At 37.2% G+C, this 288358-nt stretch overlaps 1 protein-coding gene and 1 pseudogene across 3 annotated transcripts; both read right to left on the bottom strand.

The window, feature by feature from the left end:
* Positions 1 to 50268: 50268 nt before the first annotated feature.
* On the bottom strand, positions 50269 to 50602 carry LOC112835771 (NADH dehydrogenase [ubiquinone] 1 alpha subcomplex subunit 1 pseudogene; annotated as a pseudogene).
* A 10231-nt stretch (positions 50603 to 60833) lies between these two features.
* On the bottom strand, positions 60834 to 285679 carry TMEFF2 (transmembrane protein with EGF like and two follistatin like domains 2). 3 transcript variants are annotated; one of them, XM_025887381.2, is made up of 10 exons: positions 285111 to 285679; positions 282630 to 282739; positions 274999 to 275128; positions 269725 to 269751; positions 158748 to 158844; positions 108623 to 108771; positions 107831 to 107890; positions 66628 to 66751; positions 64645 to 64803; positions 60834 to 61275 (listed from the first exon to the last, which is right to left on the bottom strand). In XM_025887381.2, exons 1-10 carry the CDS (start codon positions 285280 to 285282, stop codon positions 61179 to 61181), a joined length of 1125 nt encoding a protein of 374 aa, XP_025743166.1. In that variant the 5' UTR covers positions 285283 to 285679; the 3' UTR covers positions 60834 to 61178. The 3 variants fall into 3 exon arrangements, with proteins under 3 accessions (XP_025743166.1, XP_073760651.1, XP_073760650.1); XM_073904550.1 differs by having other exon boundaries at positions 61216 to 61332; XM_073904549.1 differs by lacking the exon at positions 60834 to 61275 and adding an exon at positions 62067 to 62222.
* Positions 285680 to 288358: the final 2679 nt, after the last annotated feature.

Genomic DNA, 288358 nt, shown 5'->3' with positions numbered 1-288358 from the left:
GAAAGTCAAAGGCTTTGCAAGCTTGTCCAGGCTACCTTAAAGATCAGAGGTTCCAGCTGAGGTAGACAATGATCAAGGCAGCTGAAGGAGAGAAAACAAATAGTTCAAACTTTGGATCCACAGATGGTTATGCCTGCCAACTGTTATGAGCCAATGAATAGCTGGCCTATCATTTGTCATATTTACTGCAGTACATAAATGCTGTAATTTCTCATGGCATGGTTATTTATCTTGCTGTGTTCTCTGAACAGCTAAAATTGCAGCCATGTTGGAGCATACGTACACCTTGTGGGTTTCATCTTTAAAAAGCAGCCATGCAAATAGGTACAGGTCTCCCCGTCCAGGCACTGGAATTTTGAATATTGCAAAAGCACTACTTGGCAGATTATGGAAAATTCTGACAACAGTCGAAACCGTGCCCCGGGTCTTGCTCCTCTGCGTGGAGCCACAGAACCTGAAGTGAGCAGGAGCTCTCCATTGCAGTTTACTTCCCGTCAGGGGTGCCAGGCTGGTTTCCTAAAGTGGCGTCTACCGAAGAGGTGAGCACACTACCTGAGTACTATCTGGAGTGTTCGCAGAGCTCTCCACTATACCGTGAGGAAGTGGGCTCTGGGAAGGCCAAGGATGAGGGCGGGAGGGAGGAGGCGCGAGGTACTCAGTCATTCATTCCTGACAACCGTCTGGGGACACTGTGACGTCAAAAGGAGCAGCGGGAACACCTGTCTATACTGGCAGCTCCACTCCTAGCAGTGGTGAGTCAGTGAATCGAGGCCACAGGATGCCGGGTGACAGAAGGTATGACTCACAGGTGGGCAGAGAGTCTTCAGGTTGCTGTTGCTCACTTGCCACATCTCAGCATCCATGATGAATCAGGGGGTCCAAATGGGGCTTGGAGTTGGGGCCAATTTTAGTGCACGTTGGGGCCCCCATGAATGGCGGAAGTGCATGAAGGTGCCTCCCCCCCCCACATACACGATTAGTTGCACTCACTTCCTGAGATGTGAAAACTCCCCCTTTGTTAAGGTAGCTCTGCTGTTTGTGACGAAGGGGTCGTTAGCCACTCACTTCAGCCATTGGTTTTCCTCGATGCTTCTATCACGTATGTGAACAATGGCTATCCCTAAGAGTCCTGAGACCTCTCTCCTCGTCCTTCCCCTTCGAGGTAGTGAAGCGGCCCCAAGGTGTTCGCAGAGGGAAGGAGAGGCGATGATGTCATTCTAATTATTATGAGGGCTAATGTCAAAAGGCCGAAGGTGAAAGAGGCCCAAATCCTTAACCCGTGCCTTACCGGCTTCAGTCTCCTGTCTCAGTTCCTGGAGTAGGTGATGGTCCCTTCTGCCTCAGGACTCTGCCCTGCCAAGACTCTACTAGGCAAGGTAACTCAGGAGAAAACGGAGAGACCCGAAACATTGTAATTCTGAAAAGTATACTTCTGAAGTAAATATACCTGTCCTTGTGAAGAGACAGAAAGGGTGGTATCGTGGAGGCTCTAAGGCTGGCTGAGGACCAACCACTTGGGTTGTCTCAGGTTTAAAAGTGCTCAAAGAAAGGGAGAATGAATAAATGACCTAGTATAAACATGAAATACACACGGGAACCTTCCTGAAGATAGGTAGAAAGGTTAAGACTCAGGAAGAACGGAGCCTTTTGAAAAATGCCAAAGAGAACAAGAGGCTTTTAAAGTTAACATCAGGGCTTCGTGTTGAGTGGGAGTGGGAGTGCGAGGTCAATGAACAACAGCGAGAAAGCCCCCTGTTGCGGTCCTCTTTGCATCTGTCTCCTGGGTCAGGCAGAATGCTTTTCAGTCGAGGAAGGGGGGAGGAACAACCGGTAGGAGAACTGGAAGGCCGAGATATGGGAAAAGGTCACCAGAGAGCACTGTTCAGATTCTCAGGTCTAGACACCTTTGTCCAGTTCCTATGGAGATGCGAATCACTGACATGCAGCGCTCCAGGGAGCAGAGACCTTGTGGGAAGGGGAGGAAAGGACCAGCTGCCCCAACCTGGATAAAGGGCTCCGTTTTCAAAAAGGGAGGGTATCTTGTGTAGCAAATGATTTATGCACGTTCACATGGGGAGGCAAAGTTGGAAATGAGTGCCACGGTTGCAGAGCTAAGGGAGTCTGGCAGAGCGGGCAGAGAGGCACTGAATTTGGTCGAATGTGTTAATGAGGGCAAACATGGAAGGGAACATGCACAAACCTCAGGCTGGGCAATCTGTGCACAAAGAGCAAAAATCCTTAACACAAAGCAGCGGTTGTTGTTTCAAGCCTTGGTGAAAGATGGGAGGAGATCGCAGCTCTCCTGAAATCCCTCCATGCGGGTCTCTCCGACCCCTGAGATACAGCCAGCTTTTAGAAATGACTTTCTAGGATATGATTCTACTCTTTGTCCTTTTCTCACCACCCAGCTTGAACTGCTACATCTGGTATAAGGGCCATTGATGTGGGAAAGGCAATTGAGAAGAAGCTGTAAGGTCTGGTTGTCAGCCATCTGTTGGAAAGGTGGCTGAGAGGAGATCTGATAAATGTTTGCTTCCCGGCCACCTCGGGCAAGCTAATGGCTCTGATCCTTGGTTTTCATCTCAGAAATGGGAACGATGGCCGGTGGCAACTAGTGCTCTCTCTCCTCTCCAGATTTCCTACCCTCTCCCTTGTTTTCTTGAGGCTTTCATTGGGCTTTGCATTCATTTTATTTTGGGCTGATTACACAGCGTATTTTATCAGATTCACCGGAGTTCTTGAGCACTCTACGTAAATAGCAAACTCTTTTAAAACACTGAAATGTGACAAGCAATGAAAATAAAGCAGAAATTCAATCAGAGCATGTCAGGTCAAACGGTGTGCTGTTGGTGCTGCTATAACTCATTTCAAGGCGCCTCCCGCCTGCTGCGTTCCCTCCCAGCTGCTCACACCCCGCACGGAATCACTGGGAGGCGCTGGCTGACTGGGGATGCAGGTTCTAGCAGGCGCTTTGCCACTAATTAGCAATGTGACTTTGGACAAATCTTTTTACATCCCAGCTCTGTTTCCTCGTCAGCACGGTAAATGGGTTGACCTTTATTATCTCCCAGGTCCTTTCCAACTCCAGAATTTTAAAAGGCCCATGATTTCAAGCCAGAAACTATATTATGGGATGGGAGTGACAGCAAGGGTAAGTGCAAATTGATTAGGGAAATGGCATAGGATTTATCTTTCAAATTGGCTTTCACAATAATAAATTATGGAGTAAAGATACAGAGAAGAGAGATACATTTTATGTGAGTGTTCAAGGAAGCATAGCTTACTTTAAACAATGGTTTCTGAAAATAACCTTTCATTCTTTGCCCTTATATTTTGCCTAATGGATGGCATAGAATGGATACTCAGCCTGAAGAGTGGCTTTCATTCAATTTCAAGTCACCCCGTCCTGTGGTGTACGGCTGCGTTCCGCGTTAGCTGACATTGCAGGATGTAGCGCAATGCAGAGTGAAGAGTTAGAAATGTGACATGGCATGTCGGAAACAATGCTTGCTTTTTGCAGATCAGTTATCATTTAAAGGCTGGTATTTAGAACCATCTTTAGTTAATTCAATAGCTCTGTATCTCTGGTAGGGAGGATGTCAACCTGAGTTAATTTTTTTTGCTTGTCAGATATGATGGGACAAGATGACATTAAAACGATGGAAAGAAACGATCCAGAATGCATATTTAAAAATAAAAATCAAGCAAATCTTTAAGGAGCTTAGGAGTTGCTTAGATTGATTTACTGCAACCATGGGTCTTAAAGAAAAAATGATAATTGCCACAGACCATTGACCAGGATAAACTCAGATATTTCCCATTGTTGTCCTTTAAGCTGATACATCACAGCCTCCTGTAACATCACAGTCTTCGAATTTTGATTGAGGTCAAATCTTGTAAAGGGGAAAGTGCTTTAAAGTGAGTAGGGCTTATTCGTTTGTTTGTTCCCTGAGTTGACTCAGGCTTGTTAATCTCTAGGTACAATGGAGTCACATAATCATTAATATCCTGGATTTTACGGGCTCTCACTAACACCTGCTCAAGCCACATGCTGTGCTCCTCTGAAATGGCAGTTCCAGGGATTTCCACATGTACCTGTGACATGCCTAGCCTTGTGGCCGCTCTGCTCTCCGAGAGTCAGGCACTGCTCCCCCCCACCTCCCCCATGGGTGTACAGGGGACAAGACAGAGCCTCTCAGTGGCCCACCTGCAGGGTGGTCTGAGGCAAAGTGGGGGATGGGACCTCTCTCCCAGTCTAGTTGTGTATGAACATGGCACTGCTGGTATCTATTTACGTGGAGATTTATGACATGGGATGTTGAGGTCTTACCTGGTATCCGCTCTCCTCCAGGGGATAGGGAATGGAAAGAGGTAAGTGCCAGCATGAGGGGCCTCTCTTCAGCAACTGTGTCATTGTTTGGGGGTAATTTTTATTCTCTTAGGATGGCTTTCTCTGGAAAGTTCTTCATCCCCTGGAGCAAATAAATTTCTGTCAGGTCCTCCGTACCAGCTTCCCTGAGATGTCCAGACAGAATTTTCTGAAATGTGGTAGCAGTGTAGGCTTCAGTTGCGATCCCTGACACTGTTCATTCAACAACCACTTTTGGAGCATATTTTATATGAGAAAGATTTTCTTTCTCCTTTATTCTTCTCTTTTCTAAGGAAGATTTTTTTCTTTGGAAGATTAGCTCGAATTGAAGAATTGACATTTAGGACTCCTCTGAACTGAGACCATGAAGCCATTTACAAATGAAACACAATTAGTAGAGAAGGGATGTACTTTTGGAATATGGGTTTGTCCAGCCAGCGTCTTTATATGTAAGAAGGCCATTATTGAACAACTTTGATCTAACTGGCTGATCAGGCATCTTTGCAGAGAAACAGAAATAATTAGAAAAGTGCAGAAGTATTTAAACTCTCCATAATGAGGCACTGATGGATAATATATAATCTAACTTTCTCCTTAGTGTTTGAGTGGTTCTCTGTCTGGACAGGGAAAGCACATTTTGGTTGTTTTAGAACTAGCCAGCATTTTTATTGATGATTACCTTAGAGTCAGAACATTACTTCATGACTTACTTTTCGTGTATAGTCTGGTGCAAAATTATTTCAGTGCATTGCATATAATCACATTTGCATGAATGGAGTGTGAGACTATATTTACTCCTGCATGCATGTTGCTATTCAAGTTACCTGCATTTAAAAAGACCTTCATACTCACAGCCTTTCACAAACTGCATATTAATATTAATGGACTACAATGTTGATTTAGACATGGCAAGGCCCTGACATGTTTTATATAATTGTTCATATAACATTCTCAATATCAATAAAGAATGCCTCTTGGCTAATTGTGCTTCTGCAATATAGGGTAGTCCTTCATACTCTTGCCAAAATATTGCTGCCCTTCGTGTTTGGAAATGATAACACTGACGAAGATATGTAGGAATGTATCTACCAAATCAATACGTGATCAATAGTTCACTGCACATGGAGTGGGAAATACTGTATGGTGGAGTCTCACATTGTAATTTCGTCCTCAAGTTGAGTGATCAATCAATAAATTGTCTAATTGATATATGTGTACATGCAGCACACCTTGGTCTTTTTATCACAACTTCGTTGAAAAGGATGTGTGCTGCCTCTGATTGCTTTGGAGTTATGCGGTCTACCTGAAGAGTGCTTCTTGCTTGTTTCTTCCTCCCATCCTAGTTCTGTTTGGCTCTAAGCTGCTTCGGTTTACCTGTTGTTTTCCAACACATCTAATTTCGTCAAGTCGTATTGGACGGCACCGCCTTCCCACATCCCAGGTCCAGGCTTTTGGCATGTCCCCCGTGGCCCAGGGTTAGCATCTGCTCTGCACATTCCACAGCCAGGCACTGGGCCGTGTTCTGGGGAGACAGAGATGAATGGGCCTCTTGCAGTTCAGTGAGGGAGATAGGAGAAAGCCTCTCTTGCTTTTGCCTGCCCAGCCTGCACCCTCCAATCTCCTTCTTTTTTGGCCTTGTTTTGCTTTGGGGAAATACAACTCCTTACAGATACAGCCATGTTAGGATTGTCAGTCAAGCCCCACGGAGGGGCCTCGGCCCAACCCATACCAACCGAAGACTCTTGAGCAGAGGGACTGAAAGCTTGGAAATAGTTCTAGGCCATTCCCCCCTGGGGGTGGTGCCCTGAGATAGCATCCATTTGTTCCCGCTACCACATTATCTGATGTGGGTCAGGTCTCCGCCCCTTGTCAGCTGCTTGGTCAGCCTCTCCTTATACTGTGAGTTACCCTGCATCCTTCCAATCATTTCCTTCCTAGATTCAGCAGCAGCAAGAACCAACTGCGCCACCAGAGAGCTATCATCGAGGTAGAAATAGGTGAAATGCCGTAATTCGGAACAGTAAATTGTCCAGAAAAGGTAATGCAAAACCTCTCTTTGACTTTTAGGACATGTTTGTAAGTTTTCCGAGGAAACAGCACATGCAGTTGGTTATAGTAGGTTGGGGTTTCCCATCGCAGAACACTTAGTTTTTTTAACTCCTGGCCACAGTGCAACAAAATCTCGCCTGTTGTCTTTCCTGTTTCAGGATTTGTTATATCCATCTGGAGTGAACGATACAGTGTTGTAAGAGTCAACTTGAAATCATAACAGTATTTTATGGCAGCAGAAAACAAACAAACAAAAAAACATAGGTAGTAAATAATTACACTGCAGGAGCAATTAACATTTTAAGGTCTCTCTAGTTCTGAGTTTAATTACAAACATTTTCAAACTTTGTAGATGGAAATGATCTTTTTCAGAAATTCTTCAGAATTTGAGAATGGAAAATAATTTTCATGACTAGCCAACAAAAACAGGCCACCCAGAAAGATACATTTTGATCTCAGTGAATTTTGGAGGCTATCTTCATGAATGTTGTCAAACAATTACATTAAAATAAAAGTTTTTATACTGTGGAAACATTTAAATGCGCAGAAAAATAGAAAGAATATTATAGTAAACTCCTATGTACTTAGTACTTTGCTTTAACAAGTATTAACTCACGACCAAGTTTATTTCTCTTTTCTCCATTGACATAGGGAAGTACACTTCTCCATTTATGTTGGAGCAAATCCCAGATATTTTTATTAATTCACCTGTAAATATTTCAAAATGTATCCACAAAACAAGAATTTTCTTTCCCTCTCTTAAACACACCACAGTATAATGATCAAATCTAAAAAAAGTTAACAATGATCATCCCTCCGCATCATCAATATGCACTCCATATCCTTCCCTCCTTTCTGCCTGGTCTTCCATGGGTAAGGCCTTACTGTCTTTAGGTCACACTGTCTCAGCCGCCTCCGATTTCAGCCTCAGAGTTTCACATGAGCTCAGGCTCCTTCCTGCTGGCACTCTTACTCTAAGTCTGAGGTCTGTGTCCTTCTGCGCCAAAGGAGCCAACACACCATGGAGTACATAATGCATCCCCAGCGTGTGGGTCATAAAAACCCGGAGGTGGCACTGCACTAACAGGGAGGAGGAGTCGGTGGAGTTAGGATTCCACCTCCTGTCCTACAAGAAGACAATTTTCGGCAGCCTGCCATGTGCTTTTCAGAGGCTTCTGGCTGAATCAGCCCCTATGTGTGGGCCACCCCCCTGATGTACCATCCTATCAGTTTTTCCTCCTTCCCAGCAATACTTCCCTGTTCCCACGATTCTGTTTCCTGGAGTGACATCTCAAGCCCTTGGGTAATGCAAACTATGTTAGCCTATCCTTTTATTTATTTATTTTTTTTTAAACAGAGTTTGAATCCGGATCCAAATAACACTGTAATTTGTTATCTCATAGTTCTTTTTTTTTTAAATTGTGGTGAGATACCTATAACATAAAGCTTACCATCTTAACCATTTTTAAAAAAGATTTATTTATTTATTTGAGAGAAAGAGAGAGAGAGCGCACGCGAGCGAGCGCTCACGAGTGGGAGGAGGGGCAGAGAGAGAGAATCTTGAAGCAGACTCCCAGCGGAGCACAGAGCCTGACGCGGGGCTCCATCCCATGACCCATGAGATAGTGACCTGAGCCGAAACCAAGAGTCCGACACTTAACCGACTGAGCCGCCCAGGCGCCCCCATCTTAACCATTTTTACATGTACAGTTTAGTGGTGTTAAGTACATTCACAATGTGCAACCATCACCACCACCCTTCTCCAAAACTCACTTCACCTTTCGCGACTGAGACTCCATACTCATTAAACAGGAATTCCCCATTCCTCCCTCCTCTCGGGCCCTGGCAACCTCATTCTACTTTATGTCTCTATGAATTTGACTACCCAGGGTACCGCATATAGGTAGATCGTAGAGTATTTGCCTTTATTTTTTTGTAATTGGCTTAATTTCATTTAGCATAAGGTCCTCAAGTTTCATTCATGTGGTAGCATGTGTCAAAACCTTCTTGCTTTTTAAAGCTGAATACTATTCCATTGCATGTATATGTCACATTTTGTTTATCCATCCATCCATTGATAGAAACTTGAATTGCCACTTTGATTGGCTCTTGTGGATAATGCTGCTATGAATATGGGTGTAAAAATATCTCTTAAAGACCTTGCCTTCAATTCCTTTAGTTACATGCCAGAAAGGGGAATTGCTGGTTGATACGGTAATTGCATTTTACATTCCCATCAACAATGCACAAGAGTTCCAATTTCTTCACATACACCAATACATGTTATTTTCTGTTTTTTTTAAAGATGATCAATAGAATTTTATTTTTAAAATCTGAAATGAAAAATTGCACAAGATCAGGATATTTGAAATACGGGGTTCCAAGGGCTAGTGGAAGCAGAGAGGTCAGGTCTGCTGGGGAACATCCATCTCTGTACCAAAGTGTGTGTGTGTGTGTGTGTGTGTGTGTGTCTGTGTGTGTGTGTGTGTGTTTTATAATAACCATCCTAATGAGTGTGTGTTTTAATTCTCTTCTAATCAATACATTTCTTCTCCATCTTTCTGTCTCTTTGTCTTCCTCTCATTCTTTTTTAAGGAAATAAGATGGTACTGTTTTTCCATAACCAGGGTTTTTCCCATTGCATGCCTATACTGCTGATTTACAATGGAAGGGTTGTTTCAAAAAGACTCATGTACCAGCTTGAGTAGGTTGTCACTGGCTAAAGATGGACTAATTTGTGCATGAATAAAGATAACAGTTATGATGAATTAAAACACATCAAATATATTTAAAGAAATGATTTCATAATGACACTAAAATAAAAAAGAAAGAAAAATCCATCAGTCACCTTTGAGGATTGTATGGCTCCAATTCATTATTTTGAAAGCTGGTAAGTGAATGAATAGAATCAAGGTTTTATTCTGCTTTTCCTATACTTACTGTACCTGAGGTAATCAAATTATTAATGAGATGATTTCTCTTTACAAAGCAGCCCAGTTAATAAATGAGGACAAAAATAATACTGCAGTAACTTTTTGCAACTCCTACTGACCTGACGGAGCTGGACATTGGGCGTCATTGTCTGTTGCCATCATAAAATGGACATTGACCAGACATTGACCATACACTACGTGCCTCCCAGTGGAAGTTCACAGTGTCTCCTTTGAAATAGTCTTGCCTAAAAAATAAAACCTGAATCTCATTAAGCCTGTAGGTTTACTTACCAATTTACAAGAAATGCAGGTCAAAGGAAACAATTGTGTTTAAAACCTATTTTATATAAAATTAATTTTGGAAATATAACAGACACTGAAACTGTGAATGAATACATATCCATTGTGCAAAGTAAGCCTAGACTTTTTGAGAAATTTCACACAAAAGCACAAAAATGTTTGCCTAGTTCAAATTTTTATCTTAGGAAGGGGTTAATCTTAGTGGCAAAGAAGACTTTTAAAAAAAAAGAGGTTGGCACTTAACATGATGCCTATTATTTCTCTCGACATCCTATCTTCTTATCTTGCTCTTGGTTTTGTGGAATAAGATGAAAGAAAATTGCTAGCACTCTATAACACTGTGTGCTTGGTTTTAGTAATCTCGGCTTTGATTCAGATATTTTAAATGTTTTCCTCCCTGAAAAAGGCATGAGACTCAAATAAGGGGCCAGTGGGGTGAGGGGCAGTTAAATTGGATTCTACGGTGTTCGGTCCCCTGACTACAGGAATAATCCTATTAATAATCTTGTCTTCTGACCTCATGTAGTCTGGAGCCTTTGTTCTCTATCTGTTGAATACACACATTTTTCAGTGAACAGTGAAAATCTGAAAATTTTGAAATGCCAACTTAAAAGTGATTTGCTTTACTTAGAAACCAAGAATGAATTCTAAGAGTTATCCCCTATGTCAAGTCGAGGAATGTTTGGATGTTATTGGCTTTAATGATTAATACAGAATTCTTTTTTGTGTGAGAGCAAGCTGCAAAATGGCAAGATGACTTATAATGAACCCTCATTTGAAGGTGAGTTATTTACTGCTTGTTTCAAATCTATTCATGGTTAATACTTATTGCTGAAGACTGATGGTGTGGTGTCATTTCAGTCCTTCAAACATTTAACAGTTATTCATTAAATATGTCTTGAGTGCCAGCTATGTACCAGGAATTACACTGGGTCATGGGACTTCAGCAATGAACAAGATGTACACCTTCTCTTCTCTCTAGAAGATTATAGTTTGGTGGGTTTTCCAGGAAAGCACATGCCAAGACGGAATTAGAAAGGAAAGAGATTGCAGAAAGTACCTGTCATGGATCACGAAGGGAGTGCGGGTCATCGAGGAGGACAGCCTCAGAACATGAGAAGATCTGACAATGTTGCAGGAGGGGAGGATAAGGTAGGAAGAACCTCAGCCTACAATGAGGCTCTGAGAAAGTCTCAGCTAGGCTGATGGGGAGCCCCGAGCAAAACTTTACTTATGGGAGTCACATTGGTCACAATGGCCAGGAGGGGCCCAGATGTAATACCTCTGTTGTGTTTAGGCATTGGCCCAGAGCAACCCTGGCAAAAATGACCTTGGTGTGAATTCCACTGTGGATCCAGTAGGTATGGAGGCTGGAGGCTGTCAGCTAACTGGACAAGTTCTTTTCTGAAGGGTGATCTAAAGCGTCCATGGTCATGGCTGTTGCCATGGGGAAGGCAAAGACTGAACACATGGATATAAGGATAAGGCATGTTACCATAGGGATACTGTAGGCGTATTTGGTGGGATAGAGGGGAAGTTTATCTGCAGTCACTCCTTTCCCCTGTTCTGTTCTGTGTCCTACGGAGCAATATTACCCAGCTTCCCTTGTCCTGTACCTTTCAGATTGGTTCAGCCAGTGCGGGACACGCAGGAATTCAGAAGGCAGAGGGGAGGAGATTCTAGTGTGTTTCTCCCCTTCTGTATCTGCCTCTTCTGGTCTCTCCAGCCATAGCTGCATCCCCTCTGGGTGTCCAGCTCCCATCAGAAAGTCCCTCACTCTGTGGCCCTAGCTTCCTCTGAATAACGATGGTCTCCGGGACACTGCTTGTTGTCACCGACCTTTTACTCCATGGAGACCATAGTAACTTCCCGCTGCTGTTAATCTCTGTTGCTATCTCTTGCATCACTCTTCCCTATTTGACTTCACAGGTTTTTCACCACCTTTGTAACCAGTTCTTTGTATTAAATCCCCTTTGTTTGAAATATGTAGTGAGCTCCCATTTCCTAGTTATACCCTGACTGGTAGGCCTCATAGAGATTTCCCTAATGGAGTGACATTTAAGCTAAAACCTAAGGGATGAGTAGAAGCTCCCCTAAATGGGCTGACTGTAGTGCGACAATTGGTACGGCACTCGTACATTATCTTTTATTTGAGATGATTTGTTAGTTTTCAAACAGCATAAGGGCTAAATGTACAGATTTTGGAGCTGGAGTGCTTGAGCGCAAATCACAGCGTCTGCTACTTTCTAGATAGGTGACCTCAGGCATTTTACTAAGTTCCCTGTGTTTCAGCGTCCTCTTTTGTAAAATAATAATAACGTCATCCTCATGGAAGCAAGGAGAAGTCAATAGGCCAATATGTGTAGACACTTAATGTTTGATATTTTTTCCCCATGCATAGCAGGACTTAGCAGAGCTGTTCTATGCTGATTGCACTCTGGGTCCCCAAGAGAAGAATTCTGTAGATAGGGTAGGTGTTGCTTCATTTTCTTTTCTTTCTTTCTTTTTTTTTTTTTAGATTTTATTTATTTATATGACAAAGAGAGAGAGCACAAGCAGGGGGAGCAGCAGGCAGAGGAAGAAGCAGACTCCCCACTGAGCAGGGAGCCCAATGTGGGGCTCAATTCCAGGACCCCCAGGATCATGACCTGAGCTGAAGGCAGACGCTTAACCGACTGAGTCACCCAGGTGCCCCTGCTTCATTTTCAACTAGCATCTAATGTTTTAGGGGAGAAGTCTGAGGTCAGCCTGATTTTTTGTTACTCAGTCTAGGTTACCTTCTGTTCCTGCCTGAATTCTTGTGGGTTTCTTTCTCAACCTAGAAATTCAATAAATTGGGGAATATGTCGAAGTGTTGGTAACTTTCATTGTTTTGACTGACATCCAGGTATGTCCTATCCTTTTGCAGGTTTATTTATTTTTTCCTTTTGGAAGGTTTTTTTTTTTTTTCCTATTATATTATTGATACCATTTTCTGTTCTATTCTATTGGTCTGGGAGAAGTCAACGTTTTCCTTTCAATTTATAAATTGACTCAGTCAGTTCATTTGACATTTTACATAAAAAGCAGCAGGCCCTTATAACCAAGTTAATGATTATGGTTTATACCATCAGTAAGGCCAAATCTGGGGATCGTTCTATTGTTTTCGGGATATTTAATGACCTCCCTGATGTCACTAGTCCTATCCAGCTGCTGGAGGTGTGTGGTCGGCTGGCACCCGTGCGGTTGGCTAGGAAGCCACTTTTGCTCTCCTCGTCTGTTGTCTGCCCTCTGCTTCCTCCTATCCTGTCTCTTTTTTGTTATCTTCTTCATCTGGAGCCGTCCCAGATTTCACTGATACCCAATACAAGGCTTTCTTCAGGGATGAATGTAGTTCTGGGCTGTGGCCAATTGCGGCCTATAAATATCTGTACATACTATAAAGATAATCAAAACTTAGGGCAAAGACCCTAGGGGGCTGATTTGCTCACCCCAGGGGCCCAGCTGGTCCTGATTCTTCATTGGCCACACCTGGAGGTACAAGCTCTAGAGCCACCATGAAAGGAACATCTTGGGAACGAACATCACAATCCAGGATAACCTGGACTTGTCACGTAGCAATGGCATGGGGTTGAGAGCATGGACTCCAAAAAACAAAAAACAAAAACCAGATAAAGTAGGCTCAAGTCTCTGTTCTCCCTTTTCCTGACTGGGTGACCTTTGACCAATTAATTTTGCCAAGCTTTAGGGCACTAGTCAGTAAAACCGTGATGAGAATAATACATTCCTCATAGGGTTGTGATGATTCCTAAATTAAATAATGTTTTGCCTGGTCTCCGATACACAGACAATATTTAATATCCCTAAATTGTTATTGTCATTTTGATTATTACTAGTCAATATCTGAATCAGTATCATGTATTTTACTACTGTATCTTTCTTATTTTTATCTAATAAATATACTTACTCTCTTTTAAGATAAAAAAAACTGGGGGTTGCTACTCTCATATTTGTCTCCTAAGGAAAACAACCCACAATAATCTGGGCAAGAGGATCAATGAACTGGACATTTGAGCTAGCATTCAGTTTTTAGCAAGAATAAACTGGAGGAGAATGCTGGAAGCTTAAAGCCCTATTTCTTAAATGGCTTTGGACTGGGGTATTCTAGTTTCTCCTCCAGGAAGATCAGTTATCTAGGTGTCAGATTTCTGCTGCTTGCTCTTCTGTTTTATCCTTTTTTTCTGACGTTTTCATTTCTTTTTCCTTTACCTTTGCTTTCTGAAAGAACATGTCAAATCTTTCTCCATATCCCAAATATTTTTTTCTTTTAGTTTAATTGAGATATAATTGACATACAGCACTGTATAAGTTTATGGTGTATGCCATACTTGGCTTACATATATTACATATATTGTGAAGCCATTACCACAATAAATTTAGTTAATATTCATCTGCTCATATTAAAAATTTCTTTTTTAATTATGAGAACTTTTAGGATCTACTCTCTAAGGAACTTCCAAGTATACTGTAGAGTCGTGTTAACTGTAGTCATTCTGTTGTATAGTCTATCCGCAGGGCTATGTATCTTATAACTTGAAGTTTGTATCTTTTGACCACCTTCCTCAAGCCCCCCCACCCCATAACCACAAATCTGATCTCTTTTTCTATGAGTTGATCTTTTCTTCTTTTTAGATTCCACATATAAGTGAGATCATATAGTATTTGTTTTCTTTTTTCTTCTCTTTCCTTTGCCTGACTGATCTCACTGAGCATAATACCCTCAAGATCCATCTATGTTGTTGCAAGTGGCAGGATTTCCTTCTTTCTATGGCTGAATAGTATTCTTTTAGATATATCTATATCTATATCTATATCATCTATAGATATAGATATCTCTCTCTCTATATATATCCATTCACCTGTCCATGGACATTTAGGTTGTTTCACGTCTTGGCTATTATAAACAATACTGCAGTGAACTTGGGAATGCAGTTATGTCTTTGACCGTGACTTTGTTTCCTTTGGATGTATACGCAGAAGATTTAACATTCGGCAAGGTCATTTTAGTTCTTTAGGGCTGTAAGTGATATTTTTCAATACTGCCATGACCTGATTAGTTACCTTATATTTTTTACATTTTTTCCCCAAATGCAGTTGCCTTCCTTTAAAAAAATATCTTCCTATATCTTATCTTTTATTTTAAATATTATAAAAACAATGTTCTAAAATGTTTGTTTCTTGGAACAGATGTTGTAAAAATACACATTTCCAGCTTTATCATGTTCTTTATTTTCTTGCCAAAATTTTTCTAAGGATTAAACACTTTATTTTTTTATACTTATCTTTGATAAAAGGCAGCTCTTTTTTGATCTGTTATTTGAACAAAAATTAAGAGGCACATTCTCTTTGCGTCTGTTCACTGTTTGGCTTGATATTTTCACTCCTACTTTTCTATCTTTCTATCTTAAGATAAAAAAAGAGATAATACAGATTCGTAGTAATAGTTTGATTATTAGGCAGACAGAAAGACATGGAGAGAAAACCAGGGCATGGGGAGTCCCAGAAGGAGGGCCACAGTTTCTATACTTGTTGAACGCAGTGTCCAGGCTTCCATATCTGATTTTCCCTTTAACCTGGTGATGGCTTTTAGGTACGTAACATCATATCCTGTTATCTTCCTGTCAATCCGGCCAAATGTCCTTTTGTTTTAGGGAAATGCCTCAGGGTCGGGATGAATTGGCCAGTTGGTGAGAAGCTGCCTGTTTGTGCTCCTTTCTGTGTGGCTTCATGTATTTCTTTAGCTCAGTGCTTCTGCCTTGGAGTGTTTTCATGAAGCGCTGAACAGACTCTAAGGCAAGGAGTTCCTATTTTTTCTATAATTCCTTCCTCCCTTCCACCCTCCCTCCCTTCCCTCCTTCTTTCCTTCCTTCCTACTTTCTAGACCTGTCCGTGTTGTTACACATGGCAAGATATCATTTTTTATGGTTGAATAATATTCCATTGTGTATATATATGATACATCTTCTTTATATAATGAATCATCTTGTACATTATTCATTTTACACATGGGAAAGAATGTTGATAGGATAAATACCCAGAAGCAAAAGAGCTGAGTCAATTGGTATTTGAGTTTGTAATATTTATGGATACTGCCAAATTACCATTCTTAAGATTTCACCAGTTTACATTTCTATCACTAGAGTCTGAAAATGTTTCCCCACAGCCTTGCTAGAAAAGTGTATTATCAAGCTTTTAGATTATACTCATGATACATGATAGTTGAGACAGGGTATCAGTGTCAATTTAATTTATGTTTCTCTTACTGTGAGACTGAGTCTGAGTATCTTTTCATTAGGCTATAGGCCATTTGTATTTCACTTTCTGTGAGCTCTGTTTATATTCTTTTCCTCTTGGGTTATCGGTTTTTAATTATTCAATTTTTGGGAGCATTTGATGCATTAATGTAGTTTTTTCCCTGTTATATGAATTGTAAATACTTCTTTTGGTTGTCAGTTTATTTTTTGTTTTTTGGCTTTGTTTTTATTTTATTTTGCCTGGTAGAAATCTTTTTTAATATACAAAAATTATCAGTCTTTTCCTAGATGCCTTCTGGATTTTGAAGAATATTTTAAAAGAAATCCTTGAAACGAGGTTTATGAAGAGATACTCCCATATTTTATCTTATGATTTAATTGTGCACATGTACGTTTTTGGGTTGATTTGGAATTTATTCTGGTATAATGTATAAAGTATAAGTTATGGATATAATTTTTTCTAGTTGACTAGCCACCCTAAACAGGAATAAGATACCTGTTCTCACTCTCACCAATTTTATTCACCCTTGTACTGGAGGTAATATTCTATGCAATTAAACTCAAGAAAGATAATACAGTCACAGAAATTTTGAGGATATCTAAAAAAAATCGTTATTATTTGGTGATATAATTGTATACCTGGAAAACCCAAGAATAAACTAAAAAGGAAATACTAAAAAAATAAGAGATTAAATAAGACAGTATGGTATAAAAACATTTTATACATATAAATCAATAGTTTCCACATACAAATAATAGTTTTAAGAGCTAACATAACTTTTAAAAATCCTATGTATAGTAGCAGCAAAAAAAAAAATACCTAGGAATAACATTTAATAAAGTATATACATGATCTGTATAAAGTTTAGAACACTGTTAAGAGGCACCCAAAACTGCTGAACAAATTGAAAGTAATATCTTATTTTGGATAGTAATAGTCAATAAAAATATCATTCTTACTAAGCTAACTTATAAATTGGCACGCCAATAAAAGGATCAATAGACTATTCTTAAAATATACATGTTGATGCAAAAGGGTATGTGGGAAAATAAATAGAAATAGCTGATGAAATTCTGAGAAAGAACACTGAAAAGGGACCAGTATTACCAGATGTTAAACTTATTATAGAGCCTCAGAATTTAATGCAACACGCTTCAAGTGCGTAAATAGACAGATAGACTGGAGGAAGAACTAGGAAGTTCAGAAATAGACTCCAACAAATCATGGGAATTTTGTACATAGGGTGCAGTCTTAACCTTGTGGGTAGAAGATGATGTTGGAGCAACTCGTTTATTTTAACCTGCCAAGTTGTGAATCGTCCTATAAACAGTAAAAAATTCTAAAATGTACCACAACAGCCCTGCATCTGAGAAAAACTAATGAGATGGAAGATGCACTTTGGATTCTGACTAAACCCACAACTTGAGCAAAGAAATAACTTGTTCCTATGCCAAAATAAAGCATGTTGTCAAATTCCATCTACAGAGAGCAGGGCAGAGTTTATACATACTCTTTTCCCATTGACCAGTGTAGAGGTATATGGAAGGGGAGGGGAATGAGACTTTTTATAAAAGCAAAGCAGAATACTTAACAATATAACCATAAGAATCATTTGTAAAAATTGCTTTTAAACAATCCACTGCTTGTGGGGGAGACAAGACGGTATTCTTGAACAATTTTTAAAATACCTGTTTCACTCAGTGTAGAGGAAGTTTTGTAGGACAACGGGAACGCTGCCCTTAAATGTCTTACAAATAGGTTTTGCTCTATTCCAACGCCATCATGGAGAAGACCTGTAGGTCACCGAGAGTCCACCAGCAGGTGGAATATGGGGAGAGGCAAGCTGTGTGCAGTGTTAATTGCTCTCATTAGTGCTCGGGAATTCTTAGGGAAGTAGCTTGGCTTAGAGATGCAGCTCTAGGTTTTTCATCTCCAGGTGTTCTTATTTTAGACTTCTTGCTTTATTGCCTTGCTTGCCTAATTTCACTTTCACCCATTTTCTAGGTTAAATTTGAATAAAATTTCTTCAGCTCTTTCTGAGATATTGGGCAAGATAGCAGTGTTGTATAGATTAACCAATTCAGGGTCTTAAAGTCATTTGATTCAGGGTGCAGTATAAATGCAAAGCAGGATGCATCATAAAGCAAAATGCTAATTATTGCAGGCAATGCAGATGCTAGTTTTAAAGGTACCAGATGTGAATCGTCTCTCAATATCATGGGCTGGCTCCTGGAAAAGAACATGAGGCATGAGAATGGTATAAACTGAGGAAAACAAATCGCTCAGAAGAATAAAAACCACTGAGTAAGCAGAGCTACAATTATCCTCAGAAAAATTAGAATACCACTTTCTGGAAGACAGCCATGTGGAATGGGCAACAAAATATCTGGTACAATACTGGGTCCAAAAAAAATTTTTTTTAAAGATTTTATTTATTTATTTGACAGAAAGGGACACAGCGAGAGAGGGAACACAAGCAGGGGGAGTGGGAGAAGGAGAAGCAGGCTTCCCGCTGAGCAGGGAGCCTGACGCGGGGCTCGACAAGGGGCTCCATCCCAGGACCCTGGGATCATGACCTGAGCCGAAGGCAGACACTTAACCGACTGAGCCACCCAGGTGCCCCTGACTACAAGTACTGTGTGTGTGTGTGTGTGTGTGTGTATTAATTTACAAGTATCTGAAGTGATTCTTTCATTGAAAAATGTTTTGAAAGTCACTAAAAAGTTGAATTATTTAATTCACATACTCATTTTCATTGTTAGTTTACTTATAATTACTTATTCTTTTTCTTCATTTAGTAAATAACTATTGATATGGTACTATAATGTGCCCAGTACCAGTCAAATGCTTTACAAATGTTAGTTCACATCTCCTTCACAACAACCGTGTGAAATATCATAATTATCCCCATTTTAAAGATTTTATTTATTTGTTAGAGAGAGAGTGTGGGCTAGAGAGAGTGAGCAAGAGTACAAGCAGGGGGAGCAGCAGGCAGAGGGAGAAGCAGGCTTCCCGCTGAGCAGGGAGCCCGATGCAGGACTCGATCCCAGGACCCTGGGATCACGACCCAAGCCGAAGGCAGACGCTTAAGGACTGAGCCACCCAGGCGCCACGCCCCCCCAAATTTTTTTGAACACTTATGAATTATACTTTTGTTGGTTTTCTTTGTATGTTGTCGTATGGTTTAACAAGAGGCTGGAAAGCCACTTAGTAGGTTTGGACACAACTCAATTTAAATGTTTAGAGTTTTTCAAGATGGTTTTTTTTTTTTTCTTCAGTGTGGGCTCAGGATTTTAGAGCAAAACGGAGTATTTAGTTTATAACAGATTTATCATGTGCCACGAAGACCAGGTAAACACCTAATTGTTCATGGAGAAATGGAATTGTTCTCGACTATCCACAAGAATAAGTGGGTCTTTTAATGAGTTTATTTGTATGGCACATCACAAAAGGTTTGTGTCTGGTAAGAACACACCAGTTCGGGCTGACAGACCAGAAGGAACGGAAAGGAGGCACGGCTAACCACAGGGGTAAACACTGTTGCCTCTGATAGACGAAAACGTTTCCCTCTAGCCGTGTCACAGAAGGACACCCAGGAAGTTGCCTAATTTGTGTCATCAGGAAAGAGGGAGGGAGAATATCAGTTCTTCAAAAGAGATAGTTTAGTATTTGATTCTGAATGAAATTTAATACATAGGATCAAATAAAGGGATCTCTAAGCAACATAATGTACTGTATTTTTGATGACAGTTTTATAAGAAAAATGAAGGAATTCAAAATATAAATTTGACTCAGTTCTGAAAATTGTACTATTCTATTATAGAATATGGGAGATAAAAAGAATCAGCAACTTCACAAAAATTTAGTGCTGGGCTCTTTTATGAAAGAATTCTCTATATGGGTAGAGAGGCCCCAATGTCCAATATGAATATAGAAATAGACAAGACCAAAGATGCTGGAAGTTTCTCAAATCCATTCTATATAAGAATTTTTCATCACTTCAACTGAAGAGGAGCTTCCTACTAGGATAATTTCTTGGTTGTTTTTTCCTTGATAGGCTTCATTATTTACTTCTGTAACTCCATCTGTCTAGCATAATTCCATCCACGATATTTAATATTTGAACCAGCTCTTCTAAAATAATCAAGTAAGAAGTACATGAAGGGCTCCTGTGAGGCACGGAACTGAGCTACCCGCACGAATGGTCAGTGAGGGCTACAAAGCAGAGGGGTCATCTTCTCTAACCTCCTCCCTGTCTTTCTCCTGGCCCTCGGCAGATAACCTCACCCCAGTTTCAGAGGAAGTGGAGACTGTTACTCAGAAATGCCCTCTGCCCCTCACTCTGCCCCTACCAAATGCAGGCCATCTTTGTCCCTTCCTTCTGTTAAAAGATAAACCGAGCCATTTTAACATTTCAAGAGTTTACTTGAGCAAAACTCAGGCAGTGCCAAACTGGAAGGAATTAGGAAAACTCCCCCGGTAGGAACTAAGGAAAGACTTTTATCGAGAAAACGTGGACTCAAAGCAAGGAAATTATTTGATTGGCTACAGCTTAAAGCCTAGTTGGCTGTTTGTGATGGGTTGTCCTAAGGTTTCCATTTCTCGACCGCCGGGCGTTGACAGGCTCAGATTATGTGCCCTGTAGGATGCTTTGGTTCTAGAGTCCCCTCAGCCTAGCAGCGTCCTTGTTTAATTAATTTAACACCTCCTTTCATCCGGACCCAGGGATCCCTCTCGACTTGCAGGCTCAATCCTCCCTTCTCCAGGGTCTCTCCTTTGTAAATGCTCTTAACTCTCTGCTCCTTCCCATCAGTCTTTGTGCTCACATCCTTGTGAAAAGCAACGGTCATGAAAGTGATGACAAGGATGATGCCCACTGTTGTCTTCTGCCCAATTTCTTCTTCCCCTTCCCAGCCAAACTTCCAGACGTTTCTAGCCCGTTTCCACTTCTTCACCTTCACTTTGCTACAGTCTGGCCTCTCCCTCCAGTCTGCATGAGAACAGCTCTTGCCCAAGTCACTTAATAACATTTTTGTCCTTCTTGCTGCATCCCATGGAGTCTCTGGAATCTTCTCTCCTGGCCCCTCAGCAGCATTAGACCTCTGCTCCCTCGTGACACCTTTTTCTCTTTGCTCCAGGACACATTGCTCTTCTGACTTCCTACCACCCTGATGGCTTGTTCCATCTCCTCCGTGGGCTTCTCTTCTGCCAATCTCTTAAATGTGGGGGAATTCTCTTCCCATCCTTGTTTTAATTTCATGCTTGCTGCGGCGGTCCCCTCCACTCCCATACTTTTAATTACTCTCTCTTTCTCCTGAACTTCAGATTTTCACATCCGACTGCCTACTGGACATCACCTGCTGGGTAGACAGCAGGCCCCCTAGACACAGCACATCCTGGCCTGTCCCTTGATTGGCTCCTCTGTGTGCCCTCTTCTACCATCCACCCAGAAATGTGGGCGTCTTCCTTGACTCCTCCCTCACCACCAACCCCCACCTCCAGTGAATCCCTCCATTCTGTTAGTTCTGCCTCCTGCATCCCCTCAAATGGGTACCATTGTCTCTGTCTTCCCTACTCCTGTCCTCCATGAAGCAAGTATGGTCTCCCACCTGGGTTGCTGCCGGTTCCTCCTCTCTCCCCACCCAGAAACCTGGTTCTCCCTCATTTGTTCTCTGTAGCCAGAGAGATCATGGTACAAAGCAAATCAGATGGGGTCATTTCCATGCTTAAAAACCTACAAAGTCTTCCCAATCCCCTCATGAAGAAGTTAATCTCTTTGATATGGCTTATAAAACTCTCCATGATCTCATTTTCCTTTTCCTTTTTAGCCTCATTTTTTTTAAGTATAAAATTTATTAAGCCAAAGGGAACTTGCTTCACTTCCCCTAAATATAGGCCAAAATCTATAGTTAGGAGAACAGACTTTGGCACCGGACTGTTTAGGTTCAAATGTCAACTCTGTTACTTACTAACGTTTGACCTCAGGCAAGTTACCTCACTTCTCTGTGTGGTTTTCCCATCAATAAAATGGGATGATAATTGAGTTATTGTGAGGATTAATTGAGTCAGCTGAGTGTAAAATACTCAGAGCTATGCTGGGGCATAATTGGCATTCTATCATGACCACTGAAAAGATTGTGCACATTTGGAATTCAAAATAAAAACTCCAAACCGTAAGGTGCATTTAGACACTAAGTCAGCATTACAAAGGTGTGCTTTTTTTTCTTTTTTTCAATGATTGCTACTTTGAGTCTTTTTGAAAATAGATTGAAAAAAAGAGAGATTTTGTTGCTCTGGCTTTGTTGGCAGTTGACCCCAGACTTGGTCTGGGTTTTTGATCCAGTGCTTGCTTTTCCCTCCTCCCAGAATACTCTTCCCATTCCCACTGCCTCTTCTGGAGCCAAATGCTGTTCCTCCTGTAAGTCTCAAGTGACATGTCAGTTCTTCTCAAAAGCTGGCCCCCCTGCTTATGCCCTCTCATTGCGTGCTGCATCCCCTCACTTGGCACCTACCATTCTGTGTCATAATCTCCCTTTTACTTCCCAGGTCCCCTGCTGGAATGCTGGTCTCATAAAGGCGGAGACTGCATCCCGTCCACATTATTATCCTGTGCCTCGCATAGTATGTGCTCAGTAAGTCAGAGGCTCACTGAATGTCAGGAGCCTCCTTTTTCGTTAGGCATCATCTCACTAGGACAGAAATAATTCTGTGTAAGAGCAAATTCACCTATTTTAAAAATACCATTTGTTTGTTTTCTTTTTCCTTCTGACATTATGGTGCCTTAAACACCACTCGTAACTAGCCTTAAACACCACTCATAACTAGCTCGGGCTTTGCAGCTTTCAAATTCAAATGAGGCAGAAACGAGGCAATGCATCTTCTAAGAGTGTGTGTTTGAAAACCTTTTCAAAATGTGAGGAGGTTTTCTCTGCGCGAGGTGCGAGAACCAGGTGTGAAGGCATCTCTCTTGAATCTCTTATCTTTTTTTAAACTAATTTTTTTACTGCAGTGTAATTGACATGTGACATTATTAAATCGGTTGTCTTGAGTCTATCCCAAGATCCTCAGTGGTGGGAATCTCGATCTTGGGCTGACTGGTAAAGAAGAAATGTCTGTCTAGGAGCCTCTGAAATCAGGGTCTTGGGGCAATTACTTGTTCACTTGCATACAGAGCAGTTCCTGTGTTTCAGAGTTGAAAGCCCCTGGGAAGGCCCTGATTCCCTGTTTGGCAGTTAGGTGCTGAGATTTCATCTCACTATTATAAATTATTCAACAAACATTCATAAGTTCTTCCTAGGAGGTCTGTACTAAGTGCCTGTAGAGGCATGATGTGATACACAAAGACAAAGCCATGGTCCTGCCCTGCAGGAGAACAATCCAGATCTGTCACCAGCTGCTCTTAAGAGCCTCTGCCTGACACCTTAAAGGGAGTACCGGTGTCTGTCCCAGGGGTTCTGCGAATGTCCAGGGACTTTGGTTTCATCTCCTCGCCTTGGGCTCTGATTCTTACTGATGCTGGCTTTTTGCTGTTTGTTTTGTGGCTCTTCCTTTATCTCTGCCCTGGCTGCAACCCAGACCTAGAACACCCCCCCTTTTTTTTTTCCCTCCAGGATTCTTTCCCTCAGGCTCCTGAAATATCGTTCTGGGCAGCATTTTACTGAAGAAATGGGTAATAGGGAGAGAAGTTATATGGCATCCTGCAGTTGGATCATCTAGAATCTGAACGTGGGGCTCTTTAAAAAGGCCCTCCACTGGTTCTCCCAACTTCACCTCTGGATGCCCACTATGCTTTTTTGGGGGGGGTGGGGCTGCTCTCTCTCTTTCCTCTCCATGCTGCCTCTCGGCCACGCCAAAAAAGAAAAATAATCTGTTCTCATACTTGTTTATGCTGAGTAATTCAGCTCTCTCCATTTCCTACCCATTAACGGCTCGGGCTTCCTCTGCATGCCTGCTATTCACCAAGGCACTTTGCTCAACCACGACCCCCCCCACCGCTCCCCGCTCCTCTGGAGGCACAAGTGGTCATAGTCACATCTGGCGTAAGTGCCACCTTCTCCTATTTTCCTCACAGAAGTTTGAGACCTAGGGACAACTTGGAAGAAGAAGAAGAGCTTATTTATTGAATGCATTAGTTCGGCACTTAAAGGACAAGGACCAAGTCTTGCTCAGTACCATATTCCTATCTCCTGCACGCAGAGTAGGCATTCGACACATATTTATTACCGGAAGGAGTTTACAATTTCTGGGAGAGCTGCATCGGAGTGAAATGTGTTCATTATTTTTCCCTAATAGCTCAGCACCACCTACTCTTTCTAGTTACCTAGCGTATACTATATTCTAACATATTCGGGGCACTATTAATTTGAAACCAGATATAGTCGTCTGGCTTGCAGGCTTCTCACAGCATTCTCCCTGACGGCTAAGGCGAAACAGCAAGGATCTGGCAAAACGTTTTGACTTTGCAGACTGTGGTGTTGTTCTCTTCAGGGGCCCTGGCTGCCAATATCCCCGAGATAGAGTGAACTTTTGACTCTGGGCACAGCACAAAGCCTCACGCTGTTCCCTGTAGGAGTGAAGAGCTCGGATGAGGTTAAGGACTTGGGTGGCTTTTACTAATGCTCAAAGGCAGCTTCACCTGCATTTTCATCAGCAAGAAGGTCTGTGCCTGAGAAGCAGGCAACCCAGCCAAAGATTGGAGCTTGTTTTGAATATGCCATCCAGGTTTCCTGGGAATCCAGTTATCGGGACCAATGTCTGACAATTGTGTTTTTCTTTAAATAAACCCCAACAGCTTCGCCACCAGCAGCTGTCTCCTGTGTGTGTTTAAAGCATCGTGTCCTTGAAAGGAGTTTCATCTCTTACGTATCCTGTTCATTTTCTCAGGTGAAATGATCTCACAGAACCATTTTAACTTAATGAAATTACTAGCCTGGGCCAAAAAGCTTTATGTTTGACTAGGATATTTCTTTTACTTCCAGAGTAGCTTTTCAATGAGGAAACCAATGGTGATCTAGCTGTTGACCCTAAAGATGAAATATTTGCCTTTCTGCATTGTGCACTTTCTCAGGAGAAAGTTCTGTTATTTTCCTGGTCCTTCGGTGAAATATTGTGGTCCCTCACGTAGGGAGGACGCTTTGGACCTTACATCAACAATGTCACCGGTTTCCCTACTTTTATCACCCGCTGGCTGCATTTTGTTTGGAAGCTGGAACAGCACAGCCACTGGCTGTCTGAGCAGATTTCTTTGTTGTGTTCTCTTCTCGTTTTCAATTGCTACTCCATAAAAAAATAACAGTTGAGCTACATTTTAGTATTGGTACTGTGGCTCCAGCAGTGAGCACTGCAGCATGCTCTGGAGGAAGCTTCTAGGAGACTCCATAATTTCTTCCTGACCCCAGCTGGTGATCAGTTTATGTCCTGAAGCTTGCCGAAGAACAGCCCTTATAATTCCCGTCCTAGTGTGGGTGCATTCTGGCTTGCCCCTATCTGAAAAGAAAATCTGAAAGGTGACAGTGTTTTAAAATGTTATTCCTCCATAAGCAGGCAAAGAAACACCTTGGATTAATAGTCTCTTATGTGCTAAAAAGGAAAAAGGGTTTTGTGAGTCACATTAGAATGCTGTTCAACTACTCTAATCTACTAGGGTGTTTATGGTCCATTTGTGGCTTTGTTCCCTCCCCTTTCCTTTAACGTATTATTCAATAACCTAATCATTCTATGACTCTTGTACTCTTTATTCACGTATTGTTCAACACACATCTATTATGCGTCTCTCATGTACAAGATGCTATGTAGGATCATTGATCCTGCCCTCCTCAAAAAAAAAAAAAAGCACAAAAAAATAGGTTGCTGACATCCATGGGTTTACAAGCAGATAAGGCAGATGATAATCGAATGTGTACAATATAGGGTGGCTACAACTTCCTTTATGCTGCATGCTTTTTAATTTTTTTTTTTTTTTTTACAATTTCCAAATTACTTCCACCTAGACCATCTGATGTGCACACTCTGGTGAGTACATGTAGAGTTGGGATTAGAATTCACATCTTCTGATTCTCTTTCCTTTCGTAATTTTGACTTTATCATCCTCATGCCAACTGTATTTTACTTGGCTCTAAAACTACACTTAAAGGGTATGTTTCCTTTTCTGAAGATTTTGTCAAGGAATGCATAAGGACATTTTTTTTTCATCATAATAATCTCCCCTGTGTCATCAAGGTGGTTTATTATGGTATTTCTTTACATGCCTGCTTATTTCCCTTCATCCCGAGACCATTTGGAAAAGGGGTCATATTGTAATTAGAATGTTCATCGGGAAGTCGATGGCAGACTGCATGTCTGGTAGGACAGCAGCAGGAGACAAAGAAAACACTGGAATAGGTACCGGTAACTACCACTTAAAATATATGCAAAGAGGAAGGAATTTCCTTCTTTAGAAGACACAGCTAATTTACTCTTAAGAAGGACAGGACAATCTGGAGCAGATTGTACTGGTCATTTAACCCACAAAGGGGAAAAATAAAACTGCAATTCCTAAATCAACTTCCTTCTCAATTATGATCTCTATGTCTCCTCCAGTGAGAAAATTCTATGATTCTAATTATGTTCCGTGTGATTGTGGGCCTCAACTTCTCTGATAAAAAAAGACCACAAAGCTTAGGGTAAAGTGGAGATATGAGAACAACCAGTTAACATGACAGATTCAGAAATTGGAGCCAGACTTAATGATTCTTCCCCCGCCCCCAGCTCACATGACTCAGTTCAACTTTGTGTTGGGTAAGTAATATCTGAAAGAAGAGCCACTTCACCAACTCTATGGGGGCAGAGAAGAACTGATGGATTATCAACAACACATTATCCCATCCTGGGAGGATAGACCTATTTAGGTTACCTAAAATGTGACATTTAGAGTTTGGTTTTTTCTAATAAAGCATTTTCATATTTGTTATGAAATATTCATATTTGTTTTTCAACCTTGTGATATGGGAAATGTGATCATCAGCATGACCTAAACCAGAGGTTCTAAAAAGATTTTTTTCTTTCTCAAAATACCCAAGTGACATGATATACTAAAATCAGTAACAGTGCTCAGGATGGTAGCTGTTCTCAGCAGGGGTGCTTTTCCACCCTCTCTAGGAAGCATATTAGAAATCTAAGGAGGGGTTCACTTTATAGTAAATTTGATTTACACCTCACTACCAACCAAAAAAAAAAATATGGCCCTCCCAGTCTCTTGCAGTTGTAAATTATTATTTCTAGCTGAGTGACTGTCTTTGATTACCTGAGACTCCTGGAAATAGCGGTTGAAGAAAGTCAAGAAATCACCAGGAATTCTTCACAATCAGAGTAGAGGGGTCAGGAGAGAGGCACACGGGGAGAGTGTCGCTTTTCCAACTAATCTCTACCTCAAGGTAGTTGGAGACACCTAAAGACCATGAGGTAGAACCATGTAGGGAATCCCTTTGGAGAACATGGGGGTTTATCAGCTATACAAGTCATGTCTCCCAGTTATTTGAATTTGTTATTAACCTAATCATGAAGATACTTACTTTTCATTTATATCATAGGGAAGAATTATAACTACATGACTATAACATACATGTGGTATGTTTCACAAAATAATCTCAGACATAAACCCTGCTATCTTACTTTTAAAGAAAGAATATTGGCAAAAATGAATGCTAAGTTAATATTTATTTATAGGGTGGTTGAGTTAGTAGTTTATTCGGTGGGGGAAGATACTGGTAATACCTCCTGAAGGATATAAGGTTTGAACAATCTAGAGGTTGGATAGAATGTGACAGAAAAATTTAAAGTTGGGTTATTAGTGCACTCTACTCCAAAGTGGCTTGAGGGCAGAAATTAGGATACCAGCAGGACTATATCCTGAGGTATCAAATATAAGGGAAATGGAGGTAGACACAAGATTTGGAACTGACTGGATATAGATTTAGGGTACTGTACACAGAGTCAAGAATGAGTTGAAGTTGGTTGGTTCATAAGTATATAGAATGTTATTTTCCCAATGAAATAATATTCCAGTGGTTATGTCCCCATTTTTATCCACAAAGTACAGTTTAATTTATAATGTGGCCCCTAAATTAGAGAAGCATGATGGGGATGATGTTCAGAGGTCAGTGCAAGAGATAAGAGAGAGTTAGTCAACGACGTTTGCGTCAAATTGGGTGTGGGAGACAAGAGAAAGGAGAAGATGATTCCCAGGTTTTAAACTGGTGAATAAAGAGATAATGATATTATTCATGGAAATGGGAGCATAGGAGGAAGAGTCTTAGACAAGTGGAATTTGAGTTGGTGCTGAGTGCCAAAGTATATTGCTTGCCAGCTCTGTGTACATCATTAGTACCCACCAAAAGGCCAAGGATGATGTGGGCCTGGGGTTCATACATGGGTTTTAGAGAGAGACTGATAGTCTGATAGTCGATTCTATGTAGAGATGATAGATGAAATTGCAGGAATGAATGGGATACCGTTGCTAATAATAAGTCTAAATATAGATAATAATAAGTCTACACAATAATAAGTCTAAAAAGAATAGAGCAAGGGGAGATCTTTGGAGACCAAGAGAAATGGCTGATAAGAGGAATGGCTGATAAACATACCGGGTAGGTTTGGGTAGATGAAGAAATCACAAATCAAAAGGGCACCACTGAAATATGCAGCTTCTCTGGAATCACAATGTGTGTGTGTGTGTGTGTGTGTGTGAGAGAGAGAGAGAGAGAGAAAGAGAGAGAGAGAGAGAGGTCAAATATTATGTCCTGGTTTCTATTCCTTAAACCAAGCAGGGCAAAGGCGACAAGATTTGTCCATGTTCTCAGTTGTCATATTGGTATTTATTTGCAGCTGGGGTTGTTTTCTCTTGGAAAGATCAGAAAATGCTAAAGCTGTGCATTTGGGCTCACGGAGTCATTCTTCTGGTTTGTAACATGTGTGCTTCCCAGTTGGTTTAGCCAGCCACCTCCGATTTGATTCAGAAGTAGTAGTCACTGCAGAATGAGAAATAATTCATTTCTGGTTCAACTTTAGCCTTGGGCCTTCTCCTACATAAAGAATTGCCTGGTGAGCCTGATTATATGCAGAGGCTTAGAGGCTTGAACTTCCAGAAAGTGCTCTCTTAATCATTTCACTCAGGTCCTCAACCTGACAGAGCCAAGAACCCCGAAGGGGAAATGCCAAAGGCTTATCTGTTTTCCACCAACGTCTTAAGGGATTTTACTACCCTTGGGGCTTCTGTGGCCTGATGTGTCCCTCGCCTTGTCCCCTCCCATTCTCCCCCGAGTGTGTTGAATGTAAAGACTAATTGAGGAAAGCCTTGTAAGTTATCATTGTCGCTAACAGAGATTCTGAAACCCCTCACTTAATCCTGGCTCCCTTGTCGGGCTCTGGCAATCTCTCTATCTTGCTTCTATCTGTCCTCAGCTTTATTTCCTTTTCCGGACCCTTTCCAGGTCCCCCCTCCCTCTTGACAGCCTATCTTGTACCCTGCTCTCCTGAGTGGGGAGAGCGTCGCTCAGCGGAGTGGATTGCCCTAATGGAAACCGGGTCCCACGGCGCCCACTGCCTGTCCCTGAAAGCTTTCTCGTCATGTCCCTTGTTACCCCCAGAGAATAATTACTTCAAAGACCAGTCCTAGTGCCTGGTATTTCAGTGTATCTCATTACGTCTGCTCTTTGCCAAGCCCGCCGGGAAGTGCCAGGAATCAAATCAGGGTTGCTGGCAGTCCTGCCCGCCTCGCCCCGTCGGCCTCCCCGCTGTCCGACACTCTAATGTCCCCTGATTGCCAACCCTGTTATCATCTTCTCTGAATTAGCTGTGCCTCCTGAAACGGCATAATGGCCCTGCAGTGGTGGAGTCCTGTTTTAACGGTCTGTCAAAGCCCAGGCTAATGAATTCTATTAGCACAGTAGCTTGCCAGCTTTGGGAGCCCAGAAGGAGCCGGGCGACCAAAGCCAGTTGGCAGAGCACAGGCACAGGGCCTCCCGAGAGCTCGCCAGCCGTGGCGGGCCCCGGAGACTCCAGTCAGGGCGACGCCCAGACACAGCACCTTACGCAGAATTAGGAAGGTGATTTGTTACAGTGTTCCTCGAGCGGGGAGAAAATGGGATGAGAGATATTTTTTGACTGTGGGCCTACCTCAGGCATTTTTAAGGATAGGATAGCCTTGAGAGTACCCCAAGGCACTCATAACCTAATCTTCTATTCTGTTTGGAAATTAGAATGTATGGAAGCAGGGTGTACTTTCCACATGGCTTAAAAAAAAATGGTTTGAGAGATTCATCTGATATTAATTTCACTTCAACTGTGATGACCGTGATTGGCATCATTGCTTTAATAATTGGGCATCATTCCTAGGACAGCTTGTTGAGAGTGGATGATAGCTTAATGACCAAGACACCCCTTCTCAACTCTTACACTGAAATGCAACTCTCTGGGATAGTAAACTACAGAATCATTAACAGCAGAAAAAGTGCATTTTTCTAGCAAACAGACTTGAAGGGGATGTATATTCATTGCTGATTTTACATTAATGTTTAGGATAAACTTACTGCAAGTGCTCATATCAGGGTTGCTAGGCAACCAGCGGTGATTCTTATGCCCAATGTTCACCTCTTAAAGGTATGCTTAATGGGTGTAATCTTCAATTTAGTTTGAGATTAATTTAAAAAATGTATAGCTTGAAATACTTTATGTTAATAAACTTTTAAATATTGCAACATGGTATTAATGCTGTATGTGTGACAGGCACTGAATTTCAGAAAGGTTCCTTAAAACTGAATTAACCTGTGGTTAGAGCTAAATTATTCTGCCCACCAAAATAACTTTTGAATAAATTAGCAAATTAATTAGCATTATCCTCAAAGACTTGGTGAAAACCTGCATATTTCTGGGTGAAATATTGCAGACATAGCAAATATAAGAGCTGTAGCTGGTAAGTTCAGTCTTTGGTGGTTTTATTTTAGCCTATTGTCTCTTGTATTAAATAAGATCACTTCTCAACCTTTACTGCCAACAAGAGAAATACGGGTAGGAACTTTGACTTACTGCATTTGGATGTAACACTGAAATTTTAATATTTATTCCGGAAAGACAATCCACAGGAGTTGAACATACTTTTCCACGCAGATCGATAAGGGTGCTTAAAATTGTTTGTGATCTTTTTATTTTACTTTTCTTTCATTTGCTTATTTTTTTGTTGTTGAAGTGTTATTTGTTTCTTCTTTCGTAAAAGTAAATACAGCTGTGCCTCTTTTTGTGGAAAATATGGTTGACCTGTTGTTTATTTGAACATTTGGAAGTTGAATGAGCACAACAAAATGAAGTTAAAGAGATCATTGACTATTGTAGACAATATTGGTTGTTTATTTAACAACAAATCCTTCTTGTGTTTCCCCACCCTAATTCCTCACTTCATAACCCTGCTTTCTTTCATTTCCTGGAGGAAACTGGGGCCCCCCCCCCCCCCCCCCCCGCCCCCGCTAGCCTCTCAGCAAGGTGGATCTTGATTAGTCTGCTGCTGAGCCAATCACAATAATTCCAGCCCCTTTGACTGTCTTTGGCTTAGGGCATGTGATGTAATTCTGGCCAAAGAGCTAGGAGGAAAATACAAAAATGATATGCCCTAATTTCTCAATCTGGCATTTGGATGTTATGTGATCATGTGATGTTTGAAGCCACTGCACCAGATTAAAACCACAAAGGAGGCAAACAGGAATAAAAACATGAAGATAGCAGATAAGGAAGATGTCATTATTGAACCACTGAATTAATTAAACCTGGAGCTTTGGGATTTTTCCTATGTGAGACAATACATTTTCCTTATTGTTTAGGCAATAAAATTTCCATTTTTTAAAAGATTTTATTTATTTATTTGAGAGAGAGAAAAAAAAGAGAGAGAGCAATTGGGGGCAGGAGTAGAGGGAGAGGGACAAGCAGACTCTGCGCTGAGCACTGAGCCCGATGCGGGGCTCGATCCCACAACCCTGAGATCATGACCTGAGCAGAAATCAAGGGTCAGACGCTTAGCTGCCTGAGCCACCCAGGTGCCCCAAACTTTCCATTTCTTGTAGCAAAGACATCACGACTGTATTACATGGCATTGTTTTATTTTTATGTAGGATATATGCAAAGACAAATGTTTATGATCTCTCATAGGTCTTATTTTCTTAGATCATTAAAATTGCAGACAATGGACAATATTTTCCTTTGCTTTAGTCGGTTGGCTGTATATGGCATAGGCTTCCACACTTGCCTTCAATGCAGCAATCAGATGAACTTACTGATTGATTGTTCTGTTCATCAATCATTCATAGGCAAGCCCCTCTGCCAGCTACCTGGGAACAGTTATAAATACAACACAATCCCTATAACCAAAAGGTATTCAAAAAGACAAAACTGAATTTTTGGTGCATACTGAGAATGCATCTTTGACTGGAGAGGGGAGGAGGTGGAGGGATAGGGACAAGGGAGGGAAGAAAGAACTTAATTGGTATTTTCGGCAATAAAGCCCTGTTAGTAATTACATTTCCATAAAAAGGCATTTGCTCTCTCAGTGTCAGTTTTCTTTTTAAGTGTTTGCAAGCAAGGTGAGCAGAGGTTACAATGGAGCACAACTTGAAGTTCAGTCATGCAACGTGGCTGTTGATGACCAGGAACCCCTGTTGCACGGGAATACGGAGTGATAATCAGAGCCTCAATTTGGACTGAAACTGTACAACCGTACAACCCAAACAGACTCATCTCAGTCAATAGATGCCAGTTAGGGGAGGGACGGACAGATATACACGTAAAGGACAAGAAAGAGGCTCTTACTATGGCTTGCTTTTCATTCCAACCACGCCAAATTATTCACAGTTCCCCAAATACCAGGCTATTCCACACTCTGTACCTTTGCACACACGATGACCTTTATGCGAATTGCCCTCCGTTCCTTGTTTGTTGGCTACATTTCATTTACTCTTCAAAGACCTCTCCACCACTAATACTCAGATTGTCACCTCCTGTGAGCCCTCTGCCCCCGTCTCTCCCTGAAAATAGCTAGTAACTCTGTTCGGCCGCTTGTATCTGATGGGGTATCAGGCCTTTCACACTTTGATGGCGATGACTGCTTTCCATGTCTTTCTCTCCCCGTCATCCTGGCGCTTCTTTGGGAAAGGACCTATCATGGGTTCCTATTTGTGTTTTCGATGCCTAACACAGTGCCAGGCACGTGGTAGGTGGTCTTTACACATCGCCACCCTGGTGGGAAGTGGGGGAGTTGCCGCAGCAGGGTTGTTAGGAATGAAAGAAAGGAAGCGTTATTGTTCTGTCTGCACAAACGCGCCCCTTTCACCCAGCACTGGGCCGCTGATGCCCTTCTCAGCTTCCTACCCACAGACATGCTGACCCAACTCCCTTGGGTGCATATTAGTGAAGCTGTAATTATCTGTGTCTTTTCGTTTCTCTCCTTTACTAAGTGTTAGCTGGGACTTTTAGGCATTGATAATGCTTTGTAATGGGACAAAGAAGAAAGAGGTGACTCGAAAAGTCAGTTACTCTTAGTAATGGGTGAGGAGAGGGGAGTGAAGTTAAACTTCTGCTACCGTGTGTCTGATCGGCTGTGGGGTTTCCCCTCTTCTCCCTTGGGCCCCGTAACTGAGAGAATAGGCAAGGGGAAGTGACATCCGGGCCTAGGTTGGCGGGTGTGATTGGATGGGACCCAAGAACCTTCGCTTATTTTGTAATTAGGAGCTCACAGAATAGGTAACAACTTGACTGCTGCCTTCCTTCCCGTTATTCCTGGGAGAACCTCAGTGGAGTCTGTCCTTAGCGGTCTCTTTGGGTCTTCGATAAACAGAGCAATTAGGCCTGAAAGAGCTGTGAAATGAATAAGAGAATATTGATGCCCCACTATTTAATTGCCTTCTAAATCCATGGTAAATTTTTCAATGATTTTAAACTCTGAAAGAATAGCAGACTCATTGATTTCTATAATTCATTTATTTAGGGATTTCTATTATCAACTGAATTTGATTGATGGCTTTATGACAAATAGCTGTGTGCTCAGCATATACCAGCACTCTGTAAGCTCACTCAGCCATAAACAATGTGTGATATAATCCTTGGGTTGTTTTGCTGAGTCTGTACTTTGCTACTTGGGGAACAGCTGATTGAGATTCCTTAAGTGAATGAGGCAAAGGGAAATTCCCACTTAGTTCCCTTGGCTAAGAAAAAGAGAGAGAGAGAGAGGTATTTGTATGAAGACCCTGAGAATTCTCAAAGTCCTGTTTTGAGAGTCTGTGCCCCTTTTAGTCCAAAATTTCAAGCCCCTTCTCATGAGCTAGCACAGGGCAGAGCCGCTCGGACAAAGGCAGCCTGGTGCCCTCTGTATGCTGCCGGAGGTGAGCCCATCTTTCAGTGTTTCTCTCAGACATTGGGACGGTAGACTGTGATGATGTGCCTTCATCAAAAATTAAAATGGAGCCCCATAAATCATTTTAGTTTATTTTCTTTATAAAAGACTTTGATTCACAACTTCTACAGGATGGAAATCAAGTGCATTTTCTATTTTAGAGAAAATGAGATGTCATTATATAAGACTCCAGTTCTGAAAACTTGTTTGCCCGTGAGTTGTCGTTGACTCTAAATATTCTTTCCCAGCACATAAATATATAAATGGAAAATTGTGAAACCTATTTCAAAATACTGTCAATGGTTTTCCTGATTATAAATCAATTAAGCTGTATTAAAGGCAATTAGAAAATTTAAAATATATAAAGAAGGAAATTAAAATTACCAATAAAACCACTAACCAAAGATGACCATTATTAATATTTTAGCTGATTAGCTGTTTGTAACTGAATAATTGTCTTCTTAGAACCCTAAGCAGGCAAAGGTTATGAGGTGAGGGTTGATATTGGTCATAATGATGAGGGTGTCATATATTTGCTCTTTACCTAACATCTACCAGATAATGTAGACAATGGGTCCAGAAGTTGGGTCAGGGACACTGTGACAAGGTGGACAAGCATGTGGTTGCCCTGGACACCAGACACCGTTCACCTCATGTGCGGTGACAAACGAAACCATCACCATCATCCTCTGCAAGAGAGGAGCAGGAAATTTCACTCTAACCTCACTTTTGGCTTCATAGCTTATGAATTCACAAGTAAAAGTGTTAGCTATCTAGAACATGATAAGCCTATGAACAGGCAGAACTGAGAGATAAAGAAATGATGCTACCTTTTTAGATAAGTAGCATGAAAATGTTTACTCGTGGAATGTGATGATTAGTTGATTTTTTAGTACAGATTATGACAAGATTGAAAAGCATTGCAATAGTTTTGGGGAACGATCAAATAAGCAAATATCTTGATGGACAGCATTCCTACTGTCTTTTTATCTCTATTTTATATTAGCTTCGCTGACCGGAAAAAACCATTCTTGGGTATTTAATAAAATGAGTTAACCATTCACCTTCAGTGTCTTGGGATTTAAAACACATGACATGAGTAACACATTGAAATAATAATTTATTATAGGAATAGTATCTGCCTTTTAGGATGAGTAAAAAAATTAGCCAACTGGTGTTTATAAAATATCAACTAAAATATAAATATAAAATACAAAATATAGCTTTTAAGGAAAAACGAAAGAAAATAATTTATTAATACTAATTTTCTAATCATTGGTGACTTAAACTGTATAAAAACTGTATAAAGACAAATCATAATACAAAGATTTGGGGCTTTTAGTGGGCCCTTTTTTGTCACATGAGTAGTATACTGTATCTTCATAATTAGTGAAGTTATACTTTATAAAATTGAATTGTATAACTGAAATGTTGTTTGTATCCTTACAATTAATTTTTAGTTATAATAAAAGAAAAAGGGGCACCAATACATCAAAGATGAAGTTAATTCAATAAAACTTGGTTTATTGTCCATGTAGTCTATTACTATTCCAACACTGAGAGGAACACCAAAAGATACTGTAGTACTTTTTTCTTTTACCCTTCTTAGTTTCTTCTTTTTTTGAAAAAATGTAGATTTTTTTTCCCCTATCTATCACTACTGCTCAGTAAATTGGACATAAATTTAAAGTTTCCTTCAATCCCTTTATATTTTTTGTTTCAATCCATTCTTGGGGGTAGTGTATTTTTGAAGTTTGTTCCCAGTGTATAGTACCGTACAAGTTTTATTTAAGAACTAAAGCTTTAACATTTCAAGGAGTAGCCCTTAATTCTGTCCATCATCAGTCTATTTATATGCTTTTTAGTCAATAAACATTGATCATACAATATCACTCAGGGTTTGTGATGCTAAGCCAAGAAGTTTTAACTGTTTAAATCTATTAGGGGACAGTCTACTCAACTCCGTTACTGATTCTTGATGCTGTTTGCTAAACTTCATTCAGTTTGGTCGTATTGTCATTGACATGTGGTGACCAGAAAAGGCAGACATGTCTTTTGGCTGTCTTAGACATGTCTAGGCTTGAAAATGTTTTATTTCTGAAACATTCCCAGGAGTCTTCAGCATTGCGTTTCTCTAAAGTCATAGAAACAAAATAAGCTGATTTTTAGGAACAATAGGAAAACAATTTTCTAGAATTTTAGTAATTGGTAAGATCTCCTATCTTATACACATATATTCTATATTACTATTTTCTAAAGTTAGCATTGCATTTCTCTAGAGTCATAGAAACAAAATAAGCTGATTTTTAGGAAGAATAGGGAAACAATTTTCTAGAATTTTAGTAATTGGTAAGATCTCCTATCTTATACACATATATTCTATATTACTATTTTCTAAAGTTTATCTTTTAATATTGGTACACATTAAAGATCATCTACCATTTTTCTATGTAGGCAGACTTGGAAGGTTTTTGTTTGCTTGTTTGGGGTATTTATTTATTTATTTCTCCCTGTAAGTTTGGATAGCTCACTGCAGAGATCAATTTCATATCACCTACAAACTTGATTTCTTCATTTGGTCCTTTTTTTTTTTTTTTTTTAGGATTCTATATAAAACTGGTTCATCAGGGATATCACTATCATCACTTTATCATCCAGAGAAATCCCCATTAATCCTTCCCCTTTGCCCTTGTCTGTAGGGCGATTCCTTCTCTGTGTGAAAAACTCTCATTACAACTGAAAAAAAAAAAAACCCCACTTTGTGCGTGTGTGTATACATGCGTGTGTATGCGTGCACACACGCGCTCATGTGCGTGTACAACGTTGGTATGGAATTTTGTCAAAGCGGATTCGAAAGTTTAAATGAACAGTATTCATTGGTTTGTCTTTGGACTTGTGCTTATATGTTCCAGTGTTCTCTCCTTGACTAATTTTTAGCTTTCTTATGGAGATTTTCAAATACACAAAAGTATAAAGAAAAGGATAATAAACCACTGTGGGTGCATCTTATCAACAGTCTGCTTTCTTTCTTGTTACATCTGCTCTTTTTCCTAACTTTTTTCTTTGCGGGCATTTTTTTGAAGATTTTATTTATTTATTCGAGAGAAAGAGAGAGCCTGCGCGCGTATGGGAGAGATCATGAGCGGGGGGGAGGGGCAGAGGCAGAGGGAGAAGCAGGCTTCCTGCTGAGCGGGCAGCTGGATGTGCGGCTGGATCCCAGGACCCCAGGATCATGACCTGAGCTGAAGGCAGACGCTTAACCTACTGAGCCACCCAGGTGCTCTCTTTTGGGTTATTTTAAAGCAAATCCCAAATAGTACATAATTTTATTCATAAATACTTAGTCTGATTTCCAACAGATAAGCAGTCTTTAAAAATAAACAACAAAATTTTGAGAATTTCTTAGTTTCTTCTTCAGGTTTCACAACTCACCTGAAACGTTCCTCCTAGATGAGCCAACTCATATAAACTGTAACTCCACTAGTTACTGCTTTTTTCAAGTTTATGTAGACGCTATCACCTTATCAAATACAGAAATCAAACGGAGAGGCATATTTCCCGAATCTCCCTTGGAGTCCCCGCTCTGAGTGTGAGTCATGCTGGCGAGCTGCCATTCTTCTCCTATAGTGGTGGTAGTTAATAACAACAGGTTATACGTTTTGGCCAACAGTTGCTTATTTCACCCTTGAGTTCCTTTCAAAGTCTTGGGTGGATGCCTTCTGGTCCTGGTGATTTATTTACATTTGGTTTTTAACTTAAGTCTAGGAAAATTCTATTTCCCACTGTTTATTCTGATATCTCAGACTTGTCTGCTTCAAAGTGTTAAAAAACAAAATTCAGCCGAGTATATCTGAAGATCTAATTGGTTTATTAAGCGATTCATGAAACCGCATGTGGCATCCCATGGGGCTAGTAGAGAGATACTCCGAGAAGCTGTACAAAAATGGAAGTTTTTATTGGAAAGCAGGTGGGGCAAGAGGTTATTAGCAAAAGAAAAGAAAGAATTGTTTCGTCCAGGATATTATCTTTTTGGGGGGAGGGGACCTGCAGGGATTTTATCATACAGATGATTTCACTAGTGCTGAGCAGGAAATTTCACTGACTGTTAGAAGGTCACATTCCTGGGACAGGTTGAAATTGTAATGAAGTCTTGGATAACTTTCCTGGGGGGTGGGGGCAGGGAAATGACTCCATTTGGGACTTTTTTTTTCTTTTTTTCTTTTTTACCAAAAGCAAGATGGAAGTGACACTCTTTCTAAAGTTTTCTTCATTTTTACAAACTGAGCCAAATGATTCACTGATTGTCCCTCATCACTTTTCATCCCCGAGTGACCTTCACGTCTCCTAGCTGTTGCACCTACAGGGTTTGCATTTCTGCTTTGGAGTTTCTTGTGAGGTGCTCTACTGCTTTCTTCATGGGCCATTTGTTTTTACTTTGCCTCTGACCTGCTCTACATTCCTTTTCTTCAAGAGTAGCGAGTTTTACATTTAAAAATATTTGGCCCTTTTATGTCACCAGCTTGGCCCAAGTGGCTTTTGTTTAAGTGTTGTCTGTTCTGATTGGGGCTCACATTTTTCCTGGTCTTCTTCCAACAAGGTGTTTTAACACAATCTCTAGGGGTGCTTGTTTATTTTTGAAAAATCTTCCTATCCAAATATGTACCTTTTCTCCTTCCCTCTCTCTTGCAAGAATTGCAAAACCACAAGATGGAATTTGGAGCTTTCTCTGTTCCTCTTGAATGTCTGGATCATAAGCATGATTGCTGTTCAAGAGTGGGTCTCCCCCGAGATACTTCTGGCTTCATTTCACAATCCGCTCCTGAGGATCAGGTGATCTGTGTCTGCTTCCAGAACGTGCTTTCCAACTTTCTTCTGCAGCCACTCACCGGCCTGCTAGCATTTTCCTCACAGTGCTGTTAAGACTCGCTTCTCCATTCTTTCATCTAACTGGACAGTGGGGAAAGGTAATTGGAAATTTGGTCCGAATTTAGGTGGAGCCAATTTGACATTTGTCATTTTATCATTTATATTTATTATTTAACAACATGGATAATATCTACAGATAAGTAAGATTTGAACTTATATATTGTTTAGATGATGCAGAGCAACAGTGTCCAGGAGAAATGTAACGTGAATTACATATAAAACTTAAAATTTTCTGGTAACCATATTTAAAAAGGTAAAAAGCAGCAAATGAGATTAATTTTAATAAATGCAGCTTATTTAGGTTAAATAGCCAAAATATAATTATTTCAGCATGTAATCAGTATACACATTGTTGAGATATCTTATATATTTTGGACTACATTTTTGAAATCCAGTGTGTATTTTATACTTATGGTGCATTTCAGTTTGAGCTGGCCATTCCTCAAGTACTCAGTAGCCACATGTGGTAGTGGCTGCCATACTGGATAATGCAGCCTTATATAGGCTTAAAAAACAGTCCTGTGATGCTCTAAAAATCATTCAGAATTTCTATACATACATACATACATACACACACACATATATATATACACACACACACACACATATATGTATATATATATATATATATATATAGGTTGGTTTTTATATATATATATATATTTATTTATTTATTTATTTAGGTTTTTTTTTTTTTTTCTTTCACCTGTGGCAGCACATCAGTACAACAAACTCTGAAGGAGCCTTTTTACCTGACAAGAAGAAAGTTGATGAATGCACTTAACTGTATTACTCTGATATACTTGGTATATCTCCTCTAATTAAAATAAGATTATCTTACAACTTATGAAATGACGATCTGGCATAATAGACTCAGAATGTGATGAAAATGTTTTCATTAAGTGCTAAGATACCCTGCAAGGCATGGCATTTTATCTCAAGTCTCCAATAACGTTAATATACCCTTTTAATCTCTGAAGCATTTAAGACTTAATAGGAACTCCTTAAAGAACGACAGAATTGTAAGCCTTGCAAGGTGACTTTAACTTGAAGGTGCTCGCGGTCCTCCGTGAAGCTGAGGAATTAGAAGATGCTTCACTGGCAGGATGTAAGGTACAGCTTTGTTTACTCCGGGCCAGGACTGAAAAGCCACCCGTGGTGGGGTGGGTGGGAAAGGGAGGAAAGGGGCCATCGGTAGTGTTTTCCAGTCATTGTCTTGGGCTTCAGGGATAGCAGAGTGACTGCTGGTCCCCCTGGGGCCCGTGTGTGCAGGAGTCGGGGGCTGTACAAGTGGTTTGGGAATTTTCTTATCACTTCACAAAGCAATTGGTGGGATGAGTGCAGTTATTCCTTCTTTCTCTCCTTTCCCGTTATGTATCACACGTGTGTATATTTATCCGTTGCTTTCCTCTACTAGGCAAGCTCTGTATGGACGGTAAATACTAGTTTGTTATCCGTCTTGCTGCGGTTCTCATTTTCCTTTCACAGGACAGAAAGCGATGTTGGGAGAAGGGGCACGACTGTTTTATCTCATTTTCCACCGTTGGCATTAAATAGACATACCAATTATGTGCTGAGGGCTAGAAAAACTGGATTCTATCCCTTCCTTTACTAATCGTTAGTACCTGCTTTGGATGACTCTGTTTACTTCCTCTTGTCTTATTCTTACATATATCCTAATGGAACCATTTAAAGCTCATTAGGGCAAAGTTGCTACATTAATCCAAGAAACTAATGTGGTAAGGCCTCGATACTCAGTTAAGAAAATAATATTCTCTGGAAATGTGGGTGAACGTTTTCTTCCTAGGCGCTATGACACCGTGGGCCTGTAATATTTTGTCCTGTAACTTTTGGCCTATGAGAATATTTAGCAAACAATCTATATGCCCTTGAGAACCTCCACTTGGCTAGATTTAATTTTCAAAGGAAACAGATGACAAAGACACTGACATGGAATTGTATTAAATGATCTAGGAAGGTGGGGAGGGTGGAAGGAAGGCCATGGCAAGAGCCACTTAACACAGTGGTCTCCAGCTAGAGTAAGTGAACACAGTGGCAGTTTAGCCCTGCTCTTAGGGCTATTAAGGGTCTTAGGGTCTCATTTAGTACCCCTTAGTAGAGGCAAGCGATTCTGCATGTTTAAGCAGCGCCCTGGAGGAAATCAGTAACACAGAGACCTCACTTGGGGGAATATTGCCAAGTTCAGCAGAAAGACCACCAGGATTCCTTTGTCTTGACTCCTTGGCTCTGGCAGCTGACTAGTGTGAAAGGTTTTATTTTTTGCCTTGCTACCTTTCCAACTATTCTGGTAATTGACCTTGACTTTCTGACTATGATTACTTGTTCATTTTTTGTCTCTAGCGGAACAAGAGTACGCATTTCCTCCAATGGCCTATTTACACGGTGTGGAGCCCTTGGCCTCTGACCCTGCTCCTGACCACATCTCTGTCTTATCTTTCACCTCCCACCTGAATCCCTGATTTCCCTGTCTGCTTGGCCAGAAAGCCTGGTCACTTGAACCCACATCTATCATTCAGTGCAATCAGCTCCATTTTAGCATTCTTTGCCACTTTGTCATCCTCAAAACCTACACGGCCATTGAAAGCCATCACCCTCAGGGTGGGCTTGGGTAAAACAGATAGGTTAGTGGTACTAACCCCAGGCTTTCTAAAAAGCACTTGGTATTTACGGCGACAGAAGAACAAAAAGAGGAAGCAACGCATGGAGATCACAGTGTCTCGTATAAACCCCTCTGCTGAGAACATAACGAAGGTTAAATTGGGCCTGACACACGGCAAAGGCAAGAGGGCTGTGGCTTGTAAGAGAAGGTGTTTGCTAACATCACTCTAAAAGGAACCAAATCTTGGCAGTGGATACCCATAAAAGGAGGCTATTACTAGCCGATTTCCCAAACATTTTAAACAGAAACTGTTTCTTGAAACAAAACAGTCTTTCTTTCTCCTTTTGCTAGCATTTAGAACACTTTTCCTCAGCTACCACTGCGCTGCACAGGCCTTATGATCAAGACGCTCAGAAACCCAGGCGAAAGGGTGCTTGTGCTCATTCTGACCTTTTCTCCTTCCGGGAGTTTTCTTTGCTTGTTTGACCCTAAGGCTGACTCCCGTTATCACTCAGTGTGAGCCTCCAGGTCATAAGGAACACCTTTGGGCTATGGGATGGCCTGGTCGTATGACTGGGTTTCACAAGAATTAGGAGCGTTGTGTGTGTGTGTGTATGTGTGTGTGTGTGTGTGTGTGTGTGTGTGTGTTCATTCAGTGGAGAAATGACTGGTTTAAATTCTGGGTTTACTTTAATTTTTATTTCAAGGTGTGGGCAGGCAGATATCCAGTGTCAGAATTACCTGGGGGTGCTTATTAAATATTTAAATTCCCAGGTCCATCCTGGATCCACCGAATCTGAATTTATAGTTCTGGAGCTCAGGACTTTCATCCAAACAACTTCTTCAGATGATATTCTCATGCACACAAACTATTGAGATCCAGTTCTAGTTTCCAGAACACATTTTTATAATTTAAAGTACCTATGCGATATTTAGGAAATGTAAAGACAATACCATTAAGTGAACGTTCTTTTAGCACAACACCATGAATGTGTTATATGGATTCAAGCAAATGTACAGTGTTCTGTTTGTGCACCTAACGACTGTGTTAACAAAAGCCATTCAGTGTCTGCAGATGTATGTTTAAGTCCTTCTCGTTACTACTGTGCTTGCCCTTATTTGGCAAAGAATACTATTAGGGAGTTATAGCTTCTTTCTTATCCAGCAGTCATTCACTGGGTGAGCAAACATTACTGATAGTGAAAGGGCGAGAATCTAATTAAAAAAAAAATCTAATGAAATCTGTAATGTCAGAAAGCATCCCCAGGTAGCCTTTCCACCTATGGTGCCGTGACCAAGGTGTGGTGTATTACTAAATGAGAGTGAGATGACTGTGTAACACATTTTAAAGCTTAACTCAGATTTGAAGTTCATAAATAATTATAACAAAAGACAAAGTGAGAATTGTCATGGATTGTGTATGAATGTAGCTTGATGGGGTTTTAAAGTGGCTTGTGCACATTAGGTGTGGATTATGGACCATATTGGTGAGTTCGCTGAACTTCAAATGATAGTTTTAGACCACGTTGAGATGAGCCCTCATTGGAAGGTGTGAGCCGCCCCCCCCCCCGGGGGGGGGGGGGTAGGATAAATCAGAGCAGGCAGGGAGAACTTTTGGGAAGTTGTAGTGGTCTGGAGGGCTATTGGCCTTGTTCTTCTCTTTTGGAAACTATGTCTCTCTCTATTTTTTACCGTGTTATACTGCCAACCTCCAGCTTATTGGTCAAGGGGAGGAGAGCTGGCCCTAGCTGGATCAATTAGAATATCTCTCAAGAATATGGAATTTGGGGCTGGAAGACCTGAGAAGAGAAACTGGTGGACCACAGCTGGGTTTAGGGTGGAGCTAGAGAAGAAAGTTCAACAAACTCCTGTTGCTGACTACTCTGGCTCCTGACTTGCTTAGGCGTTCTGTTAAACCTTTTCTTGAATTTGTGAAGTTCAAGGTATTTGACCTTACGCCATTGAAAGATCTGGGTGAGCCGTCTCTATAAGGCTATGAACAAAGCACACACACTGGCCCAAGATTCGGGGAAGCTGAAGGGGAAGATCCGGGGGAAGTAGAGCAGCTGCAGGCTAGCAGCTCCCTCATGCCGATGGGTGACCTAGCGGGTCAGCAGCGGTGGAGTGGTGTGCCACAAAATGGCTCTGCTTCAGGTCCACACTCCAGCTTTCCTGAGTGAGTCATGGAACCCAGAACCAATTCAGAGAATTTTATCCTTAAGATTCTGTTCCTCTGGTACCACTCTCAGAATCAAAATATAAATTATCTGTTGTTGCAGGATACATTATCCCAAAACTTGGTAGCTGAGAATAAACAAATGTTGGTTAAACTGGGTGGCTAAAAACAACAAACATTTATTAATTCATAATTTCTGTGGGTCAAAAATCTCAGAGCTGCTTAGCTGGGAGATTCTGGGTCAGAATCTCTCACAAGGCTGCCATCAAATATTGGCTGGGACTGTAGTCATCCGAAGGGCCAGCTAGGGAAGGATCCATTTCTGAGCTCACTCTTGTGGCTATTGGAAGGCCTTAGTTTCCTGCTACATGGGCCTTTTCACAGGGCACCTGGTTTTCCTCAGAGAGAGTGATCCCAGTAGCCAAGACAGAAGCCATTTTCTTTTTATAACCTGATATTGGATACGACATCCCATCACTTCTGCTACAGTCTATTCATTAGAAGTTAATAAATCTAGTCAACACTCAAGGGAAAGGGATTAGACAAGGGCATAAACACCAGGAGGTGGGGGTCATGGGGGCAATTTGAAGCTTCCCACTACAACCTTAGATTAATTTTTTTTCTTATGAAATTGAATTTTTTCTGTTATACAAATAAGTAAATTTTGTTATGTAAATGAGTCTTCTGTTATATAAATAAGCAAGTAAATTTTCCCTAATGTTATAGGATTGCAGTAAGTCTACGCAAGAGATTGGGGGTTTGCAATGATAAGGACAAGAGATGGCTTAATTCAAATAATACCATTTTATATAATAATAGACTATTATGGGGTTGTTGAGAGGATTCTATGCATATGCATCATTCAGGGTCCCAGTAGGGAAAAGATGGCCCACCCAAGTCAAGTGGTTGAAAAGAGTTTAATAGACGGAAAGAACAGGGCATGGTGTGACAGAATAGTTCTCACCCCTAGGCCTTAAGAGGCAAGGGGAGGAATCTGTAGCTGTAGGGGGTGGCTGCTGGTTAGGGATTTTCTTTTTCTTTCTTTCTTTTTTTTTTTTGGTTAGGGATTTTCATAGCAGGACACAGATGACCTGCTCTGACAGGGAAAAAAGGGAATAATACTCTGACCTCATTTTTCTCCCTTCCACCTACCTATTTGCTGCCAGTTACTTGTATCTGTAGGCAGAACTCAGCCAGAAGCCAAAAGGCAAGGGAGCCTAAAGACGCAGTCCAGAATGTTCAGCCTCCCAGGGTACAGAAAGGGGGACCCAGAGCAGGGGGCGGACATGTACAGAATGGCTCTGAAGGGCTTACATGGGCTTCATGCCAATGATGTCAAAGAGTAAGTGCCCAGTTAATGTGAACTCTTATTATAATTATTACCGCCTGCCAACGGGATATATAAATGGAGATAAACTGGGTAGAATGTGTGTGCGGGAGAGGGTAGAGAGATTTCCAAGAAACGCTAGTTTTTCTCCCCAGGAAGAAGAGGTGTGGCTCCCCCAGCATCAGGAAATTCAGGCACAGTGGAGTTTATTGAATTGCCTAGCATCATTTACCTAGGTCATGTTAGGAGACAAATCTCATTCAGTCTGCTAGTCTACCCACTGGCCCATCGAGAGGAGTTCTCTTCATTTTCTAATCATCTTGATATAACAGAGCTCTTCGTACACGACATCTAGCAATTCCCGAGATAAGCCTGCAGCTCCACCTCTGAGAGTCAGTCTTGCTCAGCAGGACATGTTGCTCCAGCAAAGCTCTTCTATCCTACTTTCCTCCCACCCAGCTGCCTGCTTCTCTTGGTTCAAATAGCTGTGAAAGGTGCCACTCCCACGTAATTCGGCGCAGAGTATTCTGGGGTTTCCTAAGCAGCAGGTTGGCAACCAGCAACAGATGGAGACGCTGCATAACACTGAGGAGAGGCTGCAAGGAGAGGTAGGCAGTGAGGCATGGAGCCAAGTGGGCAGTCTGGGAGACGGGGGGCCAGAAAGCAGGGGGAGCTCTTGTTGCCAAAATGGAGAGATTCCTGTGAAGTTGCAGACTTCACACTCTCTTATTCCCCTTCTGCCCCTCTTCCCCACAGCCCATCTCCAAACTCAGCAACCCTCATTTGCCCAGTTTTCTTGGACAGGAATGTGCCATCTCTGCCCCTGAGCCTGATTTTCCCTCTCAGGCTAGACTTCAACAACTCCATTGTGCCTTTAAGGAAGAAATCAACATGGTGCAGATGGTATTTCAAACATATTTGTTTCTGTGTCATCTGCTCTGAACATAAATATCAATTCAGTAACTTCACTGTTGTAAGTGATAAGTTGAAACATCATCAGTTGTTTTTTACTTAAATGACAGTAACAAAATGAAAATCACCATTAAAAAGGCTATATTTGCATATTTTTTATGCTGTCAAAGAACATGGCACTAATGCAGCATAAGGAGAATTCTTAAACAGAAACATTACAGTTTTCAAAATCTAAGGATGATCAAAAAATAAATTCTGAAATTTCCTGTATAAAAAGAAACAGGGAACAGTTATTCTACTGGCAGAATAATAAAAGCACTTTCTAGTGACATTTTTAATAGCATAGTAATTCAAAATTGTAATTTTGAGAAGGAGTGATTCCATCTACATAAACACTAACTGCATTCTAAATGCTTGGTATTATCATAATGACTGGAAATTAAATTAATAATGCTAGGATAGTCAAAATCTGAGGTAACCTTCTTGAATCTTTTGTATCTACATGAATTATTTCTCATTCCCATTGAACTCTCATCCTGAACTTCATTTGTTGTTTTAATCTTTCAAAGATCTGAACAATTCTTCAGTTTTAAGAGTGTGTCACTTTTGAAAGTTATCTTCAAAAGGCATTTATAGTAATTTTGAGTCAACCAATCATTTTAACAGCGAAGGGGCCCCACTGGTCACACACATGTGGGTGTGGGCACGTGCAAGGGCACAAACACACATGCAATATCATGATGTTGCCAGTAAGGGTCCCCTCCCGCTGCTGTCTTTTACCATGGTTTGAAACAAAGATGGCAGAACTAAATGGTACTATTTTAATCCTAAATGAATAGAGGATGTCTTTCAATCTAAGTTATATCATCTGAGCAACATTTCATAAAATTAAGATCTGTAAGTCAGGGAAAAGTTTTCTCATCCCATCCTGAAGAAGACTTAAAAGCACTACAAAGGTTTTGGTAAAGAGATTCCTGAGGGAGAGTTTCTTGGTTTCTTTTCTTCTCTTTCAAGTATTCATCAGGATGGTCAGCAAGTCTAATCCCACTGCTCGGAGCCCCTTTAATGAGACACAGGGCAGCAGGCAGTCTTGGTTTCAACAGGTATGTACTATTTAGGGCTTCAGAGACTCATAGTCAAACTTAGAAGTTGACTCTGATGTGGGAGTATCTAGGGTGATTCACAGAGTGGACATCTCTCCTAGGAAATGTAAACACTATCCAAGACATTAAGCAACATGCTTCGCCTCACCACTTGGCAAGCTTCAATTACTATTTTCTAAGTCTTCAGAACTCTTTGTTTCCCAGACTTTGGCACACCTGAAACAGTGATTAGGACATGCAACTCATTATGATACAGCACCAAACCAGGCAGATTGTGCTTCACTCAGGATTTTCCTTCACTGCCAAAGCACCCTGCTGCCCAAATGCCAGTGTGGTGTAGTCCGTGGCTACAATAGCTGTGGCCATCACGGTGCCCAGACAAGACTTTTCAAAGGATGTGCAAAACATTCACCTTCCCCAGTCAGGTATTTGGGCTCTCAGACTTGGTCCTCCTTGCCCCTCCCCCCAGGTCTCCCTACTTCTCAAGAATGGTATCAAGAATGGAAAACACAAGGAAATGTTAAACTATAAATGTCCACGATCAATTAGAAATTATTTATTCTAAAAGTTTCATTGTTTTTCAACTGGAAAACTATGATGTTTGTTTAAAAAAAAAAAGGACCCAGTGTGCATTATTCATAGGCAATTTGGCTTCATAGGTCTCCTTGCCATTTGTTTTTAGAGCAAGCCTCTATGCAGAGATTGAAAGCGCATTGCTAACATCTTGCCTTGGTTCCCACGTATTCGATGTGGCGGTCTTTGCAATAAATCCCTTCATAGTTATCTAAGGCTGTCCTTGCACTGAATTTGTAGTTCCTAATCTAGTTCTGTCCCTATAGCCTCCTCTCAGAATAGTTCATTGGACCCAGGACAGATTCAACTGGACCCAATCCAGATAACAAATACAACCCAATTAAATCTCACTGGATATCCAGTTTTTTTTTTTCTTATCCCAAGGAGGGTAAGAGTAATCAAATTTTAATAATAAATGTGCAAACACATAATAGTAATGTATGCAATTAAAAACAGTTTAATCTCCTATAGTATAGTATATATTTTCTCTCTAGCACATTTTGGGTATGACATATTCAGTGCCTTCTTCCTACTCATCGTTTCTACAAACCATTAATGAAGCAGGTTCTTTCTACTTCGATTTTTAAAACAGGCAGGGGTAGCAATGTAAATCCTTAGGATTAGGTCACATACAATAGCATTTCCCCTCCTCTCTCTCCAATTTTCCATATGACAAAGTTTGGTGGGTAAAACCCAAAGGTACCCGCTCGCCTCACCAGGGAGTGCTCTCTGTTTGACTTTGCCGGTGGTAATTTATTCTGAATATATCTCGTTCATTTACTGCTGACCTCATGGAAAGCAGGGTTCATTTTACGGTTTCTACCTCAGTAGCTTTGGAAGTACTGTTCTTCGGTAGCTAACATTTTTCTTTTTTACTTGCATCCCCTCACATGAATGGCTAATGATAGAATCAAGACCCATGTCTTGAACAAATGAAATCAGACTAGGTGCGCCTTGTTCCTCTATTCCTGCCTAGATTTGTGTTTGAGCTTCATCCTACATAGCAGTTCACTTTTGGGCCATTCTGAGCTCTGCCTTGCAGAGCCATTAAATAAGGTTCCCTTCCTTAAAATCAGCTCAGAACTAAGTAATATTAATAAGAAATAAAACAAGAGCATGTTTCCATTCTGCCTATTTTAAAGGGAATGTGTATGCCACCCGTAGATTCCAAGAATGACTTAGCGTTCCCTCATTGTCTTAGTGAGCTTTTCTGTGCACCTTTATTTGGCAGTCGGGGTAGCCACAAGGCATTACGTTGCTTTGTCTCAGGTACTGAAAGGGCAGAATGGGAGATGAGGCAGAAAACAGCTTTACAGATGGATCTTAGAGTTCCAGTGTCTTTTCAGAAACAACAAATCATTTTTAAACCGACAGCTTCTAATTAAATTGATCGTGAGATAAAATGTACCCAATACGTGTCAGGTTCACCTGAGTTAAAAAAACAAAACAAAACAAAAAAACCCTGGTGGGTTGCAAAAGGCATTTAATGCTCCTAAGCCTTTCTGAAAATAGATGCCTTTGAAAGCTCTCACAGCAATGAGTTAAAGGTCTCCTCTGGGGGGCTGCCGGCATGTTGTAATGACTGTAATTTATAGCACACCGGCTCCATACTACCCTTTGACCCACCAGGGTGCTACCTGGAAGCTAGTATGGCCTACAGAGGGGTGGAAGGAAGAGAGGGGAAAAGAAACAGGACTCCAAGAGCCTTTCAGCAGCCTCTACGGGGTCATTTGAGAAGCTGAGACTTTGAGGCCTCTTTCAGAGACCAGTAACTTTCAAACCATGTCCAAACATGTCTTATTCGACTTCTTGCCAATTTATGTCATAGTAACATAGTTATGTTCATGACTTACATAGCCAGTATTCCAGGTAGATTGGCAGAAGCTCAGAGATGACTTTAATTTCATTAACTAATTAATTCATTCATTCAACAAGTATTAATTGAGTAGCTACAATGTTCCAAGAGCTGTTCTAAGCACTGAGGTCACATAAACAAGACAGTCTTCTTGATCTCATTTAGCTTAACATGGTTTGGGGTGGAGAGGCCAGGGATGGAAAAAAGATGGAGAAACAAGTAAACATATACATGAACAAGTTCATGTCTGATATGATATCATGTATAGAAGTCTGAAATTATCTTGTTCAACTTTCTCCCCCTGGCACCTATACGTTAGGTAGAAAGAGCTATGTGGACAGTTGAGTTCATCAAAATTGGGAGAATAAGGAGGAGAGGGTGACAAGAGAGAAAGACAGGAATCTAAAGACAGCATCCTTTTTTTTTTTTTTTTTTTTTACTTTTTGGTTGTTTTTATTATGCACTACATTAATACACTGCATAACCTTCTAGAAGGGGTAGATGAGTATGACTGAGTTATTTTTCATCAATCAGGAAAATGCTTCCTTAATCGATATTCTCCAAACCCTTTGACACATAGTAACGATTAACTCCAGAGACTCGCCTGTCTCTTTGCATCAAACCCCATTGATATGGATAATAGGCAACCCTTTCTTCCTTGCCCCCGTTACTGAACCTGTGGATGTATGCCGTGGCTATGCCGGGGATGACCAAGCACACGGCCATGACGCCGATCCCGGGCAGGATCTCGAACCACATCGCAGCACGGTTGCCAGAGCCAAGCCCCTGCCTGCCCTGCCCGGTAAAGGTGACTCGGCCTCGGCCCCCTTCCCAGTGGGCTCCAAGACAGCATCCTTTTAATAAACATATTAACACGTGTTCTGGTGTGACTCATAAGTTGTCTCAGAAGATAATTTTGGTAGCAAAATTTCAAAATAATTGGGGCAATGGCAGCATTATTGGAACAAGCATCTAGCTGGCCAACAGGTAACCCTGAAAGATGTACAATTTCTGACATGCTAGGGTGAAACAAAAAGTAATGGAAACATCATGATATGGTGCAACAGGATGAATTTTGGGTTAATCTGGATTCACATTTCGACTGTGGTCCATCCTGGCTCTGTGACTTTGGCCAAATGATCTACACCTGTACAAGTTACTTTACAGTTATTTCATCATAAAACTTATAATAATGACATATCTTAGAGGCTCATTGTGAGAAATAAGTGAAATAGTATTCATAAAATACCTAAAACTATACTTCTCCCATAAAAGATGAGTAGGAAATTAATACACGTCGGTCTTGTTTTTGTTTTTTTTTAAGATTTCATTTATCTATTTGAGAGAGAAAGAGCATGAGCAGGGGGAGGGTCAGAGGGAGAGGGAGAAGCAGACTCCCCGCTAAGCAAGGAGCCCGATGTGGGGCTCCATCCCAGGACCCCAGGATGATGATAACCTGAGCTGAAGGCAGATGCCCAACTGACTGAGCCACCCAGGTGCCCCAGGTCTCATTTTTCTCTTAGTCATAAATGATAGTTTTATATCTATCATACATTATCATAAGCAGTAAACCATAGTATCAATTCTTTTAAAATCTTCTGACATAGTTAGAAAAAGCCAGTCCTTCAAGGACGGTTTTATTCCTTACTGTGAGGTCCAACAAGGGGTTATGTCTGAAATGGAAAAAGTTTTGGTTCTGTGTGTTCAGGATTGATCCTGGCGCAGTGTTCTTTTGAGCATGGCCACTATTCAAGTTAGCTTTGGAGGCTTTCTGATACTGTGGAACAACAACTCAATGAAGGATCAAAGGATGGAGAATTCAAGGTTGATTCATGAATTTTAAAGTGAGGATGTCTTAGAGGATGGGGCATAATGTGAAGTGGTGAGTGCCAGGGAGATGGAAACTCAAGAGAACAGAAAGACCTTGATTTCAAAGAAAGAAAGAAAGAAAAATCAACAACTTAATCTCTCTAATGCCTCAGATCCTGACAGAAAAATTTGCAATGATGAAAAGAAGGAAGCAAAATACAGATGACTAGACCAATTCTGCCCACAAGACCAGCTGACGACACACGATGTCAAGACTTTCCAGAGATGTCTTTGGAAAATCTCCCCCATAGGCGCCCTCTTGGATACGAGGACTTGAAGTAGGTCTCTTCCCTTTATGTTTTGCTGCCAAATAAACAGGCAGGGATTATGAAGTAAAATAAGTTTGTAGAGTACACCACATGCTTCCACAGATGACATGCAATTTGGGGTTAAGGACCTTTTTATAAAGCTTTTGGTATGACGCAGGTAGCTGGTTTACCAGGCAAAGTGTTTACAGGTATTGTAAAGAGAAATCAGCTCAGGCACTGAGTTAGGAGTGTGTTTCTCTATTTTTCAATTTTCTGAAAATGAAATCCAATTTGCCTAATTTCAATTTACAGTCCTTTGATTGCAAATGCAATCTGTTTTGAGTATAAGATCTTGTTCTTCCATGAAGTTTTGCAGGAGCTCACGGGTTATCTGGTGTCTCTTTTACCCCCCTCGAAGCCTTTTCTTATGGTGTCCAGGGTCGACAGTGTGGCAAACAAAGTCGCCACCTTTTGTGGTTAGCCAGCGGGGTGAGCATTCGGGCCCCTGAGGTGTTTTTGTGCGGCTTTTCAGAGAAGTATTGTCCCGCCCCCACTGAACTGTAACAATGAAGGCGCAGTCCCCGTTGCCTTCAATCATCTTCTTACTTTTCCAAATCGGTGACTGTTCTCCAACTCCAGTTTTCTGACACCAGGTACGGCAGAGGCTTGGGGAAAAATTTCTTCTGGTGTGGGCTACAGTGAACTTCACTTCCAATTCCCCCTTAACGTGCAATCTGAAATCTTATTCAGAGAAAAATTGTGTTCATGTTTGTGGCCAAAAGGAATGCAGAAAAATGACAGATGTATGATGAGAGAAGAGGCAGCCTTTAATCATTTTGTTGTCTAGGCAGCTTTGGATCGCCCTTTGAAGAAAGCATTTTCTTTGCTGCTTCTGGAAAACTCGAGACTCATCTTCTCGCCCTTTGCAGATTCCTCACCCAGACGGTTAAACTCCACACTGTATGCAAGACTCCTGAACCCGAGATCCTCGCTACAAAGCACTCCAGTTTATACATTCTCATTTCAGAGGAGGCCTTTGGATCCTTTTGCTCTAATTGGATACAGACTCCCATGACTCGGGTGACGCATAGTCCTGAGAGAAGGGAAGAGAACATAGGGTAAAGCCCAGAGATTGCCAAACTTGTTTTCATTCGTGATTGGGCCAGAAAGATTTCCTACGGAGGCTAAGTGTTGAAGCCGATAATGTTTCCAAAGTACAAGCGCTTTCTCCCTTAATCTCTGCATGACTGTAATTAAGCAGGAGAGTTAATTGTATGTAAATCATGCATTACTGTAATTGGGTGCCAGTGAACATTCATGTACATCTTATTTAAAAGGGAAATAGAATGTTATTATGTGGATGCTGGTGCAGGGAAGTCTCAGCCCTCTGGGGGGATGTTGGTAACGTCACCGGCTGTTTCCAAGACTCAGGTGCGTGAGTGTCATCCAAAGTCACACTGCTCCTGCTGTCCTTCCAAGAACTGAGCTATGTGCCCTTGGAGGGGCCGAGGGGTGGAACCCGGGGCCCCCATTCCCATTTCTTTCTTAACCTCCGCTTACGGAGCAGTCGTTTTTCTCGTGCTACTCATCTTTTCAAACCTAAACGATACTTTCCAATGGTTTGCTCTGCTTGGCAATTCTGACCCATATTTCCCCAGGCAGACCACAGATGGATTTGTCTTCTGGAAGCAGGGGCTAGTCCGCTTCCTTTTTTAGCATGGCTCTTAGAATGTTGCTCAGGGCCGCTTGGAGACTCCAGGATTTTGTTTTCCAAGTGTAGCCAGATCAGATGCTATCCAGCGGCCTGCATTTGTGATTGCCAGGGCGCGTCCAGAGCCGGAGAGGGAGGTCTAGCCCCTGGGTGGAGAGGATGAACTGTTCCTTTATTGTCTATCTGGAGAGCAGATCGAGTGCTTTGGGACAATGTTGTTCGGCAGATTTTAAAGACTCTAATCTGCATATCTTGAGGTCAAGAATTGTGAGGAAGAAAATATGCACATGACAAAACTCTTTATTTTAAACACATTCTCTTCCTCACCCAGAGGCCTGAAAAATCATGAGAGCCTTGCCTTGGCCTCATTCTGCCCAGCTTGCAAGCCAGCTCCTCACCTACCAACAACCCCGGACATGCGGCACATCAACCCTCCAAGGCTTCAGGGCTAGAGGCCTTCTGGGTCATCACCTTTCTGCTTCCTGTTTTCTTGCTGCCTTTCCGTACCCGTGCAACCCTGCTTGGTGCTGTACACATGCTTCTTCTTCAAAGACTATTTGAACGAACCATCTTTAAATTCCTCTTCCCGTAACCACCCCTCTCCTCCCAATCCAATTATTTGCTGTCTCTGTTCCGCTCACCTTCTGGGGCCCTTGGCTCCTCTCTTAGCTCTTTCTCGCTCGCTCTCTTCTCCCCCCACCCCTCATATTGTCAGTGTGCATTCTGAGGGTGTCTTGCTTGACATGCCATTGGTCCAGAGCTTATGTATGTGAACAGGTGGGAAATCACGGCTAGCTGAGTTATTTTGTCAGGTAAGTGGTAAGGACCACAGTGACCACAGTGTTTTCAACTCTGTTTTGTAAAGAGACTCCTTGAAGCAATATGTAACAGAACTTGTTAGAAGAATAGACTGTCTTTACTGGGCCAGTTCATCGAGCAAAGTTCTCTGTCCTTTTACAGTAGCTAACTTCAGGTCAGGTGACTACGGGCTGCTATTTGTGCATTATGGAAGTAATACAACAGTCCTACAGTATTTTTAGTTAGTCAGACTGTTATATATTTTGTCCAAATTTGGGAAAGTTGGTTCAAGTATTCTGAAGAGTCACACAATACATTTTTGAGTAAATAAAAGTAAAAATAAGCACATTTCTTAGCTTAGTCATTGCTATTGTCATTTAACATTACACTATTTAAATTAACTCCTGGTTCTGAAGGAAATTGAATGCCTCAATTAATGCCAATGAATGGCTTCTTACTCATAGCGATCAAGGCAGGGAAGGAGAGTCCCAGTTTGGGGAAGGACCCAACTCAGAGGTTTGTACCATCATGAGCCGAGTATGACTGAAGTGTGAATTGTTGGGGAATGACAGCGGGCACACAGGGATGCTGTGGGCACATGATGGTCACCTGGCCAGGGACTCTCAGGCTGCAAAGAGAAACAAGGTGAGCAGAGGGTAGGGCTGTTTAGGCATCCCTGGATCTAGGCACATGCCAATTAGACAGAGGGACAATTAAGGAGACACTGTTGATCTGGCTGCCAACCTTCGTGGGCCCACTCTGGACAGCGGCCGGGTGCCAGGCTGAGAGTCTCTTGCCAGGGCACTAGGAGCGCTGAGAGTAGAAGGGCCCCAGGCAAGTCACAGGGGAGGGGGTGGAAATTAGTGGTCTGGGGAGACAAAGAGAGAGATGCAAAGGAGGGATACTTTTAGATCCTCTGCTGAACTCTGAGGGCCTCACTGATTCATGACGGGGAGGGGTTAAACCTTCCACAAGAACCACACTGTATATGTGTATAGTTTGATAAGTTATGCGTACATGACTGTGAAACTTTGTAGCTTATCCTTTAGTAAGGATTCCGTTTATTAAAAGCTATTTTATTGTCTTATAAAAACCTTAACACATATTCACAGAAATTATCAGAAAGGATGCGCAAACACCCTGATGTTTATCTCTCGGTGGATTATTTTACGTTTCTGGCTTATCTGTGTTTTCTAATTTTAGTTAAATGTGATTTATGTAATACATGTATTCGTAATTTGGCGTACTGTGGTGACAACTTGAGACAGTATTTTGTGCTTTGTTTTCATAGCTGGACTCCTAAAAAGGCCTGTGTTTTCAACCCTTTGCTCCATGGAGGAGAATTAAGCCAGATTGCGGCAGGGAAGGGCGGTAACAGAGGATGCGGTCTTCGTGAAGTGAAGGAAAAAGGTGGTTAGGATACGGAGAAGGGGAGAAAGCCCAGCAAGTGGTGACCCTCACAGAGAGCAGAGGCATAGAGCCCTCTCAAAACGCCCCGCATAATGGCTTCACTGTGTGGGTCTGGAGACCAGCTGCCCCCCGGAGATCACTGTGGCCAAGGCTCTTGTAGATCAGGAAGAGTGGCAGGCTCCGGATGGCGATGGAAGTCCTAGGAACAGAGGACCAGTTCTTGTTCTTGTCCCGTCTCCCACGTTAACACCCGATTTTGGACTTCTCATTAACTCTGAGTTAGCTTCTTGTGCTGAACTGAATTTGGTTTGGAAAATAAAGGAAGGCATCATTTCCTTCACTTCTTATCTGATGCAAGAGAAATCATGAAAAATAATTAAAAAGTTAGAAGTAAATGAAAAACCTGAGTTAAAATAACTCATTTAGTATTACTGGAGATAGATATCAATGAAGGTCACATTCTGAGTAGGTGGAATTATAAAGTAGATTTTTATCCAGAGCGAGGCTGGAAGGAGGCCTGAATATGACCAGCTGGGCTGCACATCACCCATACCTTCAGGATGCTGACTGCAGAGGGCCATATTCATTTGTATATTTATGCGTTAGTTATAAACCAACACCCTTACTTTATATAATCCTTCATCCTTCATATCATGTGAATGCTCATATAAAGATAGCAATTAATTAAATGAAAAGGTTTTTGTTATCAATAGCCAGATGATTAATTATATGAGATGTCTCCTCTAATTGAGGAACAGTAACATTTGGTGCAGGTGCTGCATGACGTTGGAGAAGGGAGGTAGCATCTGAAGATAAACATTAGCAGAGAGTCTAATATGACTCTGAGATAATCTCTGTCATATTTTGATAGTCTGCACTGACTTCTCCTCAAGGATTCATGAAAGTAAAGAATTCAGCCCTGCGAAGTCACTGCAATATTGACTTACTCATCCTGTGCCTGGAAACACACACAAGAGGTTTAACAGTATGTGTTTTATCAGGCTAGACCTCTTTTAAAATGAAAGAATGATCCCTTTTCTTGTTCAGACATGATACCAGTGAACCCATTTGAAAAAAAAATTAGAGGAGCTGTATTGTTTCTTAACTCTATATTGCCTCATTTTTCCAGAACCAGCTTTCTTGTCTCCATAAGAGACAATCCTTTGAGTAAGTTTGATAGCTTGATGCCTTCTAACTCTAGCCACATGATTCCCTTTATGTTTCACTCAACTGGTGAAATACGGTTTCTTCTTCTTAATTCCTTGTACAAGTATTTATTATATCCCTGAAAAAAAATTCCAGATATTGAAAATTTACTCTGTGCATGTCATGTCATTGTTTGAAGTGTGACATGAACCACCTTGTTTACTTCTCACAGTAGCGATATTGAGTATGGGAAGACGTCTTTGTCTCCATTTTGAATATGATGCCTACCGAAATTAGGCAACTTGCCTGAGGTTGAGTAGTTAGTGAAGTGGAACTTAGACTGGGACCCATTTCTGTCTTGCTTCAGAGACCAAGTTTTAAGTACTACATTCTCCTTGGAGGGATCCAATCCCCACTCCCCACCCAGCCACCCCGAATCACCTCGTTCTATCTTTAATTCTTTGAATAGAACTTATAACTTTATAGCTTTGTTGTTGTTTTTCTCTACTGTTCAGTTAATCCTCTCCTCTCTCTCCTTTGCTAGAGTGTAAGCTTGAGAACAGACATCTGTTATCTACTTCAGCGCTCTGTAACAGCACCTAGAATAATGTCTGGCATGGTGTAGGCACCCAATACATGATAGTTGAACAAATGGAAACAATTGGCAAGGTGCTAATTTTCTGCTTTCTTGTTGCTCCCAGGCTGAGGAAAAGACAGACTTGTGTAGACAATTAAGGAACAACATGGAGAGTGCTGTAACAGAGTTGGGAAGACTGCCAAGGGGATCATGGAGGCTGCACCGATACGCTGGTATTTGCTCTAGCTATTGTGGAGAAAAGAAGGGCATAAAGGGAGCAATGAGAAGCAGATGAAATCTCAGAAGCAAGAAGTCAGAATTTGTGTAGAGAATGAGGAAGTCATCCTGGGTATCTCACTGTGAAGAGGCACATCTACCTGGCCTTGAGATTCCTCCTGCAGGGTCGCCAAGCATTCTGAACTGACCATTCACATTGCCTTCGTGACCTTCTTTGTAATGGTTCATTTACCTCTCTGTCTCCCACCAGGGCTGTGAGATTTTTGATGCAAGGAACCAGGACAAGCTGAAAGTGAGCTCCTTTCAGGCAAGGATTTTATCTTAGCTCTCTTTGTATTCTCATAGCTTAGTATGGTGCTGCTAATTGGCGGCCCTCGGTACATGTACAATGTAAAATAAATGTATAATGAATGAATGGGTGAATGACATGGCTTAATAGCAGTTTATTTAAAAAGTTTTAAGTTTAAGTTGAGAACAAGCAGCAAAAATAGTTAATGTGGTCTTGGGTAGCAACAATGAAAGGGTAGTGTCTGGTTTCTGAATATATAGAATCTTGGAACTATGGAGATAGAAATGATAAGGAAAATAAGACTGGTGGACCGGTGATGTGAAATGACTTACTCATGGTTCCACAACAAATTTGTGATCGGAGTAGGAACTTGAATTTAGAGATCGTGGCTTTCAGTTAAATTTGATTTTTTACAAGTGCAACTATATTCTCTCCTGGTGAGACCACAACTGTGCAATTCTGAGCTCTACACTTAAAGAAATGTGTAGACAAAGTAGAATTTGTCCAACGAAGGCTGATCCACATGCTAGGGGAGAGTGGAAACTGTATCACATGAAGATCAGGGTGAGAACATTAAGGGTGTTTCATCCCGAGAAGAAAGTACTTGCAAAAGGGCTGCCAGGTGAGTGGAAAAATCATATGTGTTCTAATATTTTTAAGATTTTTTTTTTATTTGACACAGAGAGCACAAGCAGAGGGAGAGAGGGGGAGAAGCAGGCTCCCTGCTGAGCAAGGAGCCTGATGTGGGACTCAATCCCAGCACCCTGGGATCATGACCTGGGCCGAAGGCAGCCACTTAACCGACTGAGCTACCCAGGCGTCCCGTGTTCTAATATTTTTAAATATATAAGTCATTATTCCTTTGCTCCAGAAAGGAAAAATAAGAGCGGTGGGTAGAAATCACAGAGAAGTAAATTTCAACTCAATCTGAGACAAGGAATAATGTCTCAAGATTAGAAGTAACCAAGAATGAAATTCCAAATTATGAGAAATATGTAAGTAGAGGTTGGATGATTATCTGTCAGGACTAGATTGTGAGTTTCTTTAGAGTAAAGATCCCGTTTTACTTGTATTTCCCCAAGACTTTGAATGGTGCTTGGCACATAGTATATGCTCACTTATGACTCCCTATGTATCTTTTAAAAGGACTTCTTTTATGGGGTAGGTGAGCATGGAGGTAAATAGGAATGCACTGTATTATTAAACCATGGACTTTTCCAACACTTAGGTTTATGATTCTTTGATAAAAAATCCTGCAAAATAGCATGCCAATATTTAGCAAAGCAAGTCATTTCATACTCTTAACAGGCAAAGGTCGGTGGAATTGCGGTTTCTTTTAATTCTACTAAGCTCTATAGTGTTGCATTGTTGCTCTTCCTTTAGGTGGAAGGGTTTGCCGTTGACTACGGTCTGACAAAGGAGATCACTGCTAGTGTATCTCTGCACTTGTTAATCAAACTAAAGCTCCATGCACACGTTCAAATGGAGTGTGTTTTGTACAAGTAGCATAAGACCGATTTATGGAACCACTTGCGTGATGGTTATGCCCATAGATTCACACTTTTCAGAGTGCCGACTAACCTAGAAAACCAAGTGTTTCAGCATCCTAAATCTTATTTTGATTGTCACCATTTTTGAATGTTTTTATAAATATCATCAATATCACTTCAGGAAACCTATTTTCACCGAATATTTTATATCCAGAATGTGTTGATTTGATATTTGTCTTTTTTTTTTTTTTTGAACACAGGAGTGTCATTCCTTTTAGTCCATGTGGAGGTCATTGAAAGGAGGCAAAGAAAGCTCTAGATTCACTTTACTAGCCACTACAAGCTGGGGAGAACTAAGCGAGAATAAGGCAATTATTTGATTTGTTATTTACCTCATATTCTTTGAGAATTTTCATATTTTATTTCTTTCCAAAGTGATCATACCTATTTATATGCTCAAGAATTCCTATCAACTTCCCACTAAATTCTTTTAGGTGCTATGGGATTAATTTGCTTTCTTATCTCAGCATTTAAATATGCTTACAATGTATTTCTCTGTTTTTTTATGAACTATCATCATCACTGTAGTCCCACTTCAAATTATGGGTCAGCATTTGCCATAAAGCTATTCATAAGGAATTTGGTGGCGATTCCAACTTCTTTTTAAAGAACTCTATGCGATAAATGTAGCAAGGTGCTTCTGAGAATCTATGATTCTGGTGTTTCACTTTTAATGATGTTAATAAATTTTTCTGCAAGTTCTTAATTCCACTCACCTAAATGGAACAGATTTTGTGCTCTGCATATTCCTGATATGTAACTTGTTCCTGACCCTTCAGGTAAGTGCACTTAACAGCGAGATTCTCAGATGCTTTCCAAATAAAAACCAATATCTTCTTTCCCTCTCTTTTATGAGTTATAGAACACTTTCCCTCCCCTTCTTCTTTGATTTAATTTATATGCCAGAGATTTTTCAGCTCTGGGGATGAAAATGGAAGACCAGGGAAGAAAGTTGATGAAATAGAGATGATTCAAAGATCTGAAATATTTTATCCTCACTCGATATAAAGTAAATTATTTTTTCTCTTTTCCAATAACCATCATTTCCCTTGATCTTGGAATCACTCAAAACCTAGCCACCGAGTCCTGTATAAACTAATGCTCTGTCTCAAGATGTGGGGAAAGATGAACTATTGGTACCTGTACAGATTGTGCCAGCTCGGTTATATTTACAGTTATGAGATACCGCAAATTTAAGAATGCCAATTTTTTCTCATCACTGAGTATTTATTATATATAACAAATACATGGGAAAGAAAAAACTATATTGTGTGATATAAATAGTTTATTTACATTACAGAAAAAACATCAAGACAATGTATACTATTTCAAATATATCCATACATAATCAAATATAGCTGTAGTACATGTTTTCATTGGTGTAGATTACCACAAATGCAAGGCAACATGTGTAGATCTCTTGTCTTATTCTTTTGTCTATAATACTGTATTGTGTAGTCCCAGCTCTCAGAAGTCCGGCCACTGTGCAACATGCTCCCTTTAGATTAACCTCGTGGATGCTCTTGTTGTGTTGTCTGAACTGTAGTGCCCTGTATTTTGCTTCTGTCTGTGAATTCTGTTGCTTCTGGGGCATTTCCTAGAAGGTTGGAAAGTTTACAAATCTTAGTCCAGTGCTGTTACCTGAAGTTTGGTCCTACAATTACAGAGTGAAGTTGTCGATTAAGCCAATTGTTAAAATATTTCAGACAAAAGAACTTATTAGTAGTAGTAGCTGGGATTATTTTGGAAGACTTTTTTTTTGCTTCTCCTTGCCGTTGTCTTTAAGCATCTGTTGGGGAGCACTGAAGAGCAGAGGCAGAAGGTGAAGAGGAATACATTTACCTGGTCCTCAACCGCTTACTCGGGAAGGCACAAAAATGACTCAGCACAAGGCAGTCAAGCAAGTTGTGAGCTCATCTAATCTCACTTTAAATGTCTTCAACAATTTTATATTTTAAATGTCCTCAAGATGAATGTTATATTGACATTTCACTGCTACAAGTTTAAATCCTATCCAACCATAGAATGAGCCAACTCTTAATATCTGATATGTAATGAAAAGGGATATTGTTTTGGTTCAGCCTGATATTATTTTTATATATTAGTACCATAAGCTGGAGACATAAATTGGTACCAACTATTTTGCTTCTATAAAAGCTAAATTCAGTCAAGTTATCTGAAAAGCTCTGGTCTGGTGTCTTTTCTCTTATAATAAACAAATGCTTTGATGATGCAAATAAGAACAATATAAAGTTCATATAAAATCTTATTACAATAAGATGGCTTTCAGAAATTATACATTCATGTATATGTTCATATATGAATAAATATATATAATATATATATATATTTTTTTACAGAGGTGTGGTAGATCAATCAAAATGAACATGGAGCTGAAAGTCACATTCCCAGCAAGTGGGAGCTGGAGACAAAAAGATTGAAAATCCATCTTCTCAACGGGGCAACTCTTCATTCCAGAGCATGTCTCTAGATGTCTATATTTTTATGACACATGCTGTATTTAGAAGGAGGGTGGATGTTTGACTAAAATAATAAAAACAAGGGGAAGCAATTAGAAAAAAAGAAATTGGGAGGAGGGGAAGAGAGAGAAAAGAAGAGAGACCAGGGGATGGAGAAATTAACAGAAAATTGAAGAGAATGAAAGGACCTCTGCTTGGTGCAATTTGTCCCTCTTTTAACAAGAGGGTATGTTGGAATAGGTCTTGACAGACAATTGTGGTCAAGGTGGCCAGAAAAGGGGAGGGTTAGGGGAGGGGCAGATGACCTAGGTGGAAAATCTGGTTTTTAAGTAGAACATTCTCAAGTGAGTAGAAAGAATCCACACTGGGAAGAGTGTGCCTTTTTGACTAGTGTGACTCCTGGAAAGACTTTGGAAGACTTGGACATCCTAAGACAGCTTTATAAAATGCATTACAAAAATGCTAATTTAGCTCATGTACTCTTCCTCAAAAGTAAATAGAGACTAGGTTTTGTTTTGTTTTAACATGGAAAATGAAAATGGCCATATGCCTTAAAAAATGTCTTCCTTCTAATTTGGAGCTCATTTTAGGTTGTCTTGAGCATCGGAATACACGACATTATGACCAGCCGAGGGGCAGTATGAGCAGGGTTTAAGTGCACAGGCTCTGACACTAGGCAGCCCGGACTCCACAGCTGCTCTTATTGCTCAGCTGCGTACACTTAACAATTTGCTAACTTCTCATACCTCAGGATTCCTGTTTTGAAAACGGGGATCATTGTTCCGTCTTCATATGTTATTAAATGTATATGCGTGTGCACACACATGTATGATATATACACACATATAACATATACATAATGCTTGGTGAAATAAGAACCCTACGTATTCCAGCTATTCTTACAATCTATGGGAACAGAACTGTGATTAATAACAAACTTGAGAACTTCTGCTAAAGTATTGAAAGTTTTGCATTTTTGTCAGTACATGAAGTAGCAAATCCAACTGTAATGAGATTAGATCTATTAAATGGGAATCTGGTTTTTCATGTGCTGACGTGGTGTACATATCGGAAGACTCAAGACCCTTAGAGTAATATGGCACCACTTCTTGTGTTTTAGATTCTTTTCTATCTTTGCTTTATACTCAGTATTTTTGGTTTCTTGAGTTATCTTTATGTTCCCCAGAATCTATTTTAGTATAATCCATTGACTCACTTGGCATCTAAACGTGAGAGTCTAGTTGATGAGCTCAGCTTGGCTTTGAGCAGCACAAAGCTCCAGTCGATGATCTTCCCTTAAGCTTTTAGGCCCGGCAAGGATTTATGAACCATATTTTGTCTTTTTCAAGAGCAAATGCCACACTTGTCCTCAAAGAAGATAGTGCAGCACAGCTATGGAGATGTATTATGGCCTTTATTCTCTAAAGATATGATACTTTCTTTTATTTTCCTGTCTTTGGAAAATAATTTTGGGGGAAACATTCTGATTTACTGTAGAGCTTCACAAATGAACGAAAGTTTAAATGTCTTGTGAATTTGGCAAAAAACTTAAAAAACTTTCTTGGAACTTTTTTTCTCAAGGAGCATGAAATCAGGTCAGAAAGAAGTATCTTCAATAGTATTTCCAGTTAGGGCATAAATAATATGGATTTGGTTGCCATGAATTTACACACTGATGAAGTTAAGCAAGTAATACCTGGCCTTACCCCTTTACTCCAAGCACAGTGTCAGACATCACTAATTAACCATGATTTTCTCTCCTATTGAAACTGGATGAGGTCTCTGGATCCCTTTCAATCTTAGCTCTCCAGATACAATTACCATTTGATTGTTCTGGAGGTTTGGTATAAACGCTTGTTGTCATATTTGCTGCATGTTTCCATATATCAAAGGTTTTCATGCACTGCAGCATACTCTTTTTTATTGTAGCTATTTTCTTTGAATTTTGTGATTAAAAACTATTTTAAATTAACATAAAAATGTACCTGTTGTTTACATCAAATATGTTAAAAATGATTATATCAGCGTTACAATTGGAAATAAGTACCATAAATGAACGCTATCCTTTAACACTATTCTAGGCCTTGTATACAATCTCTTCTCACCTCTTTTGGCATACTGATCTGGGTAAATAAGACAACACTGTCATCTCAATAGTTTGTTAGTAGTTTGAACGAAAACTGACTTTCCATAGCTAAAAGAGAAAACCATATTTAAACAAAGATTGGCATCACATAGTAGAGAAAACCAGATCTTTGCCTCAAAAATAAATAATCCTCATCAAAAGGCAAAAATAAGGAAAATACTTTGTAGCTCTCCAGCATGAAAATCAATGCTATTCACATGCTGTTATGATGAGGAAACTGGACTCCTGAGAATGGATGGCCGCCGAGTACACAAAGGGACTCCTACGTAGAGTAACCTAAGTAAGGCAAGGAGGAACACCAGATTCCCTTAGCTGAGTGGCCATTGAGCACATTACTGACCTTGTGATGCAGAGAACCACCACACAGATGACAGCAATCTGAATGGTCCCAATCACAGCTGCGATTAAGACATACTGAAATCGTACAGGGCCGGGAACAACGTACAGTACACTGTAGTCCTTTTTTTCACAGTGTTGTCCAGTATAACCAGCATCACACCTGGAAGAAAGGACAATGTCCAGTTACCTGTAGCTGCTGGACTCATTTTTATAGTCGGCCCGTACACATTTATCTTCATTGTGAAATTGGGGCTGTTTATTTCTCTCTTTAAAGAGATGCTACTTTGTAGATATGGCTTTCGACTATGTCCTTTCAACGAGATTTCTTTGTGTTTTTGGTTTCAAAGGTATGAGGTTTTCTTCTATACTTATAATAAGATTTTGAGGACAGGAGGGTTGGTACGTAGTTTGTGATGATGATATAGAGAAGCAGTGGATGTCCAGAAATACTATTCTTTCCATATTTTTTTTCAGATGAGTTTCACGTTTTATTTAACTTGTCCTTTAATCAACCTAAGTCGACATGATTGCTTGAGAAAAGGTTTGTTTCTGAGGATATGGGAGTAAATCGGGGCTATTTATTTATTTACTTTTGGATAAAGCATTCCCTTGCTACTGTGAGAATAAATGTTGAAAAATGTTTAGACCAAGGATACAGTAAGTGATTTCTTTAATTTGTTGATCATAAAGTTGCCTACTTATGTTAGAGAGCTAAATCTCAGTAGAAAAAAAAAAACAATTATGGTGTAAGCAACAGAGTTCTGCAAAATAAACCCATGTGCTATTCATCTGAGAATGAACACTGCTTCTCACTCACTCAACCCTCATCAGAAAGCATCAGGAGACCATCTGCGTGTTAAAATTAGCATTTGACAATGAAATGAAGAAACTGTTCACATAACAATACCAACAAGGGTCAACTTGTCATTGGCTTTGTGCGATTATTTTAGTACTTCACTTGGGATTTCTCCATTCTGGGGTCTTTCCTCTTTGCCTTGAAGGGTTTAATAATGGAGACCCTGCTAAGGATGACAAGGCAGCAGGACCAGCCTCTCAGCTATGTTGACTCTACCTGGCTTCACTGGAAGGTGCTAGTGTGTTCAGTTAAGGAAAATATAAAAGGAAGACAGTTCTCAAGGGGAGAGAGAGAGAGAGAGAAGAAAGAGTGAGGAGGAGGAGGAGGAGGAGAAGAGACAGAAACTCCTTTCGCTGTATAACAACACACAACCTATTTCATCATATGCCACTTGTAGATTCCTTTAATAAAAATACATTTGTTTTTCCACCTTGGGTTTACCATATTTTTACCATCTCAATAAATATGTTCTATTCATGAATATTCAGCACATATTTATATTTATTAACTAAGTCCAGACAAGCAATTTCTTTGTGTCTCAACTGAGTTAGAATCTGTGGAGGTATAGCTAATAACCGCACTATACAAGGTTTGTGGGTAGCAGATCCACAGAAATTAGTATGTGTCTAGCAAAACCAAGATTGATAAAATTGATTGGACACCTGAAGGACTTTGGAAAAGATGACCCCCCCAAAGCAACGACGTTATCTTATGTACCCTAAGTCCTCATCCATTCATTTCAGAAATATTTATTGACCTCCTGTTATGTGCCAAGAGCTATTCTATGACCATGGGAAAGAGCAATGAATAAAACAGAGGAATCTGAGTCTTTAAGAAGCTTGTAATGCCCAAAGTACAATTTGAAATTCTACCAGAAGAGTATACATAATGATATGTTACATAGTACTCAGGTATGTAAGGCACACACATTCCATGGTTTTCTAGTGGGTGTCTGTGTGTGTGTGTGTGTGTGTGTGTGTGTGTGTGTGTGTGTAGGAGAGTCAGTGAAAAGTTTTGCTGCTGATCACCCAGTCAGGCAGAATGCCATGCAATTCTTTGCAAACATCCAGAATTTAGTTCTCTGTGTTTACTTTATACATTTTAAAAATTAAAGAGTGAAAACATTACCTGCAAGATGGCTCCTGCATATTGATAGAATGCTCACACTTCCCATGCATGCAGAAACCATTGAAATGTTCTGGGCAAGGTATGTGGTGTTCTCTTGCACTTTCTTCTAACTTGTTCGCATTCTCTGTGAATACAGAAAAAAACAGGCACTCCTTGTAAATACTTTCTCAGCCCAGTAAGATCAACCAGTACATTAAGAAGCAAAGCTATGGTAGGCAAAGGTATTTAAAAGGGCAAGAACTAAAAGGCCATGCTTCAGAAGAAAGAGGAAGAATTGAAAGACAGACATCTTCACAAGTGTGTTTAGAGATGAAACTGCAAAATTACCCAGTGCTTTTCATGCTTTTATGCAATTTCTTCCATCTTTAATAGGCAGTGATGTTTGTATAAGTAGTCAGACAGCTTTAATTTTCCTTGTGTAGAGACTGTACATTGATCATAAAATAATTCAAGAACTATCTTATTTTTTGAATTTCAAAGCCCAGCATAATGTCCCTAAGAGTAAATGGCTGCAATACCTTGATACTTTCTCAGTGGGGTAGCTTAAAAGTTAAAATATAGCTGTGTTCAGTTGTTAAACAGACGTTTTCCAAAACTAAATGCAAATTGCAACAAACATATTCTTTCAGGGTTTTTTCATTTACTGTGAAGGGGAATTCTACTAGCACCCATACATTTTCTTATTGCCAAAATAAAACTATTGAAAGAGCAAATGTTATTTCAGAATCATTTATGGAGATACTAACACAGTACATATTGAATGCTCTAAGTGTATTCCAATGCATAATAGCTGGCCTATGTTAACAATGTGATGTGAAAGCTAAACTTACAATAAAGAAAAAATTTGTGTTCTAAAGTGAACACTTTCCCCTGTCATTAATAAGTTTTGTTTTCTTATGTTTCTACAAAGATACTAAAATATGTTTTCTGACCTTTAGCCCAAATATATTTGCTTCATATTTGTAATACTATCTCTAAATAGTCTTTGATTACATCATCTTATAATATCAAGTTTGCCTTTTTTGAGTCTTTTCCAAAATCTGCGACCTGACTTGACAAACTTTAAAATTCTTGCCTAAACACATGAAAAATATAATTGTCTTGATTTCAATCTGAGATACTCTTCAATCCACAGCAAGAGAAGTAATGGAAGCAGTGGTAATAGAAGATTAAAAATGAATTACTATTTTTATGAAATAAATTATTTCCTATTATTTCACATACAGGTATAGCTTTTATCACAGTGCATCCTTATAGTTTGGTACTGGCAGTCATGGATGATGCATATATTCATCAGGAGAAAAAATACCTTTAATATGGGTGAATTGGACAAATGCATTATTTATGTTTAAGCAGAGCTGTAAAATATCTATGATTTTAAGATCTAATTAGTCATCTGCAGAACTTTTAAGTTTGAAGTATATTGTTAAATATGTTAAGTGTTTTCCTGTGTAGGAATATTTATGCACATTTGTATGATGGGTAATATTTCAAATTACAGCTCAAATTAATCAAGGATTTATCATAAGTATGCTAGAGAGACTGGAGATGGCATTTAAATCATTCATTTGTCCTATATTTGTGTCTCTTTACCTATTTAGGTGATATTTTGTTTGTATTATATTCCTACTTTGATGATTATTGTTAAAATGAATGAACCACTTCCATGGAAAAGACTAAAAATATACAAAATTTTCTCTTTTGGTTTCTCCCATTCTTCCAAGGTACTTTAGAATTTTATGTCATGGTGTTTTTAGTAACAAATTACAGCTGTAATGAGCAAACACACAAAAATTGAAATAAATAATGTTGGGTGAATTTTCCAATATGGGAATATGTGACCAAAACAGAAGCAGGATGACGATGCTATTTTGATGCAGCTTGAGATGGCTTGTGGTCATTCATGAATCTGTGGTGAAGACTAGGCTCATTTGTTGCCGCTGCCAAGAGGCTAGAAGCTAGAGTGGTCAAACCATGCGCCTGCTGTTTAAAGGCGACTTTCACAGTAGGGTTTGCCAGCCTCACTGCTGATGTAACGGACCAGCACTGATGCTCACTCTTATTTCTGGATCTTCTCCCCATAACAAACTATTCAACGCTTCTATTTAGTGTTTGTTAGTAACCCTTTAGTGTTTCCACACACCTGCATGCAGGAGAATTTTCTGTTTAACTTCCCTCTACTTCAGTTATGCATTGTGATTTCAGGCATGGTATTTTTCAAACACATCTTATTAGGACTATTTTTCTTTTTGTCAGTTGCAAAAGAAGATCAAGAATTTTCTTAACTCAAAATCCATTTTTAGGCTATTTTATTTTTAACTCCATCCCTCGCCCCATACTGTTTTTGTTTCTGGATTTGTACCATATTCATAATTATGAACCGAAGTCCAAGGGCAAAGTAAGAGATTGTTTGAGTGAGGCTGCTGCCTTAGTGTAGTAGGAACCAGATATTTCCACAAAGTTCATTATCCAGACAGGATGATCACGTGTGAGGGCAAGAGTTTCCATCATAAAATCTGCTAATTAGTTTATACCATTCCTTATGAGCTTGGAGTGCTCTGTTATGTTGCTCGTAGGATACTGTCAAATAAGAAAGTTAGAGAGATCGAAAATAAGTGAGTAGAAGAAATGATCCCTGAGCAAGAAAATGAAGAATCATCAATATATGTAGTCAATCCAATCAAGTAAACCAGTTGTTGAAAACCTGAATATATAACCACTTCTAGTAATGCAATACACATATTTTAGAAACGAGATTTGAGTATATTAAGAAGAATAGAGACACAGAAAATCTAATATTCCAACCAAGTTTGTGTATGGACAATGGTATTTGTGACCCTGATGTTTATGCCTAGGTATTCAAGCAATCCTGAAGCACTTAAAGATTTAAAATCATCTAAAAATGATACTTTGGAGGTCTGTATGTTTCCTACAGTGGCTGATGATTTAGACATCCATTTCTCTGTCCTCCACTGAAAGAGGTTTAATGTAAGTTTTGTGCTCTTTCTGCTAAAAGAGATAGTGACAATGGTAGAAACTCTCCATGTTTTTGTGTAAAATCTTCAACTAGTTTCCTACTAAATATTCACAAATGATTTATTCTGAAAGGGATCATGACCCTGTTAAGAAACCATTTCTGGTATAATCTGAGTTAATTGCAGCAGAGCTAACACGGTTGCATGCCCATTGCAGGTCAATGCTCTAGTCAAGAGCTATAGAAGTGGGTCGCTCTGAAGCACAGCTACATGTATTGTTTCTATCCTGGCACATTCAGGGAAAGAGATGGGGGAGGGAGGCAAGAGACAGAGGGAATGAGGACTGGCAAGGTTTTAACTTTTCATAACTCAAGTAAGGGAAGTGGGTAGAAAAGGGGCAGAGCCGGGCATGGCGGTTTAGAGACTTAAATCAATATAGCCCAGAGTGTGTGTACGTGTGTGTTCAGCATTATCTCTGCCTTTTTCTTCCCCAAAAGCTGGAAGTAAGATGTTGTTCAGAGAATTAATCTATCAAAGCAACACATTATGGATTGAAGCAGAAATATGACAGTGTAAAACTTGCCTAAAACTATCCACGTATCCAAAGAAAGAATGTTTCCTGGGACAAGGGTTAGAGATTGGCAAAAGAAGCTTCTGAAAGTCATGTTCTCTATTCAAGTGCTCTCCAGGGTGGTGTTGCCCTGAGAAGCCAATCCGAACTTGAGAACCCAGAGTCCCAGGTGCAGAAATGGATGCACAAGACTATTAGTGTCTGATGCTGCTAACTATTCACTCAGTCAACGCATTTCCCTTGTTCTGATGCTCTGTTGTCTGAGCAGTTTTAAAATAATTTGATTTCTACGTAGCCTACAGTACCACCTGGATTTCTTATCCATTTGACAGTTGTATATTTCATATGAGTTGAATTGATTAGTTCTGACTTTCTGTGTATTTTTTTTTTTTTTGGCATAAGTCAGCTTTCTCCAGCCCACTCAGTTCTGGCGTTTTGTTAAGATCAAACTTCTGCACTTACAAGCTAGAGGACTGGCCGGGCCCGGCCCATGGTGCACTATAGTCTGGGAGGCCTTGTGGGGGCTGGTCAGATGATATTTCTCTGGAGATAGCACTACTTTGCTTTAACCAGGCCTTTCTTTGGAATATCTACAGCTCCCTGTGCCACTGATTTGCTTCTGTGTAAGGATTTCAGAGTTAAGTTGGAAAGATCCTAAACTAGAGGTAACATGGAGGATTCAGGAGATGTTTTAAGAGGCAGATTTCTACTGCACATTTTTAAGCAACTAGAGCCGTTCAGTAAGTGAGTGAGTAGTAGAGTGAAGTAGTGAGTTTCTGGTGGTAAAAAGAAGCCTTCTTACTACTGCTCAGATTCTGTAGTGTGTTACTGTGTAGGAGATTTGATTATTTCAGATCTCTAGGTTCTTTGAACTCTAAAAGTAATATTTATTTTTACTGCTAATGTTTACTTAAAATAAATTACCAATAAATATATACTGATATTTATTGTACAATATTATTTTTGATATGCTGGGAAAAAGAATTAAACAAGTAGGAACATTATTTAGGTGTAGTAAATAAAGGAAATAAATCACTTTGGCTTAATTATGGGGACATTTTACTTTATCAAAGGGCATACGATATCTTAAATATTTACAATGTCTATAGTTCGGACATTCTAGCATAAAGTGAACTCTTTTATGCATTATCTTCCTTTGCAGGAACAATATGTTTGTGGATTAAATTCAATTTCTTATTTTATTTTATTTTTTGTTTTGGGAACACATATATTTAGTAAAATTGCAAAGAAAAACAAGGAAATAGTAAACACAAAATTTACAGTAATGCTTAATTTTGAAGGCAAAAGAGAGGCAATGGGAGAGACTCGATTTTTTTGGGGGGGATTGAGTAGTTCTTTTTTTTAAATTTTATTTTATTATGTTATATTAGTCACCATACATTACATCATTAGTTTTTGATGTAGTGTTCCATGATTCATTGTTTGCGTATAACACCCAGTGCTCCATGCAGTACGTGCCCTCCTTAATACCCATCACCAGGCTAACCCATCCCCCCTCCCCCCTCCCCTCTAGAACCCTCAGTTTGTTTCTCAGAGTCCATAGTCTCTCATGGTTCGTCTCCCCCTCCAATTTTCCCCCTTCATTTTTCCCTTCCTTCTCCTAATGTCCTCCATGCTATCCCTTATGTTCCACAAATAAGTGAAACCATATGATAACTGACTTTCTTTGCTTGACTTATTTCACTTAGCATAATCTCCTCCAGTCCCATCCATGTTGATGTAAAAGTTGGGTATTCATCCTTTCTGATGGCTGCGTAATATTCCATTGTATGTATGGACCACATCTTCTTTATCCATTCATCTGTTGAAGGGCATCTCGGCTCTTTCCAGTTTGGCTATTGCGGACATTGCTGCTATGAACATTGGGGTGCATATGGCCCTTCTTTTCACTACATCTGTGTCTTTGGAGTAAATACCGAGGAGTGCAATTGCTGGGTCATAGGGTAGCACTATTTTTAATTTTTTGAGGAACCTCCACACTGTTTTCCAAAGTGGCTGTACCAACTTGCATTCCCACCAAGAGTGTAAGAGGGTTCCCCTTTCTCCAAAACCTTTCCAACATTTGTTGTTTCTTGCCTTGTCAATTCTTGCCATTCTCACTGGTGTAAGGTGGTATCTCAGTGTGGTTTTGATTTGAATTTCCCTGATGGCTAATGATGATGAACATTTTTTCATGTGTCTGTTAGCCATTTGTATGTCTTTGAAGAAGTGTCTGTTCATGTCTTCTGCCCATTTTTTGACTTGATTATTTGTTTGTTGGGTGTTGCATTTGAGAAATTCTTTATAGATCTTGGATACCAGCCCTTTATCTGTAGTGTCATTTGCAAATATCTTCTCCCATTCTGTGCGTTGCCTCTTTGTTTTGTTGACTGTTTCCTTTGCTGTGCAGAAGCTTTTTATCTTGATGAAGTCCCAAAAGTTCACTTTTGCTTTTGTTTCACTAACTTTTGGAGATGTATCTTGAAAGAAGTTGCTGTGGCCGATGTCAAAGAGGTTACTGCCTACGTTCTCCTCTAGGATTTTGATGGATTCCTGTCTTACATTGAGGTCTTTCATCCATTTCGAGTTTATCTTTGTGAATGGTGTTAGAGAACAGTCGAGTTTCATTCTTCTGCATGTGGCTGTCCAACATTCTCAGCACCATTTATTGAAGAGACTGTCTTTTTTCCATTGCATATTTTTTCCTGCTTTGTCGAAGATTATTTGACCATAGAGTTGAGGGTCCAATCTGGCTCTCTATTCTGTTCCATTGGTCTATATGTCTGTTTTTGTGCCAGTACCATGCTGTCTTGGTGATCACTGCTTTGTAATATAGCTTGAAATTGGGCAACGTGATGCCCCAGTTTTGTTTTTCTTTTAAATTCAATTTCTAACATCATGCTTTAACATCACAAATTATCTTTGACAAGCACAGGCACATGAGTATTGCCATCTCATTTGTTATGTTTTTAACAAGCTTTTCCTGTGGGCAAAGTGGGCCACAACTTTTCTGGAAAACTAAAATTTTCCATTTTGAATATATTTGTATAATACTTCCATTTTTTTTTCCATTTAATAATGGCACAAGGAAACCCCTTGTATTCATGCACTTGCACACCTGTTGGGATTACTCGATTTTACCTGTCTCCTACTTACTGCCATAGTGCCAAAGCCATTTGAAAATAAGAAAAAAAATTCTTTCTTTCTATTATATTTATATTGTGCCTGGGACAGAATCAAATTATGAATTTGGAAGTGAAGCCATGATTGTTCCCGTTGTGTTGATTAGAGCTGGTTTCAGAGAAGATATAGAATTCTTAGGATTTCCTCTCCTTATCAGGTATAAACGTATGAGGTGCAGTAAAGCCTCATATCTAGCTTGAGTTGCAATAGTTTTTTAAAGACCAGAAAAGCATTCCTATTGAACAGGTTCTGAATGTAATGCAATAGGAGTTCTTGCAACTTAACAAATTCCATAATAGCTTTACCTGCTGTCATAGTTTCTTCAAGGCACAGATGAGTAGATGAGAAAGGTCTCTCCTTTTTTAAGCCTCTAAGACAGAGACTCAAATGAGAATGCCAGCTACAGGTGACTGGCGAGTGCAAGGGACACGAAAGCATTTCAGGACGCAATCAATTCTCAAGTTTTGTAAAGAGCAGAGACTCAGTCACAATGTTCCTAGTTATTTAATCTCTGTTAAAGATTTGGAAAAATAACTTCAAAACAGAAACCAAGTCCTTTGCTACAAATGCAATATTTCTTCTACCAGTTGAACCTATTTTTTTCAGAAGAGTCATTGAAACTATTTGGATCCAAAATTTTCCCAGTTAGGCAGTGATCTGGGTTGGGAGTAGGATGGCAGAGATTGGGAGAAATTCTTTCTTACCCCACCATCGATTAGGCACTATCCATATTACCACTTGTGTGTATAAATTTCCTATTGGACATACAAATTAAAATAAAGCAGAGGAAAACTAATTTTCATGTTACTACATTCTCAGGCAAGGCCTTAATGACTTTATTCAAAAATTGCTTGAATTTAAATTGGGAAAAGTACTAGCATCTGAAATAGAATAGTAATTTGGAGACTGGAGTGACTGAAATGCAACAATATTGCACGATTATTTGCATGGGATTTTATTATCTCAGTTTCTACTGGTAATATATTTACATAGATAAAAGCTGAGAAATCTGTACAATCTTGGAAAGAAACTTGTATGTAAGCATTTTAACTTATGACATCCAAATACAGTTATTATAACTCCAGGACTTGGCATCACAAGGCTAAATCACAGATTTAGCTATAAATTCTGGACCTCCAAAAATATATATCTTATATGTATATGATATATATATATAATATAAAATAAATATATACTTACCTGTTTATTATTAAAAGAAAAATAAGCAGATTTTTAGCCATTTGCTCTATCCTCTGCCCTGAAATGCCCTGCCTGGCTTCGGATGGCAGAGTCCTCAAAAGCGTGAGGGAGCAGGCTACTGGGAGAAACTGTACTCGGCCTCTAATGGTCCTTTTCAAACTTCACCATTTAGTCAAGAGCCTATTAACTCTCAGCAAGTGGGTAACTCCTATAGGTTTAGAGGATTTAGCTTGAAGACCTTTTAAAAATATAGTATTTTATGGAACTTTAGATGTCTTTGACAACACTTCATAAATATCAGGCCTTGAGAAGAGGTAGGGATCATTAACCTCTCAGGAGTCCAGAGCTGGAGTTGCCTTAAGCTTATCTGGGGCAATTTGCTAGAGCTTTCCCCACTGAGCTTTTGCTGCAGCCACCCTTCTTACTTCCAAGCTGTTCTTTGACGACAAAGTTTACTACAAACTTTAGAGAAAGAAAAAAAAATACAGGAAGCCATTTTATGTCAAGAATATGCCCCTTCCTTTCTTTCTTTAGTCTTAAACTAAATCTATACATTTCTGGCCAAGTTAATTTGCTCAGTGGCTGACTGGGCATCCTTTCTTAGTGAGCCTGTTCAGTGACAATGCTGAAAATGACAGAGCAAGTGACAGACGGTTCAGGTCCTGTTCACTTCTGCCTTCTGGGCTATGTGAGTGAGCCATTTTTCCCTTCATGGGCTGAATTTGCAGAAATGGTTAAATCTTTCGGATAAACCTTTCTAGGTGACACATTTGTTTTCCTCTGTGACTCTGAAGTTATTAACCAGCAGAGAGTGAGGAGGATTTAGGCTGGAGCAGTCACTGAAGTGCAGCAGAAATAAAGGTTTTAATAATGTCAATAGGACAAAAAATGGCTTTTAGTAATTTGTTAAATGAATATTTCTTGAGTACCTACTATGTGTCTGGTGCTGTGCTATGCACTTTATGTAACATATTATATCTATTGGTTGTCTCCCCATGATTTTGTGTGTTGTCTTCTAAACATAGCCAAGAAAACAGATTTGCAAGACAAGATGATGATAAATATTATCTACATTTACTGGAGAATCTACAACATGCCCAACATTGTTAATACTTAACATGATAAAAATGTATTCCTTATTACAGCTCTTTAAGGTAGATTTATAAAAATCCCATTTTGTGTAAATGAAGAAACATAAGCTCAAATAGGTTGAATTGCTTATCTTAGAAATTTACAGGATCAGTAAGCAGAACCGGGGTCAAAGCCAGCTCTTGCCAGTGTAATATGCAGACCATGTAGTTAAGAACTCATTAAAAAGAAGACAGTATCTGGCCTCCATATCTTATTTATTGTTTTCCCTTTATGATTTCTGATTCTTTATCCCACATGGATCCTACTGCTGCTCTGAAAATCAGTTCTTTTTTTTTCTTTTCTCTTCCTCCTCTCCTGGGAGACAGATTTTGTCAGAGGGCAAACCATCATGAATCCCAACTTCTCCATCCTCCTCAAGAGCTCTCTCCATCAGTGATCTCCTTCCTCTCCTGTATCTTCAATTCTCCTTCATTCTTTGCTCCTTGCCACTAACACTTAAACATTTTCGAATGTCTTCCTTCTTAAAATAAGAATTTACAAACTTCTCATAATGCATGTGCCTTTGTAGGCCTCTTGTCTTCCTTCTCTTCTTCTTAAGAAGCTAAACTTCATAAAAGTATTGTCTCCACTCCTGTTTCTTTACTTCCTGCACTAACTTCCATTCACTATTTACCCATGGCTCTCTGGTCAGCCCTTCAGAAAAACTGCTGTGACTGCAGTCAACCCACAGCATCTTTCAAGATAAAACTAGTAGTCTCTTCTCCGATTTCCAATGTCCTGATCTCTCAGTAATTTGATACAGCTGACCACTTCCACCTTTTTGAAGGTTTCTCTTCCTTAGACTTCCACACTAGGTTTTGGTTTTTGTTGGTTATTTTTGGGGGGGTTTTTATTTCCTAGACTATTTTGTAGGCTTTTGTTTTCCAACAGATTCTTCAAGTATTGATGCTTTCCTAAAGTTCTTCTCTTTTTACACTTTAATCATTCTCCCTGCAGGAGCCCATACTAACTCACCTAAATGCCTCTGATTTCCAAATTCTGATTAGTCAGCCTAGATCACCTTTTCTGAGTCTTAAAAGGCTAACCTGTGTTGTGAGATGACAAGAAAGGACACACATTATGGGGTGTTCCTAAATTTATTTGTTTAGCGAACCTCTCTTACAGGAACATTTTGTGGGACTGTTCCACCAGACTCCATTCTGGGAAACGCTGCATTGGACCATGGCATCTTTGGATTTTTCACATAATGACACACATAAAAAATGATAACATTTGGTTTTAGGTAAAAGAAGGAGACCACCATCCTGGGGACTCTAGCCACCCAAGCTTCCTGAAAGCTAAGGTGGATTGATGAATTAACATACCAGTTACTCATTCAGGGCACATAAGAAAGCTTTGCATTAGACTATACGTTCCCTTAGGGCAAAGACTATGTACTGTTTACTGTAACATCTCCAGGGTATAGAACAAGGACTAGCACAAAATAGGTGTTTAATAAGTAATATGAATAAATGAATAAATATTATAGGCATAGGCAATATATATGGAAGCCACAGGTACCTTGGTGTGGCAGCTTTCAAAAGATTAGTGCCTCTTAGTTGTTTGCCTCAAACAGTCAGCTGCATTTCGGTAACGTGTCCTTAAAGTCATAGACAATCCCTACTTTAAATGACAAGGTAAGGGATGCCTGGGTGGCTCAGTTAAGTGTCTGATTCTTGATCTCAGCTCAGGTCTTGATCTCAGGTCGTGAGTTTAAGCCCTGCGTTGGGCTCCATGCTGGGCATAGAGCCTACTAAAAAAAATGGGGGCACTTGGGTGGTTCAGTCGGTTGAGCGTCCGACTCTTAATTTCGGCTCAGGTCATGATCTCAGGGTCTTGGGATCAAGCCCTGCATCTGGCTCCGTGCTCGGCAGAGAGTCTGCTTGAGGTTCTCTTTCCCTCGCCCTTTCCCTTTGCCCCTGCCCCTTCTCAAATAAATAAGTAAATCTTTAAAAAAAAATGACAGGTAAGGTGCAATTTGGTGGAGAGCCCTAGTGTACTCACTAGAATGTATGTATTCAGTATGACAGGAATAGATGCACAAGTAAAAGCCATATTTGCTGTGCATCTTCAATCTTCTTCAGTGAAAGACAAAAGGCTGGAGAGCAAAAATGTGTTGCTAACCATAAAAGACAAGAAAGATACCTGTAAATGACTTTAAAGTGCAAATATAGGCAATTGATGGGTTGATGAGTTTGCACATTTCTCTTGTATGATGTCATGGCCCAAAAAGGGCAATTAGAGAATTTATGGTGTAGATTTGGATTCATTTGCAAAGTTGGAGTACTGCCATATGTTAGTACTTGACCAGATTAATGTAAGTGATTCTCATTGAAAGGGTTAGAAGGTACACCATCTTTTCTAATATTCAGTGATGAGACAAAATAATTTTAAGAAACAAAGGTAGTTGATTGTGCTATGAGTATTTCTGAAAGTTGGTTTAACATTTCAAATTAGCATTCTAAATAAAACAAAATAAAAAAGTCATGGAGTCAATTCTAAGCAGAAGTTTATAGTTTTTCTAAGAAGTAATTTCTGAACATAGCATAGCCTCTGAACAGTTTAATGGAATTGAAAAGTTATTGTTTTGATGGTATTTCTCTATTATATCTTAGTCTACAAATCAAGTATCTTTGTGTTTAAGCAGAATAAGACAGCTAATAAAGGTGGTATTGTTTCCTAAAATAAAACTTTTAATGAGGTGATAATCCATCATAGATTTCTGTGTAGTTTCTCCATTTAACCTCTTACATTAGAGATATGATAATACGAATTAACAAGTCTTTCTCATGCCCGGTATTATACACTTTTTTACCCTGAGTAAAACTTTCTGTCTAATGGTTATTTGGTAATATAATAACCAAATATTTTATTAGTTACTGTACTGGGTAGAATAATGTTCTGCCTCCCGCCTGCCCCAGAACTCATGCCTACCTGGAACTTCAGAATGCAATCTTATTTGGAAATACATAAGCAGTTCAGATGAGTTCATACTGAATTAGACTGAACCCTAAATCCAATGACCGTTCTTATAAAAAGGCTACATGAAGACACACAAGTGGATAGTCAGGTGAAGATGGAAGCAGAGATCAGAGCTATATTGCTACAAGCCAAGGAATGCAGGAGCCACCAGAAGCTGGAAGAGGCAAGGAAGGAGTTCCTCCCTCTTTGAGCCTTTGGAGAGAGTGTGGCACTGCCAACACCACCTTGATTTCAGACTTTTAGTCTCCAGAACTATGAGATTATAAACTTCTGTTTTTTTAAGTCACCCAGTTCATGGTAATTTATTATGACAGCCCTAGCAAATTAATACAGTTACAGTTAAGCAATCAAGCCCTTACACTAATGAAATATATTTTCTAATAACCTATATGGGACCAGTGAAAATGAGCTGAAAGATTGGTTTCAGTCAGTATGTGACTAGGGCAGTCTCAGTTTATGTTTATTTTTCCAGCATAATTTTACTCTCAGAATCTTCTGAGTTTGGGTGATAAATAATATGATTACCTTAGTTTAAATTTATGTTGAAATATCCGTGGTTCATTGCATTTGTAACACAAAAACTATGTAAAGGTGCTGATATGTCAAAGGATGCTAATCACCCCAGTAAAGAAGAATTTTTGAGAGAAGAGGAAAACTTCATGGAAGGGGCTACATTTGTTTTTGACTTATTAATTCATCTTGTAAGAAAGGCAGTTATCTTACATAATCATTTTGTCATACAACAAATGATGCTGCATTTTACCTTTATTAGAAAGAAGCAAATGACCAAGAATCAAACTGACACCAAAGACCTTCCAAACAAAAAATTCCACGTCACAGGTGGGGTATGCTCTCGCACTCTCTCTTGATCTGCGATTTCAAAATGCCTGAATAGATAGTGCTTTATGGAATTCTTACTCATTAAGAAAGTGTTAGTTTATTTAGCATCTTCTGTTTAAGAAGGATGGGAATTTATAGTACTCCATTAAGAAAATTTGAACATTAAATGTTCTTTGAAGTGTTATCCTTCAGTAAAAGGCAAATCTTTTAAATCTAGGACAGTTCATTCCCCAAATATTTTAAATAGCTATGGGTTCATTCTCTCTCTTTCCCTTCTTCCCCGTTTTGAATAACGGATTTGCTTCTGGTACTTCCTTAATTTCCGGTCAGTGATAACTCTGAGTACAAAAAGCTGCTCTAGAAATAGTTAAGGATGATGTGTGGATCTTAGCTTCTTTCCACTTGGACAGCATTTAGGGCTTGAAATTAGTTCTAAATGGTACTTTGTGGTATCCAGTGTTAGTTTACCTTTTAACAAGTCTAACACACTCCCAGTGTATAATTTACACTCTCCAAGTACACGGTTAACCACTCAAGAAATCAATAGGGGTTATAAAACATGTACAAATTTGAATTTGGAGAAAGTCAAACACCTATTTTATTTGTTAGAAATAAAACAGCCGACATTTAGAATTGGAGCTTATGAGGAACCATTTATTTTGAAATAGAAAAAGCCCAAAATGACTCTGTCCAGAGATGGGAGTGGAATATGGCATAGATAATTCAAATAAAGCACCTCACTCGTTCTATAATGAATGCTATCAGTATCAACCCATGACTTTTGGCTCTTGGTGTGTGACTATGTAGAGCTTTGGATCCGTGGTAGATAAGAGACATATTTTCTCTTATGATGTTTGGAATTTACTAGATCTTGGTCATATCTATGCCAAATTAATTCATCAACTTATTTGTTCAATTAAAAATATTGACTGATCTCCTCCTATATGCCAATTACTACAAGCATAGAAAATACAGTGGTGAGTCGAACAGACAAAATTTCTCTCCTGAAGGACATACATATTAGACAGACAGAGATGGGCAGCCTACAGAATGAAAAACAAAAACCCAACATCTCAATTAGAAATGTTACAGGGAAAAATAGCGTGTTCAGATATAGCAGACTAGGGTGGGAGACCTACTTTAGAGAGTAAGGGAAGGCATAGTAGAGAAGGAAGGAGGAAGAAGAACTGTCCAGGAGAAGAGCCTTGGGAAGATTCTTGGCCTAAGTGAACGATACAAATGGAAAAATACGCTAATGTAGGGAAGAGGTGTTCCAGGAACCAGCATTGTGGCTAGCGTGGAGGGTGTCAGGTGGAGTAGAAAGAGGGCCAGGATGAATTAGAGAATCAGTGAGTTCCTTTTTACATAGAACTTTGTAAGCCATGTTAAGGAGTACAAATTTAAAATGCAGTGGGCAACCCTTTGATAGTTTTGAGCAGATCTGACTGATAGGGAAAAGAGATCATCAAGGGGAAAAAGAAAGGACAAAGAGCAAATAGGAGACCATTGTTGTAGTGTGGGTGAAAGACAATTTCTAAGTCTTGGACTTGGGTAGCAGCAATGAAGGGAGAAAACGAAACAACAAAACTTCTATTGCACATAAACCTGAAAGGTAGACTGAAAATGATTTGTTTGTGAATTGTAACATGGGAGGAATGAATCAAAGATGACTAGGTTTTTGGCTTGTATATCTGGGTAGTATCTTTTTTGTGTAATGGAGGAGACTGAAGGAGAATCAATTAAGCACTGATGTATAAACACGATGGATCTCTGATTATGATTTTTGAAAACTATGTTTATGTTTGGGTATGTATACAACATAATTGATGTTAACTGGAATAAATTCATAGTTTAGTAAGAAAATTATTAAGGGGTGAAATGGTGAAATGTCTATTAATAATATTAAGCAAGTTTTTGATTATTAAATGGAAATCTTTAGTAGGTTGAAGGACATCTGAAGTAGGAGGAAGGACATTTATAATGGTCTACAAGGGATTTCAAGATGTAAATTTAAAGACAAGATAAAAAATATCATGAAATGAAAAGAAAAATTAGTGAAAAAACATCACTGACGAATGCTTTTAAGCAAAGCACTTTTCTTTCTTTTTGAAAAAATTATCACAAGAAAATATAAATTATTTAAAGATAAGTTTTTGTCTTCAATTTCCATTTTATAAAATAGGTTCCATTTTGGCCAATAGATTATTGAATTATATTATTATTTCACTCTGTTTAATGATTTGTATTTTTTAAAGTTTTTTTGTAGCTATTATTTTATATGTGACTGCAACACCCCTAAGCATTAGGTAATGAATGTGAATGTATGTGTGTGTGTGTGCATGTATCTTTTTTCCTCGATATATTAGGAGGTAGAGACCAGAAATATTCAATTATTCCCTAATGTCATACAGTAGCTCAAAGGCAGAAAACTAGCTCCAGAGGCCTTGTGTTCTCGTTTTTTTAAATGAACTTTTTTTTAGAATAGTTTACATTTATAGAAAAGTTACAAAGATCGTACAAAGAGTTCTCATATACCCACAACCCAATTTTTCTGTGTTTCCCTTCTTAATCTGGAGTTTTCTTCTCAATTTTTCAGTGGTAAAAGATTGTCTTAGAGTTGTACATGTAGAGTTAGGGGACTAGATGAAAGAGGCAGTCATCTGGATAATTCCAGGCCAGAAAACAATTTTGTCTGAAAGATATAGATAATTGAGACAGAAATGTTTTTTTCTTTTTTTGCCTGGAGAGATCCCTATGATTGCCTTCCTCCTCCACTTGAATTTGTAGGTATAGCTATGACTATAGGTGTTTCACTTACTAATGGGAAACTGTGTATCATTCATTGTGAAGAATGTGAGGTTTGTGAGAGGGCTAAATTGCTTAGTTTCTATATTTTTTTCTTAAAAATAAAGTATATTGGGTATTTTTCATTATAAAAGCAATTCATATTGATTTAAGAATAGTAGAAAATATAGAAAGTAAAAGAAGGATAGAAAGTCCTCATTGTTTACAATCTAAAGAAAACCACTGTCAACATTTAATTTATTTACTTCTAGCCTTTTTACTACATGTATTGTTTGGGTCTGTTTACTTAGATTAGACGATACATGGGACATTATTTTTTTTTAAGCTTTATATCAGGCTGTGTCTAAAATCTGATAGGAAATAGTAGGACAGTTCAGTTGTTCAGCACGGTATCTGATAAGTAGGCCCTTTAGTCTATCTGGACAAGAACTCTATTAAGAGTTCTTCTGGACAAGAACTCAGCTTATGTTAGTTGGGCAGGGGCTGAGAGTGCAGAGGCCAGAATTTAAGATATCATTGGTGGAAAAGAAAATGTACAAACTTTCGAAAAACTAATATGGTATTATACATAAGGAGGCTTGGAAGCAAAAACTCATATTATGAATAAATCAACTGCAACATCCTTTATAAAAATGAAAACTGGGAAACTACCAACATTTTCAGCAATAGTATAATATAGTTAAGTAAGTTGTGCCGTAACTAAATGATAAAATATTGCTCAAGTAGAAAAAATTGTGAAGGCTTTTGGTGACATAGGAAAATGAGTAGGATACTAAAATATATAATATGTGCAAAATACAAAAATCTGGAAAGAAATCACCAAAATTTTGACAGCTATTTTGGCAGTCAGTATCTCTGGGTAGCAGAAATAATTTCCTATAATATAAATATTTTATTTTTACAAAAAATACACTAATTAAAAAAATAAAAGTATCAAGTGATTCTTCCTTTTTGTGTGTGCGGGGAGATTAAAAAGGAATGATTTGGTCTTTGAGTTTAAGAATTTACTCTTACAGGGCACCTGGCTGGCTCAGGTCATGATCTCAGGAGCCTGGGATCGAGCCCCACATAGGGTTCCCCCACTCAACAGGGAGTCTGTTTGTCTCTCTTTCTCTCCTTCTGTTCCTCCCCCAACTCATGCCCCCTCTCTCTCTCAAATAAATAAATAAAATCTATTTATCTATTATCTATCTATCATCTATCTATAAAAAATTTACTCTTATTTGATTAGCTTAGATTTAAGGCTTTTTATTACCTATTAACAACATCTCATAGTAAAAATGTGAAATCATACTTCCCTTAGCTTATTAAAACTTCAATATTCACCATCTTCGTGTCCTCATACTGTTTTTAGAAAACAGATTGTCTAGTTCCCAAACTTGACTGAGTGTATTTCCATGCCCTTGGAGCTCTACAATGTTTTCTATCATAGTTGGCAGTGCCAGGGATGAACTAATTGTTTTTGAGGGTCAAAACTTCTTTCATATCTCTATTTTTTTATTGGTCTCAGGTCACTGGAAGCATACTACAGTGTCCTGACTGTGCTTAGACTTGACAAGACTGTCCTTTCAGAGCCCTGCCAGGCTTAAACACATACAGTGTGGGAATCCTTGTCTGAGAGTCAGAACAATGAATCTTCCACATCAATTAAAGAAGATCAGTTTATATAGAGAAGATGAAGTATGCCCAGCAGAGGAACAGCTTTGCAGAATCCCAAGATCCCATCTGTCTTTGTGCTAAACAAAGTTGGACCCATACAAACCTTTTATCATCTTTTCAAGCTAGGTCATTCCAAAGAAATTAGGAGCAAAATATGAGCATGAAGTGCTTTAGGCACACTCATTTCTCTCTTATTCTCTAAGGATTTATCAGTTTCTCTGAAGGGTAGTGAACATAAGGCACGTTTGCTGTTAGTCTCATAATATACAACTGATATGTTATATGAGTCAAAGAGTTTTGTAATTGACAGTGATTTTTGGTAACACTGAAAATAATGTCATTTCTCCTACAAATGAGGAGTTATGTCAAATTAAGTTCAAGATCTAGTTCCTGCACCTACCAGTTGTGGATTTAAAGCAAGCCACATACCCCTCTGTGGATCAGTTTCCTCACCTGCAAAATGGGGATGATAATAGGGTTTGCATCACAGGGTTACTGTGAGGAATAAATGAGAATATACACATAAAACCCTCCAAAGAATAGCTAGCAAATAATAAGCACTTAATAAACTTTTTAGTTATTATTAGTTATTGTCATCACGTGTCCTCATAGTCATGTTTTAAAACATATTATCTAAAGGAACCAAACAAGAATGAAGCAATAGACCTAGAAACATTCTCTGTATCCTTGCAAGTCATTTTGCTTTCATTTTACTGTCATGCACATCTGTGGAGAGATTCCCTGGCTCACATTTACAAGAGATTGTTCAGCAGAGGGAAAAATGCAGACTTTGGAACAGAGAGAGCCCAAATCTCAGCATGAACATTTAATATTGTTAATGGTCTTCTGGCAAGTGACTTCCCTTCTCAAAGCTTCTGTTTCCTCATCGAGAAAGAGGGAAACAGAAAACCAAAATGGCAAATACAACGTGACATGATGACTGGGTAAAGGGAGAGCATGTGGAAGAATTTATGCCCAGACTCCAGGGTGAAAGTAGGGAGTGAAGGGCCTCTGCTTCACCATTTTTAAAACGGTTGAAATGATGGTCCTACACATGAAAACTTGTGAGGCAATAAGATTGCAGGCTTGGGAGCTTGACTTAATGTGTGGGTTCAATTTTGGCCCCCCCACACCGCACTCCCCAACTCTGTGACCACAACCACGTTATTTAACCTTTATGAATGTCTGTAAAATATCTATAAAACATTTAAAGCAATGTCTGGCCCACAGTAAATACTCAATAAATTATAGTTCTTTTTAACTAATATGCAAAATGAGTAAATGATCTTCTAAATATAAAGAAGCATTTATTAAGCTCAGTGCCTGGCACATAGTAAGTGCTCAGTAAATGAAAGTAGCTGTCTTAATCATCTTCATTCCCAGAGGAAGGTTATCTAAGCTGAAACATGAAGAATACATAAGAATTAGACAAATGAAAGAAGCATGTGAGTATTCCATACATATATACAAAAACCCAGATGGCAGATAGAACATGGTTTGTAGGGAAACTGGCAGTTTCTGGAGCATAGGGTAAAGGAAGTGAGGGTAGGGGGTGTGGATTAAGGAGTGCGGTACATGTCATAAGAGCTATCACATCATCCTGCTCCAAAGTAGGCACCCACCAAAGGGCACATGAAAATACGTGTAGTGTCCCCACTCATGGAGAGGATGCCTCTCCATCAGGAACTGCAGTTCCACTGTCATGCTGATCTTAGCCAACCTTTGAAGATATGCTGTTGCTGGTGTTTTATGGAAGAGATTCAGTTATATTCAGTAGTAGATACTTGCAAGGGCTCTGTGAAGATGAAGGAGCCCTCGATAAAAGCCAGGGGGTAGGATTATAGAGTCAGTAAAGATATACTTCATTTTGACAATCTACAAAGGAGACAAAGCCATGGTGTCTCTATCTCTAATAAAATAATCTCTCTTCCATGAAGTCTTATGAAAGACATGGAATTATCTCTTGGCAAAGCAAAAAAAAAATGTATAACAGATTTAGGTCATTTTTCAAACTAAAAGCAATATTAATAGTGTAATTTGAATCACTTATTAATAACAAATCTTATGACTTGAAACGTATTCTTATGTCTTAAATACAAGAGTTGCTGACTCAGTATGATCTATTCTGATGGGAAACAAGTTTGTTACAAGAAGATAACATCTATATTCCACTTTTAAAAATAACTTTATGTTTTTCTATTTGATGGAATGATGAGATTCTGTAATACATTGGAAAAAACACGCATGATATTCATTCATTGTGGCAGTGTATCATAATTACTCAGCTTCCTTTTATCATTAATAATGGAAGACTGTGAATAAAAACATACTAATATCCACCAGATGTTCAGAAAAACATAAATATCTCCAAATGTCAGCAAATTTTATCAAAAAGTCAACAAAATTTTGTCTACTTCTTTTTCCTTTTTTAGTTTTCTGAACATGTTCTTTGATATGATATTTTCAATCCTCATAAAAGATTTGCTTTTGGTTTCCTTAATATCTGCCCCAAGAGACTGACTACATAGTTCAAATGTAGCCAACATACATCTTGCTACCCTTTTCCCTATTACTCTATATGCCAAGAGGCAGGCTGGTGTAATAGAAAGAGATCAGCCAGCCTTGTGGTCAAAGAAGTATCAGTGTACACATTTTCTCGACTTCTTATGGCTAGGCGACCTTGGGAAAATTGTTTAAACGTTCTGAGCTTAAATTCCTTTATCTTTACAATGGTGATAATAATTCTCTCTTTGAAGGGTCTTTTCAAAGAGAAGCACTAATAAAATGCCAAGCATTCAGCCATATTCAATAAAAGGTAGCAATTATATCACTCATCTGAAGACCATTCTGATTTCTTGGGTTCCTCTGACTATTGCATTTTCCCTTTTCTTCCACACTGATACCTTAAGCCTATTAAAAAGTTTTTTTTCTAGTGTTTCCCTTCAGTAATCATTCTAGAAGCTTACTCTGTTAGCCCCAGCGCCCTCATAAATATGCTGTGCAAGGATGAAGGCAGGCTTCGTTATGCTTTTTAACACCCAACATGCAATTTTGATGCAGGCACTACCTGACAGATTTCTGGTAGCTCCTGCTGTTGGGTAAACACAATTCCCACATGGACTCCATAAAACGGCTAGTAAGAGTTGCATAAGACAATTTATTAATTTTTCTTTTTCCTGTGATGAACTCTATAGTTTTAACTTGGAAAGGAACAAATGACCTTTTAGTAAAAATAACCCTGGGTACCTGGTCCCCATGAACGGGCTGCCTGTTCAGATGAGGCTAATTAACTTTTCCAGAAGCAAGGAGCACCCTAGTGGTGCAGAAAAAATATACTTTGTAGAGTGGTACCCTGGTGTCCTGGAAGGATAATTCATTTAATATAAAGGAGTTATTTATCCCCAACTGGTAGTTTACATGCTGTGGTTTACTAGAGGGATTTTTCCAAAGTAACCATTTTGTACCAAGGCAATGGCACAAATATGAAATAGCAAATAGTTAAGAATTAGAAGTCTTTCTTTTTTTTCTTTTTTTCTTTTTTTTAAAGATTTTATTTGTTTATTTGACAGAGAGAGACACAGCGAGAGAGGGAACACAAGCAGGGGAAGTGGGGGAGGGAGAAGCAGGCTCCCCGTGGAGCAGGGAGTCCAATGCCGGGCTTGATCCCAGGACCTGGGATCATGACCTCAGCCGAAGGCAGAGGCCTAATGACTGAGCCACTCAGGCGCCCCATTAGAAGTCTTTCTAATACAGTCTTTAAAATTTCACATGAAAAACAATCTCTGGCATAGAGGTTAAGTGTAGAAGACATCATGAGGCCCTTGATTTCTATGTCAATATTTAGAAGGAAGCAAATACTTGATAGGAAGTTGTCTCTCTCTCCCCCCACCCCACTTTTTTTTTTTTTAAAGATTTTATTTATTTATTAGAGAGCGAGAATGAGAGATAGAGAGCATGAGAGGGAAGAGGGTCAGAGGGAGAAGCAGACTCCCCGCCGAGCAGGGAGCCCAATGTGGGACTCGATCCCGGGACTCCAGGATCATGACCTGAGCCGAAGGCAGTCGCTTAACCAACTGAGCCACCCAGGCGCCCCACCCCACTTTTTTTTCATCTGTGAGTCCTGTTTCTTCTAGCTGGTTCATTTCTATTACTAGTCAAGTATTGTGGGATTTGATTTCATTTTGGTTTGAATTTGGCCAGGTGGTCTATGACCTGAAGGGCCACAAATGTATTAAGAGGTAGTGAAGATGTGTTCTTCCATGTCTTAACTCATTGCTACTCTATCAGTTTATTTTATTTTGATACAGAAATTGGCTGATACTATACAAAATCTCCCTTTCCTGGAATTCAGAGAGCAGCTTATTTATATGTAGATGTAGCTATATGACATTTTCAAATGCCATACATTTGCATATGAAGGTCTCTTTCTTCCCCTTTTAGTAAACAGTCTTTGCTATTACTTCCAAAGCAATGTTTAGAATTATGTTTTCTATACAAGTCCTTCCTTAAAATGTTCTTTAAATGCCCAGTAGAGATTAAAAATTAAACCCTCAAACTGGAATACATTTTTTAGGGGTGAAAATTTATATCTATATCTCTCTCTATATATCTATATCTTTTAGCACCTTCTGTTTCTGTAATTTTGGACTAAAATTTTGTAAAATATTAATATGGTCAAAATTTCTTAAGAACAAAGCAAAAGTGACATTAATTTGTTATGGAGCTTCCTTTAAAAGTTTACATAGTTTTGTGTCTAGAAAGATGACTGTCAGTCTTATTTATTTATTCAACAAATAATTATTTAGTGTCTACTATATGCCAGGCATTTTTTCCAGGCACTGCATTTGTAGAACAAGAAAAATTCCCTGCCTTCATGAAGTTTATGTTGTACCAAGAGAAGACAGAAAACAAAAAGGTAAAAACACAAATACAATTCTGTTCTCACTCAACACTGTGAAGAAAATCAAACATAATATTGGCAGGGAGAATTCATAGGATGCAAGTGGACATCAAGTACGGCAGTCAAGCAGGCTTTCTCCTGGATGGTGTGAAGTGTCCTGCTAGGGGAAGTTAAGAGGGAAGGGCATCTCTGAGAACATAGAAAAGGCTAGGTTAGACATAACTGTCCAGAAAAACAAGTTGCAATAAGGGTGTTTTTATATACAACTCTCAAAGTGAAATGACCATTTATTTGACTTCAGAGTTTTAAGAAACGTGAAGTAAGAAGGAAGAAAGGAAACAAAGAAGAGAGAATAGTGAGTGTTTCCACAATTTCCACTTGCTTCCAGTCATAGGCCCCACTGCTCTCCAGGGATTTATTCTTGGTAGTCTTTGCTTTTCCCTGTACCTGAGTTCCCTGGCACTCTGAGACTCAACTTCTACTTGAGGATATTGCTTCATTATTTTTAACTTCCCTTTTCTCCAGACCTCCAGCCTCATATGTTACTTTGATGTTGATTCCCATGAGCAAAGCAGGGGGAAAAAAACACTGAAATATTCTCCTCTTTCTCATACTGAGGAAACTTCACATTGATTCTCCTCTTGGCATTCACATCTGCTCAGTTAGCAAATCTGGTGACCTTTTATCTCCCGAATCCTCACAAAGTCTGTTTCTCTGCTGCCATCACCATCTACAACATTCAAGCTTCATTGTCCTCTCTTTGGTTAATACCATATTCTCCTACCTCATCTTGCCTAGGATCCTTCCCCTCTAGCCTTCTTCCTCACTTTGCTGTCAGTGTTATTTATTTATTTATTTAGATTTTATTTATTTATTTATTTTATTTTTCTACAGAGAGAGAGAGAGAATGCAAGCAGGGGGAGAGGAAGAAGCAGGCTTCCCACCGAGCAGGGAGCCCGATGTGGGAGTCAATCCCAGGACCCTGGGATCATGACCTGAGCCTAAGGCAGATGCTTAACGACCTAGCCACCCAGGCACCCAGGGTTTTTTTTTTTAATTTTTAATAAGAAAATGACATCATTTAAGATTCCTCAATGTACCTCTGTTGAGCAGAGGGCAAATTTCTACTTTCCTTGCAAATGAGGAAAGAGCCTTGTTTGAAGGTCCAAACCACTATTCCAATTTTAGTCCATTTATTCCTCCTCCTTATTCCATGCTTCAGCCACTCCAAAGTATTTGCATTCCCTAAAAATGCCTGCTCATCAAAGCCTTTTTGCATTTATCAGTGCTGTTACTTATATTCATAATGATCTTTTCTCTCCTCTGCCAGATGAGTCCAATACAAGTACCACCTTCTCCATGACAGCCCTGACTTCTTGTATTGCCAGGCACAGTTATTCCATCAGCATGACTCTCTGCTCTACTACATAAGTATCTCTGAGTTATATACTTATTTCTAGAAAGGACTCATTATACTTCCTCTCTGGGCAGGTTGTGAGGAGATAAGTCAGTGTATTGTATATATATTAGCTGACACAAAGTGAATAAAAATAAATATGATTTTCTATTATTTTGTTTCTACTTCAATACTCCTAATGCTTTATTTTCTATTTGTTGTAAAAAAGTTATTTGAATAATCATCATTTAGTATGAGTGCTTATTAGAGTAACATGCCTCTCTGAATTTAAAATTAGAGAGAGGCTTGGGTATAGTTTGCCTCTGAATTTCCTTGTTTCCAAAAAATAAAAGCAAGAAAGGAAGAAAGGAAGAAAGGAAGAAAGGAAATAAACAAAGAAACAAAGAAAGAAGGAAATAAGAAAACATTATCAGTATCAGTGAGGTATTGATCACCCCTCATAAGATGTTCATCAGTTAAAATTCTGAATCCAAATAACTAACTAATCACAATCTCTTGATTGTCTTGATCTCTTTGTCTTCCACATGAGCAGATTTTGTGGGTTATATCTGGTTATATCTGCCACTCCGAAGTCCCGGATACCACCATCCCGAGAACCAGTACACTTTACTTCAAGGGTGTCACAGTTAAACTTATGTCACTTGATAGTGTCTGAAAATAACTGGCACTGTTCTAGGCTTAGAATTTATTTTGATGAGCTTGGAGCAACAATGTTGACTATAGCAAGAATGATTCTGAGGAGACACTGTACTAATTTGCTAACCATTTTCAGGATTTCATCATATTTATGCAAATTCTGGGGAAAGTCATTCTTTAGCAAGGACTGAACACTTTAGTCTGTGGCTTTGTATGTCATCACTGTATAGGTTATAGATGAGACTCTTACCTGGGAGACATTGAGATCACCTATATAAGACTTGTGATTTACACTAAGAACACTAAAGCTAGCCATCAACAAACAAAAAAACAAAAAAAAACAAAAACAAAACAAAACAAAAACGAAATCTTACCATTTGCAACAATGTGGATGGAACTAGAGGGTATTATGCTAAGCAAAATAAGTCAGTCAGAGAAAGATAATTATCATATGACTTCACTCATATGTGGAAGATAAGAAACAAGACAGAGGATCATAGGGGAAGGGAGGGAAAAATGAAACAAGATGAAACCAGAGAGGGAGACAAACCATAAGAGACTCTTAACCTCAGGAAACAAACTGAGGGTTGCTGGAGTGGAGGGGGGTGGGAGGGCTGGGGTGGCTGGGTGACGGACACTGGGGAGGGTACGTGCTATGGCGAGTGCTGTGAATTGTGTAAGACTGATGAATCACAGACCTGTGCCCCTGAAACAAATAATACATTATATGTTAATAAAAAAAAAAGAATAAAATCAGACGAAATCAGAGGAGACAAACCATAAGAGACTCTTGACTATAGGAAACAAACTGAAGGTTGCTAGAGGGGAGTCGGGTGGAGGGATGGGGTAATTGGGTGATGGACATTAAGGAGGGCACTTGATATAATGAGCATATACATATAACTGGGTTTATATACAACTGATGAATCACTAAATTCTACCTCTGAAACTAATAATATACTATATGTTAATTAATTAAATTTCATAATAAAAACAAACAAATAAAAAAGAACACTAAGGCTCAGGGAGGTTATGACCAAATGCAGGAGCTAACACAGGTCTCCCTAAGGACTACCATGTAGCAACGATCAGAATCAAGGGCGCAGTAAATCTCAATCCTGCGATTTTCCAACCTGGGTGGAAATGCTTCTCTCTCAAAGAAACCCATTTCACAGGTGTTAGCAGGAGATAATGGACACAGGTAACAGGAGAACAAAAGGTGAGGAGGGTAGATGAAGAGTTATATTAGTTTTAAAATTATATTAGATATAAAAGAAAAAATGTTAAAACTAAGATCAGTAAAAAATTTGACTTGCCCATTTTAGGAATTATGACTTTTATATTAAGAATAATAGATGAGATGTACCATCATATTTTTTAAGTTTCTGATGCTGAATCATATTTTCCTATCAAAATTTTAATTTAATTTAAAATTTTTCATAGAACATATTTCTACGCATTTGAATATTGACAGTTTTATCAGAAGAGCTTTTCTTTAACCTCTTAATTTTAAAAGGTTTCTTTCATTTGTAAGGTGTTTTTAACCCTTTGGACTCATTTCCCAAGACAGGAATATTGTGGAATTTATAACAAAAGTCATTTACCAGAAATTAGTTGGTAACAGAACTTGCAATAGACACGGGAACGCCCAATATATGCATTTTCCATTAAGCATGGGGAGACACTGAGCATAGTAATTTCCTGGTGAGAACTCTGGCCCCCTAGCAAGATTTCACAGCCTCTTATATATTTGACAATTTCAAAAACATCCTATACCCTCATGCTCTAAAAACACAATGCAAAAAGGAAATGACCAGTAATAGACATTGCTAGATCAGGATAATATGACAAATTGGATGAACTGACAGGTAGGTGATGAATAATTTTAACATGACCCTAAAAATAGTGAAGGGATGTTTGCACACTGACACTTCTTTAAAGGCAGATGGATATGCATGACCTGCGCTTTTAGACAGGTGTCAGGAATATTGATGGTTGGTATGGGAATGATCATTTTCTTGGCACTGTTGCAGTAGACAGTTTGCATGATTAATGATGCATCTTAGTCTCTTTTTTTCCTCCTAGGGGCAGAAAGGGATATGAACTTTTGTCACCCTGAGGGATGTAAGAATTCTGCCTGAAGGGAAAGGCAGGAGGGCTCTGTTCACCTAAAAGCACCGATTTCCTTTTGGGGGGGTGAAGAAATAGTAAAATGTACAAGTGATCTTGGCATCTGAGATGATAGTTCCTGGTAAGATGATTATAACATGCTCCTTATTGACAGGGTTCTACCCCAGGGCCTAGAAGCCTTGCACAGCTGGGAAATGTGGAGTGCAGTAAGCCTGGGCTCTGGCAAGAGCGAAAGTGACCTGTGGCTTTGGGATGGATCTGATCACATATGGTGTTTGAGTGAGTATTGAGAACCACTCAAAAGAAACAGCACAAGACCAAGGCAGGAAGTAAGAGGTGAGATCATCTTCCTCATGTTTGTATTCACTTCAGGTTTTCAGGGACAATTTTCTGATTCAAATCAATTCAATATTGTTTCTAAATCCTGAACCTAGTGAGAACGAGCTTTTCTTTTCCAAGAATAATACTGTTTGCTCAGGTTTTTAAAATGTCACATAGAATAGTGAATGAACTATGCTATTTCAAGGCTCAAAATTAAATACAAAGTCTAATAATAGTTTGTAGATGTATTCTGCTAAATCCTGAGTAGTGTATCTACTAAAAATATCATGGTAAGTAATGGTAAATATAAACTATGGAGACAAACTACAAAAGATTTTTTCTTTTCTTTTTAAAGGAAGAAAGGGCAACCATGGAAATCAAGTCCCAATGTGGGGAAAACTTATTAAAAGAAAGCATTTTCTTTTTTTTATATTGAGAGTTATTAGCTAATAGATTTAGGTGATTAAGAAAGCAGGCAAAAAAAAGGCAGGTAATTTGTATCTACAAAGAAATTTAAACACAGAATAGAGGCTCATTTATATGAGGGGAAGGGAAGGTGTAAGAATTTAATCTTTATGAACACAAGAGACTAGATTATTTCTTTATTTTTTGTTTACCAGAGAGAGGACAAGAGTTACAAATTAAAATCCCTCTTCTGCCTTACTAAAAATATTTATGTATTTATTGATGAAATTCTCAGTAGGTAAAACTCATAACCAAAATGTGGGAATGATGGAGTGTGTCTTATCTAGAATAGGCCCTTAACATTTGTAACTCATAATTTTAATTGGTATACTGCTACATTCAAATTCTGTAATAGAGTTCTCTTAACAGGGCTAAGTACCATTACCTTAGAATAATATAACTTTTACTCAAATTCTGAAATATTCTATACATGTTGAGTACAATGAACTCTTCCATTACTTGGGAACATATTAAGGGGGAAAAAAACCTATTGTAAAAATATGAATGGTTGCCCCAAATAGCTCTTGTGCTTTTGGAAAAAGGAGTTTGAACAAGGTGTAAGCCAATCAGCAGGGAACAGAACTACCTGGGGCATAAATTCAAAGCTTCAGACATAGTCAAAAGCAGATTGAGTCAAATAGTTTTGTCATTTATTTTTTTTATATCACTCAATTAATATATCCATATGCAGAAAAAGAAAAAAATGGAAATTTAGAATCTAAAAACCTTCAGTTTGAATTTTGTTAAAATTAGATCAAATTATGTTATCCAAATTAAATAATTATTTCAATCTGAAAAATAATTAAAACTTTGATGACAATATGGAAAACATGTCAGAATAGGTTTTCATATCCTAAATTTGTGCCAATAATAATACCTTGTAACTGCATAGTGAGTCACATCTCACAAAAGGACTTTCATTTCTAAAACATGTCAGAAAGGCAGAAAATATGTAATCTTCATTGTAAAGATTTTCAGAGAGGCTAGGAGACTTTCTAAGATTATGTAACATTTGTAAATTGAGCAGCTAGGTTTAGAATTTAGGTCTTTTGATACTCTGTCCAGTGTGTTTTCCACAAAATCAAAACATTTCAGTAGGGAATTAACAAACTATATACAGAATAACTTTCAATAAATGGATTTCAATAAATGGATACTTCTATGTTATTTTGTTTGTCCATCCCAGAAAGATTTACTGCATTTTTTTTCTTTTAACAATTAACTTTTGGCATAAAGCTAGTGTAGATGAAAAAAAAATTGTCCCACCTTTCCGAGATAGTCTGTTTTCAAAAAGAACATCGTAAAATTTTAAAAGCATTAACACAAAGCTCTCAGTCAATCTCAGAAACTCCTCTTTCTTAGATACTTTTTTGTTCTAGTATAAAGGCCATAGTACACATAATCTATGAATTGGTAGTAGTATAATCTAAGACAGAAAATAGCATTGCTGTGAAAGTTATTCATTTGTTTCAATACTAAAGTAATTACTGTAGCAAAGACTTGCTCATTTATCATTTCCTGTTGTCTCTGCTATTTTTTCAAGTTGTCTTTTTAAACAAATATCCTCATTGTCCTTGTTACAAAACCAATAACTTTATTTTACTAGCTATGACAGCAAACCGATGCGGCAAGGATTATTCTCCATTCCAAGGAGGTCTGTACCTGGAGCTTCTAAACAGTACTGCCCATTAGTGTCCTTCCCTGAGGAGTGTGGCACAGTCTAGTTGACCACGAATTACATTTAAGAGACAGCTTCAGTTTCCCTCTCCGTTTCAAATATGAAGGTTTTCATGAATACCTGAGATCTAATGTCTTTTCTCAAGCATTTTGTTCCATGAACAGCACAATTTCAGTCTTAAGAATTGCTGTTGGATACTTCAATAGAATTTAGCCAGTTGATTTTAAATATATTCCTATGAACAAAGGTTTACAAATATTTATTCTGTGAAAGTGCCTGATAATAAAAAGAAGCTTTGAAATAGTCTGTTTTGGCTTCTCAAAGAATATCATTAAAGATCTTTCAAACAAGTCAGCAATTTTGGTCAAAATTTGTAAGGAACAGCAAATGTGAACTAAAAGGTGACACAGCTTTGAACAGAAGCAAACAGGGACCCAGGTTATTAGGATACTAGTAAAGGAATAGTGAATAAGATAAGAGGTCCAATTATGACTGAGACTTTCCTCAATTACTTATGATAACTAAGAATATAACTTCCTTTTTAGCTAGATGAATTTTTATTATTCTGATAGGTCTTTTCAGAAACCAGTATTCCCTCTTATTTGTGAAACATGAAGCACATTTCTATTAGTGGGACTGCTGTCATTTTAGAAAAAGCATGTGTGTGTTCAAAGCAGTGAAATAAAAAGTTTGGACTAAGCCAATGACCCTTGGTCTGGGATTATATCTCCTTTTGGGGCACAGGAGAATTGAAAAATGCTCAGGAAGCCCAGCTCTGGACTTCATAGTGTCACTTAATTTCTGGAACCCATGTCATATATGCTTGACCATAATTTCTAACACTACAAAGCAGGATTTTCAAACCTTGGCACTACTGGCATTTTGGCTAGATGATTCTTTGTTGTGGAGCCCTGTCTTGTGCATCGAGGGATGTTTAGCAGCATCCCTGTCCTCTACCCACTAGATGCAAGCAGTACCCCCTCTCTCCCAGACAATCAAATATGTCTTTAGACATTGTCATACGTCACCCTATTTGAGGACCTCTGTCATAAGGTAATGGTCAATAAGTTTCCCTCAAGTTCATGATTTCTGAACTAAAGCTACATACTTGGTCATAGAATCCTAAACCCAGAAAAAAAAATATTATTACCAAATTTTACTCATGGGAAAAGTGAGGTTCAGAGAGGCTAAATACCTATTTAAGTTTCAAGTTAGCTTGAAGTTAGCTTGCACTAGAGATGAGACTAAGCCAAAAGTTTCTGCGTTCCTATTCCAGCCTCTTTCTTCTACAAAATGCTATTTGCAAGTCACATGCTCTGAAACTCAAATGGAATTAAGAAATAAATATGACTACTCATGTTATTGGAGAAGAATTTTGTGGAATTTTCAAAACAAGAGATAACAAACATGATTTCGGAATAAACTAAGTAATCTTATTCCAGTGGGATTATTGTCCTGATGATGATGATGATAATCATGATTATAATGAGGATGACAATGGTTTTCTTAGGGTAACATTACAATTAGCTTTGTTTCCTAAGCATATACAAATTCAAGGCCAAAGTGAACAGCTAAGAAACATGCTAAATTGCAGAAAGCACCCAGCTAGAAAGTTCGAATATAGGCCTGATAATCTACTGAGATAACTGAGAGTTAATGGTTGTTTATTGTTGTTGATGAGGTGTTATGATTACTGTTGATTATCATTCTTATAGAAGACAATGTGGATACTTTACTAAAACTACCCCATAGATAAGCTTCCCTGGCCTGCTAGTTCTTTCTCATGCTTCCACAGCTAGATTTCATTAAAAAATCAGAAACCAGAACAAAGGCATATGTGCCAACCGTGGAGAAGGATGAGTAGCTAGGGATGTGGGGGCAGGAGTGGGATTTGCTCAGAGATTATTTCAAACAACTGGAAACCTCCAGCTTCCCTGGGGCTCTTTAAATAACAGAAAAATAAATAGGAAAAAAAACCAGTGGTGCAAGATTTGTAAAATAATTCTGACAGTACATGAACAGTCAGTCGGCAGGAGTGGATTTGGATGTGGATTGCCTGACAAAACACTAATTGCTTGTGGGTTTAAACTCTGTAGACTAATAACATGCTCTTTCTGGAACAGTTAATTTCTGGAGGACAAATGGGGCTCCTTTTTAAGCTTCACTTTAGGAGTGACTTTGAAACATTTTTTTTTTTTTTTAGTTAGACATTTATTTCCATTATTAAGTGAAATTTTTAATGAAATACTCCTGGGAGGAGTTTTCTGATATATGACACACACAGCTTTGAATCTTAGAAAATCTAAAAGAAAGTGGAGAAACAGTGGATTCTTTTTTTTAATGGCAATGAATATATTTTATAGGAATTATTATGTAACACTGTCAAACATTGATAATGCATTCACAGCTCTTTGCAGAACTCTCCATCTCGTTCTGTGTGGGATAATTAATAAATTCATTCTATTTGTTTTATGAAATTAAACATTAACACTGTCACCAGAAAGGACATTTGTTAGCATAAATGCTAAGAATTATCTTAGTAAATACCAAAATATCAAACTCGCCTTCTAAGATTTATTCATTCTTCTTTGTTATTGGTCAGATGTCTGGATTATATGTGAAAGAATGGCCTTCAAAGTTAACTTTGTGTAAAAACTTTTGTAGGTGTCACAGTGAAGAAGGACCTACCTATCCAATATGGCTAATGCTGACATTCTGTACTAATGTTGTCATTTCTAGGGTTACTGAGTGAGATTTCAGAGGAATTCAGAAGTAAGGAGAACAAGATTGCTCTGTACTTTTTGAGAGCACCAGAATGCCTTAAAGTCATGAAATGCTTCTGGGAGAACAGGCCTAACTTTACCCTGATTAAATTTATTATATCTAGGAAAAGAGGTAGATTGGACAAGCATTAGCCAGAAATGGAAATGGAAACTCAGACAAAGGAGAATAACACAGGGCAATAGTGAGAGGTAAGCTCTGAGGATGTCCTGGTCAGAGGTATTTACCCTGATTTGAGGGTAGGGTGTTGTCATTTGCTTCTTAGCTTGATACCTTAAGCAACTGAAAAAAAATATATCTTCTATTCGGGCTCATTCATTATGACTGGACTTCTCAGAGAATTCAACTCTAAGAAGAGAACGCACTGGTCGGGGACCCAAGTCTTCCAGGTAATGCTTTCTCATTGCAAATAAATACACAGATATTGAATTTGGTTAATTTGAGTTCACTGCTGAACAATAGCTTACTCTTGGTGTGTTGAAAATTTAGATTCTCTGTCTACACGTCCAAATGCTTTTATAATGAATTGAGTCGATATCCAGTTCCTGCCCTGTCCTGTCTGCGTTGTCTGTCTCCACTGAATCACTATGTCCGTGATGTGCTGCCATTGTTGGTTCTCTACCCTAGACTAAGCCTATCTTTCTGCCCCCAATTTCCAACCACTTCCCAAAGCTCACCAGGAACTGTGCCCCATGATCAGCAAACTCCCCCTTATCTTCAGAAGTTTTGTGGAAGTTCTCATCTCTCTTCTTACATCCTGAAGTACTAGCTTTCTCCTAGAATACTGCATCCCTTGAGTCTTCTCACAAGGAGGCCATATGCTCTCCCCTCTTCTGTATCTTAGGACTCAGAGATGGGGGTGGGTGCTGACCTTCTTGGTCCTTATTATTATTTTCAGGTTACTGGATCACCTCTTTCCTTTAGCCTTATCACTGATTTCCAAACATTGTTATGCTTGGAGTTTGGCTCACACGTTAGATTTCTTTTGATTACATTTGAGTTCAAACTAAAAGTTGAAGCAAGTTCCAAATGGACAACTAGGGGAAACAAGCTATGGTCCATGAAATAAGTAACAGTGTTTCAAAACACAATTTTTCTGGGAGATTTTTAGTTTCACAGATATTTAAAAATATTTTTAGTTGATTATATTTGTACACAGGCTCCAATCATCAAGATGTGAGAACTGAATTTTTAATGTGCTTGATAATGTGGGTTCATATATTTGAAGCAGATCAGACTCATTAAAAAAAAGCAGCGATCAAAGTGCTCTGGATATTTCATTTTTTCCGAAACTTCTTGAATTCTATTTATTAGTTTTATGGAAAACAGTGTGTCTTGAAATTACGCAGAACATTCAGACATATCCCACTCTCCTTCCAGTTTCTCACATTCGGGCCATACTTATACCACTTTTCCTGGGAATAGAAATAACAGGCTTGAGGTAAGAAGGTAAGTTAAGGTGGAGAAGTATGTCCCTTTCATGAGTGATAGCTAGATGCTTGCATTCATCTAGCTTTCCCTCTTTTCCTCCTGTGCTAAACAAAACAACAAAAACTGATCATCAAGGAAAGACAACTCTTTTCCTTGATGATCAGTTTTTGTTGTAAGCATTTATTCTAACCTTGATGCTCTGACTCTTCAAGGTGTGTGTGCGTGTATGTGTGTGTGTGTGTGTGTGCTTATTGATGATATATAAACATTCACTTTTCTGAGTGGAAATGATGTCTTTCATAACAGACATAAATTCTTATATACCACGTTCCTGTTATTTTTGCTTGATACCTTCCCATCACTATAATCACCCATTACACAGATTTCCTTTAAATAATGAATATGTGGGTCTTTCATACATATATCCTGGGATATAAATGACTAATTTTAAAGATCAAGTAGAAAAGAAACATAAGTGATATCATGATCTTGCCGTTCTGTTAAATCTTATGTCCTCCTACTAAATTTCTATTTGAATCTCATGTTTTAATAATCTGGTGGTCATGTGTTTTTAAAGTGATCAAACTATATTGTACATAAAATTATGTTGACTGGAGGAAAACTGAAAAGTTAGTCATGTGAAAATTTAGACACATCAGTGTGCTGAAGACTTGTAAATGGTAGGTGCTCAATGAATACTTTTTTTATAGATGAATCAAAAAGTCAGCCAGAATATCTTGCAACAAGTTATTATATGTCTTGAGTGGGAAAAAATTAACCTTTTGTAATTGTATGAGTTCACAAATGAAAATATTTGTACAAAAACTCAATATATATCGTATGGACAGACCATAGACCATACGGTGTGTTAAATTTCCCATAAATAAATTTTCAATTGTCTGACCAAAAGGAAAATAATAACAACAGCTAGCTTCCTAGTTTCTTGCTAATATCGTCTATAATGTCTTTTAATTCAGTCTTTAACCCTAAGGAAGTAGGCTTATTATATCCATTGAACAGATGAAGAAACTGAGGCTCAGAAAGGTCAATTAATTGGCTCAAGGTTAAATAATCAAAAGCATGGCCAGTGTTTAAACTCAGCCCTGTCCGATTTTTAGCGGTCCTAACCATTAAACTCTCTGCCACACCTTTATGGAAGAGAAAAGTAGATGAGTAACACCTCAAGGTGAACAATTTGTTTCAGGAAGGAGCATTTCAAATAGGAAAAAGTGCACATAAATGATGCAGGATGCATTTATGAACTGGGGCATAAACAAAGTTTTCCAGAGTCTACCAGGGCCCAAGGCAACTCTTCAGTAGAAAACCTTCATCTGTATTGCAAATACTATTTCTGTGTTTATCTACAACCACAAACATAACATAATATTACAGATGACTGGCTACATGATTTTATGGGGAAAACAATGAAAGCACAGAAGTTCAAGAGAGCAGGAAAAATTGTGAGTTAGAGTTCATAGAAAGCTTTATGAATTTTGCAGCACTCTAATGTAAATCCCAGAGGGGAAAATACTTGAATTGAGACACTTTCCCTCAGAAATCTTGAGAAAATCTTGACATCTTAATTCATTTCTTGAGCTTAAATATTCTAGGCTAGTCTGGTGGCACTGGAATAGCCTGGGCAAACATTTTTATTTATTTCACTGTTGATACCAATATTTGTGCTCAAGCTGCTGCCTGCATTTGCTACTATTTATTTCTTTCCTACGGATCAAATTATTGGCCTAGACGTAAAATGGTTTCTGGGGAAATGTTCCTTGTGTTCATGAGCGAATGGAAAAAGCTCCCATTTTAAATGTAGATTTTTTTTCCACATGACTGAATTAATTCATGTTATAAATATGATTTGTAACCGCTGGATATTCATGTCAATACATATATAGTGGAAGAGCAGTCGAGGCAAATGGTAGATAAATCAAGCAAGTGCTATATTTGCATGGGTGGGTGGTCAACGTGCCAAAATGCTGCGTCCAGTTCTGGGTCAACCACTTAGCTTTTCGGAGCTACCATTTTACTTCCCTTAGTATTTGTAACCCTGTTTTATTGGATTGACCTGAGAGCAAATAAGGTAATGTGAATAGATATTTGTAAACCTAGAAAGTATCGCACACACCTTTTCTATTAATGTAGGATTACTTGGTGGCAAACACTTCTCTTTGGTTTCTCTTGTCTATGTGGAGAAATAGAAAACAGAACAGCAAAACTTAAGAATCAAACAAGATAGTGCTTGTAGGATGCTTTGAGATACAGACAAATCAAAGAAAGGAGTAACTCTTTGGAGCATTTCACAGCAATGTAGATGTCGCGGTGAAACATTTTTCAGTCTGAAACTCTCAAGGGGTTAACCTCTAAGGGTGGGTCCCAAAGTCTCTAAGAATGTTAGATAGTGACACTTCTCCCCTGGTCCCATACCATTCACACTTTGCTGGGTTCTGGAATTAGCGATGATGTTTTGAACCTCAGCTCTATCACATAGTCCCTTTTTAGTTAATCTCCTTGAACCTCCATTTCTCACCTGTCAAATGCATATAATATCTCCCTCACATTTCTGTCGCCAAGACTGAAGGAGACAGGCCTTTGTAAATTGCAAAAGCCTCCACAGAGAACAAGTTATTATGACAATTCACTTAGACTAGATACCCTTTCAAGATGTCAGTTTCCTCTTAGTGTGAACAAATGAATAATAGGATGGAATTCAGTGGAATAATAGGATGTATGGAATTTGGTTTAAGTGTATATTTCTGGTTTCTTTCTTTCTTCTTTTAGACCTGAGCTTAATATCTAAATTATTGCTTAAAGATAAGGGAGAGATTTCTAAAGAGAAAATTTCCTAAAAAAAGTTAGGCCTCCCTCAGTGTTACAAGCAATGGTGAATGGCCACAGTGTAATGCACAATAAGAAGACACATAGACTCCATGCATGCCGGTACCTACACTCAGAGCTGGGGAGACCCTAGTTCCCTCCCAAGGCTGTGGAGATGACTCAGGGCTAACTTTTCTCATTAACTGCTAATAAAAGCAGGGGTAATTTCTTTTCCCCATATAGATACTATAATTTAACATATTCTTTATCTTTATTCAGGCTTTCTGACTGTTCTTCTAATCCAGCTCCTGTTAAACCTGTAGATACATGAGGAAGATAAGCTGAACACACTCCCCCTCATAGCCATTTCCCTTAGGACTCTGTGTTATTTTTTTCCAACTTGGAAATATACATAAATATAACTCATTATTTAATCTGCCACAGAAAGACTATCATTGATTTACACATATTCTAATGCGATGCTCTAGAATCTTATAAAAATTGTTATAAAAAATCCCCAGCCTTGTGAAAAGCCTTGGCATATTTTATAAAAATCACTATTGAAGATATTATCCATTCTATGTCTTCCAGCTATAAGAAGATCTGTGCCAAATATTTCTTTTGAGAACTGAACATTAGAGAAATTATGTGTTTGGTTTCTGAACTAATTATTTATTCTTTTTTTATCAGGCAATGGAAACCTAAGTTCCATCTTGGCAGAGCCCTAGAATGAGGAGTTCACCTTTGTAAAGCCCAGTAGAGTGCATATAGCAGGGACTCTAAATATTTGCCAAATGAATTGATGCAATCATATTTTCTCTTTTTACACTGGTTACAAGGAAGCTTAGGGCTAAATGCAGTAGCTATAATAGTCCATGTTGCTGATATATTTATTTTCCTCTACAGTTCTGCCTTATGCTTTCACTTTCTCTTTAAACGATCTCATTGAATATATTTTAATTATAAGCCACTACAAATCCTTTCAGAAACTGGTGCAAAATGTCCTAAAAGAAAACTCATTGTATTTTCTAGATGATAAAAGACAAAATCGTTTAAATTCATGGTTTGTTTTGTCTTTCATGTGTGTGTTTATGTGTAAGTGTATATTTTTTACATCTAACAATTTATAAAATTAAGTACATTTTCACTGGAAAAATATGCAGCTACTTTTTCTGAAGCATGATCAGACTTTTATTTTTTTATTTTATTTATTTTTTTAAAGACAATTGGTTTTTTTTTTAAAGATTTATTTATTTATTTGACAGAGAGAATGAGATAGAGAGAGAGAGCATGAGAGGGGGGAGGGTCAGAGGTAGAAGCAGACTCCCTGCTGAGCAGGGAGCCTGATGTGGGACTCGATTCCGGGACTCCAGGATCATGACCTGAGCCGAAGGCAGTCGCTTAACCAACTGAGCCACCCAGGTGCCCCATGATCAGACTTTTAGACAGAAAAGCAATATAATCAGAAAATACATATACCAGATGAAGAAAAGCAAAATGGGTGAACTTCATTTTTTCATTCCAAGACATGAGGGGAAATTTTTTAAAAAAGAAAATGTTGCAGATTTCAAGAGGTATAAAACATTTGCTATTTATAAAATATGCTATTTATGAAAACTTCCAGAAGGAAAGTTTAATATTAGCATTTTGAAACAATGGAAATCCCTGAAAGCTTCAGTTCTGTGGTTTTATAAAATGTTCTCTGAGCCTTTCTGCAAGTAAAGAGAGAGACCTAAATGTAAGCCCAAGTTTTAGACTGATGAAGGGAGAATGACATTAAGTAGCCTGTTTAGCTTATCAGACAGAGATCCTGTCATTCTGCCTTGAAACAGAGATCCAAAGCTCTTGACTCAGGACTCACTACTGCCTTGGGTCTCATTAAAGGAGAGAGGGCAGAATAGAGACCCAAGTCAAGCACAACCAGAAAGTAATGCTGGCTGGGATGATCTGGCAAATTCTTTGGCTTCCTAGAGTCCGTTTCAGGTCTATCTTGGAATTCATAGCTCTGCACAAGTTCGGTCACCCTGTAATTGACCTCCTCTTAGCCTTGTTGGGGGCCTGGCTCTCTTTGTATTTGTTTTCTTGTGAATTGGCCCTTGCTCGTCCTTACTGCAGTCTCTGTTTTATAAATGATATTAAATATGAGACACAGCATATTTATTTTTAGATTTTGGTTCTCTTTATATCATTTTTGTAATCAGTAATGTGTGGTTTTTGTACTAACATCAGTAAGGTAGGCTCAAACAGGAAAAATAGGGGTGTTGCTAAAGGTTTTTAACCTCTAGTATTAACAGCATCTAAGAAAAAAATGAATGTGTTAAGATCGGGACTTCCCTCCAGTGGGAGCATCCATCGATGTTTGTCTAACAAGGGAAGTGACTGTGACATTAAGTGAACTTGTGAGCAGATAGCAAACTTCTAGGAATGTGAGTCACACAGTTCCTGTTTTCCCTTCTTGGGGAGTTTTGAAAATGTGAAACAAAAATTAAGAGGACAGTGACATACTAAGTCTCCATTTGGTTCCTTTTATTTTTCCAAAGTTTGTATCCCAAAATTTATGAAAATGCAAATACTATTGAAAGCCTGGAAATGTTGAGGGATGTGGCTATTATTTATATATTGTCTAGTGAGGGGTATACATTGTACTTTAATAAGATTACCGATGAAGATAAAGACATCTAAATTAACTTCCATGGGAGTTTTAAAGTATGTAATCAATGCTTAATTAGAAATTGCAGGCTTCAATTGACATTATCTTTGTTTCTGTCTTAAATTTGGATTTCAACAAACATGTATTTTTAAACTTTACTTTTATCTTAAAAGTTTTTCTATGGAATTTACTAGATAAATCTGATGTCAAACTAGCAGACCTTGGACAACACTGAGGGTCTGAACAGTTTTCATTTGCACGGATTTAAAAACACATTCTCTTTCCTTCTCATGTTCAATAAAGGGGTAAGATAGGAAATAATGCCAACCAAAAGCATTGACTTTGAAGGTCAGAAATTATCTCTTTGAAATCAAATTCAAATATGAATTCTTTGGAACAAAAATTTAACTCCCAAACTCTTTGAAAGTGGGCAATCTGTAAATAGGTAATATGAATGACAATGACAGAGTGGTAAACTCCAATATGATATGTAATGTACAGTTTTATAAACTCACATATATTTGCATATTGATGCTAATCAACTTGAAAAGCTTTTTGTTTCAGGGAGAAGCTTGATTTTCCTATGAGTTCAATGACGAATATTTCAATAGAGAAGTTATTCATATAATATTACATTTTGAAGATTTTTTTCCAAGTGAATTAGTTTGCAAAACAAGTATAAAGGTATTTTAAGCACAGTTAGTTACTCTTTATATGAAAGTGAAATCCTTATGAAATCTTCAAACACTTTAGGCTACAGTAAAATTAAATATGCCAGGTAGCGGCTTATAATACCTTCAAGATATAGCTATTGTTTATAACAAAATATAGAATTTAAATTTGATTTCATTTAACATTTAAAATGTATATTATTAGTTTCAGACCTTGGTTTTTCATTATCTTTTATCACTTTAATACTTTCCTGTGGATCAGCATATTCCAAAGTGCGTTCTTGGGAATACCAGTACTGCAAAAGTGCCGCAAAAGCATGTGTTGTCTATCACATAAGTTTGATAAAAACTATATACTATAAGGAATCATTCAAAATTATTTTAGGTGTGATAATAACGTAATTTTATTTAAAAAGAGTTGATCTTTTAGAGTTGCAGGCTAAAGTATTTATGAATAAAGTGATGCAATTTCTGGGATTTCTTTCCACATAACTTTGAAAATGCTGATCAGGATGCAGTTGGAGACGGGGCGAGGTTAGCCAGGGTTGATGTTACTGCATTTGAGTGATGAATACATGGGGTTCATTATACTACCCAGCCTACATTTGCGTGTATTTTGTATCTATTAGAACAAAAATTAAAAAAATAAATAAAACATGCATATCTCTTAAAGATTTCACAGTGCACACAAGCTATGAGGTGTTCTGGGTAAGAAAGTCCTTTGTTTATCTGGGCTGCTCCCAAACTTATTGATCATGGACTGTTCTTTTCAAGGAATACCTGCTAATAGCTCTCCTGGACATTTGGGAACAGCTATACAATAGTGGAACTAATGTTTTTCCATGTATCATTGTGCATGATACTTCCAGGCTTCTAGCACATGAATAGTTTTATTTACATGTTGAAAACTATTAAGATAAAAATGAAAAATTTAAAAAAATTTTTTGTTATTTCTAAATTCTGAGAGGTGTGAGGTGTCCGTAGTATAACATCTGATTAACTTTTTTCAATTTCATTGCGATTAATTTTGTGTATAAATATGATGTCAGAAATACTGTTAAAATACAATTTCAGAAAAAATGAACGATAATACATATTTTGAAAGATAAGAGCATTTCTTGATTGACTATTGGCCATAAATCTAGTTAGAACTGTTTAATAGGTGAGTGAAAAGCTCTTTAAAACACAAAACTCCAAATATCATTATCAACATCAATAATTTTACTTTATATTTTTAATCCTAAGTTTTTATAAAATTTAATAATTTGTTAAAATCCTATTTGCATACCCATAAATTATTTCTCACCCTAGAAAAATTATATTAGGTAGAAATAATTCCCAAAATAATATTCTCTAATAGCTAAATAAAATTTACATTTTTATATAAATGCTTGATAATTCTGTATGTCAGAAGCTACATTGTACTTTTAAAATAATAATTTTATTAAAATAATAAGTTATTATTTTAAAAGTAATTTACAGATACCTTTTTAACTTTGCATTTAAAGAGAGAGAGCCGGTATTATTTATAGCTATCTTTTCCAGTTATTTTAGAGACTAGCAAAATTTTTTATTGTTGACTTTAATGAAAATTCAAACAAGAATGTTTGCATTCATTACAATATACTACCAAAAACTACATTAATTTCCACTGATGCCCATTAATTTGATAAATGTTTTGTTATTTGTACCATTTGCACTGTCAAAACAAGTTAGTTATATCTTACTGACATTTCTGACAATTGCTTTAACTCTGGCAAAAAAATAAAAGGCATTTTATTTGCTTCAAAAAAATTCACTATTGTCTATTGAAAGTTTGAACCAAGCAAGAGAAGATTAGCACATCTCAGAAGTCTTGCAAGATTCACCTTAGGATCAATGGTAAGAAAAAAATGATCCCCCCAGGACCCTTTTATAGAAGTGCTCATATTCTATTGTAGAAAATATTATAATGTACCTGCATAATCCGTTCTTGCATAATGCCCATCTTCAGATTTAGTAGTTGTAGTTGTGTTATCTGTGTGAAAAAAATTAACAACGAAGATTGATTAATTGCTTCCTAAACATCGAATGTCAAATTTATATTATTCTTCTAATAGTACCTTCACTGTGATTAAGGAAATTTTATAACTATAGTTCTAAGCTACCTTTATGCAAAGACATATTTACATCAATTTGCTTGAGAGCAAATAATAAAATGATATCAGCTTTCTAGAGTTTGGGGCAGAGAAGTTTCACAATCATAACTGAGATAAGGTGGGTAAAGGAATAACAAGTCAAAACCCAAGAAAATGTTTGTTTCTGAATAAGAAACAACATAAAACATTCTCGTACATCCTGCTTTAAAAAATGTACTTGAAATATTTCTATTGATTCAATACATAAAAATGGTGTCATTTGTTTTTAATTTCAAAGTTTTCTAATAAATCCTCAGATTCTTTGCTAAAGATGATTTTGACTTTTTTTTTTTTTCCCTGTGCAAAGAGAATGTCTGCTGAATATTGGCTTCTGTGTTTACGGCATTGTGAAGATACAGTCCTATTATATAGAAAAAGATATAGACTGTTGCTGATAGGCTCTCAAACTCCTATAATCACCATAAATGCTACAGTAGACTTTAGTATCCATTATAAATCAGAACTGTCTTCCGGAAAGGAAATAGCTTGCCTAATAAGGAGTTATCTTCACTTTTCATTTCTACACTAAGACTAAAAACATTCTTTGAAATGAATTTTGGTATGAACATTACCTTGACATCGACCCAACGACATGACCTCAATTTTCTCCTGTTTCTGACATGATGCTTCTTTGATTTGACATGCATTATCATAAGATTTCCCATCAGAAGCACAGAGGGGATTGAAGTTGGTTTGAGAACAGTCGATATTGCACACACACCTAAAGGAAGAGAGAAATAAAAATGGGTGAAGGGGTTTAATTGTATGGTGATGGGTAATAACGGGACTTATGATGGTGATCACTTTGAAGTGCATACAAATATCAATTTATAATGTCATGTGCCTGAAACTTATATAATGTCATATACCAATTTACCTCAATCAAAAAAAATAACATTAATAGTGTTGCTATCACATTATACATCAAACACAAAGTGGAAGAATTGCTAGGTTGGCAACATACAAGTCGACAAAACTGAATTGTATCCTTCCAGGGAAGTTCCTTCGTTTGCTTACCAGAGACGAAAAGAAGCACAGAGCTAATTGAAAATAATTCAAAAGATTGGTAAATGGATAAAAAAATAAAAAGGGCAAACGCAGAAAATAATCATCAGTAAATCTCTGCCATTGGAACTTTTGAAACATGTACATACACTTCCATGCTGATGCTGGCAGAATTTGAATAGGCTGAGGTAGTCATGAAAGTCTGCTTTACAATTTCCTCAAATGAGATCTTACTGTGTTTCTTTATTCTCAGGATATCTGAATGGTGAGAGCGTGAGGAAAATGATTCAGAGGACATTTGCAAGAAAGTAAGCCAGGAGATTATTTGGAGTGCAATCAGGAGTTATATTTCTTCAGCTACATGAAGATGCACAAGACATGTGCTAACCAGGAATCTTTGGTGGTCCTTAACGTTTGTGGGGGGGGGGGCGCGGCACAAAACCCTTTGAGAATCAAATGAAAGGTATGGCTCTCTCTTTAGAAATTCTCATACTCACGCAAAACAACTTTTTTGCATAAAATTTCAGAGTATTTGTGGGCCGCTTGATGCCTGTCCCATAGATCCCTTTCCCAGATATACACTATTTTTTCTAATTCTAGTTTTAAGTAATAAATACAAGCTGATTACCATTCATGATTTTAATACTTTTCTATAATATACAAAGAAATTTGAATCGATGAGAATTAGGTTGCCTGAATTAGAAGAATGAGACATTTTCAAGCAAACTTTATATGAGTTTTCCTATGTTCTTATCATTCTCTGTAGACAAAGTAGACTGTTTTCACTCAGAATATTTTTATACGTGTGTAAATATGTTATTGCCTTAGAATATAAACTCATATTTTAAATTTCTCTTAATTAATTTTCTATTAATATTTACATTATTTTTCTAAATAGATTTTATGCTTCCCAAAGTGGTGAAGCACAAATTTTACTTCTGTAGATCTTACTTAGAGCTGGGCCTATAATGTAATGATTACAATAACAACTAGGTTACTACATGCTGGGTTCTTAACATGCATTGGTTTCTTTAATCTTTACAACAGCCATTTTATAGACCAATGATAGCGCAATTATAAGGTCAGAGAGCTAGTAAATTGTGGAACAAGGGCCATCTACGGGTGTGTGAAAGTAACATACAACCCCTTTCCTTTCACCACAGGCTGTGTATTAGAATTTCCTGGAAAACTTTTAAATATACTGATTCACAAGCAGGTTTCTGGCCCTAATAACTCTGGGGGTAGAGCTTAGGATTCTACCTTCTTAGGCAGTCAGACTGGCACCAGATTCACTTCCTTGGAATCACTGCTTTATCCATTTGTTGATTAAGTGAGAGGGTTTGTCTACACGACAGTGCTTCTCGGAGTGTAGTCCTTAGACCGTCTGTATCAGTATTACCTAGATCTCTGTTAAAAGTGCTGGCAGAAATTGTGCCAATGCACTTTTTTTTTTTTGGTCAGAGAATTGCTTTAGGAACACGGGGTTATTTTTACTTTCACATCCTTAGGAACAAATGGCTAGGACAGATGGTTACCATCTCCGAATGCACAAGTCATTGAGGAGCGGTTTTCCTACCTCGGTCGCGATGTGGCTACTGAGTTCACAACATTGCTACCTAGCCTGATTCTTGGCATCTGAGAGATCTGAGATTGAGAGGCTGCCTACATGCTCAAGACCGTTTGGTCCTTTCCGCCGTGCATTTGGGGAAGTGACTTTGTAGATCAGCCTTGTTTTCCTTAACAATTTGTAGTAAATAAAGAGGTGAGGAGACGGACATTGTGTGTTTTTTAAAAGTTGGTTCTAATTGCCTCAAGCCAGTTTACTATTGTTGTGTTAGACTTTGGGGACTATCTCCTTGAAAGACACCAGCATAATTATGTTACTAACAGCAGAACAGAGAGAAAGTCATTATTTTCCCATCTATCTAAAAGGTAAATTATATAGGGTACAAGGGCTCTGCAGGTATCTTCAAATTATTTTTAGTATCTGAGTTTATTAAACTTAATTAGTTCAAAAACCATGCAGGATTCCAGCACCATAGTCTGACACCCTATTGGTAGTAGCTAAATTATCTTTGTATTCCCCGCACCACCCAATACTTTCCATACACTCATCATTCAATAACTGCATGTAGTAGATAAATAAATGAAATGAATAAATATAGTGACATGATCTTATATTCTTAAAAAAGATGAAATTAATACAAATCATCATTACTATATTGTCATAAAAACAGAGAGTAGCTAACTAATTTTCTTGGCAGATATTAAATGTTCTCAGTGAGATCAAATAATGACAATAATAATAGTAGCTTACTTAATGATAGTGTTATATGCTTTATGTGCCATTACTCTTTTCATCCTTCTATCTCTGTGAGGTAGCTACTATTACTATCTCTATCTTAAAGATGAGAAAATTGAAGCTTAGAGAAGTCACATAGCTTTTATGGGGAAGAACCTAATTTCCAATATAGGCAGTTTGATGCCAGAACCTACACTGTTCTACATACTGTTCAGTACAGTGAAAAACAAGGCAAACCCAAATTCCTATTATTAACTAATTAAAGGAGTACCTTGGATAATTAGACTTGAAAAAATAAGACTATGTCTACTCTTAGAGTATTTATCGTGATGTTATGAATCTAAGTCATAATGCCTCTTAGTCTCTGTCTTCCCAAACAAGTGATCCAGACATTTTAGTATCATAGGGATATATCAGTGAATATTCATTTGAAGGCATTCTGAACTAATACCTGGTAATTAGAATGAATAACAAATTGATATGAATTAAGTTAATCTGACTACTTAAGACATCAATTGTTTAGACTATTTTATCCTTAACAAAATTCTACATAATGTTGTTTCTACTTTTTTATAAAAATACAGGTTTTACACACACACGCACACACACACACACACACACACACACACACACACACTCCAACTGACTCTAAGTTTTAGCACCAAATCCTAGCACCAAGTCACTCCTTCAAAACTTTTAAAGAGCCTGGAATTTTTGAAAGTTCAGATTCATGGGGCAGAGAGATTTTATATGTTGATAGAGTACATGAATTTGTGTATGTGTGTGTGAAGAATGGGCTCTGTGGTGGCATTTACTGCATTCTTAATGTGCCTATTTATTAGTTCATACCTTCACTTTCTGAAACCTTCTTAAAGGCTATATGTCTTTTTTACCTTTGAATTTCTGGAACCTAGTAGAGGGCATCATAGCAAGTCATCAATAAATGGTTACTGAATGAATTACTGAAAGAAAGGCAAGATAGAACTTGGACGAAGTTAGAGATTAGTTATTGTCTGGACATTAACACATAGGAGAAAGAACCAGTGATATGTTCACATAAACTCTCACTTAACTCTGTGCTACTTAGCACTTGAAGAAGGCCACCTGCCTCCTTTAATTTGTGTCCCACAGACAAAGGAGCCAGAGCACTAGCCCTTAGCGACCTCAATGACATCAGAGTACGGTTGTGAAAGGGACATGTTTCACCATGCAGCTCACTACTTATATTTTGTGGTATTTGGGGGCAGTTTTTAAGAACCAGTATAATTTAAACATGGTAGTGACTTGTCAGTTTATTACTGTTTCAAACCATTGAAAAATACAAGGCTCCGATAAAAAGGTGACAGAATTATCATATAGTGTAATGGTGAAATTGCAGGTCACTCTGTGCTTTAGCAGCTTATGTCAATTAATCCAGGGTTTTTCTTTTTACAGAAATGAAAGGCAGATATTTTTAAAAACAGAAACTATCCCTTCTTCACTGCTTTTGGCAAATAATTGCATTATTATTCATTCTGAGAGGAGTAACTAGTTAATTACAGCATGTCACAAGTATTTTATGTGAGCCAAGGATTTGTAAGGCTGAGGACTGCATGGATGCCTTTAAGGGTTTGTGTGTGTGTGTGTTTTTTCTTTCCTTTTCTTCTTTTTTCCAACCTATCTCAGTCTTTTGACATTTTGACACTGCGATTACATAGATCTCTTTTCTTCTAAGCTACAGAGAAAAAGAACCAGTCCTACTTGAAAATAATAATTTTACGGTTTGTATGTGGAAATACTACCCTCTGAAATCCTTCAAAGAAAATTAACATCGACTGAAAACCTTAGTTCTCTGAATTGTAAGAAAGAAGAGAAGCATCCAGTAATTTAAAAAGACCACTTGATGGAGTAAAGAACTGAAATTATAGGAAGTAAAAGGTGGTGTCTATGATGGCCCACATGCATTTATAATTATTTCATGAATATTTTGGGGGCTTGACATTAATTTAGCTCCCTGCCTCTCTTGAAATGGCTCCTCTGAAGGTGTTCAGCAGTGAGTTAAGGAAACCTTTCCCTTACATTTAGGAATGCCTCATTGTCCTCCAGAGTGTGAGGATGCAAAAGCTGCCAGGTAGCAAATACTTATTCATGTGTCTGATTGGTGGCTGCCCTGAAATTTCACTAGATTTTGTCTCATCTATTAAACATGCTTATCACTTGTTCCTCTCCCAAGGTCCTTGACTTGCCCATTACAAATTTTGTCCATACAACATCCCTAATCAGTTTTAAAGTACCCAATTGTACTGCAGTGAGGATGGCTTTCTGGGTTGTTTTGAACCTTGACTGGTTTCTTTCCCTTGAGCCCCGCTGTCTCTGGGGCTATTATGCGGACCCTTTCTAGCCTGGCCAGAAAATGAGGTCAGGGCCACTGTCTGTGCTCTCCATCAGGACTGTAATGGATGAGTTGTATTATATTAATAACAGTGAAAACAGTGTGTGTTTTTCATTCAAGACTCTTGTGATACTTTAAGCCCATTTACTCATTAACTCTCATGTAACTCCTTTTGATGGAACTTGATTATAATTATTTTATCTGTAAAGAAACTACAATTCAGGACTGACTGGGTTGTGAGGGAAAAAATGAAATAAGAGATGTGAAAATCCACTGAAAACCAAAAGCCTATAGAATGTGGAAAAGCATTGACTGGGAGGTAGTACTAGTAAGTCTGCTATATTGTTACTCAGGCGATATATGTGAGCTTGTTTATTTTTTTGTTTTTGTTTTTAAATTTGAGAAGGGCAATCCTTTTAGCTTTGAAATCTAGGATGATGGAATAATGCCCTTTCCAGACATATTACCAAGGACTACAGTGAGGCTTTCCAAGGGGGACGAGGGTTATCTTGTACATGGAAAAAACTTAAGTGCCATTAATATCTATCTCTTTATAAGGAGGTAAAGTATAGAAGTTGGTCTATTAGATGGAAGCTCTTGGGACTATTGAGAAAAAGCCAAGGGCAACAAATAGCCAGTCAATGGATGTCTGAATGAAGAAAAACGAAGCTGAGAGACCCTTCCCCGGGGTGGTGTCAGAACTTTCAGAAACAGAATTGCCTATTGAACAAGTGAAACAATTCCTGGGTAAAAGACTGATGGCCATGTATCAAAATGATGTCTAATACAATAAAGGTAGATGGGAAATGGGACTAGAGCCTGGAATTTGGTATCAGATAGATCTGTGCTTAATGGATGCTTGGTCAGTTACTGTATGGCATTGAACTAGTTACTTAACTTCCCTGAGCCTGCAAAAATGGAGCTACTAACTCGAGATTGTGGGGTTTAAATGGAATGAGGCACATAAATTGCTTAATAAAGTTTCTGAGAAGTTGTAATCACCCAATAATTATTGGTCATCATTAATTTTTGGCTTAGTGGTTTCTAATCTTGGATGCAAAGAAAAATTTTCTGTGGAATAGTTCGACCTTGGGCAGCAACACAGAGATTTCCACTTAGGAGGTCTCATGTGAGGCTGCAGTAACTAACTGGAGTTGTCAAAAATACTGCAGGGGATTCTGATGTGCAGATGTGGTGAGCTGCAATTACAGAAAATGCTCTTTCTCACCCTCTAAGACTAAGAGACTTCCTAATTTAGTGTATGTTACATCCATGTGAGAAATTCTGATGCGGTGGGTCTGAGGTAGGACTCAAGCAGCATTTTCAGCAAGTTCCTTAGCTCTTTTTAAGGCAGATAGGTTGCATAGCCTATTGAGAAACCCCAACTATTTTGGCTCCAAAACACCCTTTTCTCTCTCCCCTTCATTCCAACAGAAGGAATTTAATATTCTCATTTAATGTGCATGATTCAGTGGTCTGTAGTAAAAGGTTTTCCTCCATGTGCTACAGGTGACAGGTATGTGGTGTCAGATGACAGGGACAGGTGCCTAAATGCACTGATACAAAAACATCATTGGTGGAGCAGTTAGCAGAAGTGATTCACCAAGTAAAACCAAGGTAGAGTGGTGGGAAAGGATGTGAAGCTATGGAGGGGCTCCCCTGTGCCAGGCGCTTAGCTCCAACCTCCACAATACTGCCAGGTTTTAATGCGCATGAGATAGGGAGGGAAAGGAGGAAACTGAACTATCTCCGAAGGTGAGTGGGATTTAACAGATCTGGGATGGAGCACATGAAGTGGGGAAATGTGCAGAGGCAGACCCTAACATGGAGCTGGGGAGCTGCAAATAGATCAGTCTGATTGGAATGAACTCTTATCAACCAAAGTGGCAGCATACAGCACTCTAGACAGATTGTAAAGGGGCTCAATTCCACCTACGGAGTGTGGCCTTCATCTTCTGCACAATGAAGAGTCCTGAAAGCTTTTTGAGCACAGGGTGATAGGAAGGTCAACATGATGGAAGGGGTGTTTTAGGGAGATTACACTTGCAGGGGAGTGCAGGGGGAGGGACTAATCACCAGGCTATTGCTGTAAACTTGGGGGCTAGATAGGAAAACTGAGGGCAGCGGTGTTCACTCCAATGAAGAAAAGGATGAATCCATGGCGCTTGGCGGCTCCATACTTAAGGTATATTATAGCGAGGTACTAAGGCACAAATGTCACCACCATGCCCTTCCTGCTCTACCCTTTCCTGCCTTTTTCCTGATTTGTGTTGTGGTCCAAAGAGGAAACTGATGAGAGGGGCAGCCAGGCAGCTGTGTGTGGGACTCAGGAAGGCATGATTTCCTGGTAGGGAGAGCTTTCTTTCTTTGCTGTTGGGACAGGGGCAAACAGAGTTCCATCACGATAGCCATATCATGTAAGCACCCTTGCCTGCAGTTTAAGGAGAATGATTCTTTGTAGTAATGTGTACCCTGCCTGATTCCAGGACTGGTTTAAGATGACTGCAACAAAACTGGCAGCAGGTATCTATTAACGCCTGCTGCCTCGGAAAGCAAACGAGGCTCCCTCCAAGGCAGCAAGTGGCCCCACGCCCCTCTTCCATGTAGACAATACAGTTGAAGCAGGGTTTGACTGGAGCTCCCTTTTCATCATGTATCATGCTTGCATTTTTCTCAGGATTATTTTTTCCTTCTTGAAGCAGCTGCATTTACATCTTAAAATAATCAAAGTAAACAATTCTTCTTACTCATATACATTTTTAAAAGTATCCTGAAGCAAAAATCCCTCATTAGCATTATGTGTACGCTCTTGCTCATTAAGCTGGAAAACATATTCAATAACCAAGGGTGACTCTGTGATTACTAAGAAGTGCGGTCTCTCTGACTGGACAGCTCTTACTACACAGCGTAGTCAGAAAGCATGAAAACCCCAGAATAAAAACTTGGAAGTTAAAACAATACAATGAAATCGACATTTGAATAAGGAGACATACTGAATTCCCACTCGCTCCTTTCTGTCAGGATCCTGTTGCATGTTCTGGCACTTTCCTTCAGGCCCAGCTGCGGGATTCCTGCACTCACTTCCGCCAGTTCCATGTTTATATTTTGCAAACTGGCCTTCTGGTAGGCTTTCGATCGACCAAAGACTTTCAGGAATAAATATGTATGAACATCATTACAGCCTAGATTTTCCACAAAACTATAATTTAATATCATACCCTTGAATTTCATCCATGAGATATAAAAAAAAGTAGATGAATACTAGCTCTGCATTGTGACAAAAGTGCTAGTTTGAAAATATTGTCCAATACATTGTTCAGGTGGTTTTCATGATAATGGTTTTAGGTCCTGGCATGAACTCATTCCATTCATAATTAAAATTTGCATTACATGATCTCCCTTATGCTTATGTCATTCTTTATTTTTCATTTATTAATCTAAGGGTCAATATAATTTAAATTTGTTTTTAAAATAACATTAAAATATACATTATAACATGCTATCAAAAATTTCATTATTTGAATAATAAAAAAATATAATAAAAATATTCACGGGGGTGGTGCATGGGTGGCTCAGTTGGTTAAACATCTGCCTTTGGCTCAGGTCATGTACCCAGGGTCCTGGGATGGAGCCCTGAGCCCAGCACCCTGCTCAGTGGGGAGTCTGCTTCTCCCTCTCCCTTTGCCCCTCCACCCAGCCCATGCTCTCTCTCTAAAATAAATAAATAAATAAAATCTTCTAAGAAAATTCATGGGGATGCTATGCTGTAATCTTACAAAGGGAAGGTGGGAAATATGACTGAGGAAGGAGGATGCCCTAACTTTATCTGTAATGTTATGGTTCTTAAGAAACTACTAAAAGCAAATGTGCTAAAATGTTTGTATTTGTTAAAACTAGGTGGTGAATGTCCAAGTGTTATATTATTTTTGATAATTCCAAAATATAATTAAAAATAAAAATATGAGATTAGACATGTTGCTTAAAATGATTAAATTACCAAGCTTGCTAGATATTTTTTTTTCACTGATGTGATCTGGATAATTTACTTCTAAATTATTTAAACAAAATTATATATATATATGTGTGTGTGTGTGTGTGTGTGTGTGTGTATGTGTGTGTATGGAGAAATCCCAGTGGAATAAAATCACATTTCTTTATAAATAACTATTTAAAATTGATCTTCTGGGGTGCCTGGGTGGTTCAGTTGGTTAAGCAACTGCCTTCGGCTCAGGTCATGATCCTGGAGTCCCTGGCTCGACTCCCGCATCGGGCTCCCTGCTCAGCAGGGAGTCTGCTTCTCCCTCTGACCCTCCCCCCTCTCATGTGCTCTCTCTCTCTCTCTCATTCCCTCTGTCTCAAATAAATAAATAAAATCTTAAAAAAATAAAATAAAATTGATATTCTGTCCATATAAAAATGACTTTCAAGAAGAGTTTATGATACGAAGAGACTCATCTCTGTGTTTCTTCCTCTCTCCTCATCTTACTTGCTCGCCCACTGAAATGTGAAACTCGTGAACACATGGTGGCATTTTCGTTAACGGGCCCAAGCCAGCATTCTTCATTGACTTCCTGCTGCATTGCCGGTGAGTTTTGATTGCTCCGAAGTATGGCAGTGCTGTCGGCTAGGAATAGTCATGAGCTATTCTGAAACCCTTGGGATGAAGGACTCTCAGTTAGAAATGTTTGAACATTTTGCCTTGAAATAAGAATACTGTAGTTTCTCAAAAACATTAAACTTAAAAGGTAAGAAGGGGAAGGAGGTATGCCTGCCTCCCTGTGGCCAGCCCCTGGGGAAGGTCCTGTTGTTGAAGGTATTGGGAGGGCTGCAGCCATCGCTGCCATTCTTTGTTCATTTGTTTTCTTTGCCCTCTTAGGCACATTCATTTTCATTTATCACACATCTCATTTAATTCAGTCTAATCCCCTCAGTGCAGTTGAGCACCCACTTGGTGCGAGGTACGGGGCTAAACATCAGAGACTCCAAGATGGCTCGGGTGATCCCTACTGGCAGCAGAGATCACAACTAAAGAAGAAAAACAAATATTTCTGCAACAGTGTCATCAGAACGAGACTTTGTGGGAGTGAACAGTATGTTTTGAGAGCACTGAGGAGGAATAATGACTTCTACCTAGAGGATCTAGGAAGGTTTCATAGAGAATGTGACTCTTGAACTGGAAGTTTAAGGGGGAGTAGAATTTCCACAGATAGTTTCCATGATGACTCGTAGCCAGAGGACTTTGAAATCCATTACTCCACTGAGGACACCTCCCTAACAATTCATTTCTCATTCTCGTCCCTCAGTGGATGCTTCTCCTATGTGTTCATGTATACAGTAAATGATACATCAAAATTTTTCTCCTTCCCTAAAACTCTTGTGTCATGTTCCATGTCAGAAATGACAGCATATATGTCCTCTTTGGGCCCCAGAGCCACAGAGGCTTCTGGAAGTCAAGCCAGGCCATTGAAAGAACCCCACTCAAGAGTCAGGGCTCTGGGGTCTGGTTTGGATGATATCGTTCTCCACCTGCTGGACCTCTGGCTGCAGGATACTGAAGGACAAGCTGATCCAGTAAGATGATGTCCGGGGTGGTCAGCTCTAAAATTCTGACACTTTGTTTCCTGATACTCATATTATTAATTATTTCTATTTATCTAGCACATGCTTGCCTTCCAATCATCCTACAGTCTTTGCTGCTTCTTCTCTGCTAAAGCCTCTATTAAATGAGTTTGACATTCATCAGAACGCTTCCTTCCTAGGGCGGATGCTTCTGCTACTGGGTTGTTTGCTCTTTCATCATCTATAGCCTTACCCACTTGCCCTCCGACCTGTCCTGTGTTACATGTCTCTGCAGTTGAGTGGTAAGAACATGGACTCATGAATTGTGTAATAAGGGCCTCAGTCCACTCTTTGTAGCTAATAAATGATGAATAAATAATAGACTTGAATTAAAATCTTAATTCTGAAAGTTGACACATCTGTAAAAGGTGGAAAATAACTTCTGGCTCATAATAACACCTACTCCAAAAGGTTTTTCTGAGAGTATAAATCAGAAAGAATGGAAGCAACTTCATGGGATATTTGGTGCATAGCAGGTTCTATTGCTTCCCTTGCTCACGGAGAGCTCATTCTTCTTTTTGTATTAAATTAGTCTAGTCCTTGCCAGGCTGGCCACCAAAGTACAATATTTTCTCACATACCCTTAATTGATCAACTGCAGATAAACTTTGGCCCAATGTGGATGAAAGAACCACTTGCCATGCATATTTATCTAAAATCTATAAATTGAGGTTTTCTCCTGCCATATTTGGAAGTATAAAAAGATTAATGTCTCTCTCTCTCGCTCTCTCTCTCTTTTTTTTTTTTGGTTAAAAAAGAAAGAAGCTATTAATAGCATTTCTAATGTATTCTATTTTATTTTATTATTGTATTTTATTTTATTTTGGGGGGCGGGGGCAGGAGTGGCAGAGAGAGAGAGAGAATCTTAAGCGGGCTCCACGCTTCGGGTGGAGCCTGACATATAGGGCTCTATCTCATGACCCTGAGATCATGACCTAAGCCAAAATCAAGAATCAGACGCTCAACTGAGACACCCAGGCGCCCCTAATGTATTCTATTTTAAAGATGAGATATTTGGCATTGTCTTCTCGATTTTAATATCTTTAAAATTTTATGTAACTTTCAAAAAGTAGAAACCTATTCACCTGAATTATTTTAAACTTACTTATCTGAGTTACCAGAAATATTATAAATTCTTGTAAACGTTTAGAATATCATTATACTGAATAATCTTAAAAATAAGTTAGTTTCACTCGTAGTTTCTTTCTAGCCCTTGTTACCTCCGTCTTCTTCTTCCTTCCCTTTCTCTCTTTACTACTTGCTCTCTCTCTAAAGTGTACAGTCTAAGTTCTTAGGAAAACATTTCCCGCCACTGATGGAGCTTACCATCTAACAGAGAAGCTTACTGTTCAGAACATGGAAAGATTCAAAATTTCTGCTAATAATGTAGAAAAACATTTTTTAAATATGTTTTCTATTAAGACGATGTAAATGCATTGTATCTATTTGCGGAGACAAAATAAATGAAATGAGAGATGAATCTACTTGCTTTTAAACACAGTAGAAACAAACTCAATTTATAGATTTCAGATAAATATACAGAGCAACATACAAAAAGTCACATTGAATTCTTCTCCTCTCATTCATTTTTTCATGCTAGAGTTATTTGCTAATGATGCTATTCTTTTTATTCTAATTAAAATGTCTGCATTTCTGTTCTTAAGCATGGCTGTGCAAAATGGTCCTGCTCTTGGTTTCATCTCGGAGGGCTTTTTAAGCTGCATAATCAAATATGGACTTTCTTTTAGTAATAGCGAATGGCCACTACAGGAACACGATTTATTTTTTTAAAAGAGGATTTTGAATTACTTCTAAGAGGAGAAATTGTTTTAATGAAACCAGTAAGCTATTGACTATAACAAACACGAGAATTATCATAAGTAATTACTTGAAACTTGGAAATTGATTCATCATTTTAACTCAGTTGTGACTATTATATATAGTGTATATTAGGGATTTGATTTATCTTTACCCATGCTATCACACCCATTTCATAAATTGTCAATCTTCTATCTTAAGTAAGTTATATTACAATCTCTTTGAACAATAATTATTATCATATATTATCTTTTATTTTCTTCAAAATAAATAACCTTTAAGTGCCATACTATAAATGAGCATATCATAAAACATAAATAAACCTTATTTAAATAAATCAGCCTATAGTTGATTATAATTTAAAATCATTGAATACATGTATTCTACACCTTTTTCACTTACAAATGATCTGCCGCGGCTTGACAGTCGTCAGGCAGGCAGACTGGGGGCTTGCTGAGCTCATTATCAGGTACATATCAAGGCACCAATGGGACCAATGCCAACAATCCATAAGGGATGCTCTCATTACTCATCCAGATGTTGCATCAGTCAGGGCCCCCTTCAACATGAGCTGGAGTTCAAGCTTATATTTTCCTTGATGAAATGTTAGACCTAAATAAATGAACTGTTCTGAACTCTAGTTTGGGATTTTTCTAATATGAAAACAACAACAACAACAACAACACTTTTCAAATGTGAAGTTCTAATCAAGGTAACATAATATAATTAAAAATACATAAAAATTCTAGAAAGAAATGGGATGACTTTAGCTTTGTATTTATACTCCTAGGTCAGAGAGTAACTTGGATCACAAGAAATTCAAAATATTGTACTGAGAAAAATTATCAGTAAATAAATTGGAATGCCAAGGTATAGAAAATTAGTAAGAGTATATACAAATTAAAAATAATCTTTTCTGGAACATAGATAAAAAATTAGGGGCTAATCCAGAATTAGGACATTATGATGCTCAGAATCAGAACAGCTGAAGATATGTATGCACATACTCTATACTGTAAATCACCAGGGAAATGAAAGGGCCTCTCAATCGCTCTATTTCTCCTCTGCTTCCCTTGAGCCAGTTCACAGCACAGCTCAGGTGATGCTTTTAAAATGTAAATAGGATCAAATCATTTCCTTGCTCAAAACCCAGCAAAGCCTCTCCATCAACCTTACAATAAAATCTATGGTTCTTACTATGGTTGATGAGGCCCTGCATAATCTGGCCCTTGGCTACCTCTCCAATTTCCTTTCTTGTCCATCTTTCCCACCTTTGCCCTGCTCCAACCACACTGGATTTTTACTGCTTCCCGAACACACCATATATGCTTCTGCTACCAAGATATTTCACTTGCTCTTCCCTCTGCCTGGCATGTTCTAAATAATGACCTTTACAGAGAAGTCCTCCTCAACTACCCTATCAAAATCAACACACTTCCATCTCCGAATCCTGACATTATATTGCATATTTAAATTGCCTGTTTTCTCCACTTCAGTGTGTACTATGTGTAAAAAGCGACTTTGTTTTGTCTACTGCTATTTTTTTTCAGGCCTAGAACAATATCTGACACATAATAGGCACTCAATAAATATTTGTTAAATAAATGAATAAATAAATACATATACTTCTGACTTTAAATATGCTTATATTTTAGTCATCTAGTAAAGGTTTGATTTGAATTATATGGTTAATTAGATCGATGTATATTATTTTGCTTCAATTATCAAGAAAAGTATTTCTGATTCTTATATACAATAAATATTTATTAATTTCTGTTAAAGTTGTGCAGTAAATATTTGCTAAATAAATGGAGCACCACCATGTACAAGTTATTAGACAATGGTACTTATAAAAAAAAAGAATAGGCCAACTATGCCTGTTAGTTGGATTGAGTTGTTTTTAACATGTGGATAGATTTCATTTCCCAAGAATCAGTCTTCAGTAAGGGTAAAGGTCCCCACAGTTTGACAGCCTTAGGCTTCATGCAGTGCATACAATTAGACTTTTCATTATCTATGTACATTTTTGGCAATGAAATCCATATTATATAACTTCAATCTTTTTTTTTTTTAATTGCAATGCTTAAAATGGTGTAGACTCCCCATCTGTTAGAATCTTCTTATCCTGAACCAAAACTCAAATCAACCCTCTTTCTTTTAATGATTATTTAATTTGTACCAACCTTTGTTATTACTATCCTTAACATCGCCTCTCCTTTAAAGTGTGAGTTAGTGTTTACTGCAGTGGTAGAGAACGATCGAAGGCTACTTACTGTCTGCCATAAGCTTTTGCCAATCAAGCAGTTTCTTCATCCTTAAGTGATTCAATTTATTTGTCTAATTTAAGTAATTTGGTCATTTGATCATTCTGATCTGAATTCCAATTATACTTATATCAACAGATCTATTTCATTTTAAAGATGCAGCAGTAACCATTGAAAACTGAATAAACCTGGGCCTGTACTGGTTAAAAGGGCTCTCTGTAGGTTCAAGAATTTAGATAGAACAAGGAGACAAATACTTATCCATGTATTGCTTATATTACATGCAACTATTACTAAATCAGGAGGCATGTTAAATACTGCATAAATATCTTGGAGTGAAAGACTGCATTTTCACAGACATTTTTTTATTTTACCTATGGTTTCTGGAGACTACTATTCATAGGGTCTACTCTGCAGTTGATGTGGGTAACCAACAAGCAAATGCAAAGTGGACAATACCTCCCTTTGCTTAGCAAGATTTCTTAGGCAACAGCAATGATCTACTTTTTGGATACATATGTTGTGCCCAGGCAGCCAGCATGTGGCTAGGGTGGTTTTAAGGGACTACTAGGGATTGAACTATATGTTGCTATATAAAGTCATATTTACAAAAATGATTTAAAAAGTTAAATCTAAAAATTGTAACTGTAACTTGTTGGAATATTATTGTTGACAGAGGGACATTAAGATGTTTGAATGGCATTCTGGAGGTTGTCATTAAACTTTTCTTGCCAGGCTAGTCAGGACTAAAAACTGGTTACAGGCTTTTAGATATTAATTCTGAAGGTGATCCATTTGGCTACATATTCTGCAACATGTGTGTCCCTTTGAAAGAACTTATGATTAAAGGCTGAAACTGGGGCAAAATTGCACAGTTTATAGTCTATTTCTTTAAGGGCTAAAGAATGATCATCTTTTTGATAATGTTTTTAAATCTCAGGAAACAAGCCTATGAAATTTACTTTACAGGAATCTTATTTAAGCAACCTACACTAAAGAAAACATCTACTCTATTTTTAAAAGAATAATCTATATGCAGGAAACAATGGTCATTTAATAAGCAGATCAAAACATATGAATAAGTGTGACATTTAGAAGACAGCTCCTTCTGTGGAAGGTGCACACCATTTTACTTGGTATCATTTTCAAGAAAGTGGTACGAGAGCTGTCAGGTAGCTTGAGAGACTAGGGTCCGTCCTCTTTATCTTGAAGCATAATGCCCGTGTCCCGAAGTGTTGGTGGTGTCTCACCATATCATAGCGCAGTGTCATAGTTCAAGCAATCACGTTGTCAGCCTAACCCAACTGCACCGTACACTTGCAGTCATAGATAATGAAAAGTTTCACAGGACAAGATATTTAAAATGAATGTTGGCAGAATATAAGGTCTATACAGAGATGAACCAATATATCTATACCATGTCTTGAGTCACACAGGAGGATACTCACTTTTTAACCTATCAATTCTAAAGACTGCTTTCAATGGAGAATGATGCTGGTACCAAGTGTTGGAGTGGTGGCCATATCATAAAAAAGAACTTGCATATGGACCAAAGATGATAGAATCCCCTGAATTGTGAGGTAGGATTAACTTAACTCTGTTAAATTATTAGAAACATGCAAAGAGGTATTAGACTACAGGGAACTGAATGGGATGATTCGCATTTCAAGTCAACATAATTGAATTAGTGAATATATATCTTCCTTTGTTTATTAACAATTCACAATTAGATTAGATTGGTCAAGGGCCATTTACTCTTTCAATCTTTTTGAACACTACGATTTGACCACAGTAACCCAAAACTCTTTGACAACTATCTGTGTAAAGCATTCAGTCAAATAACTAATATAATTTTAATCCCATGCCTTATCTACTGGGACATGAACTGTGAATCACTGATCCTCCTGGTCTGAGAGCCTGCTCTCAATTGGTGAAATGCACCTAGGACCCTGTGAGTTCACCTCATGGCCTTTCACACTTTCACACATGCTCTTTTACCAGCTGGTTATTAGAAGTTCAGTGAAATTGGACATTTCTCTATTTCAGCCAGCAAGTGAGATTCAGAGTCCAAAAGGTGCTTCCCTCAAACGGAGGAAGAAAAAAGAAACTAGGTTACATTTTCTCTAACATTACCAAATTTTATATCTTCCACTGGATAATAATAAGGCCGCATGGCAGAGAGCTATAAAAGAAAAATTACAAAAGGCAGAATCTTGATACACTCATTTGTTCAGTCATTTACTCAGTAGATTTGTGCTAAACATCTAACTTGTGGCCTCATTGTTTTGTTTTCTTTTGTTTTGTTCTTGTTTTTTGTCTTTTTGGATACAAAGGTAAACATGCCTCTATCTACAGTTAAGGGCAAAGGGCAAAAAATTAATTAGAGAGTTCTGTTCTAGAGGCATGGGTAAGGTTGAGAGATTAACTGAGCATGGATGTGGAGTGTCAAGGCTTCCTTGACGAGGAATGGAAGTTGATAGCATTTAGTTGGGCTCAGGAGTGGGAGACAAATCTACAAACTGGAGGGAAGAGCTTGTGTCCAGGCACAGAGGCATGAAGCCTCTGCTCAAGGAGCTGCAGGTGGCTTGGTAGACCCGGAAGTCCTGTGCGCCAAGAAAGGAGTAGGGTGAGGTTGCCGAGGTAAGTGAAGTCAGATCATGGGTAGATCCATGACTGGCTAGGGACTTTGAACTTTACTGGGAAGGCTCACAGAACTTTGCAGAATGGAAGCAGAAGAGTAACAGGGGTAATGGGAATGGGTTGGAAAGATGGGGCCAGGAAGCAGGGAGACCCGTTCAAAATCCACACACCCATATAGAGGAGAAATGGTGAGCCCTGAAAGATCTGGTTACCCCTGTAACCAGCTGCCCCTTCTTTTCCTCTTTTCACTTTCTGTGTTAGTGTTCTTTCCTGGTTTTCTTGTTCTTCTCTGGTCCACCCTTCTCAGCCTGTTTAACCTCTTTTTCTCTCTCACACTCTACAGGTTGGCATTCTTCAAAGCTCAGTCCTATTTTCCCCTTCCTTCTCTTTTCACTGTGTTTCTCTAGGAAATCTCTTCTATTCACCACCTGACAGGTTCAAATTTATTTTTCCAGCCCAGAATCCACTAGAATCCAACCCCTGAAGTCCAGCTGCCTCCTTGACATTCCCACTTAGGTGTGTCACAGGCACCATAAATTAACATTAAAAATTAAACTCTTGTTCTTTTTCCAGAAATTTACTTCTACTTCAGTTTTCCCACCTACATCAACCACATGAGCAAACCAGAGCTGAAGAAGCAGGGTTGGTGCTTCCTTTCTCTCTTACCGCTCACCAGATCTACTCCTCACTCTCCCCACTGCTACCTAAGTGAGCTTATCTGAGATGACAAACCTCTGCTTGTTGGCAGAGTGAGAGCAAGGGACCGGGGCGGGGGGTGGGGTGGGGTATGCGGGGTTGGGGGGGATTCACTCTTTGATTCTGTGAGGATGAGAAGTTCTGTTCAAGTCTGAAAAAATGCAAGCTCTGTTAGGGGCAATTTTAATTCCTCTGAGCCTCAGATTACTATTCTCGGTCAATAAACAGATATCCTTTCTAATTGGTAAAGTCATTAAAAATAACCAGAAAAAAATTCTATATAACTATTTTAGACTTTTCACTCAGAAAAAAAATTAAAGAGGGTCAACATTTTCCTTTGCTTATAAGCCTTTAGCTTATTCTTGTTAGTTTTTTTTAACCTTATACATTAAGATACTGTAAATAACCACTTCCTGATTCTCCTTTCTTCTCAGTTTTGCAAACAGTTTTTGTTTATTCATTGTCTTACTTTCTCTCATTTTATTTTATTCAATCATTATTTAAAAGGGGATTTGATTGGTTTTGTCCAACTAAATTGGCATCTTGCAGTTGTCAATGTCAGGTGGGGATTGGCTGGGAATGACATTAGGTCTTCTCTTTCCTTTCTCCCTCTCTTGCCCTTCCCCACTCAAGTCCCCTGATGATTTCTCTGTGAAACTTTGATCCAATTACAGTTACAGTTTTTCCATGAAATTAGACAAATTTTATTTTTGGTTTATTTGCAGTATTCTTTCAAGGTAGCAAAATCAACTTTGCTACATTTATGAAGTAGCCAGGATATACTAAGATCTTAATCTTAATTCACTGTACCTATGGAATCAAACCAGTTCCTTCTAACCACCACAACAGCAATATTATTACATAATATTGTTACTCTCTATTACACACCTTCACACAACATCTACTGTAATTCTTGATATTTATTTTAAGGCAAAACATTCTTGGAAATAATTCTTCTGGAAGGAAATATCTGGTGAAATTGTTATGCTAACATTTACTTTGTTTTATTTATAAATTTATTTCTTTTAAAGATTTTATTTATTTATTTGAGAGAGAGAGAGAAAGCATGAGCAGGGGGAGGGTCAGAGGGAGAAGCAGATTCCCTGCTGAGCAAGGAACCCGGTGCCAGGGCTTGATCTCAGGACCCTGGGATCATGACCTGAGCCATAGGCAGACTCTTACTGACTGAGCCACCCAGGCGCCCCATAACATTTATTCTTATAAGTTAAAAAGAGTAAATAAATATGTAAAAGTCTAACATTTTGTTCCTTGTCACTATTTGGATGGTTATGAGCACTATGACAAAATATATTGTGTTGAATGACTATTTTTTATATTAATGATCACTTGCCAACTACTTGATTTCAGTAAAAGAGGAGAGCCATTAAAGCAGATGATGCCATTTTTTTTACATTTATTATTGGAACTCTTAACATAAAAGATGTTAATAGATTACCAAACACTGAATCACTGAGAAGTATTAGGAATATCTTCACCTAGATATGCTATGTAGAATTTGTCTCACAGTGCCCTCAGATGTTTAAATAATGGGCACTCTGATCTAACTTTGGCTAAACAATTTAAACAACAAAAAATAAAAGCACATTGCATACCAGGAAATTAACTCTGACAATTCTGAGCTTAAGGAAGGAAAAGATAACTCTATCATAATGGGTGTACATTTAGAAAAAAATAATGTTAGTGTAAAAATAGCTTTCAAAATTTGTTTTCAGAATTGCTTCCTTCCTCTGAAATGATGATTATAACATGCACAAGATATTGCACTTACAAATATTGTCTTTTTTTTATCTTTAGGGTTCTTGTATTTTGTATTGACTTTTCATGACGGCTTATCTATATTAAAGTTTGCACATTTTTCTTTACTGGGAATAAAAAGCATTTAGAAGTTGCTAGGTGGCAATTCAAGAGGACAGAAAAAGTTACTCAAATAATTAAAATAACATAAAGAAACTATGCTCAAAATGATCAGAACATTATATGGAGAACAGTTTTGGCATTATGAGAATTATTTTAAAGGTCTTCAGGTTTCATAATACGAACAAACTTACTGTAATACTATTTTTGTTTGCTCATGTAGAGAAAGTGCTCTGTTTTGGAAATGTGTCTGAGCCGACACACACTAAAATAGTAGGTTTCATATGCTTCTAGGAAACGATTGTGTTGGGAGCTCAACCAAGATGTTCTGCCACTAAAATAAAATAATAACAGCTTTTTTTCCCAATTCTCTGAGAAAAACAGAATATTTTTTTCTGATTTGTAAGTGTTTCTCCTCCGCTTTTTCTTTTTTTCTTTCCTTTTTTTTTTTTTCTTTTAGTTTCCTTGTTTCTTCAATTTGTAATTGGCATGGGTTGCTATGCGACGATAAAATGAATGAACCAAGAGTACGTAAGAAAGGAAATGAATCTTGGATGTGTTAATTCTCAAATATATGTTATGAATCATTATTCTTTATGTGTAGAAACTTGCATACATATAAAAAGAGTCATGTTTCTGCAGGTGAATTTCCTCCTAGTTCTTTTAATTCAATTTAAATACCATTATTTCATGAAAATCTGCAAAGAATGTCATAATGTTCAGGTGCTCAAGCACTTAAGCACGACTGAGAACACTGAATTAAAATGCTAAATTTGTTAGATTTTTAAAAAGTTTTTTGAGTGGAAATTGCAATCCAGAGATTTTCAGCTATATTTGAGAATATGATTAAGTATGACGACAGTACTCTATATTGTTTGGGCTCAACATTTTCTCTGAAATAGCAAAGAAAATACAAAGAAGTTAGAAAACACATTAACTCATGTCTGTGTTGGGGAAGTTATTTTCAAAAAGCTTTATGTTAAGTGACACTATTATTGGCTGCACATCTAATCTAACTCAAGACCTTGAAGTTGGTCTCTGGTTTGCATTCCATTAAAAGTTTTTAATAAGATTTCAACAAAAAATAATAATAAAAAGCATTCCATTTCACCTTTGCTTCCTTTTAACAATTCAGAGTATCAATTATAACATAACCTTCATTTGACTTGCAACCATCCCTGTGCTCTCAACAGCATATTAAATTCTATGTGAACACTTTAAGGGCAAAATAAATGTCTTGTTTTACTTTTTAACTTTTGTACCATTTTAAAGTGACCTCTCCAATGTGTAACACTCAACTATATCTACTGAATAGTATTTATAAGCATTTGTCTTCTTATTTTACAAGCATTTTGAATAGTTGGAAAAGTATTTTAAAAAGTTTAAGAACACATAGTCCTTATTCACATCTTAAAGAGAGACTGCATCTCTCCATATACAGGTGTTGTCTTCCTTTCTAAATTATCACACTAATACTATTGTGGGATTGGAATAGTTGCTTAGTGAACTTCCTTTTATTTTACCAGTCACTGGCCTAGGAGGACTGATCACAGGATTCTTAGAAGAAATAGGCTAAGTCAAAGAAAGAAAAAGGAATTTTGATTATTAAAAGATCCAGAGTTTGCCATCCCTTTGAAGGAGTGGAGAAATTAAGGAAACAGAGTAAAATTCAAAAAGAAAGGAAAATGAAAATACATAGGAAAAGCTGAAGGATAAAACAGATGAAACACTTTTGGTGCCCAGAGAACTATCATTTTTTTAAAAGCAGACTAAACAGTTCCTACCCTCTGTTGATCAGTAAACAAATATACCATTAATCTGCTTTCACAATAGTGCTTCTCAAAGTCTGGTCTGCAAAGAGGATGAAATGAGGGCCTCTGGGAGTTTGCTGCAAATGGGCTGGAGTCAGCCCCAATGGAAGTAACAGTATAAGGCATGGGGACTTCAGACTGATTCGCTAGGCTCGTTTGCCTGGAGGGTATCACTGTTTCAGGAATATTTTTGTTAATTTAACTTAACCATGTAGAAAATGAGACTGAGTTTTTCATTTATTATCAGTGGACTGTCTAAACCACTTGAATTTGGTGAAGAGTTTCAACATAGCTCTTAAGTGACACCCAAAGAAAGAGATAAGCCCTTGTATTATACAAAGAAAAGTTCATGTTACAGCAAGGATCATACCAAATTGATTTATAACTATTTTACTTTTTTTGTTGTTATTTTTTAAAAAGAGAAGATTTAGTTAATGGTATCTTGCCTATGTATGCCATTGATTTTAACTAACAGGGAATGAAATTGTTAGCTCTTTCCCCCCTAAAATTCAAACTTATATAAAACTTATGTATTAAGCTAACCGATTTACGGAGGATACAAACAAAAACAAAACAAACATATATACCAGAGGACCTACAATTTGTGGGCTGAATTTGGTGACTGGAACTGGGAAGCAAAGTTTAGGAATCACATGAAGAAAAGCATGGCAGGAATTGGGATCAGAGGGCCTGGAATTTTGTTCAAGAGCAAGGACTTGGATGATCCTAAAGATTGTCTTTTTAGATATTGATTTTATGGTAAACCTGGGCCTCTGATGGAAAGAACCACAGCAGGGGCACCAGGGTGGCTCAGTCGGTTAAACATCTGTCTTCAGCTCAGGTCATGGTCCCAGGGTCCTGGGATCGAACCCCACGTCAGGCTGTCTGCTCAGTGAGGAGCCTGCTTCTCCCTCTCCCTCTGCCTGCCGCTTCCCCTTGCTTGTGCTCTCTCCCTCTTTGTCAAATAAATAAATAAAATCTTAAAAAAAAAGAAAAGATACCACATACCCTCCCCATATAGTGAGTGCTGTGAATTGTAAAATTGATGAATCACAGACCTGTACCACTGAAACAAATAATACATTATATGTTGATAGAAAAAATGTAAACAGGCTAGAAAAAAAAAAAAAAGAAAGAACCATAGTATCCCAGAGGCCAATTTAAAGGATGAGTATGGCTGGACATGAAATAAAGTGACATAAAAATAAAGTTTATGAGTCTAAGACTCAGAACTCCGTGTACCATAGCTAAGAATGAAAAAATATAAGCAGACACATGGGAAATTTGGAGAATTGTTCAAAGGATCATCATAACCATGAGCTATGGAGGATTTCAAACAGAGAAAGAGCAGTATTGGATGGGGGTTTGGGAAACCTAACAATATTCTAAAAATCTGAGTGAACCAAAGAGGATAGTTATCTTCAAACATGAAACTAATTCAGGAACCATACCTTTGGCTCATAGCTTAGTTCTCTCATAATTCAGTTGCTATTGTTCCACTGTCTTTTGGAATTAAAATTTTCAGAGAAGTCCGAGGTCACTCTCATTTTGTTACATTGTAGGTACATAAACAGGAACTATATTTCCCAGAAATCCCTTTTCTGCTTTGGTTCTGGGCCACAAGAAAACTGGCTAGAAGTGAGCCCCAGCCATGATACTCTGAAAGTATAGGTGAAGCTGCAGGCCACACTAACTGACACTGATTTGTTGCTACCTCACTTCATTGTGGGGCAGCAGCTGAGCCTGCAGCATCTCAAGCTCTCACTAGACTCCTCCATCAGCTTCTCTGGGTCCTGAGCAAGGGTTGTGCAGCTCCACAATAAAAGGTACAAACTTCTGCAGATCACCTGCTTTGTTGAGGATGGAGGCTTTGAGAGACAGATGTGTGTTCCAGTTGGTCCCTGACAGTTCCAGGCTGTCCCTGCTGTCTGCCTTGTCTCTTACCCAGCTTTTCTTTCTTACTGATGACCCTGCTGACCTATAGCAATATCAGGGCCAACACCAGATGCAGAGGCAGCCATCTTTCTTCTTACTTCTTCCCAGTTCCCACAAATGTGTAAGGTCTTATTCCTATATAAAATCCCTAATTCTATAACATTCACAGTAGTGCTATTTTCTTGACTGAACCCTTTTGAGGGGGTAGGTTGCTTGTTTCTTTCTACCTAGGAGTTCATCAGGTTTTTTTTTTTTTTCTCTATATTAATAAAAGCATTTCCAGAATATGTCTTGGAATCTATTCACTAATTCATTGATTCTGCCTGAGAATGTTTTCTTTTAATCAGCACTCAGGTTTTGGATTGTTTGTTTACAACTCAAGCAAGTAGTTTCTGATTATTTGTTTAGTTCCAATTGTTTACCAATAATTTTTATTTATTTTAAAAGTATATTTTTAAATCTCATTACAATAATCCTATGAGTTATGTATCTCCCAATGAGAATATTAAGTATTATGTTGGATTTCCCAATGTCATGAGTATGAAAAATAGAGGAGATGTTGGGAATTTTTATTTGGTTGGTGTTTTGGCTTGCTTATTCATTTATGAATAAGTAAGTCCTGATTTACCTCAATCTAGTTTGCCAATATACAAGGTGTGTGGATTATGATTTGTATTCCCTGAACTTTTCCCCTTCTACATCTGACTGGTAAATTGATGACCACATCTCCTACTCCAAGGTCCAATGCCTAGGCTTTTATCTAAAATGACCAGTCCTTCCACCTTTCCTGTAAGACACTTTGAATAGATTGAGTACACAAAATTCGACAATCATGAATATGCCCAGCATCTCTCTCTATCACCCCCTACCTGTAGCATTTATGCATGTGTGCAGGAGTGGGGGACTGCACCAACACCTGGTACTTCCTGCTTCTTGTTTAACTATATTCCAGCAACTGTAGCTTCTGCCTGCCCTTCAAAAGAGAGAGGTGACAATGGGAACGAGGAGGGGGACAGCAGAATTTTTGGCTTTCTCCAAAAGTGGCTTTATGTATATAGGAAAGGCTGCCCTGTTTTCTGATTGGTTTGCTTTTATGTTTTTCAAAACATGCTGGAGGTAGGAATGGGCAGTCTTTGTTTCTGCAGGCAAAGAATTAGTGGGTGCTGACTGCATTTTTAAATCCAGTTTTTTTAGCCTTATGGATTGTAAAATACCTGCAGGTTTTGGTAGTTTTTTGTTTGTTTGTTTGTTTTTTGTATATCTATCATCTCTCTATCATCTACCTATCATCTACCTATCTATCATCTATGTATCACTTATATTTCTAGTTGCTTTATTACTAGGAAAAAGTTTCATTAGGTTTGCTAGCCAGATCCAATATTAAACTGGGACCTCTTTCTCCTCACCACACCCAGAACCCCCTTTTTAAGGATGTTTCGGTTATCCTTAGATTACCTGAATTTGGGACAGACTATACTTGCTGTAGGAAGGGTTAGCAACTCACATTGATGAAAGATAATCATGAGTTTCAAAGTGATTAAAAGTCATGTTAAAGGAAGATTAACACTAAATAGAGTCTTTCCTCTGAAATTCTGTTAAAGAACACTGTAGTAGGGAGGGTTTCGGGACCAAAGCTGGACCAGCTCACAGATGTATTTGCAACAAATCTCCCTTATGCCCTTATTTATTATTGTGAAAGCACAATAGTCCCATATTTCTTTATTCATGAAATAATTTTGAATGCATTTCCCATATGTGAGGGTTTTTCATAGTTGATTTATCATACATACTGAAGGGGAATTATATTTTATGGATACTTTCTGTTCTTCATTTTGTTACAAGTTGCATTAAGTCAACACAAGTTGTATTAAGCCAACACATTATTTCAATTTAGATATAGCATAAGATTATAGTCTGTAAAAAATTCATGAGTGCCCTTCAGTATTTTGTTAGTTTTGTTGTGTTTTTTAAATTTGATGGGTTCTTGTCTTTTTACAAGTAAAATAAAAAAGCAGCTATGAAATTTATCAAATTTAGTGGAATACTTCCTTATGTTAGTATCGTACACCATAGAGCTGTGTCAAGCATGTAGAGAACATTGGTAGTTCTTGAATGGAATTCTAAAAGGTATTCTACAATAAAATTTAAAAAATTTGAGTTAGAATTTACCTGTTATAAAGTGTTTATAGCATATTTTCTAATATTGAAGACATGTTTTAAAATACACACTCTGAATATCGGGTGTTTCCTGTGTTTTTTTTTTTTTTTAACCTTAAGGATAAAGAAGATGGACGCCAGAGTTTACTCTGTCAAGCACTTAATTTAGAGTCTATCCTCAGTGTTATTTAACAGTTGTCCAGTGCTTTCTACAAACATCTTAAATTCAGTTCTACTTCTATGTCAGTGACACTGGAAGGCTGTAGCATGAAAAATAAACATATATTGGACTCTGAGAAGAATAATGTTGCCACCTCTTTATGCACAGAGTTTTCTAAATGAAGCTCATTGCATGGATAATATCCTATAACTACAGGGGTCCAGAGCTGGCTGGTCGGCTGGGAGAAAATTAATGAGGAAGAGAAAGGAATGCACAAAGAGTGAAGGGATAAGGTATGCTGTTGCCTAATGTAAAAGGAGATAGACTAATGTTCCCATGAAGGGAGGTGATCAGAAGTTCACTCAGTCAGGACTAAATAATTGATCTGGAGAAATGCACCGGCAGTCAGTGAGAAATCCATACTTTAAGCTATGTCGGGTGTTGTGTTGGTGACTGAGAAAGTGCCTCCTGTTGTTTTGCTTGAATAATGCCCACTTTTCTAGAACTGGTAATGGTAGTTCAGTTTCAATTTAAAGCATTTCTATTGAGCTTTTGAATTATTGAGTAGAGGATAATGATGGGCCTCCGATCAAGTTGTGAACTGACTGGTTGTCAGTGCTAGGAGACGTCTTCTCTGAGAAAGAAATGCAACACACAGGAAAGTCTTCCACTATAATATAGGATTTTTGTTGAAAAAAAAGCATGTTTGGAGCACCTGGTGTCTCCGTTGGTTAAGCCTCCAACTCTTGTCTTTGGCTCAGGTCATGATCTCAGGGTGGTGAGACTGAGTCCTGTGACGGGTTCTGTGCTCAGTGGGGAGTCTGCTGGAAATTCTCTCCCTCTCCCTCTGGCCCTCCCTCCCATCCTCTCTTGCTCTCAAATAAATACATTTTAAAAAAGGGAAAAAAGAGAAAAAAAGCATGCTGATGAGGAAGACATAGAAAACAACACAGTTCAAATCCAAGAAGTTGGTGAATCTCTCAGCCATCAGTTATAAAGGGTAGAAATGTTTTTCTGTGTAATGAAAAGCAAAATTTCTGCTTCAGCATATTATCATGGTATAAAATTCAATACTTGAGTTTTCTATAGGAAAAGATCTGAAGATGTGCCACAGTAATAGAAAATCTGTCTGGAAGCAGTACTTTGATTTCTGGCATATGTCTTTTTAAATTGGGAGATTTAGAAATGCATAAACAGATTTCCCCAGTACTTCCTTCCTGTCTAGGTGTGGTACTGGCCTAAAGTGAAGCAGGATATGGGATGGGTGCTGGCTTGAGGGTGCATGATAAACAGGGGGTAGGTGGAATGTCTGAGTGCAGTGTACCAGTGCAGCTCACCTGCTTTTGTAGCTTTGTGCAAAGAGAAAAATACACACTTGCCTGAACTCTTTAACCAACACATTTATTTCTAAACTGCAGAGTTGAGTTGTTGCTTGGTTATTCGTACATTCATACAGGAAACATGATGAAAACACAATGCATTTATCACTCAAATGCTGGTAAGAAATTGGTAAAGAAATAAACACACGTGGTTTGTGAACTTCTGCCCTCCTCTCCATCCCCCTAAGCTCCTGCCTGGCTCTCACTTTTGCTCGGTTCACATTATCATAAATCAGAAACAATAAATATCAGTCCTTTCTTGACCACACATTAGCCAATAGGCATTCTATCTTAAGGAAGTAGACCACTGTGAGGACACTTTGCTGCCAGAATCTCCCTGGAGCTGTTGGTTAAGGTACAGTGTGCTTTGTTTTGTTGGGGTCTCTGAAGAGGAGGGAAAGCTGAAGTGTGAAGACAAAGGTGAAGAAAGGCATAACCCTACCGTGGCTCAGAACGGGCATTTTGCTGCTATAATGGATGACTATGTGTCAACGGGCATTAATATTTGATGTGCATCATCATATTACCCTGTATGTGTACCTTCACAATACTGTGAAGGAGCAGGTTGCTCTAGACAAGGATTTATATGGCCAAGGGCAGTGGCTTTTACTTGGTGAAATTAGCACACATCCTGTTCTTACAACGTCAAAAGGGATGCTTCTGTTTATCCTGAATAAACAGGCAGAGGCTGGGTCCAGCCTTTTTTTTTTTTTTTAAACACTGTATTATCTTGAGTGCATAAACAAGACTGACAAAATAGTTTTTCTTAAATGGCACACTGATGCATTTTGTATTCTGCTCCGTGGAAACAAAGACTTAGCTTCTGTCGCTATAAAAGACCCTTGAAACAGATCTGGAAGTGAAAGCTTATGCATTATGGGATAGACCAATGAAGAAAACTGAAGAAAATGCTTAGATCTACAAAGGCTTCTGCTCATTTTTATTTTCTTTTTCTGAAAATTGAATACAAGCTCTTGGAAGCATTATTTGCTCACACAATGCCTGACCACATGTGCAAATCATTAAAAGGGCGTAGTTCCCCTACCATTTTGATGTAGTTCAAAATAAAAATGTAAATGCTAATGGAACGGTTTCTCCAGATATGCTCCAGCTGTCCTTTATATCATTAATTCTCTTCTCAAATACAATGATTCATTCATGATAATAACCTAAGCCAGACTTTTTAGAAGTCAGAAAGAACCCATGCATGAAGGGAGGACAGTCCATGATAAGGGGGTAAAAAAAGAAACCAGCATATGTGGTTTGTGGAAAGATAAGAATCTGAAATCACAAAGGCAGTCAGTCATAAGATCTTGCAACATTTGAGGAATACATTGAGGTCAATTTCTCTTATTGATTGTTTTTTCACAAAGACCACTCACCAGAATATAAATCAAGCTTCCCCATCATTTATTCATTCATCCATTCACTCATTCCATAAGCATGTTTTCAGTGCTTGCTCTGGGTTGCATATTACATATGACAAAGGACTGCCAGGATGCATACCAGGGAGGAACCCTGTCCTTGAGGAGATTACCATCTAGTATAGTACTGAAGACAATATGCACATAAGTAACTGTAGAATACAAGGGAGAAAGGAGCAACTCAAAAGAGAAAAATGATGTGAATATGGTAGGCAGCACCTAACATGGCCCTTAATGACCCCAGCCACCTGGTGTTCATTTCCTTGTGTAATCCCCTCCCTTTGAGTGTGGGGCTGGACTCAAGAACTCTTTTTAGCAAAAGTGATGGGCAGGGCTGGTGTCACGGATATATGACCTGTCCACAAAGGGTCCTGTACTTGATTTAATGTTCTGTTGTCATCGACTTGAAATTTTTATCTCTGAATTTTGTAAGTGAAATTCAGTGACACAATGGAACTTGCACATCAGCAGAAGAGTGAGATTCAGTACGTGTGTTGTCTGTCTCCTTTTCTTGGCCATCCTATTCCCATATAAGTGTTGGTGATGCTCCATGAGCACAGGATTCCAGGGGAGTCTTGATTCATGGGAATTCAGTGAGCCTCAAAGCCAAGTACAAAGTCAGCAGTTCACTTCTACGGTTGAGTAAATGGGACACGGACAGCCTGACATGACGTCCTTTCTGTTCAAAGAAGAACTTGCTTAGAGCACGGGAAGACGTCAATAGCATCTTAAGAAGCATGAATGACCAAGGGACTCGATCATATATATTTTTTTGCATGTTACTTCCCTCAATTAGCCGACCACTTGCACTAAAAATTATGACTTAGCAGGAAAAAGAAAGGATGTCCTTTTGGAGGCCCTTGTCCTTTTGATCCTTCCCTAGTTACCAGTAAACCAAAGGTAGAGAAGGTTGGTAGACTGTGTGAGCATCAAGACACAAAATAAAAACAGTTGAGCTAGTTTTGTACAGCAGCTTCCACTGTTCTGGTAAGAATGAAATATATGCGCATGTATGAGCTACAAAATACCATCATATAATTTTAGTGGCTTTATATACAAATGAAAAGCTCTTATATTTGCATTTAAACTTGGCTTTGTACAATATAAAAAATAACAGTAAAATACATACTCATAATTTAAAATTTTAACCTTTTTCTCTTCAGAATGACATAGCAAATAAAAATCACTATGACAACTCAAGAAAGAGAGACTAACAGAAGAAAGGAAGAATGCCTTTAATAGAACTTTTCTCTGCCTTTGGAACCAGGGACATCACATTTCCCTTTTGCATCGGGCCCCGCAAAGGACAAGCATGATGATGGCATGTCACTTCTAAAATGAGGTTATTGAAATATTCTCGCTTTAGTGATAGAAGAAATGGCATTGCAGGTAGAGGAGACTATGTAATCTAGGCTAGGGCAACACTTCTCAAATCTTTTGATCACAAGACCCTTACAGTCTTAACAAATACTGAGGGCCTCAAAGAACTTTTATTTATGCAAATTATAGCTATTGATATTTACCACAATAGAAACTAAAGCTGAGGCATTTACAAATTTGTGTTTATTAATTCATTTAAAAACAATAATATACTTATTGCACATTGACATAAATAACATTTTAATAAAATGATCGATTTTCTAAGAATAACTTTAGTGAGAAGAATGGCAATGTGTACATTTTTGAAAATCCCTTAATGTTTAGCTTAACAGAAGAAAGCTAGATATAATTGAATCTGTTGAATAACGTATTAAGTAGCCTGTAGAAAGCTCTACTATGCATTTATGTGAAAATGAGGATGAAAAAGACAAATAATATCTTAGAGCCTGGACCACACATTGGGAACAACTGGTCTAAGCCATGAAGATAGGAGAGATCAGAGTACATATTCGTTAACGCATGCTATAAAAGGAAAAAAAAAAAACCTCAGGAAGACGGATCTCAGAAGACTTGAGTAATATACTCAATATTTTCTTCAGTAGATGGTTTGGCAGAAATTCTTTGTTGTTAATCCTAAATCTACTCCTACTCTCCTTACTTGTTAAAGAATTCTTGATCCTAGTCAGTTTTGGAAGCTCATGTTTTTTTTGGGGGGGGTGCATGTTGATTGGTCTTCTCCCTTTCCCATGATTGTTAGCAGCCCAAAGATGCGACACAAGTTGTAATGAAAAGAGGTCAGCCATTGCAGGTGGTGACGGCAATGTGTAAGTTTTCTTTCAGACAGAGGCTTGCTCCTTTCTGCCCTTGGATGCTGGGCTGTAAGAATATGATGCATGAGCTTGCTGTAACCATCCTGTTTAACGATGAGAAGGTCAAGGGAATCTGAGAGAGCTGATCCAGAGCCTGGATCTGGTTAATTGTTGAAGATTTTGAAACCATGAACTGACAAGCCCACTGATGTCTATGAAGATTGAACTGATCACCATGGATTGGATTTGAGGCACCAACTACATGGCTATTAAAATAGCCCAAATAATATGGGTCTGAAATATACTGGTATCAACAGAAACAAAAGAGAATAGAACAGACGTGAAAGAATTGCAGCAGTAAAATCTGTAGGACTTGGCAGCTGATCAGATGGACATCGGTGTGTATGGACAGGGGAATGGAAAGGAAGCATCAACAATGACATAGTTAATTGTTCACTTGAGGGATGAGAAAAATGGTGGTGCCAGAGACACTGCAGATGTAATATGTTCGGGGCAGGGGGAGATGATGGATTAAATTTGGACACACGGAGTGAAGGAGATACCTAAAATACACGGCACATGGTTGGTGCTCAATAAATGTTTGTCATACTATAGGACAGAATCGATCTGATATCTATAGGGTTTGTTTCCTCATATCCTTCATCCTTTTATTAAAGTGTTGCCTTCTTACGAAAGCCTTTCTTGAGCACTCTATCTGAAATTATAACATTCACTCCCCACTTCCTTAATATGTGTTCAATATGTCCTAATAAGTTCCATGTTACTTTCATGCTCTTTTTTTAACCTGTGCATTTAACTCTAATAAACTACTTATGTTTACTTATTTATCATGTTTTCCTAATAGAAAGTAAGTTCAATAATGAAACTTTTTATTTGTTTTGTTCACTTCTGTAACTCCAGTACCTTGATCAACACCCGACACATAGTGGATAATAAATATGTGTTAAGTGAATAAATGAATACCCAGACCATGGGAGTCAGAGCTGCAAAATATTTGTCAATCATATACCTAAAGGTAGCAATTGAAGCCTCAGGACTAGATGAATATAATATAATTGGATACTGAACTCACAAAGATAGTATCAGATATTTGCTGAGTGCCAAGCATTGTCCTAGACATCCTATTAAGTCTTAGCACCTAACACTTATAAACATCCTGTGTGTAGACAGTTAGCTCTCCCTCTTTACAGATAGAGACGCTGAAGCTCAGAAAGTTTAGGTAACTCAACTAACATCACAAAACTCGTGAGGGAGCTGGGCCTTTTTGTGAAAGACCAGAATAAGTGCTTGTGGAGAACCTTTAACAGAAATTTCACCTCTAACAGATTTTAAATTGTGTTCAGCCATGTATGTAGTTTTCAAAGAAAATGATCTAGAGTTGTTCCTGCTTTCTGGCTTTGAAAAAGGTAGAAGTGACCCCTTTGTTAACTCTCAGGAAAAATAATTCCTAACTTTGAGATCAGAAGATTATTCAGATAACTATACATACTTGTACACACCTCTTCTAAAGTCTGAATAAAGCAATGGTAAAGATTGATAAAATAAAAAATTAACATTCAGAAATAAAATTAATTCATTTATTGAAGAGGCAGAGCACTGTTAGCCCCATTGGTTTTCTACCTGGAACTGTAGTGAAGTGACCTGGAGGACCTTAAAAAAGGTATGCTACTGGCTGTGTAGAAGAGATTACACTTTTCTTAAAGTCATGTGTGGGCTGTAAGTTAAAGTTATGTGACTTAGAGGTCAGTCCTGACATCCTTTCCTTTAATGCCTCAGAGGCGTTCCTCACAAAGAAAATGACTACATGCTTATTTCATCTAAAACAGACTCAGCATAAGGATGGTTTTCCTCCTTCCATGAAAAAGCAGGCTATTAGTGGAGATAAGGACTCTCGGCTTCGCAACATGTTTTTACATTTTGTTCATGGACAGGAGATGGAAAAACAAGATGAAAATGATTCTTTTATTGAGTATTCAATTAAAAAATGTCATGACTTCACCATTAGTTTGTATAAATCCTGGAAATGAGTTTTAAACGAGAGTGTGTTATTATGTTGAGGAAAAGATGGAAGTGTATAACCTTGGGCAGATCGTTTAACTTCTCTCTGCTTTACATTTACAGGCAGTAATACAAAGAGACAAGATTATATGATCTCCAAGGTCCCATCCAGGTGGATTTAATGCACTATGATTATTTGAGAGACAATTTAGTGTGGTAGTGAGGAGCCTGGGCTCTGGAACCAGATTGCCTACACTTAGATCCTGCTTCCTTCCACTTATTAGCTGTAATATATGATATAGGGTTTATTGTGGCCCTGTAAGCCTCAGTTTCCTCACTGGTGAAGTGAGGATAACAACCCTCATAGGATCCTGTTGCATATTAAACACAATCATCTTTGTAATCTATTTAGCATTGGATTTAATACAAAATCAATAAACAATAGTGTGAACAATTGCTATTTACTTTATATTGTAAATTAAACTCTTTTTCCCTCTAACAACCACAAAAAATAACTTTCCTAAGAATTCGGGATGGTGTGATTTTTCATGGTTTAAACTCTTTAATCTATTTAACATCTTTACTATTTTTTGAAGTATAACAAAAAATTCAAAGCATTCATTTCATTTATTCTACCCCAAATAGTTCGATTGTTTTCACTTCCTCCCCATCCCCCACTTCAGCGGAAAAAGTGCTAGGATTCAAGGCCTATTTAAAAGGCTGCTTTGGAGACTTATGAATTTCTGTGATAAGCTAGGACACCATCATACAAGTCACCAATAATGAGAGAATGAATAATATTTCTCCAAATCGCAGTCTGAACAATAAGGTATTACGATATGGGTGAAGAGAAACATTTCTGAGATATACGTTTATGAATAAAAAATTCAAACAGAACTCAAGTTAATGAATAATATTCTTATTAACCTTCATAACACATTTATATAATAAATGTTCCAATTCACTTTACATGGATGAAAAGACTGAGATGCAGGAAGGTTAAGGAGCTTACCTAAGGCCACCAGAAGTAAGTGGCAACACAAAAATTTAAGCTCAGACAGTCTAGCTTCAGTATCTGAGCTCTCAGACTGATTTTAGCACAAAAATCCTCTTTTAATTCAGCCTTCTGTCTTTGTTTTATACAAAGTCTATGGTTTCTCAAGACACTGATCTGCCTATTTTATCCATCTGTATGATATATATCTCTCCATACAATCACCTGTCCATCTATCCACCCATCTACCCATCCATCAAAGCATGCTTTTGTCTATTAAAATATGACTTGCAGGATTTGAATTCTTGGCTCATGGCCAATGAATATAGTTTTCTCAGATATATTTTAAGTATAATTCCTCAAACTTAAAATTAGGTCACTACAAGTAGTCAAAGATTGAGCTAAAAAAGATATTCGTCTCCCCCCCTTCCTCCCCCCATGGGAAAAAAATCATGGATATGTTGCACATTATAGGAAGAAAAATGAGTTTACCTCTTTTTTTGTTTTTTTTTTTTCCTTTTACTAGTCTCTATATTTGTAGGCCTCATATGGAAAATTAATTTCTGCTTTATTCTTGTAAGCTTGGTTTTATCTCTCTAAATATATCCTTCTTATCAGAAACCAATCGAGCATTTTTCTCTCCCTTGTTTATAAATTGTTGTCCTATTTATGCTTCTTTTTTTTTATTTTAAAGACTTTATTTATTTATTTGACAGAGAGACACAGCGAGAGAGGGAACACAAGCAGAGGGAGTGGGAGAGGGAGAAGCAGGCTTCCCGCTGAGCAGGGAGCCTGATGCAGGGCTCGATCCCAGGACCCTGGGATCATGACCTGAGCCAAAGGCAGACTCTTAATGACTGAGCCACCCAGACACCCCTATTTTATGCTTCTGATTTTGATTATCTCCAGTACTTTTTCTTTTTTTTTTTTTTTTTTTATAGTACTATGGTGCTGGAGATCTGGAAGTACCACTAACTGTCTTCTCAACTTCCTGATCCTCAGCAAGTCAACCTAATTCATGTTAGGCCTGAAGATGAGGCAGGGAGGGTAACACAGCCGGCCAGCTGGAGGACTTCACCAGTCTCCCTAAAGGAGATGGCCTAGCTTATTTCTCACTGGGTGGAGCGTGGATGGGCAGGTAGAAACATCTGCAGTTAAGTTTTCAGGGCCAACCTACTGAAAGGCCTTTGGGGATAAGCTTGTTGGAAGCTTGGCCAATGTTTTGAAACATTTGGGCTGATATAATAAAAATACTATAAATTGGGTGGCTTATAAAAACAGAATTAATTTCTCACAGTTCTTGAGAAGTCTGAGATCATGGCACCAGTGTCTAGTGGTACGCACTTCCTCACAGATAGCTGTCTTTTTTCTATAACATCACAAGGCAGAAGAGGTGCACTAGCCTTCTGAGTTCTTTTTTATGATGACACTAATCTCATTCATTAAGGCTCCATTCTCATGACCTAATCACCTTCCAGAGGCCCCACGTCCTACTACCATCACTTTGGAGGTTAGGTTTCAACATATGATTTCGGAGGGAAACAAATGTTCAGACCATAGCAGTATGTATCATTTGCCAACTTTGAGTCTCTGTCTTCTTTAATGACGCTTAATTTCTCCATTGTTTCCTATCTCAAGAGTCAGTCTCACTCCACATCTATGTTTTCTAACTGATATCATGTTTATCAGTTAGGATAAGATGTTATGTTGCAGTAATAAACATCCTACCTCAATATCTCAGTGGCTTAATGCAGCAGAGATCTATTTCTTGTCCATGTTATGTTTCACCCAAGGGCCCAGGATGATGAAGCAGTCACCTACTTGAACACTGCAAATTACTATGCCAGAAAAACAAAGGAACTTGGCAGAGTTGTGTGTTGGTAATCAAATACTCAGTTCCTGGTCAAGGTATTGAACTAGACACATGAGTTATCCCAACCACAAGGGAGCCAGAAAGTACAACCCTGTAACACAGTCCTATTTTCCCTACTCTGGATCTGGGAAATCAGAAATATTTAGTGAGGAACAGGGTGGTAATTTTATCTTTTAATTAAACAAATGAAGGACAGTGGCTCCTTAGTTTTATTCTTCTTTGGGCTATTTCTAATTTTTTGTCTCTTAATTAACATATAGTGATATATTTCTATTTTTTTTTACTTAGTTTGTCCTTTCTTTCCAATATCACATGATTTTTCACAAATATTTTGTGTCCTTTTACCTAGCAGTCTAACATTTTGCTATTCCAGTGTCTATTTTCATTACTCGCTCCCAAATTCACTTTCTTTATTAGATGTCTCTGAACTCCTGAAGCTCTTTCTGTCTGCACCACACAACTTAACCTTTAATCATCTGCCTACAGGGCATTCCATGGGTTTCTGCCCTTTATCAGCTGAATCAGAATGTAACTTTTTCTCATCACCTTCCTCTCATGCTCCAAATCAACTCTACCTCCTGATCCCAATTCCCATTATTCTTCCCCAGTGCTCAGCCTCAAAAATCTTAATTTCTCTTTGACTCTTTTTCTAATCTCTTGCTTCTCATAATTGTGCCGTTACCAAACTCTTCTGCACGTACCCATTGTGCTCATGTGGATCAAATGACATGGCGAAAGTGAAAAGCACATCGCAGACTCCAAATACAAGGGGATATTGCTCTTTATACCTTTAACTGGTTTTCTTTCCTTCATTTATTTATTCATCATTCATGTATTCATGTACTTACTCAGACCTTACGTGCTTTCTTGGAACTGTGCTTGTTACTGAGGGAGCCACAAATTATATACAAGTCTCTGCTCTCCTGGAGGTTATGTTTCAGTTGAGGAAATCACATATCTACAATAACTAGCTACTGAGAAGATTGAAACAAGGGAAAGTGCTGTGGGATACGGGCGAAGGGGGCAATGACCCTGTTCTGGAGTGGTCTAGTAAAGTTCAGGAGGGAGGGGTAGTGCAGATGACTAAATCATATCACTTCCAGATTATCACATCTGAAGGCTTCTCAGTATACTTAGAATAAAATCAACACTTGTCACTAAGGCCTGCTAGAAGCTTCATGATCAGGCCCCGTTTTCAACTTCATCTAAGACCTTCTTTTTAATTTTCTGGCTCTAGCTGCACTAAGCTTCAATCAGTTCCTTCAGCACACCAAGCTCACCTGCACTTCTGTGCCTTTGGACCAGAATTCTGCTTCTACAGATTTTTGTGAGGCTGCATCTTGCCCCCTATTTGACTCCAATGGCAATCTCAGAGAGGTATACCCAATCTTAAGTAGCAGCTCCTTCTCCCAGGACCCTGATTTTCAGAACATTTATTACCTGAAAGTATCTTGCTTGTTTACTATTTTATTTCTTTATCACTTAACCCCCACCATCTCTCCTCTTCTTAGCATGTCTATGTCATCATCTTGGATGAGAACTTCCTCAAAACATAAGCTCTCTATGGGCTGGAACTTTGTGTCATACATGGTATTGTCAGGGCTCAGACAGAGGATGACCCGTTATACATGCTAAATAAATATCTGCTGCTATTGTACAGCTTTCTTGATTCCAATCTCTCTCTTTTAGGGCCATTAGCAAACTTTATTACTGGTTTCTTTCTCCTTAATGCTACTTTTACAATATAGCAAATGTTCTGGCCAGAGGGATATATGTGGAATTGAGAAATGCCGTTTCCAAGACTGGCCAATAAAAATTCCCATGTATGATCTTTTCTTTTCTTTTGCTTCCTATTAAATGAGTGAATAGAACCTCAGTGATTTATGGAAGGGCAGGCCCATGATATGGAAAGAGACAGAGTTCTCAAAAGACCCTGTGTAGACTCTCAGATTAAAAACACTTTCTTGAACTGTGGTAAGAGGAAGAAATAAGTGTGTGTGTGTATGTGTGTGTGCGTTATACCTCTAAGAATTTGACACTTATCTGTTATAACATTTAGTGTTGCTAGGTAGAAGCTAGACTTGAGCAGCAGCTCTGCTCCAAAGCAGAGCCCCAAGCTCCTTGAAGGGGAATGATAGAGACAGGAGCTGGAGGCAGGGACGGTGATAAATAAGCTACACATTAAAAGCCCACGGACACAACATCCTGACCTTGTGTCTTCCAAGACCTTGTGTCTGACAAATCAAGAGCCACAGGTGCAGAGCATGGGCTCTCCTCTTCCACCTCTGCCCCAGGGTAACCCCTAGATTCATAATAATGCACTTGCATTGAAGGAACAACCTTACCGGATGAAGAAAGGTTGCCATGAGCATTCTGGTACAAACCTTGTAGGGTCAAAAACTCCCCTCCCAACCTGTGGGAGGAGTTTCCAGATGATTGAAAGCAGCTCTCATTAGAGACCTACTCACTGTACATTAATCACTGCTCCTTTCAGCCCAGTCAGACCCAATACTATCCAATACCAAAACTACTTAGGGTCGGTTCCACTTTGTGGAACCTGACCACTCCCCCACCTTGAGAGTGTACTTTTTGCTTTAGTAAATTGCTTTGTGCTTGCTACTTTCCTTCTGACCGTCTTTATTTCAGCGTGGATCACCATGTAAATCTTCCTGTGGAGAATCCAAGGACTGAGACCTCCAGTCATACAATGCAGACTCTCTGACCAGTTACAGTGTTACCCTAACTATAATATACCCTAATATATTTGACAACTAAGTCTTCCATCATTTGGCTATGGGTACTTTTCCAACCTTTCAGTTACTACACACAATCTCAGTCATAAGCTATTCTTCCCTCTGAAAGAACAGTTTTCTTAACTAACTTAATTCTACCTTGACATCTACCCTCTAGCATTATGCAAGAGAAAGGGCAAGCAGCTTGGAATTATGTTAAAAAAACCTGAGGTTGAACTCAACAACTGCCCCTACCTAGCAACATGTATTTGGCATGTTACTGATCTCCCCAAAACTTGGTTTCCTCCTTTCTATAAGTGGAGGAAAATTAAGACCTCACTTACCATACCTTTGTGGAGGATTAAATGAGATGACCCACTTGGCTTCTATAGAGGATGCACTTGACTTCCAGCCTAATTAAACATATGTTTCTTTCTCTGTTTCTCCAAGAAAATGTAAAACTCCTTGGAGTCTTGCAAGTTCTCCACTATGCCCCCAGGTTTCTGGGGCACCATGTTTACAAAATAGATCAGAGTATGGCCTCTGGGTTCAAGTCTTGACTTTGAACCTTAATAGCTAATTTAGATGAGTTACTTAACACCTTTGTGCTTCAATTTCATCATATTTAAAACTGGAATGCTAATAATACCTAAATTTTAGTTTTATGAAGATTACATCAGTTAATAAACACATAGCCCTTAGAGGAGCACAGGGAACAAAGGAAATGCTCACTAATGCTTAGTTATTTTCAAGAAAAGTATAATCAATTAAAATTAAACTGCATATTTCAAGCAAATATATTATTTTATTTCTTTGTTATAATTGACAATTCAATGTTATATTTGAAGGTTTTACAGTACTACACGTATGGGGCACTTGGGTGGCTCAGTCAGTTGAGTGTTTGATTCTTGGTTTCAGTTCAAGTCATGATCTCAGGGTCGGGGGATCAAGCCCCGCATTGGGCTCTGCACTCAGTGGGTAGTCTGCTTGAGGATTCTCTTCCTCTGCCCCTCCCCCCACTGTCTCTCTCTCATAAATAAATAAATCTTAAAAATAAATAAAGTACTAAGTTTATATATCTTTGCTTATTACAGAAATATATCACTAATTTTTGCTAATGTGAAGCTAGCATTTTACTTTATTTATTATTTTTGCATTTCCCTCAGTTTTTGTGTATCTTTTAATAGCTGCTGATTATAGACACTATAGCTAGTGGTGGGCTAGCTAGCATTACTTTTATCATCCTGGATAGTACAATTTTGATTGTAGAATGCTCATTTTATTTTATTTTATTTTATTTTAAGATTTTATTTATTCATTTGACAGAGAGAGCAAGAGAGTACAAGCAGGGGGAGCAGGAGAAGGAGAGGGAGAAGCAGGCTCCCCGCTGGGAAGGGACCCCGATGTGGGACTCAATCCCAGGACCCCGGAATCATGACCTGAGCCGAAGGCAGACAGATGCTTAACCATCTGAGTCACCCAGGCGCCCCAATAGAAAGCTCATTTTAGAATGAGCTCAGAGAACAGAGTAAACTACTATGTCAGACTTTGAAAAGACTGCAATGAATAAAAAAAGAGCTGTGGTAAACAATCTTTAGAAGATCATCCGTCCCAGGTGCATCATCCTGATTTCTTATGTTTCATTCATAGCTTAGTGATGAAGGTATGAATGGATCCACTCCTGATTAATTTTACTAGGCATCGGCTGGGGGTCTAGAAAAATCAGATATCCCTTTCCTTCATTTCTTTTCTTTTCTTTCTTCTTCTTCTTCTTTTTTTTTTTACTATAATAAGTATTTAGATCTTCAGTAATGTTGATTGTTCGATTGGTTGTTGCATGTAATTTTGCAGTTTGTTCAATCATTATTAGATAGTACACATTCCTGTTTGTAGGGGAATGTAGCTGGAACAGACTGATGTTGGCTGCCGAGGATGGCTTGCTGATTTGTTGTTTAGATGAATCAACACATACAATATATTATTATTTGGAAGTAAACCACTGAAGACTAGCAACGGTTTCTACCCAATTTAAAACAACGTTGGGAAGACAGCTTCTCTGTAAATAATGCTTATACCTCAGAAAGCTATTTATTATGAATGCTCTGGATACAGACAATGAAATGTTTTCAGTACGCATACTATCCAGTCTCTTGGCATTAACCAAGAAAAATGTCTGATGTAGCCTTAGAAGGGATTGACGTTTTGGTAAATTTTTAGATCAAAAATGTTAGGACAGTACTCTCAAATCCATTTGTTTTGAGAAGTGCATAATTTTTAAAAGGACAGTTAGAATATGGGCCACAGAAATCATTTTCAAATCTAAATATATTCTCCATCAATTTGATTAACATTCCCAAATAATCTCCAAACTCAGCTTTAACATTAAGTGAAATTTTGAGAGAGAGGCTCTGTTGACGTGTAAAATATGATTCGATTATCATTAAAAACATATACAGACACATGTATGCACACATACATAAACACAGACGTGGGGGGGATATACCTTTTACAGCGGCTATCTTGGAATGGTGGGATGAAGGGATGACATCTTAATAGAGTTTTTGTATTTCTAGGTTTTTTTTTCAAATTCTCTGTGATAAACATGTACCACTTTTATAATTAGAAAAAATCCATTTTAATGTAACCTTCAAGTAGATACATTAGATTGGAGGAAAAAAGAGGCTTGACCTGATATGTGTAAGTGCTAAATAGAAAGAGAGCAGGGCAGTGCCCCTAGGACAGGGATTAAAAGCCACTGGCATGTGGGCCATTTTAGTTGCCCTTTAATTCAGTGATTTTTTCCCTCTTTCTCTACATAACACAGTTTCTGTTGTTACAGTAAGAATATGCATTTGTGACAAACTCTCTTTTGCTATTTGGAAAGGGACATGTAGTCCATCAGCTATTCCCAGAGATAGTAAGGACAGCTTTACTTGGCGGATGGCTTCCTGGACAGGGCGGGCCCTTGCTCCTTGAGGCTCCCCAGTGCTCTCTGCCCTTTGCAATGCTGCTGAGAAGGGCACGCCAGCACTCAAGCAAGGAGTGTTAAATGGCTCGTCTCTAACAGCTGTGTTACGTGCCTCCTGCCTGGAAAAGAAAAGATCTGAAACCTATCAGTAGTTACTGTATAAATAATGTTTACTCTGGTCCATAATCAGGGTTGCCGCTGTCATTTCAACACCAGCTACCTGAAGCTGAAGCAGCTCAAAATAACCAGGTTTTGGTGAAGATATGTCTGTTCTTAGCCACCCTGTGCCTAATAACCTCATCTAATTGGGCACGCATATTGTCCTAAGGATAGTCTCCGCAGATAATTCCATGCTTCCACGAAAAACAAAACAACAACAAAAAAGGAAAACCACACAGTTTCTAAGGAAATAAAGTATATATACCTAGTGAGAAAGAAAATACATTGAGGCCATGATAGACAATGTGGACCTGTTAGTGGTGGATTTCATCACTTAAGTCTTGGTTTTCATGTTCTATGTCAAGAAAAAAAATGTGAAATTCAGTACACATGTGTGTATACACATAACGTATGCTACCTACACACACACACACACACACACACACACACACTATTTATGTCACTAACTAGCTGAGAAGACAGTGAGTGGTGGCCTCTGGAGTCAGTCTGATGGGGTTCAAATCCTAGCACTGTCACTTACTGTTGGGCTTTGGGCAAACCACTTTGTTTAACTACTCTCTGCCTCAGTTTCCTTTCTTATAAAATGGGAATTATTAGTGTATCTAGCTTCACGAGATTATGAAAAGGATTAAATAGCTCCATGAATGTAAACATTACAGTGGTGCCTGCAACATGGGAAACAAGCTTTTGAAAGTTCTGGTATTTTGATAACTATGAGATTCATATCTTTATTTCTGAGACTGGGGCGTTACACTGGGATGCTGGAACGTGGAACAGGTGTTCTCTGATTCTGAGGGACAGGAATCTTTGACTCAGAGTATACTAGAAACTGAGACTCAGGGGCACCTGGGTGGCTCAGTTGGTTGTGTCTGCCTTTGGCTCAATTTATGATCTCCAGGTCCTGGGATCGAGTCCCGCGTCGGGTTTCCTGCTCAGTGGGGAGTCTGCTTCTCTCTCTCTCTCTATCCCCCTCTGCCCCTCCCCCCGCTTGTTCTCTCTCTCTCTCTCTCAAATAAATAAATAAAATCTTTAAAAAAAAAGGAAAGAAAGAAAGTGAGACTCAGAAAAGTCAAGAGGAAATTGAGAGTGAGCATTTGGTGAGCAAGCACCAGAAGTAAGGCAACGCCCCATTAGCAGGGGACAGTGCAAAACAAGATTCAAACAGCAAGTAAAAAGAGAAACAGGTAACAAAAACAGTTAAGTTAATTGTAGAAACACAATCTGTATTTAGGAATTTTGTTTCCTTTGTTCTGCCTTCATGCAGTATTTCATTATTTTTATATAAAATGAAAGTTACATGATTTATATTGCATGAGTTAAATAAAGTATAAAAACATATACAACATATGTGAAAGTTGAGAATAGTTTACTCTGTGTTTCTGGGCAGTTCACCCCAGATTATGTTCGTTGTCTGTCATACCCTGATTAAGTTTCATTCATCGCTGTGTAGATAGCACAGTGGTGGTAAAGCTACTGAGAAAAAATCGGAAGGCTTCAGAACTTAGGTGAAAATCCAGTCTCTTTTCAAGGAGCCAAGCAACACAGAAGACCTGAGGTAAGCCTTTGTTTTAAAGACCATGGTTTGTTTTCAAATTTCAATTTTACTTTTTAAGGTTTACTTTTCACAAAGTAGAAAGCTCCATTTTTGGAAGGTGGGTTAGTTGTCTATTTGTTGCTTGTTTTTTTCAGATTGCCTGTTGTGCATTTGAAGGGTACTGTTATTCATTTATCTTTTGAAGTGACACTTAAAGTGTTCAGATTCCATTTGCGGGTTTGTCTACTTACTGGCAGCCACTCTAGAAAGAAGTCTGGGTCACAGATAAGGTATTTGTTGCTACAGATCTTTGTACAGACCATGTAACAAATACTAGTCTTCTTTAACTCTAATTGCATTCTAAATCTTATTTCATTGTGTGGAATTAAAAAAGAATATAAGATTTTTTCCCCCTTGATTCAGATAAGTAGAGGAATACATAAAAGAAGGAAATAAAATCAAACTTTTACATTTGGTTATGGATTAGCTAAAAATATCAGCATTTTCCCTTGAAATTGTGGGAATGGAAATATGTGTTACCCCAAATCAAGAGCTGCATATTTCAGTCTCTGAAAATATTTTCTGGGCAAATGGAGGCATGGAAGAGAGAAGAGATTTGTCTTATAAATAAATAACATCTTAAAGAAATATAAAAGGGGTGCCTGGGTGGCTCAGTCAGTTAAACATCTACCTTCGGCTCAGGTCATGATCCCAGGGTCCTGGGATTGAGCCCTGCATCAGTCTCCCTGTTTCTCTCCCTCTCCCTCCGCCTGCCACCCTCCCTCCCAGCTTGTGCTCTCTCTCTGTCAAAGAAATAAATAAAATCTTAAAAAAATTATAAAAATTGAAATTAAAAAAAAAGAAAGAGATTTGTCTTTGCTCTTCAGTTCCCCACCCACCTATAGAAACAGAAAGTGCCATGGCAGTTTTCAGAGGGGATGGCATTGTCTTCACGGTGGAGAAGAGGCAGTTTGAGGGAGAACAAGATTCCCTAGGAATCTTGAAATCAAAAAGGTTTTCTCATGAAGCCATGTTTACATTCAACAAAAACCTTGGATTTTCAAGAACAGACCTGTTTTTCGTGTTGTGTGAGTGTTTTTAGTCTCTCCATGAGTAAACTCCTGTTAGAAGTCAGTCCTAATTATGGTAAGCAATTTATAGCTCTGGGGCAAGAGAGCAAAGGAAATCCATAAAAGGCAAGCACCCTGAGGGGAGACTGAACGGACTCTTGGATCACTAAGATTTTGTGACTAACCAGCATCCTCTTCTTTAGATATCCCATGTATGATCCTAACCAATCTTCTTTTTACTTAGTAGAAAACAACCGGAAACTTTCCAAGTACAACAAAACCCTTTTGTTCAATTGTTGACTGGTAGTAGTTTTAAAAGAAATCATTTTCTGTATTCTCCTCAGAGGTGTCTTAATTTTCCCTATCAAGCTCATAATCCAAAAGCACTAAAGTCAGCAGGATCTGATGCCTAATTTGCTTATATGTATGGTGAAATCTAGTGCCGGCAATCATCTATGGCCATTGCCCTGCTTCAAATATTCATGATTCTCTCCACAGTCCAAAATGCATTAAGAGTGGGAACGGTGCCAGCAACAGTCTTCCTAGTGACAAGGAGCCTTCTCAGATCAAAGAAGCAAGATGTTAAAGACTTCAAACTAAACTGTCTTTGTAAGAGACACTCACAACAGGAATGCCAAAGCCCACACCCTGTCTCAGTTATGGAACGTCAGTGAAATAAAGAAAAACATGGATGCTCATTCAGTTTTTCTGAACTGATTTTACTGCAACTACTTTGCTTCTCTCTTTTCTTCCCCTCGCAGTCAAACTCAAGGATGTGACGTAGTGAAACTGGAAAACATGATTAATGCTTTCAAAGATAAAATGAATGACTACTGAGGAATTAATAGCATTTTAGCCAATATGATTTTGCTAATGGAGCCTGAGTAGCATGTAGAGAATGATACAAAAGCAAAGTTAAAATGGGAATAGGAGCTGTCAAGCATACATATGAAGCAAATACACATAATTTAAATTGTCCCTTTATATCATTTGTCATGAGCCACATCTGCTTTTACACCTGTGCTCCTTCCTTGATCTATCCTGACACCCTGGAAATGTTAGGCATGCAGCCAATTTCTGACCCAGTCATTCCTACAATCAGACCTAGCTATCAGCTTGCTTTTTTCTTATATTAAATCAAGTATCAACCCCGGGGCTCTGAACTATTTCTGACTGACAGGACCAACAGAAAGTTCTGGGCTAATTACTTCTTAGGAGTAGCTTCCAGTGCAAAGAGAGTTACCACTGACCTACTTTGGACTTACTGAAATAATTTATCAGGTACGATAATTAAGGGAATAATAAGCTGTTTCTAAAACTAACCAAGTATCAGAAGTATTTGTTGAAATCATAAGTTGGTATTCCCAGTGCTATCAGATGGGGCTTTATTACTTTGCAATGAGTCACTTTTATTATGTTTGACTTATTTATAAACCATTCTTTTTCTTTATAAATTATATTTGGCAGGATATATTTGAGTCTCTTTGATGTATAAACATATTAGTTTTGAATTTTTTCAGTCTAGATATCAAGAGACACAATTTTTTAAGCCCTTCTTTCCTTCCCCTCTTAACCCCTTCCCTATAAATAAGCTTTCACATCTCTTTGCACAGGTGTTCTATTTGTTTGAAGCTCATCTTAAATAAAGGGATGCCTCCATATGAGAGTGGATATATCTGTGTTGTGAGCCACTTCTCATGTAGACTTTTAATTCTCTCTTTTGGAAGCTTAATTCTTTCCTACACCTAGGTCAATAAATATAACTGAAGCATCTTCTGAAGCAATGGTGTTTTTTTGCTATTGAGTAAACCTGACCATCTTCTGATTTCTACAACCTTGATGTGCTCCATAAGAAGAAAAAGGGAAGAGAAAAACCTTGAAATGAAATCAGAGACTATAAGTGAGGGGCTTATATGAGCTTATAAACCATCTATTCTCTCAAAGGTATTAAAATGTAATGTGTTTAGGATCATGGTTTATCAATGCCATCCTCTAATTGTTATTTTTTCCTTCTTTCCTCCATTTTCCTTACCCCTCTACCATCTATCTATCTATTATCTATCATCTATCATCTATCATCTATCTATCTATCTATCTATCTATCTATCTATCTATCTATCTATCTCTCTATCTATCTATCTATCTATCTATCATCTTTCTCCATGTCCACTGTGACTTGTGTAACTCAAAAACTCATCGATGAAAAGAAGATCAACTGATGATGATTGATTGTAGTCGATCAAAACTGGCTTTTTAATTCTGACAAAGATTTAACCTCATCCAGAAAGTACCTAAGCATTTTTGAATAATTAGACTTATTTTTCTTTGTGGTGAAATGTAAAATATTAATTTCTTTGGTCAGGGTTAAAGAAAGATCAGGAATTAATTTTTCATCTTTGTTTTAGTATTGCCGATACAATAACAACATAAGAGTAGTGTTTCATATCTTGTTGCTTCATAATGCAGGACTGAGGCTATTTGTATGCATAAAATTATAGTTTAGTTAGTATCAAAGGAAAAAATAAAATTGAAGACTGAGTTTTACTCTTTGTTGCCACACAGCATATGCAGTGTTTTATGTTTGGGAGAGGACCTGGTCATGGTTTCATCCAAAATCAACAGCACGTCAACGCTCCTCTGCTTCAGTTGACTAGTACTAGAGTCAGATCACTCCCCAACTGCTTCCTATTGTACTTTATAGCCTCTTTTATTCCATGCCTATTTAGTTTCATTTACTGTTTTATTCTTGTGTCCTTCAGCTGTTCCAATCTGCCCTTCATGGTCATAACTAAATACAATATGTTAACATACAAAGGTATTTATGTAAATGAAAATCAATACACTTACCATTTTCAGCACCATTCCTTCTTGCTTACATTGGACATTTTAAGTACATTTTATTTAAATGTTAACAACTTTTCATTCTTGCCTGGGAAGTATAATGATCTTCTTGGCTCCCTGCCCCCTGCATCCCTCTAATCTTCACAGCTATAGCCACTTAGCCCCATCTGGAGGTTCAGCTTTATTCCGCATTTTGGAACTAATCTTGTCTCTAGGCTGGGGGCGTACAAGATGTCCTAGCCAAAAGCTAACTGATTCAGCATCCAGTCAGCCTTGCTGCTGGTTTCATTCTGACCTTGTAATTTATTTCTGAGATCTAGATGCTTGTCTCAGCCCCTTGTAACCAAGGCTTGGCTTTCTATACCAGTTCTGGCAAATGGGTATCTATCCAGTCTTGCCCGTATCTGCCTCTGTTTTCCTGATTGATAACCAGTTCCTTGGCAATTGAAGTTCTGCTTTGCCCTTCTCCTTGTTCCCTTTGTAACTGAGTTTCTTTTTCTGAAGACTGGGACCTATGACTTACTGTTGAATCTTTCTGATGCCACCACCCTTGTCCATATCTTCTCATTCTACCTGCCCTCAGACCATAGATCTGAACTTTTGCTAGAATACCAGGAGTGACACTGCCTACCTGGACATTTTCTCATTGCCTGTTGCAGGCATCTTCCTTGTCACCAGCTCTAACCCTGCAGGTCTTGAGTCACTACATCTAAGCTGCCTGCAATCTGGCTATCTTATTATTCCCGACATGGCAGGAAAGAAATATGATTTTAATTTGCATCTTTGGTTGAATTATTAATGCTAACATCTCATATTTTCACTGTGGCCTTACCACTTAAACCCTCAAAACTGTTTCCTCTTTGCAAAGTGAAATAATGGTGGACTCTACCCCTAGGGTTATTTTGAAGGTAACTGAGAATTGAAAAACTATACAGATGGACCAAAACCCATAGTAAGCAACTAGTAGTTTTTAGCTGTTATTTATCACATTTCTTAAATCTTTGCATTTGCAAAGTGAACTTTGTTACCTAAAGATGATCACTGAAGAGATGAGAACTTAGGGGAATGGAAAATCTTAAGAAAAAATTAGGAACCCATGTGAATTTTTTTTAAAAGTAAAATAATTGACAGCAAGATACTTAACAGCTTTAAAAATGATGTTGAACTACAGATGTGTTCACCAGCAAACATTAAAAATGGGATATTTAAAGGATACATTTCCTGTCTTTGTGTCTTAATATATAATGACTATGAGTATATAGAGCCCTAAAGCATTTAGGGAGCAAAGATTCTCTGAGTCAGTCATTTATTTTAGAGAAGTGTTTCATAGTCTTTTGGGAAGTTTTAGATAAGTAAAATTTTAAGTTCTACTTCTCTGAAATTCTGATTCATTAATTTTGGGGTGGAACTAAAGAATTAGTGTGCTTAAAAAATTTCAAAGTAATTCTGATGGTCAGCTAGGTTTGGGAACCATATATTCATTAGCCATTAAGATGCTCAAGATGTTCTTAAGAAAATATACATTTATTCACCTCAGGACAGTCAAATCAGTACGTAAACTCCCGCTGGCTGCTAGCTACCCATTGGTGAGAAATGTTTGACAGGTACAAAAACTCTACTGATGTTTGCCTTTATTAATGGGTGTCTATTTCACTGGGGTATAGTGTTTACCTACAAGTACCTGATTAATTTACCCTAAGAACTCCAGTTGCTCCCTTGGAATCCTAAAAATCCTTAAAATATTTTAAGTGCAGACTGTTTCACTCTTGCCAAAATTATCTTGCCTTTAGTTTTTTCTTTTTGTCCCTTAGATGAATTGTTCCCTCCACCCACAAAAGTTTGATCAAAATTATTGTTTTTTTCCTCCAACTCTATTGAGATATAATTGACATATAACATTGTATAAATTAGAGGAGTACATCGTGTTGATTTGATATGCTTATATATTGCAATATGATTACCACCATAGTGTTAACTAACACCTCCATCATGTCACATAATTACTATTTCTTTTTTTGTGGTGAGAAGATTTAATCTCTTAGCCAACTTGATCAAAATGATCATAATCTCCTCTAGACAAACATAGTCTGGATAATGAAGAAAACAAAGGGCACTTGGCTGTTTTTCTGAAAGATATCTGTGTAAAAGTGAGGTGTGTAAACCAGGGAGAACTCTGCCTCTTTCCACTATCATGCCACAAAGACCTCACTCTGAATTTTGAGTTGCTCCCTTTGGGTATGATTAGGGCAGGACCAGTACATGTGGAGGCCCTAGAAGACTAACATTTTGGGACTCATGCAAAATAATGAATGTTATTCATTATTTGTTTAGCCTGTCTTTTCAGAAGAAGCTGAGTATTACTCAGATGAAGGGAGAAGTTGATCCTAGAGAGTAGCCCAGAAGTCATTCTTTGCTTTACTGCTTTCCCAATTCAGCTATGGGTGTGCATATGCATATACCCTTAAATAAATTCTCTGCAGTTACCTAGATCCACCATCTTAGAAAGCAGATTAGCAACTATCCGTTGTTGATTGACCATGGTTCTTGAGGGATGTTCTGATAAATATGATTTTTCTTTCCATCTCTTAACATTGACAGTGTTTGGGGGTCTAAGTGGTATTTTAAATATATCTTATCAAGTAGTGCTCTTAACAGCTGCCGGGCTAGTTCAGCTCTTAATTCAGCTTCAGAAATTCCTTGCTGTTATTATAGCCCTCATTTTCCCCCCTTCAGAACTGGATAAGAAAAAATGCTGAAAATGTCTTTTAGGAAATGGTTGATGGAGTAAAAAGAAATTAATTATTGTTATAATTTGTTTAAAGAATAAAAAGAACACGTTACCAGACATCCTCAGCATCTTCATCACATTCTGCACCAAATTGGCAAATATCACAGGTTGAAGTCTCCTTTTGACTGGTTTCTCCTGAGCCTTCATGAACTAGAGAACAGAAGAAAGTAAACAAAAATAATTCAGATAAATATGCTTAATACCAACACTCTAAGACTATTCTATATCAAAGCTGTTACTTTTCCAATAGACCTGTTTGCTTTTTGGGGCTTCAAAGAATGTCTTACTCACTTCCTTTCTTCCCTAAATTTAAGGAAAACACTAGCAATAATATGCCACCCATTGATATGTAGTAAACGTTTCACTTTTTACAAGCAAAAGGAAACAACAAACAAGAGGGTTTACTGGATTTATCAAAACCTTGGCTAATAATTTGACCATATGAAAGAGTTATTAATTAAAAGGGATTTAGATTGTTACTTGCCTGGAGGAAATATCTAGTGTTTATTTTATAAAGAATACTTAGCATTTTCACTTTCCTAAATTATAGATTTTTTTTCATTTAAAGGCTTTTATACATAATTAAAAATATTTAGATGGGCAGTCTTGACATTAGATATGTCTTTTTTTTCTCAAGATGTTACATACTTAGAAGGAAAATATATTGATTATAAGTTTTTAGAAAACTGCTTTCAGTTGGTTTATACAGTAATTTCTTGAATTTTATATAAATATTGCACAGAGCCTGTCATAGTGATTTCCTCTAGGAGGGTTATGAACTATATATTTCATTTTAAAAATATATATTCTCACTGATGATGATTACTGATATTAATCTTTTTTTCTCCTATAAATTACAAGTACAGAAATATGCAATATATAACTTAATTATAAAAGTAACCTTTCAAAATCAGGACACAATAGTGTAAGTTGGACTCAAATATGTTGACTCCAAGGAATAAAAATTTGAGCAGCACTTTTGAGATGATGGATTACTACTTACCCAATTAAAAAATATGTAGTTGAAAGCAAAAATAGTTTTGGTTATAGATGAAAAATTGCAACAACACAACTACTATATAGATAATTTTATTCTATGGACAGACAGTATACTTAAAAACGGATGTTAAATCAAGAGAATCTTTAAAAAAGTGTACTTCTAAAAAAATAAAAATAAAAATAAAAAAGTGTACTTCTGCCAAAGGTTAGATATTTTCAATAGAAAAAGAACATAAGCTATTAAGTATGGCATTGGCTCCAATCTTCTTTATGAGACCTAATAAGATAACATCTTTAACAAAGACACATATATTAACATGCACCCTGAAACTAACAAATCCAGTCTGACTTACTTTGTTTTAATATGATATTTTCCTCATTTCTTCTTTGTCTATTAGCAAGAGAGTTTTTAATATTTATAAAAGCAGAGGTCTTAATTCCTTGATTTTCTTTAATTTACTTCTGTGCAGGTAAGGGATTTAATTTACAGCACCCCCCCCCAAAAAAAGACAGGAAGCCATCTAAGGAAGTTCTGTGTTTTATAGTTTTTCCAGGAAAGGTAGAAATATTTATTTTTTCTAAAGCAACTTACCCACCCCCGTACCTGATGGTTTGCAATTACATGTCAAAAAAGTTACGAATTAAGCAGATCAACTTCAATTGCAAAATATGGATGGTATAGTTTACATTTGGAAGTCTTAAGAAAAGGTATTCCTCCCCAGAAAGAAGAATTTTAGACTTTGACAGAATAGACAGCACTTATTATCCACTCTATTACTTTCAAACAGGCAAGACCATTAGAGCGGACCATGGGGAGAAGAAGGAAGCTGCGGCCTCTCCTCAGGAGAGACTGAACAGCGGCCGTCTCTTTATTACTTTCTTATTATTAATGCAACACAGAAGCTGCTAATGGGAGAGAGCCTTTTAGTGTTAGCAAGATTAGCAGCTTCCAGGCTGAAACTTCCCACCACTCAGGAAACATACTAACGCAACGGGAAGGTCCTTAATGAGCAGTTATAGTCACTTAGGGGCAGCCCCATTTTCTTTTGCAGTAGAGATCCTTGGTTAGGGATCTACTGGAAGTAACCTAGGGAATGAGTTGTGCTAACTTAGCACAACTAATAATATTTCTACTGGAAATCATATTACATTTCTATAAATGGACAGTTATCGGTAGAATCAAGATGTTTGCAAATTCTTCCATATGGATGAAGCGGCAAATTCAGAAGTAGCAGTAGCAATGCCTCCATCAATAAATATTCTGGGAATAAAATGACATTATATGAAGTCATCCACAGTGAAAACTAAAATAAAATCTTTCCATATTCCCTGAAGCACAGGCTTGCCCCTTTGTAATAAACAAATCAGTACATAGTTTTCATTTAACCAAGTCGACCAGTGGTTCTTAATGGGGCTCAGAAGCTCTGGTAAATTTTGTTTGTTCATTTATTTATCATTTTTAGCATAACTGCCCTGGGATATCCTTGGAGGTACTGAATTGTAACCTTGATGCTTGGAAATGAGTGTTCTAAAAGACGAACCATCCCTGTGTCAGAATCTCAGCCCTAAATAATACCAACAAGACTCTGTCTGTCCCAAGCATTCTCTCCACGCATTGTTTAGCACAGGACTTGTGACAGGTCGCCATGCACCGGGAGCACCTGGAGGTTTGGTTAAAATGCAGATTCTGATTCAGCAGGTGGGAGGTGTGGCCTGAGCCCTTTTCTTGCAAGCCCCCACCTACTGTTGTTGCAGGTCCACAGACCACATGCTGGGGAGCAAGGATAGCACTGTGTTTTTCAAACCACCATTCACAATTTATTAGTGGGTAATGAAACAGAGTTGGTGGGTCACTTACCAGAGTTTTTGTAAACATGAAACAGAATATACTAGAATAGAAAACACTGAGTGCATCTCATTTAGAAAGTATAGGTTTTATTTTATAACACTGTTTTAGTTATCCATATGTACAGCTACACAGAACTTCGATATAAATTTCATTTCTTACTAAAGGTCACAGTCATAAAAGCTTGGAAACCACTGATTTAGCACACGGTAGATGCTCAGCAATGTGTATTGAATTGGACTGTTTCTTCTTCCTGTGCTTTCTATGTTATCAGAAATGAGAAGGGCCAGTTCTTAATCATTTGCGTTCACCCACTGATTACACAGGAGTAAAATTCATGTGTCCTAAAGTACTATTTCAATTATGCATTTGCATTTTAATCCTTTTATTTTGTGAAGTAAAGTAATTATTTCCCTTTATTCTATAGAAACTTAGATTTCAGCAAGTGACTGAGGGAAATTTGAGGGGTAAAGGAGGCAGAGTTCCTGAAAGCATATTTTATCAAATGAGCTGCCCTTAGAACTGATTTAATCCTTTAAGATTCTGGATTGGGGACTTATTAAGAGATAATCAAAATGAAGGGGGGGAATCGGAGGGGGAGACGAACCATGAGAGACGATGGACTCTGAGAAACAAACTGAGGGTTCTAGAGGGCGTGGGGTGGGGGGATGGGTTAGCCTGGTGATGGGTATTAAAGAGGGCACGTACTGCATGGAGCACTGGGTGTTATACGCAAACAATGAATCATGGAACACTACATCAAAAACTAATGATGTAGTGGATGGTGATTAACATAACATAATAAAATAAAAAAAGAAAAAAAAAGAGATAATCAAATTACTTCTCTCTCAAATCTCCTTGCCCCGGTGGTTTCATCTGGAGGTTACCGAAGTTCCTTTATCACCACCTTGTTCTGGCCCCATATGGGTCTTCACATCGGATGTGCCAGCTGGATCCCATTCTCTTCCTGACCCACTAGACTGCCTCCTGGGCCTCTTATAATATCCTAACCCGTGTTATTATATTTGTGAAAACATGGTGAAATATAATGTTCAGTTATTCAATGCCATTTATTTTGTTAAAAATTTATATTCATTGAAATGCTCAGATCTTAAGTGTATCTTTCAATCAATTTTGAAGAATGCATATCAAGGCAAGGAACAACTCTGCCATCCCAGGAGATTCCTTTGTGCCCCTCCCAGCCATTATCCTACTGCCACTCTGTCTCTCTATATAGTGATCTGATTTCTGTCACCACAGATTTGTTTTAACTATTTTAGAATATCACATCAATGGAATCCCACAATATTTAATTATGGTGCCCACCTTTTTCACTCAGCATCATAGCTTTTGAGATTAATTCAGGTGGTTGTATGGATCAGTAGTTTATTTCTCTGTACTGCTTGGTATTCAAAGGAATGAATATATTATAGCTCCTTTATCCATTTTCTTATTGAAAGACATGATTGCTTTTAGTTACTAGCCAGAAACAATAACTGTATTTATTAATAAAGCTGCCATAAATATTGTTGTAAAAGACTTTTTGTGCATATTAGTGTTTTATATCTCTTGGACAAATATCTAACAGTGGTATAACTGGGTTTCAAGGTAAAAATTATTCTTGTTTCTCTTTTTATTCTTGAGTTGCAGGCATTTTTAATATAATTTGGGTATCAATTTTTGTCAGATGTGAAAACTGTCAGATGATGTGAAGTAGGGGTTGAGGTTCTGTCTCTGTTTTTCTCCTATGGACATGAGTTTTCTCTCATGACCTATGAATGTAGTGAAATACGTTGACTGATTTTCTTATGTTAAGCGAACCTCCCATTCTTGGGATAAGTCCAACTTAATCATGGTATATAATCCTTTTATGTAATGCCGGATTTCATTCGACGATATTTTGTTCAATTTTTTAAAAATCTATGTTCATAAGATATACTGGCTATAATTTTCTTTCCTTATATTGTCCTTGTTTGATCTTACTATCAGGCTTAAAATTGTCTCATGATAAGAGCTGGAAGTTTTCCCACTCCCTCTGTTTTATGAAAGAGTTTGGGTATGATAGTATTATTGTTTGATTTCCTTATACAGGATTGTTTAAATTTTCTATTTTATTGATTTCTGCTCTTATTTTTATAATTTCCTCTGTACCATATACTTACGGTTTAATTTATTATTTCCTTAAAATGTGGGCTTGATTTTATACCTTTCTTATTTCCTAAGATAGTCATTTAAATCTATAAATTTCCTTCTATAGACTGTTTTAGCTGCATCCCACAAATACGGATATATTGTGTTTTCATGTGTTTATGTTCAAAATATGTATTGTAATATCTTTTGAGTTTTTTTCTCTGACCCATGTATTATTTTGTAAGTATGTTTTTAACTTACAACTGTTTGAGGGTTTTCCAAGTTACATTATTTTTATTCATGTTTAATAACTCTATCATGGATGAAGAACATATTCTGTTTAATTTAAGTCCTTTGAAATTTATTGAAACTTGTTTTGTGGCTCAGAACCTGGTCTATCTTTTTGAATATTCCATATGCCTCTTAGAAGTTGTAACCTCTTTTGAGGAGTAAGTTTCTATAAATGTTAATGGGCTTAAGTTGATGGTTAGTATTGTTCAAATCATCCATAATTGTACTGAGCTTTTGTTTAATTGATCTATCTTTTCCTGAGAAAGGAGTGTTAAAATCTCTCAATGACTGTAAAATTGTTTCTAGTTCTCTTTTGTTTGTTCTTATGTTTTGTCCTTTATTTAGAAGCTTTGATATTAGGTATATAAACATTTAATAGTCTTATGTCTTCTTAAAGAAATGACCCTTTTATCATTATGAAATGCCCCTTTTAATCTCTGGTAACACTATTCACCTTGAAGTCAACTTTGTTCTGATATTTATATAGCTATACCAACTTCTGTTTGCTTAGGTAAAAAGTATTCTTGTTTAACGGGTGTTTCTTGAAAACAACATAGAGATGGATCTTGATTTTTTTCTATTCAGTCTGAACACGTCTGCATTTAATCAGGGTGTTTAGTCTATTTATTTTAATGCACTTATTGATATGTTTGCTTCTAAGTCTACCATCTTGGTGTTTGATTCATATTTGGTCAATCTTTTTGGGTTTCTCTGTTCTCTTTTCTTTTTGTTTTTTTTTTTGTTAGGTGAGTCAAATATTTTATTTTATTCATTTTATCTTACCTCTTAATTATTTTTTTGGTTTTATTTTGGTGGTTGCTTTAAGAATTACAATATGTATCTTTAATCTATTGCTTCATGAACAATTTAAGAACTTTATGACAATATATTTTTAATTACTATAGTTCACACTTTGCATTTTTATTGTCATATATCGTATTTCTATGATGTAAAATTTGCATTCTTTTTTAAAATTAGTTTTACTTTACAGAGCTGTCCTACTCATTTTTGTTAATTTCCAAGACAAAAGCCAGAGATTTCAGTACTAAGAAGACTCATGCCTGTCATTGTTAAGTGATTGACTTCTGACACGTGTTTGCTCTAACATTTCAAACTTACCTATAGTCTCACATTCTCCATGGAAGACACTATTGGTATATGAAACTATAGTAGATTGTTTTATTTTTTCCATTATTTTTCTTCCCTTTCTGATAAAAGGACATATATTCCTTTCCATAGCCATATTTCCATTGAATTCCATTATACCACTGTTGGTCTTGTGACTTGCTTGAAATGTGAATGGAAATGAGAAGCTATATAAAAGCCATCATGTGGATTTTTACTTTCTTGCTCTTTCCCTTTGCATTAAAAAAAAGCATATTCCAGAATAGGAGTGGTTCCCTTAACCAATCCCAGAATGAAATTATATTTAGAGCAGAACCACAGTTGAGAGAAAGCCATGAGAACAAGAATTATGCCATTGATGCTATAAGCCTCTCAGATTTTCAAGTCATTTGTAACTATAGCTTCGCCTAGTGAAAGATGAATAATAAGATGCAATTAATGCTATTAATAAATTCTAAGGAAATGTATTTTCACATCATTTTCCACACCTCAGATTTTGGTTGCATTACTCATCTACACAATCCTAGATCTACTTTTAATTTTCTCCAAATCTGCCTTCAAGTTTTTTTCTATTTATTTTCTATACCAGCATATATTCTGCAATTGTTAAGGTGTATTTCTTTTTTATATTTTCATTTTTTTCACAACATAGCAGTATGTATCCCAGTCTATGCATGATTCCCATTTTCTTCACTATGTAGCTCTGTAGTATATCTCTTTGACAGATATATAAGGTGTCCCATTTAAATTAAACATAGCATAAACATTAACACAGTATAAACATGTATGAATAGAAACCTCCACATGCATCATCTAAAATAAAACAGGCAGTCCCTAAAACATCAGATTGTATCAACAAAAAGAATGAGACTTCTAAGCTTAAATATGACCCATATTGGTTCTAAACTTATTTAAATTACTCTATAATTGAAACAAAAATTACACAAATTTACGTAGATCTTAATCTGATTTTTTTTCAAAATCTAGAATACATTTTTTTTCTACTTAATATCAATCTGGTATTCAGGTTTTTTTCCCTAAATAGGTAAGATCACAAAGTAATTCTTGTCAGACTTAATTTTTTCCACTTTGTTTACATAGAAAAAAGACTTATCAGTGATAACATTCAACATATCTGTTGTAACTAAAATTACTTTGATTATCAAATTATAAACAGCAATATTTTCAAATAGGAACAGCATTTTTTTTCATTTTGAATAACTTCCATAAGTTATTATTTCATTATCACCAAAAAGCTGAACTTTGAGTTTACCTTCCAATGAAGGAAACATTCCACTTAAACAATAGAAAGAAATTTTTAAATCAAAACTCTCCATTCTATTCTTTAATTGGTACAACTTGTCAATTTTGCCTTCTGTATGCCAGTTTTACCTCTCATGTGCCTTTCCCACACATAAGTTGAATTTAAATGATGGGAGTTGCTGACAGTTCCTAGAGGCTCAGACCATTTCAAGCCGTGGTTTTTGAGCCAAAGTCATGTTCCCTTTTACATTTTCCAACATTTTCCTAGAAACCCCAATAGGACTTTAAAGAAAAATGAGAATAGGAAACATTTTCCTTTTATTCATATTATAATGTGAGGATATTGTTATGTGACTAATAATTACACCCTTACATCAGATTATTGAAATGCTAAAGCAAGGGAGGTAGCATTTTGGTCTGCTGTTTATAAAACTAACACAGATTAATTGTGTATATGTATCAGTGTCACAATGCAGGAAGATGTGTTCAGATTTTGGGGAGGAAATCCATTATCTTTTTTTCATTTTAATTAAAAGAGGTACAATTCCACTGATAATTTTTAATTTTTAAGTGATTTAAATGCCAAAAACTAAAGGAAGGCTGAAATTATGCTTACACATAATAATTTAAAATTCTAAAAACCACTCGAAAATCTAAGAACCAAGTTCATGACTGAGCAAATGTAATTTTATATTAAACACTCAAAAGAAGAGATCATTACAGAAACTTTAATTTTTCATAATTAGACTAGTTTGCTAGAGCTTGACAAAGCTTCTTTAGAAATCACACATAATTTATCTTCTACACAACTAAAAATAATTTAAAAGATTAGTACAATGCTACTATGTTGAGGCACAATTCTATTGCCATCTTTGAAGTCTGACTGATTTCATTCAGTCCTATCTGAGCTAGAACTAAAGATACGAGGTTGATTAAAAAAAAAGAAGCAACAGATAAATGAAATAAAGAAAAAAGAAATGAGAGAAGGAAGGAAGGATGGGACGAAGAAAAGAAGAAAAGAAAAAAGGAAAAATGCTTATTTAGTTTGCTATCATGCATGCCAGAATTCACAGGAGCAAGTTACTATGGCAGACTTCAGTAAACTCTATCATGTCAATCATATGATAATTATAAACAAAAATATTTTTATTATTCTCAGTCTAATTATTTTTAATTATTTTATCAAATTCATATAAATAATTTAAATTTTTTCTTATTAAATTCCTAAAAGAGGAGAAATTTATTTTTCATTGGTAAATTATGAACACTGGCTTGGGCTGAGTGAGCTACTATAGAGCATGGTGAATACCGAATCCCCATGAGAGGAGACTGAGGAAAAGTAAGGAGATTAGTAAGTGGAAACAGCAAACGTGGGGGGCAGTGTTGTACAGAGTTGCTGATGAGGACAACACAGAATGAGGCACTCGCTGGATAAGGATGTATAGTCAAGAAACAGATTTTTATGGACGGCTGGAGTTAAGGCAGCGCTGTATGCTGACAGGAATAATGGAGTGGAGAGGAACAAGGGTATGCAGGAGGGAAAGAGGGCAATCAGAGAAGCAGTGTTCCTGAGAAGGGATGGGTTTACATGTAGGTATAGTGGCTGGTCTCAGAGGTAGGCGCGTGTCTTTGACTCCAAGAGGGATGGCGGAGTATGTGGGTGCAGATGTACGGAGGAGGTGACACTGGAAAGGGAAAGATGAAACAGATCTCCTCTGGTTGTCTTAATTGCTGCTACTGTATCTTTACTTACGAGAAGGGCTGGTGGTTGACAGGATGTGATAAGAAAGAAGAGGTGAAATACTGTAGGAGAGTGAAGGCAAATGAAGACCGAAGGCTTTCTAAATCTTTCTTATACTAATTAGTTGCTTTCTAATTTTGTGCTTAATTCTTTCAGTTAGCAAATCTCCAATGAATAAAGATATGTCTTTATTAACTTGCACTTCTGTATGTATTTAGTACATGACGTTTGGTGTTGGTAACTTAAAGGCATTCTGTGATGTTTAAAGTTTCATTTGAATCATCACATAAAGACTAACTGGGCAACAGAATTAACTCGAACCTACTTAATGTTTGTTTTGGTAAAGGGGCTTCACAATCCGGTAACATCTTACATGCCATGTTTATTTCCTAAATATTTTCCCATTCCATCACCACTGAGCTAGCTGAGATCTGCATCATGCGTTGCCTAAACTTCTAATCTGACCTCTGTGCTTGCAAACTTGCCTCTCTTAACTATATCTCCATGTATCTCTTTGAGATACAAATCTGATCATACTACTTAAAATTGAAAGCGACATAAAATAATCTAAAGGCAGTTGCATGATATACAAAATTCAGGCTAAGGGCTGGGAGAAGTTGATTTGGTTTGCTTAGATTCTTTCCTGATCCCCCAGATGGCTTATTTATAAAATGAAAAGCTTGCCCTGCTCAGCTTACAGGCCGTGGTGAAGATGAAATGGGAGGATGTGTGAAAGCATTTTGCACCCTCTACCTTGCTCTGCCACCTTAAGGTGTTAACGTTAAGAAAGTGTTAAAGGTGAATAAAGTCATTATCTTATTCCAGGCAAGAAGGTTCTTTGAAGGATGTCTAAGGCTGAACGTCACAAACATTAATTTTTGCCCCTTGTAAGTGGCTTTGTACTGATACTGGAGTAGGAGTCTTTGTGGGAATGGGGAAATAAGAATCCCAAACAATATAACAAACTAAGGAAATAAAAATATTGAGGAACTTACAGAGGAAGTCCAGCACCAAAACATGCTCGTTTAGTTTCTTATGTTAAGGAGTAAAAAGGATTGAAGAAGGTGCAAGTGAGAAGTGGATGAGAAGTCCTTGACAGATATGCTGAGAAATTGTCCAGAGCTCCAAGGCTTTTTGTTCTAGTACACTGGATCTTAGAACAAAGAAAGCACTAAAGTGATATTTTACTTCTTTTTTTTATTGATGAAGAAAATAATTCAATAGGGCTTTATCTGTTTTTTCCCCGTACTTGCCTGCGATAGGCTTTAGTTTTCGCTGAAAGCCTAAAAAACATATTCCATGTGGTTCTGACTTCCAAGTCCAAATGAGACTTAAAAATGAAATTTATAAAGATCAAGACTTGTTTAAATATATAACATATTGATATAAATAGGCCAACGAAATAAAAGAGCAGCAGTAATAATAAAGCCAATTTTAAGAGGTCACAGCATTTCATAAAATTGGTAGTTAAAGCAATAAAGCAATAATTTTTCTGAATTGCCTATACTATTTTCCAGCCTAGTTTTGCCATCTAAGGTCCGGTCTTTAATTTTGGGAATCACAAATACTCAAATAATAGGAAAATGTCAGGGCTGGAATTCAGTGTTTTTGATTAGTTTGTGATTAGATCAGTCTTGAGCTCGATCTAGCCACAAACATATCTTCCTCCACCCCCACTTGTTCTATATTGAGAGTCCTGTTTCATTTCTACAGTTTCCCTTTTGCCTACGGGCTCCAACTGGTGGAGTCTGGTTACTCTTGTGATTTCCTTTTCCAGTTTACAGCTGTCTCTCAAGTTCTTATTTCCAATCTGTAGCTTACTGCTTACTCCCTAGTACACTTGAAGACCTCTCTTGTGATGCCCCATTTTGGAATCAGCCTCTGCTAGCAGCCAGGTAAGGCAGGCCCCACTATCCTCTGTTTCATTCCCTCCCAGAAAAAGTGCTTTCACATATTTTACTTCAAGTCAACATAAACAAAAGAAAACAAGAAAAAAATGTCTTCTCAAAAGTGTAAGGATAGAAAGGTCAGAATTATCCAATCTGAGGTGTGAAATAAGACGTGAACGACTTCCATAAAATGGAAAAAAAACCACCACAAAACAAAACAAAACCCGCAAAATGGTCTAAGAAAGCTAAATGCTGGAATAGGTTAGAAATTGACTTCAAGCTAATCAATATGTCTACTTATGGAACGATTAGCTCAGTCTGAATCTGCCAAGTGGAAAGAATGAATAATGTGGAAAGGACAACTAGATTTTTTTAAAAAAATTGCATGGATTTTAGAATAAAATTTTATTGCCATTAGATTGACGAAGATATCCAGAGGTAAGTGGAAAATGATAAAATTTTTAAATTTAACAATGTTCTATTCAGGATTTCATAATAAGACCAAATTTTTCAACTCCAGGTTTTTTAAACTCAGACCACTTTCATTTATAGTTTCATCAAGATTCATGGACCTCTTATTTTTGAACATCTTACACCTGCATTGTAAGATAATTGAAACTAAATTGGTTTCCTTGTTTTTGCAGATTTGGGGAAAAAAATCTTTTGTTTTAGGAAAATTTGCTGTTTGCCCTTAACCATGAAGATTTAGGTTTAATAGGGACTGCAACTTATTACTTCTGTTTAATTTTTGTTTTAATAATTACAGTACTGAAAAACATGTATGCTAAAATTATCAGGCATAAAGATATGATTTAAATTTGTGAGTAAATAAAAACACATTGGTAAATATAATTGACCCAAGAAGAAAACATCTTAAAAGGACAACCCATTTGTATTATGACATTGGGGGTTACACTGACAGAATTAATAACAAAAAAAATTTTTAAAGATTTTATTTATTTATTTGACAGAGACACAGTGAGAGAGGGAACACAAGCAGGGGGAGTGGGAGAGGGAGAAGCAGACTTTCCGCTGAGCAGGGAGCCTGATGCAGGGCTCGATCCCAGGACCCTGGGATCATGACCTGAGCCGAAGGCAAAGGCTTAATGACTGAGCCATCCAGGTGCCCCCAAAATTTTGTTTTTAAGTCATATTTTTGCAGAGCTTTACTGTTGTTCATTTAATTTAAGATTGTAGTTTCAGTTTAGAAATCAATGAAGTATTTCTAATGACTGCAATATTGGTCAATAAGCAAATTTGAATGACACGTATTATATTTAAAAATATAAATCTTGATTATGATACAACTCTGTTTAAAGGTTTCCCATTACCTTTCAGATAAAAAACCCAGTCCTTAACACTGTATTTAAAGTCTTTTATGAATTCCCACCAACCTCTCACTCTGTCCTCATGTCTAGGCTCCTGGCACGCTCCTCATGCTATAGCTGCACTTGCTGCTTGGCTGGGATTTACACATGCAGTTTCCATGGTCTAATGGCTGATTCTGATTTTAAGTTGAAGATTCAGCTGTAGCACCACACTGTTCAGGAAAGGTGCCCTCACTTTCCTGCCTTGTTCTTTACCCCCAGGCTGGGTAAAGCTCTTGGTCTGTGACCCCCAACACATTCTTTCTACTTATCACATTGTAGAAGTAGGGTTACTTTCCTGATTCTCCCAATAGTCCTGTGAGTTCTTCAAGGTCAAGTCATATGCCTTATGTGCATTTATATCTATTCTTAGCACAGGACTTGGGAGATGATAGGAAGCAGGGGTCAGAGGGGGGAATTCCAAAATTTGAGGTCTTTGTGTTGTAGCAATTCCGAGTAATGACAAGGTAAGACCCCATTTCCCGTCAGCTTAAAAGAAGTTGAGGAGTCTGAGGAACTATGGAGCCAGTATTGAGAAGAAATAGAAGACAGACTCTGTGGTAGTTACATGTTGCCCATAAAATGTTTGGGCACGGGGCAAGATGACCTTTCCCGAGATGTTACTAGGCCCTGGAATTAGTTCTGGCTAATGAATTGTTGAGTGAAGGTGATTGCTGGTTGAAGATCTTCCCTACTATTGAAGAGTGCCTGAGAGGGGCAGGAATGGAGGCCACATGAGGAGGCTATGGCACAGGGATAGTAAAAAATTGTTAGAGGTGGCACAGAATTTGGAGAGAGAACTGAAAGGATCTACCGATGGATAAAGTGCAAGTATAAAGTCAACATTCAAGAGAGCGGCTCCATCTGTCCAGGTCCCTGAGTGATTGCAGTAGGCAGAGCCCTCACCCAGCACCTTACCCAGTCAACCTGTAGTAAACACGTTGTGAGCATAAAAAATAAACCTTGTTTTTTTTAAGCCATTAAGTTTTAGGAGATGTTTGTTTCCACTGCATACCCTCACGTAAGCGAGCATAACTTGACCAAGTTATAGAAGAGGGAGCTAAGAGGCATGAACGCAGTGTGTTCCACTGGGTCGATTTCACCAGCTCCCAGTTACCTAACTGATAGTTACCCTCGAAGAGACTACATGAAAGTGAGCCAAGCACTGATTCATTGAGGAAAATGGCAGTGATGTGGGGTTCAGCAGCTTATACCTAAAGTATGGGCAAGGGTAGTTTCAGTAAACAGCATAAGTTTTGAATAAGAAGCGGTTTATTGAGTGATGATGGCAGCTTCCCTGATGATGGTTTGAAGAGGAGGGTATGAAGCCAGACATATTTGGCCTCTCCCTAGCTTTATATGGGAACGTAGAGAAGTAAATAAGGTTTGGAATCGCATTATACTGTCACTGGTGAGAATATACAAAGAAATTATTGAAACATTTAGGACAACTTAACCTTACTCCTTCACCAGAGCTAATATTGATAATAGCTATCCGAAAAAGGCAAGAATATACTAAGTTCTTGTATCTTTAAATAGGCCCTATTCTACTTTTACAGAGCATACAGGCAATATTTCCTAATAATTATTGGTATTTTAAAAGCTATACTCACATGCATGCTTTTAATGCCTTAAAGCCCTTTGACATAAAAGTCAGATTGTGGCTGATTCGGGGTATCCCCAAATGGAAAACATTTTTTTTTCCTATCTCAAAACACATTCTGCTTCCTGCCCAAATTCATGCCCACAAAACATTCTGTACCGTTGCTTTCATTTTCCCAAACGCTGCTTAGATTTCTTCATGCATATTCGTATTTTTAGATCAGATAAAATGAATAGACGTTTCTCTCCCTGAAAAATATGTAGTGTGATTCAAAGAAAATGTTAATTAAATGAAATACTTAAAGTCCTGTGAAATATTGATATGTAGCAACTAATTTTGTCTCTGTACCCAGTTGCTTTTTCTTTGTGTGCCTGCAGCACCGTTCTTATGGAATTATGTAGGTGTACAAGCACTGGTATTGACAGCATTTTTAAATGGAAGAGAAGGGGGATGGAGGAGGATTTAAATGTGCTAAACACCATCTCTTTCAAAATACGCCTGAATATGAGGTAGTACTCAGGGACTTATCATATCTTTACTGTGTTATATTCATTTTTAAGAAAAACCACCTCCATATAGAAATACTTTCCATCAACACAAATCAAATACAGGTATCAAATGTATTTGAAGAGGACTCTTCCTGTGTTGTCAACTTCCGTGTCAGAAACATGGGCTGTCTTTCATGACAACAGGTTCGTACCTCCTCTGCTCCCATACTGCCTGACAAGCAGGTCACAGAGAAAGGTTGTAAACCACATTCCTTTGCCTAAAAAGGGATTTCAAAAAAAACATGTACTTTAGCTTTACTCAAAAGAGGGTCAGATGGCTGAGGCGGTGATTTGTTTGTGTACAGATGAGCTAGTGCAAAGGGATGGAAAAATATTCAGGTGAAGAATTTCTAAATGGGGAAGATGTCTTTTAAAGACAGCTTCTATGACATACCAGCTATACCTGGCAGAGTCACAGGGCAAGGTGAGTATACTAGAAACAATGGAGTCTTCTTAGTGAAAACTGCTGCATATTGAGAGAGATCTGTGGGTGGGATAACAGCCAAGAGGGTCACTTTTATAGTATATGTTTTTAAAAGCAGGTTTCACATCAGTTTTAATGCTACTGGGAAGGATTTCAACTTTTTTTTTTTTTTAAAGACAAATTACTTGGATTTTACTCTTATTAAAAAGCCCAAGACTATATACGGTAAGCAGCCACGTTAGATTGGAAATAAAATTTCAGTAAAATTAAGAAGCCAGTTGTTGCATTCTTGGTGCCTAGAAATGTACATTAAAAAAACGACTAGTTTGTTTAGTGCATTTGTTAAATGATACAATATCCATATCTATGATTACTCCAGAGATCAAATTAAGAACATTCCTCATTTGTTGGTTTGTCTCTAAGGAAAATACAGGAAAACAAATGCTAATCAAAAGATTAATGGACTTCTCAACGTATAATACATTAACCACCCCTTCAAACCTTCGGGAAACAAAAAAAGAATAAAAGAAAAATAAAGTATTGTCTAACATATTCTTGGTAATTATTGTATTGTTTTCAGGTCCTTGTCAGTATGAATTTGACTAAGTCTGTGAACCTTTCTAGAATATTCCTATAGCTATCCAGATAGAAACATCATACTTAAAATGTTCTTTATTCCAGAACAGATGAAACTCCCAGTGGTAAAAGATTTATCTATCTCTGAAGGTTTCTTATCACCCAGCAACATAACTCTCTGATGGTTCAGTGCCTGAAAGGGTTGTCTGAGATCACTCATCAAATAAATCAAATAGTTGGCTGGTGAAAAGAGTGGGAATCCAGAGTAATCTCATGTCTTTGCTTTCAGACATCAAATCTTTCTTCCAATAAGCCAGTAGAGAAGTTAACAAGTACTTGGCATATCCAACCCCGAATATCAAGTTGCTGCTACTGGTTCTGAGAAGATGTGACCGACTAGGCAATGACTCTATCTAGTGTTAACATTTTAAACTACAAATTTCAAAACCTTGATATGTTGAATGGGAGGTGGTGGTGAGAAGCCTGGAAACGTACTGAGTTTCATCTCTAAATACCCTGAAGGAATCATATTGAAACATAGAAAATCCACTTCAGTGGGGTGATCTTAAAATATTCTATAAACATTTATTGAATGATGATAAAATTATATTTTATGTAACTTCTTGGTTAACATTTGACTAAAAGCAGTATTTTAAATTACTATGGTAAAAAACGAGTCTTTAAAAAACTAAAAGTCGCGTGCCGTAGGATCATATTGTCCCTGTAGCTGCTTAAATATATGTTAAATTAAAATGAAATAAAATTAAAAACCCAGTTGCTCAGTTGCACTCGCTCCATTTCAAGAAATCAATAGCAGCATGTGGCTAGTGATGACCTGTGCTGGACAGGACAGATAGAGAACATTTCCATCAACCCAGAAAGTTCTACTGGACAACGCTGCTCTAGAAAGATGTAAGTCAGATACAGCATATGATTGTATTCATGAGTCAGTTTTCCCCATTCAGTACTTTTGTTTTAGAGCCTTACAACCTATATAAAATAAGAGATGGTGTCACTGCCATTTTCATCTTCCCATGAGCTGGAGACAATATCTTACCATGATGCATACATGTGTGGTATGACTATGTGTGTACTTTTGATGTATGTCCTTGATGAATAAATAAACACAATAGAGATTCTTTTTTAAAGATTTTATTTATTTATTAATGAGGGACAGAGAGAGAGAGAGGGAGAGGCAGAGGGGGAAGCACGGTCCCCGCTTAGCAGGGATCCCGATGCGGGACTCCCATCCCAGGACCCTGGGGTCATGACCTGAGTTGAAGGCAGACATCTAACTGACTGAGCCACCCCCGTGCCCCAACACAATAGAAATTCTTAATTAACAAAACCTTGTTTTCTTACTGTATCTCAAGTGCTCAAAACATAGCTATCTTCTAATTTAGTCTCTAAACATCCTGATGATGAGCATCAGTATCACTGTGGCATCAAGCTCAACAAGTTAGAACTAGCACGCTAGAGTAAATGTGGTTTTAATGAAGATATTTTGTTCCTCTGTCCAAGGCTCTGGCTACCAAATTGCAATTATATTTATCATTTGGGTTAGCGTGCCTACCTCATATACCAAGAATAATTACTGTGCCTGGAGTTCAGCACTGATATATACACACTGCTTAGCATAGATCCTTGAAAAAAAATGTTTCCTTTTCATGTGGGCCTAATTCTTCCATATATAAACTTAGCCATGTGAGTTTAAACCAAGACAACATGGCAGCTTTGAGAAGTATATTATTTGTAATAGAACAAGCTTGATTTTTGGAGGTCAAAACCTCCCTACAGAAGAATTATCTTCCCAACTGACATCAACAGGCTTTTCATTACCAGCAGTTTGAGGAGGGAGATTAAAGCAAAATGAAGGCATATAGAGATTTAATTCTGTGTTCACATCTAGAAGCCGCGATAAGCTGGGGATCTGCCATTACCTTGATATTTTAGAGATAAATGGATATCTGAATAAAGAGAAGCCTTTGGTTTTTGCAGCTGTCACTAACATATCTCACCCTAATTGCAAAATACTTATTTTAAACACTAGAAAACACACCAAGGAAACTAACCTCAGCTGGTGAAAAGGAAATTTTCAATTGCTAACTTTTCTAAATTAATTCAGTGTGAGAGATACTAAGGATGTCATTTTATCCTTTATACTTTTCACTTTGTATTCTGGATGTGAGGAAAAAAGAAACTACCTCTGTGGTTTCTCTGTGGGTAAGAACTGTTTTATTTTGCTCTGTACCCTAGTACTCACATATTACTTGGCACATGGTAAGGCACTTAGAAAATATTTATGAATAAAAGAAGGAATAGGTTTTGGCTGAGACAAGAAAAAAGGTCATTTTTAAACTTAATATTTACAGGTATATATTTATAGTGATAATGTTTCTTTACTCAAATATATGTATTTATATATTGCCTTCTTACATTTGAGAAAACAGTGTGTATCATTGTCCCTCCCACCCTCTCTTCCTTCCCTCTCTCTCCAATCCTTCCTCTCCCTCTTCTATTATCAAGGAGTGTTTTAGATAATCAATCACATTCCTGATCATGGAAGTCTGCACCACAAAAATATCTTTTTCATATGTTGATTTACTTAAAAATACAATGACATTAAGAGATTAAGATAAAACTGGATATTGAATTTTTAATTCAGTGATATCACCCATTTCTCTTGCACATTCATTCATTCCACCAAGTTTTACCAAACACCACTTATCTGGTAATAACGGGGACAAAGTAGTGAACTAACTAAAGTTCCCATCAGCATGGAAATTAGACTATTGTGAGGAAATAATTTTAAATATTTTTTAATAGTTTAGGACTGCACATACTCTCTTTTAAAAATCAGTGAGTTCATTTACTCATTTAGTCCAACTCATACCCCCTAACTCACCACCACCCCCTTATTAGGAAGTGATCAGAGAGTAAAACTGAAGGGACCAATTTTGCAGAACTGAACATTGATATTGTGGAACCTGGGCTCTGTAGGGTCCGGCCACAGATGGTGAAGTGGCATGTGGGTGAGCAGGGAGGAGCCAGTGAGCCAAAAAGTCTGCACAGAAAGGGCCTACATGTGTATTTAGGGTAGGAGTGAGGATCAAACTCAAGGCTCAGTCTTCTGACCATATGCCACCCCTTATAATTCTCCAAAAAGGGCAATCCAAGCTTCAGTTTGACCCTTTTCCTACTCTTTTTCTTTCTCAGAGAAATCTGTTTTCAGAAAATGATATCTAAATGATAATGTGTCATTGTGCCGATGAGTAGGGTTACAATGCTTGAGACAGATAGATACAAGCAAGAAAGGCAGCTAGATGGCAGATCAAAGGCATTTCTTGACCAGAAGGTGGAAAAAAGCAGTTGGGAGTTTTAGCAGATGCACTTAAGAATTTAGAGGAGCTTCTCAGGCATTTATTAGAAGCTAATTCAAACCCTTAGCGTTATGGAAGACTTTGTGAAAAGCACCTCTTAACTGACCAACTGTCAATTAGCAGAGGAGAAAATGCCTCAAGTACTCCATTATGATGATGATCAAATAAACGGGCTCTGATTACTGTAATAATGGTAGAATAATTTATAAAAAATCTCTGGTTTTAGATATGAAAATAATTCATAACTGGTGATCATCTGTAAAACCTACTGTGGAAAGCTACAAGTATAATTGCCCAGTGATGCCAATTTATTTTTTCTTTCTCAAACTTTTCAGGTGATCTAATATAATGAGAAATAATAATCATTAAGGTTTGATCATGCTAATCTAATTTTCTAGATGGCTTATTAACCTTCCAAGGATGTCTTTATTCTACTTCTTGATCATTAGATCAGGCAATAATTAGGGCAAGAATGAGGAATGTCAATTATATAAGATATGTGAGAAGATATGCTGGATATTTAGGCTTATGTTTCAAGTTTGGCTACATTCATGTATACACACACACACACACACACACACACACAGAAACACACACACACACAACTTGCTGATTTCTTATAAGAAAGAGATTTAACAAAAACGTATATATATATGTATATTTAAAGACTTTATTTATTTATTTGACAAAGAGAGTGCACAGCAGGTGGAGTGGCAGGAAGGCAGAGGGAGAACTAGGCTCCCCGCTGAGTGAGATGCGGGGCTCCACCCCAGGACCCTGGAATCATGACCTGAGCCAAAGGCTGACGTTTAACCGACTGAGCCACCCAGGTTCCAACAAAACATATATTTTAAAATATAATTCAAGTATTTTTCCTAAACTGAATCTGGTCCCCTGCGTGTGAACTCCAGAAAATACAGTAGCAAGTAAAAAGCCTATTAAACAGCTACACACAAATTTCTCTCACCTTAATTTGTACTGAACTAAAGTCCTTTAGGAACAGTAATAAGTTCCAAATATGACTAAATGTAAACACTCTTAAAAGAATGATTATTCCACGAGGATTGTTGATTTTAGAAACACAATGGAATTACTGAGGAATGATGGGTGCTGGTATCATGGGTTCTACGCTCAACTCCAAGTAAATTCTATATTAGTCATATGCCTTTATGTAATCACTGAAACTCTCTGAGCCTTTGTTCCATCATCTGCAAAATGGGGATAACAACAACTATTGCAGGGATGTTACAAGATTGTATGTAACATACATACAGATCTTGATATATAGTAAGACCTTCAATGAATGGTAGACATTATTATCCTATACCCTTCTGAATGGGGAGCTATTTCTTTACTGAATTCATTTACTGAATGTGGACAAAGATATTTATATTCAATCCTAGTCTTTTGTGTTTTCTTTCATCTGAATTAATTCCAGTTGTTGGATTTGGATAACAATGGAGAGTAAGAATTCTTAAAAACACCATTTTACCATGAGTGTTAAAGGTATACTACAGTAACGCTTTTGATGTGAATCAGAAAAATTTACAATTTATCCCTGCTGATTCTCTATATCTATATTACAAATTATTTGTGGTGACTTCAGGCATAGGGCCCTCATTAGATCTTTCTCAGTGTTTCAGCTGAATCTCATTTCATACAAACTGACAATTACAATTATATTCTATGTAGTGTCAGCTTATAAATAAAAAATAAATCACAAACTTGACAAAAAGTGCACCCTATAACACTAATTGTGTGTGTGTGTGTGTGCGCGCGCGCACGTGCACGCATGTGTGTGCATACTGTGTCAATTGCTGGTGTTCCCTAAATCCATTCTGCTTTTATTATACAACCTAGCAGCTATGGAGTTTCCCATCTCAGATCTCATTTTAAGGAAGAGCTTGCCAGTTAGCTGGAACATATACAGTCAGTTGGGAATCTCCAGCAGCTAGTAACTTCATGATTCACCTCAGATTTTAAGCCCAGGCCACTTCCCTCTTGTACAGCAACAGCCAAACTCCAAGCATAGTGGGGGCACCAGGGTATGGCAATTCTTGCCCGACATAGGACTCGCCTAATGGGCAATATTGACCTAATTTTTGCCAGATTTGTATCTTGGTCTGAGGTTTGCCCTGCCCAATCCTGCTTCCCTTCTTCTTTCCTTTTTCACAGGTATTAGGTCTGCATCAGTTTGAGGACTTTCCCAGCCCAATTCTGCTTCCTCTACATTTTATCTTTCACTTTTCCAATAAACTTTTTGCACTCCTAAATTCGTCTTGGTGTCTACTTCCCAGAGGACCAAACTGACACATATGGTACTAGAGCTTTAGCAGGGGATGTGGAAATCTACGTTGAGACTTCATTCGCCAGCCCGTCTTATGCCTAGATATGGCCAGATGGCTAAATTCTTGGCAATGGAATATGGCTGAAAGTGATGTGTAGAACTACTGCTTTAATTCCTTAAGAGGAAATTGCTTGCCTTCTACTTCTGTTGTTTTCCTTTTCCTGAAGCTGGCACATTGATGTGGCATTGATCAAGCGTCTAATATGCAGGACATTTTCTTAAAGAAGGGGTTAGCAAACTGCAGCCCACAGGCAAAAGCTGACCTGTGGACTATTTTGTACAATCTGTAAGCTAAAAATGGTTTTCATAATTTTTAAAGTATTGCTAAAAGAATAAAAAGCAGCAGAATATGTGACAGAAACCATATATGGCCCACTGCCCTTTAGGGAAAAAGATTGCTGACCCCTGGTTTAGAGGACTGCAGATCAGCAGGTTAGAAAAAACTTGGGTCTCCGAATGACCATGTGGAGCAAAGCTCTCCGTCTGTCCTGCAGGCCTGGACTGTAACATGAGAGCAAAATAAACTTTTTTGTCTTCTGAGCCACAATATTGTTGTGTCTTGCTGTTATGGCAATAGATCTTAGCTAATATATGTACAAATAAATAAAAGGTTAAAGATTAAAATGATTTTCCCTTCCTCCCCAAATTTTATATAACTCAGCCATTTCTTCCTCTAACCTTTGACCAGTTTTTTAAAACTGAATTTTTCAGTTTTTTATTAGTTTTTAAAAACCTAAAGAATTTTTAATGCTTGTTACTTGTATATCATGTTGTGCAAACACCACCTAGGAAGATAGAAAAATATGTAAACTCGAGATATCACAATAAGTATGAAGTCTATTTTAACTCCCTCTAATTCTAAACATCTTACCATTATTTCTAGAACTGCCTCTACCTTACACAAAAGCATGGTGATGGTAGTGATGTAATTGAGGTTGGGGAACAAAGATAATTTTACCAATGGCTAAACAATGATTGCATATGCTAGAGGGTAATTTATTATAAACAGAGGGTTTATTAACTCACATCAATTAGACTATATTACCACAAGATCATTTACCATCATATAGGCTTTCTACAGTCAGTCATTCAGGAACTTATGCAGCATACATTTTTTGTATACTTTTGTGAGCCTGGATTTAGGTAGAGAAAAGTAACTTATTTTGGTATTTCCGGATACACAGCAACTACACAAATTTTATATGTATCAATTTAAATGACCAGTCTTGCTGCACACTGATTTTCTTTTTTATAGCAATAAAGAGTTGAACTCTATAATCTCTTTGCCAAGCCCTAAACATTTAGGCTACTGTTTTATATACCTGAAAGCTTATTTGCTTGCCAAATTCTTATCTGCTTCTCATTCCACAAAATGTTTTGCAAAATATTTAATCAAATAGGTGCGATATTTACAAGCAAATCTTTAAAAAAAAGACAAAAAAACCCTTTTATAATTTTACTTGTGCTACCTAAATAAAATATATTTTTAAAAAATCAGCATTGTAGTGGTATTTAGAAAGATGATAAAAGAATGCTGTGAGAACAAACAAATTTTGTTATGACAGACGGTGAAGAATGCAAAAAGACTTGTGATAGGTCTTTTCAGATGCAATCCTGGGACCTAATTCAAAACATTTTAAGTATTGGAACAGTAAAGTGGAACTCTGTTCTTCTAGCAGCCTCCTGGTGCATAGCTTATTGGTTTACCACAAATCTGCAGAAAATGCAGTATACTTTGCAATTTAGTCTTGTAGTTTTCTCTGAAAAATGTCTTTGCAAAGAACTTTGTCTACTTTAATACTAAGCCTATAAATGCAGGGCATAAAAATATGTTTTGCTTCTAAGTAGTCCGAGGTTTTGTTTAATTAGCAAATTTCACTACAAAAAGGCAGAAGATGGAACTCATTTCTTTCTAGTCTTATTAATTTTAATTTAATAAAGATAGAACATCAGTCTGATGATATGCCAGTTTATTAAGTTCATATACCTGAAATTTAATTTCTACTGAATTAACTGTGATAAAATATCAAGCTTTCTTTTCTAAAGAATCAGGAAATCATAACTATTACCAAAAAATGCCAAGGAGGAGGGAAATAATACAAAACTGATCTCAGTGGCAAAATAGTCTCAGTGCTTTTAAATTAATTCAGTTATTATTTTATTTACTTACCATGGGCATGTTACATAGAGAAAATATAATGGAGGAAGTGTTAGAGTTTTCTATGTGGTCTATAAAACTATACTTTTTAATGTATAAAACTCAGTGATGAGGCTCATAGTTTATTAATCTATTTTACTTGTTTTTGAAGTTGCTCTTTTTTTCTTTCCTTTTTTTTTTTTGGCCCTTATATTTAATTCTGTGATGAACACCTTCATAAATACATCATTGTTTTGTCTTGTGTTGAAACATGTGCATAGGAGTAGAGTTTTTTTAATCAAAGAATTTGAAAATCTTCTATCTTTATTTTTATGCCCTTACCCATAGCAGTCACTTCTTGTCAAGTCTAGTGCTCTTTCCTTACAAGACCCCATGTGGTTTAGAATTCTTAGAGCACTGTGTTCCAAACAGCCACTGCAGTTAGAGTTAGCATGCTGAATATTACCTATCTGTCATCTTTCTCCTGTGATTTTCTAAAGCAATCATCCAAATTTCAATGCTACTGAGAACAAATGAATTTAGCAACATCTTTGAAACTTTGCTAGTATTTCATCATTTTTAAACTTTATATTATTTTTATCTTTAAAAAAATTTATTATTATGTTATGTTAATCACCATACATTACATCATTAGTTTTTGATGTAGTGTTCCATGATTCGTTGTTTGCATATAACACCCAGTGCTCCATGCAGAACGTGCCCTCCTTAATACCCATCACCAGGCTAACCCATCCTCCACCCTCCTCCCCTCTAGAACCCTCAGTTTGTTTTTCAGAGTCCATAGTCTCTCATGGTTCATCTCCCCCTCCGATTTCCCCCTCTTCTGTCTTCCCTTCCTGCTATCTTCTTCTTCCCTTTTTTTTGTTTTTGTTTTTTTAACATATAATGTATTATTTGTTTCAGGGGTACAGGTCTGTGATTCAACAGTCTTACACAGTTCACAGTGCTCACCATAGCACACACCCTCCCCAATGTCTATCACTTCTATCATAAAGCTATTGTATTTGTATTCCCTGTACCACGTGTGAGGATGAGCTTTCTCGCATATGTATGTTTGCTAATTACCTTTACTCTGAAATGAATTTTTATTTAAAGTTGCTTTGCTTGGGGCGCGTGGGTGGCTCAGTCGGTTGAGAGTCAAGACTCTTGATTTTGGCTCAGGTCAGGATCTCATGCTCGTGAGATGGAGTCTTGTGTTGGGCTCAGCACTGGGCATGGAGCCTGCTTAAAGATTCTCTCTCTCCCTCTCCCTCTATCCCTCCTCCTCTACTCTCTTTCTCTAACAAACAACAATTGTTTTGCCTATTTATTGGGATTCTGTAGATGAATGACCTTCTTTGGTAGTTAAAATTTATATATCTTTTCTCTACCTGGTATTTATTTTGGTGCATTTCCCCAACAGCTTATCCCTAAATCCAATTGTTATCACTTTGAGTAACATGATTTATTTTTAACCGTAAAATATGTTTTCAATAAAGTAAAAATAGAAGACAGTAAAAGATGTCAAAATGTTAAACAGAACATTGCATTTTATCAATTATGTTTCTTGCATTTGGGAACATGTCTACACTAGCAAAATTTTTATAGTTATAGGAGAAAAGATGTTGCTATTTTGTTTGAAGTCAAAAAGTAGGAGGAAAAACCCTCTACCTGACAATTACCACATGTAGTATTTAGACAGCTCATGATCATCTCTCAAAATGGATATCATAGTATTCCTCTACACAATCAACACTTACCACCTACCCCCCACATAAACATAATAAAATAAAAATCCAGTATTGTTTCTTGAGTGCCCCAATTATATTTTCAACTTGCAGACTTTGTTCACTCTTATTCACATCTGAAATGTCCATCTACATTTCTTTCCTTTTTTAAAACAATATTTTATTATTTGAGAGACAGAGAGCACGAGCAGAGGGAGGGCAGAAGGAGAGGGAAAGCAGACTCCCCGGTGAGCAGGGAGCCAGATGCGGGACTGATCCCAGGACCCTGGAATCATGACCTGAGCAGAAGGCAGATGCTTAACCGACTGAGCCACACAGGTGGCCCTGTCCATCTCCATTTCTGAACTTCTAAGATTTATTTTGGCTTTCAGTTCAAATCAAGCAATTAGAGAATTAGATTGTGTTGTAGGTGAAGAGAGGGCTTAGGAAAGGGAACTCAATTTTATTTGGGGCCTTTTCTATGCCAGACTCTGGTCCCAGGCATTACAAAAATGCCCTTAACACTATCACCACTATAGAATTATTGTATCACTGAATTACACCTACCTAGAGATTAACCCTGTTTTATTAAGGAGATACTTATGTACACCTCCTAATTTAGTACTCAGAATAACTCTATGGGGTAGGCATTATCATACCTACTAATACGTGTGGACAGAGTAGTTAAAAATCCTGCTTAAAGACACACAGCTGGTAGTGGTAGAGAAGGGATTTGCAAATAGTTCCATTATAATCCTGAAGTCATGCTCTTCCTACTGTTCTTCATTGTCTCCTGTGCCTCTGCTCTGATCAGAAGGGTTCACTTTTTGCTCTGACATTAGTTATTTCCTATCTAAACACCCGTTTTATTTACTGTGTGTGCCACTTACTTGGCATTCCCTTCTTTGCATCATAGATGTATACTTGTATCATTAAATGTATGCTCTGCTCCACAACCAAATTACAAAATCCTTGAGTGAGGAGGTGATATTTATTACCCAAATAGTGCCAATTCTGATGCCTTACACATAGTGGGTGTTTAACAAGTGATTCTTACTAAGGATCATTATTAATCCAAGTATCTGTGTGTGAAAGAAAATGGAATTTCTTTATATTTAAAAAATAAAAGAATGGATCCAGAGGAGAATTCTTTTATTGAAAGGGAAAAAAAAAGACAAAAGTCACAATTTATAATTTCTCCACTTTTATTCTCACCTCTCTGCCCCCTTGACTGTAATCTTAAACACTTAGATGTTGAATTTTTGTTTCTTGTGATGTTATTTTGCACTGGAGCTCTGTATGTGGTTGCTCTATTATCATTTCGATTCTTTATTTAACTGGAAAATGAGATTCGACCAAAAAAGGGAATTGATGCTATGTATTTTTTGATGGCAGCAAGTATTTAAAAATGTGTGAGTGGGTGTCTAGCACAGGTTGATTTTTTTTTAGTTTTTTTTTTTTAAGATTTTATTTATTTATTTGTCAGAGAGAGAGAGAGAGCACAAGCAGGGGGAGTGGCAGGCAGAGGGAGAGGGAGAAGCAGGCTCCCCGCTGAACAGGGAGCCCGATGTGGGACTGGGTCCCAGGACCGGGGGATCATGACCTAAGCCGAAGGCAGTCGCTTAACCTACTGAGCCACCCAGGCACCCGTTTTTTTTTTTTTTTTTTAATTTAGTTTTACACTAATATTTAATCTGTAGGAGATTTGTTAGGTTCTTGCCACTGAATTACAGCACTTTTTAGTTTCCTTGCTTTACCTACTGCTAAAAAATGCAGTTGTAGCTATTCTTAACCTAATACTGCTTGGTTTTCCTTTTAATATTTTAAACTGAAAACTGGAATAAAAGTCCTTTTAAGATGAACCAGCCTCCAGTACAACTAAAGGTTTAACTTCTTTTCTTGTCTCCTTCTCAGAAATGAAATCTGTATTCAGGATGTAACGCTTCTTCTGAAGTGCTTGGAGAATCAGAGAAAATGGCCCATTTTCATTTTAATGAATCATGCTGGAGAATAAATTTACATGATGTTAATACTGAGACCTGGAAGATGGTATGGTATAATGCTCATAATAAAGGATTTAGGAACCATGACAGTTCTGGGGTATGAATTCTGGTAAGCCACTCATGTGTGACTTTGGATAAGTTACTTGCGTTCACAGTTGCTCAGTAAATTGAGATGGAGTGCTAGAGAGAGGTAGCACATTGCTGAAAACCAGCTCTGCGAGGCCAAAATGAGATAAACAAGGCATCAGGGCTATACTTTCCTTATGCACCCCAGGATTTTGTGCACATAAAACAGCACGATGCAGTCAGGCGTCACTCATTGTGGGTTTTTTAAATGAAACTGACAGCAGCTGAAAGGCTTTTCTCATAGAGGTTGAGGGACGTAATCTCATCTCAGACAGTCTATGAAGAGGTAAATTGGGAGGATGCAGACCTCGAAACAGTGTGTCTGGCTCCATCTCTCTCTCTGCTGTGGAATCTTCAGCAGTATATATCTAATAATCATTTCGAAGAGAAATATGAAGGGGAAATCCATATCTATGGAGACAGAGAGATGAACTCATAGAAGCAGGGAAAAAAAAAACCCACGAAGGAGGTAATTTCAGGACTCAGTAAACTAGCTGGATCAGAAAACTCAAGTGTGCAAAGATACAAAGCTGGTTGCAGAGCTATTGAGAGAGACTTTTACCATTACCTCCCAGCATTGCCTCATCGTGCAATTAGCACTCCAGAGAGCTCTGCATTTCGAAGGATTTACTCACATGGGCGGGAGCCATTTCCCAAGTGTGAAGCAGATCCATTTTAAAATGGCTACTGTGGGCTTTCGTAGGTTGCTTTATCTCTTCTGTTCGTCAGTTCCCTCACTAGGAAAAAGGACCCTATCAAATTCCACAGGCCACTGTAAAGATTAAAGTCCTAAACATATGACAAATGAAAAATTGCATGTTTGGCCAATATAAATCATCAGCACTATCAGAAAAGAAAAGGAAATATTTAATAAGTAATTGGTTGTTGGATTCATTGACATCTCTCCACAAATAAGAGCATTTAAGCTTTTGGTACATTCAATTATTTGTGGGTTTGTTTTTGCCTTCATAATCATTATGCAATATCAGTGAGCTGCCATGAAAACTGTATAAAAATACATTTAAAGTGTTTTTTTCTTTCAAAAATCATACATAAGTAAAGGTAATTTTGATTAACATGTAATTTATCCTTTTTTTTTCTTTTTGAAAAAATAGGCTTCTGACAAGGTTTTTTCTTGAGTAAAAGTTTATGTAGACTATTTCAAATCACGGATTATGGAAACTGCTTGCAATCTGGTTGCCCATGAAATATTCCTACTACAATTCTTTTTTTAGTATTGCATTTTCTGTAGTATGTTCCACCCTGGTAACACTCCAAAAAAGGAAAAGGGCTGTTAGCTGATGAGATAAAATGTTCATAGTAACAATCAAACTTTATGATCCTTCTATATCATGGTAGGTGCCAAACTAATAGCGAATTAGACAAATCTACCAAGGGACAAGGAGCCTTAAGTTCGCATGTCTTATTCCTTATTTCCATAAGGAATATACCTGCCATTGTGTTTGGCCTATATGCAAACTCTGAAGACACTTGCCTTGAAATATTTTTATTTTGTTAACATACAGTGCTGTGATTTATTACTTCACTATTATACATGGCAGAAAAAAATATATTAGAAGTCAATTTTCTCTTTTAATATGACATGTGTAATAAAAATTAGGCCTTGTTTGCTAGATTAGACTTGAGAAGGAAAGACTTGGAATGTATGTCTTCTTGACATTAAAAAAATTCACACTATACATAAAACTCAATCTGGGAGCTCATAGGTAGATATTTATACCCTACTCTGGGCAAGAACACTAGGGGAAAAAAATCTAGCTCTTTAATCAATGAGGAGGACTTTGCCTGTTCATTGGGAAAAAACAAACAGTAATTCACTCATTTATTTTCCAACCACAAAATATTTAAGCCCCAAACATGACGACTCTAAGAAAGTATACGAAATACGTTGAGAGAAAATAGCTTATAGTTCTATTTAATAAAGTGTCAGGGTTGTGGAAGTTATTAGGTATAAAGAAGACAATATCCAGGTTGGAAGGAGGAGAAAAATCTAAGGAATAAACACTGTGTGTGGAATCCCCAAAGTGTGTGGATTTCACTTTCGCAGTGTCCTGAGTCTCAACACCAGCAGAGTGCAAAGTCACCTTAGGGGTAATATTACAGCTGCAAGAATTACCTGAGGGGCGAGGGTTTAGAGACAGCCCATCAAATCTTTGTTTGTTTAATAAACCTAAGGCATAGTGCCAAATTGGTTAAATGTACCATGTCTGTGCTCACTCAAGCATGTGACTACAGTGAAATTAAAGAAGAAACGAAAAGGGAACTGATCCATTATAACTAGATGCAATGAAAGAGACCACAGATGATATTACAAACTTTTCTGTTTAATGTCGAGTAATGTGATGCTGACAAATAATATTTCTGAGGAAGCTCTTTATATCATCCCTGATAGACTCAGATCTCTGTATTATGTCTGCTGACTTCTTCCATGAACATCTTTATTGATAAAACTGTATTTTTAATCATTCATTATCTTTCTACATTGCTTATTTCAATTGTATGTTTGAATACAAAAGACAAAATTGCTTGCTTATTAAACCAAAAATAAATTCATTTATAAAGAAGTCATGCGGGAGGCAACATTTAGTACAATCAGTTCCTCTTGTTCCACTTGATCCAAATGTTGATTAGAAAAGACAAACTCCTTCCAGGATGGTCCCAATCCCTATGGCTACCTGATTCACTTAGGGAACTGTAGAGTTTCAGTGTTGGGTTTTCTGTCTGTAGCTCAACGGTGAGAAAACAGTTTCCATAGACAGGTTCTGCAAGGCAATATAGGTGTTGGGACTTCAAGTCCTTCCACCGCATCCAGAAACTTTCTATTAGTTCAAAACAAATAAGTTTTTTGAACACATCCAAGGAGGCTGAATTGTGCCCATATTGAAGAAAGAACTGAGTCCCTGAAGAGCCATGGAAGAATGAAGGAGCAGTGGAAAAGAATATGCTCATCATTTTACTAACACCATTTACAAGGTCTCTTTGCCCACCAGCCATAGGAATATGAGATTTAATGTATTCTTAGCTGATGGGATCCCTGCGCTTTCCCAGATCACCACTGGCTGCAGGATTTGTAAGGAGAGAAGGATCTCATCCCACCTGATTGGCAGAAGCAGTGAGCGACATTTGGCTCGGGCCAAGTTGACCCTCCTAACATGACTAGTGGTGTCAGCGTCAGCAGTTTTGAATGAAACAACAGACATGCAGAATATAGCACAAAACTGAGTCAATTATCTTGATATTTTCTGAAATATTCATGTACCCTTTTCTGCCTAGGCAAACCCAAGTACTCTGTTTCTTATTCATATTTCATGCTTTCCTACCTTTCAGTCTTTTAACTCATGCTCTTCCTTTTGCCAAAAATAGGCTTTCTTTCTTCTCCCATCTTTGAATGCCATCACACACATTTCAAATACCACCTCCAAAACAGCTTTTGTGCTTAGGCTTCCACCTATCCATGTCCTCTTTTTCTTGAAGTAGGTCCTCCTCTTCTGAAATGTGGAGAGTTAGCTCTTAACTTGGGCTGTCAATTATGTTCACCTTGGCCGTGAAGGTTAATTATAGGTATGTGGTCTCATAATTCTCAACGAACTCTTTGAGGGTAGGATCTGTGTCTAGATTATATTTGTATCCTTTAAGCCACTTACTGTAGTAGGCACTCAATAGATTTCTATTTAACAAACACACATATTGAGAATCAAGACAAAAAGGACATTTGGGAATTGAATCAACTAATTGCTGCAGTTTATCACTGAGTTTAGGATATCTAGACAAAACCTCAGCTCCCTGGACTCCAGCACCATCTTTCCTAACCTCCTTTCCTTTTTTTTTTTTTTTTTAATCTCTCTAGGTTCAGGTGAGGCCTTTCTCCCCACCCCCACTCATCCGCTCTCCCCCTGCTTGACCTAGTTACTTTGATAGAAGAACCAGGTCAGCAGTCTGGGGACCAATCATCTCACCCTTTTTTTTCCTCCCAAAGGTGAAGATGACTGAATATTAGTCTCTAAATGGCAAAGAATCCGGCTCTTGAAGTTCCTCGATAACTCCAAAGAGTGTGGGGTCTAAGAGAAGAGACTCTTATCTCTCTTTCTGAGTCTTAAGGTCAACATTCACCTTGCAGGTTAAAATCTTTAGAGTCCTCTTTGAAAATCCCCTTGCCTTCCTCCATATCCAGATAGCCCTGAACTTTTTTCCAAGAAAGCATCTGTGCTCTGGGTCCACTTCTGGGTTCTCACAGCTCCCACCCTAGGCTGAGCCTGCAGGCACCCACTATGTGCCCTGTGTTCTTCTCAGGGTGCATGCATAGACTGGGCTTGAGTTCAACTTCTTTTGCTTCCCAGCTGTGGGAACACTTTATAGAACAGTCCTGAGGTTTTGTTTCCTTATCTATAAAATGGGAATGACAATGTCTACTTTATGAGAGGATTAAACAAAAAAAGCGTATAAATCAGGTGGCACAATGTCTAGAACATTCTCGCCTTTAAGCTTAAGAAATGGTCTCACCTGTTCCTTGCATAACCACATTCTTTTCTTCTTCCATGCATTGATCTCCTTAAGTTGTCTTCCTTTCTCCTTTTTCTTAACAAAATTGTATTCACCCACCACTTAACTGTCAGACTGGCCTATATAATTCTACCCTTACTGATCTGCTTCTCTCTATAAAGAGAAGCATCTATATAAAATAAGCATCACTTATTTTCTGTAGCATGTAAGTTAGAAATAGTATGTATGATCTTGTATCCTTTCATGTTGCATTATATAAACTAGACTACAGGATCTTTAAGGACAGGGGTCGTGTATACGGTCAAGTGTTCTACATGGGCTAAGCCCAGTGCTAGCATGTAGACAGTAGTGAACATTTATTTATCGACAACTGAAAGAAATGCCAAAAGACAAAAATTGTGCATTCTTTAGTGGAATGACTCTGTGGTTTTCCAAGATTGTTTATTACTGTTCTGGCTTTCTAATTTTAAGCGTGACAAAAATGCACTAGCCCATTCATAAAATTCTCTGGCATCGTGACATGTCTTTAATCTTCTGTAGTTAAATATCATCACAGCCAAATGCAGTGATATAATAAAAAGCAATCTATTATCATAATAAGTTGCCAGGAGTACAATCAGTCAAAATGGCAGTTCTCTGACATCTTGCCATCCCCAGGCTCTCCCTCCACAGTGTGTGACATAAGATAATTTACATATTTCCATATAAAGGAGAATCAAGGAAATCTGATAATTGATGTAGAAACACCAGGCGTACATTAAAAATGGTAACATCAAAATTGCCTACTACATCAGGATGCAACTTAGATGAGGGCATTTGTCTATTAATTTATTATAGGGTTACTCAATTCTGAAAATGTCTACCTCATATAGTCCGGGTGCCACAGGTAGTTGAACAGCTGAACTAGTGTAAGAAATTGAATTGAACAGGTATGATGGCCCAGGAGTCTCATTAGTTATACACGGAATTTTTATAGGATAAGAAAGACTTCATTGCTCTGACAAGAAGTTATTCATCTATATTTTAAAACTGGCAAGACATTACCAATTTCATGGTTCTATTCCTGTCACTAAGCATGCCATGAACTCTAATGCTCTGTTAATGTGTTGGAATATCACACGTGGGAGATGGTGAACGCAGCAGGAAGCAGCATCTGTCTCACACACTCAAGCCTCATGCTCTTTCGCCTCCAGTCCTTTGGACATGTTGTCAACACCCAGCTCCCAAGACTCCTATTCTAAGTAGTATCACACCTGCTGCAAGGCTTAGGGATTCTCTACAGCCAGCTCATGGCAGTACTTGTGGTAGGTTCCCATGTGTGTAGCTGTTTAATGCTTTGATAGTTGTTTAAAGGCTCCTTTCAAACACCTATTCCTGGAGGACAGAATTATAAATCCCAGCCAAAGCAAAAGTCACGCAGTGGCAGCAACGTCAGGAAAACCACGGAGATTGTTAGGACAGTGGAGTAGTTACTGAGCAGTTATGGTCAGCACTCTCCTCCTCTGCCCTACCCACATCTCCACACCCCCACGGCACCTACTAACTTTGTAAATTCAGAAAAGAAAAAAAGGATAGAGTACTAGCTCTCCAAAAGAGAGAAAATGACTGCCTTTGCTTATCTGCAATAGAGTTTATTCATACGTTTTAAATTAAACTCTTATTTTAATAGCTAAATACAAAGAACAAACATTTGGAAAGTGGACTGTCTGTGTAACATTTGCTGGGAGAGTTTTCCATGCTGTAGTTGGCATTCTGGTTTTATTATGCGACTTTATGGGCAATAAGATTAGATTTTTTTTTCAAATGCAATTTATCTGAAGGAAAATATTAATTTGGAGGTTATTATCACAGTACTGAATTTCAATGTAAATCTCCAACTCATTAAAAACCATGAAATGAAATGTGCACTTCATGTGCAAGTATTCACAAACTGAGAAAAAGATGGGGATAAAATTTCTAAAGTCCAGTGATATTTATGTCCTACTACTCTGTTCTCTTTCCAACAGGTGTGCATTACTCTTTCTTCAAAATTATTTATTGTTTATAAAATTGTGACTATTTTCACTTAAAAGTTTGTCTTAAAAACACATTGGATTGTGCCCTTTATCAGAAACTTAAACATCTGAAGTCCTGGTATTTGCCCAGGATTTGAGCCTTCATTTCCAAGATCTTCCTGTCTTATTAAACCTTAGTTACAAAAAATAATATTCCTGGAATATTGTCTAGTCATTGGTAATGGCAATTCCTGTTGTATTCTGTGTGATGCTGTCTCCTATTTCTGATTGAGTCAATGTAGACAAAGCGGAATCATGATAAAGTTTGACTTTACTACCCAGAAATTCTCTTCAACATCCTTCATTTATTTTCAAATATGTGGGGTTCTACGTATTTATTTTCTAATATATAATATTCTTTTATATTATCATATGGTAATTGACATTTATAAAATGTATGGTACTTGAAGATAAATGATATTTATCTGGTTAAAAAGAATTTGAGAACTTTATAAATGGCTAAGTAAAGAATGTTCCATGTTTCAGAGAAACCTTCAGTGTCCCCAAGGACAAACGTTTTTGTCATTGATTGGGGATCACTGGGAAAGAGGTTTGTATAGAAGCCTGAAACAGAATAGATGGAATAATGGCCCCCCCAAAGATGTTCACATCCTATTCTCTAGAACCTATGAACGTGCTATCTTACACAGCAAAAGGGTCTTTGCAGATGTGATTGAGGATTTTGAGATGGGAAGATCCTCTTGATCATCTAGGTGGGCCCAACGTAATCACAAGGATGCTTCCAACTGATAGGCATCAGAACAAATAGCAGAAGGCAATGTTGACAATGAGAATAGAGTGAAAAGTCAATGTGATGCAGGGCCATGAGCCAGGAAAGGTGGGTGGCCTTAGAAGTTGGAAAAGGCAAGCAAACAGATACTCCCCTAGAGCATCGATAAGAAACATAGCCCTTCTCATACTTTACCCCCTATAAGATTCATTTTGGATTTTTGACCTTTAGACCTGTAAGGAAAAAAATGTGTTGTTTTTAAGCCACTAAGTTTGTGGTACTTTGTTACAGCAGAAATAGAAACCTAATATAAATCTAAAAAACAAAGGGTTTACTTAAGAAAGCCTCTTTTGATATTTTCTCCAGCTGCCCCTTTCCTGGGCAGATGCATGTCGCTGCTGTTTTTTTGAGCTGTTCTTCCTTCCCCAGCTTTATTCATAGACTAGAGATCATTTTAAGGCAGGTGCTTTCCCTAAATTGTACGTCCCTGTTCTCACAGAGCTTACATTTTACTGGGAAGAAATAGATGCTATATATATGGATGAATAGGTACAGGGTACAGTAGGTGGCAAAAAAAAAAGAAAATCAAAACAAGGGGATGGAAGAGAGCAATGCTTTAGTCCTAGTTACTTATTTTGGAGGGAGTATTTGATCTGGTTTAATAGCTTTTTTTCTAGAATGCATTTCAAATTCTGTTCCTATGTTATTATCAGTTATCTGTCCATAGATAAGTATTCATTTGATACTCCTCAGACTCCTGCCTTTTTTTAAATAGCATCTCACTGACTTTTCAGATTTTGGAAGGCTAGGTGTACCTCATCTGTAAGAGCTAGCCATAATTCAACATGTAGAAAACAGTACAACAAATCATTTGGATACCAGTACCACATCTGAATTTCAAGGCCTCAACTGCAACAGCATTTCAACATTTGATTCTCTTCCTTAGCAGTTGGCAAGAGGGGAACCAAGAGGAAGAGCCTGTGCCAGAAATTCCCAGGTAAAATTGTCCACTTCATGACATGTCAACCTGGGCCCCGTCAGATCCTATTGGTCACTTACAGATCAACTGCAATGACTTTAGAGTGGAAACCCAAGGTGAAACCCTTTGAGATCATATTCAAACCACGATAGCTCTATAGTTAGAAGGCACAAACAGGACAAACAAACAGAAAAATAAAGGAAAGAAGAAAAGAAAAAGAAAAGGAAGGAAAGGAAGTCCTGGGTTTTCATATACATTGGGGCTGGTCTTAGAGATACAACTATTATGCCCAAGACTAGGTTTTTGTTTTGTTTTGTTTTCTAAACCTTTGGATTGTTTTTAGACTCACGGTATTAACAGTAGGACATGGTAATTCTCAACATGGTACATTCATGTGTCTTGAACTTTGATCTTCTAGGCAGTTACTTTTGAATGTACTTACTATTAATTTGGCTTGAATCAAGCTTATCTGCTTTATTTAAATAACCTTTTGGAAAGGAGGAATGTTGATAGACTGTATTCTAGTTGATGTCGATGTGGTCTGCTGAGACTAAGAGGGTCAAGTAAAGTTGAGGCCCAGGACACAGATAAAAGGTTCATATTACATGAATTTTATTATACTGCTTTTCAATATTCAAACTTAAAAAGAGAAGTCTCTTCATAATATATATTAACATATATTTGATTAGACATCATGTTTTCACATTTAGTCAGAGTTTACTTCCAGTCAACTGATGCCCTTTAAATGTATCCTATAATTTTAATATGTAATTAAGAAAGTATTTGGAAACATCCTTCCTCCCCTCTACTGTTAAATTCATCCTTAAGAATTATTACACTTTCTATTTCTGTCTTGACTTGCAAAGGGCATGGTAATCAATAATAACTGTAAAATAATGTGGAACAATTAGTTTTTCTTGCATGCTCATAATTTGTGTTGACATCAGTTGGCATTAGTTAATGCATATATTGGAGATGGGGAAATTAAGGTGCCAATGATCAAGTTTCATATTCACTTTTATTAATAACATTTTTTTTGCTTTAGATAAAGAATTTTTTGAAAATTTGTGTTCTAGACTCCCACTAGTAAGAGAAACGGATATACAGTATTTTCTCTTAAAACCCAATAACTTTCTAAACAATGACTCTCTTAAAAAATGAGCCAACATATTCCTTTGATTTTTACCAGATTAACTGGTTATACCTGTTTCAACACTGAGTCTATGCTGCTTTTCATATCCTGAAAGCTCATGATAATTTACTTGAGTAAGGCAGTTTTCACATTTATATTAAACATAACAACTGATCACAAAAGTTGAGTCTAAACATCAGAGTTGAACTTTCCTCAAATGCACATGATTCCTTATAATGACTAATGTTCTACCAACTTAAATTATCTTCCTCATCATTTCTTCCTTGCCTTTGTTATATGTCCTGAGTAGGTTTGCTACTGTTTTGTTAGTCTCCCTTCATTTTGTGTGTATATGTATGTATATATTTATATACATCATATAAACGTATATATATATTACATATATATATATGATCATTATTTTTTTGCCGTGTGGTTCTGATTCATACATAGCCGGCTTTCATTTCACTGTAGATGGGAAGGTCCCCTTGAGCTTCTCTCCTCAGATTTTACAAAGGTGGGAGCTTGGAAGGTAACTTGAGTGAGGGGACAGAGCTGAAGACATAAAGAGGTCCATGTTTTGAGCCTAAAAATATTTTACACCTACAATCCTAGACGGCAGTAGAATTGATTATACACAGTCTACTATTTAGACTCAGAACTTGCTTATTTTGCCACTGAGCCAAAGCCCTAAATGATCAACTATAACTTTTAAATAAGAGCTTAGAGAGGAATCTAATTTAATTCCTTTCAGCACCATATTTATTGGATACTGAAAAATTTTAAATATAAATGGAGAAAGTAAATTTGATCCCAATGAAGGACAGAAATGGATAGAAATATACTTTTCAATTGGATAGATGCTTTTGTCAGGGTGCTCCCATGTATTATCTTATAGGTATGGCATGGTAGAGAATTCTTAAGGAAGTCCTGAAGGAAGTTTTGAAATAACACCATCATGGACTTCAGTAAGAGAAAAATGCAGTTATCCTTCTTGCCTTGAAAATAAATTCTAAAAATAAAATCACATGCTTTAAAATGACAAATAAAGTCACAAACTATCTTAATTTTATTTTCAAAAGTGTTCATAGTAATATCAAAATTATAAAGTTGTGGGACAACTCAATAAAACCAACACTTTTCTTGAAGAAAAAGAAATATAGAAAACATTTTTAAAGCAAAAATAAAGAAACAATAATAACACAAATCCTTATGATATAGAAAATCTTGTCGATATAAAGAATCTTGTCACTAATTCACTTTGGAGGCAAAGACCAAAAGACTTTCCATAATGATACTGGGATAAGTTAATCACAAAACTAGATATTATCAGAGAATTTAATTAGGGCTTCTAATTCAAGCCTAGTGCTTCCTGCATTCTGGGAATAAGTCTTCTGTAACTTACTTTAAACACAAAATAAATAGATAAACTGTCAACCAACAAATGCAATGTATATAAGATAAATATGCCACAATCAACAAATGCAATGTATATAAGATAAATATGCTTCATAGTTTTTGACATAATCCATACTTTGAGGTTAAGTTATATTCATAGGTCATATACCTAACTTAAAAACTGCTTTGGACTTTAGTCATGGCTTAGTCTTCTGTTCTCACCCTGTAAACTGTGAAGAGGTTTTCATGAGAAGGGTTATTATGGTATTTGGAGACATTGTTCCATAGAACATAGAAAATAGAATTTGGTTGGGTGTTCTACTGCTTTGAAAGAGGAAGGAGTTGACACTACTTAACTTTCTCTTCTGCTTGGGCTGTGACCTGGTTATCCATTAACAATGAAATCAATGGAATATTATTTGGGCCTTATTCCAAAGGACAGTTAGAATTTTTTTTTTTTTAAGATTTTATTTATCTGTTTGACAGAGAGAGACACAGCGAGAGAGGGAACACAGGCAAGAGGAATGGCAGAGGGTGGGGGAGAAGCAGGCCTCCCGCGGAGCAGGGAGCCTGATGCGGGGCTCGATCCCAGGACCCTGGGGTCATGACCTGAGCCAAAGGCAGAAGCTTAACCATCTGAGCCACCCAGGCACCCCCAGTTAGAATTTTTTACGTGAAGAGATTTGCAACTGAAATTGAAAATTTTATATACATAAATGTAGATGAAGCATTAATATAAAAACAACAGAAATGTGACTATATTTATTTGACAGGCGATTTTTTAATGGTTTAAGGAGTACTATTCCAAAGCTTATTCTTTGCCATTTAAAAATTAGATACACATTCTGCGTATAAGAGAATGTTTCTTGCATGACTGATTTCTTTCAAATTAGTCTTCTATGTTTATAAACTTAATTTCAGGCTACATATGTACTCATTTAGAAAATATATTTTAAAATTTGGATGTATCTTTAAGTTTGAGTCTTCTGAAATTGTTCTAAAAACACAAATATATTTTTGCATCACTTTTACTATTATTTTTTTATTTACATATACAAACATAATATTTAATAAGGAATTAAATTATCAGATTTGTGTATACAATACATTTTGCAGACAGAATAGTTGTAAGCACATACATTTTTAAACAACTTAAGCAAATCATGTTGACTTCACCTTAGGTATTTATTGAGATAATTTTTTAAAAAATTGCTTGTACATTTCTGCATGTAAGAAGCTGCTTTGTTTATTACAAGCACACTTACCACACTGTACCAGCATGCTTTGCAAAGAATTGCAAATTAAGGACATTTCACAATAGAATTATGTGTATTTAGCTATAATTCCAGTTTATTTGTTTCCTAATTCATGTACCATATCATCTTATCTAATGCCAAAGCTTATAAACACCATATTTTTTAACATGGTCCCTTTTGATCTATGCTAACAGAAATATACTGTTAGCTTGGATAGCAATCACCTGTCAATTTAGACAGTAATTCACTCAAACATTTCAAATAGATTTTAAGATACAACAGATACCTTCGGTTGACCTACCATACACTCTTCTCTCAGAGAAATAAGCATTTGACCGCTCATTTTAAATCTAATCAAAATGGAATACATTTTCATTGCAATTCTAAATACTGCTTTTTGTTCTTGTGGTGGAGCAGAAGGAGTAAGACAATTACAGGTCATCATGTCTCAATGGTACTTGACTGTGCTCTTTGACCTCCATTATCACTATCTTTTATGGTCCTCATATTCCTGTATTTAATTGGGTTATGGAAATCTATCACTGACAAAATATATTCCCGTTCACAGTTCCTGTTAACCTAAAAATCTTTTAAATGAAGTGAAGAAAATGCAAGGCTATGATTATAGGTACATTACACGTTATCGCCTTTAGACTTCGTCAATGTGGTAATAACACTCTCTGTTTAAACAACAGCTTAGAAGAAAAGGAAGATGAAGAAAGGTCATAAGCATCTGTGCCTCAATTAACTAAATACAAGAATGAAATGTATATAATTCTGTGCTTGCCATTTAATAGCATATAATCTCATTTAATAATCCTTTAGGGTAGGAAGTGGCCCCCCCAAATAATAATATCTAACTTGAATTTAACCACAATAGCAGGGTAAAATAAAACACTAACATATACTCTTTAAAAACAAACTGACTTTTACCCAGTGAATAGTATGAAATGTAAGGTCGTATTCTACTGAGCAAAAAACACTCTCAATCCAAATTTCATTTGAATGGACCCCTGATCTCCTTTTGTGGAAAAAACCTTTTTATTAATGTGTAATTTTAAATCTTTTTGGTCATTATAAAATCAATGTTTTCAAATTAGTTTTCTTGCCCTTCAGAATTAAAATAATTTGCTCCAAAAGTGCTAAAGTCACAGTAGGTAAAGTATTAAGAAATCAAGTCTTAAGGAAACAAAGTTTCCCTGTAGATGCTTCCTGATTACATAGGAGAGTTTTAGAAACGAGGGTGAACCAAGGTTCCGCCACGTTTTCCAGTATCACGTATACAGCAGGGCAGCCGAGCTAGAGGCAGAAGCAGTCTGCTGCTCTTCTCTCTTTGGGATGATAAAATAAAGTTTGAAATATAAGGACAAATTAGCTAAATTGACAGTTCAGTAAAACTGTAATTCCTGAAGATGTTTTCTTATGGGCAAATGGCCATCCTCTGGAGGGAAGCAGAGTAGGATCTCTAAAGGCATATCTTCTGCCAGCTGATCATCATAATTCATTACAGGTATCTGAGTGAGTATTGCAAACTTTTTCTTTAAGTATTGAAAAACACTTTGGTAAAATACTAGTCAGTTTAGTTATTCAAAAGGAATTGACAGAGTATTTCAGAATTAGAAACCAGGCATGAAATTGTGTTTAGAGTTAGTTTTTAAAACCAGAGGTATTGTATTTTTGAAATTCCCAAGAATGTCAACTTTTTAAAATTACATTAGCACTTGGTTCATATTCTCAAAAGACAGCCCGGTAGCATTCCCAGGGCATACACACTGGGAATTGAGGAAAAATCAATATATACCTCCACCCTTCTTTTCTCTCCCCTCATTCCCTCTATTCCAGTTGTTTCTACTTCAGTCTTCAGAACAAACAAATGGAATTTTTTTCTTCTCACTAGAAATAGGAACTGAAAGAACTTGAGGAATATTCATAGTTAAATTTCACTCTTTAGTAGTCAACATGCCTGTTGTGTTTGTTTGATTATTGGTTTGTATGTTTAGTATCTGAGAAATATTGAATTGGGTTTCAGTCCTTCGAGGGAGGTCCATGAACTTATTTTTGGGAAGCTTGGGACATTAGGGGCTCTGACAGATTTCAGATCCATGTTTTTATTGAAACCAAGTTTTTTTTTTTTTAAAGGCTCATTTATTTATTTTAGAGAGATAGAGAGCATGAGCAGGAGGGGTAGAGGGAGAGGGAGAGAAAATCTCAAGCAGACTCCATTCTGAGCATAGACCCCAACGTGGGGCTCAATGTTGTGACCCCGAGATCACGACCTGAGCTGAAACCAAGAGTCCGACCTCAACTGACTGTGCCACCCAGGTGCCCCTCAAACCAAGTATTTTTGTGTGTCCATCTCTTGTTACTATTGTGTTTCACTTGGATTGGTAATGTTCAGTTTTCCTAAACCCTTGAACTAAGACCAAAATGAGTTTCCTTATTCACAATTATGTAAGCATAACTTGAATTGTCCCAATTCTCTGATAGTTCCAGATGGCTTATATACAGATCCCCACAACTTAGAGAGATTGGCTTCAGTTTTTTAACAACTATGTCAAATTAATTACTGGCAGCTTCGAAGGCTGTTTAAAGGAAAAAGGGTTTTCCACTCAATATTCTTGGTTTGGCATGCAGAATTGCATCATATGCCTCAGACTATGCTGCTACCCAACAGATTCAGGCACTAAAAGCACATAGACATCTATGTTCATTTCAAGATTTATTTTTCCCAACTTCATTAGGTAGACCTAATCCCATTGCCTTATTTTACATCTAAGGAATCTGTGTCACAAAACATGTAATGAATTGCTCAAAATCACAACAGCAAGTACAAATCAAGCTTGGATAAGAAGCCAGGATCTTGTTTCCATGCCTACACCTTCCCATACCACGTGGTAACAGCTGAATCACCTTTTTCACATCTTAGGAGTAACGTATATTTTGGTTGCATAACGCTTCTGAATAAAAATAGGTTAACAGAAAAAATGTAGATGGCTTTTAGTTTTTCAAAATGTTTTATAAACATTACTCATATTTAAGTGTATTATAAATTTATATACCACTCTATGTCATAGACAGAAGTTTCTGACAAACGTTCACAGAAGAAATATTATCCTAATAATGGATTATGGTTCTGTTCACATTTGTTCACATTTTTATTATCAAAGTTAGTAAATGCCTTAAAATAGCAAAAAAGTTTTTTTTTTTAAGATTTATTTATTTGTTTTTGAGAGAGAGTGAGTGAGAGAGTGGGGGTGGGTAGGAGGGGAGAGGGAGACAGAGAATCTCAAGCAGATTCCCTGCTGAGTGCAGAGCCCCATGCAGGGCTCAATCTCAAGCCTGTGAAATCATGATCTGAGCCAAAATCAAGAGTTGGAGGCTTAACTGACTAAGCCACCCAGGAGCCCCAATAAATATTTACTTTTAGAACTAATTATATATGTTCCCTTTTAAAATTGAACTCAAAATCTTATAGGCTTGGTAGAGATTGCATTAAATCTGTAAATTGCTTTGGGTAGTGTGGAAATTTTAACAATATTAACTCTTCCAGTCCACGAGCACAGTATATCTTTCCATTTCAATTTCTTTTGTTAATGTCTTATAGTTTTCAGAATACAGGTCTTTCACCTCCTTAGTTAAATTTATTTCTTTTTGATGTGATTGTGAATGGCATTTTTTTCTTAATTTCTCTTTCTGATAGTTTCTTATTAGTTTATAGAAATACAACAGAAATCTGTATATTAATTTTATATCCTGCAACTTTATGGAATTCACTTATTTTAAAATAGTTTTTTGGTAGAGATTGTAGGGTTTCTATATATAATATGTCATCTACAAATAGTGACAGTTTTACTTCCTCCTTTCCAATGTGGATGTCTTTTATTTATTTTTCTTATTAGTTGTGCTGCTGGCTAGAACTTCCAATACTGTGTTGAATAAAAGTGGCAAGAGTGGGCATCCTTGTCTTGTTCTTGATCCTAGAGAAAAGCTTTCAGCTTTTCACTGTTGAATATGATGTTAGCTATGTGTTTCTCATAGATGGCCCTTATTATGTTGAGGTATGTTCCCTCTATATGCATTTTGTTGAGAGTTTTAATCATAAATAGATACTAAATTTTGTTAAATGCTTTTTCTGCATCTAGCAAGATGATCATATGATCTATAGCCTTCATTTTGTTAATGTGGTATATCACATTGATTGATTTGCAGATGTTAAACCATCCGTGCATTTCCGGAATGAACCCCACTTGGTCGTGGTGTACGATCCTTTTATTTATTTATTTGTTTGTTTTATTTTTAATTTTTAAATCTATTTTTTATTATTTTTATTTTGGTGTATGATCCTTTTAATGTATTAAGTTGAATTTGAATTTGATGTACTAATATTTTGTTGAGGACAGTTTCATAATGTATAAAAATATTGAATCCCTATCATGTTCACCTGAAACTAATATAATATTGTATGTCAATTGTAATTTAATAAAAGAATTATAGGCTTGGATCTTACTTTAGGTAATATTATTTTACAGAAGAATCAAAAGGGAAGGGAAGTCATGCAGTTGGTAAATGGAAGAGTTGGGATAGGAACGCCCGTGTTCCAATTCAAATGCACATGTGCTGAATCACTAGACTATACTGCATCCTAGGCTGTACCTCAGGCTGTAACAAGCATCTGAGGATGCAGACTCTGTCTTCTTGATTAGAAATCTGGTAAACATGGCAAAAGTACTTTCTCCTAACTAAATATGAGTCAATCTAAAGAAAACATCTGAAGAGGGAATTCAGATCCGCAAAAACAAGTATCATGCCAACATTAGGCAAAGCACATGCTGCAGAATTCCAAAGTTCTCTGCATTACAGTTTCCTTATCAACACAATGGAGATAATGATTAGTCTACGTTGTTGGAGGAATAAATGAGATTCTTCACGTAAATCATATGGCACAGTATCTGGTATATACAAAGACTTAATAAATGTAATTTAGTTTTAAGGCAACTGATCTAAAAAATTAGAAGGAATTGAAATGTTAAGTAATAATAGCATGTCAGGGTGATGTGTATAAAACATAGTACACACAAATTATTGAAGCTTATATAGTAAGACACCATAATCACATAAAAAATAAGAACAAACAAAATTAGTCATTTGCTTCTCTTTTAGCTTTTAGTCATTTTGCAATGGTTAGTCCAAGAATGAAGGTCATGCTTTGAGCCTACCATCATTACATAGATCATGTATTCTTCTGTTAAAAGCCACTTAATGGCATTCTATCTCACTCACAATAAATGGCAGAGTACACACAATGGTGGTGTATAAGGCCCCCAGAATGTGCTCCAACCCCAACCTCATTTTCCATGTTTCTCTCCTTCACTCTGCTCCAACTACACTAGTCTTGTAATTCTTCAAACAAGACCCAGAATGCTCTGCCCCTCAGATATCTCCATGGCTCATTCTTCCTCACATCATTAAGTTTTTATTTTAATGTCACTTTTCAGTAAGGCTTTTCTAATCATCATATGGGAAATTGCAACCTTTAGTGTATTCCTAAAATGAAGACCATTATTTTTTTTTTCGCTATGAGCATTCTGTGGTGTGAAATATTGAAGCTGAGTCTCCTTGAGTTTTTCCCCAAATACTAGGATGGATCACTTTGGGACCTAAGTAATGGGAATAATTTAGAATTAGAGCTGGTTGTCCAGAAACTCAGAAACTGAGTTTTATTATTCTGTTAGCCATGTTTGTTGCCCTATAACTCAATTTCTCATTGAATAATGGTTTTTCTGGATATTATCTTTTCTTAAAATTTTGTTTTCTGATTGTTATTCCTGATTCCAAGGAATATCCTTTTACTGAACAGCAGTATACCAAATGGTATGGTTGCTGCCTGTATTTCCTTTCCTTATGTCCATTTGCTAGCATCAACTGACCAATGAATACCTTTATCAATGACATGATTATTAGATTTCCTCCCATATCCTGTCATACGTATGCTTGGATCTTGGCCAATATATGGACCTTTTGGTTTTGAGTTCACCTTCACACATGTGTCCTCATGTGTTTGTCCTTAGAACAATTGGCCTTTGTTTTGCTTCCATTTCAGAATTGTGGCAATCTTTTAGTTTCATGAGGGGTCAGATCCAAACTTTGTACCTTGTCTGATTCTTTTGCCAATTATATATTAACAAAACCCTAATTGTGACTCAGTACCTAATTCTTAATAGAAGCTTTTAAGAAGGTAGACTTGCTTTCAATTCTGCAAATAAAATACCTGGTAGAGTGCTATATAAATCATAAATTATTATGTATATTGAGTCAGGCAGTCTGTCTGTTAGCATTTAGAGTTGGAGTCCAGGGTTCTCTTGGTGAAAATCAAATCAAGGGTGAGGTCACTACTAGAAGGAGAATGAAAATGAAATTATATGTCTTTGTTTTATATGCAAAGCTGCTGTAACTTTGAGATGATAGCATACTTGGTTTGTTTAAAGAGCTGAGGAAAAAAGAAAAAGAATGGGAGGAGATAAAAATCAGAGATACAGCAGGGGGTTAGATAATTATATTGTTGTGAAGTTCATTGTATGACTTTTTGAATTTTATCTGAATGAGATGGAAGGCCATTGGAAGTTTTGAGCAGAGGAGTGATGCATTCTGACTTTTATTCATAAATTTTTATTTATGAATTTATTATATTTATTTAAAAACTTTGTATTCTGGCTGCTTTACTGGAAAGCAACCATCAAAGCAGGGAGAAACATTAAGAGACTACTTTAAGAGAGAAAGACAGAATCAGACACAGAGACAGACAGACTGAGACTGATACTGAGGCAGAGGGAGGGACAGAATGATGGTGGCTCAGGGAGAGGTGGCTGTAGGCATTTGTGAGAATACTGCATATGTTTTGTATGTAGCTTCTGACAGGACTTCCTGATAGATAAGATGTGGATTTTGAGAGAAAAAAGAAGATAAGTGTTTTGGGCTAAAATTTTTGGTATGAACAACGGGAGAATGCCCTTAGACACAGAAACTGGGAGAATAAGGTGGGTTAAATTTGGGGGAGATTATCAGAATAATTTCCAGCTATGTTAGTTTTCTTTGAGAGAACATAAACCTAACTATATGAGATTTTATTTTAATGTCTGAAGATATAGGTCAAATATTTATAACCCTGCAAACTCACTATGTTGTATACTTTAGCTTAGTCTTCTAATTCATATTGTAATATATAAAACCATTAAAATAGCAATAAAAAACAGAAAGTGGTTATTGGCAAACACTTTAATGCAAAAACCTGACAATTTTAAACCTCTTCTATTCATATTGTATTCATCTTGGATAATTTAACTGGATGAATTAAAGATAACATAAATTATTCAACTGTAAATGATTTAAAAGCAAACAGCACATTCATTTTATCATTTTTTTTCTTAGAGCCTTTCATTAAAATTCAGCCATTCTGCAATTAATTGTCACAATTTTCTGGCCAATACATTCATTTCCTATCATATTCAAAGAAAATTATTTGAATTTAAAAAATCTTATTCTACATGTAGTTTATTGAACATTTCAAGTCTTGACAGTTTAATTCTATATTTGTGTTATGAAAGGCAGTTCTTTTCTTTTTACCTGTCTTATTTCTTTAAGTTAGTTATAGGTGAAATTGTAACCCTGACTGTTACCTCGTGTTAACTCAAGACAAGAAAATATGTTTGAATATCGTGAAGAGATTTGACCTGCAAACTTTTCATTTATTGAAAAGGCTGTTTTTGGATTTTACCACATGAATTATTACCAGAATGCTTTAAATATTCATAAGAAGTCTAATTGATGTTGCAATGTCGAGCAACACACTCTTCATTTGACCTATTCCAAAATGACACAGTTTTTTTTACCAAATTGTTTCAATGTTCATGAGATAGAAGTTGATTATATATGTATTTCATGAAGTGTTAGGGAAGTGAACCTAACGTTTAATATTGTTTTTGCATGTCCCCCTCTCCCTTAAGTAGTATAATCCATTTTATAACAAATATAATATATATAAGCATTTATTGAACATATCTACCAAGTCATGAACCTGTGTTTTAGGTAGTTATTTTCTAAATATTATAGGTAAAAGTAATAACAGCTTACATTTTGCAGGGATCTTCTAGGTAGCAGGCGCTGGGCAATGCACTCTCTGTCATTATCCCACCCAGCTTTCACAGTACCCTTCAAAGAAGGTGCCCTTGTTATTTCTATTTTGTGAATACAGGAATGGGAGCTAAGAGCTATTACGTGCGTGGCCCGACATCACACAGTGGTAGTGTTAGGTAACAGTTTAACTGGGCGGTATAACTCCAGAATTGGAATACTAAATACTAAATACAGTGGCATGTTTCTTTAATTCAGTTGGCATTTCTGAACTTGCAATATTGAGTCACCATACACTATCTACCAGGACTGTGTCATGATGCAAATACAAAACATGTATTTTCAGACGTAGAAAATATAAAAGAGAACCTTCATTATTACATCCTTAATCCCACTGCTTTTTCTTCAGTAAGGACTTCAGCTAATGCCTTCCAAGCAGATTTAAATATGTCCCAATTTTGAGGAATACTTTAGAAAATGCAGCTTGAGTCCAAAAAAGGAAGTTTAAGAAAGTCACTACAGGGCACTCCAAAGTACTCTTGCTGCCAGGAGAAACTGGCAAACAAGACAAAAAAAAGATTGAAGGGCAAGTTATTAATGCATATGAATAGCTTTAACACTACATGTATATCCTGAGTAGGATAATTCTATTTCTAGGAATTTATCCCAAGTAACGAAGATGAGCATAAAGATTAAATCCCATGGATGAAGGTTAAAATTATTTAGATACAGTGAAAAACTAGAATCTGACATTTCTAAGAACAGAGGTTATATAAACAATAAAGGAATGCTAGGCTTTCCTTAAACACAATGTTTGAGGAGCATATTTATTGATATAGAAATAAGGTCACGACAAACCATTATCAGGAAAACACAGACTATGGAAACATATATAAACTATGTTCCTCTTTGGGGGTCTAAAATTTATCTTGGTATATTTGGGGGTTATCTTCAGTAATGCAAGTAAAAGTAATTTTATTTTGTGGATTTTTTTGTTTCTCATTATTTTCTAAAATAAACAGATAATGACAACAAAACCAAACAGTTATTTCAAGAAAGCCACCATTTCATGTGTCTTCCTTTCCAGAAACACTGCCATTGCTCAGCTTATATCATTTTCAAAAGAGGTCCATGATTTACTAATTTGTTTGTTAATTATCTTATTGAATGAAGAATAAATTTTACCCTTTTTAAAATGACTTTTAAAAAATAATCGATACTTGAAAATGTGAAATCCATTCGTTCAAAATAATAAACTTTATTTTAAGTACTTCTTGTCTGCATGACACTTTTTTAATGCTTTGGGAGATTCTAAGATGAGGTGTATATGGCCCCAGCCCCTATGGAGCTCAGAAACAGAAGAAGAAATAAACCACATAAAACCTAACTATAATTTCAGACAAAACATAGAAGTATGTCAATAGTGACTAAAAGTCTTACAGTAGCAGGGAGATGGAAAACATTTTTCAATCATTGAACCAAGAGAAGTATAATAGAGATGATGGCATTTGATCTTGATGTTACACTTGAGGAAAAGATTGGACTTTTATAGAGGAAGTCAAGGAATTCAGCATTCCAGAGGGTGGGAGTTACATGAGAAATACTTTGGAGAGAATCAGAGTAAATAGTATAGTTTGTTTTATATAGTGAGAATTTGATAAGTAATAGGGAAATATAAGTCTGGAAGAGGAGTTAAAGTAAGGTCTAAATATTCTGGGGGAAAAAAGGCTAAGTTGTTTGTACTTTATTATCTATTGATTAAGGAGCTACCAAAAACTTTTGAATAAAGAAATGACATTACCTATGTTAAGTATAAATAATATTAAGGTTAAACATACTTAGGATCAAGGGACTATTAAATCATATACAGATCAACTGAGCCATAGATTCTGAGTACTTTAGCATTACATGAAATAAAGAATCTTGGTATCTTGATTGATCAGTACAAAAGTAAAAGAGAAAAATCTTCAGAATTTATTTCAATTATAGTATGTAGAAAATAATCTGTTCTTTTACTAGAGATTTTTTTAAAAGAATCTTAAATTGACTTAAACAATATTCTAAATCTTACCATGAATATCAGTACAAAATATTCATGTTAGCTACAATCATTTGTGGATAATTAAGAACCATAATTAGGAAAAAAATAGCTTTTCTAAAGCAGAACTGCCCAAAGGTATGATATTATGTGCTGATAAAACAGTCTATCAAAACAAGGGTCAAAGTTTTTTGTGGACCTGGAAAGTGTGCATGCATTCAAAATATATTTATTCTATGTTTATAAGACACCAAAATCTCTGTTAATTTCCCAAATAAAATGAATCAAGTGACTTCTCCACATATGTCATTATGAGTACGTATGCTGCAGTAAACATTTCTCTATCTCCTGGAGAATTGCTTCAGTATATAAGTAGCGTTGGATAGTTAAGGAATCACAAGGCAACAAGGGAATTAACAGATCATCTTGCTCATCTTCTGTTTGCCTTATCAATATCTCTCTGGTTCTTTACCAAAGAAACCATGTGATCTCTTTTTTAGAAAATAATCAAAACAGATAATTTCTGTTTAATAATGTTATAATGACTATGTGTTATAAAATAAGTTCACTTTGTTGTTGTTCTGAAATTGAGTGAGAAAATGAAAATAGTTAGTCAGTCCTCTAATAAAAGTGATCCATTACCTTAGTTAATTCAAGCAGGTCAACCTTTTAAGTTGATTTTCCAGGCAGGTGATTAACTGCTCATTTCCACAAACAGGTTACTAAACTGGCCAGCAAGCTCAGAATGGGTACTTTTGGTTAAACAGAGCTTGGCTACAACAAATAAGATAAGTGGCTAAATCAAAACAATTTTTTGATAACCCTAACAAGAATTTGAATTGCATGTCATACTCATAAAGGTTGTTAGTATAATCTACTTCCAGGAAGGACAGGACATAAATTTTTTTGTAATAAAAATTAATGTTAGACAATTCCATAGCCTTCTCTAGACTAAAAGATTTTTCCAGGCCATTGTGCTATGCCTTATAACTTTCATTTTTAAATTCTTTAATGATCTTTGTTAATCCATTGCAACAAATTCTCTATGGCAATCCTAAATTGTTAAGCATTAAACTAATACTATTCTTGAAAAAGTATCTGTGAGAAGGATACTGTACATTACAGGTGCAAATGTAAAATGGTGCAGCTGCTGTGGAAAATAGTTTGGTAATTCGTTAGAAAGTTAAATGTAATTATCAGATGCCCCAGTACTTTCAATCTTTGGTATACACCTGAAATAATTGAAAATAGGGACTCAAAAAGACACTTGTATACCATGTTCATTGCAACATTAGCCTGAAGGTCAAAAGGTGTAAACAATCCGATTGTTCATCAAATTATGAATAAACACAATGTAGCATATATATACAGATAGAATATTATTCAGCTATACGAAAACAATAAAGCTCTGATATATGTTACAACATGGATGAACCTTTGAAAGCATTATGTCAAATGAATAAGCCAGACACAAAAGGACAAATGTTACATGATTCCACTTATGAGAAATACCTAGAATATCTAGGCAAATTCATAGAGCACAAAGCAGATTAGAGTTTATCAGTGGGGAGTTATTGTTAATTGATAGAGTTCCTGTTTAGAGTGATGGGAATGTTTTTGAAATAGAAAGTGGTGATGGTTGCACAATTTTGTGAATGTAATTAATGCTACTGATTGTACACTTACCAATGGTTAAAATGGCAAATTTTATGTTACACATAGTTTATATTTATACACAAATACACCAATGAAAGCTATGTGTAATAATTAGTGTGGGTCCATGCACTATATTTTTATCTATGGATCCTAGAGTGCACTTTTAAAAAATCAATAGAGCCATATAGTTGGATCATATATAATCTCCTGCAGGCTAAGTTTCTACAAATCCCTTTCTGCTATATTGATGCATTGCTGGTTGCTCTTTTTACCAATTTTTCCATCTCAAGGTATTTTTTTTTCTCTAGTGCATTGATCCTCATTGCATTTAAGTCTAACCACTTCTATTGGAACAGGACATGTTAAATTGTTAACCAGTAATAAATGGTTAATTATTGAAGATGCTTCTGGACTTAATGAACACTCTCCTTATTATCACTATTATGGATGATGAAGAAGGGAAGAAGTAGACAGCTTCAAGATAGACTTTGTGTGCCAGGTCCAGCCGGGTCGATATTACACAATATTACAATGTACATGGTGAGGAGGTATGAAGGAGGGACAGATATCATAATGACTACTAGGTTTTTGGCTTACAGAATTGAATTGAAATAGGAAATTCTGGAAAACCAGATTTTGATATGTGTAATATGTTTGCATGTATGTGTGGGGGAGATTAATTTGGATCTGGACATATTAAGTTGCAGGTGCTTTTAAAGAAATTTTGAGATATATCTAATGGCCATGTGTGTAGGTAGTTACATTTCCAAGTTTGAAACTCAAAGAATTTTGTACTGGAGACATAAATTAAGAAGCCATTAACACATAGATCACAATTAAAGTCATAGGTATAGATGGTACAGCTTAGGGGGAAATTTTAGAGTAAGACATGGAGATGAAACAAAAAAAAAAAAGGAAAGAATAGTAGAGAATTGCCAACCTTCCATTGAGTAACTTTAATATTTAATGCCTGGATGATGAGGATGAGCCAGCAAAAGAGATAGAGAAGTTGCTATTGGAGCTTTAAGAGGAAACTTGGCCTGACAAGCCGTGGAAACTGAAGAAATAGAGGGTTTTCAAAGACTAAGAGGTCAGTGGAGTCGCCTTCTTGTAAGCACTCAAATTGAGGACTGAAAAATGTCCTTTATATTTCATAACCCATACATCACTGGTAACTTTATAGAGAGCTGTTTATGTGGCAAGGTGAGGTAGAAATCCAAGTTGAAGTGGGTTGAATGGTGAGTAGGAAGTGAAATAATTGAGTCAGAGAGTATAACCACTATTAAACAAGGAGAGAAAAGGAATTGGTACCTAGAGGTAGAAGGAGATTTTGGTGGTTGTTTTTAGCTGGTGTCCTTCATCTTTAGAATAAAAATCAAGCTATACTGTGTTTTATTTTTAATTTATTAATTTACTTGAGAGAGAGAGAGTGCAGGGAGAAGGAGAAGAGAAAGAATCTTAAGCAGACTCCCTGATGAGTGTGGAGCCTGACGTGGGGTTCCATCTAAACCCCAAGATCATGACCTGAACCGAAATCAAGAGTCAGCTGCTTAACCAACTGAGCCACCCAGGTGCCCCCCAAATCTAACTATACTTATATCTTCTTTTCTGTCTAAAAAACAAATCTCTCCTCGCTTTCAAGGCTAAACCCTTGCCTAACCCTTCTACCTTTTCCAGGACATATATCATTTATTAAGTATTTACTATATGCTAATTTATTATAAGCAAAAAATTTTAAGATTTGTTCCAATTCTTGCACATCCCTTTGTGTTACTTTCTTACATTCATTAAGAATTTACTCCTTTTCTTTCTAACATAGCTGAGTCAAATTTTTAGAGATGCTTGGTCTATTAATCTGTATACATATGGCTTTTCTTCGATAATAAGTATAAATACATATATCACAATTTCATGTGTTTTAATTTGCTTTAGCTAATGCTGAAAGTTGTACAAAAGCACTTAAAATTAATAGTACCATTTATTAAAGGTATCTGTTGATTTCAAAATGTTTAGGCTTATGTACTATTAAAAAATATCAGCACTGCAGCAAATGTTAGAATATTATTTCAGTTGTATTTTTATTTCTACCAGTGATTGCTAATAATGAAAAGATTCATCATTGGGTAGTTTGAGTAGACAAGTCCTCATCCTGCTATTTTTCAGGTATAAATTACAATGTTCTATAGAAAAGATGACTTTTTAAATATATTTTTGAACATCTTAGTTATCATATATCATATATTAACATGAAATAAGAAAACTAACTTATATGAATTAATACTAGTCTTGTGATTATGAAAAGTAAAAGGATGCACCGGTTATAAAACATGTTTTTGTTTTGAATATTTCTTCATTAAGAAATTTCTCTTAATAGAAATGATATAAAATAAATATGGCATTTAACCACATTAAATTAATTCTAATAAGTTTTTTAGATTGTTTAGAGTATAGATGATGGTAAATATAAATAACATCTCTAAGAACAGTAGAATAAAATGAAAGATATTTTTCAATAAATAGTGAACTTATAAAATGAACATAATACAAATTCTGAAGTAGTGATTTTAATGTGGGCAGTTGCTCAAAAGTAAGTGACATTGAGTAGCTACCAGTAGCTGAGTATTTAGTTTTCCCTAGATAGGTTATCTTATTGTTTATCTACAAATTCTTAATGAGGTAAGTATTATTATTATCCCTGTACATTGACAGCAATTGAAGCTTGGAGAAGGGGACATCACCGAAAAGCCATAGAGCAGGCACTTAGACTTAGATCTGATTTCAAAGCTTGGCTGTTATCCTTGATGCTTTAGTAACATTCACAACCAAAGCCGATACAGGGCTTCTTCTTAGAATTACTCTTTTCCCTGAGAACAATAAAAAATTAAGTTTGGAAAGTGTGTGTGTGTGTGTGTGTGTGTGTGTGTGTGTGTGTGTGTGTATTATAGCCCTTAATCGATGCTAAGTTTGGGGGTATTTTTCATTAAAAAGCAAAAACACAAAAGCAAATATTGAATTAACAGCTCACATTATGGAGAACATGAATATAGTTCTTAGTCCAAAAGAGTTATGTGAAAATAAAATTCACATACCAATTATCTGTTTTTGTAGAAGATAATTTTACATGATTATGTAATATTTAATCTCAAATTCTGAAAACATATTTGGAGTAAAAAAATAAAAATTAAAAATATAATGATACATATAAGCTTAATTTAATCATTATGTTTAATAAGGTAAATCACAAGACTTGCCTGATAGAAGTCTGAATGTTACTAAGTAAGCAAAATGAAGGTAAACAAATGAATCAATTCAATGCATATACAGTGAAGTTACTATATTTTACCAAAAGAATATTATATGTTGCTATTATTAGTCATTGGGTATAACCATAAAGGAAATAATTTTGTAATTTTTATTGTTGATGTTAACAATCTGAATAGATTGACAAAAGAGATCATGATTTTATTCAAAATGTAACAACTTCTATCTAAGAAAGTATTCCCTGAGAGCTGATCTGCATCTGTGGGAGAATCATCTTTTAGAAATATTTTGATATGTTAACATTACTGCCAGTACTGTGATGTAAGAAATGAAGGAATCAATTCTCACATGAATATAAGAATTCCAGAAAATGTTACATCTCATGCAACATGTTATTTATGATTGCTGATACAAATTTGTAAAACTTTTAAGCAAGAGATCAAACATTTACTACTCAATAATCATTCAGAATTTTATTGAATTTTTTATTTTATTTATGTAGTTATTTTATTGAAAGAATAGGTATTTTTCCTTACTTTCATCACTATCTAACAGCTCCATTTTAATAAGTGCTGCTATATATATTCCCAATAGATGGTTTGTGGTTAAGAACAATCATTCTTTTTCTTAGCTCTGATATTTGTGATTTTTTTTAACCAACTATTTTTTTATAACAAATGAGACTTTAAAATATAATTCACAATAGATGGGAGCTATCGGAGAATAGCTGTAATCTAAGGTGACAAAAAAGATTATTTGCTTCAGAAATCTTATATAAGTGTGGTACTCTCTCAAAGTTATGAAAAGCTACATTTAAAGATATTTTTCATAAACTGTAGATGATATCGAATATATTTCTGATAACTATAATCAGCTCAATGATAAACAGACTTAAAAATGATCTAACATCAAATTGGTATATACTCACATAAATGGCATAAGAAAAATAAAAATAGTGGCAATAGGTTAACTACTAAGTAGAAGTGATAGACACTTGAAGTGGAGAGGAATGGCAGTTTTTTTAAAAAGAAAACTCGGGATCCAAATAGACTATCAGGAAAGAAAAAATGAGTTAAAAGTTTTTAAGTAAATGGAATGCTCTTGCTTTCTATTGATAAAATTGACAGAATTGGACTAAATCTAATTCACTAGAGAATAGCTTGTGTTTATGCCTTTATGATTCACATCTGAAAGACTATGAACCTTTTCAGTCTCAACTCTATGAACTCAACAATATTCTAATCAAAAATGGAGGATGTGTACCAAGAATTTTAAACTAGAGCTCACTTTATAACAGAAGTATGTACCAACAGATGTCTTGGATCCTCCTCAGTTGACTACCTCAAGTGACTACTAGTTTTTGAGCAAGTTTCCTGAGAATCCTGTGTCTAATGGGCAACCACTTTGTGGTGAAAATTTCAGGAATGACACAACTACTCCACTATGATAGCTCTAAGAAAATCAAAGTTGCAACACAGAAAATTGTTTTGTGTTTAAGGGCTATGTGCAAGTTATAGTGAAACAAAACATCTTTCTCCAGCTCTGAAGAGCCCTCAGCGTGAGCTCCATAATGCCTCCATATGATGAGATGCTCAGTAAACAGTGAAAAGATACTTGCTGAGTTTAATTATATAAGTTGTTTCAGGAACTGAGAGCTTATTCAGCACAACTAAATATGAAGGCTGTTTTCTACTTTTAAAAAATTATAACAATTTATGCCTGAAAAAGATAAATTCTCTGAAGACAGGTTTCTTTATATAGCAGATTTAAAATGTTTATACAGGCAATCTGATCTAGACCTGAGTTGTTCAGACATGGAAATTTTTTATGTTTATTTCCATTTTTGCTTCCCATACAGTTTTTGTAACCCTTTCTCCTGATGACTATTCTCAGAAAATAATTCAAATACATCTTTAAAAACATACAATTTTTATTGTCATATATTTTACCAAGATTATTTAGGGAATACATGATAATATAACTTCTAAATTGGTGAGAATGTTTACACACTATTCGCAGACTTATTAAATATGTTACCCACTTTTAAATGTCTAATATCTCTGCCTTTGGTTCTACGGCAGAGGTCAGCAATTTTTTTTTTTCTGTAAGGTGCCAGATAGTAAATATTTTAGAATCATGGACCACAAGGCAAATCAAGGACATTATTATAGGTACTTATATGACAAGACAGAAACTAAGTTTCCACAATTTTTTTTATTGATGAAATTCAAAATGTAATAAAAATTGAGTACAGTTTTGTGTAATACAGATCTACTCTTGAGAAAATGTAATTCTTCTTTGGGAGGAAGATAACATTTTGCTTAATTATGGTCCAAAGTTATTGTTCCTTATCATCAAAATTAATTGTAAATGTTCTTCTATAATGTGATTTCATATATTAATTCTTTGAATATATTTTTTTACCCCAGGAGGTAATGCCAAGTGCTGATATAAATGCATGAACACACGGTTTTAATTGAGTATATTTATCTCTTGGGAGGAATTTATAGAATTCTATTAGATCATCTTGATATTTGCCTTTTAGCTTGTCTTTAAAATTGTAGATTAATGACTTCCAGTTGAAGGTTAGGTGGAAGCTCCTCAAATGCAAAGTAAAATGCATTTTGAAAAATGCAAATTTCCCTTGCACTTGCATAGAGGCTTGAAAAGTGTCGTGGGACTATTGTTTGAGCTCAGAAAATATATCTGCTACATATTTGTGTGAAAATGGAGATCTCACTTCTTGATTTAACTTTGTAGCAAGAGTGGCTAAAACAGCTTGACATTACCTGTGAGTCAAACAACATCAGGGTTCTCAAACTTACTTTATAGCAGTGTGAGCATAATATGTGCTCGCTGTTTGCTTTGTAATTTTAGGCTGAATTTATTAAGAAACATTATCAAATCTGCAGCAAACACGAATTTCTAAAGCCAACTTGGCATAAATCACAATGGCTAAAGTTTAGACTTGGCCTTGAGGTTGTAGGTTTCAGCTCCCTGTTCCAAAGGATACCAAAGGCAATGCTTTGCATTGTTCCACTATAGATATTTATTGTTTTTTATTTGCCTTGAGCAAGATGTAGAGAACCTTCATAGTGGCCATTCTTTCACGAATTTCTTGAACAATCATTTGTTAAGGGCTTACCATGTTATTTGAAGTCTACTAGGTATCAGGGAACTAAAAACAGTCATGTTGGAGGCATGGCAGCAGGCATTCCCATATAATATAGTAAGTGTTGAAAATAAATATGCAAACGTACTATAGGAGCAAAGAGGAGAAAGCCAATTAATTGTGATTTATCAGATTTATCAGACTATACTTCGAATTAGATGCCAAATAAGAAGATAGCAGGTGTTGATCACAAAGCATCTGTAGTAATTTCTTAAGTAGAGAAGTCAAGAAAGGGAACTCTAGACAAAGAGACTACTTTGTATATAGAGGGCTGGAGGCATGAAAAGATGCCAGAGAAATGAGAGCCAGTGGAAGCCAAGTGGAAAGAGAGGAAGAGAGTGGGGGAAGGATGTGGCTGGAGAAGCAAGAGAGGTCACTGAGGTGGCCTGGGGAACCAAGGCTTCACAAGCTTTGATGTGCAAACAAATCACCTGGACAATCTGGATAAAATGTAATTTCCGATCCAGTTGGTGGGGCCTCCACTCTGCATCTCTAACAAGATCCCAGGTGGTGGTGATGCTGGCTGGAGGAGCACACCACACTTGAATAGCAAGACTCCATACAACACTAATGTTTGAGCTCTCCCTCCTCTGCTAGTGAATCCAATGCTGTGGATATTTTAAGCCAGGAAGTAACACAATCAAACTCTGGAATTTCAAATATAAAGCTGTAACTAGAGTATGGACCACATGTAGGAAAAGAATGAGGATAGAGTAGAGCTGCTGTGAGAAACTTGTTCAAGAGAGGAATCCTGAGAGCCCACGGTAAGATGTGAGACTGATGATACAAATTGTAAAAACATTCAACAGGTAAATATGCAAATTATGTGGAATGGCTTGATAAAAATAGTGAAGTAGCAATAGCAGTGTTCCCTGAAAAATATTCATCAGGCAGCCATAATAAAATCTGGCCTCACTCCATCCCAACCCTTCTATTCTCCAGTGAAAAAGCAAAAGCAGGATTTGATTTCCTCAGTGCTAAAAAAATGTACTTAGTAACAGGACTCATTCCAACAGGATATATACAAGAAAAATATTTTGGCATATAATAGCTAACCTCCACTCTGCTAAAAGTGATGTCAGAGGAACTTAGACTCTGCCAAAGTAGGAGCTTTATTTTAAGGCTTTGGGAAAAAATTCAGATGGTAAATTATGTGGATTTTCTTAAGAATGGGACAGGCATTTCTCCTTTTGGAGTGGTTTAGTTCTGTCAAGAACTGTGTGATTTTTACTGTCCTTTTAAATACAGTGCATGGTACTTCACTGTATAGCTTCTGTAGTGATCAATAGGCAGTGAAATCAAGCTTGCCTTTGAAATTAACTGTATACAGCTGCTTGGTCCAAAGACTAATTTAGTGCAGAATAATGAGATCAGAAGATTACCCTTACAGAATGAATATGCATATGAACACTACATATAAATAAAAATATCCTTTATTTTATATACCTTTTAAAAGAATACTGTCAGGTATTAATAAATAGACAGAACTATATAGTTGCCTTACTCAATGTGATTTAATCACTTACAAATACAGAAAAACATAACAGAATGGCAAGAATGTAAAGTGAGGGTACAAGAATCAGATTGGAATCCAGAAATGAAATTAAGGAATACATATTATTTTAAGATGTATGTGTAGTAACAAGGCAAACAGATTGGGCTCTGAGCTTTATAGCAGCAATGCAATAGATAAAGCTATTTATCTATTTTTCTATGTGAATGTTAAAACAGCTTCTCCTTTATACCAAATGGGAGAAAAGTGAATAAGCTACCATATAGCGGCACTGTAAAATTATATTAAAGGAGAAAATGACTTTTCAACCTTTGGCAAGTTACGTGTAGCTCATTTTTGATGTGCTACTGTTGCTGTTTTGTAGTTCTTTGAAGTAAAGATTTGTTCTTTAGTGTATTTACTGAGGCAGTATTCGTGATATTTGGCAGCATCTTTATTTCACATTTAGTCATCCTGTGCTGAACTTCTGGTATGATGCGCTAATTTGATTTTCTCTTACTTGTTTTGATAAATAAATTTACATTTTTTTCTATAGTCGAAAACTGAGGTAATTTCTCTGACTTACAAAAACACTTAAATTGAATGAATCATGGGAAGTCAACAATACTTATTAAAACTTTGAAGTTTAGAAACATGACCTACCGTGTGCATACAGAATTGGTTTCCCTAGATGTAGTCTGTAGTGACAGGCAAGTACGTAGTAAATCCACATGATCGTTATTAGGATGACAACTAGGAGACATACTATATCTGCGTTGGAAAAGAATAGTTTAAAACTGACCTTTCTCCCGTGGCACTGATTTTCTATTACACCACTACAAGGGAATCCTTCATGTAAGGTTTCAAAATCTGTATCAACTGCTATTCCCACCTAAATCTTATTCTCTTAAAATCAATATTCTTGTTTATAAACTAGTTCTCTGAGTTATTACAAATCATGATGATGTTTTGAACAAGCTAATGGTCCCAAGAATGTTAATCGATTTTCCTGCTTGGAAAAAAAAAAAACAAAACTGTGCAGATAGCTGCCTTTAATTCAATATCTAGTTGGTTCATTTGTAGACTGATTTAATTTTGATTCAGGAGGATTACGAGAAGTAAGAAAATGTTTGAATTTTCAACTCACTCCTTTCTGTTGTGACATTTTGTTCTTCCATTCCATCATCTCCACTAGTTTGCCAACTGGCACTGACAGGAGTGTAAAACTACTGCAAATTGTTACTTCAGCAGTACCCTGCCTGCCAAGATCTGATCAGCTGCTCCTCTAAATGCACCTTTCACTCTTTCCTAACTGAAGCAGTCTGAGTCTGCAGTGCTGCTGGGTAATGAATCTCATCCAGCAGCATTTAGTGGAATCACCTGACTTCCACCACTTTAAGATAAACATGCATGAATGCAATCATTATGAAAATGAATGTCTAGTCTGCAAATTGGAGGGGTTGTGGGGTACAGTACCACAGCGGCAAGCACTCATACTCTTTTCTATTGGCGGCTTCATCTGAACTGATTTATCCGTCTCTTTCTCATCTCCCCTGCCTCAGCAGTTATAAACTGCACCCTCTTTCCTTAACCTGAGAATGCAGTCGAGCTTTTCTCTATTGAAGACATTCTAACGGGGCTCTGTGGGTCACCTGACAAAAACTGGCAGAAGTGATGGATGCTGTATTCTTCCTTATGTGGATCTGGATGCTTTCCACCTTCCCTGGGTCAAATTAGGACTCCTGAGAATAATATCTGGATCCCCTACACAGTTGTGAGATGTTATGATCTTTGAATAGATAAGATCAGCAAGTATTTCAAATTTATGTAGTCAACCTCAGAGAACTAGACTGAACACATAAAACTTTTCAGATGACAGAAAACATGAATAAGCAAGTAGAAAACGGGTTTCTTGGCTGACATCTGGCAAATGAAGTTTAAACATGTAAGGGCAGGAGAGTAATTCATATTGATTGTAAAACTAAAATGAAACACAAATATTTTCTTTCAGTATTTCAAATTTTTTCACAATCATGGGTGCCTCCTTATTTCCCATAATCCATCCTCATTGCCCAACAAGGACATCCCTTCTCAAGACTAGATATTAGTCACTCTAGAACAATTTTGCTTCTTGCATAGTAGTGACCTTTTAATCTTTTTTATCTATAATATACCCAGAATTAAGTCTTTCCCATTAGCTAGTAGGGCCTTATATTCTCTCAAAAGCTGTTATGACCAAACTTCTCACAGTAGAGGCATTAATTAATTGGGAAAGCATACCATGAAAGAGCCATTCCCATTAATAAATGGCTCCAAATAACATCACTTGTATGAAATTATATACTACAGAAATAATTTTTTTTTAAGTTTTCTCATTTGGAAGGGAACACGTTTAGAAACCAGTGTGTCTCTAAGGTTCTAAGGTTTGAGAAATTACCTTCCTTGTCTTAGCTCTAACTGAATATTATCTTAAAGTAGAAGTCAGGTCTTAAAATATATGCAGCAGAGAGGAGGTAAACAAATAAGTAAAACAGATAAAATTATTCTTCAGCTATTATATAAGGAAAGTCCACTTATGCAGTAAGAAGAAAACTCATTCACCACAACTTCAACTTAAGAAGTATACCTTGTAATTTGTTAAAAATAAATGCTACAGAGATATAAATGTTCTTGTATTATAATCAATATTACATTGTATGGAATGTTTCATTTAGACATTGTTCTAAAGGATTAATTTTTAGCGGCGCCTGGGTGGCTCAGTCAGTTAAGCGTCTGCCTTTGGCTCAGGTCATGATCCCAGGGTCCTGGGATCGAGCTCCCTCACTAGGAAGCTTGCTTCTCCCTCTCCCTCTGCCTGGGGTCTGCCTACTTGTGTGCTTTCTGTCTCTCTCTCTCTCTGTCAAACAAATAAAATCTTTTAAAAAATAAAGGATTAATTTTTAAATTCACCAAGAATATCCTTACACTTAAAGTATGCTATTAATTTCACTTAAGTTCAGAGAAAAGTAAAATATTTTAGAGAAAGTTTAATAAAATTTTTATTTTAGAAAATAAACATAGACATATCTACCAAAAATCCAGATGGAAATGGAACAATTCAGTCTATTATTCAGATATTTGAGAAAGAAGCAAACAAAAAAGTGAGGCATTATGTAGAGCACTCTCTGGAACATTTTTATCTTCATCCATTACATCTAGTTGGATACTGCTTTATGCATAAAATAAGTCCTTAATATGCTGTGCTAATTAATTAGGTGAGGGGGAAAAAGTACAATCTGAATAATTTACCATTCCTTTTCTATGGAAATGTTCTCATTGTGAATACATTTGCCAAGTCTATATGACAGGTTGGGTAACAGAGAAAATCCTATAAATTATTCAAGTATCTCAAATACATTCAATTATTTGTATGATGATACTATCTGATATATTTCAGAAAAAAAATCACCAGGATTTGTATGAGAACAAAAGGTGACAACTATAACTGCCAGTCCCGAACTGAAGATACTGACATTTTTCAGGTCTCATGTCATAGCTTGATGCACTGTAGATACTGCCATGCTAAATGCATTTGAAATAAAGGAAAAGACACACTTGCAGCTAGAAGGAAGGGAAATTAATTAACACTTATTCAATTATTTGGTGTTTCTTAGGACCTTGGTATCTTCTCCTCAGTCATATTAGGGAAACTGAGGCTCAGAGAGGCTGTGTAAATTCTGCAGGGTAGTAAAACCCATGTTAGCTAGACCTAAAACCTGCCCTCTTTCACTATCTGGGGCTATCTCCCAACCACATAGAAACACCTGCTTTGGCTGCTTTAAAAGAACGCTTCCTCTTTTCTCATAGGCAATTCATTCATTCATTTTTCCTGTGGTATTTATGGATTTATTTTTATAAGTAAAAGAGTAATTCTTGCTTTGGCTGTTTAAATTCTTTTGTTTCGCTAAATAACTTAGAACTACTGTATTTAGTGATACGTTATGTCAACGAAGCATTCTTACTCTGACAGCTATAATGCTGAATACATGAATGAGGTTATTATCGCCAAGCAACTCTTCCCTCCACCAAGCTTTCTGACAGATGAGTCTGCAGCTCCTCCTTCAGTCTTGAGAGAACCTAGTGCACTAATGGCATCCCGATGGCCTCGGGACCATTTCCAAATGATTCTCTATCAGCAAGGAGAAAGAAAAATTTACCGGACCTTATTGTTTATCAAGGTATAATTTTGTAAATGCTTACAGAAAGCCACATATTGACTAACAATAGAGCAAATTATACAGGGTTCATTAAATAGCACAAGCCACCTAATTCGCAGCTGTTATCTCTGTGAATTCTTGAGGGTGTCAGAATAGCTCCCTTTCTGTCTGTAAGTGCTGTCTCTCCTGCCTTCTCTCCTACCACTTCCTTTCCTAAAACCAAAATGTAAAAAATTATTCATTTCGGGAACATTTGAGAAATCAATACAGCAGTTTTTTTTCTTTAAACTAGATTAGAAGTCTTTCTATTTATTTTGAAGAAATCAATGACTTGCTGGCATGGAACGATTATCTGGGGTAAATGTTGAAGCATGTGCTAAGGCATGACAAGAACAGAGCTGACCATGTCTAAAGTAAAAAAAAAAAAATGGGACAGCAGTTCAACTTTATAATTTTAACTTTATCTTACATTAATTGAAAAGCTCAATCCTTTAAAAATCTTAAATCTGCTAGTTTGAGAAATCTGGGGCATTTTAAGTAATAATCTCTTTATATTTCTATATTATTCCTTCTCCTAAAGATAACCTCCTAAAGATTCTTCCTCCTGAAAAAACTTAGGAAAGATCCTTAAAACTCTAAGAAAAGTTGCCCACCATAACTTACACTACTACATCCACTGATCTTAATTTTAATGATGATATCATATGTACATACTCTCTGACAACCCATTACTTTAAAGTTTTGAGATATATAGGTCTGGGCTACATTGTAGTATTTCTTAGTGCAAAGTTGCACAATTCTATTGCGCAGAACATTGATATGATTCATACTTGCAACCTTGGTTTGCCACTGCAAACTTAGATTTCAGATCACTGCCAAGTTTAGTCTTTTATATAAGGTTAGCCTTTCACTGATTAAACTTAAGTCCAAATAAATTGCATCTGTCACATTTTTTTAATTTAGTATTTCAGATAAAGCCTATTTTCAAAAAGCTAAAAATTTTATTTTATTCAATACCTATACATATATTTTTCATTTTTTCCAAATCTCTCAATTTTAAAAATATCTAAGAACTGACATATGAAGAAGCAACCCAGCATTAGCATAATATAATGATAGTCTTTGTTTTTATTAAGATTACTGACAAATATTCTAAATCACTTAAACTTTCAGATTTACTTTGAATATCATCTATCATAAATATGCTCAAATTAGTTTGCCTTTATAAATTCTTGCACAGATATTACATTCTGACAAAGGATATGCTAAAAATCAATACTCGAATTCACAAGTAGAAAATTAACTTCAGAACAAGTTAACTGTTGCCGCCTTATCTCAAGAAAAAAGTAGACAAACAGCATATAGTTTAGTTCTTGTGAAACTCACTTTCAATAAGAAAGAATTAGTTGCAGCATTAGTAAAGCTGCAATTTTGTGAATATGCCAGAAGCTTATCAGGAACAATATGTTAATTTTTTTCCAATAGTGTAATGAAGTCTGAAGCTTTCAGGGAGATGTAGCTTTGATAATGGGCCTGTTTAAAACAACATTAAGAAAACCGTGATTGTGGGTTTCTCAGCAGCTTCCAAATGCTAAAGGAGAAGGCAATTTCTTCACAGGAAGTTGTTGTTCACGGGAAATGTGTTTCCATTCCAAGTGCTGCAGCAGCACATTCTGGCATCCCCCAGGAGTGAGTGGGACTCTAGTGTGTGGTGCAGACGCTGCAGGCCAGGTAATTTGTTTATCTGATATATATTGCCATTGCAGATCTTTCAATAGCCACATATTTCCGCTGGGACATTCCTGGGTGCCCCTTATGTGTGTTGAGCGCAGAGTAATCTTAACCTGTTCTGGCCTGGGACTCCTAAATTAGGTATTTTAGCTCTGGTGCCAGTTTATATTTCTGTGTACCTAGGTGGGCAAGGCTGAATAAACTACTAGGACTCCTGCAATCAGCTCTTTGAGAGTTCCCCAGTTGTATATTCTGGGTTTTTTTTTTAAGTCTACAAGTTCTCTCATTTGGATACCTCTAGTCATCTTAAAAGTATAACCCAGTGGTAGATTTATAAGGGGAAAAAGTGAAATATACTGACACTTTTTACCAACCTGTTATTTTATATAAGTAGTATTATCCTCAGAGTAATGCTTTCTGGTCATGACTTAGGGAGTCCTTGGGCTATTCAAGGAGAAAGGACACTTTTAGAGGGAAACATTTTAGTACTTTAGCTCTTGTCACCCTGAAAAATCCCCCATGTGGTGAGATAAGAGTTTGAAAACCTCATATTTGTTCTTACATTTCAATTTTAAGATGCATCCTGATTTTTAAAATGTTAAAATATAAAACTACTGTAATATAGAATTAAGGAAATATGATTTTATGATTAAGGATTTGCCCTTATTGCTCCAGAACTGCACCGTCTGAGGACCTGGCCTTAATGTGTACATCTGTGGGAAGGTGGTCCTTTTTGATATGTGCATAGAAGTAGCTGGAAAGATTGAGGCACACCACACTGTATAATCTATATTATGCACATAATAAAATAGTCATTTAATTTTAGTTATGTAATTATTTGCCATACTGAGTCATTAATTTTTTTAGACATCTCTTTTATTCATATGTTTCCATTGCTCTTCTAAAAAAATGCACTCACATTAAAGTATTGCATCTGATACTAACATCAGTCACTTGGCCTAATTTAACTGAAACTGCATGATTTTTGGTAAATATGCAAGAAACAGATACAAAATGTCTATACTTGACTTAGATTGTATTGCATTGTGATTTGTAATCTTAAAAGTAAAGTTGTCATTTAATAGTTACTATTATTATTTTCAATTATTATTGTATTATATATAAATAAACTTAATTTATCCAAGGAAAGGAGAAATTAAAAATTCCTACAATTTTTTTCTTTCAAGATTGAGGGTATAAAAGAATAATTTAAATACAATAAATATAAAATTAGGAACTTAGATTTTCCCCCAAATTTTATGTTATGCCATTTTTTTCCTGGGCTTCTTACATTTTTTTGTTTGTTTGTTTTTAAGTAACACAATCTCCACAATTTTAAGTTTATACCAAAATTTTAAGGTTTTCACATATTTCAAAAAGTATTTTTTCATTCTTTCAAAATACACAGGGATCTACTAATTAAACTCAGTATTTCATGACCTATTAATTCAACAGTTATTATAATCCATCTTTAATTGGATTAGCTATAATTACAATTAAATGGCTCTCTGAATCATAAAAGGTTAAATACAAGTCATTTTCCCTTTAAAGACTTAAATGTGAGTTGATCATGGTAAGAAAGATAAAGATACTTCATCCTAAGGTTAATTGCTAAGCCTTTTTCCCTATTTTCATGAAACCAACTTCCTTATCTTGTGCTTTTTTTTATGGTTCATAAAACCTTTCAACTCTACAACATACTGTCCAAATACATAGTATCTTCGACAAATAATTTTTTATAATTTATAACTCTTATAATATAACCACTACTTACCTGTATGTCAATATGGAATAAAATAATTCTGTCCCGATAGTCAATAGGTTATATTTCTACTTAAATTAAGTGTGTAATAGTTATACTACTTACAGGAGGGGACAGAAAGATTGAAAACCTTTGTGGCCAATTTAGTCTTTGCGAATTTTCTTTTTTCTTCTCTTTCTCCTTCCCTGCCTCCCTTTCTTCCTCCTCTACTTACTTCTTCCCCACCCACACACACATATACATTTATTATGTCATTTTTTAACACCATGTTTTTAAAGTTAATATTTTCACCTATTTCCATTAGAAGCAAGTCATCCAAAGGTGAACAATTAATTTTAGATTTATCAAAAGAACATTATGTTCATTATACTTTCATCAAAAAGATAATACATTATTGTTTGGAATCACTAAATTCAAATAATTTAGAAGTAAAGCCCTAGATTTCCTATTTAGGCACTTTGAAATTAACTATGTCATTTGAGAAAGTTTTCAAAGGAGAATAAAAAGGAAAGAAAAAGATGCATAGAAGAAATAACAGAGTGTATTGCTACAGCATGATATTTACTTTACTTCCATAAATACAGTTAAGGAGAAAGCATACATCAGAAGTCCCTTCTTAATAGAAGTATATATAAGTCCCCAGTCATGTATTGTACAAAGTAGTAGTTCATCAGGAACTTAAAGTATGTCATTTTGTGTTCTATTGGTGTTCACCAGGGGGAGAGGAGGAGAGACGACATCTGATCAAGTTACATAGCAAAGGATTCATGAGGGTGGGGTCCCCAAGGGGGTATGAAATAAGAGAATGATGGTAAATATCATGCCAAGAGGAAGGACAAGCATAGCCAAAGGCCTGTAGGCAGGAAAGTCCCAGGAATAATACCTAGTCCCATTGAATTGGAATGTTGGCTATAAAGAAGGGGGTCATGAAATGAAATTCTGGAGAAAATGGTTGAAGTTATGTTATCAAGAGCCTCAAATGCCAGTTTGAGGAGTCCAAAATCAACAAAGAATTTTCAGCAAGGAAATGACATAATTAGGGCTGTGTTTTAGGTCAATTCGTAGAGGAACAGATCAGACTGAAGGGAGTCTGGGAGTAGAGAGAGTAGGTATAGAGTGGCTGTTATAGTCTGAGCAAGACCAATAGCGGAGAGGGTGCCAAGAAGTTCTCAGGAGGAAATAATCATAAATGAGTCAGATTAAATGAAAGTCCTCAGTTACATGCTTATACACTGAGTCTGATGGGTAACATTTTTGGAAACAATGGCAATTTAACATTAGAAGTTGAATTATCTTACAAGTATCACAATATTTTGGGTGATGCAATTATATCTGTGATATAGAAAACTCTTTTTTCAAAAGAAGTAAGTCAATAGGAAAGGTAGGAACATTCTACTATGTGGTAATAAGTACCTCTGCTTAAAACCTGTGAAGTTAATAGAGACAATACCTGAGCCAGCATGAGTGGTTAAGGGATGATACTCTGCCCTGCTCCTCAGTCAGACGATATGGATGATGCTTAACAACAGTGGTTCTCAAACTTTAGCGGGCAGCAGAATTACCCCCAAGGGCTTGTTGAAATGCAGATTGCTGAGATCCATCACCTCGGTTTCTGATACAGGCATCAGAATTTACATTTCTAATAATATTTCTAATAATAATGCTGATGTTTCATTACAAAAGTCACACAAGTGTTAAAAAAAAGGCAACTTATGGAAAATTAAAACACCTGGACATTTACTAGAAAGCCCTTTCTCCTAATAAAGAACATCAGAAAATTATGCTGTCATGCTGAAATAGCATTCCTCAGGTTGAAAACCAAACAATGAAGGTAGTTTCTATTCCTGATTTAATTTTTACTGGCAATGTCCTGAATCTAAAATAATGGAAATTTTTAGAGAAAGCATGATATTTTAGTAGCTGAGAAAAGGCTACTAAGCATATCCTAATTTTTAGGAAATTATATCAAAAAACAGTTTAAGAAGAAATAGCTATTAGAGTCCCCCTGGGGGTTCCATGGCCAGAAAATTTAAAGGAGGTAGAGAATAAAAATTGAAAATCTGATAATACAATCACAAATGATACTGATGAGGAAAATAAAGAATCAGTATCCAAGGAAACCAGTGTGGTTGCTTAGGGCTCTCTTTCTGATGAGCTCCAATTTAAATGAGACGTGTGTAAAATATGAAGGGAAGAACATATAACCAAAGATGAATACAAAAGAGAAGGAACAATCTTTAAGAATAAGACCAAGAGGCTAAAACATCTGATATTTCTTACCTATGCTAAGTATACTAAAGAGTTTTCTTTTAAATGTGCATAAAATATGTGTATATATGAGATAAGTACAGGATCAGACTAAAAATATTTTTTAAATGATGGATACAATCACTGCTTAGGAAAAATGATATACTGTTAAATGTGATAAAATGGTGGTTTGCTTCAATTTCCCTCCACTGGGAGAATTATCTTCACATTAGGAATGATAGCATCATAAAGAGGTAATTGAAGCACAAAATAAAAGCAAAGATTATGAGAGCATTTAGCCTCTTTAAATGAATGTTCAAGTCCAGATACAGATGAATTTCATTTGAAAGGTTGTGAAACAAATCATTCTGAGTAATCACTAGGAAATGATGGTGAATAGAGGAAATCCCATAAGATTAGAGGTGAGCAAATAATTCAATTTTCAAAAATGGATAGAAGTCAAAGTATGGAATTCATAGAGTTGTCAGATAATTACTAAAGCTAAAAAATTTCATAAAATATTGTCAAACTATTAGTTGGAAACCTCTAGTGACTGGTGAACATGCAAATGGAATAAATGAATGAGTAAATAAATAAACAACACTAAGAATGCACTCAGATTTAAGGCACACCAAGCCAATTTTGTATTTCATGGGATTTCTATCATACTATAATTAAGACACTTAAAAGAAATTTCATGATGCCTCTGTAGCTACGACAGAGAATGTACAACAAATGCTAGACCATGTAGGTGAATTTGTTGCTATAGAAGAGCTCTCCTGAGGGATTCTAATTACGAATCACAGGAATGGACTCTAGAGAGCTAGCTTCCCTCCTTAGCTCTGCTCCATTCAGTTCAACTTTTTTCTATCAATACCTTAGCTGAAAACTAAATTGGTGTCCTTATCAAATACGTAGTTGACTCAAAGCTAGGGAAACTACTATCTTTGACACCAGAAACAGGATATAAATCAGTCTCGACAGGCTAAAGAGATGAGGCAAATCCAACATAATGAAATTTAACTGGGATAAATGAAAAATCCTAGATTTGTGCTGGGATAACAATTATATGTGTTGAAGACAGAAAATCTTTTCTTAACAGCAGTTCAGGTGACCATGACATCAGAGCTTTAATCAACTACGCATTTACTGAGACAACATATGTGGAAGGGCTTTATGATGCCTGGCAGATAGCAGGCACTCACTAAATAGTCCTTTTTTGTTGAATCTCACTTTGAGGCAACCACATGATTTGGTGGCTGAAGCTGTCGACTGAATCGCAGGAGTGAGGTGTCTACACTGAGGGAGAGAATATTTCTATTGCATCCTGGACCAGTCAAATCATTCACAGAGCATTTTGCTCAGTTCTGAGTTCCTCATTAAAAGAAGTAAACTAATGAAATAAGTAACATTTTAGAAGGTGTGGCTGAAATTTTATCATATTAGGAAAACGGAATGTGGGGGTAAGGGTAGGTGAGGTTTAACAGGAGAAGAGAATGACTAGCACAGTATTAATGTTTAAAGGGTGGCCATGTGGAAGAGGAAAATTTTCAATGTTTAAATTCTACAGGAAGAGCTGAGAGCAAGGTAAAAAGAGAAAAATATTTCAGTTCTAAACAAGAAAGACTGTCTAATGATTTCAATTTTCCAACAAGGAAAACTACTATGTAATGAAGTAATGAGATTCCACGTTTCCGCCAGAGGCTGAGCGTGGGGAAGGTGTAGAGGGGATTTCTAAATTGGTTTAAGAAGCTGGTCTTAACGGCTCCCATGGTTTCTACCAAATCAATTCAATAAATAATTATTGAACATTTACTATGTGGAAGGCAACCTCCTCCTTTTTGAGTATACAAAAGTGAATGGGACAAAGACTTTATCCTAAACATACCTGTGATCTTGTAATGGAGCTGAGGTGTGTACTTCATTAATTTTAAGGCAGTAATACTTAGAGATAAGGGATTTTAAAACCACACGGTGCTCTGGAAGTAGAGAAGGGGAAGTGGTGTAGGAATATTCCATTGAACTGGGCCCCAAGGATGTGTAAAATTTTTATAGGCTGTAATTGGTGAGGGAAAGAGGTAGTAAAATAATTTCAAGTAGATGGAAAATTATAGTAAAGATATCAACCTGAGAGAGAAGCTAAAGAGAAAATTATTTAGTTTGGATAAAGCATGATGGTAAAAAGGGAAGGAATGAAAGATAAACTCAGAGAGGGCCTTGAAAGCTATGTTGTATCTTCCAGAGGCAGGAAGAATCCACTAACATGTTGGAGTATGGAATTATCATGACTGGAATTTTATTTTAAGAATTGGCATATGTGGACAAATTGGATACAATGGGTGCATTTGGAAAAAAGGTGGCCAAAATACAGGCAACTAAAGAGGCAAATAAAGATATCTTTAGTTTATTGAGTATCACGTATATTCTAGGGCACTAAGTAAGATCCTTTACATAAAAACATCTCTCTTAATCCTCAAAAGCTTATATGAGCAAATATAACTGAAAAAGTGGTATAGAATCAAGTGTATGTTACCACACTGTGATAATATAAACCAGAAACACAGCTGTAAATTTCAGGCAACGGAGTCTTCTCAGGAAACATAAGAAAGCAATTCATTAGGATACTTTTGAAAGACCCTCTTTGGGGAGTCAAAGGGGAAAAGGAAGAGATTCATGTGTGTTTTCATTAGGTCTAGGATCAAAATATTATATTAGGATTTTAGATGAGAATGTAGGTGTGCAAATTTAAATTTTAAACATGATCTAAATGTTGGGAACCATGTGTTTGTTGTATGTAGATTGAAAACTCGGGCTTTCCTAGAAACAATGAACTTAGTCTGGCATATAGACATCACTAGTGAATGAATAACTTCTCAGGGGAACAAAAATGGTACCCTTTGGTTAAAAATCATATATACTTTACAACATTGAAGATAGCACCTTTATTTTTTTATTCTAGAGCCATGAATGAGTGAGTTTACATTAATTTGTATCACAAAGATAGTGGTTCCCTGCTGTTCCTGAGGCAAAAATTCTGTCTGAAGATTGACAAATAATAAAAGTAACAATTAGTAAATTCTTTGATTAGAATCTATTTAAACTTCTGTTGTGAACCACAAATGATTGATAACTAAAAAATAAATGCATGGTCTGGAGTGCAAGAAATAATAGGGCTTATCTGGTGTGCACCTGAGATCCAGTGGCCTTATAAAATGCACACTTATACCTACAGACTGAAACAGTTATCATTCATTAAAAGCTTGCACTGATAAGCACAGTGGGCTATTTCACTTTCACAAACCTATAGCTGAGAAAATGCAACAAGATTCCAACCAGATTCCAACCAAGAAATTCCCTATCAGATGTTAACCTCTTACCTAGGACATTTGTACAGGGAGACCTCTGAGAAGGGCACAGACTAGTTACTGACAGCTGTTCATTTTTGACCCATGAGATGATTTCAGTGTTTTATATTACTTGCCCATATTCAAAAATTAGGTTTTGCATAAAAACCTAGGTCTCTGGCTTCCCATGAGAAATCAGAGCTAGCAAGGGGCACTTGGGTGGCTCAGTGGGTTAAGCATCTGCCTTCAGCTTGGGCCATGATCCCAGGGTCCTGGGATCGAGTCCCGCATTGGGCTTCGTGCTCAGTGGGGAGCCTGCTTCTCCCTCTGCCTGCTGCTCCCCTTGCTTGAGCTCTCTCTCTCTGTCAAATAAATAAAATCTTAAAGAGAAATCGGAGCTAGCATGTATGGGAACAAATTCATACAGAACAACTATTAGAGAAATGAACTTGCTCATTTGGACAAGGCATGAATTCTAGTTCACTGTGGGCTTTACCAATCTCTATTACTTCTTCTTTTTTATTTTTAAACACCCATAGTATTCACTTACTTGCCTGATCTATTTCTCTAATATTGTTGTTTTTCTATCTTACATTAGCAGCAAAGTTGGGCATTTGAAAGCTGCTCGAATTCCATCTGAAGGTGTGGTCTAGTGCTCAGCATTACAGAAATTTTTTACACATCAGATGACTTCTGATGTATTTGGCTATTACATTCACTTTGATTTATTTTGTTCCTATTAAAAAGTGCAAAAAGTAACAAAAATTTAGACTTTTGTTTTTATAAATGTACTTATATATTTATTTATGCAAACTCACATGAGAAAATTAAAGTCATCAGTGAATAACTACACTTTACTGTATTTGCTGTGAACTTCAATGACAAAATTTGCCTAATTTACATTTATTGCAAATATGGTATTTATTCATTTTTTTTAATATCACGGGTGGCTAGACATTCACATAATAAATATGCTTTTACCTTGCATCAGTTGAACTTCAAGAAAAATTAATTACATTCATCATTTCCTGATTTATTTCTTTTTGTAATTTAAGTATCTCCGTGACAGTGACAATTTTTTGCTAATTTCTGAGTAGTAGGTGCATCTTCCTGTAGTATTCTCTGCATTTATCAAGTGGTTTCTTTGAAGGACGTAAGAACTATCTATAGTCTCTTCTTAGTGATATTTCTTTAAAAGTCACCCTTAATTCAGAATGAATGATCATATGTGCATTACAACCATTTATTTCTCTTGAGTTCTTCATAATATCCGGTGCTTAGTTGAGCCAGTCTGACTTCCATTTAAACGTTTATTAGCTATGTGTTTATATTAGCAGTTACATTAAAAAATAATGTACTGTCTTACTGGGTCAACTGATATAAACTGATATAAAAACACTTACAAAATTATAAATCTTGAGTTATTTGGTATGAAAAACATATAATTCCTGTTTGTTTTAAATTTCTGTTCAAGTATACTGAGAAGAACTAAGAAAACACATTCAAGGCTTGTATTCCTTCCCAAACTGTCACCATCATCATCACTGTCCCCATCGTCTGATTTCATTTGTTAAATACCACTTGGGAAAACTTCCCCTCCTTTTTCTATATTTTATTTTATTTTTATTTTTTGAAAGATTTACTTATTTATTTTAGAGAGAGAGAGACAGAGACAGAGAGCATGCCCATGTGACAGGGGGAGGGGCAGAAGGAGAGGGAGAGCAAGAAGCTTAAGCATACTCCCTGCTGAGCACAGAGCCAGACCTGGGGCTTCATCTCACAACCCTGAGATCATGACCTGACCTGAGCCAAAATCAAGAGTCAGATGCTTAAGTGACTGAGCCACCCAGGAGCCCCATCCCTCCTTTTTTTAAATATATATATTTTAAGAAAGATTAGTATGAAAAAATAATTTTTCCTAATTGTCAAGGGCGAATGATAATAAGATAATGGTATTTATATAATGGAGAATAAGTAAGTAGATTTATTTAAAAAATTGACTCTACACGTTTCCATCTTTCCATTCCCACTCCATTTTGTTTCCTCTGAGTATCCCACTCTTTGTTCACTAACAGTGGAACAGAGACAGGCCACTCTCAGCTCTTGTTTACCCATCCCTCAGCCAGCAATATTTTTACTGAATTGTTTTCCATACTTCTTTTATTTTGATTGTGTCCTTTGTTTTGTAAACAACCATTAGATGGCTAAATAAATGTGTGTGTGTGTGTGTGTGTGTGTGTGTGTATTTTAAGGCTGATTCAATACTATGAGTCTCATTCCAGGGTGAGAGAAAGTGAATGACAGCAGGTGAAACAGCTTATTTAAATGTAATAAGGTCAAATTCAGAATTGTTTTGCTTTCATTCAGTTTTTATGTTACCTTATTCAACGAGAAAATAGTGCTCTTGTACATGTTGAAAATAGGTGGTTTAACACGTATAGTTTCTCTATTAAGTATCATATGCACTTGTGGGATTATTTCCCACTTGACTTCAGGCATGTCAACTCTTCTGGTGTAAAGATTAAAGTAATTAAAGGCCAAATAATGACTAATTTAAGATTTGGGAGTTTCCTGGAAGTTTCAAAAAAATACAAATTTTAATGACTTAAAACAATAACATCATTTTGACTTGACATACTTGAAACAAATAGATACTATTTTCTGGAATATTTTCCCCTTCTCTAAGGAAAATCGGAAAACATTTTTTTAAAGATTTTATTTATTTATTTGAGGGAGGAGGGGCACAGGGAAAGGGAGATAAGAGTCTTTTTTTTAAAGATTTTATTTATTTGAGAGAGAGAATGAGAGAGAGAGAGTACATGAGAGGGGGGAAGGTCAGAGGGAGAAGCAGACTCCCTGCTGAGCAGGGAGCCCGATGCGGAACTCGATCCCGGGACTCCAGGATCACGACCTGAGCTGAAGGCAGCCGCTTAACCAACTGAGCCACCCAAGAGCCTGGGAGATAGAGTCTTAAGCGGACTCCGCGCTGACCCTGGAGCCCAACCCCCAGGGCTCTATCTCAGGACCCGGAGATCACGAACTGAGCCGAAACCATGAGTCGATTACTTAACCAACTATGCCACCCAGGCACTCCTGGAAAAACATTTTTAACAGAACAAAATCCATTTTCTAACGATGTAAAAGTACATGTTATATAGTGCTAGCCATAGTATGTAGAACATTAAGTTATTTAACAATATTTAACATTAACATCATTTAATACAAGGAATCTGAGTTTGTATTTTTTTGCATTACCAATGTATTTTAATTTAACGAACAATTATCACTAAAAAGTGTGTAATTATGTATCTATGATTCTTCTTGTGTATTCTATAAAATACCCAATGAATGTCTTCTATTATCATTGTACATATGAACCTTTAAATACATATGCATTTTTTACTATAAAATTTTTAGCTGAAAAGGAAAGCAATAAAGAATGTGATAACCCATAGTACCGACTTTTAAGATAATTTTTATTTAAAATAAGATATTTATTTTTATATGAACTTGCTAGTAACATATTTAAAAGTCTATATTATGCTAGGAATCAGAACAATTCCAATTAATAATAATTTAATATTTTTAAAGTAGCATGTCCACTGATCTTATGTAAACTTTTTGGGGATATCCCTTATATATAATTGAAGAAACATGAGTAAATTTTTATATGGAGAAGAATAGAGTAGTAGCTAAAGTCATATTCTGGACACAACTTGCTTAAGTTCACTCCCTGACTTGGCCAATTACCAGATGTATAATCTTGAAAAATTCTATGCCTCGGTTCTCATCTATGTTTTAGAGTTGCTGCAATGATTAAATGTTTTATTTTAACTGTAGAATTTATAATAGCAAGTAGCATAGCAAGTACCATATAAATGTGTTCTATTATGTCAATGTGACACTTCTAAAAATTGGAATCCTTTTGAAGAAGAAAAAAACTGAAAAGTAATTCAGTTGTGTAAGTGAACTGATTAAGTGAAAAGCCCTCACATCCAATGGTAGCAGGTGAGTGAAATAAGTACGTTTACTTCTGTGTTTACTATCCTGAGACATCCAGAAGAATGAGCTCATTAAGGCAAGATATAAAAATAACCATAAAGAATCTTTGCAAAAATGTAAATACCACACAGGACAAAATAACTGAAACCTTGCCATTTTACAAGATGCTATCCTTATAGCAACTATGGAAAATTAAAAAAATCATTATTGTTAGGAAAAACTAGATTATTCTCAGAAGGTAGGCTACTGGCCAATAAAAATATTGTGGAAAAAAACAAACAACAACCCAGAAACTCCAGGTTTGGTTTTTAAAGAGTCTGACATTTGATATATTGTTGTTGTTGTTGTTGTTTTGTATTGGGTTAGATTAGAACACTACAGGGGGTGGGTGTGAAAGGGGAAGGAGTATGAGAACTAGAAAAATTAATGGCCTAAAAATATTTTAATTAATTTTCCACATTGACTTTCCTTAAGTGATAATTATGTTAGATTTTTAGAGTCTGATGACAGCATTCTCCCTACAGCCTGATTTGCAAGCTCTTCTCCCGAGTGTCTGCTTAGTCATGTGGACTGTTACATTTCTGATTCATTGAGAGAATGTGAATATCCTATTTTCTGAATTTGTAAGCTTTATAGAGCTCCATAGCCACAGCCTGTAATTTGTGTGTGTGTCTGTCTGTGTAAATTATTTTCCAATTGCACATTTTCTAGCAACTCTTTCAAATAAAAAAAAACTTCCAACAAAGTATTGGATAATACTGGCTAGAGAAACTTGCATAAGAGCACCCAATGCCATGTTAATAGTTTGGTGATTACCCTTGAACTACTCTGTCCCTATTTACAGGCTAGTGAAAGCTAAGCAGTGTTGAGGCTTTATGAGGCTGCATGGGAATTTTTTATTTGGAAAGCTCAAAGGAAGAACTTTAATCACAATAAAGAAAACATAGGCATTTCAGTTTTAATTTTCAAGACCTAACATGTAGGTTTTATTTTTAAACAGAGTAATATATTAAGAGACATCATGAAGATACCCTGGGGATATAAAGATCACTACTGGATTCCACTTTAGGCTACTGTTGTTGGGGGGCACCCTTCATCTTTGAAATAACTTTAAGATTTCTCTTTCTAGTATCATTGGTATCAGTAGTCATATAAACAAGCAGGAACTCTTGTATATATATTAAAAATATGCATTGATATCTAATAGCATGGTAAAGACCAAATCACAGTGGGTATACATATATTCAGGTATACACTGTGGGCTAGAAGTAGCATGCAGTAGTTTAAAAGGCTTATAATGACAAAGAATGCACTTCGGTTCTCTTCCTTCATGTTTTCGACTAACATTAGAGAGAATTAATATCCAATTGTACTCACATCTCAATTCCATTTCAACTAACCCTCTATCTCATTATAACCAATTCCAAGCACTTGACTGAGGTCCAATGGAAGCATTGTTTTGGACTTCGAGCACCACAGCCATTAGTTATTGAATGCCTATGTTTTTCAAGCAGTAAGCAGTTTGCTTTTTTTTGCCTTACATCCCCAAGGTGCAAATAAATAGATACAGTACTGTATTAATGCCTGTTTTACAAAACTGCTTCAGTTGTGATATACATTTTTAATATAATAAACTGACTGCATTATGAAAAAAATTCCAGAATGAATAAACTCATAAAAATTCCTTGGTAATGCCTGTTCCTCAATAAGGAAAGCCTGTCTATCGAGCTTAGGAGAATTGCTTGTAACGAGTGGAAAGCTCCATCATGTTTCCCACAATCACTGCAGCTAATGCTTACATTGCATAGAGTTATCAATTTGGTCTATATTTCAAGTACAAGTTCCACTGACCTTTTTGTTCCTTTCATCAGCAGTGATACTTTGGTTCAGTCAAAAAGGAAAAAGCCTGATTTTTAAGATCCTGTTACCATTCCATTTGGAAAAGCAGCCATGTTATTTGTCCAAATATAACATGTATTCTGAGGAGAAGGTGTGCTAGATCTGAAAGGTTTCAGTTTCTAGTATAATATGAATGTCATAGAAGGGGAAGCTGAGGTTATCAGAAATAATAATCATAGACTTGATCGACAGTCCATGGAGAAACTTGAGATTTCTCTTCCCCTAGGTTTCTGTTTCCTTGCCTTGTCCTTCTTCCCACACTTGACATGTTACAGAATTTTGACAATTGAAGAACATCTCTAGAGTACTGATTACTCTGCCTGTGATCTCCTTGCCTATGTGGAGCCGTGTAGTAAGTCACTATCAGAGGAGTTTTTAAAAAGACAGTTTAGTCTTCATTATTATCGAAGAATGCTACAGTGAGTGAGTGATCTGAGGAAGTCCAAATGGCCAAAGGACACATTTTAAATTTGTTTTGTTCCAAGGCATTATGGAGTAAGAGCATGGTGCAAAATTAATCTCATTGGCAAGAGAGTGCGGGGTACACAAAGCATCTGCTGGCTGCCTCTGGAATAAAAACACTGCATTTGTCTAGACTTTATTTATGATCCGTTTTTGGCATAACTAGTCGTTCCTGTTGAAAGCCAAATTATAGCAACCCTGTGTAACAGATTACCTCAAAAGAAGACAAATTCTCGAGTGGACTGTTTAAAAAATTTCAAACAAATGTATTTTTAGACTATCTTCTATGTCCAGGAGGTCCCTAAGTCCCACAGCATTTCCAGCTTTTTTAGAATGACAAGAAAACCACAAAGAGAAGAGAGAGGGTACAAGAAAATGGCTTATTTTTTCTCCCATTTCCCTGCAATCATAATCCACCAATCACTTTGTGACTACAATTTTCAGGCCTTTAATTTTGCCTTCAAATCCTGTTCATTGTCTAACGGGTTTTGGGGGATTGGGAGGTCCCGTGGTTCATGTGTAGGGCCTCGAGACGAAGGGAGCTGCATTCCTCAGGATGGCATTCAGTGAGAGATCTTCCAGAAGTATTTGTTAGTCTGATGAGTGAATTTCAGCTTCACATCAACATTTTTTTTTTTTGCAATTTAATTTGCACAAAAAGCAAGCAGTGATCTTCTGCCTCCAAAAATATGTATGAGTGGGTGTGTATACAAGAGCAAGAGAGACAAGCATAGTGAAGGGAAAGGAAGGAGGAATTAAGGAAAAAGCTCAAATTATGCTTGTTCCATCTTTCAAGCTTCATTTGGGCTTTTTCTTTATTAGAAAGCAGTGCTTATTAAAGACTCTCCGGGGAGTTTTTAATATTTGAGGAAATGGAGCTTTGAACTAAGAAAATGGGAAGGAAATATTGGAAGCACATTGAATCTATTTTTCTTAATCTTTTCATATTTCCCTTTATTTATTTATTTTTTTGTTTCAGGTTTTTATTTAAATTCTAGTTAGTAAACATACAGAGTAACATAATATTGGTTTCAGGAGTATAATTTAGTGATTCATCATTTACATATATCACCCAGTGCTCTTCCTTAATATTCATCACCCAATTAGCCCATCCCCCACCTCTCCCTCCATCAACCCTCAGTTAGTTCTCTATAGTTCAGAGTCTCTTATGGTTTGCTTCCCTCTCTCTCTCTCTCTCTCTCTCTTTTTTTCCCTTCCTCTATGTTCATCTGTTTTGTTTCTTAAATTCCACATAAAAGTGAAATCCCATGGTATCTGTCTGTCTCTGACTGACTTATTTCCCTTAGCATAATGCCTTTTAGCTCCAACCATGTCATTGCAAATAGTAAGATTTCATTTTTTTTTTTGATGGCCGAAAAACTGTCCAGATATGAAGTTCAGAGCAAGAGCTTAGTTGGTAAAGTCCTTCCTACACTTGCACCATGTAATTAATGCTTAAAGTAATGATAGTGATGGTTACACTACTATACCCTGAAGAACAGTAAGTAACCTGTGGTGAACTGTGTTGTAATCACACATTCCAATGATGGTTACATCTTATCCTTACCATCATGTGCTTCTACACAATTTTTTGGTGAAGGAAGTGACTAAACACAAAATCCAATGAAAACAAAATATTGTATAACCTCATGGCTAGCATTCAATTACAATAAATTAGTTTTCTGGTGCCTTTATGAAGTACAACCTCTACCTAGTATTGACTGCTCCAGAAGCCCCATTATAGAGCAATCCCATTTAACGCTCTGGAAACCAAATTGTTGAATCACTATGTTGTACATCTGTAACTAATGTAACACTGTATGTTAACTAACTGGAATTCAAATAAAAACTTTAAAAGCCCCCCAAAAAAGTAAAGCTCTGGAAACCAATGTTTTGTTGCCATACATCATTTATAGCTGATATTAATAAGTTCCACGTGTGATTTTTGAGACATATCTTGTTCATCTATATATGGCTGAAAAATTAACTTTAAAAAAATTAATCAGTGGGGATCCTAAGCAGCTCAGTTGGTTGAACATCAGACTCTTGATTTTGGTTCAGCTCTTGATCTCAGGGTCCTGGGATGGAGCCCCCACATCAGGTTCTGCACTCAGCATGGAGTCTCCTTGGGATTCTCTCTTTTTCCCTCTCCCTCTGCCCCTCCCCTCTTCTCTCTCTCTAAAATAAATAAATAAAATCTTTAAAAAATTAATTAGTGGGGCGCCTGGGTGGCTCAGTCAGCTAAGCGTCTGCCTTTGGCTCAGGTCATGATCCCAGGATCCTGGGATCAAGTCCCACATCAGGCTCTCTGCTCAGCAGGGAGCATGCTTCTTCCAATCTCTCTGCCTGCCGCTCTGCCTGCTTGTGCTCTCTCTCTGTCAAATAAATAAATAAAAACTTAAAAAAATTAATTAGTGAGCAAATCAACAAACTACACTATCTTTTTGATTTTTATAAATTTGTGTTTTTTTCCCAATGGAAACTCAGCTACCAAATTATCTCTAAAAAAAAATAAACAAGGATAGTGATGCATAGGAATTATTATTATTGACAATGAAATATTGACCTACACTGACCAAAGGATAAAAGGAGTAGCCAGGTGTCAGCCATGCCCCTGAGAATAAGGGCCACTGTGGGAAGTGTCATTTGTCCTAATTAAGCTTTGATTCAGCATCTTGGAAAAACCCTCACTTGCTCATCCCAACACTGTCCAGGTGAAGGCTCTTTGCAATGTTTAAGAAACAAATCTAAGTTGCAGAAACCAAAATTATCATTTTGCAGGGTGATTCTAGTATATCTTACAATGCATAATTATTCTCCAGAGATATACCCAATGGGCATATTCTACCCTTGCATTGTATTCTAAGTTCTTTGTGCCATTCTCATTATCTTCTGATTTGGGTCACTTTCCTTAATGTGTATCACAGTCAAGCCACTGAGTGTTCCCTGGGCATATACTTATGGTCCAAATAGCAGATACCTCATAATTTCCTTTTACATTCAGTCCTATTATAACTTCCTAGGGAACAAATGGAGATGGGGGGGGGAGGAACCTCCCACTCAGCATGCCTCTCCTCATCAGCCTCTCCTTTGTCTTCAGGTACAAGTCCATAGTCCTTACTATTCCATAGCCTTGGAGAAAATGCTGAATTTAGTACATGGAGTTTACATTTTTTTTTCCAAGTTTTTATTTAAATTCCAGTTAGTTAACATACAGTGTAATATTAGTTTTACGTGTAGGATTTAGTGGTTCATCACTTACATACAACACCCAGTGCTCATCACTCGAGTTTACATTTTACTTCTTTTTAGAAAGTTCTAGATGGGGTGGGTCATTCATTATATCCTTTGAGTTTTTCTTCTTTAGAGATGTCTTATTACCTAGGTTAAGAACACAGGCACTAGGTATTTTTTAAAAGCTCTCCAGGTGATTCCAATGTCTAGCAAAATTTAAGAACCACTGACCCAAGTGGCATTTTAAGATGATCATGATGGCTATAGTATGGAGAACTGTTTAGAGAAACCAAGCATTCTGTTTTTACATGCTAATTGTGAGCTATTAATAGTTTAGAACTATTAAGGAACTATAGGGGAAAACTGGGAAACGTGAGATTTTGTTTTAGTGAAAATCAAGGAACAGATGATTGGCGTTTGGAGGTTAATTTCAAAGATCAGTCCCATAGACTAGAGGTATACCTAGAAACTAAAGAGTTAGCTGTTTTCACACAAACTTTGACGCTTGGAAGTGCCACTTGTTAGGGAGCATCATGTCATGGCCTCCTTACTCTCTCCACTCCTGCAGAGGGACTTTAGTGATGTGTTTTTACAAAGTCAGACCTTGGGGGTAGCATGAACAAGTGACAATACCAGTGGGAAGAAGCTGTACTCCTAGCAGGCCTGCAGCTGTTGTCCTGAGCAATATGACCAATGAGCGTCGGGCACAAGAGGATGGAAATTGGTAGATGTTCTACGTTGGCTGAGGGTAATTGTTCAGGAATCTTGTGAGTCATGTCCTTAGGGGACACTAGAGTAGTTGGGAAAGATTTGTTCAGGGAGGAAGAGGGCTGGAGGTCCCATAATAGCAATTAGGGGGTGGTAATCCAAAGAAACATGTGTTACCCGCAAAAGAATAATGAATGCATTCATGCATAATCAAGAACTGAGTGCACTAGGATGTCTGCCAATTTTTATCTCATACATAACTCAGTAATCCGTACTGTCCAGCTCAGGACAACACTGAGGTGACTGTGAGTGACTGTAAAGAGCTGTCTTCTGTATCGTTAAATACTAACGCAAGGCCTGCAGTAAGATAAGATAATTGGCCATAGGGTCTTTTCACTTCCATATCTATACCATTTTCAAAGGACTAAAGTAGGCACTACAATCAGAGATCTCCTTCCACTTTGTTGTATAGGCACTAAATTATTTGGCACTATTGCTGTTATAATTATTTCTAACCTCATGTAAGATCGTTAAGCAAGAAAGAGACCAAGACATCATATCATACAGGAGTCATGCAAAAAAGATTTGATGCTGCTGTAAAAGTAATGAATGGCCTCAGGGAACACAGTCACACTTATCATTTGCAAAATTTCTTATTTGAGGGTTGTTGTAAAGATCGCAAAATATAACATCTATGAAGGTAGCTAGTATAGTCCTTGCACATAGTAAATAGTCAGCAAATATTTTATTAGAAGTGAGCATTAATTAGTAAAAAAAAAATTTAATAAACTTAGAATCATTTGATCCATTAGTGACATCTGATTTATTTAGCTAACAATTGCATTTGTCTGATATGTGCAAAAGAACTATGTACAAGCCATAAATATTAAAAATTGAGAAATGCAGAAAACTGTTGTCTAATTATTGTTACAAGCAGAGACAACTATCCTTAGAGTATAGTGAATCAAAATCTTGTTTCAGAGAATTAATTAGCATGCACAGTAAGAATTAACTGGTCTTATGTCAGTCTCCATTAGAACCCTACAATTTAGAATCTTATGCATAAAAATATTAATTTCATATCTCATTTAAATTGTATAACAATGGTATTTTTAAGAAAATTCTTCAATACTCAGCAGAAAGCCCACATTTAAATATTTAAATTATTATTCTTTATAATAAGTCTAAGAATTAGTTTATTTGCTCAAGAGACACGTTAGACCTTTATAAAAGAAATACATTTTAGATATGAGGAAAAAAGTGGAGACTAAACTAAATTATGTGTTCATTGGGGCACCTGGGTGGCTCAGTTGTTAAGTGTCTGCCTTCGGCTCAGGTCATGATCCCAGGGTCCTGGGATTGATCCCCACATTGGGCTCCCTGCTCTGCAGGAAGCCTGCTTCTCCCTCTCCCACTCCCCCTGCTTGCGTTCACTCTCTCGCTGTGTCTCTCTCTGTCAAATAAATAAATAAAATCTTTAAAGAAAAAAAAATAAATTATGTGTTCGTATTTTTTTTTAAAGATTTTCTTTCTTTATTTATTTACTTTAGAGAAAGAGCTCGTGTGCGGGTGTGTAAGCAGGGGGTGGAGCAGAGGAAGAGGGAGAGGGAGGGGGAAAGAATTTCAAGCAGACTCCATGTTGAGGGCAGAGCCTGACCTCACCACCCTGAGATCACGACCTGAGCCAAAACCAAAAGTCAGATGCTTAACCAACTGAGCCACCTAGGTGTCTCTGTGTTCATATAATTGTTAATGCTAACCTTATAAATAATTTGAAAACATCTTATACAACATGATATTCCTGAATAATGGTAAGTTTTGGAAAAATTAAGAATTTTCACAGATGATTCTGCATCCATTTTTCCACTATACTTTTTCCTGGTATATATTCACTTCATATCTGCCAACGTATGGATGCATTATCAATTTTTCATTGCATAATGTGCTGATGCATCACCACTTGTGTGCATGCACTGATGCGGGCCAATGATCAGGTGCTAGTGTCTACTCTTACCCTGACCATGATAGACTATAACAACTATTGAGCAGGCTGACCATCATGTATTTTGCCAACCATATGACATTCTAATTAGTCTATTTAAAATTGACATTCAGAAGACAGATCATAACTCATGAGGGCTAATAACTGTTGATTTACCATTCTTATATTTCCTAGGGGAGAAATCAACACCTGTGGTATGAAAAATGCATACTGTGGACTGTCTCCAGTGTTCGTTTTCTGTTTTGAAAGATGCTGATCTGCCACAGATGCTGATGTACATTGTAATACTTGAAATACTGTACACTTGACTAGAGGTAAAAGTGCTGATGCTGCTCAAGTATGCAAGAGGTGGCTGGTGCCTACTTGGGAATGCACCAGAATCCTGGCACGGGTTCAATCAGTAAATAAACATAAAACAGCTTTTTCATTTTTATATACAATTTTATCAAAACCAGCTTATATTCTTTCATGGTGGTGGAGGGAGGGGGTGAATACAAAACAGTGCTTGTATCTTAAATTTGAAGGCAGAGGAAATTGAATGCAATGCTAATTCCATTAGCTGGTTTTTGATTAGGGACATGATTGCTGTTGAGAATGGGGGAGATTTTCTGGGTGCTTCCAGTGGCTCTCTTGGGTTCCTTTGATTAGAGAAGACTAAGACTGTAAGGAAAAGTGATGTGACTTAGTGTCACACTGCTGTGACGTGTCTCACAGAGAAGTGGTAGGTGCACATGGGCGAGGATAGGGGGGGTACCAAATAATATATCACACTGTATCAGCTGTCTCTGATGGATAGGACAGAGTTGGTTAGAGCTCTGTATAAAAGAGATGGTTCTGATTGAGGATATGATTGGAGGACATAGTGGTAACATGAACACTTTACACATTAACACAATAAGCATGATTTAATTTAAATTTCTGACTTAGACATGACTAATATTCACTCCTCAAATTCCACAGATCAAGAATAGTGGAGAGTTTCTATTTAGAAACTACTTGGATGCCTCTATCTCCTATGAGAACCAGAGACAGAGCTTTATATCAACTTTAATAAATTTTATCATTTTACTTTCATCATGTCTTTCATTGTTTTGCAGCAATGAGTAAAGTAGCATCTCTTTTGAATAATCTATCTAAATTATGTGTGCCTCCATATTGCTGATAGCAGTTATGTTCTCTTCTCTATTTTGTCTGGAGACTGTTCCGGCAGTCCCTAGAGCGTTGGCTCTGCTTGGATTCCCCTCCACGGTCTAGTGAAACAGAGGGATACCCTCATGAGGATGGGGACGGTGCAATTACTTCTGCATACAGCTGATTTTAAAGGCTCCCCTGCTCTTGTTACTCTCCTCTTTGGAAAGCATCTTCCTCCAGTCTGACAGGTTTCTCTAATATTGCATCTTAGAAGAATGGCTTTAGAAGAGGGTTTTTGTTTGTTTGTTTGTTTTGTCTTTTTTCCTCCCAGAAAGCCTGTGAGATCTTTATGCAAAATCTTCCATAGCCTTCCCAGAAACATTAAATTGGATATCTATAGCTCTTCCTGTAACAAAAAGTGAAGTTTCTTTCATTGGCCCATGTACCCCACTGGATGACAACCACTAGACTTTGTGTTATACATAACTCTTTGTTTTCAAGGCTTCTACTTCCAATAAAATCATTTAGACAACAATAAAATACTAACATAGTATAAAGCTGGAAGACACCTTAAATATCAGCATGTTTTTGACTTTGAGCCTATTGGGAGAAGTAATTTAGTTTCATTAACTAAAGTGACTGTCCTTGTCATTCTGGCAGATCAACAGTGACTTCGGAACATAAAGAGGAGAAAGCAATTTTTTTTTTTTTTTTTTTTTTAAATAGGCTCCATGCCCAGTGTGGAACCCAATGCAGGGCTTAAACTCACAACCCTGAGATCAAGACCTGAGCTGAGACCAAGAGTCAGACTCGCAACCGAATGAGCCACTCTGATGCCCTGAAAGCATAGGTTTTTAAATAAAATAATATAAAAATTGTGAAAATCCTATAAACACTTGGATACATAACTGTAATTCTGCAATATTGTTACTAAAACTGAGACTGTGTGTAAGATTTTCATCAAATTCAGAAGATTTAAGATAGGCATGGATTTGTATCAGAGGGGCAGAATTCTTAAATTTGGAATCTATGGTTCTAGGGCATAGCTTCTAACTGAACTAGGGATGGGAGGCTTATCAGGATTTCTGGAGTTCCTAGGCTGTTTTTCTATCTGAAATCAGTTTAAAATCATCCGAGGTAGTTGGCCATGCTGCCCAGCAGCTGACCAAGTAGCAACTGCAACAGCTGGATCAATACAGCTACTGTTGTGACACAGAGGACGGCCAAGACCCATGAAATGTCTAAAAAAGTAGAGGTCTGTTTTTTTTTTTTTTTAAGATGAAGCCTAATAATTGTTTCTATGATATCTAAGATTTTCGGATATCTCTGCTTGCAATATCACAAAGGAACTGGAACAGACATCAGGCTAGAGACCAAAGCTATTAGCACTCATTATGTTATATGATTTATGACATACAGGATAATGCATTTGAATATAAGAAACACTAAAATACGGAGGAAAGTTGGGAATAAATGGGACAATAGAATCTTCAACACCATTTGCTCTTGACCTCTTCTTTCATTCAACAAATATGTACCGAACACCTCATCTGAGCCAGGCACTTAGGTTGGCATGAGAACACAGAGAAGAAAGAAAGAAAGAAAGAAAACCCTTGTCCTCTGGGAGCTTACCTTCAGTGTTTTTATTTCATACACTAATTCTATAGTTTCTTTAGTTCAAATAAATGGTGTCTCATCCAAAATGCTAACAGCAGGTAACATTTCATGAACGTTCACATAGGCCGGGCGCTGTTACATCGTTGGTACATTTAATCCCCACGGCAACCCTACAAGGCAGAAACTATTTTACAGTTGAGAACATGAAGACCCAGAGCGTGGAATTCACTTGCTTAAAGTTCCACAGTTAGGAAGTAGTGGCACTTTAAAGGGTTTAAAGCCAGAGTCTGGTCACAGAATGAGCCTGCATCCTTAACCCCTCCCCGCTCCTGCCTCTCATGATAACAGTCTGCAATATTATTAGTAGGTATTCCTGATTATTTTGTTTCTATTGATTTAAATATTAAACACATTGGTACTTTGTTTTTAAAGAATAACTTTCTGTTTATAAACTGCATGTATCACCAGTAACAAATCCTACATATGTCAGAAATATATGCAGGCCATGAGAGTACTTAAAAATAAACACAAAAATCACAGTTCTCAAATCTGATTCTGAATTTGGCATTTATAAATAATCACACTTAAAGTGTTCTCTCACCTCTATGTCAGCTTTTACGGTGTCTATAGAATTAAATGCCATTTATTTTGCCGTGTGTGCAGAATCCTGAGGCCAAGCAAAGGGACCGTTGGGATTGTTAGTCCAAACCCTTCATTTCAGAGATGAGAAACTGAGACCGAGAGGTTTTCTAAGGTCACACCTGAGATCTTCGTCTCACTTAGAGGCTTCCCACTTGTTCTTTAAACAAGTTTGAGAATTAATGGACCAAGATACAGTTTGTACAGAAAGCTGAAGATAAGGTAGTTATGAAATTCTCTCTCTGGTTATTTCTTTTTTTTTAAGATTTTATTTATTTATTTGAAAGAGAGAGAATGAGAGAGAGAGAGAGAGAGCGCACATGGGGGGGTCACAGGGAGAAGCAGACTCCCTGCCGAGCAGTGAGCCAGATACGGGACTCGATCCCGGGACTCCAGGATCATGACCTGAGCCGCAGGCAGTCGCTTAACCAACTGAGCCACCCAGGCACCCCCCTCTGGTAATTTCCAGAATGTTTAATATGAATATGGTGACTTAGGGAAGTCAACGCCAACATTTCCTATCTGACTTTTGGGACAGTTTAATGAAGGATTTAAGTTTTCTTCAGAACAGAGAACGTTCACGTTCAGATATGACGTAGATGAGGCCTGAGCAAGGGAAAGTGGCACCACAGTATTAACCATTAAACTTGGTGTCAAACAGAACTATGCTTGAATCTTGATTTTGTCTCTTAGTAACCCGGAAATCTTGGACAATTTTTTTCCTGAGCCTTAATTTTCCTATCTATAAAGTGGAGAGAAGAAGGTCTATTACTTAGGTTGTTGTATAAATTAAATAGGACAATGCATTTTAAGTACTAAAACAATAAAAACACCCCAAAATTGAGTTTCAGGAGCTTCCGTGGTTAAAAAAGGGAAATAGTTAGCTCACAAAAAGTTGACATCACTTTGATACCACATGCTGCACTTCCAGGCTTGTCTGTACCATTGGTTCTTCCAAATTTTAGTAAAAGTATCCCTGAGCAGCTTACTAGAACTTTCTTCTAGACTATGGCAAAAAAGACAGATAAAATCTTTGATAATGCAAAGCTTAAAAAAATATTTCATTGTCTGGCTTAAAATAACATTTTTTAGCATCACGTGCACTCTTCTTCTCCTTGCATTTTACGTTCGAGTCATGCCAAGCCATCTGTTGTTCCCTGAAAATGCCATGCTGTTCCATACTTAACACGCCGTTTCCTTTGTCTCAAATGGCCCTTTTCTTCTTGTTCATTTGCCAAACTCTTGCCTGTCCTCTTGTACTAACGAAGCCCCTAAGAGTCAGGACCCATGCCTTTCTGGCACAGTGCCTGCAACACAGAGTGTATGAGGACCATGCAAATGTTTGTCACAGGAATGAATGAGGAAGATGGTCAAGCAGGACAATACCATTTTTGTTTTAATTAGATTTCATAATAACGTAAGGGAAATTGTGCAGTTGTAAAATGGCTCTCTACAAAAGAAAGAAAAACAGACTCAGAAAATCCAATGGCTGATGGAATTATTATTGTTCAACTGTGAGTTATATTTTCATGAAGGATCAAATTTGAAAGACAATCCTTATTTGCATATGTTTTGATGATTATACCTCTAATATATTGTGTGTCAAAAAATTTTAAATCTAGAGTTATTTTTGATGTGAAAACTAGACAGATCTAATACAAGCCAAACATCTTAACCATCAGTAAAGTACATTACACGGTCCTTAGTTGGCACTATTATTATAGTTTCCAAAATAATACTACATGGTACTCAGTGGAAGGCATATATTCAAAATCTATCTTAAAATATTTATATCAGAATTTCACAAGTCATAAAAATTACCTATGCTTACAATGATGACACTGGAAATTGCTAATTTTTCCTATCTTTTTGTCTCCAGTAAGGTTCCCTGACACTAGAATTTATTACTCAGCACATTACTACCTCTAGTATGAATTTTCTGAGAGCTAAAAAAATAAAACTGGGGCGCCTGTGTGGCTCAGTCGGTTAAGAGTCTGACTTTTTTTTCCCCTTTAAATTTTATTGTTATGTTAATCACCATACAGTACACCATTAGTTTTTGATGTAGTGTTCCATGATTCATTGTTTGCGTGTAACACCCAGTGCTCCACGCAGTACGTGCCCTCTTTAATACCCATCACCAGGCTAACCCATCCCCCCACCCACCTCCCCTCTAGAACCCTCAGTTTGTTTTTCAGAGTCCATAGTCTCTCGTGGTTTGTCTCCCCCTCCGATTTCGCCCCCTTCATTCTTCCCCTCCTGCTATCTTCTTCTTTTTTTTTTTCTTAACATATATTGCACTATTTGTTTCAGAGGTACAGGTCTGTGATTCAACAGTCTTGCACAATTCACAGCATTCACCATAGCACATACCCTCCCCAGTATCTATCACCCAGCCACCCCATCCCTAAGACTTTTGGCTCAGGTCATGATCTCAGGGTCAGGAGATGGAGCCCCAGGTTGGACTTCATGCCCAGCATAGAATCTGCTTGAGATTCTTTCCCTCTCCCTCTCCTTCTGCCCCTCCCCCTATGTTCACTTTCTCTCTCTAAAATAAACAAATAAACAAATAAAATCTTAAAAAAAGAAAAATAACTAAAACTGTTCACAAAGTGATCATCTGAAACCAGAAATAAGAATAATTTTTCAGGGGCACCTGGGTGGCTCAGTCGGTTAAGCGGCTGCCTTCAGCTCAGGTCATGATCCTAGGATCTGGGGATCAAGCCCCACAATGGGCTCCCTGCTCAGTGGGGAGTCTGTTTCTCCCTCTGTCCCTGCCCCTACTTGTGCTTTCTCTCTCTCTAAGAAATGAAAAATAAAATTAAAAAAATAATAATTTTTTCATTATCCATTTGTCAATAGGAAATGGTTAGTTTGTGAATTAAAAAAAAAAGCAAATTGGAAAATGACAAAAAATGCCAAATTATCAAAACCCAAACTCCTTTTCAAAGTTTAACTCATGTCCTATCTCCTTTCTGAGGTTCTCCCTACCATTTGATCATTCCTTTCTAAATGACTACATACACATCGTGCCTTTTGGTCTGATTATTTCACATATGTATGTTTTCACTCTCCTAGAGGACTATGAGCTCCTCCTCAAGGAGAAGAGATTATCTTATAAAAATTCCTTCTTAACCCCACTGTGCTGTAAACACAGTAGATACATAATAAATATTTGGTGGTTCTTATTTGTTAACAAACACCAAATGGGGAACTGCAATCACAATAACTGAGATTGTTTTGTACTACTATTATTTGTCATTAAGGAAAGCCCCCAAGGCAAGAATGTATTCAAGGAGGAACAGAGCAGATAGTCTTGTGAGGGGAGTCAAGACAGAAGAATAGCATCAGGGACTAATTCATCATTTGAAAAATAGATTGTCTCCAGTTCCCTAGGCAGTCTACTGCTGAGCAAAGATGAGCTACAGTAACCAGATTGGTTCATTAAAATATGGTCCCTTTGGTTCACCATGACTCATCTTTATGATGAAGCTGTGATTCTGGGAACTGAATGTGCTAATTTTGCTACTCTCATGACACACAAAAGAATAACATAAAACTTAATTTTTAATGACTTCATATTCAGTTTACTGCCCATTGTATAGCTCAACCTCTGTATGGACCCAACATGTAATAAAATTTGGTAATACAAAGAACTGTCATAGCAGTCACTTTGAGCAATGGCCTACTCTAACTGCTTGGTGCTGAAAGTTTGTAGATCTGCCTCAAGGACATGCTCTAGATAACTCCCCATCCTTTAGTATCTCCCATCTCATTGCCCTATTCCACTAAACATCACCGCCATGTTAACATGATTGTTTGTTTTTCACTTCTATATCCCCAGAACAAGTGCCTGATCCATAAAATGTTGAATTAATAAATAAAAATCATTTGCCAGATCAGTTCTAGACCTGAAAGTCTAAACCAAGGACTTGAACTTCAGTTTTATCTGAGACCAGATGAAAAGTAACAGGGGCAGTGAGAATTAACGGGTCACCATTTGCTTTAGTGATGAGTTAGACAGACTTTATGGTTGCCAGAGGCTTAGTGTTCTGAGGAAATTTTCCATTGTGATATTACTGCCTAGGAAGGGGGCACCTTGTTGCAACTGCCTTCTAAAATTTTTGAGAGGCTTCGACCTCTGAGGAGGAGCAAGTGTCTGTGTGTGTGTGTGTGTGTGTGTGTGTGTGTGTGTGTGTGTGTGTGTGTATGGGGGATGGGAGAAGAGGCAGAGGTGGGTGGAATTGAGGGATCCCCAGTAGATTTCACAAGGAGCCTGGTTTCAAAGTCACTGTAGAGCCTGAAATTTGAGTCTCTGGAGGAATCACTTTAATGGTATATATCACCATTTCGTTTAGTTCAAATGCTGTGCATTTTACTGAATACATTCATATAATATCTATATTATAAGATCTAGTGTTAGAGATTTAAATACGACATTTTATAAGAATAGTTGAAAAATCCATTAAGTTTCATTAGAAACCCTAGCTTCTGACACAACTCTGGACTAAGAAGTTGTTTGGAAGAAAAATAAATAAATTAAAAATATTCATTAAGAAAAGAACCAGCACTACCACAAGCTACCTGCAGAACCACAAAACGGCAACAACAAAACAACAAAGCAATTGAAAAATGAGCCAAAGATCTGAATATTAAAACTCATGGGCAGGGACAGACCCAAGTTTCTGCAGAGCCTGAGCATATACCATTTAGTGGAACTTCTTTAGAAACAAAATGAAACAATATTACAACGGCATAGTTACGTATGGAGGGCTGGAAGGGGTCCCGAAGTTGAAACTACACCCATTCCAGGCCGTAGCAGCCTCTGCACATTGCCATGGTCAGTCTGCTCATGCAGGACTGACGGTGTTTATAGAATAGCTTTGCAGGTAAATTCAAGTCAGAAAAAAATGAGATACATGGAAAAAGAAATGTGGGAAGAATAGGGAAAGAGGCATTGTAGCAGGAATGATGGCATGGTAATTAAGCACTGAAGCGGGAACAATACACAATAGTAATTCTGACAGCAGAAGAAAGTCTTTTTTGAGGGGAGATAGGAAAAAGGAGCTTTGCTTTGTGGGAGCCAAAGAGCTATTTAAATCTGAGAATCCAGTCTGGGGTCATCACTCTGTCATGCTAAAGGCTTATCAACCATAGCACATCTATTTTATTGCTAGAAAATTGCTGGACAATTGCAAAGAGCTCATCCTGAGGACACAAGAGCCAAGGCCTAGGAACATTTTTCCACCTTCCAGACTCTACTTCCCACTTCACCTCACATTCCTCTCCGCTCCTTCTCCAGTCCTGCCACTTCCACACCAATGTGTTTGTTTGTTTGTTTTTAAAGATTTTATTTATTCATTTGACAGAGAGAGACACAGCGAGAGGGAACACAAGCAGGGGAGTGAGACCACACCACAGGAGTGGGAGAGGGGGAAGAAGGCTTCCCGTGGAGAGGGGAGCCCGATGCGGGGCTCGATACCAGGACCCTGGGATCATGACTTGAGCCAAAGGCAGACGCTCAACAACTGAGCCACCCAGGCGCCCCCACACCAATGTTTCCATACAGATTCTATGTATGAAATAGCGCATTCCTTTGGGTGAAAATTACATAACAAAAGTGATTACATAGATAAAGTCCATTCAAATGCAGGGATTGTACACTTTCAAATGCAAAGATTTTCAAATTTGTCATACATAATGTAAGCCATTAGTCAAGTGGCCTGAGTGAGAAATGATTGTAAAGTCAAACATTCAGACTAGTTTGGAGACTGCTGTGCCTTTTTCTTCTGGTGAAGAAGAAAGGCTTTGGAGCCATTCTTTCCCCAGCCCAATGGGTGGTGAATTGCCTAGATCATGAGCTTGTTGTGGTAGAAACCAGTCTTGTTCATTTTTATTTTTTAATCTCAGGTCTCTCATTCAGTGTGGCATTAATGGGTGCTCAATAAAGTGTAAGAAATGAACGTTTCCTGTGAACACATTAAATGCCTGGAGAGAAGAAAAAACTACATTCAGCATGAGATGCTCAATGTCCACCATATTAGAGATTCTAAAATTACAGAGAGTGTTTTGAAGGGTGCTGACCACTCAAAGGACATAACAACCTTGAAGAAGAAAAAAGAATGGGAGAAGGATGCTTCAGGCCCTGCGTCCTTACCGATTTGGGTACAAGTTAGTTAATAATGATCCCAGTGTCTGTCAGATAACATTTGACACCAATTTAGTAAGAAAGGCAAATAGCCCCAAAGTAAACTTATTTAATGGACATTTCTGAGGAAAAAAACGTTTAAGAGTGTAAGCAGTATCCATTCAACCCCATGTCCATTGCCACTTCATCTGTGACTTGCCATGTTTATATTGACCCATAGTCATAAACAAACAAACAAACAGAAACCCTTAAAATTAGGTGCTGTGTCTGTTATTTATGGAGGAAAATAATTTGATAACACACACCAGGGAAGAAATCTTTTAACACGCTTTAAAGGCTTCACATTTCAGCTATGTGAAAAAATTTAACCACAAAATGCAGTTTCATTAAACCAAAGCTACCTAAACTTTACTGTAGTTGAGATTTACAACTTTAGTAAATTTTAACTTTTCAACTGGAGCAAATAACTTTTTATTCCAATCCATAATCTTTGTTGGCTTTAGAATTAAACTAGCTCCACCCTAAGTGTACAAACCTACACAAGTAACTTTTCTACAACCCACAAAATAGGCATGGTATGAGCTCCCCCTACTGGTACAACACTATTCCCACTTCATGAATCCAGTTAAGGGACCATCCATGCCTGTGAGTTCCAGGGTAAAACAGAATTGCGATCAAATGTTTAAGTTTTAAAAAACCAACTAACAACCCCAAACAAAACAAAACAGAAAAACAACTATACTCATTCTAAAATAATCCCTGTGAAAGAAATATGCAAAGGACATCTTTACAAACGCTTGACAGCACCTTTTAAGTCCCCACACAAGACTGGACAGGGGAAGGAGGGTGAATTAAATCACTGTCACTCTCAGGATGTTCTGGTGTCCTCATTTCCTTTCCAAAATATCAACAAGCAGAGGTAGGTTTGTTTTGAAGATTTTTTTTTATTTTTATTTGACAGAGATAGAGAGGGCGAGAGAGCACAACCAGGGGGAGCACCAGAAGGAGAGGGAGAAGCAGGCTCCCCACGAGCAGGTACCCTGATGTGGGACTCAATCCCAGGATCATGACCTGAACTGAAAGCAGAGGCTTCACCACCTGAGCCACCCAGGCTTCCCTAACAAGCAGAGTTTAATTATAGTGGTGTTTGTATAGCCCTCTAACAGCACATGTAAAATTTTTCCCTCTAACAGCACACATGAGAGGCTACAGGCTTTAGAGAAAAATAGGGTAGCACCATGGAGGTTCAACAAAGTCTATCTAAGGGCTTTGGGTTTTTTTTTGCAACTGAAAGTGATTTCTAATATATAGCTGTGTGAACCGGAAAACTAAAGGTGGAAGTCATAAGTTTTATATTTCAAGCCACTCAAATTAGTTTTCTCCAGAGGAAAAAAATTCAATGTGAGAGTCATAGCAAATATAGGTAAAAGTGCTATTGTGGAGACATTCGCACTGACAAAGCAGGAGAACTGCTACAAAGGTGTTGCTAGTGATAAGCTGTTACAGAAAAAAATACAATGAAAGAAATGGAACTCCCACTCTTTGAGTCAGCAGAAGGGAGCTGTTTCATGATATTTGCTATATTCGTAAGGCTGCAATTTGATTATATTGGATTCTGTTATCACAATCTGTTACATATCCTATATAGAATATAAATACATAAAGCCATTTAAAGGCCAAATTATAGAGCTGTCTATTTTTATATTTTACCTTTTACTGCCACACCAGTGGTGATGCTAAAGCGGTATAAATTAAAAACGGTAAATGAAAAACAAAAACATTAATATATGAAGGCTTTATTGAAAAGCCACTGGTTGAAATCCCAAAAGTATATCAATTTGCTTCCCTCTTGAAGTCTGAGAAAATTGCCTTTAATGAGTATAATAGGCCCAATGCTGCGCTTATTTTTCATTATTTATTTATATTTTATTTTATTTTATTTTATTTTTTTAGTGATACTTTTTACGAAACATTTTCATGTCCTAAAAGTAAAGCTCCATATTCGTTCATGCTGAATGTGAATGGAGAAATTGAGGATTACAAAATGAGGTAATGGGATTATCTGTTTTCCTTCCCCTTTCCAGATCCTTCTTTACATCGGCATATAACATTTTTGCTCCTACCAGTGTCACTGTGGAAGGGAGTGGAAAGTAACTGGAGTAGACGTGGGACACTAGTACATCTGTCATCCTCTTACTATCCTCGTTGGCACTTCCCTGGCCAGGTCAAAGTCATCTTTACTTGTCCTACCACAGTAATCCTTTCCACTGGTTTCTTTGCTTCCTCTCCTATTTCATCTACCACACATTCTCTACACAGCGGAGAGTAGTCTTTTAAAAAATATAAGCCAGATTACATTACTCCCATTCTAAGGCTTCCCCTGACACTATGAGTAAAACCCAATTCCTTATCACTTCTCCACTCTCTGCTTCTGCCATTTCCTGCTCAATCACCTTTAGAATTAAGCTTCATGTTAACAGGGACTTTTCCTGTATCTCAAGCATCTAAAGCACAGCTGATACAAAGGGAAGACAGAGACGTAAAGTAAGCAAATGAATAGATAAGAACGTCACATTGAGTGATCATTCTTTTTAATAAAGTAAAACAAGGGGATGTAATACAGGGTGGCTGGATTTTGTGGGAAGAGAGAGATTTGCACTGAACTGAATTATAGAAAAGAAAGGTGCTCTAAGATTCACAGGCAGGGCATTTGGAGCAAAGAAAGAGCAAATGTCAATGCTCTAAGGGAGGTCTCGGTGCAATCCAGAAACAGAAAGAAACTAAGTGTAGTTTGAGCACAGTGATTGAGCAGGAAAATGGTAGAAGCAGAGAGTGGAGAAGTGATAAGGAATTGGATTTTACTCATAGTGTCAGGGGAAGCCTTTGAAGGGGAGTAATGTAATCTGGCTTATATTTTTTTAAAAGACTACTCTCTGCTGTGGGAACACACACATGCATAGGGGACTAATAAGCCAATGCCACCTCACACGAAACAGATAGATGTTCCTCTGACTCCTGCAAAATTCCTACTTAACAGCAACACTTTCCTTTCAATCAAATTAATAAATTTTTAATATATTTCCACATAAAAGATTGCAATTTTTAAATTTAAATCCCTGACTTTAAAATATATGGCAGGCTGCACATGAAACAACGGACAAATGGGAAAAATTGGACCTCCAGGGGCTTGAGTTTAAACCCTAGCTGGGCCACTAACTACATGATCCTTGACAAGTAACTCAATCTTTGTGTTTTTTATTTTCTTCATCAGAAAAATAGAGATGATATGTCTTTCTTGCAGAGTTATAGCAGGTATTTACTGTATGGCTATAAAATACCTGACATGTAGTAGGCATTCATTGTAAATTACTTAATAAAAGTATGAATTAGTCTTTGGAGTGTTATGCCGAGCTTATCAATTACTCAACTGATGTTAGTGGTTCATGTAATTACATATACATACATATTTGTAAATTAGCAGTGATGTGTCTTTACCAGTGTTTCTGTAATTACTCAATTTGGAAGCAACATACCTAAAAGTAATGTTCTACTTGAAGCACTTTCTCATCTATTCCTTATCATTCCCAGTAAGCTCAGGGAGTAGTATGCAACTATTGCATTTTTCTTCTGCTTGGCCTTGTCCCAGACATACAAAAATTATAAACTTTGTCAAAAAAAAAAAAGCTCCCTCAGCATTATCAGTAAATACTGTGTGCTAGAAATGTCACTAATAGTACTTTTTAATTCTCAGATATTTAGAGCTAAAAACGACTTAGAAAAAGTTAGAAAAATATCTCTGAATTCAGAAAAAAATAAGTCTTTGTTGAACCAAATACATCATTAAATACAATAGAGTTCCTTTCATAAATTCATTCAGCCAATGATTTGGAGTTCAAAGTATGCATCATAAATTGTGAATTCCTTTGATTTCTTTTTAAGATTTTTTATTTATTTGAGAGAGAGAGAGAAAGAGACAGCATGAGCGGGGGGAGGGGGACAGGGAGAAGGATAAGCAGACTCCTTGCTGAGCTGGGAGCCCCACCCGGGCTCCATGCCAGGACCCCGGGATCCATGAGCTGAGTTTAAGTCAGATGCTTAACCCACGGAGCCACCCAGGCACCCCTCCTTTGATTTTTAATATCTTTTTTGTTATTTATTTAGAGTGTGCGCCTGCATGAGTGGGGGCTGAGGGAGGAGCAGAGGGAGAGGGAGAGAATCTAAAACAGACTCCAACCTTAGCACCGACCCTATGCGGGGCTGGATCCCACAACCCTGAGCCCAAATAGAGTTGGATGCTTAACTGACTGAGCCATCTGGGCTCCCCTGATTTTTAATATCTTTGTTTAAGAAAAATGTTTCATGGTCAGGTGTTCTTGAAAAACACTGTTTAAACAAAGTGTAACATGCTTCTTACTGGAAGATTTTTCAGTCTTTCGCATGTGACTGAGGTAAGTAATGGCTTCAGTTTTAGCAGAACTGAGGAGTTTGTTGAAATTTCTGTGCTAAAACTGGAAAAGTCTTGGGCAAATGAAAACAAGTTGGTTATCCTACATGTCACTCTTCAATAGGGGTGAAAATATACTACATTTCCCAATCTCACTTACCTGGATACCCTCTGGTATAATAGCATCCTGAAGCATTCAAGTTCCACAGAACACATTTTCAAAAGTGCCAGGGGAGGGGAAGGTTGTCAGTTCTCCTACTCAGCAGTATTAAACACTGATTTCACAATCTTTGTCTTGTCTGGAAAGAATGAAACCAATTTTTTCCTAATGAAATATGTTCTGGCAGCATTAAATGCTATTTTAGATGGTGGGGAAAATGTGTGTGTGTTAGAGTTAAGAAGAAAACCTACAGCTGGGACATATTTTTCTTGGTTTTCTTAAAACAAATGTGTTAGGGGTATAAAAACAATTGAGAGGGGAAGTGCATTAAATGAGTAAAGATTATATGGGCTAATAATGGAAAGAAATGTTAAGAGTTGGAACATACAAAAAACAATACAGTCTACCCAAGCCCGAAACTACTTAAAATTCCACCTGTATTGTTTCTTGCTTGGACACTAAAACTCTATTTCTACAAAATATTAAACATCACTGCTTTCTCCTTTCTTCTTCTGACATTTTGCATTGAAACATCCTTTTCTCTCTCATCAGATTGCTCTCCTATCTTGTTTCTCCAAACTCTCCTTTTTATCTCCCACAAATATCTTCTTTTATATCTGAGCACAGCATTACCACATTGCTCCAATTTCATTTATGGGGGGAAATAGATGGGATAGAAAAGGGGTGAGAGCTGTGACTCAGAGTTGGTAAAAGAAATGGAATCACTCTCTCCTCATTTCTTAAGGAATGATATCTCTTCTGGCATTTCCAATGTCTAATCTAAGTAAGTTGAGGGGCACACTTAGCAGTTACTGGGAAGGAGAAAAGTGGACTCTGCATTCACATATGCATCAACTAATTGCAATTGTAGGAGTTGATATCATTGCCCTGTCATTCATTTATCCGTCCATTATTTTATCCGATATTTATCAAGCACCTACTACATGCCAGGCACAGTTCTATGAAATTGTGCTGGTTACATCTTTACTTTATACTCTAAAATCACTGCTCTAGAATCCCCATGGCATCACGTGCAGGCTCCATCTTCCTCTTCCCTAGATTGTTGCGTATTTCTTAACAGCTGAAGTTCACAGAGTTCTGCTTCCTTATTTCATTCGATCAAGAAAGCTTCTAGATGGAAGGAACTAATATCCAGCGTTTTATTTTGCAAGTAATATTCTTTGACGCTAAAGTACATTTTATGTGGAGTAATCATTGTAATTCCTTGAAAACTCAGAAAAGACAGGCTTTTTTCACTGGTTCAATGTCAAATAAATGAAGGCATCAAATGGATTTCCGATTGATTCTATTCTCTGGCCAAAGTCATTTGGTATTTTAATAAGTAATCTGGATGTGAAATAAAGTATTCACATAAGGTAAAATTACCTCAATTACCTACAAACTAACTAACTAGAATCTTAAAATAACTTCAATTTTTTTTCTCTGCATACTACTTTTAGGAGAATGAAGTAAAGCACAAGGGAACAAGTTGATTTACTAGTATCAGATCATGCTTTTCAAAAATAAAGAAAATGCAAAGGAAAAAAACCTTTCGGATTAAGCTTGCAGCCTATTTTTGCTAGACTCCTCTTTGGTTATCTTGATTTTCTTTGGGTCTTGGATATACAAGCGGGGGCTTATTTTTGAAGCTGGTTTAGGTTTGTATATATCATCTTGCATATTCTTGGTGGGATGGGTTATGCTTTAATTTTTTATGTTTTTCAGTTCTCTTTTATGAAATTAAAATAATTCTACAGTCTTTTAGTACACAAAGCCCTACAAATTCAACTTTTTTTTCAGATTTCAAATAATTTAATCTGTAGCTCATAAATGTGAATGGAGACATTTTGAAATTCAAGCACACTTTTTTGCTGTTAGTGTCAGAGCCTTATTTCAGCTGAACAAATATTTAATGAGATCCTATTAAGCACCAGGTCTTTTGGTCTGTGTACAAGGGTATTAATAACAATTTTCTCCAGGCAAATATACAAACAGATCAGGTTGATGATACAAAGTAGAATTGAGGAGAGGTATTTAGACCAATGAGGGGATAGAAGGAAATCTTCCTGTAGAATATGACTCCTGATTTAGTCTTGGAAGATGAATAGTATTTAAGTAAAATCATAGGGAGAGTTTCAGGAAGAAGAAAGAGCATTGGCAAAGCAAAGAGGCATGAAATCAACTGCATTGTATCCCAATGAACTACTGTCAATGAAAAGGTATGCTGGAGTGTCGAGTCTGAGGTGAAGAAGACTAATGATGAGGATGGAGAGGCAGGTACTGGAGTAATTCTGGAGGTCTTTGTTTCTCCTACTGGAAGACTGACTTTAATCCTAAGGATGATGGACAGCCATTGTTGGGGTGTAAGCAGGACAATGATATGTTCAGGTAAGTGTTTTATATAAATCATTCTGACTGTGTGAGTAAGAAAATTTTAGGATGACAAGACAAAGCAGGGAGACCTGTTAGGAGGCTGAAATAGGGGATTGGTGGATGATCTAGAGATACAGACTTGGGAACTATCCACAATGGAAAATCCAGTGTGTGCTGATTTATAGGATCAGACTGGCTTTATAACTCTGCCACATCCTATTTCAAAGCACAGCTTGGCATACGGGAGCTCTCTCTTAGTGAAAGCCCAAGGGAGTTTCCTGAATCGATGGCTGAACATTGGACACTATGGACCTCAAAAGCAGTGAGAGTGTGAGCTTCCAGAGTATAACCATTTCATATCATTCCATTTAAGAAGCAGTATAATAACTCTAGTACTAATTCCCTTCTTTTTCTAAACTGCCAGCTGTGTTTCTCTTTAATTATATTTTAAAATAACACCTACTTTCAAAGACAACCCATTCAAGCTGCTATTATGGTTGTCTTTTGAGTAACTGAATAAAGTCTTCAACATTGTACACTCTCCAACCCTTAAAATCTCAAAAAGCATCATGAAGCTGGAAGGGTTGAGGAAAGATAATGCTCTCTAGCTCAACATGTCTTTTCACAAAGTTTCCAACCAATACCCTTTAAATCAATGCATCAGAAATTCTACTTGCCCAAAGGCCATGTTTTTCCGTTAGCGCTACGGTCTCTGGAGAAGACTGTCAGTGTAGCTGGAATGATTCTTGTCCTAATTTAGTGCTTACAAGATCATGAGAAATTTCTCAATTTTGCCAGGAACAAATATGTATAGAGCACGTCAACTTTACATAGAAGCCATCATAAAGATGGGTTTCCTTTTTAACTGATTTCATAATAATCTTTCTGTTTGTGGCCTTTACCAAAAAAAAAAAAGTAATAACAAAACAGTCACTTATTCAGGCAAACTATGGGATTAAGGTGTGAGAAAAGCATCTGGAAAATGAGAAAATGGGGGAAAAGATTAAGGTTATAAGAAATATTTAATTAGGAATGGATTCAGTTTAAATGATCCATCTGAAGAACAGGTTCTTGGAAGCATCAGACCTTGTTTAAAATCCAGTTAGTTCTCTTTCTATTCTTCTCAAAGGAATCAGTAAGAATACAAAACTGTAAGATTTTTCAGAACCAGTTTATGAATTGACAGGTTCTGGAATAATTCTTTTGGTTTGACTCACTGAGCCAGGATGCTAACATTATTTAAACATCATTTTCTATTTATTTCTGGATTTGTTTTTTAATTCTAAAGCTATAACAACTGTGTAATTTACCAGAGAAAATGAAATTGCTCTTTGTTAAGTACACTTTGAAAATCATATGCTACAATATGTATTGTACATTTAGTACAGTAAATAAAAGCTATATTTTCATATCCAAATTTGAAACCAATTCAGGGCAATTTGGCATGCACTGCAGCATAGAGAGAAACTCCTATGTATTGGTAACAAGTAAAATTTTCTGCTTGCTTAAAAATATAAAAACAGAAGAAGGACATCTTAAATAAAACCCCAAATAAAAAGTACCTCAAGAGAAAAAAATGGATTAGACTATGGTAAAACCTAGAATATCTGTTCAGTAAAGGACTGCAGACAATGTCCCTCAGATGGGTAGCAGACTGATTTTATATCTAAGATACACAAGCGATATTCTAGAGAATATAACACCAACTCCTGAAAATCAACAACCACCAGACAAAAGAAACTTTAGCTCCTTACTTAAACACAGTGCATTCTCAACACAGATCTTGTAAAATCACCAGTCAGATCACAACATCCTCTTCTGCTCTGGACCCCCAATGGCTTCCAGTTCACTCACAGGAAGAGCCAAGGCCTACATGAAGGTCTACAGAGTCACCCCCACCTCTCTTTCTCATCTCCAAGCACCATATCCCTCACTTAGTCCAACTACCATCCTCGGATCCCCCAGGTATGCTTTCACATTTGCAGTTATCCTGGAATGCCCTCTCTTTGCTTATCTGCAAAGTTTGCTTCTTCATTTCCTCCTTATCTTTGTCCAAGCCTTCCTGATCATCCCAAACTAATTAGTAGCCTCCCCCACTCCCCTCCACACACGACCTTTCCGTATCCCACTTTTTTCCTCCTACAGAGAAGTCATTAGCATATGACGATCTATATTTTCCCTTGCTTATTTGTTAACTGTTTGGGTCTCTTCACAAGAAATAAGCTCCACAAGATCAGAAATGTTGTCTGTTTCTTTTCCTTGTTTTAAATTTATGAGGATTATAAAGGATGCCTTGATGCAATGTTCACATTTTCCCCTTCTCAGCTACCAGGAGGGTTGTAGACAGGCAGTTCATAGCTGAATCTCTCCCGAGGTCTAGTATGCAGTTAAGGAGAGCCACCTGGCCCAAGGTTGCCCACATCAGGGGTGATCAATGTTGGATGTGAAGGCCAGCCCCACTGTTCTGATTCAGCACGACTAAAAGGGGCCCTCCCATCTGGAGAGCTCCATTCCAGCCCTGCCATGGCTTTTCTTTTTAACTGCACCAGTTCAGCTTCTCCTTCTGCTCAGTCTTAGTTTCCACCCTTCCACAGACACTTATCGTGAGACTACTACTCAGTATGCTTCGAATGCACAAATTTCAACCTTAAGGTCTACTTCCTGGGAATCCCTGACAGGACCACAGATGAAGGAAACAAAAACAGAGAATATAAGTAAACTGCCCGTGGTCACGTTGCTAGTAAGTGGTGGAGCCAGGATCAAACCTACAGATTCTAGCTACAGAGCTTGTGTTTTTAATCATTTCTTCCTGCTGCTACACACATAACCATACTTCCCCCTCCCACCACCAATAATTTAAAATATATTGAATTCCTTGGAGTGAATACTTAAGATGGGATTAGGGATGGAAGATGAAGGGAAAAATTAACAGGAGAATAAATGGCAATCATTATGTGCCATGGACTGAGGAGTATGATTAACTTAGATAATAGAAAACAACAAAAACCCATAGTGGTTTGAGTACTGCGTTGAATAGACCAGATGATTTCAGTGGGAAATGAGAGTGGGAAAGGGGCAAGGTGATGGGATAATGAAATCTTGTATGATTGTTGATAGGATTTATAATTTATATAAACCACAGAATATGGGGTCTGGTGTAGTTGTGGCAAAGAGCTACTGCAAGAGGTAGGGTAACCTTGTGCCCTATCATTTCCTCCATTCTTGGAGTTCAAGGACGGATTTAGCTATCATATTCACTGTTGTTGGGTTTGCAGGTAAGCTGTTCATCCTTCATTGTCATCATTCACACATCCAAAGGCTACTGTTGTGGATAAATAAATTAATGCTATGATAGTGCTTTTTATAAACCATAGAGTGTTTTACAAATAGTTAAAAATGTGTATAGACATCCTTACAGATTTATCTAAGCATGCTCTGACATCAAGTGGAACTCTAATAAAATCTTTCCATCTATTTTGAAATAATTTCTTTCTATGAAGCTCAAGTCCCCTTCAAAAAACTTTGTAATGCTTAGAATCCTAATGGAAATTCTTCCTTGTAAGTGTACTGAACTCCTCATATTGTGAATGGATTCCATTTCTTCTTTTTTTGTTTTCTGTGGAGGCAATATGCCTGCCATTATAGTTTCAAGAGTAATTATTTACTGTTTTGAAATTTTAAACATTATTCCTTATTTCTTGCCTGTCTTGTGTAACTGCAGTTCCTCTGATATCAACACTGATTACACTTCCCTGCAAGATGCAGAGAAGCTGTCTCCTCTAAATACTGAAAACTATGATTGGATTTGTAGATTCTTATTATCTCAGCATCAATACTTTAAACCATGGACTTAAAAATAACCGATTAAAAGATTCAAACTTCTAATTAAACTCTTCCAAGAAATTATATTCTTAGAATAAATGAGAAAAAAGAGCAAAAGTAATATAAATTATTTTAATTTCATTTTTAATTTTTTGAATTTCAAAGTTCCTTGCATTAGTTTGTTATAATCATCTTTCTTATAAGCAGATAGTATTCTCTTTCACTGATAAGATAAATGACTCTCCAAGGAGACTGAGAGTAAAGATCAAATAGGCATCCTTCAAGCCAATTAAAAATTTAGAATACACATCTTCTGATTCGTAATCCAAAGCCATTTCTATCACACTGCTTACAATGATTGCATTTCTTTTCCTAGATACGGTTTTAAAAAACCCAAATAGATGATTCAGACAAAAGTTTGTAGCATCCATTTGACATTCTCAAGCAATCTTCTCTAGAAATTCAGACAACTATTACTACCTATTGGGGGAAATTTTATTTTTATTTTTAAGATGGTAGTCATGTGTGAAAACAAAGTATAGCCAAGTGGATAACAAAGGTTCCTTTCTCCTCCCTTTTCTCACTGTTTCCCCATTCTGTTCGCTTTTTATATTCTTTTCAATTTCATTATCCATTACATGTTCCTCATTCATTCTACCTCTATTTCATTACTCCACTACAATATTGCTTTTCTTTGAGGTAAAGAGAAAGTAAAATGGATTGCAACCCAGGAAAAGTGGGGATAAAATTTCAGTTGCAGTTCCGATGGCTATATGCCCATCACCAGGCAAAAGAGAGCTCTCAGGTATAGGATAGCAAAAGCGAGGATAGTTTCCACTTTCTCCCCATGTGTATTGCCCTGGAAGAATCTCAGACTTTGCATACATGGTAGAATTTCTTTATTGAATCAGTACTTCAGCTGAAGCTGTTTACAAATGATGCCTGTCAGACTTGGGCTGTCATGGAGAAAATGCATGGTGAGGCATATTGTGCTTGCTAGAACTTGACCATGATAGTAAGGTAGAGAAGGTGTAGATCGAGGTTAGGAAAGGGAATGTGTACAGCAACATGGAAGAGAAAAATTACTTAGCCTTATATAAGAATATTTTATGGAATGAATATTCAGTTTCTTGTTATTTACAGTATATTTAACATTTTATTTCTGCAGGGGATTATTTTTCTTTTGATAATTAGAATCATAATTTTTCCCATTGTGGGCTGAGAAGAGAATTTACATGTAATCTCCTTGAGAGTAAAACACTGCGTCATATTCATTGTTACAGCTGCAGAAACCTTGCCACAATACCTAGGTTATATTAGGTTTGTTCAATTCAACCGAATTCCTGAATATCATCAAATTCAGATTAGAAACATAAGGATTTTTAAAAAATAATTTTCAAGTTCTCAAACTTCTTACAATACTGTTTGCTAGTTTTTAGCAAGCCACATAACCAGAAATAGTAGCTTAGGGTCTAAAATTTGTTGCAATGTGAACATCGCTTGCTCTACCCAAAATGTATATAAAGTGAATGTCTTAATTATGGACATCTGAGTAATACCATATATAGTTAATTTGCACAGGGCAATTTTGCATTAAATAAAAATATATCATAAATGGTTTCACACAGCTAAGTTATCACAATTACCTGGATATTAAAAATCAGTCTTCATACTAATAGTGGATGTAAAATTGATTTGTTACTATACATATCTGACAATCATTTATTAAATAATTCTTTTAAAACTATATAATTCTATAAATTCTATAATAAGACCCAATGCTTCCTTTAACCTCATGAAATGAAAATGTACCCATGGTATCTTTCCTGTATACCTTAGAGACATTTCATTTCTATAGACATTATCATACAACTTCCCATAAGATTTTATTAAAATTTAATTGTGGATTCTCCCAGACCCATAGCAGGATAATACATTTGTAATTATTTTAATAGTTAAAATATAGTTTTCACCTTACCGGACTAATTTTTTGTTTTTAGGAATCTATCAGAAATCTAATCAATCCAGAAATATTTTTAAAAGAGAATAATGGAAAATATTCATAGCTTTGTCTTCATAATATGACTAGAAGACTGAAAGAAAAGCAGGGGTTAAAAATTATCCTTTAACCACCCACACACCCCTGGATTTTGAGAAGAGGTTTCTTTAATACTTTTTTCTTACTGCAGTATTTGTTGCTTAAGGAAGTCTGTGGGTGGATAAGATGTTATTATCCCTCCTACACACACCCGTTTTCTTATTTACAACATTAAATCTCCATATATATAAGTACTTGAAACACCAACCCTTTTCTTTCAACTAAGTTCTGAAATTCTTTGGAATCTGGTCCACACATTACCACACATTACCTTCCTATAGGACACATTCATAGTAAATTATAGGTTATCCTGATTTTTTTCAAGGGTGAGTCTATCCAAAAAGGGTGTCTGAAGTGGATGCCTTTCCAATTTTTTTTCTGAAAACAGAATTCCAACTTCTTGTCAGAAAACAGCAAGTCTTATGCTCAAAACTAATAATACAAAATTATTTTTTGGATTAATGAGTTTCCTTAAATACTGAGAAGATACAGTCATTAACATGGGAAAAGTCAACCTTTAAGATTTGTATGCAGTATTTCTTATTACACTACAGATTACCTTTGTAAGTGAATACCCATTTGTAGTTCATGCTGGAAACATAATAAACATGTTTTACCTAAATATAGTTAGCTCCTTGAATTGTTTCATCTGAATAAACAGATCGATAGTTAAAAATTTTTAAACTCCCTATGAAATACGTATAATGTTATGAAACCTTTACATCCCTTTCTAATTGTAGTAAAAATGTTCCCTCAAATACAGTAAATGACAGATATGCCCTTGTGCAAATGGGTTAAACTTAAATTATTTTAAAGTGATCAGGCCTAATCTTCATTGCTAATATAAAATTCATTCATTTAAAAAATACAAGACAATTTTTAAAAAGCAAAAAATTTATGTATTTTGAAGTGATTTTGGATTTGGAGATTTAATGATATCATTTATAATAGCCACACATACGATGTGTTTTGCAAATAAAATTTTTAACTTCACCATTCAGATCAATTCTTTCCAGTTGGGAATTATATTAACTTTTGTTAAAAGAAATTAGAAAAATAATCATTAACCACCCAAAGTGCTTGCAAAGATGCCCCAATTATTAACTAAATACACATTACTGAGAATATATCCTACAGAGGCCAGTTAGAACAATCACTAGCTAGGATTGATGTATTAACCAAACAATCACAGGTAATTTAATCACTTCTGGTTAATTCAAAGGAAACTGTTTCTGGCTCTTCTGATACCTTGATAATAGGAACTGTCAGAATACAGAGGCAAGTCCATCTTCTATGTAGCAGAGGTAGTGAGTCAAATATATTTTATGAACAATCCAATGGATATGTGAATTGGAATTCTGCAGGTTACTCTAAACTAGGTTTTTAGGTTATAGTTATCCAGCTTTTTTGGCACCTTGTAATAGAGTAAAAAATTAAAGAAAATTAAAATCATTGCTATTTCAGAGCAAAGTAAGACAAAGACTAGAAAAAAGTAATTTAGTTAAAAAAACTTGTTTGCTCTCTAATTTAAAAAATAGTTTATGCAGTAGGAGTAAATACTCATTATCACAACTTTCAGAACAACAACTATTTAAAAAGAGTACAACTCAGAATTAAATAGGTTATATGGTCTTTTCTTTTTGTAAAGCAATTATCTTTAAGAAGTTGCTTTGTTTTTTTTTTTTCCCTCGAAGTTACTATAAAGTACCTATAATTGAAAGGAAGAGTAAAAAGCAAACAGGAGAAGAAAATAAGAAAAGGAAAGTGGTTTCCAACTTAAGGACAAAGTTCAAGTTATAAACATCATATCCTTGACATCAAAATTATTTCCTAAAAAATTACCTTATTTAGATCACTGGATAACATAATGAACCCCAAATTTCAATATGGAATGCAACAAGGAAGAGTGAAGTTGATTTCATTTTCACTTGCATGAGCTAATTACAATGAACGAAAGCTGGACACCAGTGTCTGAGACATAAACTATGTCTTCTTAAAAAATCAATTAAAATGAGGAAATGAATGTGATATTATAAGGGACTCAAATAGAAAAAACATATCATGACATTTTAATAGAAAGAGCAATGAAGATTTTCTGTGTTCTGTGGTCTAACTTGTTTTGCTTTTGAAGATGCTAAAGAATTAACAAGACTTGTTGCATGAAAAGCGGCACAGTTGAAACTCAACACAGTATCTGCAAAATCAGGTAATCTATATATAAAGACTAAATATATCTGGGAAATAAACAGGATTTTGCATAGGAACAACTCCCTTCCAAAAGCAACACTTTTAAAATTGATTAATTCCTTAATATTCCAATGGTGAAATATCTACTTAAGCAACTATCTTTTTCCTTTCTTTTTCTCTTTAAGATTTAATTTGTTCTTTTAAGCTCTTCTTTTCAAACAGCTAGAGAAGCTTTCTTAGGAATACTATATTAATCAGCCAGAGGGGTTGGCAGGAAAACAATTTCTTAGAAGTAGTGAAAGACTGTCCTAACATCAAATGACTGTCCAATGTCATGTAGCACTGAAATAAATTTTATGCTCTCATGGTACTAAATCTTGACTCCTGTTCAGTTTTAGTCTTTATGGGAAAAAATTGTGCTTCAATATTTTGCTGCAATTGTGTTCTCTAGGTATTGTTTATTTAAACTAGTTAAGCCTTTCATTACATAAAGCACCTTGATAAGTCTTTGAAATATTGCCCAAACTAGGTAAGGTGTGATAAGTCAGATCTTTCCTGAACCCAAAACCTTTTATTTATCTTTTATCAAATTCTGCATTTAAAACCTAAAATTTACTTTGAATCATACATTTGATCAGTTTATACAACTTAAGCAAGGCCCTAAGAATGTATGTTTTTGTTCATTCTCTTTTTATTTCTTGTTGAAATTTTATATAATTTTTTTCTTGCTGTGTATAAGGGTGGAATTTTGTTTGGATTTCATTTGAAAAAGCATTTTAAGAAATTTACAATGAAGATTCAATTCATAAAGTCTTATTTGGCAGGCAGTACATCAGATCAAATTTTAAAAGTTTCTGCCTCTCTTTTATCTTATATACTTCCTTGAACACATAATTTAATAATGAAAACATGTCTTACTTAGTAAAAATTAATTTAACCAAAGAAGTAAAGATACTGTATTATTTTCATTGGCTTAAATTCTGTTTATCATTTTTACTTTCTTTTATGAGAAGAAAGTTTTCAGTTTCAAATTATTGATTTGATAATTAAGACCTGTTCGCATGGTAGTTATGTATGTGTTAATATCAATACTTGGCAATTTAGGGCAATATTACATATTTTAAAATCTCAATATTTAAGTGATTTCTTCATGAATTCTTTCTGCCCTGCCAAATGATCTTGGAAGCTTCTGTTAGGAAGTTTTGACATGCAAATCTATCTCAAAGATAAGTTGGGCACAAACAAATAAAGGAACAAGAAAGATTAGATGAGGTAAAGTTCTTAAGTAAGATTCATAAATATATTAAATAATTTGCATGGTATATACATTTGCTTAATAAGTAGAATGATACTTTTTCATTTGCCTCTTTCCTAAAATGCAAAATGTGAATTTGTCTCAGATATCTGTAATGGTAAATACATAAGCAAATATCCATAAATGATATCCACATGTAAGTCTTCAAATATATAAAAAGACAAATCTTACCTCCATCTCCAGATCCTGATCCTGCATCTGGCGGGGGGAAGAGAAATAATTTGGTTTTGTTTGAAAAACATATTCAAAAACTATTTATGACTTTATTTAGTTCATGTTCACTTCCTTTATTAAGACAGTAATATAATGGACAAAATTACTAATATTTAATCTGAAAGTGTATATTCACATCAGTTTAATTTAATTTGTGTAATATAACTTATCAAATAAATTTTCTATTATTTTCATTCTTAAACTTTGTAAAAAATTATTATCTAGCTTTGATAGTATAGCCTATTTTAATTATTACATTCTAAAATTGACTGTGTAAAATCTGTCATATTTTTATTTTAACCAGGATGAATTTGGTGCCATTAACAAAAAAAAAAAGAAAGAAAATGAAATGCTTATAACAGTGAGATTCAGAAATTAAACAGGCTAAGACATGTGGCAAATAAACTCATAATTAAGGCTTATATTATTGTAAATCGCATATACACAAAAAGAAAAACAGTTTATAGATAATTATCTTTTTATATAATTGCTAATATGTTTTCCAAATACCACAATTGTGGATGAGTTTATCTGCCACCAACAACATCCTTTGTTTTTTTTAATTAATTAATTAATTTTTTATTATGTTAATCACCATACATTACATCATTAGTTTTTGATGTAGTGTTCCATGACTCATTGTTTGCATATAACACCCAGTGCTCCATTCAATATGTGCCCTCTTGAAGACCCATCACCAGGCTAACCCCTCCCCTCACCCCCCGCTCCTCTAGAACCTTCAGCTTCTCAGAGTCCATAGTCTCTCATGGTTCGTCTCCCCCACCGATTTCCCCCCCTTCATTTCTCCTTTCCTACTATCTTCTTTTTTTTTTTTAACATATAATGTATTATTTGTTTCAGAGGTACAGGTCTGTGATTCAACAGTCTTACACAATTCACAGCGCTCACCATAGCACATACCCTCCCCAGTGTCTATCACCCAGCCACCCCATCCCTCCCACCCCCACCACTCCAGCACCCCTCACTTTGTTTCCTGAGATTAAGAATTCCTCATATCAGTGAAGTCATATGATACATGTCTTTCTCTGATTGACTTATTTTGCTCAGCATAATACCCTCCAGTTCTTTGTTTTTTTGAAATCATTAGAAGAGAGAGATTAACTTTTGTCTTTGTGTTTAAAAAATTGGATACATCCTAAATGATGCTGGCAGAAAAAAAGGATACCCTCCTTCTGCATTTCTCTTTTTTTCTTCTCTCCCCTCCTTCCTACAGAATTGCAGTTGGTCAAAGTTGTCTATTTCTGACAACTGAGTTCCCAGAGACACCCAGTTTTCTCACTGGGAGTCAAGACCATCGATTTTCCGTCCGGTTCTACCTCTGAAGTGTAAACATCATCTGCCTTCTGCTTCCCTACTTCTTTTCATTCTAAATACATTTGGTTATGTATTTTTAATGTTAATACTGGGGAATAAGACTAATATTGGTATTTTCTGTCTGAAATGCCTCATCTCACACTGAAATCTCAACCAGGATTCAAGAACTATACAGAATGCCACTTCTATGAATTTGTGTTTGATGCTTTAGTACAATTTAAGAAATAAAACAAAGCAAAAACCCAAGCCTCCATTATTTCTACTTGTTTGCCTCCACAACAGTTTATGAGAGGCATGGTATAAAAAATGATATGGTATATGAAAATCCACAGAAGGTTGACATATGGAAGAATAGATGCCTCCTTCAACATTCATGCTTGTCGTCGTGTTAGGCATTAGCAGTGTCATGAAGGAGCAGTAGTTTAAATAATGAGCCTTGGTGGAGACTCCTATTAACTAAATTCACAGGGTCTAACACTGTATTGAATCAGAAAGCCAAGTTATTTATTAACTGCTAATGTGACTAAAACATATGTCTTTAAGCCAGCAGATTCTTTCCTTAAAGCAAGCTAATTGGTAAAACAACTTATAATAAAAACCCTTCTTAGTAAATACATAATCAAATAAGGATTTTGATCATATGCCTTGACTATTTAATGATAACAGATCAAGAAAGGCTAAAGCATTTGTCACCATAATAGAATAGTCCTGTCAACTGAACTGCTAATCATAACACATGGCACCATCACTTTTGGATGGGACAATGCTTGAATGGTCAATGTTTGTACACTTTCACAGTAAAATTTTAACTAAATTTCTTTCAACTAATTTGAAAGTTTAATTCAGTATTACTTATAATGATCAGAGGCGAACAGGTTGTACTATTATAGCACTAATATATTTTACGTGTTTTGGTTGAATGTGTAGAGTTTCTCTTTTCTTCCTCATTACAACTGTAAACTTCTTTAAATCAAGAACCATGTCTTGTTCAGCTTTTTATACTTATATGCACATAAGAGGAAATACATAAAAGCTTATAGATTCAAACCTTCAAACATTACTCATTTGGTAACATAAGGAATGTTATCTAATCTTCCTAAGCTTATTTGTCCTCTACTCAATGAGTATAATAATAATGTCTATCTCATTGATAGATTTTGAGACTTACTGCACAATAGCAAATTTTAAATGATTATCACTGTGTCTGGAGCATAAAAATTAAGATTTTGAATAAACATCTTGCCTATTCATCTACAGGTTTTCTAATAAATATATAGGGTTTGGAAAAAGCAAAAAAAGAAATGACAGTAGTATATTGGCTTGTATTTCTCATGTATCTTTCTAAAAAGTCAAGGGCCATGGTTCTTAAGACAACTTTTGTTTGATTTGACCCAAATCAGGTAAGTAGGAAACAAAGGAGGAATAGGTGGAAAAAATAATCACAAGTCCACCAAATCATTATGAAATAATGATGGGAAGCTTTAATGGTTTCTCTAGTATAAAGTAAATAAGTAGCCTACTGAGGTCTTACTGGTGAGACAGAAACACCTAAGAAGTCATGCTCTTGATCCTGAAAGTCTGAACTCCTAGTCAATACATTTCTTATAACACAAAAAAGCGAAATTGACAGCAAAGCTATTGAGCAAACTGTCCAATAAGAAACCATTTTTGGACCAAAAAAAAAAAAAGATTTGTAAGTTCAATGAAGTATAAAAAAGTTATATCTTCTACTGCCTCTTATTCCTAGAGATCACAATTTGCCATCTCTATTCAGTGTCAAATAGCATTAAAAAATAAATGGAAAATCTGCAAAGAAAAGAATGAGAATTTATTTTAGATCAAAAGTCAGAACTCTAATTTATTTACAGTCAGACCTGGTTAATCAAAATTACTTTGGTTCCTCCATCATTATTCAGATCAAAAATCTTTTAGATTTATAAGTCAATGGGAGACTTCAGCAAGACTGGCTTACTAATTAAATCCTAAAGAATTCTAAGTATGTGAATCAGCTAGGTATGGATTACTCAATTGTGATTAAATGTTCTACTTGGCTAAATATTTATTTTCATAGTATAAACAACACATTAGGATGTAGCATGTAAAAAGTTGAATGAATCAGGAGAATGTGATTGCCTGAGCCTACAAGAATTTGGAGGTTGGCAAGTAAAAAAGAGAGATTTTGGTACCAAATATTGTTAGCCACACCAGGACTTCCTGAGTCCATTTTGACAACTGCCCACTGATTCTCATTTGGCTACTGTCAGAGACAGATTGGTATCCTATACGATCTTGAGTGGATAAACCCTTTCCTCAGTACTCACTGGTGTTGCCTCTATTATTCTTGGGTTCTAAGAGAGTTTCCATATTATTTTTTCCTATGCAATTTGTCTTAAAATTTCACTTTAAATTTTCTCCATAGATATGGCAGATTGATTTTTCATAATTAGTTTGCTCCTTGTTTTTCTTTCTGCTTCCCCCATCTTTACTATAAGAGCAGAATGCTGGTCGTCCTCCTTCCCTACTGGAGAAGCAAGTCCAATGACTCTCACCTGCTGCTGTCATTTTCATTCATTACTTCTCAGACAGATGGAGTGGCAATGATCTGTTTGCTTTAGCAAGTAAGAAGCAAGTGGGGCACCAGAAAGGACATTCACTTCATGAGGCAAAGAATCATATAAAAGAAAAGACTACTTAAAAACCAAAATCAAAACAAAAAAGCCTACATCATCATCTGTGAGTAATAATATCATTCTCTTCTAATTCTTGGGAACTTTAGTAGTCAATGGTATAATTTGGAACACTATCAATTACTAACAATCAATAGACTTAAGATAATCTTTTAAAGAATACAAGCCTTTTTTCTTGCTCATTTACCATCCTGCCCCAACCTACATATGACTTTTAACATAGTTCCCTAGAATAGAAATACTTGTTATCAAAGAAATACTTGTTACCTTTCCAATAAAATAGATTTTTCCTCGCACTATTCTATATTCTCACTTTTGAAGAAAGTTCATACTTTGTGTCATTATTATTTTTCCCTGATATGCTTATGCCATCCAGTTCCTCAGAAATTATGACTTTCTAGAAAGAGGCTTATGTGTCATTCAAGACAATTATCATGGATACTAAAGTTTCTTTAATATATGTGATTCTAATATGTCAAGCCTAACCTGTAAACTCAGCTTTATTTTAAGGCATTGCTCTATCAAGTTGGGCTTTGTTCCCTTTGTTTATTTTTCTTCCTGTAATGCCGTTTAGCTCTAACAATCACTGTACACGAAAGGAAAACCTGAAAAACTGAAGAGCATATGAGGTCACTCTTCCTCCTCACTTCCTTCAGAGCATTCTTGGTAAAGACAACTAAAAGCCTTTGAGGAATCCCAGGCTGACTGTCTTAGAAAGGATAGATGTCCTTCACAAATACATTCTTCAATATAATCAGCTAAATGGTAAGAAGAACATTTTATAGCACTGCTGAGGTCACTCACATTTTCACTTTCAAACCCAGATCTGCAAACTACCCTCCAGCAGACGATGCTATTGTTCAAAACAAACAAACCAACTTTATGTGTGTGTGGATAGGTTTCTCCATATTTGACACCTAGGCAGGAAACCTAGATTTCTAATGATATTATTCAACTGTCTGCACTTCATTAAATAACATATGTATTAAAATCAACATCCTTATGGCCTTATGGCAGATTTTCTCTTTCTTCCAGAAGTGATTTGAAATGTAAAAAAGACAAAATAAGAATAATGTATGCTTTGTACAAAAGAATGAGAGGCTTATCCAGCCAATATATAGTCTGAATTATTTATTTGGAGATAACATAACAGAAAAAGCAAGACATGGTTTCCAAAGGTTTCAGGGAGTCTTTAGGATCACACACATACCTGTGGCACATGATCCTTCAGACACTACAAGTATTTCGCTCTGCTGTTTGCAGGCAGCCTGCCGCAAGTAGCACTCATTCTGGTAGCTCTCCCCATTGGAGCCACACACAGGCACGTAGTCACTGTTGCACTGTTTGGGGGGGGGGGACACAGAGATAGAAGCTTATGGTTAGTACTGGAGTCTGCATACCTTTGACACCTCGAACAGAAATAATCATTTACAAAAGAAAGCAGTTTTCATTTTCAGCAATCTCCATTGTATCCATTAAAGTCTTTGACCTTGCAAGGGCATCATTCAAAGATACACAAAAGTAATGTCAAGTCAGCTAATCAGTCATTTGATTCAGATGGGGGAAAAAGAAAAAGCTTCTAAATTGATCAGGGTAATTCCAACAAAGTGATCTGGGCAACAATACTGAAAGGGTATAGCAACAAAATGTATCAACATTATTTAATACTGTTTTTCAGATATACATCCATCTGGCTTGGTGGAAAAAATCAAAACATGCTATAATATTCAAGTTATTAAAAATAGGTAATGCCTATCTGTGTTTAGAATAGAAGTATACAGCTGAAATGCCAATGAAATCAGTCACTCCTTAGTATGTTTTTTTTCTGTTTAATTTTAATCTTACAAACTTGTAAATCTTTGGATAAGATATTTGGATTACTAATTAATTTGTCATATATCTTTAGATATTGGCAGATATAGTGCAAGAAAAAACAACAGAATATGGAATACAGGGGGAAAACAACAACTATTGACCTCTATGTAAACTTTATTGATTATTGGAAAGTATGACTATTAATATATATTTCGTAAAGAGAAAAGTTCATTTTTTTTTAAGATTTTATTTATTTAATTGACAGAGAGAGAGAGAGAGAGAAACAGAGAGAGAGGGAACACAAGCTGGGGGAGTGGGAGAGGGAGAAGCAGGCTTCCCGCCGAGCAGGGAGCCCGATGCGGGGCTCGATCCCAGGACCCCGGGATCGTGACCTGAGCCGAAGGCAGTCGCTTAAACAACTGAGCCACCCAGGCGCCCCGAGAAAAGTTCATTTTTAAAACAGCCTCGTTACATAAAAGTACACATTTTACAATAGCAATTAGGCAACCTACAAGGTATACTCATCATAATATAATCATCACACTCTAAGGCATTAGAGATACTTGGCTGTGTCCTATACCTGCTAATTACACTAGAGATGTGATTATCTCATGATTACTACTACTGATGTGTTTCATTGTTTAATTGTAACAAATGTAATAACCAAGATGATTATTTAAAAATATCCACCTATGCCAGAAACTAAGTAAAGCAAGTCATACATACACATGCCTGTGAAAACACTTTTCTGTTTTCCAGTTCTTATTAAAATATTTGGATTTTTGATGGCTGTAAATTTATAACGCATACAAAATAAATGAATGATCTAGTGAGATGGCTAGGAAAGTTTTAATATATATGATAATAAACCTAAAACTCTATCATAAGTTAAATTCAACTCAAAGATATATGCCCAAAAAACAAATTTCCAATAAGGTTATAATCTTATAATAAAATCCAGAAATTTATTTTTTTTACTCTATTTCCTTAGAATATCTGTACTTCTTCCTTTTCCATCAACCATTTAACTCTTGATCTTTGCCTTAATGTAACAATGGCTTAATCATCCTAGTAATTTATTCATGAAATGGGATAAGTCAATGTTCTCTGAAATGAAAGTCTTATTTTATGAGTCTTACTTTGTATCTGTTATTGAAAAACTGAAATATAGCTTAGTAACAGTGATATACTTTTCTTGCAATGGTAAATCCAAATTGTACGACACTCATATTATAATCTCTATAATTGTTAACACAATGATTTAGATGTTAAATCATATCTATTTAGAAATTATTTACATGTGATTAAAATGATTTAAATATTTTAAATATGACATATTTTAGAAATCTTTATTTCTACAATTTCTAATCTAGATATTCTGAAAGCCCTCTATACAGTATTTTGTTTTCACAGTTACACAATTGGCTCCTAAACTCAGTCTATCTATGTGACTATATTTTAAAACTGTTTGGATTAGAAGCTTTTACTAATGAGGATCTTTAACTCAACAGCCATTCATTTCTGATCAGGTGATACCTGTATAAAGGCTGCCTTCCACAAGATTTCTGAATAGATATGTATTTTTTAACTTACATGTGAGAATTGACCTACCATAGGACCCAAAATCATTATCACTACTGAAGAAAAAAGGCAATGGCAAAATGTCAGTGAGGAGTCGAATTCTCCAGTGAACAGTACAGAGGTAACACCAACTAAATGGGGCTGGTGCTCATGTCAGAACCATAGCCTGAGAGGCAGGTAGATGGACAGGTGCTTGATAAATGTGCTGTGTTCTGGACCAGGGAGGAAATATGAGGACCCACTAACACTAAAATGGTATCTGAGCTAATGGAGGAGAGATCAGAAAGAAATGAACAACTGGTAACATATCATAGTCATATTCAGTAGACTTGCTGACACTTTCAGTAGGCAGAAGAGAGTCAAAATTAGTGTGATGGCTGGACTAGTTAGTTTCTCATGTTCGGGTCCTAGCATTGTTGTCTTTGGCTACCTTTTAATCTCCATCTTCAAACCTGCTTATAACACTTTGTAGATTATTTGGGTCCACATTTTCTTCTCTCCAATCCCTGGAACCTCTCTATTTATCTTTCTTATCTACTTCTGCAGAATACTCAGATGTAGTCAGTGGACGGGGGTGAGGGGTGGGAAGTATTTATTATCTCTGTCAAGTGCTAGTACACAATGCTGATATGCATCTTAAAATATGGAATAAACTGATAAAGCACTCATATGCCACTTCTGAGCGATGCAGTAAGCCAAATGTGAACAGTGCGAAAAACAGAGCTGCCAAGTTCCATGCACAAGCCAAAAGGGAGATTTGTATGGAGCTGAAAAGAGCTTAACTGTAGATTATCAGCACGATGTTTTTGGCCTTTAGTACCATGACTTGCACTCATTAATATGAATAATACGAGGAGGAAGCATACTCTAAATCATTATGGCTCAGGAATAGGAGTCTGGTCCTAGTTTCACCAATTTCTCTCACTGCTTTGGTGTAAGGCCTTGTGTACATCACTCAACTATTAAATACTTAACAAGTCTATAGCTCAGTTTCCCCAACTGAAATGGTTAACAAGGGTATTTGGGAGGATTAACAGAGTCATGTTTTTAAAATACTTTGGAATATTCATCTATAAAAAGAAATGCAAATTATTTGTCTCATGATAAGCATTTTTTAATTTGAATATAGTTGATGTACCATCTAACACTGACACTAAATGCACATATCTAAAATTAGAGAAATAAAGGAAAACAGAATAACCCTGCTCATAAAAATAAGCTAAGTATTATGTTAAAATATGCCAAATTATTGGAAATAGTTTTTAGTGGTAATCATGATACTGCTCAGTTTCAGACAAAGGGACAGATTCAGATGTTAAGTGACTTGCTAAAGGCCACATAGTTGGCTGGTAAGAGAAAAAACAAGACTCAGGCCCAGATGCTTAGACCCATAAATGTATGTGTTGTACAAACTTCCTCTCAGGGGAGAAGTGACTGTATTTTCTTAAGATGTTATAAAAATCTTAAGTTTATTTTCCAAATATGTGTTTTTCAGTGGAATGATTTTGCTCCAAAGTGTCCATATTGCTTAAGAAAGTAGCTACATATCACACTCATGGATTCAATGACTTGACACTGTAGAATATATGGAATTCATTTTACTACAAATGAACAAAAAATGTATGTGAGAAGTTTTTCCATATGATTTATTGCTTGTTTGGTTAATAAAGATCTCTTTCAGCTGAGATTTCAGCATCTAGAAGCCATGTATAACTTCTTTTTTATAGATTGTCGGCACCTTCCATAGAGTCTGGCACGTAGAAGGTACTCCACAGATGTTAAGTGAATTCTTGTTATATTCCCAGTTGTCAAAGGCTTAAGAATAATGGCTTAGGATATGGTATGTTTCTCTTCCAAAAAAGAAAAAGATAAAAAACCTGCACATGTCCCAATCCTTTGATCATTCCATAAGTAACTTTTTCTTTTCTGTAACCACATTTCTTTAAATGAAAGAAAATATGACTTTAAGAGTAGGCAAGCCTGTGGCTATGGTGAAAGTGACCCTGTGTGACTTCTCAGGCTAGGTCATTAAAGGATACAAGATCTATCTGGCCCTTTCTCTCTTTCTGGATGCCTGCCCTTGACACCCAGCCATTGTGGTATGAGGAAGCTCAAAGTAGCACATATGGAGAGATCCACATTAAGGACCAAGGTGTCCAGCTGACATATGAGTGGGAGCCCTGAGAAGAGTACAAGCTTTTGAGTTCTCTCCCTCCCTCAGTTAATGCCAAGGGAAGGAGAGATGAGAGGTTTCCATTAAGCCCTGTCCAATTGTAAATTCATGAGCAAAAGAAATGTTCATTATTTTTGAGCCACTAAGTTCTGGGCAATTTATTATGCAGTCCTAGTAAGTGGAACAATTGTACATCTAAAGCATGCTTATTAAATGCAAATATTGAGTATCTGAAATAAATAATATCTAAAAAACAGAAGGCTTCATCATATTTTTAAATTACAAACTGATATTTGGTCATTGTATGACCAATGCTGTCTATGAATAACTACTTATGCATGCTCCTTCCTTCCTTCTTTCCTTCTTTCTTTCATCCATCCATCCAGCCAGCCAGCCATCTAATTGTCTCTAAATTTTTCTCTCCACAACTGATTTATCGGATTGACCAGAATGCCGTCTGATAGATAGGAACCAGGTTCTGCCATTTCTGGAAACTCATATCATCACCTAAGAATCAGTTATACTACCTTTGATATTGAATTATCTACAATAACTTGGTATTGTTGTTGCTGTTACTGATATTTTCATTTGCATGTATAATGTTTTGGGAGAAAATTAGACTTGGTTTCAAAGGACCTAGGTTCTTACTTTAAGATCACCACTTAATGATTGTTATTTATATTTCTGGGCCTTAATTTCCTCATCTGTAAAAGGAGGAGAAAATAATTACCTCACGCGGTTGTAATAAATAAAGGAGAATATGTTTATTCTCAATCATCTAAGAGAAGTGAAGGCAAATATATGTTTATTTTAGTGCTCCAAGTTGGAAAACTATAGATCACATACACACACTTCTCTTTGAAATTTATCTCTCAGCTAGAATGACCACAGTTTGCATCCTAATTTGAATGAAAGAATTTGTGACTGTATCTGTAAAAACAGGAGAAACAGAGAGTAGACGACCTCAGCTAGTTTAGAACAGTATGTAGGAAAATAGATTATCAGGACATCTCCCTTTTCATCAGAAACTGAGGGGGGGGAAAACCCCTCAAATTCATTGGAATGTATTGGAAAGGACTGAATCGAGATAGTCTTAGCCTAAAATATCCTCTTATTCTTTGCACAGCTTGCACATTTTCTTTGATCTTCACCTTAATCCAGCCACTCTATATTCTTGCTATGTGTAGAGTTTAAATTTTTCATGAAGGAAATGTTTATTTTCTCTTGACAGACTGACAACTATCACAAAGCACAAGCTAATGGCAGTAGTAATCTCATAGCAAATTTAAATGCTACAGGTATTAGGAAAAAAATACATTTTAGTTCCTGATTCAAACTTGCATTCATTGCCCACTCCCTGATCCACTCAAAAAGTATTTAAATTAGTGACAAATGTAACTGGCTGACCAAAGCATGAAAAACACAAATATTTTTCTTGATAAAGTTTTACCAAAATCCTTTGTGGAACCTGAAAACTGAACACAATTTCTTAAATAAGAAAACTATACATCCCTTTTAGTAGCATGCATCGATTTAGAATTTTGTGAACTCCATTATTTTTCTCTTGTTGAAATCTTGTTAGAATTATGGCCTTCCATTTGAAGAACATTCTTTTTGGTTCATTTTGTACTGTTTATGAATTCACTTCTTATGTCTACCCTTGGTTATGAAAGCAAGACAAATTTAATGGGAATCACAAACTGAAAGGGGGGAAAATCCACAAGATCCTTTGGGCCTTTAATTAATGATTTATCCCCCTGTATTTTCTCTTTAGTTAACATTTGGGGAAAGTATGAATTGGAGAGTTTTCATGCTCCATGTCTCCCATGTAGTTCATTGAAAGAACATAATTACATTGTTCAGTGTGGCTGGAGACCTTAGAGGTTGGTGTCACATGCATATTAAGTAGGCACAAATATGTTTTTTAACAATATAGTATGGTCTGAAGAAGTGTAGCATGGTCACACCAATACTCACCCACCAGGAGGTGGTGCACTTTGCAAATATCAGTTGTTTTATTGCTTTTCTTAGAAAGAATAATGTCCAAGCAGCTTTGAGCTTATCTACAAACAATATTCAAACTATATTTAAATATGAATTCCCTTATCTCTCTCACTGGGAGGTTGAATTCAATTTAAAATATTCAGTTTCATCAACAATTCTAAATACTACATACTATAACAATTGTTTAGACCTGAATTTGAGTTTATGTTTTCATTTGTTCTGCACCTTTTTCTTTTTCTTTCTTTCCTTTTTCTTTTTTTAGTTTTGCTTACAATCTTAGAAAAGTTTTCCTTGATCCCACTAATATAGTTGTTTATGTACATATTTCCTGGTTGAACCTTGTGTTAGACTTCATGTGTATTTGAAAAATCCAGTAAGACTTAAAGGCGAATATAAGACATTAGTACAACACCTATGATAGTGGAAGGTATGTATGCTTGTATAAACATTTTGAGAGAAAAGAAGGTTTAGAATTTACACAGTATAAAGCATTTATTAGATGATGACTATAATAATAACATGAAGAGTTCTATCTTCAAGAGATACTCATAACCTAGTTTTGATGATACCAGTGCTGCAATGTCCGTTTCTTTAAAAAAAAGAAAATTCAATTTTTATTTATTTTTCAAACATGTGGCAAAGTACATTTTTCTAACATTTATGAAATAACTTGCAGCTATTTGTGCTCTCTTGGATTCCTGGGAGATTCAGCTGTAATTGAATGTGGTACCCATGAAAAGTTGATATATATATTAATAAGTTCCATGATTTCAAAAACTAGCACAGTAGTTTTGAAGTCCCGTTAATAAGGAGTTTATTTAAATACTTAACCAGCTTGCCCAGAGAGTAAAACCCAAAGCCATTAAAACAGAGCAATATGATCAAAAGTGATAGCCCCAATAAAGAAGAACAAAAATTCGAATCCATACTTCCTATCCATTGATTATTTTGGCTATTAACCCCAGCAGTTGATTTATAAAATGCATGCTAGATGGGACACATAAACATAATTTACCTCTGACACACCAAAAGGACAACCTGAAGCTTTCTACCTCCAGTGGCATTTATAAGTCTGGCATACACATTTCTCCAAAAAGCTATGTCTTTTTGACATCCGTTGCTCTCTTGGCAGTACAGCACTTTTGCGTGGTGCGAGCTTTCCTCTTAGCTTGCATAGCTATAAATTGCCAGGTGATGGGTTGTAAAGGGAGATCCCTCCTTTGTAGTCTCATTAATGAATAAGAAGATACAAAAATCAGACTTCTTACCTTGAACTGACAGACGCAAGTCACAGTGTCTCCAATTCTTAAACATTCCCCATCAAATTTACAGGTGTTGGTGTCACAGAGGAAAAGATCATTTTCTCTGTCATCATAACCTCAAATTTAAAGAGAATACTCCAGTCATTAAAAAATGTTATAGACTTTAGCCAAAAGAAAAAGAAAAAAAAAAGCACTATCTTGAAGCTTTAAAAGAATTGCTCTAAATTTTAATTCCAATAACCACAGCTGTACTGCAAGGTCATTCTCTACTGATAACCTCCAAAAACTAGTTAAGTGATCAATATTCATTTCTTTTTTTCACAATTCTTTTCTAGTCAATTCTCTTTTAATATTCTTTTTTGATATTGCTATTTTATTTTAACCAGGGTTAATACTGGCAGCAGTGAATGAAGGTTTAACACTTGCTTCCTAGCTTCCTTATTTTTTTCTTATTAAGTAGACTATAGTTTATGACCCCCAAACTCCACATTTTAGAAAAGAGCTGGTGATGGTCTCTGAGTGTCATTTTACCATTTCTCCATTCTTAATCATTCTTTTGCTTTAAGATCTGGAACAACCCCTTATTTGGAATGTCTCCAGACAAAGAGGAAACAAAGCCCCAATAATAAAGATGAACAGGCACAGTGTTTTCTGTGATGGTCTGTCTGGTTCAGATGAAGATTGATCACCTCTAAGTTAACAGGGGTGGAGGGGTGTGCCAGGTTCTTGGAAAATCTGCTTGGAAAACAAGTTTATTCTCTTTAGTTTCTGCAGATCTCCTTAAGATATCTGGCTAATAATAAATTTCTTAATTGCCAACCTCAATTTCACATTTAAGTTAGTTATTTCCTAAAACAATACTATACTTGGGATGCAGCAAACCAGTCATGTTGGACTACAAAGCTGTGACCCTTTCAAACAAGTGATTTTGCAGGTTGTTTAATATGTCTATGATAAGGCACCTAAAAAGTAATTAGACACCTGCAAAGTGGAACTTAGCTTTTCAAAAATAACATATATGCACCCATGAACCACGAATAAGTTGAAGTAAACATGTTAAATTTTATAAAAATACCAAATTTAAAAACTGCCAAAAACAGAACAAAGGCAATCTATTGACCCAAATCTAATAGGGTTGCAAATCTCAACCTGTCTTTAAAAAGCACAAACTACAATGATGCATAATAATTTTCCTCATGGAATTTACATCAGTAACAACTTAGGACTACATATTCTTTCATCCTATGAGTTACAATTGGTCATTCCCACTTCTCCAAAGTTACATACACTTCAGCTTACATACATCCTTGGAAGCCACTTTATTCAGAGCCAGATTTAACTACAGCAGAATTATATTTACAGAAAATGAAAAATTACATGCACACTTGCTAAAACTAGAACAGACCAGACCTAGGGGACAATACCCAGGCATGTTAATGCAATTTAAAATGCCAATGAAATCACACCACAATCCCGCCAGGGTATACTATGGGCTGTCATACTGAAATGCGAAGCCAGCTCGGAGTACAGCAACTCCCGTCCTCGGGCCCTATTTAATTAGGAGGCTTCAGCAGAGCAAAGTCTGCCAAGCTCTCGCTTTCAGACTCTGAAGGGACCCAGCGAGCAAGAAGAGCGCCTGACCCATTCCAAGGAAGCCTGCCCAGAAATGGAGTCAGCGTCCACCCGGGTCGGTTCCGCCCGCCTGCGCATAAGCCTGCCTGGCTCAGTTATGCCCACCCAGGCCTGGGAGACCGACGAATGAATCTTTTCTCAACTTCCCTTCACCATCAAGGAGCTTAGGGAGGCAAGAGAGAAGCATCTTTGGGCTGCAAAAACAACGTCTTTTGCAGCCAAGTAGACTAGGAGGATGTGAGAGAGGGGAAGAGAGGGAGGGAGGCAGGGAGAGAGGAATGAGGGAGGGAGGGAGGGAGGGAGAGAGAGAGAATGAATCTCTTGAAACCTAAGCTCCTTCAGAATCCGTGTGACCTGGTCTTGAAAGCGAGACCAGGGCACCTCATGGCACTTTTGCCAGGAATCAGTGTTTCCCCTGCAGTCATTATTTGATTTATTGCTTTCTCGCTTGTTCTTTCTCATAAAGTTATTTCTCGCTCATTTTAGCCAGACTTTTTTCTTTAATGATGGGAAAGGTACCGTTTTAGTCTTTCCCCCAAGGACTGGTGCTCTTTTCGATGGATCCACAAAACCATCCCGTTAATATGTCTTAACATACCCGCAGTGCTCAGTGCAAGGATGCGAAGGTCCCTACACCTGCACTTTCTGCCCACCCCAGACCCCCTCGGCCCCCAGCTTCCTTAGCGGCCTGGAATGGTTCCCTGTGCTCCTCTGGGTGGAGGTCGGTCGTCCCAGAGGTCTGGGGCAGTAGGAAGCGAGCGGCTGAAGAGACGCACCTAAGGTAGGCTGGTCTGCGCTGGAAACACGTTTCCCCCGCGGGGCTAAAGGGGTCGGCGGCTAGGGTTCTGGACTTACCGGAGCAGTTCCAGCCGGTGGGCGTTTGGCAGTCACTTAAGGAGGTAGGGAAAGCCGCGAGCTTCACCGGGCGGGCTACGATGAGTAGCATCACCGGCAGCAGCAGCAGCCAGCAAAAGCCCTCGCAAAGTGTCCAGCTGCTGCACTGCCGCGGGGACTCCCACAGCACCATGACTAGTTCGCGCAACTCTGCAGTAGCAAACGGCTTCCGAAGAACACGCGATCGCGGGGGCCGGGCAGCGGGCTACTGAGCATCCCGCGGACGGCGGCAGCACGGGCGGCGGCGGTGGCAGTGGCACCCGACAGGGAAGCAGCGGCCAAACCCGCGCATGGTCTCCAGAGTTTCAGAAACATCCAGCGACCCGGCCCAGCCCCGGGAGCGAGAGGGTCGTCCGCTGAGAAGCTGCGCCGGAGGCTCGGGGGGCTGCTGCCATAAGGAGGGGGCTCTGGGCAGCCAGCGGATCACGAGGAGACCGGAGTCCAGAGGGCAGAGGAGAGGAGTCCAAGGAGGTTGGGTGGAAGGAGAGTCAAAGCGCCCCACAGCCGAGCAGCCGCCTCTCGCGCTCTGCCGCCCGCGTCCCTCTGGCGTTTGGGAAGCAGCAGGTCCTTAGCCCGCCCGAGATCACGTGGGAAGAGGCAATCGGGCGCTGATTGGCGGAGCGGGATGCAGGTCCCGGGAGGGAGGGGTCGGCGAGGAGGTGCAAGGAGGAGGCGACGACGGATGCCACAGATGGGCTAGCTCGCCAGGCGCTGGCCCGAGTGGGGCTGCGCGGGGATGGCTCAGGGGAGAAGCGCGGGCTTCAGAGTGGGCGACTCCCACACCTTTATATACCACCTGCTCTTTCACTCTCCGCCCCAGGACGCCCCCTACCGAGTTCTGGGTCTGGTCTAGGGCCCCCAATCTAGCTCCCCTCTTCAGTGCTTGACCCCGGGCCTCGAGTACCCGCCGCGGCTGGGTGGCGTCTCTCCGAGCAGGAGCTGGTGAGGGCGGAGGTGGAGGAGAAGCGGTAGCAGCAGGGCTGAGAGGGGAGAGCGGGCCCAGAGAGGGTGTCCTGCTGGAGCCTGGGGCTCCTGCGTGCTGGACACGCCGCCTGTAACCGGATTCAAGCTGGGAATATCGCGGCCAGAGCCCAGGGACCTTTCTTGAGGGAGGTGCAGAGACCTGGAGAGGGTGAGAGGCGGTGGTGTGAGAAGAGCTCTGGCCGGCCTGGAAGCAGCAGCGGTTCCCACAGGAGCCTGCGACCCTGAGGCTGCTCGCCAAGCTGACTCAGCCAGGCTTCCAGGCTCTCTACTCTTCCTTCCTCCCTCTCTCTCTCTCTCTCTCTCTCTCTCTCTGCTCCCCTCCCTGGCCCCCTGCAGCTCCGACCCTGCCTGAGGAGCCGAAGGTTTGGAGCCTTCTCCTCATCACACGCTCCTCTCCAGCCGGGAACCTATTAGTGTGGCTGCCTGGGAGGTGCAGGTAAATGTGTTTCGGAGGTCAGATTTGGTCCGGACAAGTGGTCCGAGAGAGGCAAGGAGGGCTCGTCGGCATCAGCAACGGGTGGGTAGCAAGCGCAGCCTCCAGGAAGCGGCTTCCGAGAAGAGCGGCTCACTTTGGCGGAGCGGGTGGCGGCCCTGGGCGCTTTAGCGGATCTCTCTGCCGGATCTCCGGTGGCCTGGGGAGGCGAGAAGGTCTAACTCCACAGGAGTGTGTCGCTCAGTGCCCTTCGTTCTTTCGCTCCTGCCGGCGCTGAGCAAAGGCGTAGCGGGACCCGCCTTCCGCCTGCTGCATTCTTCACGCAGTTAGACACTCTTTAGCCTAATGGTATTTTAGTCGCTAGTAACTGGTCCAAGAGCTTCCCGGGACACGGATGGAGAGGAGGATCTTTCTGTAGTGACCCGGGTCGTTATTGCGGTCACAGTGTTTTGGATGACCTACAAGGAAGAATTTTCTTTTCTGTGCGATTGCTCAGCGATTCAAGATGTTTTTTTTTCCTTTTTTTCCGCCAGCACCCTCCTTCTAAATCTCTTTCCCTCCTTCTTCCCTTTCTCTCCTCTGCTTCCTCACTCCTTCCCTCCTACCTCCCTTCCTTCCTTCTATCCTTCCTTCCGCTCTCCCTCTCTTTTTCTCCTTCCTTCCTTCCTTCCTTCCTTCCTTCCTTCCTTCTTCCTAACTCCCTCCCTTCCTCTTTTTCTCTCTCCCCCTCTCTTTTCCTACCTTCCTCCCTCCCTCGCTTTCTTCCACCCTTCCTTCCATTTTCTTTTCTTTTCTCTTCTTTTCTTTTCTTTCCTTTTCTTTCTTTCTCTATTTCAAGAGCCCTCATCTCTGTTTCTCTCTTTTTAAATCTCATCTTTCCTTCTTTCCTTCTGGTCCCCCGAATTTAGAAAAGCATATTTGATGGCACCTCACAGGCAATTAGCGTCCATCCCCAATCACTTAAAAGAGGCACCAGTACACTTTGAAATCAGGGACTATCTGTCTTTCGCAGGCACCGCCAGAAAAACAAATTGTGCTCAAGCTATCCTTTTAAGTACTTTAACCTCCAACCTCCTCCCACTTCCTTGCTTTTTAACTTCTCCTTTGAGAGATGTGATCGTGCAGCACCTCAGAGCCTCAAAGAAATCTCATCTTTTTTCCTGTGTGAAACCCATCCCTTTATCTTACATCTCTGCCTCCGCCCCAAGATCACCCCCAACCCCCGCCCACTTCCAAAGATTCTGAACCTCAGTGTCTCTCACTCCCTGCAATTAAGCAGCGGATCCCAGCATTCTAGTCGGTGGCATCTCGCTCCTCACCGACAAAGACTCCATTAAAACAGATCAATTAGACCAGACGTTGGAGGCATCAGAAAATCGGCTTCTAGACAGCGCAGCTAAATTCTTTAAGGAAACTGAATGCCTGTTAGATAGAGCTGCCAGCCGATATTGCAAAAACAAGGAATCAGAGATGTCTCTCGCTGCACCCTTTCAGCAGAAGCGGCAACATAAATATACGCTTAATGTAGATCTAGATTTAACAACTCCCAGTTCAGAGTGAGAACATGTCATTTTCCATAGCAAGGCTGCTGTGGTAACTAATCAGGCTTATGAAAATAAGTCATGCTTAAAACTAAAGGCAAAGTCCTCAAAAGTGTTTATCAGTAATTATGATAATGAGACAGGACCTGTTAGGATTTCAACACTAGGCTATATAAGTAGAATTTTACAGAACCTCTTCGCAGAGTAAAACTGTTATTGAATTCTCTTTAAGTAAATTTTTGGCATGCTTT

The sequence above is a fragment of the Callorhinus ursinus genome, unplaced genomic scaffold, assembly GCF_003265705.2.
Source record: "Callorhinus ursinus isolate GAN/ISIS: 27379988/994484 unplaced genomic scaffold, GSC_fseal_2.0 scaffold2, whole genome shotgun sequence".
Lineage (NCBI taxonomy): Eukaryota > Metazoa > Chordata > Mammalia > Carnivora > Otariidae > Callorhinus > Callorhinus ursinus.
The sequence above is the reverse complement of the archived record's forward strand: the minus strand, read 5'-3'. Positions and strand labels throughout refer to the sequence as shown.

Excerpts from the sequence above, each read along its gene's own strand:
- TMEFF2 (XM_025887381.2), bottom strand. The coding sequence starts at position 285,282 with ATGGTGCTGTGGGAGTCCCCGCGGCAGTGCAGCAGCTGGACACTTTGC. Across the intron at positions 275,129-282,629 it reads CTTGCGTCTGTCAGTTCAAG|TGCAACAGTGACTACGTGCC; the intron begins GTAAGAAGTCTG and ends CCCCCCAAACAG. Across the intron at positions 107,891-108,622 it reads GTCGTTGGGTCGATGTCAAG|ATAACACAACTACAACTACT; the intron begins GTAATGTTCATA and ends TTTTTCACACAG.